This window comes from Calliphora vicina, chromosome 4 (assembly GCF_958450345.1).
Source record: "Calliphora vicina chromosome 4, idCalVici1.1, whole genome shotgun sequence".
Classification (NCBI taxonomy): domain Eukaryota; kingdom Metazoa; phylum Arthropoda; class Insecta; order Diptera; family Calliphoridae; genus Calliphora; species Calliphora vicina.
In genome coordinates this window covers 17,637,496-17,876,339 of record NC_088783.1, presented here as the reverse complement: position 1 = coordinate 17,876,339, position 238,844 = coordinate 17,637,496, and the positions used below count along the sequence as shown (strand labels likewise).

The 238,844-nt window shown below is 29.3% G+C and overlaps 2 protein-coding genes across 3 annotated transcripts; one reads left to right on the top strand and one right to left on the bottom strand.

The window, feature by feature from the left end:
* Positions 1 to 12,156: 12,156 nt before the first annotated feature.
* On the bottom strand, positions 12,157 to 174,837 carry nAChRalpha3 (nicotinic Acetylcholine Receptor alpha3). The gene is made up of 11 exons (XM_065506646.1): positions 174,724 to 174,837; positions 77,863 to 78,157; positions 74,188 to 74,368; positions 68,068 to 68,183; positions 44,741 to 44,909; positions 41,876 to 42,012; positions 28,371 to 28,517; positions 26,452 to 26,544; positions 25,958 to 26,362; positions 25,342 to 25,903; positions 12,157 to 12,369 (listed from the first exon to the last, which is right to left on the bottom strand). The coding sequence occupies exons 1-11, from the start codon at positions 174,776 to 174,778 to the stop codon at positions 12,169 to 12,171; spliced, it is 2,361 nt and encodes a 786-aa protein (XP_065362718.1). The 5' UTR covers positions 174,779 to 174,837; the 3' UTR covers positions 12,157 to 12,168.
* A 47,082-nt stretch (positions 174,838 to 221,919) lies between these two features.
* LOC135958979 (uncharacterized) lies at positions 221,920 to 227,221 on the top strand. 2 transcript variants are annotated; one of them, XM_065509932.1, is made up of 2 exons: positions 221,920 to 222,284; positions 225,689 to 227,221. In XM_065509932.1, exons 1-2 carry the CDS (start codon positions 222,195 to 222,197, stop codon positions 227,051 to 227,053), a joined length of 1,455 nt encoding a protein of 484 aa, XP_065366004.1. In that variant the 5' UTR covers positions 221,920 to 222,194; the 3' UTR covers positions 227,054 to 227,221. The 2 variants fall into 2 exon arrangements, with proteins under 2 accessions (XP_065366004.1, XP_065366005.1); XM_065509933.1 differs by having other exon boundaries at positions 221,920 to 222,833.
* Positions 227,222 to 238,844: the final 11,623 nt, after the last annotated feature.

The following is a 238,844-nucleotide window of genomic DNA, read 5'->3' as shown; positions in this document are numbered from 1 at the left end:
TCATCCCTTCAATAGTCTGTGCTAGCTTAGACATTAACCTTCTAAATATAAGGTTTATACATTAACTAACATAAATGTTATCGATAAAATGTAACAGTAATGTTAAACTTTACATGATACCAGCTTTATTCACGTCTAAATATGCGAAAATAATTAAATGTTTTCTAAAAACCTAATAATTTAAATTTTTCAGGTATATGTATAAGCAGTTTTTAATGGTAAATTAAATCTTTCTCCAAACATAATTTTAATTGAAACACATTTTATTTATTATATTATTTTTGTTTTAAATCGTTTATTTACAATTTAAAGAATTTTTATTTCATTTTTTCATTAATTTATTTTTATTATTTTTTTGTTGCTTTTGTATTTTTTTTCATTCAGTTTGTAATCATCATAAATTACTGTTTTTATTTTATGTTTTTGCTCTTTTTAATTAAATTAAATTGTTTTTTAATTTTTTGTTCATGTTTTTTTTGTATTTGTTAAATTTACTATTAACTAGAATGTAAGTTAACTGTTTTAATGTTTTTCTTTTTTTGGTTTAAATTTATTTAAATTGTTTTCATTTTTGGTTTAATATCGTTGTTATTTAGTCCCCAACCATGCTTAAATATTTTTTTTAAATTATTTTCTTAATTAATTATTTTTGTTGTTGTTTGTTTTATATTATAATAATTCACTAAATAATTTAATGTAGTTGTTTGTTGGTTTTTGTTGCATTTCATTCATCATACTTATTTTATAAAATATTTTATATTTATTTATATAATTTGTCTTGTTTGTTTTTTGTTTGCATGTATTTTATTTGTTAAATGTTTATGATGATGTAATGCAATTTGTATTATTTAATTGCAAATAAAAAAAATCTTGCTTCCTTTTCTTACTTTTATCCCTCATTAAATTAAACAATAATAAAAAATACGTAGTAGCTATTTAATGCGGTCTTTGTATAAATTAATTTCCAAAAAAGAACATAAAATTCATCAGCCTACTTTAAGGGGTTTTAAATAAATCAAATCCTTAAAGTATGCTTTATTTAACAAAGTTTCCTTTCATTCATAATTAATTTTATAGAAGACCGCAATTAATTACGCTGTAAAAATTTCTTAATTAATTTAAATTCTATGCTTAATTCTTTCATATTTCCTATTAGTGAATATGTTGTATGTTAACAAAATTCTTTTCCTTAAAATGAAGAGTTGTTTTTTACATTAAACAATTAAGTAAGTAGTATAGTATAACATTGGCAACAAAATCAAACATAATTAACAGGGATTCACAGAGCCTTTTAGGACATTGTCATACATTTTGAATTTATGTATTTATTTGGGGGTTGGTGATTCAGCTCCTCAAAGTATGCTAATCATTTTCATAACATTTCTTTTTATAATAACATAGTTTGCCAATAAATAGTAAAGTGTTAATCCCTGTAAGTATGTTGTTAAATTGTGTTGTAATTTTGATTATAAAAGGTTCGTAAAATATTCTACACCAATTGCTGTACCTTAAACTCTTTCTGGGGTTGTTAAAATTTATAATGAAATTCAATAAAATTTAATGTTTTAAAGGCTTATTAAAGAGTTTTTGGATTTATGCCTAAGCTTAAAGAAGTTTCGTGTAAAGTCTCAGAATTTTCGAAGGAAATAAAGGAATAGAAAGAAAAAGGTTCTAAGGAATTAAATCCTTAAAACTTCCAACAATTTAAAATTATTCATTTCAGAATTGACGCCTTTTCCTAATAAATAATCAAATTTTTAATATTTTAGGAATTTCAAAATAATATAAGACGAAATATAAAGGTTTTTTACAAAATATGAACGAATAATCGCAAAACCGAATAAACCTGTAAAAGTGAATCGAATAAAAATAAAGAATACATACAAAAATTGGGCGAGATTTTATATTCTATAAATAATCAAAGATTTTATTAGATATTTTTGAATGCTGCACAGAATTTTGCCCAATTATTCGGAAAACCAATTGAATTGTTATTCGATTATTCGAAAAAAATTTTATATTTCAATAATTCCACGATAATATAAAATGAAATATGAAAGCTTTATACAAAATATGAACGAATAATCGCAAAACCGAATAAACTTGTAAAAATTAATCGAATAAAATTAAAGAATTTATGCAAAAATTTTCCCAAATTATATATTTTTCAAATCCTTATAGATTTTGTTCAAAATTGTTTCATCATGTATAGAATTTTGGCCGATTATTCGGAAAACCGATTGAATGGTTATTCGATTAATCGAACAAATTCAAATATTTTTTGAATTACAAAGAATATTTGTTGATATATGGATTTTTTAAATAAAAATTAAACGAATAATCGTAAAACCGAATAAACGTGTAAAAAAATAATCGAATAAAAATTAAGAATGAATACAAAAAAGATGCGGAATTTCATATTCTATAAATAATCAAAGATTTTATTAGTCATTTTGAATTTTCAACAGAACTTTGGCCAATTATTCGGAAAACCGATTGAACTGTTATACGATTATTCGAAAAAAGGAAAATATTTTAGCAATTCCAAAAATATTATTTGATGAAATATGAAAGTTTTTTTAAAAATTTCAACGAATAATCGGAAAACCGGATAACGTGAATAGAAAAATAAAGAATATGTACAAAAATTATGCGGAATTTCATATTCTATAAATAATCAAAGATTTTCTTAGAATTTTTGAACCTTGCAGAGAATTTTGGTTAATTATTCGGAAAACCGATTAAATTGTTTTTCGATTAATCGAACAAATTTAATATTTTAGGAATTCCAAAATAATATAAGATGAAATATAAAAGTTTTTTAAAAAATTTCGACGAATAATCGCAAACCCGAATAAATTTTTAAAAAAATAATCGAATAAAAATAAAGAATTTTTTCAAAAATTGTCTCGAATTTTATATTTTTCAAATTCTTATAGATATTGTTAAAAATTGTTCAAACATGTACAAAGTTTTGGCCTATTATTCGGAAAACCGATTGAAAGGTTATTCGATTAATCAAACAAATTCTTATATTTCCAGAATTCCCAAAGAATATTTGTTGAAATATGGATTTTTCAAATAAAATTTAAACGAATAATCGCAAAACCGAATAAATTTGTAAAAAAATAATCGAATAAAAATAAATAATGCATACAAAAATTATGCGAGAATTAATTTTCTATTTTTTTATTATGCAAAATTTCATATTCTTTAGGTAATCCAAGATTTGCTAAGAATTTTTAAATGTTGCACAGAATTTTGGTTAATTATTTGGAAAACCGATTGTATTGTTATTCGATTATTCGAAAAATTTTAAAATTTTTGGAAATATTAAAGTTTTTTTTTTGCAAAATATGAATGAATAATCGCTAAACCGAATTAACTTGTTAAAAAATATTCGAATAAAAATGCCCAGAATTTAAATATTTCATAGCTTTAATAACTCAAAGCAGACCTGCTCGTCAAAACATTTTTATTTCATTCTTTATTTTCAAAACACCCTAATCAGTGTTGGTGTAGAATATTTTTTGTTTCTGTAATCAGGATTTTAGGTTTTCTGTTTTTTCAAAACTTGTTTACATTTTTTTCCCTCATTCATTAACCATGTATTTTACAATTTAATTTAATGTTGTGTTGTTTTTTTAATGATTTTAGTTTAAATTTAAAGTATAAATGGTTGTTTATTTTGAAATGTAAATATTTAAATAATTTTTTTGTTTTTTTTTTTAAATTATTTTTTATTTCTGGGGGGAAGGCAGTGGACACAGTAATGTTCTTCTTTTGTTGTGTGTAGTTTTTATTTAAATTTTATTTATTTATTCATTTTATTATTTAAACTTTTGTTAAATTCTTTCTTCTTTTCTTTTTTTGTGTTAAATTTTTCATTTATTAACAAAAAAAAAAAAACGTTACTTTAAAGATTTTTCTTAAATGTAAATAACATTTCAATTAGTACAATATATATTTTTGGTTTGTTGGTTTTATTTTCAGTTAGTATTTAAATTTTTATTCTTTAATTTTTTATATTTATTAAATTTATTCCTTGTTATTTTAAAACTAATTGTTTGATCCGTATGTATGAGTTTTTTTGTTTTTATTTTAGTTAGTTTTTATTCATTTTTCTCTTGCTTAAATCTAGAGCTTTAGAACCAATTGCTTTAGTATGAGTTTCAATTTTTATAGTTTTTTTTTGTTCTCAACATCATTGAAATATGTACAAAATTTGTTTTTTTTTCTAAATTTAGTATTTTTAGTTTAAGTTTATCTTAAAATATAAAAGGTAAAGAGGAGGGGAAGTGGTGTGTGGGAGGGCGAAGAGAAGTATTTTGTAATATAAAATAACAGAGAAAGGGGCAGTACTTTGAATTTGTTAAATTCTACTTAATTTTGTTATAAATAGTGAGAGAATTTTACAAGTTTGTGGTGTATTTGTTAGTTCTATAAGTGTTGTGTTTATTATAAAAAGAATATAAGTTGAAATATGATTTTTTTATAAACTTTAAAAAATTAATCGCATAACCGAATAAACTTGTTAAAAATAATCGAATAAAAATAAAGAACTCATAAAAAAATTGTGCGAAATTTCATATTCTATAAATAATCAAAGATTTTATTAGAAATTTTTATGTTGTACAGAACTTTGGGCATTTATTCGGGAAATCGATTAAATGGTTATTCGATTATTCGAGAAAATTTTATTATTTCCTGAATTCCAAAATAATTTCAGTTGAAGTATGAAAGTTTTTTACAAAATCGAAACGAATAATCGGTAAACCGAATAACCTTGATGAAAAATATTCGAATAAAAATAAAGAATACAGGTAAAAATTTTACAGAGTTTTATATTCTTCAAATACGTATAGATTTTGTTAGACACTTTTTATATATATGCAGAATTTTGTTCAATTATTCGTAAAACCGATTGAATGGTTATTCGATTAATCGAACAAATGTTAATATTTATTGAATTCAAAAAGAATCTTAGTTGAAATGTGGATTATTTAAAGAAACTTTAAACGAATAATCGCAAAACCTAATAAATTTGTAAAAAATTAATCGAATACAAATAAAGATTATATGCACAAATTATGCTGAATTTCGTATTCTATAAATAATCAAAGATTTTATTAGATATTTTTAATGTTGCACAGAAATTTGGGCAATAATGAAAGTTTTTAACCAAATCTAAACAAATAATCGTAAAACCGAATAATTTGTAGAAAAATATTCGAATAAAAAAATATAGAAAACAAGTAAAACTTTTACAGAATTTGATATTCTTTAAGTGCTTATAGATTTTTATAGAAATTCTTTATATATGTGCATAATTTTCGCCGTTTATTCGGAAAACCGATTAAATAGCTATTCGATTATTCGAAGAATTTTTACTATTTTCTGAATTGAAGTATGAAAGTTTTATACGAAATCTAAATGAATAATCGCAAAATCGAATAATAATTGAGAAAATAATCGAATAAAAATAAAGAATACATACAAATATTGTTCCAGATTTCATATTCTATAAATAATCGAAGATTTTATTAGAACATTTTAATGTTGCACGGTACTTCGGAAAACCAATTGAATGCTTATTCGATTAATTGAACAAATTTTAATATTTTTTGAATTTCAAAAGAATATTAGTTGAAATATGGATTTTTAAATAAACTTTAAACAAATAATCGCAAAACCGATTAAAATTCGAAAAAATAATTGAATACAAATAAAGATTACATAGAAAAACTATGCGGAATTTCATATTATATAAATAGTCAAAGAATTTATTAGATATTTTTAATGTTGCACAGAACTTTAGGCAATTATTCGGAAACCCGATTAAATGCTTATTCGACTACACGAAAAATTTTACTATTTTATGAATTCCAAAATAATATAAGTTGAAATATGAGAGCTTTTAACCAAATCTAAACGAATAATCGGTAAACAGAATAATTTGTAGAAAAATATTCGAATAAAAAAATATAGAAAACAGGTAAAAATTTTACAGAATTTGATATTCTGTAAATGCGTATAGATTTTTATAGAAATTCTTTATACATATACTTAATTTTCGCCAATTATTCGGAAAACCGATTGAATTGTTATTCGATTATTCGAAAAAATTTACTATTTTCTGAATATCAAAATAATTCAAGTTGAAGTATGAACGTTTTATACGAAATCTAAACGAATAATCGTAAAACCGAATAAAAAATTAAAAAAATAATCGAATAAAAATAAAGATTTCATACAAAAATTTTGCGAAATTTCATAGTCTATAAATAATCAAAGATTTTATTAGAAATTTTTAATGTTGCACAGAACTTTGGGCAATTATTCGGAAAACTGATTGAATCTTTAATCGATTAATTGAACAAATTTTACTATTTTCTGAATTTCAAAATAACTTAAGTTGAAGTATGAAAGTTTTATATGAAATCTAAACGAATAATCGAAAAACCGAATAACCTTGTAGAAAAATATTCGAATAAAAATAAATAAAGCCTACAAAAATTGTCTAGAATTTCATATTCTATAAATAATCAAAGATTTTATTAGAACATTTTAATGTTGCACAGAACTTTAGGCAATTATTCGGAAAACCGATTAAATTGTTATTCGATTATTCGAAAAAATTTTAATATTTAATTTCAAAAAACAGTATAAGCTGAAATATGAAGATTTTTTTTTACAAAATTTCAACGAATAATCGGTAAACCGAATAACTTGTAGAAAAATATTCGAATAAAAATAAATAATGCCTACAAAAATTGTCCAGAATTTCATATTTTTAAAATTTTTACAGATTTTGTAAACATCTTTTAATCATATGCAGAATTTTGTTCAATTATTCGGAAGACCGAATGAATGATTATTCGATTAATCGAATAAATTTTAATATTTATTGAATTTCAAAAGATTCATTTATTACGATATGGATGCTTTAGCTTCATAAGTACTTCCAGAATTCATGCATATAGCCAGTTCTGTTCTATTATTCTGTATTATCACTATCGGAATAAGTTATACGGAAGCGTGACACGTTACCCCTTTAACGGAATGGTTTTGGCTACAGTTCCGTAATCAATGACTTGTGTTTGAAATAGTCACTTTTGGAACTAGTTTTATGGAAGCGCTAAATAACAAATATCCCAAGTTTAGAACAGTTCTAAAGAGTAATGCATGATTTTCCAATCCTTATTTCTTTAAATGCCTGAAAGTATGCTAAACACCTTAAAATATACTACATATACACCTTTAATTTAACTATTTTGTGAAAAAGTTTCAAGTTTTATTTTTGTTATATAAAAAAATTAATAAATTTATATAAATGTTTATAAATGTATGCTTAATTCTTGTTATGTTTTGTTATTTCTTTTTTGTTGTATGTATGCTAACATGAAAGTGCATGAGATTAATATGAATGTATAAATGTAACAAATTTATTTTATTTTTTACTTAATTAAATATATTCCCAATATTTGTTTTTTTTTTCTTTTTCTTCTTACTTAAAACATTTCTACACAATATTTTATTTATTTTTTGTTTTTTTTTTTTTGTAACTTTTTCTGGAAATGTTATAAATGTTTATTTTTTACTTAAAAATACAATCTTAACTTAAAATATTATATTTTATTTATTATTAAATTTATTCATACATTTAAAGTAGACTATAAATATTTTGTTTTATTTTTTGTTTGTCTTAAAAAAAACTCAGTGTTGTTTTTATATCATTCATTTTAACAAATTATGTTTTCATTTTGATGTAAGTTTTTTGTATATAATGTGTCTAAACATTCTCTAAATATTCATACATTCATTCATACATTTTACACAGTATTTATATAAAAAAATCATTCTTACCTTTTTTTTGTTTTAACTTTAAATTGTATTAATAATAATAAAAAATATAAATATTATTTTATTGTTAATTTTGGGTTTAAATTACTAGCACCAAAAACAGTGGTTTGTTAAGTGGAAAAAGTGGATTTGAGGGTTAAGTTTTGTAAAAAAATAAATTTTTTGAAAAGGACACTTTTTTAAAAAATATTATTTTCAAAAAATGTACTTTTTTTAAAAATAAAATTTTTTAAAAGGTGCTTTTCTAAAAATATTTATTTTACAAACAAACTTTTTGAAAAACATAAAATTTTCAATAAGGTACTATTTTGAAAATACAATTTTCAAAAAGGATCTTTTTATAAATGCAATTATTAAAAATTTACTTTTTAAAAATAAAATTTTTTAAAAAGTACTTTTTTAAAAATTATAATTTCAAAATACATATGTAGTACCTAGAGTATCCAAACCGGTTTTTTCAACTTTGTAAACTCCACCGGTTTCGGTTTTTTGACAAACCGGTTTTGTAAGACGGTTAACCGGTTTTAATGAAATATATTTTCTAAGGCTCACTCAAATAAATTTATGAAAAACTTTGATACCATTTTTAAAAATATTGATTTATTTTACAGAAAATTTTAGCATTTAAAAATATTTCGTAAAAGATTTAAAATAATTGCATAAAGATAGAGGCTTAAGATGCTAAATTTCCAAAGATTTAGTACACAATTCTTAACACATTTCCTATTAGCGTCCACAAATAAAAATAAATTTAATTATAAACCGGTTAACCGGTTTTTTTGAAGACAATAATCAAAACCGGTTTTTTAAAAAACACACTTTTTCGGTTAAACCGGAAACCGGTAGTACCTTTTTAAAATAGCACCTTTTTCAAAATGTTTGTTTATAAAAAAGAACCTTTTTAAAATAGGTATTTTTAGATGTTAGAATGTTATTTTTGAAAAAGTACCTTTCTAAAAATTTTATTTTTAAAAAAAGTACCTTTTTAAAAATTGTTTTTCTTAAGTGCCTTTTTGAAAATCATATATTTAAAAAATATTCTTTTAAAAAAGTTTCTTAAAAAGTACTTTTTTGAAAATACAATTATTAATAATGTAATTTTTTGAAAATTCCATTTTTTTAATAAGGTACTTTTTTGAACATATAATTTTTGAAACGGGTACTTTTTTAAAAAAAAATATATAATAGTTCAGTGAGGAGCATCAAATATATTTGCAAGTATGTGAACAAAGGCAGCGATGTGAATGCTTCTCGACTGAATGACAACGATGAATTATTGAGCTACCAAATTGGCCATTACATCAGCTCCAATGAAATTGTATGGCGTATCTTTGGATTCCCAAATTCATGAACGGGATCCAGCAGTTATGCATTTATCGGTATATCATGAAAACGGCCAAATTGAATCGTATATTTCAAAAACCAGTCAAGCAATAAAAATCCAAAATTGAGTTATTGGTCGATCACTGTTTCGTTTAATGCAAAATACAGCCCCCTATTATGGTTTTTGAAATAAACGATTAAATTGAACGTGCCAAAAACTACATTCACCGAATTTTTGATTTGTGTAATCGTTCGGATAGTTTCGGTGCCTTTGCACGGACACTATTCCGAAGTACCACGCTATTACATCCAGTACAGTCACTCCAGTTGAGGCAGATTGATTCTTCTATCTGCGACTGTTGTTGGTTAATGTCATCGGCTCATTGTCATTCCATGACATGCACTCGGCTTGCTCGAAGACGACAATCACTATGATCATATGCTTTTGTAATATAATTTTAAAATAGGTACATCTTTAAAAATTTAATTTTTAAATTCTAAAAATGTACGTTTTTAAAAATAAAATTTTTAAATTTTAAAAAATTATTTTTTTAAAAATAAAACTTTTAAATTTTTAAAAATTATATGTATTTTTAAAAAATATTTAAAAATTATATTTCTTTTTTAAAAATGTAATTTTTAAATTTTAAAAAGGTACTTTTTTAAAATTAAAATTTTTAAATTTTAAAAAGCTACTTTTTAAAATTAAATGTTAAAAAAATACTTTTTATAAAGGTACTTTTTTGAAAAATATAATTTATAAAAAAGGTACTTTTTTTAAAAAAGTACTTTCTTTAAATATATAATTTTTAAAAAGGTTTTTTTTTTTAAAAAATGTAATTTTTATAATAAAAAAGTTAGACATTTTAATTCGGTTAAACCGAATTTTATTTATACTTTCATAAACACACTTTGTAGTGCAAACAAAATTCAATGGTTGAAATTTATTTACTGCAACAGAATTTTTTTTCGCTCAATATGCCACCATAACAGCCAGCCAGCATCACTACTAGCTGAGCACCACAGCAGAAAGGGAATTTGTTAACTAAATACAATAAGTAGTTGGATTGAAATAAACAAATTTAAGGGGAAATTCTTTTTTTAGTTTTGTTTTTGAGCTAAAAATTTGAAAATGATATTCGATTTCATAAGAAAGATTTAGTTGTTGTATGCTTTTTGGTTAAAGAAGAATTAATTAATTTTGATTGATTTTCAGAGAATTTTTTTAATTAAAATATGCATTCTTATATGCATTTACTAAATTTAAAATGTTTGTAAACACTGTGCAACAAATCATGGTGGACTCTAGTTATCGGTGAACATCTGGAAGAACTTAACAACTTAGGTTTTCGCACATATGATTTCTGTTACTGGGTGGGATGTCGTAACGATATCGGAAAGGATGCAGACTGCTCTGAATATAACCATCAAGTGGAGCTTGAAAAGTAGGCTGACCATTAACCCAGCCAAGACAATTATTGTACCATTTACCAAAGGGTTTTAGACTCATAGAGCCTACATTGAATGGCTCATCTATAAGGTTTTCTAAAGCTACGTTTCCGTATACACCGTAATCGGTACCGAAAACGAAATTCCATACATTTGCACCGAAAAAATGTTCTGAAACGAACTTAAGGAGGTAAAATGTCTTGGGGTTACACTTGATAGGACTATCACTTGGAATTCTCATTCAATTTATGCCTGCCAGTGACTTTTTGGTAAAACGTGGGGGGTTAAAACCGAAGATGATTTACTGGTCTTTCTTTTATTATTGGATAATTAGGCCAATATATGCTGCATTAGGGTGGCCCTTAATAAACGAAAGTTGGATTTTGGCCATTCTCACCCTCCAGTTTGGTGAACATTAGTAAAAAAATCATCCTGGAAAAATTTTAGGTAAATCGGTTGGGGATAAGACGTGCCGCAAGCCCTCTGAAGTTTTGAGATGCATTTACAAGGGGATAAAATGTAAAATGTAAAAAAGTACTTTCTTTAAATTTATAATTTTTAAAAATGTTATTTTTTTTAAAAAAGGTGCAATACTTTTATAAAAATGTAATTTTTATAATAAAAAAGTTAGACATTTTAATTGAAAAAAAAATATTTTTTTAGTATATAAAAATGCTACTTTTTTAATATATAAAAAATACTTTTTTAATATATAAAAAGGTACTTTGTAATATATAAAAAGGATACTTTTTTAATAAATAAAAAGGTACGTTTTAAAAATCGACATTTAAAAAGTTTCTTTTTTAAATAAAAACCTTTTTTCACTTGTTCTGTGAATCTATTTTAATGTACATTTAAATTTTGTCTTATTATTTATTGTATTTAAAATAATAGAACATTTAAAAGTACTTGTTAACGAGGTACCTTTTTAATTTTTCAAGTAGTGAAAGAAGGTTCAAAAAAAATTATTTTAATTATTTTCTAAATCCTTTTGAACTCATTGCTGGTCTCTTTAAACCACTTTTTCCCCACTTCTAAACCACTGTGCCAGGTTTTTGTATTTGTATTCTTATTTTTCTTTTGTTTGTGCTCCATCTAATAAAACATTTCCTTAGTTTTTATGTATAGAATTATTTTATGTTGTTGCTTATTTTAACATTTGTTTATCATAAGTACTTAAAGTAAAAAAAAAGTACTCTTACGGGTACTTTTTGCACAGAGTTTATTTTACTTTTCTTATACATTTTTCCAATTGGTTAAACTTGGTTTTATACTTGTTGTTATTTGTTTTTAACTTAACTTATTTTAACTTACTTTATTTAAACAATTTTCTTTTTTATGTTTTATTTTATTATTTGTTATTTTATCGTTTTGTTTTGTTTATTTTTATCCCTTGTTATGAGTAGTAACGAAAGGTTTCACTTTGTTTTGTTTGTTTTAATAAATTATATTTTTATTATTATTATTTTATTTATTAAATAATTTATTTGTTTTTTTTTTTGTTTGTTTATTAAGTTTTATTTTATTTAATATTTACAACACAGGTTTGGCAATGTTCGGTTTGGCTGTTGTTGATGCAATTTCTGATAATTTAACATCGATTGGTACGCGTGTATCGTACAATGTTGGTGCCTGTAAAATGATACCGGCTGTTCCAAAAACTACAGCAATTGTGAAAATCCATAAGAAAAGACGATCCAATACCATGGCCACATATTTCCAATCTTCTTTAACCTATATTGATTTTGTTATTTTTTTTTTTTTCAATTTTTATTTTTTTTGTACAGAAAGAGAGAAAAAGAAAAGTGAAAAATATTTAACAAAAATCTCTATATGAACAAGTGATATGTATGTATGTATGTAGTTTTATAGAAAAGTTACAGTGAGAATAAAATATAGCAATGAAATATATAAATTGAAGGGCTTAAAGTAAAAACATGATAAGTTACAATCTATTGAAAAAAAGAGTTTCTGTTTTAATAGACTTCCTCAATTCCTTATTTTAACTATATAAATTGCTACAAACTTTAAACTCAAGATTTTCATTATTAAGATTTTATGGCTTATCATGTTTTCATCCTAACTGCTTGCATTTCAATAAATGTTAAGACCCTTGTTTCTCAACTTTTTTTATGTAATTTTTATTAATATTTTGAACTCTTACTTTATCTGTTCATCTTTTACTAGCCACTGTATGCCCAAATGTATTTCGTACATATATGCAAACAGAGCAAAGGAAAAATAGTCAATTTGGCAGATATTTTTTTTTATTCTGATTTTACTTTTTATATGCATGTTAAAGGATAAAATACAATTTACTGGTAGCATTACTATGGCTGCCATATTTTTATATTGTTGTTACTGTTTTTTTCCTCAATCTCTTTCAAACTTTACATTCGTGTAAATTGTGTGTGTGTTGAGAATTTTTCTATTAAATTATCAATTGTATTAAATTGTAGCACTATTTTTTTGTGTATTATTCTTCTTTTTTAATTAAAAATAAATTTGAACTCTTTAGTAAATTGTGGAAATAAATGCTATAAACTGTAGTTTGTTTAATATCAGTGAAATTGATATTGATAATCAGCTCTATTCAGGAAAATTTGCATTGGGTTTTGATGATAATAAAAATGCATTGAAATAAATTGTAACAGAATATTCAAGCAAAAGTGATGATCAGGTCGCGATATTTGAGAACCAATAACAGTCCCTGCTTCACCAGAAAGTACTATTCCAAAAAATATCATTTTGAAGAAGTAGAAGGGGGACCATTCGCAATAGGGATACATCTGCTATTAACTTGAAAAGTAATCGATTTTGTAACATTACCAACTTTAGTTGATTTAAAAATTCGGGATTTACAATAGAAGGCGTATCTTTTGAACGCGATTTTTGTTTTTAATACCTTATATGACATTTTGAAGCGTACATATCTGTTATTTATTCCCGTTAAGTTATTGAACTTTATAGTGAAAACAACCAAGTTTTTTTTTGCTTCGAAAAAGTCGAATTTTATGCCGCGTCATATCCGGGAAGTTTTGCTTTAATTCTTTAACCCTCTAATCCGAAAACAAAAACTAAAAGTCAGAATGCATTTCGACATTCGAGAGAAATGTTAGCAAATCTGTAAATAGAGTCAACATAAAATTTAAACAAAAATATGATTACTTTTTGATGTTTTGTAATGAATGCCTTGAGATTTGTTCGGTACAAAGGTGATGATTTCGATACGGAAGACAAAGATCGCCCAAGCCAGCCATCCAAAATGTTTGAAGACCAATAATTGGAGGCATTACTCCATGAAGATTGTTGTCTAACTCATCAAGAGCTTGCAAATGCATTGGGAGCTACTCAAACAACAATATCAAAACGTTTGCGAGCAGCAAGATTCATTCCAAATCAGGGAAATTAGGTATTATACGAATTGAAGCCGAGAGACCTGGAAAGACGATTTTGCATGTCCGAAACAATGCTTGAACGCTATAAAAGAAAGCCGTTTTTGTACCGAATCATTACTTGTCATGAACAATGGATCAATGACAAAAATCCGAAGCGTAAGAGAGCACCAAAGCCAAATATTCATGGCTCTAAGGTAATTTTCTGCATTTGGTGGGAAACCTCATAGGAAACCTGTACCGAACGCAACTGATTCGTTTGAAGCGAGCATTAGCCAAAAACGGCCAGAACATGCCAGACATGAAACCGTAATATTCCATCATAACAATGTACGGCCACACTTTCTAATGCCTGTTAAAAAGTATTTAGAATGAAGTGGTTGGGAAGACCATGCACCGTCTGACTGCTATTTGTTTCGATCGATGCAGAACGCTCTCTCGGGGATACGCTTCACTTTGGAACAGAGTATCCGAAATTCTTCTTGATTCGTTCTTGTTCTCAAAACATGGGCAGTTCTTTTGGCTCGGAATCTGTATGTTGACAGAAAAGATGGGAAAAGGTTATAGCTAACAATGGGAAATACTTTGACTATTATTATTATTTGTGAAGCTTTACGCACTGCGACCCATAGGATCTTTTTTGCAGCCTAAGATTTTTCAACCCAACCAAATAGTTACATGAAGCCTATTATTGTATTTGGTGCGAGAGTCCTTCCGAGCCATTTAGTTCTGTACGTTGCCAGCATTGGGCAGTCGCATGTTTAGAGGTTTCGGCATGAAGTTCACAAAACCTGCACTGTTTCATTTTCAAAATTACCTAACATAAATTGGTGATTCTTTAATCCACAGTGTCCGGAATAATCCAGTAAGTTTTCTCAAGTCACCCTTTCTGAGCGAAAGTAATGACTGGGATCTACGTCGGGACTGTCTTAGTCCTTGTAAAGTACACCAAAATCGAGAAAATTCCGATTCAACCCAGGAACGAATACTTTCCATTGTATATCCACGTGGGATGCCAAAGAATGTTGGCAACACAATCAGCGCGTTCATCGCCAGCATGACCTTCATGGCCAGGAGTTCATTGTGTGCACCGAGTTTATTCAGGGATGTCCAGCAGTCCATAACAACACCAGATCTCACCAGATATGATGATAAGGCTCTAATCTTAGTATTATCTTAGTATTTCTTAATCTCCTTCTTAAACATTCCTTGGAACATATAAGGATGGCTTAAATCTCTGCCTGAGATATTGATGAGAATGTACCCATTGGGATACCCCTTTCAAAATTGGGCCCATATATAGCAGCCACAGTATCATCATTAGCCAGTTTGGAACCATCAGTAAACCATACTTGAAAGGCATTATTCTTTAACATTTATTTCAGGTATAAGGATCCTAAACTTTCTATGTAACACTATATAGTCCGCTATTGATATTCTAGGATCATTTTCAAAGATGCCTAGAATTCCCATGTGTCCAACCAGATCTCCCGGAATTACACGGCATATCCCCGGTAGTCTGGATGCACTCCTATAGGCCTCCACCATTACCAATATATGTAAGGGTGGGATGTGTGGATTGCACCCAGATCATGAGTGGGACAGGTTCTCATGGACCCATTAATAGAGAAACAGATGATGTGATATACCTTGTCAAGTATTGCTCTCGCGGTCATCTGTTCCACCTTTTTCCATCATGCCAATGCAGCATATATTATTATTGGCCTAATTACCCAATAATAAAAGAAAGACCAGTAAATCATCTTCGGTTTTAACCCCCCCACGTTTTACCAAAAAGTCACTGGCAGGCATAAATTGAATGAGAATTCTAAGTAATAGTCCTATCAAGTGTAACCCCAAGATATTTTACCTCCTTAAGTTCGTTTCAGAACATTTTTTCGGTGCAAATGTATGGAATTTCGTTTTCGGTACCGATTACGGTGTATGCGGAAACGTAGCTTTAGAAAACCTTATAGATGAGCCATTCAATGTAGGCTCTATGAATCTAAAACTCTTTGGTAAATGGTACAATAATTGTCTTGGCTGGGTTAATGGTCAGTCTCCTTTTCAAGCTCCACTTGATGCTTATATTCAGAGCAGTCTGCATCCTTTCCGATATCGTTACGACATCCCACCCAGTAACAGAAATCATATGTGCGGAAACCTAAGTTGTTTAGTTCTTCCAGATGTTCACCGATAACTAGAGTCCACCATGATTTGTTGCACAGTGTTTACAAACATTTTAAATTTAGTAAATGCATATAAGAATGCATATTTTAATTAAAAAAATTTCTCTGAAAATCAATCAAAATTAATTAATTCTTCTTTAACCAAAAAGCATACAACAACTAAATCTTTCTTATGAAATCGAATACCATTTTCAAATTTTTAGCTCAAAAACAAAACTAAAAAAAGAATTTCCCCTTAAATTTGTTTATTTCAATCCAACTACTTATTGTATTTAGTTAACAAATTCCCTTTCTGCTGTGGTGCTCAGCTAGTAGTGATGCTGGCTGGCTGTTATGGTGGCATATTGAGCGAAAAAAAATTCATTTGCAGTAAATAAATTTCAACCACTGAATTTTGTTTGCACTACAAAGTGTGTTTATGAAAGTATAAATAAAATTCGGTTTAACCGCACAAAAGGAAACAGCTATAACAAAAACAACAACATAAACACAGAGAATTTTTGAATTTTGCACGAAACGTAAAAAGTGTGGCATCAACCAACCAACCCACTCAATTGATACCAAACAACTAACATATTTACATATAATACACACTTGTACTTACCCAGCAGTTAAGCAAGTAGTCAATGTATCCTTTATAGACAATAATTGAATCGTTTATTTCAAAAACCAGTCAAGCAACAACAAATTTAAAATTGAGTTATTGGGCGATTACTGTTTTGTAAAGGTGAATACATCGTTTAATGCAAAAAAAAAAACTAAATAAGGCCCTATTATGGTGAAGAAAAACCGGGAAATTCCTGTTTAGTACAGAAAGAAGTCAAGTGACAGTGTTTGACTGCACCTATTAGGCCCTAATCATTTTTTTTCATAAATGTTGTAGGTCTCAATAAACGTGAAAAAAATAAAACATTTACAAGCTTTAAGAGCTACTACTCTACTTGTTTGGATATGAAGAGCTTTATGGGAATATTTTTCAATGGCTTATAACGAAATCAGCATGCATTGTAGAACCAGTGTATGAGGACGAATTGTTATTTCAGAACAAATATGTATACAAGATTTGTCATTTAACTTTTGAAGTTCCTAATAAAATTTTAATATTTCATATGAAATTTACAGTTACTCAAATGGACAACTTTCATAGGGAAAAATATTATTCGGAAAACCGATTGAATGGTTATTCGATTAATCGAACAAATTTTGATATTTATTGAATTCCAAAAGAATATTAGTTGAAATATAAATTTTTTAAAGAAACTTTAAACGAATAATCGCCAAAACGAATAAAATTCTAAAAAATAATCGAATACAAATAAAAATTACATACAAAAATTATTCGGAATTTCATATTCTATAAATAATCAAAGATTTTATTAGAACTTATTACTGTTGCACAGAACTTTTTGGCAATTATTCGGAAAACCAATTAAATGGTTATTCGATTATTCGAAATTTTTTTACTATTTTCAAAATTTCAAAATAACTTAAGTTGAAGTATGAAAGATTTATATGAAATCTAAACGAATAATCGAAAAACCGAATAACCATGTAGAAAAATATTCGAATAAAAATAAAGAATACACACAAAAATTGTGCGAGATTTCATATTCTTTAAATAATCAAAGATTTTATTAGAAATATTAAATGCTGCACAGAACTTTGGAGAATTATTCGGAAAACCGATTAAATTTTTATTCGATTATTGGAGAACATTTTAATATTTAATTTCAAGAAAAATATTATAAGGTGAAATATGAAGTTTTTTTTTTAATTTCAACGAATAATCGGTAAACCGAATAACTTGTAGAAAAATATTCGAATAAAAATAAGTATTTTTATAAAATTGTCCAGAATTTCATATTTAACGGAAGGGGTAACTGGTTACTTGTAAAAGTAATTTTAAGGTGGCATTGAAGTTTTCTTTAATTTATTCAAAATCAATAATTTGTTGCTTGACTGGTTTTTGAAATAAACGATTCAATTGTCGCTAATGTCAGATCACTTATCATTTATATATTTTGAGTCATTTAACACCTATGTGCTCTTTGTAGAGCATAGATAAATCAATTGGTTACTTCATACATCCCATGTAATCTGGCGTGAAGACAATTGTCATTTAAGTATATCTAAGTAATCTAAAGCGTAGTCAATTGAAACGTTTATTTTGTACTGCTCTTTAAAAAGTAGTTATTTCACTCACCAGAAGATATCTATTGCAGAGTTGTGTGAGAAAGGTTTGTTTACAAGCAATCATTTATTAGACTGTTTATGAGTTGTCTTCTTAACTGACTATTTGAGGTCAACTAGCACTAGTTACCAGTTAAGTAGCTAGTGAGGTTACTGACTCTATATAACCAGCTGTCAGACAGTCTCATTGTTATCAAAAAGGGTCAATTGAACCCCTGCTTACGACATGTACGTGTTATAATAACTAGTCACGTAATTACTTATGTAACTAGTTGTCATCCTAAGTGATAAGTAAAGTCATTAGTTCGGTACAGTTGCCAAAAACTGCTGGGTAGTTATGTATTCAAGTACACAAGAACTACGACTAGTATCATACAAAATAATTTAAATATTTACGTGTAATTTCCATTTCGAATGGCGGACTGGCAGATTGCTGGTTGTTTAGATGGTGAGTGAGACTAGAACAGCAAAATATACATACTAGGGATGCCAAACGGGACTGGGTTTTACAAATCCCGGGATTCGGGATTTTAGAATTGTAAATCCCGGGATCCCGGGATTATTCGGGACCCCGGGATTTTTCGGGATCCCGGGATTTTTCGGGATTTCGGGATTTTTCAGGACTTCGGGATTTTAGTTAAACGTCAAAAACATCAAATTCAACAATAAAAACTATTAATTTCATTAATATATTTAAGTAAAAATATAACAAATCAAAAACTAATGCATTAAATTAAAATAAAATGGTCCATGATTTCCCCTAGCTCCATACAATTGTCCCCCGGAGTACTGTTTGAGCAGTCATACATCCTTAGAAAATTTTGCTCAAAATAAGTTGTAAGTACTCTGAAATTATACTGTAGAGTACTGCGGAAATCGGGCTACATTTGCCCCTAGTCCCCTTCAGAAAATAACTTGAACATAAAATTCGTAAAAGTGTAAATTGTGTAAAAGCCTGTCAATGCGTTTGGATTTGAAGCGAGATTAGTATTATAAATATGCTGAAATTTAGCTTTCTAAAGGTAGGGTCACACATGGCAAATATTTGCTCAAAAAAGCATAACCACTTTTTTTTAGCAAAAAATATTTTGACGTGTTTACTCTTACAAGTGTTTTGTAAGATCAAACAGCATCAAATAAAATAAAACTAAATTTTTTGTTTTGAATCATCCTAAGTAAAAGAAGTTTTTCATATAAATAAAAGAATTCAAATGTATTTTATTTAGTGGTTACGTCTTTTTCGTCAAATATTTGTCATGTGTGACCCTACCTTAAGTATTTTGGGTGCTTCAAAAATCTCATAATATTTCGGGATTTGTTAATCCCGAAAAATCCCGGGATTCTTTTTCACAAATCCCGGGATTCGGGAAATCCCGATCCCGAAAAATCCCGGGATTTTCGGGATCGGGATTTCGGGATTGGCATCCCTAATACATACATACATGTCAATTTAGTATTTCCAAGTTACTTTTTAGTTATAACAACCAAATCATGAAATACAGCATCTCTAACACATGAACATTTTTATCAAATTTGCCAACAAAACTGCCACCAACATCACCACAAATAATCCCAATCGCCAAAAATAACAGCAACATCTGTATCTGTATCTGTTCGGTTGTTTGTCTGAGCAAATAGAACCTCAACAACAATTGAAAATCTATAACATGGCATTATCAACTTGTCGTAACTGACATTTAACGTAAGGGATTTTTCATTACTGTTGTTGTTGTTGTTGTTGAAGAGCACATGAAAGAGAGTATAAAATTATTATTATATTCTCTACAGTGTTGATGCTGTTGCTATAGTTGATGACGATTACGATGATAATGTGGATGGCGATGATGATTGCTGTCACCCTTTTCCTAAGAAATTATACAATAAAGAGGAAAATGTATACACATGTACATTAGGGTGGCCTTTGTATTGGACTTTTTTTTCGATTTTCGACGCTCACAAGGTCTGAAATTGTTCTCCATCATGTAAGAACCAAATGTTGAAAATGTCCCATATAAGAATCACTCCAAAGTACATATGAGGAGCCGCAGTATAAAAAGGTACTTTTTTGAAAATTTAAAAATTTTGGGAAATTGATTTTTTCTAGAAGATTTCAACCCAATTATTATAAAAATACCAAAAAATCAATTTGTAAAAAAATTCGAAAAAGTACCTTTTGTTCTGCGACTCCTCATATGATGAATGAACTTATCTGTGAAAGTATTTAATAACAGTGATGATTGAAAAGTTTAATGGCTGTATGCTTTATTACTTCCTTAGGACTCACAAAACTAGTTATGTTACTGTTTCCTTAGGGATAGGGAGGAGTTCAAGTTCTAATACTTTATATGAAAAGGACCTGTCATAAAATAACTGACAGCTTTTAGACACTATGTGACAGTATAAACCTAAAACCATGTTCTGTTTTCTAAGTATATTGCATTATTATACCCTTCATTTTCATGAGAAGGATATATATAAGTTTGCCATTCCGTTTGTAATTTCCACAATATAATTTTCCGACCCTATAAAGTAATATTCTGGATCGTAATAGATAGCGGAGTCGATTAAGCCATGTCCGTCTGTCCGTCTGTCTGTTGAAATCAACTTTCCGAAGCCCCCAAATAACTTACATACACGATACCTCAAAATTTTAAATATTTTTAGGTAAACAAAATTTATTTTTTTAATTTTTTGGAAAAAACTTTTTTTCGATTGTTATTTTTAATTTAAAAAAATTTTTTTTTAAAATTTTAAAATTTTAAAATTTTATTGTCTTTGAAATATCTATCATTAGATATCCATATTGTCTATATTAATGCCTTAGTAATCCAGATATAGGTCAAAAAGAGGTCAAAAATCGAGGCTGTCTTGGTTTTTTCCTCATATCTCAGCCATTTGTGGACCGATTTTGCTGATTTTAAATAGCAAAATTCTGGAAAGCATGTCTGACAGAATTATTGAAGATTTGGATACCGAAGATATCTGGGGTCTTCAGAAAATTGATTTCAACAGACAGACAGACGGACATGGCTTAACCCCACAAAGTATATATATTCTGAATCGTTATAGATAGCGGAGTCGATATAGCCATGTCCGTCTGTCCGTCTGTGTGTTGAAATCAACTTTCTGAAGCCCCCAAATAACTTACAAACACGAATGATACATCAATATCTCCGAAATTCTTCCGGCTCGGTTGCCATTTAAAATCGAGAAAATCGGTCCACAAATGGCTGAGATATAAGGATAAAACCAGGACAACCTCGATTTTTGACCCATATCTGGATTACTAAATCATTAATATAGACAAATGGATATCTAATGATAGATATTTCAAAGACCATAGTAAGTTGGACCTATGGGTAAAAATCGTAAAAATATTTTTTAACCCGAATTTTTTTTTCACCAAAATTTTTTTTCACTAAATATTAAAAAATTAAAAACTAAAAAAAAAAGTTTTTAAAATTAAAAAAAACATTAAATTTAAAAAAAAAATTTTAAAATTTAAAAAAAAAAATTTTACAAAACAATTTCAAAAAAACAACTGGAAAAAAAAATTAAATTTTGTTTACCTAAAAATATTTAAAATTTTTATTTTGAAGTATAATTTGGTGAAGGGTATATAAGATAAGCCAAATAATTGAGGCTATCAGTGCAAAAGTGGTGTAACCCCATTTTTTATTTAGTGGTATATTCAACTTACACCAGTTTTGCTACATTATTTTGTTATATTATGCTCTGTGCAAAAACGATTTAATCAGCTCCATCTACTTGTAAATACCAAAAGGTAGCTTACCCCACATTTGTATAGATATTGGTAATGTAGGGTTACACCATGGGTTACACCATTTTTGCGCTGATTAACTCAATTGATAATTTAAAAATTCATAGACTTCGTTTCAAAATAATTGACACAACTTTCCCTGAAGTTTAAATCAGTCATAACTTAAATTTAAGTTCGTTTTGCCCTCTACTGTTCACTTACGTAGTTATTACATATTATGAACCAAATGATTTGAGTGTGAGAAAAAAAAAGAAAAACAAAAACCACTTAATAACAAAATTAAATTGCCAGCATTACACAACACTCGTTCAAATATGCCCAAAAAAGGTAAAACAGAAAAAAAACTAGTCATAATTTAATAGAGATTTGAATTAAAAGCATATGTGCAATTAGTTAAATAACACTCTAACAATTACTGGGAATCAAAACAGACAAAATGATAAAGATGCCTTTTAGTTTAGCTTTGTGGAAATAGGTGAAATATTAAGCAGCTAAATTATAATAAACAAAGTGAATTTTTACTTTAGCAAGATTATCAGTGAAATTTTTGTAAAAATGTCACCCAAACGAAAAGAGATGTAAAGAGAGGAATCAGTAATCACATTTCCTGTATTAGTCTTGATAGTAATGCAAAAAGTATTGGTTTACAGCTTGAAAATAAATTAACAAGCTTTATGTCCTTAATATTATCTTGTCTACAATCGTCAGTGAATAATCTTTGACATAATGGTTAGGGAAGCCAATGGTTCCGAACATTTTGACAAAAGTATGAGCTCAATCGGTTAAAAATTGGCGTGCCGCACGAGGGTTAAAGTTCGTGAGAACATTTACAAGGGGAAAAAATGCTATTTTTCAGTCTTTGTAAAAATTTTGCCATTATATATTATATATTATTTTTGCAATTTAATATAAAAGAATCGAAATGTGTACATAATTGTCGTTGTAATGAGATATAAAAGACAAAAATTGGTTAAAAAATGTTAATGTTATTAAAAATTCCCCAGGCCATTAACGAGTCTCATGCTACTGGAACAGGAAATGTATGAACAAAATTAACATATTTTGAGAAATATTAAAATAAAAGCTTATTTTTACTTAAAATATGATAAAAATATGTCCATACCTCCTACAGATTTTTCGTACCTGCGACTTAAATTTTGCGATTTTCGGGAAAAACTATTTTTGTGGCCATATTTTGGCGAATGATACCAATTTCCTTACTATTATGAATTTTATATAAAACCTATACAGAATATTGTTACGTTTCAACCTTTTCAAAACGTTTGGTTTATTTCCTTTAAACAAACCGGATACTTTTGATTGCAAATAAAAGCCGTTTAGTAGTTTAAAAATTGTAACAACTCTTTATTTCTTTAAAATGTACAACAACAGAATTAAATAGTCAATTTTTTTTATACACGTTTATAAATTCTCAGAAATACAGACACAATTTATAATGTACACGAATTTACTTGAAAAACACAACACACTTTAAGTCACTCAGTTGATGTTTATTCGAAAAGCGTCTCTGATAAACTCTCCCACGACTGCAACCTCTGCCACTATTTATAACACTGCCATCTGCACTCTAGATTGCTCTTTAACTGTCAAAGTTCGAATATTCTAGATCATACGCCATCTGTGGTGTACTTTCTACAATGTTCTTTAACTGAATATTCGAATTCAAACAGCGTTGCCAACTTACGATCAATGGTCAACTGAAAGCTTTTATTTAATAATGCCCACAGATATGTTATAGTTTGCTATTACAGCACTGCTATTTAATCAGCCATTAAAATCGTTATATTTGAATTCAAGTACAATTTCGTAACAATATTATAGGCCAGATAATTCTAAATATACTCTGAAAATATTACTAAAAGAGGACAACGTTAACCCTAAAAATTGTGAAGGTCAAAGGTAAAATTTTGCAATATTTTATATATTTTTGTGCTGATTTTAATGAAAGTTGCGAATGGTAACAGTGCAAACATAGAAATTAACCCTGTGATTTATTGAATCAAAACCTGGTCATAAATAAAATTATTGTTATCTTAATTGGAGAAAGAAAAAATACCAAAAGCAGGTAAATCCGTTTGTAATTTCTATATTTTTCATTTGCTAACCCCCAAAAATATATATATTCAGCATCTTTATAGATATCGAAGTCGATATAACAATGTCCGTCTATCCGACTGTATGTTGAAATCAACTTTCCGTAGCCCCCAAATAACTTACATACATTAATATATCGACTCGGTTGCTATATAAAATCGACAAAATCGGCCTCTCAAATCCAACCTCGATTATTGACCTATTTTTGATCTATATCTGGATTACTAAGTCATTAATATAGACAATATGAATATCTAATGATAGATATTTCAAAGTCCATTGCAATGATTTACATATGTATATAAGGCTATTGTATGTTGGACCTATAATGGGTCAAAATAGCGAAAAATATTCTGTAACCCGAATTTTTTTTTTCATCAACAAATTTTTTTGTTATAAAATCTTTTTCCAAAATTTTTTTTTTACAAATTAAAAAAAATTTTAAAATTTTTTCTTGAAAAACAATTTAAAAAAAAAAATTTAAAAACAATTTTGAAAAAAAAAATTGTAATTTTGTTTACCTAAACATATTTAAAAAAAATTATTTTAAAGTATAGTTTGGTGAAGGGTATATAAGATTCGGCACAGCTGACTATAGCTCCCTTACTTGTTCTTAGTGTAATTTTGGAAGTTTTTGTAATAGTGAAACCAGAGTTGAAGAATATAAGCTCATATAAATGAGAACAATTATTATTTTTCATCCTTCTAATGGTATTTTTTAAAATTTCTTTAATAAGCTCCTAATAACATGAAATTAGAATCCACACTTTTTATTTATTCCAATTCTATTTTTTTTTATTAATTTTAAAAATTAACTAAGAAATATTTTTTTTTACTTTCTAATAAGCGCATAATTGAATTCTAAATGATTAAATTAAGCTGATATCACTGAACTATAAATAATAATTAAGCTGAAGTAATGCTGTTTTGTAATGGTCCGTTTTTGCCTTAAGACGTTTCATAACTTTAAGCCCCTTTCATTTACATAATTGACATATTAGACAATAAAATATATATGTATATGCCTCCAACTCACCCTAGTACTCTCCTCCTCTTTGCGCGTCTGATCCGCTATATAGGTTACACCATCCATGGCCTTGTGCAGCTCGGGACACTTGTGCCAGCGATGTCGTACGCGACTTTTACTCGACGAACAACAATGAGTGCCACCTTCACGCTGGCACTCGGGCAGAACATCGCCGTCACCGGTGCCCACACTTCTGGCAGTTGAAGTTGTAGTAGTAGTAGTTTGCACACCCGTTTGTTGAGTTCGATTGGCGGCCGAATCACAAGCCGCACCCGCGCCCAGACCCTGATGGATCTGCACTGCACCGTTCACACTGCAACAGGACCCCGCCAGTGTGGAGGCGGTGGCCACCGAATTGACGGTGGTGGTAGATTTTATCACATTCGGATTGGTATTGCCTATCAGGTCACAAGTCGTGGTCGACTGATGCTGTTGATGCGGATGCAGGGGTGCAGGCACAGGCGAAAAGTTCGCCGAACATGTCGACTGTTGGCGATACAAATGATAGGGATGCGAGTGCTGTTGGTGGAGTGTGGTGGTGGATGAAGATTTGGCCGAATTCGCGCCATGACTCATGATATGTACATGAGGCTGTTGCTGTTGTTGCGACTGCTGCTGCATCTGCTGCTGTTGTTGATGTAGTGGCGGCTGATGATGCTGATGATGTATTGTGCCATAGCCACTGTACTGAGATGTTGAGGATTCCATAGTAAGTCCATTCGTTTGTACCGCTGTCGAGGCTTTCTGACGAAATTTCGTTGGCGTTAGAGGATGATCCAGTAGCGAGCCACCCGTTTGCTGGTATTGACTGTGATGTAGCGTGTCCACCAGCGAGCTGGTTGTTGAAGTCTCTTGATTCATAGTGGAGGGGTACATGATCGAACAGTTACCCGTTATTGTGGAGGCACCGCCAACCACACAACTACCGCCGTACGCCCCACTAACCTCGTCCAGCATATTGAGGCTTTGTACTCGATGTTGTAGGTGTGGCGAGGTGCTACGTGAAGTTTTGTGTGGACTGTGGTGTAGTCTGCGAATACTTTTTGCAATTAGCGAGATTGTATGTTAATGGGGATTATTTATGTGAAGGGTGATGTTCGAGGAGGTGTTTCAACTTACCGTGATAAGGCTACGGGTGGTGGCAGCGGTGGTATTTGATCCCTAAGTTCGAGTCCATTACAGGTTCGCAACATAAGTTGTCGTGATGTTTTACTGAAAAAAATACACATAAGATTGGTTTCATGTTAAATAAATAAAATGAAAATAAATAATATTAATATAAATAAATTTGAAAAGAATCCATCGATTTTTATGATCAATATCTCATTTTTTTCCTATTACATGTGGCTTTGTGATAAAGTATTAAATCTGAAAACATTTTGACGTTTTCGATTTTTTATGATTTTTTAAAACATAAAAATTTGCTATTTTCACGTAAAAAATATATTTTTTGCTTCAATTTATTATTAAACTTCGAAAGTACTGAGCCGATTGAAACTCAATATACATATATATGAAAATTTGTACATAGCATGTAGAAAATGTTTTCAAAATTCAATCAATCGAAAGTATAATATTAACTATTCAATTTTATGTACATATATCAAACAATAAACTAAAATTTTGTGAAAATGAGCGATTTCACTTAATTGTGAATAAATCCGAAAACAATCCATCGATTTTTATGATCGATATTTCATTTTATTCCTATTACATGTGGCTTTGTGACAAAGTAATAAATTTTAACAATTTTTGCCGGTTTCAATTTTTCATGATTTTTTAAAATAAAAAAAATTAGCTATTTTCACGTAAAAAAATATTTTTTGCTTCAATTTGTTATTATAACTCCGAAACTACTGAGCCGATTGAAACATAATATATATGTGAAAATTTGTACATAGAACGGGGAAAATGTTTTCAAAATTCAATCAATCGAAATAAGAACACTAACTACTCAATTTTATGAATATCAAACAAAAAACTAAAATTTTGTGAAAATGAGCGAATTCACTTAATTTTGAACAAAATCGAAAAGAATCAATAAATTTTTATGATCGATATCTTATTTTGTTCCCATTACATGTGGCTTTGCAATAAAGTAATAAATCGGAACAATTTGGGACGTTTTTGATTTTTCTTGATTTTTTTAAAACAAAAAAATTTTACGTAAAAAATATATTTTTTGCTTTAATTTGTTATTATAACTCCGAAACTACTGAGCCGATTGAAACGCAATACATATATGAAAATTTGTACACAGCATTGAGAAAATGTTTTCAAAATTCAATTAATCGAGAGAAGAACATTAACTACTCAATTTTATGTATATAAAAAAAACTAAAATTTTGTGAAAATGAGCGAATTCAATTAATTGTGAATAAATTCGAAAATAATCAATCGACTTTTATGATCGATATAGTATTTTGTTCCTATTGCATGTAGCTTTGTGATAAAGTAATAAATCTGAATTTTTTTGACGTTTTCGATTTTTCGTGATTTTTTAAAACAAAAAAATTTGCTATTTTCACGTAAAAAATATATTTTTTTTGCTTCAATTTGTTATTATAGCTCCGAAAGTACTGAGCTGATTAAAACGCGATGTATAAACGGATTAAAGTTTATATAAATTTAAATTTGTTAAAGTTTATTTTAATAATATCAGACAAACCCTTGTTGAGTTATCATTAATTATGTGAAGAAACGTCTAACAATAATAATTATATTGAAAAATTTTATATGATGCATCAAATCTATATAGTGGGTATTCAAGCCTTTTTTTTGCAGTTGACCAGTGTTATTTATGACCTTCTGTTCCCCTATATATTTATCACAACACCCTCGTTTATACAAAACAACATAAAATAATCACTCAAATGCATGAATAAAACAAATGACAATAATATAACAATTTCTTAATTAAAAATAATTAATAAATAAATAAAAAATGAATGAATGCATTACACATGTAGAAACATAAAGTATTATATGTAAATATGTAAAAATATAAAAAAAAATATTATTCATATCCATGTACTTACATCATTTCACCAATGGGATAAAGCGGTCGTCGCATTACCAGAAACCGTGGCAGTTGATTGATAAACACTGTACGCACCCACGGTGCCATAGTGTGTGTTTGCGGCGAACGAAAATGTATATTAAGTACTACCACCGTAACACATATACTGTCCGACAGAAAACAACAATATCCATGTCCAGTTTTACAATTTCAAGGATAAGCCAAGGTAGTAGACACAATAACAATTTCACAAGGAAAAAAAAAACAACAAAAATTCAAACATTTGAAAATCCACCAAGGAAAAAGGATTCATAAAGGATTTTCAACACCAGGCCCCAGGTAACGTGGATGTTAAAGTTGAAGAAGCATGTAAAAAAAGAGAAGAAACAAATTCATTAAATTGAAACGAAAAAAGAAAAACGATTAAAAATAAAATGATTTACGTTTTTTTTTGTTTTTTTTTTGTGGAGCACTCAGGTTGCATTGCTGAAATGGTGAGATTTTTTTTGTTATTTAAAGGTTTGCTTAACAAACATGCATGAAATCCTATATAAACTTACAACAATATAAATACATATGTATGCATTGTATATTAGGATGGTGCCCAAAAAATAAGTTGTGAATGTTCCCAACTAAAATAAAGGTTTAATTTATTCCAATATACCGTCTCTAGCACTTTTTGTCCTGGGTTCAATATTTTAGCAGCCAGATCAAAGGATAAAAGGTAAGTTTTTAAGGTTTTTCTACCAACCATCGAAAATGATATACTGATTTTGTTATTCCGTTTATAACATATCGAAATATTGGTCAAAAAGTATATACTTATATCCTGGTTCCCCATAAGATTCTAAGACAATCTAGCTATGTCTGCCCATCTGACCACAAATACTCTCTGTTTATAAGGTTTGTTTAATATTGAAAATGGGCAATAACGGTCCATTATTTCACCTAGCTCCCATAGCTGAATCTTATGTTCATAATCATTTCAAAATTTTGAATTTCATTATTATTCACGACTGTTTCTGACAAAGTTTACACAAATGCTCTCTACTGACAAGGTTTGTTTGGTATTAAAAATGGGCAATATCAGTCCATGAATTCACGTAGCCCCCGAAATTCTACTGTAAAATATGGCTAAACATTTGTCACTAGTGCCCATACAAGGACCCCCTCAGAAGTTGACTTGAAGATTCATAATTTTCTTATAATTTAAATCTTTTTATCAACTTTTGTGAGGTTCGGTCCATAATATAAGCCCTATATCAGAAAAATATTTTATTGTTAATAATATAGATCCACTATGAAGTGATTTTTTGGAAATTCGAAGGTAAAAACGTGGGCAAAAACGGGTAAATTCGGCAACTTTATCAGCCCAATTATGAATAACAAATTCCGCGGGAGTTTGTTCCCCGGGAGTTTTTTCTCATTGAAATTGAATAGGAAAAATGAGAAAAGGGAAAAAACTCCCGCGGAATTTTTATTCATAATTGGGCTGTATATCTTTAAAACTACACCAAGTAACTATGACTTAAAAATGCTAGATTTACAATAGATAGCGTATCTTTTGAACGCGGTTTTTGTTTTTAAAAACTGTCATTTATTTTCACATAGTTATTGAACATAAATAAATTTTGTACCAACAAAGCGTCATATTCGGGAAGTTTTGCTTTACTTCATTAATATGAAATTAAGTGTCGCTGAAGCACACTGATTGCTCACCAAAGCTTATGGTGCATGTGTTCCATCGGTTTCAATGTACGAGAGATGGCTTGTGCGGTTCAAAAGTGGTGATTTTGACACGGAAGACTAAGATTGCCCAGGCCAGCTAAAAAAAGTTTTTAATACCAAGAATTGGAGGAATTACTCCATGGAGATTGCTGTAAAACTCAACAAGAGCCTGCAAAAAACATTGGCAGCTACTCAAACAGCAATTTCAAAACATTTCCGAGCATCATTGAGTACTATCCGAATTGAAGCCGAGTGACCTTGAAATACGATTTTGCTTGGTAAAAATTATGCTTGAACGCTATAAAAGAAAATAATTTTTGCACCGAATCATTACTTGTGATGAAAGAACGATCAATTACAATTACAATGAAGCCCGGCCAACAAGCCGAATTGACACCAAAGCCAAATATCCATGGCGCTAAGGAAATTCTCGGTATTTGGTGGGAGCAAAAGGGTCCTATTTATTATAACCTGCTCAACAACGCTCAGACATGAAACCATAATATTCCATCATGACAACGCTCGGTCACATGTTGCAAATCCTCTTTAAAAAGTATTTAGAATGAAGTGGATGTAAAGTTTTGCTTCACACGTTTTATAGTCCAGAATGTGGGGTGGTTAGTTTATTAACCACCGTGGCGGTTGTCATTAAATATAATTATGATAAAAACGAAATAGCAAAGTAACACTGAATTCGAGAACAATAAACACTCTGTGCATTTTTTATTGAATGCGTGAAAGTCTCTTAGAAAAACTGCGGTTTACAATATTTTCAAATTAATATATTGTTACGTTTTAACCTTTTCAAAGCGTTGGTTTATTTCCTTTAAATAAACCGGATACTTTTGATTGCAAATAAAAGCCGTTTAGTAGTTTAAAAATTGTAACAACTCTTTATTTATTTAAAATGTACAACAACAGAATTAAATAGTCACTCAATGTATTTTATACACGTTTATAAATTCGCAGAAAAACAGACACAATTCATAATGTAGTACACGAATTCACTTGAAAAATACAACACACTTTAAGGCACTCAGTTGATATTTATTCGAAAAGCGTCTCTGATAAACTCACTAACGACTGCAACCTCTGCCACTATTTATAACACTGCCATCTGCACTCTAGATTTCTCTTTAACTGTCTAGAGGTTTCTAATACATACGCCATCTGTGGTGTACTTTATACAATGTTCTTTAACTGAATATTCGAATTCGAATATACGGTCGCAGCAAACAGCGTTGCCAACTTACGATCAATGGTCAACTGAAAGCTTTTATTCAATGTTAATAGTGCCCACAGATATGTTACAGTTTGCTATTACAGCAAGTACAATTTCGTAACAATATTAATCTAACCTGAGCGAAGACTTCAAAAAATGTAATTGTTTAGCAAAATGCCAATAGTTGCCAATAAACTATGTTTTAAAGACTATAGAAAAGGTGGTTAGTAAAGTGACCACTAAACCGCAAAAAGTTAAGACATGTGTTTTTTGAGAAAATTAATACAGACTTGAATAGTTCGAGATATATACTATATTTGTGTCACAAAAAAATCCCCTACTCATAGCCGCGTTTATGTTTCAGTTAATTTCCATGTCAAAAATCGATTTTGTATTGAAAATATAAGTGATCACAGATTATAGCCCTTTCTGCATTTGGACCACTATTTACCGACTTACAGATAAGTTTATGTTTCATTTAATATTCATATGAAAAAACGATTTTGGTTCAAAATAAATCCATCGCAGTTTATTGTCCTTTCTCCATTTGAACCACTATTTATCGACTTACAGCCATGTTATTTACTAAGTTTGTATAGGCTTAGCGTTTTAATCTTTTTTTTAGGAAAAAATTCATTTTAGACCTAAGGGCCACCCTGATGTACATACATAAATAAATGTATATGTAACTGTAACTTAACCAAACTTTATAACTCTCTTTCCTCTTTTCTCCCAGGATTTCAGATTCATATTTTCCAGTTGACTTTTAGTACTTGTACATATTTGAATATGAACATTTACATACGTACGTATGTATATGCATATAAACATTGTAATTGCTCTTATGCATTTGTGTATTTGTATGCTCTCAGTTATTGTGAATACAAGTGCATGTTTAAACATGTCTGCAGACGTGTGAGTTTATGTGTAGGTGACATATGTGACCACGTACTACTACTCATATATACTCCTACATAATGTCGTTTAAATATAACCCGTAGGGAATCTCTGCCATCTCTTTGTCTTTCTCTCTCTCTATTTATATGTGCCATTGCAAGGCAAGTGTTGTTTTATTGTAAAAAATTCATATTTTCATGCATAAATAAATAAGTACATTTGCACATTTAAGTGAGTGTGTGTTTGAGCATTTTATTATTTTGGCTCTATATAATTGTGTATGTGAGATGCAGAGAGAGTGTGCCTGTAGGTGTTTGTGAGTTACCCTAACAATTAAATTATTTGTACTTAAATCAATTTGAATTACAATCTGTTGTAAATATTAATAGAAAAGCAACACTTGTAAATTTTATTATTATTTTTTTTAAGAATGTCGGTCACAAAAAGTATTTATATCTGTGGATATAAATCAAAAACAATTACTCTGAAATGAAGAAAATAATTTTCTTTTCTTAGGAATTTTTATGCTCGCGAGTTTTTGTTTTGAAGGTTTAAAAATGTGTAAAAGTTAAATATTAAACTTTAAATAACAGTTAGATTGTGTGATTTAACACAATTGGATTTCTTTGTATGGGATTATTTGAAATAGGAAATTCAATGCAACAAATTTATTAGTATTTTCGATATACATATATAATGTATGAACTAAAAAATTAATATTTTTAGTTCATCACAAATTTCATCTATAATTTAAAGTCTTATGGTGGGGATTTTAATTTTAGGTTTTAGACATTTTCTTAAATTTTATTTAACATAGAACTAAAATTGAACTAAAATTGTTTCATGAATCGAATTTTCAGCAAATTTCATTAAAATATTTTTAAAATCCCCAAGTGGGTTTTTCGTTTTTTTTAAAGAAATTTGCCGAAATCTTATTTAGCATACAAATTATAGCTTAAAAATTTAAAAAAAAATTTCTCAAAAAAAAATTAAATTCCTAAATAAAAATTTTCAAAATCTAAAAGTAGGGATTATACATTTTTGATTAGGAATTAAAAAAAAATATACTAAAATTTCGAAAAAAAAATCCCAAAAAAATATTTCCAAAATCCCAATTTTAAAATTTTTTATTTGAAATACAAATCATATATTAAATTTGTCAATAATGATATTTTATGCAAATTTCCACAAAAAATTTAAAAATGCCATAATGAAATTATAATTTAAAATTTTTGAAATTCCCCGAATTTTGATTTAGTTTCCAATTTATTTTACTAAAATTGTGTAATGAATTGATTGCTTTAGATAATTCCCATACAAAAATTTCGAAAAAAATTATTTTCGTCAAATTACCAAAAATATTTTTAAAATCCCAAAACGGCAATTTTAATTATGAAATTTTTTATTTGGAATGAAAATCATACACTATACAATTTGTCAAATTATGATATTTTTTTCCCACAAACAAATTTTACCAATTCCAAAGTATGGATATTAATTTTGGAGTTTTGAAAATTTGTCTTTAAAATCTACAATTTTCTATACTGTGAATTAAAATTTCATTTCTTTTTTACTGAAATTGTTTTTAGAAATGGGGATTTCGATTTATTTACAAGAAATTTGTCGAAATCTTATTTTGCATACAAATTATAGTTTCAAATTTAGAAAAAAAAATTATTTACGTAAACTATGGGAGTTTTTAAAAATCCCAAAATGTCGATTTGATTTAAGGCTTTTAGACATTTTAAAAATGTTTAGAATACACATTATACTATAAATTTGTAAAATTATGCTATTTTATGAAAATTCCCAAACAATTTTGCATCATCACAAATTAAAAAGGATATTGATTTTTTCATTCAGATCTACAATGTTTTTGAAATCATTGATTTAGCATACAAATAATTTTTGACTAAAATTTTCAATAATTATAATATTTTCTAAAATATCAAATTATGGAATTATTGCAAATACATTTCAAAATCCCAAATAGAAGATTTTAATTTTTTGCTTAGGAATTTGCAAAATTCAAGGCATACAAATTTGTTCCCATTAAACATTTATATAATCTCCAAGAAGGGATTTTGATTTGTTGATAACAAATTTACCAAAATGTTATTAGTCATAAAAATTATGGTAATAAATATGGAATTATCTCATTTCTAAAAAAAAATTTTAAAATCCCAAAGTAGGAATTTATTTAATGAATTTTCGAAATTTGTATTTATCATAAAAATTATAAACTAAAATTGGCGAATTATGATATTTTCCCCATAATGGCTTAAGAATTTTGTATAATCTCAATGCATTGCCAATTTGTTTCCATCAAATAAAATTAAATTTCCAAACAAATTATTTTCGAAAATTCCCAAAACATTTTCAAAATCCCATAGAGGGGATTTAAATTTAGGATTTAGGAGATTTGCAAAATTGTTATTTAGTAATATTGCCGAATTATAATATTTTCTAAACATTTAGTAATAATCTCAAATATCCCCACATTTTCAAAATTTCCATAATCCCCAAATTTGGAAAATTTGTATTTAGCATACAAATTATTCAAAGCGAAAATTTTAGGATTGAAAAATTTTCAAAATTAGTCAAAAATTCGAATAATATAATTTTGAGAAAATTCCCCAAAAATTTCAAAATCCCAACGTGGGGATTTTCATTTTAGATTTAAGGAATTTAGAGAAAATAGAGATTTGGCATATAGAATAAAAATAAAAACCATAAATTTTAGTTATTTTTTGCAAATTCCCAAACAAATTTCAAAATCCCAAAGTGGGGATTTTCATATCACATTTTAGGAATTTGCAGAAACACTAAATTTGTAGAATTTTGATATTTTACAATTGCATTATACCAAAGTGACAATTTTAGAATTGAAAAATTTTCAAAATTAGTCAAAAATGTTCGAATAATATTATTTTTACAAATTCCCAAAACAAAAATTTAAAAATCCCAACGTGAGGATTTTCATTTTAGATTTTAGGAATTTACAGAATTTCGATTTGGCATATAAAATAAACACAAAAACCATACATTTTAGTTATTTTTCGCAAATTCCCAAACAAATTTCAAAATCTCCAAATGGGGATTTTCATATTACATTTTAGGAATTTGCAGAATTTTTATTTGCAATACAAATTAAAAAGAAAAATAAAGAAATTAAATTATTTTACACAAATTTCCTTAAAATTTTTTAATTTTCATGGAAAATATTATTCTATTGAATATTTATTTTTTTTTTTACTAAATTACTAATTATAAATTCAATAAGTTAGCAAAACTCTAAATAAATATTAAATTTACCACCATTTTATGTTTATTTAAATGTATAAACCAAAATGTTTTAAATGTATAAATAATTAAATTTCTTTAATTAAAGTTGAATAAAAAATTTAGCATGCATAATCATGCATTTTGCCACAACACAGCATTAATAATGTTGCATTCAAGTATTTATTTGCATATTTTAGTTTTTTTTTTGTATCTCTTTCCCAACTAAATAATGTGTGTTTAATTAGTCTAATAAACAATTAATTAAAATGTCAACTAAATAGTTGAGCAAATACCAACATTTTGCAAAATGTTTTAATTGATTTATCCCGAAAAAAAAGAACACAGAAGAGAAAGCGATTATTTAGCCATATAAATTATGCACAAAAAAACAGGGAGCAATTATGGTTGCGGCTGGCAATGGTGAGAGAGAAAACAAAGGAAGCAGATAGGAGTTTTAACGGTTTAATGAAAAATACAATAGTTGCATGATTAAATATGCACATCTTCATTACCCCATGCAGCTTAAATGGCCATTAAACGTTTGCCTAATATCGCTTAAAAGGGAAACGGGGTAATGAGAACGTTATGGTTTCATAGGTATGCACGAGAGTTGGTGGCTCGGTGTAATGTCAGTTTGTGTGTGGATGTATAATTAACATACATATGTAAACTTTACAGACATATCGGCGGGAGAGACTTTCATATGCACATGTAGAAATAAATGTTTATGGCATGTGACAAGAAAAGATATATTGAAAGCACTATGGGTTGAAAGTTGAGAGACTTTCAATAACTTTTCTTCATGGGAAATAGGAGAGAGATGAGCGGAAGTCCTTTCAAAGTGTCACGTTTGTTATGGTTACTACCTCTCAGTACAGAGAAAAAGTTTTAAGCCATATTGAAATTAAGTTGTTGGAATAAATAAATAAATTCAGTTCCAAATTTGTTAAAATTTGGTATATAGGTTATACAGAATTTAAATTTGTTTTTGTAAATTCGCTTTGGTTTGTTTTTAATAGAGATTCAAAGTTCAAAATTAAATTCTGGAGAACTTTAAATTTTGTATGGCCATGCAAAATGTGTATACCAAATATTACATAGGGCAACAACTCGAAAAAATTTTAGAGGCTTTTTAAACCACTACACCATGATGTATTGTGGTTCCAGTAGTACAAATATGGTCCAAATTTTAAATTAAAAATTGTGAATTATTTTTTGACATTTCTTTACATAATTAATGATAACTTAAAAATGCTTAGTCCGATATTATTAAAATATACGTAGAAAAATTTTAATTTACATAACCTTTAATCTGTTTATACATTGCGTTTTAATCGGTTCAGTAATCTCGAAGTTATAATAACAAATTGAAGCAAAAAATATATTTTTTACGTGAAAATAGCAAATTTTTTTTTTAAAAAAACTTTGGAAAAATAGAAAATGGCAGAAATTGCTCTGGTTTATTGCTTAATCGCAAAGCCACACACAATAGCAACAAAAATTGAGATATCGATCATAAAAAAGATTGATTCTTTTTGAATTTATTCACAATTAAGTGACTTCGCTCATTTTCACAAAATTTTAATTTTTTCTTTGATATACATAAAATTGCGTAGTTAATGTTCTTCTTTCGATTCATTGAATTTTGAAAACATTTTCTTCATGCTATGTACAAATTTTCACATATATATTGCGTTTTAAGCGGCTCAGTAGTTTTGAAGTTATAATAACAAATTGAAGCAAAAAAATATTTTTTTACGTGGAAATAGAAATTTTTTTTGTTTTAAAAAAATCATGAAAAATTTAAAACGAGAGAAATTGTTCAGTTTTATTACTTTATCGCAAAGCCACGTGTATTAGGAACAAAATGAGATATCGATCATAAAAATCGATGAATTATTTTTAAATCTATTCACAATAAAGTGAATTCGCTCATTTTCATAAAATTTTAGTTTTTTGCTTTGAGCGAATTCACTTAATTGTGAATAAATTCGAAAATACTCAATCGATTTTAATGATCCATATCTCATTTTGTTGCTATTATATGTGTCTATGCAACAAAGTAATAAACCTCAACAATTTCTGTTGTTTTCTTTTTTTCATGATTTTTTTAAAACAAAAAAAAATTTATTTTCATGTGAAAAATATATTTTTTGCTTCAATTTGTTATTGTAACTCCGAAACTGCTGAGCCGATTAAAAAGCAATATATAAGTGAAAATTTGTACATAGCATGGGAAAAATGTTTTCAAAACTCAATCAATCGAAAGAAGAACATTAACTACTCAATTTTATGTTTATCAAATAAAAACCTAAAATTTTGTGAAAATGAGCGAATTCATTTAATTGTGAATAAATTCGAAGAGAATCCATGGATTTATATGATCGATATCTCATTTTGTTGCTATTACATATGGATTTCTGATAAAGCAATAAATCTGAACAATTTCTGCCGTGTTCGATTTTTTATGATTTATTAAAACACAATAATTTGCTTTAATTTGTTATTATAACTCCGCAACTACTGAGCCGATTGAAACTCAATATTGAAACGGATTAAAGGTTGTATAAATCTCAACTTTTCTAAGTTAATTTTAATAACATCGGTTTAACTCTTTTTGAGCTATCTTTAATTATGTGGAGAAACGTCTAAAAAATGCATAATTTTACTTAAATTTTTTTTTAAAAAAACCTCTCCATTGAATTTAAAATTTGGACCATTTTTGCACTCTGGAACCACAATACATCAAAATTGTGTAGTGGTTTAAAAAGCCTTTAAATTTTTTTCGATTTTGTTGCCCTGTGTTGTTTTTAACGCAATTTTTCATTACATTCATGTGAAAAACTGGAATAGAAATTTTTATAAAACTGCTGCAACTTTCAGCCATTTAAAATTCCTTTCTCATCAATATAGCAGAAATACATCATACAAGCCATTGTGCAATTTTAGCAAAATTCTCCATATGCCTACATATGTATGTCAGTCGCCGAAAACACAGTATGTCTGAGTATTTATGTTCAAATGCATGTAGTAGTAGTCTGCTTAAGTAAAAATGTGTTTGTTTGCAAGTGTGTGTGTTTTCATACCGTAAAGATATGTCAAACATTAGTTTAATGGTCTGTGCATGTATCAAACAATTACGCTAAACCACGAAATTCTAACGTGATTAAGCTGCCATTGTTTAAACAATTCAAAATACATACGGTTGGAAGAGTGTTTAATGACATTATTATGACGGTTGGTCATGAGACCAGCATGGGACCGACACACACACACACTGATTTATAATTGTATATGTATGGTTGTATGACAAATAAACAAATACCATGAGTATAAACAGCCAGACTGACGAACGATACTAAAATAAATAATCAATGTTTTTGTTTTATAACTGCTATTGTGATTAGTGAGTCAATACAATATTTAAATTGAATTTATTTGTTTTTCACCAGTAATGATGAATTTGTTTTGTTTATTTAGCATAAATATTTGAAATTGTTTTCATGTATTCTGTGGGGGCGGTTTTAAAGTGGGAGGTTGTGTTGTTTGAACTTACATTTTAGATTTAAGGAATTTAGCTGATTGTTACATGTATCAAATTATGAAATTTTTTAATATTCCCATACAAATTTTGATAATCCCATTATGGAGATTTTCACTTAAAATTTCGGAATTAGAAGAATCTATTTAAAGTCACCAACTATTGACTAAAATTATTGAGAATATGCCAAAATTGTTGAATTTTATAAGTTTCCGACAATTCCCATTAAAAATGTTAAAAATCCCAAAGTCGGGATTTTATGTTTATATTTTAGAAATTTGTTTGATTTATATTTAGCATGTAAATTAAATTTAATTTACATGCTAAATATAAATCAAACAAATTTCTAAAATATAAACATAAAATCCTCACTTTGAGATTATATATGTTTTTGATGAGAATTTGCTATTCATTTAACAAATTTTATTATTTAAATAATAAAATTTGTTAAATGAATAGCAAATTCTCATCAAAAACATATATAATCTCAAAGTGGGGATTTTCATTTTAGATTTTAGGAATTTAATATTATTAAATTTAGCTTACAAATTGTTTTATGAATCGAATTATGTTTGTTTTTTACATTCCCATAAAAATTTCAATAATCCCTTGATGGGGATTTTCAGTAAATCTAGGAATTTGCCAAATTTTCCAGTAAGGATACAAATTATTGACTAGAATTATTGAAAATTAGAAAAAAAAATTTCGAATTCTATTAACTTTTGCAAATTCCGATTAAAATTTTTTTAATCCCAAAATTTACAGAATTTTCTATTTAGCATTAAAATAATTGCCAACAAAGTATTGTTACGTTTTAACCTTTTCAAAACGCTGGTTTATTTCCTTTAAATAAACCGGATACTTTTGATTGCAAATAAAAGCCGTTTAGTAGTTTGCAAATTGTAACAACTCTTTATTTATTTAAAATGTACAACAACAGAATTAAATAGCCACTCAATGTTTTTTTTATACACGTTTATAAATTCTCAGAAATACAGACACACTTTATAATGTACACGAATTTACTTGAAAAACACAATACACTTTAAGGCACTCAGATGATGTTCATTCGAAAAGCGTCTCTGATAAACTGCTAACGACTGCAACCTCTGCCACTATTTTTTCTAGATTTCTCTTTAACTGTCTAGAGGTTTCTAATACATACGCCATCTGTGGTGTACTTTCTACAATGTTCTTTAACTGAATATTCGAATATACAGCGTTGCCAACTTACGATCAATGGTCAACTGAAAGCTTTTATTTAATAATGGCCACAGATATGTTACACTACTTTTTAAATCAGCCGTTAAAATCGTTATATTTGAATTCAAGTACAATTTCGTAACAGTATATATGAATCGAATATATTTTCCCCAAATTCCCATCAAAAATTTATAAAATCCCAAAGTGGGGATTTTTACTTTAGATTTTAGGAATTACCAGAATTTGTATTTGGAATAAAAATAATTGACTAACAGAATGTATAAATCGAATCAAGCTATTTTTGGCCGTAATTCCCAACAAAAATTTTTAAAATCCCGAAGTGGGGATTTTAGGAATTTATAGAATTTGTACTTAGCATAAAAATAATTGACTTAATGCATATATGAATCGAATTAAGTTATTTCCCCTCAAATTCCTATCACAAATTTAAGAAATTCCAAAGTGGAGATTTTTATTTTAGATTTAAGGAATTTACTGAATTTGTATTTGGCATAAAAATAGTTGACTAAATGTATGTATGAATCGAATTAAGTTAACCAAAATAAATTTAAGAAATCCCAAAGTGGGTATTTTCGATTTTAGGAATTTATAGAATTTGTACTTAGCATAAAAATAATTGACTTAATGCATGTATGAATCGAATTAAGATATTTCCCCGAACAATTTCCCATCAACAATTTAAGAAATACCAAAGTGGGGATTTTTACTTTAGATTTTAAGAATTTTCTTCTATTCAATTTAGCTTATGAATAATAATACTAATTGTTATATGAATCGAATTGTGTTACTTTTTCCAATTCCAATAAGAATTTGAATAATCCCCAAAGTTGGGATTTTTATTTTCGATTTTAGGAATTTACAGAATTTATATTTTGCATAAAAATAATTGACTAAATGCATATATGAATCGAATTAAGATATTTCCCCCAAATTCCCATACAAATTTAAGAAATCCCAAAGTTGGAATTTTTACGTTAGATTTTAGAAATTTAGAATTTGTATTTAGCATCAAAATAATTGACTGACAGAACGTATGATTCGAATTAAGCTATTTCCCCTAAATTCCCACTAAATATTTAAAAAATTCCAAAGTGTGGATATTTATATTAGATAAAATTGCTACATATTTCCCCCCACTCCCTTAAAAATCCCATCAAAAATATGTATAATCCCAAAGTGGATAATTTCATTTTAGATTCTAGGAATTTGAAGTTTTGCCCAAAATCCTATTTATATTTTTAGATTAGTTAATAGTTCGAAAAATATGCCACTATTTATTAAATTCCCCTTTGTTATATTTTATTTAAACTAAAAATATTGCAAAAATACACAATACAGCAATGCAACCATTCGAACATCACCACAGACATAGACATAGTAAATCAATAATTTATGATGGCTCAAAAACACAATAAATATTTAAAATAGATCATCAACCAAACATAAACCCAAACAAACATATAAAAATGCAATAGTTGATGATGTTTTTATTTCTATTTTACCAATACCAGGCAAATATTTATTGTAGATTGCAAATTTATAACGTCTGGATAAAGTCGTTTGTGAGAGAGAAACAAAATGTATGTAATATGTAACTAGTAGGAAAATAATAATAGGAAAAACTTACCTGAATGTGTCGAGTATCATTGTAAAAAGTACAAATTTCCCTAAAAGCGGCACAACTAACGATGTTGGCGGAATAATTTCCGCAAGCAGCAAGAAGAACACAGTCAACGACAGTAAAATGGATATGCTTAATGAGACCTAGAAACGGAAACAGAAACAACGACAACAAGAAAAACATGAAATTAATAAAAACAACAACAACAGTAAATAAATCACATGGTTAAATAAAAACAAAACCTGAGTAAAACAACAAGTTAGTAAAGCTGAGTATTTATGGTTCATCAAAGTTTATTTTAGATGTTAGAAAATGCAAATAATTGTGCAACATGTTTGCATTTCTTTTTTGTAGGGTAATGGGAAATGTTTGTTAAATCGAACTATAGATATTAAAATAACTTTTTTCTATACAGTTTGGGAAATTAATACTAAATTCTTAGGGGAAATTAAAGGAATTTTATTCGAACTTTTAGCTGGGCAACGTATGAGTAATATTTATATGAAATTATATGAATATTACTCATACGCAAATCAAGGAATTTACAAAATTTATATTTTGGATACCCATTATTATTGAAGAATTCTTTTGGTTTCCCACAACTCCTATTAGAAGTGTTTGTAATTCCAAAGTGGGAATTTCATTTTTAGATTTTAGGAATTTGCTAATATTAAATTTAGCTTACAAATAATTAACTAATTGTTACATGAATCGTATTATGTTATTTTTTCACATTCCCATAAAAATTTTCACTTAAAATTTCGGAATTTGAAGAATCTATGTTCATAAACTACTGACTAGAATTTTTTCAAACTTTATTATTAAATTGGGTGTATGATGTCATATGCGGGAAGTTTTGCTTCTCTTCTTTAATTTGAAAAAAAGTGCCGCTAAAGCATACCGATTGCTCACAAAAGCTTATGATGAATGAGTGCATCGGTTTCAACGTGTGAGAGATGGTTATAAGTGGTGATTTTGACACGGAAGACAAATATCGCGCAGGCCACGCAAAAAAGTTTGAAGACCAAGAATTGAAGGCATTAGTCCATGAAGATTGTTGGCAAACTCAACAGGAGCTTGCAAAATCATTGGGAGCTACTCAAGCAGTAATTTCAAAACGATTGCGAGAAGCGGGATTCATCAAAAAGCAGCGAAATTGGGTACCATAGAAATTGAAGCTAAGATACCAAGAAAGACGATTTTGCATGTCAGAAATGTTGAGAAAACAATTCATTACTTGTGATGAAAAGTGGATCCATTACGAGTTCCCGAAGTTTAAGATATCATACGTGAACCCCGGCAAACCAGCCGAATCGATACCAAAGCCAAGTATCCAAGGTTCTAAGGTACTGCTCTCTATTTGGTGGTATCAAAAGGGTTCTATCTATTATGAGCTTCTGAAATCTAGATAGACCATCACAGGGAGCCTGTACCGAACACAACTGATTCATTGGAAAAACGCTCAGAAGATCCGGCCAGACATGAATCCGTAATATTCCATCATGAAAACGCAAGGCCACATGTTAAACACTATTTTGAAAGAAGTGGTTGGGAAGTTTTGTCTCACCCGCTTTATAGTCCAAACCTTGCTCCGTCCGACTACTATTTTTTTTGATCGATGCAGAACGCTCTCTCTGGGATATGCTTCACTTTGGAACAGAGTATTGGTATTGATTCGTTCTTGGCCTCAAAAGATGAGCAGTTCTTTTTGCTCGGAATCCATATGTAGCCAGAAGGATGGGAAAAGGTCATAGCTAATGGCCAATACTTTGAATAAATATATATTGTACAAATGTTTCAAAATAAAATGTTTCATTTTAAAAAATCCCGTATTTTTAGCATTTAATAACATTTTCTCATATTCCTCAGAGAATATTTTGGTTCTTAAATTTCTATTTTAATAAGATAACACAGTTTTGTTTTTTGCATTTTCTTAAATTTCTAAAGTCTACAGTTAGACTAAAATTAAATTCCCAGCAAATATTTGAAAAATCACAAAGTGGGGATTATAAATAAGAATTTAAGGAATTTGTTAAATGTTCAATTTAAATTAAAATTGCTTAAATTTGGTTCCACATTAAATTCCCACAAAATTTTTGTATAATCCCATAGTGGGGATTTTGATTGCCATTTATGGGAATTTATTAAATTAGTTATTAAGATGTACAAAAGCTAATAGATAACACTATTCTAGTTAAATGAAGTTACATTGGGGATTATGAATAAAATTTTTGTTTAATTTGTCCTAAAATTGATACATAATTTTTCCTGAATTTAATTTATTTAACGCCAATTCTCACCAAATATTTGTATAATTCCATAGTGGGGATTTTAATTTCAGAGCTTAGGAATTTGGCGAAATTAAATTTTAAACATTTTAAAGCCAGATAAATATATGAATTTACAAAACAACTAGTTTCTAAGTAAATCCCATAAATCATCACAATCTAAAGTGGGGATTTTGATTTAGAAAATTAAGATTTCGATATCAAAATCTTTTATTACCCCGTGTTATGTCAGCTAAATATGTAGAATAATTACTTTATTATGCACTCGGTAAAGGGATTGAGACTAAAGTAAAGCATCTACATAATATTATTTTGCATAATTCAACTTAATTAAGTTCCCATGTATTAATTTTTGAATTAAAAAAATAAGGCCACTTTGGTTTTACAATTTTAAATTAATTAGAAAATAAAGCCAAATGTTTTTACAAATTTTGTTAAAACAAAATAGCTCCAGCACATTGTTGTTAAATCTTTTAAAATTTTGCACAAACAATAACTTTTTAGATCCCAGTGAATTTCCATCAACATTTGTAAAATCCTCAAAAGTCAATATTTATCATACAATAAATTAAGGAATACTTACTTTTTCACCACTATCAGATGGCAAATAAAATACCAAAATTGTTAAAAAACTAATGCCCATACAGGGTATAATAAGATTAACCGTATAGAAAAGGGTTTTTCGGCGCATGGTTATATTAAATGTTATATCCAAATAGGGTTCATCGCAGCAGGTATAAAATTTTTCGTTTCTGAAAATAGAAAAAAAAAATAATTAGGAAAATTAATTTTAATAAAAATATAAATATTTATTTAAAATATTGCCTATTTATTAATTAAAACCTTTTGTTAAACTGATTTAAAGTTGTAAAACATAAAATCATATTCCTTTTTAACAACAAATACTGACTTCATGTATTTGAAAGAAGAAATATAAGAAAACAAATAAATGTACGCATAAAAGTAGACATGTTTTTCAAATAATCATAAAATATATGTAGTAAAAATGTTTTATACATTTTTTATGGGGACACCTTAACGTATGATTATTTTTTATTAGCCTTATAAAGAAAACGAAGAGAGAGAGAAAAGAAATCACACCAACAAAATATATTAGTGTGTGTCTCATATGCTTTTAATATAGAGCTGGGTGTCGTATGAGTGTTGCTACATTTAGTAGAGGAAATTAAATATTTCTCATACGCACCAGTTTTTATGACAAAGAGTGTAATTGTAGTTATGTAGCTGGTGGTGATAATTTGATGGGTTTGTCTTATTTTAGGGCTCTTTTTTTATTAAAAATAAATATTTAATATGCTTAAACGATGTTTTAAATATTTCACATTTGTAATACATATGTAGGAAACAAAATATTTATATAGTTTTTTTATAAAGAAAAAATTATTTTTGGAATTTTTTCTTTTAAATCTAATAGATCTTATTTATATTGGAAATCAATAGCAGCAATTTTATTTCTATTTTCTTTTTTTTTAAATTGCTTTATTAATTTGTGGCTTGATAAGTACAAATATGGTTCAAATTTTAAATTCTATGGAGAGGTTTTTTTTTATAATTTTTAAGTAAAATCGTGAATTTTTTTAGACGTTTCCCAACATAATAACTCAAAAACAGTTAGTCCGATATTATCTAAATAAACTTAGAAAAGTTGAGATTTATATAACCTTTAATCTGTTTATATATTGCGTTTCAATCGACAAATTGTAGCAAAAAATATATTTTTTACGTGAAAATAGCAAAGTTTTTTGTTTTAAAAACCTGACGAAAAATCAAAAGTCGAAAGAAATGGTTCAGGTTTATTACTTTATCGCATATAATAGCAACAAAATGAGAAATCGATTTATTCTTTTCGATTTTATTCACAATTAAGTTAATTCGCTCATTTTCACAAAATCTTTTTAATTTTTTTTAAATATTGAATAATAATAAAATCAATCAAAACCTCATAAAAAATAAGAAAAAAAAATAAGAAAGAAAAATAAACAATAAAAACACATTATATTTTCTTTACTTTACTGACTTTGACAGCAACTTAAAACTATAAATGCAATTTTCTTTTATTTACCTTCAAAATATTGTAAAACTATACATTTTGCTGTTTAAAAAGTGCTGGTGAAACGTGTAGCATATCTTCGGGGATTTAGGGCAAAATTATTTGAAAAGAACACGTTATACCTTTACCAAACTACATTTTTTTAGAAAAGAACACAAAAAAGGGTAAAAGGCAGAATAAAGGCATCATTTATGCCAGAAAAGAAAACGCCATTAGTTTTTTTTTTAATTTTTGCCTTTTTGGCCATCGTGGCGTATGAGTGTGGAAACATTTGTAAGAGATAAATAAATATTACTCATACGCCCCATATATGAATAAAATTGCTTCAATTTGTTAAAAATTTTAATTTAGTTTCCATAACTTAATTCATAACTCACGCTAAACATAAATTAATAAATGACCTTTGGAAACTTGCAATAATTTCTTTAGAAAACTACTCAGACTTAAAGCAATTAGTCTAGATTGTTTCTCAAATTACAATTACAAACATTAACCCAGTTCTAAATGTCAATATGATGAATTGTAAAGGTTGTATTGGATGTGGTTGGTTGCATGAATGTAGGAATGAATGAAAGAATGTTGTGGTGGTGGCCAAACTGATTAGACAATACTAGTCTTCACACACAAACGAGGTCAAAATAATACATCAAAAACAATAAGCAAGAAAGTGGAAGAAAGAATAAAAAATAAGCAAAAACTTGAATTGAATTGAATACAATCAAAAGCACTCACTCTCCTTTGGGTTTTTCATATAATTTTACTTCACTGAAGTATGAGAAGTGAGTGTGTGGTTGTGTTTGAGAGTTTACAATACTCTTATGATGCTAAACATTAATCACTGCAATGAGCTCTTCTACACAATTTATGATTTATGATTTTCAACTTTTACTTTACTTAACAAATCTTAGAAGATTTCTTTCCTATATTTTTTTGTTTGTTTCTGGGTTTTAAATAAACAATATATAAATTTAAACAAATACTAACGCACACGAGCCAATATATATCGTTAGAAAATGGAAAACAATAAAACTAAAGAAAAAAAGAAGAATAAAAAAAAACACACACGCAAAAAGGAAATGGATATAAAGATTTTTTTTCCGTCTTATAAGACATTGAATATGGGTCAAAATGTTGAAATTTCTTTCTTTCTAATTCCATTATTTCTATTTACCCTTCTCTATTTCATATGCTAGAACTGGTAGAAAAATCTAAATCTAAAGTAAAAAAGCAGCAAACAGAAAAAAGAAAAAAACACAAAGTCAAAGTATCTATAAGTGCCCCAAGAGATTCTTACACCAACCAAGAACACACACCAATAACAACAACAATGCCAACATTAAAGTATACAACAACATATTGCCAATAAAACGCATTCAAACAAAATAAACCAATATACATTCACACTCACTCACACAGTCATAAAAATAAATATATGTTCTTCAACACACACTCTCTCAAGTAAACTAAAGAAATAAGTATATGTGTGTGTATATATATAAACACATGGATATTCACTTACAACCACATATAAATACCTACACTTAGACAAAGTGTAAATGGGTAAACCTTTAAAATATTTCAAGTTGCACAGTGGTCATTTCAATATTCAATATTCAGTTTTCAGTTTTAAAGTTTTTTAGGAAAATAACCAAAAGTACTTTTTACGAAGGTACTTTTTTCAAAAGATATTCATTTTAAATGAATCTTTATCAAAAGTACTTACTTATGAGGGCGGGACAATAAGTCCCTGACTTTTTGAATGAAATCATTCTAATTTTCAACATAGTTTCCTTTGAGCTCTATATACTTGATCCAATGTTTCTCCAATTTTGTTTATCCCTTCAAAAAATAAGATTTGTCGAGGTCATCAAATCTCTTTCCGTCAAGGTCATCAAAGAGATTAGATGACCTCGACAAATCTTATTCTTTGGAAGGGATTAAAAAAATTGGAGAAAGATTCTTTAGGTTTGGAAACAAGAAGTATTCACTTGGGAATAAATCAGGGATTTTATAACAGTTATTTTGTGACTATAAAAATAAAAATCCATCTAACACAGTTGTTTTTCAACGTAAAAATAAAAGTTCGCTTGACACTCATAAAAAAAGAGTTCTAAATAGCCGTCATAAAAAAAACTCATTTGTGGAGTTATTTTTTTCGTCAAAATTGAGGAGTTTTATTTTTTCCGTCATAAAATAAAACTCATTTGAGGAGTTTTATTTTTCCCGTCAAAAAATAAAATTCATTTTATGTAAATTGACACCTAAAGCATGCCGCAGATTAGATCGTTACAATTTGTAAAGCACCTTGCATTACAATTGAATAAATTGTCATTAAAATAAAATCAAGTGGAATTATGATTTGTTATTGTTTGATTCCTTTTATCAAATTGTTGTTTTTTTTTTTTCTTAAACAAATAAATTACTACAAACTTTATATCAGATAGATACTGAAAAAATTAGAAAATAAACAAAAAGAATTTTATTTTCTGACCGAAAAAATAAAACTCCTCAAATGAGTTTTTCTGACGGGAAAAATAAAACTCTTCAAATAGGTTTTTTTTCTGACAGCTATTTAAAAATATTTGTTTAAGGGTTTCATGCTAACTTTAACTGTGGAGTTGATATAATATTTTTAATATCACCAAAACCGTTATTTACGGTCCCTATGCTAAATCCGTAGAATAGGGCAGATGAGAGAGCAATTAATAGCCATTTAATGGATTTCTGTCATGGAAACTGCACATGTGTTAGACCTTGCATTGTCCTGGTGAAAATTTCACCAGGACATGCCAGTGTAAAATAGCATGCCAGTCTTGGGGATTTGTCCCCAAAAATGTGGATTCTATAAGATTTTTGGGAACAGAAAATTTTGTTTGGGTACTGGGGGTTTTATTGGGGATATTTTAATATATTTAGGAGAGTCTGCTATCAATGGCTCTCAAACACAAACTAAATTACACAGCATGTTCAAATGTTGAGAGGAGTCAACTGACAGATGCCTGTTGACATGATCGGTGTTGCCCTTTCAGTTAAGAGGCGGGATTTACGGACTTTTTTTACTTAGATTCTCAGTTGTTGTTGAATTATAAAATACACAGGATAGAGACTGTTTACGCCAAAAACAACACTTAGCGATTTTCCTCAGTTCCCTGCAATTCCTATTTTTCCTTAATATATATAAATGCAGAATGCTATGTGTTGCAGTATACTTCCAATTGTCATAAGTTCTAAATTAAACGTCAATAGTCATAAATACTTCTTTTCGCGAGAGATACAAATCTAACTCTGAACTGTACACTTCGCTAATCCTATTGTTCCTTATTGGTAAGAATCCATATTCCAAATAATTGAATAAATAATTAGAAAAAATCCTAATTATTTTGTTTTATTTCTTTCTCTCCTTTTTTCATATTTATTTGTCCAATTATTCTGAGTACAAAATCTAAACGATTTTGTTTCGGCTCAGAGAGTTTGAACATCTCTTCCAATTATCCAGCCTTTCCCCCTTCACCCAGCTTCTCACCTCAACATTTGGTCCAGTACGAACCGGATTAACATTGGAAGATTCATCTTATTCTCTGAGATTTCACTCAGTTGTTGTGGATTTCCTACCAACAAATAGTTTTTCATCAGTTCTCTTCGACAATAAATAAACAGGTTAGTTTGTTTTCCTTACATTTTGCATTGTTTATATTTATTCCAAAGTGCATAAATAAGAGTGTTTGTGAAGTGAAAAATATTTATCCAAATTTAAATAAATCAAAAAGCCGACGGCAATTGAATTTCCTACACAAAGAATAAAATTTACATGTAAACATCGACATTGTTTCACACTACATGAATACGCTGTAAGAGTTTAACTAGAGTTTTTCCTTCATTTGTAGTACGGAACAAATATACCGACAATTGTTCTTTTTCTATTGACCCTTCGTAGGGTATTTCTTTCGTTTTTGTCGTGTATATTTGCTCCATTTCATTTCTTCTCCAATATATTTATTTCATAAATATTCCATTTCAACTCTGCGCATTCTCTTACAGCTCAATTCTCTTTTAAATTGTTCGTGGTTCAATTGCATTTCAATTCCTGTATGCTTTTTGGTTAATTTATTTCTTCCCATCGAAAAATATTCCACACACTTCAGTTTTTCCTTAATAATTTCTCTTAACAATTTGTTTTGTTTCTTTCCAAACAATATTAATTCTCCTTATTAATATTGTATAGTTATTAATCCTATAATTTACATACGTTTGTCCGTTTGTATATCACACTAACAAGCATTGCACTTGTTTATGCGTGGTTACAAGCATCCCCATAAATACACTTGTTTGTGCGTATGTAAATCAACACAACACAATTTCTTCCTATTTTGCTTTCTCCTTTATTCTTACAATACGCAACTGATATTCATTAACCCTTGTATGACCGGTGGGTGCATACAATTTTTTAAATTATTTTCAAAATTTGTTAATGATTTTATTTATGTTTAAAATTAATTATTTGAATTAATTGATATAATTCTCGAAAATATTTACGGTTTACGGTGTATAAATAATTATTATTTCCGTAAATAATTTATTCCATTAATTTTTGTATACAACAAATAAATTTAAATTTATTTGTCGTTCCTTGTTCCATGATCCTATAAATAAGCAATATTCCTGCATATACATAGATAATATCAATTTAAATTTATTTAATTAATTTTTCTGAACTACAAAGGGTTAATCGACTTACAATTGTAAACAAATTCTAGTTGCATTGTTGTTGTTTTCCAAAAAAAGTTGTGATCAGTTGATTTTAACAATCCAGTTCTGTAAAACAATTAATTCTTCAAACAAATATTTTCCTAAAATATTTATTTTTTCCATTTGCATTAAACAATTGATTGTTTTTCTTACAATTTTTGAAATATTTCTGCAATTTTTTCCGCAAATTCGAGAAAATCCTATTTCGATAGATTCCATTCTTTTGTCCTAATTCCAAACTTTAATTTGTTTTCTGCTGGTTATATTTTTCCGTTTTCCAATATGTCTCTCAATCTTTTTCATTGTCTTGCCGACAGCATTGTTGAATTTGATGCTGATTATAACGATAATCGATATAATATAAATTCTATTTATGCGATTGAGGTCCACAAATCCGATCTGAAGTCCACATGGAGTCGCATAAAATCAGTATATGATGCATTTTCATTCGACAATACCAATGAAGAGAAGACATTTAAAGAAAAATACAAAAATACATATATTACTTATTGTAATATTATTACAAAGTTGTCCGAATTGTCTGATACCTTTGGTGTACAGTCTCCAATCGAATGTGAAACAATTTCTACAGCTTTTCCACCAGCTTCCATCAGACAGACCTCCGTTTCCGAAATTCGTGCAACTTTCCAACCTTCAGAATCAAATTCTAAAAAGTTAAATAATTCGTCCAAATGTCAATGGTGTTCTAACGAACATCATCCAATACGCAAATGTCCAAAGTTTTTGCAAATGTCTTATTATGAGCGCTTCAATGAGATAAAACGACTAAGTTTGTGTCTCAATTGTTTCTCCAAAACGCATTCAGTCCGAAACTGTTATAGCCAAAATAGTTGCATCCATTGTAGCAAAAGTCATAACACCTTACTGCATAAAGATTCCGACACATCCATACAACAATCTGCCCCCAGTTCTAGTTCCAATTCAAATCTTAATATTGATTCAGCTCCCTTTCAACCTAATTCAATTACTATACAGTCCACTAATAGTTCCGGAGCTGAGGTGGTTCAATCTTGTTTTTCCGTAAATTCTAAAGAGATTTTACTGGGGACAGAAAGAGTAGAAATAAAATCTTTAATTTCTGAAATGCTACATTTGAAGCCTGGTCAAAGTCATTTAAATAGCCAAACTCCAAAAAGATTATCCAAATTTCTAGAAAATACCAGTTTTGTATTCCTTATTCCTGACTTGAAATCCATTTACAAAAGCCTAGTTGATGAATATATTGATTTGGTTCATACGTTCAAAGTGTTTCCGCAGTGCATTTTAGATTTATATTCCCAACTACGCGCTACTGGCACTGAGTCATTTCTAATTCCTAATGGTTTAAGTGCTCATGATATCCTTCATGCTATTCCGAATCTAGAAAATGGATTAAACCTACTAAATCCAAATGGTCGTTTCTCCAAGTATGTAGATGTCCAAAAATTGGATCGACATATCCTAGTCGATCTGAAGCATACTAATATCCAAATAATCCAATTCCATAAAAGTCCAAACGTAATTGTCCAAAATTACGAATCAGCAGTGACGCTCGGCGTTAATTCCTCGCCTTACCTAGCTATTCGGACTTCACTCCAAGGGGCTACTTATCCAAAAGTAAGTCATATTCTCCGTAGTTATATGTATGCCGATGCTCACTCTATCCAAGAAGCGAAAAAATCCAAAAACGATTGCATTTCTGCTGGATTTTCGATTAGAAAATGGTCGAAAAATACCAAAGAAATTCTTTCGGACATTCAACCTAAACATCCGCTATATAAAAACTTCCTACGATGTGATGACAACAGGACCGCAAAGCCGCGATGTATTTTATGGAAGGAGGTTTTGTCGAAGATCGTGTTTCTACCAGAAAGCCAGAAGCAGATGATTTGGGACAAGCATTTTTCATCGAAATCCTTAGAGCAATGGCACATTTTCCAATCCAGGAACTACATTCATAATGAGATCCGAATTCCAATCCTGGAAAATATTGTTCCGAACGCTAAAATCCGACTCCATGGATTTTGTGATGCGTTACATATCCGAATAGCTAATGGTATTAAGAGATCCAGTCACTTAATAGAATCCAATACTCCATTAAAATATTTTACTATTCCTTATGTAAAAATCCATTTTGCATATTTTCCAAAATTTAATATTTCCGAATTAAATTTTAATTTTTTCCTTGAAATTCGTACTATATCTTATGTTTTCCGATTCCTTTCTCGTATCTATTTAATATTGCGTTTTCATTTTCTATTTAATGAAACTCATAATATTTACCGAAAATCACGACACAAAGCACTCTGATTTAGTTTTTCCATTCCAACGCACTTTAGTAGTATCAATAAGCAAAATGAAAGCAAACTAACTTGTATTTATCCTTGATTTTATATTTAATTTAGAATAATGAATTCTATAATATTGTACTATTTTTTATCATTTGAAATGTAATCCTAATTTCCAAATTTCTTGAATTACTAATATTAATTTCTAAGTTTTCCTCATAGCAAAAACAAGTATTTACGACTATATATTCCATTTTCTTCCTACCTGTATACTGCAAGGCGGGCGGAATGTTTACGCCAAAAACAACACTTAGCGATTTTCCTCAGTTCCCTGCAATTCCTATTTTTCCTTAATATATATAAATGCAGAATGCTATGTGTTGCAGTATACTTCCAATTGTCATAAGTTCTAAATTAAACGTCAATAGTCATAAATACTTCTTTTCGCGAGAGATACAAATCTAACTCTGAACTGTACACTTCGCTAATCCTATTGTTCCTTATTGGTAAGAATCCATATTCCAAATAATTGAATAAATAATTAGAAAAAATCCTAATTATTTTGTTTTATTTCTTTCTCTCCTTTTTTCATATTTATTTGTCCAATTATTCTGAGTACAAAATCTAAACGATTTTGTTTCGGCTCAGAGAGTTTGAACATCTCTTCCAATTATCCAGCCTTTCCCCCTTCACCCAGCTTCTCACCTCAACAGAGACTAAGTATGGAATATCACATCAGACAAATACCCTCCATGGTTTTGCTGATATATTCACACTCTTTTGACGAAATTTTCCATGATAATTTCCTATAAACGTTGCTGATTTTCTTTAATGCAGTGTTAAATTTCCTACTTCAGTGCAACGACTTTTGACCTCAAATGGGGAAGGAGTACAATACCAGGAAAAGTTTCATGTAGTAATTGTTCAAAAATTAAAACTCCAGTTTTACTAACCCTGAACTGTCAAACTGTTTTTTTTTTTGTTGGCAACACTTTTGCGCACACATGCCGGCAAATTCAAAACTTGTGTTAATTTTGGGACAACCTTTATATTATTTCACAAAATTAATTTTTAAAAATATTGATTTTCATAAAACTAGTTTCTCAGAAAAAGTAGTTTTGAAAAGTAGTTTTCCATAAAAATAGTTCATAAAAGTACTTTTAGGAAATAACAAAGTCTTCTTTAAAATACACTTTTTTGTAAAATAGCATTTTCAAACTGTACATATTATTTTTCATAAAAGTACTTTTTAAAAAAAATTATTTTACTTTTAAATTTTAAAAGTAACTATTAACAAGAGTACTTTTTTCAAAAATATACTATTTCAAAAAGGTACTTTATTCAAAACTGAGCTATTTTAAAAAAATAAAAGTTTCTTGAACATTTATAGATTTTTTGGTAATTATTCGAACTTTATATATATAATTTGAAAGTAAATTTTTAATTAGGCTTAAGTTCATTTTATTATAATTTATTTGTAATAATTCAAAGAATATCACTGAATACTAAAATTTTTAGACAATTGGCAAATTGGAATGCATTTTCTACCCTGCCAAGGGCGTCATCAACAATCTTCATTGTCAAGGTCTTATTGTAAATATCATCTATTTAACTTACTATTATTAGGAATTAGAATATGGGAAGCCAAATTCATATTTATGTTATTTGTAAATTAGACGAAATTTCAAATATTTTTTATTATATATGTGTATTCTTATTATTACAAATTTTTATTATTTGTAATACAAATAGTATTATTTGTTGCCATAGTCAACCTTTGGTTAACAATTCAGCTATGTATGTTTTGGCTTCCCATATTCTAATTCCTAATAATAGTAAGTTAAATGATGAAATTTACAATAAGACCTTGACAATGAAGATTATTGATGACGGCCTTGGCAGGGTAGAAAATGCATTCCAATTTGTCAATTGTGTAAAAATTTTAGTATTCAGTGATATTCTTTGAATTATTACAAATAAATTATAATAAAATGAACTTAAGCCTAATTAAAAATTTACTTTCAAAGTTTCTTGGACATTTTAGTAAGAAGTACTTTTTTCAATGGTACCTTTTCTATAATGTATTATTTAAAAAATACTATTTCTAAAGGGCATTATTAATTTTTTTACAAAATAAATTTTTTATACATTTTCTAATTTTATAAAAGCACCATTTCTAATTCTTTCTCATTAAAATTTTAGTATAAATAAAAGGATTTTGAACATTTTATTTAAAAGTACTTTTTCAAATAGTTTTTTTTTTTAAAAAAAACTGTACTGTATCTATAAGGTAGTTTCTTACATTGAAAGTAATTCTTTTTCAAAAGTGTATCATTTCAAAAAAGTACTTTTACTACTTTTTCCAAAAATTTACTCTTTCAAAAAAGTACTTTTTCCAGAATTCAAACCAAAAATGTAAATTTTGCAAAAATGATTCGTTCTCAATGAACCTGTCAGCATTTTAAAAAAACGTAATTTTTTAAATATGTAGTACTTTTTTAATAATAACGAACTCTTCTTTAAAAGGTACTTTTTTTAAAAATCGAATTTTTAAGTAGTATTCTTTTTCATAAAAGCACTTTTTTTTAAAAAAAAGTAGTTTATAAAATTACTTATTAAAAAAATTAAAATTTATAAAATTACTTCAGAAAAAAGTAGATTTAAACAAAATATTTTTTGATATAAGTACTTTTAATTTTTATAAATTCATAATTTCGAAAAAGTACGTTTTAAAATGTAATTTTTCATAAAAGTACTTTTAAAAAAGTCGTTTTTATAAAAATATTTTCTAAAAAATAAAGTAATTTAAAAAAAAGTAGTTTCTTATAAAAGTACTTTTCAAAGAAAATTTTTTTTATGAAATTATTTTTCAAAAAAGTACTTTTTTATACAATCACTTTTTCAAGAGTAGTTTTCATAAAAGTACTTTTTATGAAATGGTAGATTTTCGTAAAAGTACTTTTTTTAAAGAATTTTCTAAAACAAGTAGTTAATAAAAAGTATCATACTTTTAAACAAATATATTTTCAAAAAGTAGTTTATTATAAAATCAAGTTAAAAACACATTTAATTTTAGAAATGTACTTTATAAAGGGGTAGTTTTCATAAAAGTACTTTATAAAAAAGCAGTAGTTCATAAAAGTACTTTCAAAAAATCTAGTTTTGCTTGATTTAGAAAAGTATATTTGTATAAATCTACATTTTATATAAAACTAGCTAAAACCCGGTGTGCTTCGCTACCCGTACCGTAAAGATTTACAATATATTTAGTCTATCTAAAATTAGTTTCTGTTCATGTGAAAAACATGGATTTTCTAGATTTAGTCCGCAAACTTGCAAACACTGACGTTGAGCTTTATCAATTATCATTGCAAATACTAAGCAAATAGGAAACTGCAATCGAGTAAAATCAAATGGCATTTCCGAAGTTATAATTCCCAGTTATAAAGGTCGCTCCGATTAGATTGTTCATTAAGTGCCTTACTGTAAGTCGAGTGTCATTACAAATACGCAAACAATCATACAAACAAACAAACACACATTGACTTTTATATATATATAAGGGTTTCAAATGTATACATACACATTTTAACATTTACTTAATATTTTTGGTAGTCCGCGCATTTCTGTACTAAATATTAATATTGATAGCTCCTATAGCTGTCCCTATATATAATTTTTCATCACATCTATGGGAGGTGCCACGCCCACTATTGCTATTTTGCACATTTTTGGCCTAAATAAGTAGTTCATACAACATTTGAACGCTTTACATACTACAATTATACAGATAGATATGAATTTTAGTATTTAGATTATTTGGGAAGTGCCACGCCCACTATTTCAGTCCGCCCATTCTTGTCCTAAATATTAAAATTGATGGTAGAATATCCGTACAAAATGTATGGATTCTATCTCTTATTGTATCCCATATATAAGATTTTTTAAATAATCATCATATGGGAGGTGCCACGCCCTCTGTGGCTACTACTCCCATTTTGCCGCAAATATTTAAACAAACAGTGGAATTGCTCATGCAAAATTTGAGGACTATAGCTATTATAGTTTCCTAAATATTTGATTTTAAAAATTAACTTTGTATGGGAGGTACCACGCCCACTTAAAATTTCAAAACAAAAAGTAGCCTATAGCTCCTTCCAGACATACATAAATATACTGTAAAAATTTCAAGCAAATCGGTTCAGCCGTTTAGCCGTCTATAGATCCCAAACTAATAATAATAAACATACATACATACAGACACACATTCACTTTTATATATATAGATAAATAGTTTTCATAAGTAATTTTGAATAAAGAATTTAATTTTTAAAAAATTTGTTTTTAGTCGTGTTTCATATAAGTACTTTTTGAAAAGTAGTAGGTAAAACTTGATAATGTGATTGTTTGTGATAAAAGTACAATTTAAATAAAGATATTCTCAAAAAGTACTTTTTAATGTATTTTTTTTCAACTTAGTAAAATTTCCAACTTTTCCTAACTCCTAACCCACTGTTCCCTTTTCCAACTAGCCAAAGTACTGGCAATAGATAGAAAAACCAAATGTATTGGTATGTATTTATGTAGAAAAAGAAGAAAACTAAATAAAAATCAAACATACACTCTGTCTAAAACACACAACCAAATACATAATAATAAATAAATCAAGAGTGTATTCATGTATGCAGGGAAATGTTCACAAATAGCGGTGTGTAGCTGTGGAAATCATAGAAATACTAGGCGTAATGGTAGTAGTCAAATAAAAAATATAAAAAAAATGATTTCACAAACCTTTGTCACACTAAAAAAAAGTTGAAAAAAGACACAAACACACAAAAAAAGTGTCTAAAATATAAGTCAAGTCAATGCCAACAAGAACTACAATTGGGGTCTATCTTTGAACTAAATTTTTATTCTTAGCAAAAAGGCATCAAACAAAGAGCAAAACAAAACATAAAAGAAATAAATAAAATTGTTGGAATCTCTATGTGTTTTAGTTTATTTAAAGCGACTGAATTTTCAATGCCAAAGCAGGGACAAAAATATTGCCAAAAGCCTACTAAAATTCTTTAGCTAAGAAAATAACAAAAAATAAATAACAAATTGTATTAAAATTAAAAAGAAATACAATACAAATTGTAGCACACTTGACGATTAAAGAAATTATTTCAGGGTTTTTTTTTACTGATTTTTATTTTAGATTTCTTTGCTACAAATAATTGCTGGAAATTATTAAAATAATAAACAAACAAACAAAAGGAAATTATAAGTGAAAGGTACAAAACAGCTAGATACAAATTCAAATTTAATACAATTGTTCAAAAATTCTTGATTTTTAAAGCAAAATTTATTATGGAATATTAAAGATTTTTTTAAATTCAAATTTCTTTTTAGTTAGGTTTCAGCCAAGACAAATTTCTTAAATCAATGAATAAATAAACAAACGGAAATTATGCAAATTGTTTTGTTTGTTTAAGAATTTATTAAATTTTCCTTTTAATTTCACTTGAAATGTTTTCTTTTACAAAAATAAATTACGCTTAATGCTTGCATTAAATTATGCAAAATTGACAGTGGCTTAAGACAAGATAAAATAAATGTTCATAATTGGTCTTAAATTTAAAGTGACAACTTTGCAGACAACTTGGAATTTTAATAACATTTGCATGCATGCTTTTGATTAGATATTTTTTCAGTTTTGAAAATTATTTTGGTAACGGTAATTTAATAAAATTGCCAGGCATAAAAGTACTTTTTCAACAATATTTTTTCCAAAATAGAAATTTCCAATTATATTTCAGAATTTTCTAATTGTATTTCAGAAATTTCCAATTGTATTTCAGAATTTTCCAATTGTATTTCAGAATGTTTAATTTATACTTAAAAAGTTTCTAATTGTATTTCAGAATTTTCCTTTGGTATCGCTATTAGAATTTTCTGAAATACAAACGAAAATTTCTGAAATACAATTGGAAAATTCTGAAATACAATTAGAAACTTTTTAAGTATAAATTAAAAATTCTGAAATACAATTGGAAAATTCTGAAATTCAATGGAATTTTCTGAAATACAAATGGAAATTTTTGAAATACAATTGGAAAATTCTGAAATACAATTAGAAACTTTTTAAGTATAAATTAAACATTCTGAAATACAATTGGAAAATTCTGAAATACAATTGGAAATGGTGTATTTGAAACAGGCAAAATTTTTTTTATTGTAAATTTTTTTAAATACCCTACGTTTTAAGCTATTTTTTAATAAAAATATTGTACTTGAATTCAAATATAACGATTTTAAGAACTGATTTAAAAGTAGCATAATGCTTTCAAATAACATTGCTGTAATAGCAAACTGTAACATATATGTGGGCATTATTAAATAAAAGCTTTCAGTTGACCATTGATCCTAAGTTGGCAACGCTGTTTGAATTCGAATATTCAGTTAAAGAACATTGTAGAAAGTACACCACAGATGGCGTATGATCTAGAATATTCGAACTTTGACAGTTAAAGAGCAATCTAGAGTGCTGATGGCAGTATTATAAATAGTGGCAGAGGTTGCAGTCGTTAGTCAGTTTATCAGAGACGCTTTTCGAATAAACATCAACTGAGTGCCTTAAAGTGTCTTGTGTTTTTCAAGTAAATTTGTGTACATTATAAATTGTGTCTGTATTTCTGCAATTTATAAACGTGTATAAAAAAACATTGAGTGACTATTTAATTCTGCTGTTGTTGTACATTTTAAATAAATAAAGAGTTGTTACAATTTCCAAACTACTAAACGGCTTTTATTTGCAATCAAAAGTATCCGGTTTATTTAAAGGAAATAAACCAAAAAAGTGGTTCTTTCTAAAAAATACGCTATTTCAGAGAAATAGCTATTTCATAAAATACTACTTTACCAAAAATGTACACTTTCAAAATATTGTTTTTTCCAAAAATCAAATCCACAATGTAAATTTTTCAAAAATGATTCGTTCTCAATGACAGTTTTTTTAGGATTTTAGTAAAAAGTACTTATTAGCAAAGTACTATTTTTATATGGTATTTTGACCAAAAAATTTTATCAAAAATATACTGTTTCAAAAAATTACTTTTAGAAAATAGTACTTTTTTCCAAAAATAGAAAAATAGAAATAGTTCTTTTTGTAAAAATATACTATTACAAAAAAGTACTTTTTTAATGAAATTATTTTTAATAATAATTTATTCTCAATAAAATTTTAGTGTAAATAAAACATTCTTAGACATTTTAGTACAAAATACTTTTTTCAAATAGTACTTTTTCAATAATGTGTTATTTAAAAGAAGTACTATTTGTAAAAGGTAATTTTCCAAAAAAATTAAAAAAGTTCTGTTTCAAAAATTTTCTGGTTCAAAAAAGTAGAATAGTACTTTTTTAAAAACCTACAATTTCAAAAATGGAAGTTATTTTTTAAAATATTTTTTTTTCAATAGTTGTTTAATTTTTGTAAAAAATACTTTTTTTTCGAATAGTACTTTCTGAAGAATGTACTATTTAAAATAAGTACAATAAATATATGGGCAATTCCATATCATCGTACGTGACATTTGTACGCCTATAGAGTGGAATAGATTTTGCAAAAATAAGAGTATCTGAAAAATAATTTGGTCTTTATGTTCCATTCAGAGGGTACTATATTTTAAAATAATAAAAAGTTCTTTCGAAATATTATTGTCCAAAATATTAAGCGAAATAAGGGTATATAGTACGTGACATAAAACGGAACTCATTTTGAGGTACATGTAGAAATATGCGAAAATATTCGAACCGTGAGAGGCGTTATGTTTTCTTTTAATTTCGTACACTAAACGAAATATTTTTCCTTTACAATCCGTCATATTTAAATAAAAACAATCTTTGGATGATTTTATAATAAATAAAATTTAATATCGTACGTGACATACGTACGTGACAGATTTTTCTATTATAATAAAACAATATATATTCTGTAAATATATGTATACAAAAACTAAAAAAAACAAGTAAGAGTGCTATATTCGGCTATGCCGAATCTTATATACCCTTCACCTTTGTTGTGGATGCATTATTATTTTTTATAATAAGTATATAGGTATGTATGTACATTGCCCACTTTCAGCGTACAGCATCCTAAATTTATCAAGAACACAAAAAACAACAACAACGCCAAACGAAACAGAACACCAAAAGAAAAAACAACAAGTAAGAGTGCTATATTCGGCTGTGCCGAATCTTATATACCCTTCACCAAATTATACTTCAAACTTTTAAATATTTTTAGGTAAACAAAATTTAAATTTTTTTTCCATTTTTTTAATTTTTTGGAAAAAAATTTTTTTCGATTGTTATTTTAATTTTTTTTTTTTTAAATTTAAAATTTTTTTTTTTAAATTTAAAAAAAAAAATTTTTTTAAAATTTTTTTTTAAATTTAAAAAAATTGTTTTTTTAAAATTTTTTTTTTAAATTTTAAAAAAAATATTTTTTGTTTTTTAAATTTTTTTTTTTTTTTAAATTCGGGTTAAAATTTTTTTCCCGATTTTGACCCATTGTAGGTCCAACTTAATATGGTCTTATATACGTAGTTGCAAATGTCTTTGAAATATCTATCATTAGATATCCATATTGTCTATATTAATGTCTTAGTAATCCAGATATAGGTAAAAAATAGGTCAAAAATCGAGGTTGTCTTGGTTTTTTCCTCATATCTCAGCCATTTGTGGACCGATTTTGCTGATTTTAAATAGCAAAATTCTCGAAAGCATGTCTGACAGAATTATTGAAGATTTGGATCCCGAAGATATCTGGGGTCTTCAGAAAACTGATTTCAACAGACAGACAGACAGACAGACGGACAGACAGACAGACAGACAGACAGACAGACAGACAGACAGACAGACAGACAGACAGACAGACAGACAGACGGACATGGCTTAATCGACTCCGCTATCTATAAGGATCCAGAATATATATACTTTATAGGGTCGGAAATGAAAAATGTAGAAATTACAAACGGAATGACAAACTTATATATACCCTTCTCACGAAGCTGAAGGGTATAAAAACAAAATACGCAAGGCAATGAAACCAACACACATCCAAACATACGTTTAATTGTATAAAAAACAACAACAACGCCAAAAGAAACAAAACACAAAAGAAAAACAAAATACGCAAAGCATGCACATTCAAACATACGATTTGTTGATTTTTTGTCAAAAAAACCAACACACAACCAAACAAAAGTTTAGTTGTATAAAAAACAACAACAACGCCAAAAGAAACAAAACACAAAAAAAAAACAAAATACGCACATCCAAACATACGTTTTGTTGTTTTTTTTGTCAAAAAAACCAACACACAACCAAACAAACGTTTAGTTGTATAAAAAACAACAACAACGCCAAAAGAAACAAAACACAAAAAAAAAAAAAATACGCATAGCTTGCACATCCAACCATACGTTTTGTTGTTTTTTTGTCAAAGCATGCAATACATTGTGTTTTTTGATGAAATTTTCAGAGGTTGTCTCGGATTTTTGCTCATATCTCCGTTATTTATGGACGGATTTTGCTGATTTTAAATAGCAAAATTCTCGAAAGTATGTCTGACAGAATTGTTGAAGATTTGGATCCCGGAGATATCTGGGGCCTTCAGAAAATTGATTTCAACAGACAGACAGACAGACAGACAGACAGACGGACAGACAGACAGACAGACAGACAGACAGACAGACAGACAGACGGACATGGCTTAATCGACTCCGCTATCTATAAGGATCCAGAATATATATACTTTATAGGGTCGGAAATGAAAAATGTAGAAATTACAAACGGAATGACAAACTTATATATACCCTTCTCACGAAGCTGAAGGGTATAATAATGGAAAATATAGATTGGGTTTCAATAAACAATTTGACAATAGCAAAAAACAATAAGAGTCAAATTCATTACATACTACAAGCTAATTGGGAGCCTAGTTTTCGCCGCAATTTGAGCATTAAAAAATTAAATATAATCAGTTTAAACTATTATTTTTGTCTTTAAAATGTTGTAATATGATCTAAATACTTTCATATAGTAACATTTTATTATTTTCTTCTATTCAAATCATCTTCAAAAACAGTTTCAAGGGTTTTTGTGTTTTCAGTCGTGGTAGCGATTCTCGTGGAATTGCCCATATGAGAGCTAGTTTTTTTCAAAATATTAAAAAAAATAATTTTTCAAAAATAAACTATTTCAAAAAAGTACTTTTATAAAATAGTACTTTTTTCTTTCTCAATAAAATTCTAGTATAAAGTACATTTTCAAATAGTACTTCAAATATAAACTGAGTACTATTTAATAAAAAAAAGTACTAACTATTTCAGAGTAATAACTATTTCAAAAAAGTACTTTTACAAAATAGTATATTTTTTTAAAAATGTACTATTTCAAAAAAGTACCATTCAAAGATGATAATTTTGTTGAAATAATTCTATCCTAATAAAATGTTTTTTCCTTCTCAATAAAATTCTAGTATAAAGTACTTTTTCAAATAGTACTTTTTAACTTATTACAAAGCACATTTGCCAAATATGTAGTAAATTTTCAGAAATAATTTAAAAAAGTACTTTTTCTCTACATTTCTGCTTAGAATTGAGAGTTTCCCCACTGTACTAATTTCATAAATCAAAAATTGGTCATGGTGCTGAAAACTTGGTTTCTAGGAAAATACTTAATATTGATTTTTAAAAAAGCACAATCACTTTATTGCCTTAAAATTTAATATGAAATTTCCCCCAAAATGGTAATAAAAATGACACTCCCCACTGACAATCTTTGGTTCATAGTTTAATGCCTTTCCTTATAGCTGCTTGTCTTTTGTTATTTTTGTAGACCTAATAGTCAACACTAAAGCTAAATAAAAAAATACAAAAAATAAAAATTAAAAAAAAAATGGTGTATATCTATAAAAAATTAAACAAGAACAACAAAAAACCCGACAGCAACAACAGGAGTAAACGGAAGTAAATACGAGTACAACGGAAGCTAGATTATCTCTAGCGTCAAGCATAAATGATGGCAACTACGTGACACATCAACTAATTGTCGTGAAAAGAACAGCAACAACAACAAAGTGACAGCCAACCAACTAGACACTAGCAACCGACCATATTTCTATGTAGCACTTGTACTGCTGCCACTCGTTGTGGCATCAACATCAAGCGAACTGACTGTAACTACAACTGACTTTACAACAATTGAAATACGAGTACGTGGTGGCAGTTACAGATTTTTGCTGCCAATTCTTTAACAAAATAAAAAAATAAAAGAAATGCTGGAAAAAAAACGTTGCTATTTATAACAAAAAGCTAAACAAAAATTGTAGTAAAAACAAATTATGTTACATTTCTTGGCAAAATTTTGCTTAAATTTTCTGGAAGACATCAAAACATATAAATTGGTTCAATAATTTCTTTAATTTAATTTTTTCTTATTTCTTTCCGGTTCTTTAAACTGCTGATAATGAAATAATTCTTGCTAATAATAAAAAAAATAATAATAGAAAAAGTAATAAATCTCTAAGAAACTTTTGTTAAAGCCTGATAAAAAACGAAGTAATTTAAAGTTTCTGTTAAAGCAGTAGGGAAAAGTTAAAAAAATTTTCATTTATAAAAAAGAAAAAAACATGAATTAAGCTTAAAACATGAAAAGTAGTATAATTAATCATATTTGCTAAAATTCTTGTCCTTTAGTTTATTAAAAAGTTTTTTTTTTGGGGCAAAAACTAAGCTGTAAAAAATGAAGTTGGTAAAAATGTAGAATGTAACTAGGAAAGTTTCATTAGGTACTCGTAGAGCATATTTAAATACTAATGGATAAAGAAACAAGCTTTGTGCATTAAACAGAAAATTATTATTATGTTGAAGTAAAAACTCTAAATTTCATTTCATACTACATATTTAGCACCTGTTCCCAATTAAACTTGAAAAGAAATATATGAAATATAGCACTCAGGGGATGATCCCTACTCATGCAATGCATTATGTTGGAACTAGGAAAATAGGTTATGGGCGGGAAAATAAAGAAAGCAGTATTTGTGGACATTTGAGCTCCACAGCGTTCTTTACGCACATACGCACTATTTAATCAACAATTTCCATGATTATTTTGTGATAATGTGGGCTGGTTTGCATAGACATTTAACTTCAAAATACACCTTAAGAAGAAATCCAATCATGTGATCTAGTGTGAATCTGAATACCAAAATGAGAGACTACACGATCAGGATATGTCTCATGCTGTAAATAAATTGATTCACCGGCTGTGTGGCATGCGACACCGTTTAGTATAAACCACATGTCGTCCACATCAATATCATCCATTTTTGTTATTATGTCGCGACACAGTTCTCTGAACCCTAAAGTTGCATTAACGATTTTAATTTAACGGTCTATAACATTCATGCAACATCCATCATGTTTATAAAGATTTTCAGTGCTCGAAATTTCTACTTATCAATAATGTTGATAACACGCTGTTATTAACATTGTTGATAAGTATAACAACATTAACTGTTAAAGCTGCTAAGATTAACATTAAAACGGCTAAAAGCTCTAGAAATAGATAATTCATGAAACCACTAGAAGATGGCACTGTATATATACATAGTAACAGCAAGTTGTGGAGAGTCAGTGTATTTAGGCGCGGTTTGACTTAACATTAAATGTATTCTTGTACATTATAGCGGATGGTTTTAAAGTGGGTGTACTAAAAGAGAGTGACTATTTAAATTATTGTGTAAATTTAAATAATCAATTGCTGTAACTATTATTTGCAATCAAAAGAATTAAGTTTGTTTAAAGCAAATAAACCACCGTTTTTAAAAGGTAAAACCGTAACAATATGTTAATTTTGATGATTACCAAGCCATGAAGGTGAAAATATGATTAATACTGTGGTCGTCAACCTTTCATTACTTATTGAAATATTGTTCATCAATAAAAACGCGTTTGTTGGTCTCTCGTATAATAACCCTGACCTGTCAGCTGTCAAACTTATTTTTAATTTTGGTTGGCAACAATTTACTGCTCAATCTAATTTCGTTATTTTTTTAAGAGACAAGAATGTAAAAGGGTATAATTTGAATCCAAGTATTAATTTTAATTTCATTTTGTTCTGGCTAAATTTGCCAAAAGAAGTAGGTACTTTTCCAATTTATTTTTTTTTGCTTCAAATACAGTAAACAATTTTAACTTGGAAATATTAGCAAAAAGTACTTTTTTGAATTACCATTTGAAAAAGTATTTGTATGGCAAAATTTAGATAAGAAATACTTTTCCAAAAATTACGTTTTTTTTTTATTCTATTCAATGCTTATTTGGAAATATTTGAAAAAAATAATTTAAAAGAAAGTACTTTTTTTTGTTTCAAATTAATGATAAAATCAAAGTACCTCTTAAAAGTACTTTTTTAGTAGCAGTTTGCAAAGCTTCGTAAAAATAATAATATTTGGAAAAAAAGTTTCTAAAAGTATGGATTATGTAATTTCGATTATTTGGATATATGTATGTGAAAACAGGTACTTTCTAGTAGAATTATCAAGAACAATTTCATAAAAAATTAATTTAAAAAAAATAAGTTTTTGGGTTTGAATTTTTTTTTTGCTACACAGAAAAAAATATATTTCAATTCAAACATTTATCCCATATTGAACTGGTTTCCATTATTTTATAATTAAATCAAGTATTCATTTGCTCAAAAACAAAATTTCTTGATATTTTCTATTGAATTTTGAGTTTTGAATTTGATTATTTTGACAATTGAATATACAATTTTCGTTATTGGTTGAATTTTAAATACAAAAATTATTGAATAGATAATTTTCGTAATGGAAACCATAGAGAAAATATACATAGAGCGGAAACTAGAAAAAAAATCAAACAAAAAAATTACTCAAAATAATCACACATACGAGTGTTGTTTTTGTTTTCACATAGTTTTTCTTACTAATACATTCTCACCACTTAGGCTTTTGACAACTGAGTTAGGTCTTTGATATTAGAGTTTCCGCTCCATGTATATTTATCTATGATTGAAACACAAAAAATAACAAAAATGTGTTTTCAATTACGAAAATTATCTATTCAATAATTTTTGTATTTAAATTTCAACCAATAACGACAATTGTATATGCAATTGTCAAAATTATCAAATTCAAAACTCAAAATTCAATAGAAAATATCAAGAAATTTTGTTTTTGAGCAAATGAATACTTGATTTAATTATGAAATAATTGAAAACAGTTCAATATGTGACAAATATTTGAATTGAAACCGTTTAAGAAATAGTTTTTTCTGTGTACAAATGATTTTCATAAAAAATAAGTTTTTGGTTTTGGCAAAAATTGAAAAAAAGTACTTTTCCAAAAAGTACTTAATTTTTGCTACATGCTTTTAACTACTTTTGTGTTATCTGGAAATATTTGAAAAAGTACTTTTCAGTAACTACTTTCTGAAGAATAATACAAGCAAACTAGAACAGCTGCTTGTAACGGTTGTAAAAAAGTATTTTCTTCCATTTTAGTGTCAAATACTCGTTAAATATTTGTTTAGTACTTTTTTTAATTTTTATTAATTAAATAAATCATTTGTTAGAAAAGTACCTTTTGACAATGTTGTATTCTTTTATTACTTTAACATTTATATTTAAAGGATTTTTTTCTGAAAATTTATTTATAAACAACATACGAATGCCATAATTTGTATACCTTAATATTAAATATTAAAAAATATATTAATTTTTTATGAAACTTACCTTACTGCAGGTACTTCTAAAATATCCCATTCTACGGATGTATAAAACTCTGATAAATCTACACCAACTTCAACAATATTTGTACCATTTAATTCATCAATATGGCGTAAATCAACCTGGAATAAAAAAATTTATATAAAAAAATATAAATAAAAAAGACCATAAGAGACAAGTTACACAAAAAAATAAAAATAAAAAATAAGATACGCAGAAATAAAAAGTCATAAAAAAAGAAATAAACACAAAAAGGGAATTACCATTAAACTCACATAAACACACACAATTTGTCCCTCACATTCATAGCCCAGCAGTTAAGCTAGTAGTCAATGTATACCTTATAGAAAGAAATTGTTACTAATTGATATATTTTGGGTCATTTGTTAAGTATGTGCTCTTTAAAGTGCAGAGGGAAGTCTATTGATTACTTTATATATCCCAGGTAACCTAGCGTGAAGTCAATTGCCACCTAAGTGTCTCTAAGTAATCTAGGGTGTAGTCACTTTAAACGTTTTGTGAGTGTCTGATTACATGGTTGTCTCCTATTTATATTTTTTGGGTCATTTGACACGTATGTGCTCTTTGTAGAGAAGGGGAACTCAATTGGTTACTTTATACAACCCAGGTAATCTAGCGTGAAGTCAATTGTCACCTAAGTGTCTCTAAGTAACCCATAGTGTAGTGACTTTAAACGTTTATTTTGTACTGCACTTTAGAAAGTGGTTTTACCCTCCAGAAGTAATATATGGGAGAGTTGTGGGAGGAAGTTTTGTTTAAAATCAATCGGTTATTGGACTGTCTGTGAGATGTCTTTTTACGTTGCCGTTTGAGGTCAATTAACTTCCGCTTTCACCCGTAAATGTTGAAATAACTAGTGATGTAGTTGATCAAGCAACCAGGTAAGTAACTAGTAACTGACTCTATCTAACTGCTATGTGAATTCAATGCATTGACTACTTGGAACAGCCCCATTTAAATCCAAAAGTATCAATATGACATGTAAAATAACTAGTCATGTAGCTAGTTATGTAACTAGTTGCCATCCTAAATGATAGGCAAAATCACTAGTTCGGGACAAAAATCTCCTAGAACTGCTGGGAGATTTTAAAAAATGTTCTTATATACAAAAAGTCATTGACTTATCAGGCCTGGAAAATAAGGCTATTGAAGAATTTTGAGTTCATGTTAAAGAACTTTGAAAAAAACTCACATTTCCATCCCTTCCTGACCATTAAGCAATTCTTTTTTGTAACCAAAAATACATCAACAAATTGTGCCCTTTTAAAGAAACGCCTTCAGAGATTCACCAACAAAATAGCAAAAGAAAAAAATCCTTACAAAAACTATAGAATACATCAGTAACCTGCTCATCAAGCTGGCTCATCAATGACACACACCATCATCTTCCAGAGGTATAAAATGAAAAATAAAAACTATATAAAATTCAAAAAGTCTTTATTTTTTTTGTGCTGTGTAGTGATGGCACGAAATGGCAGGTGATGTGATGAAATGAGATGAGATGAATTGAGTTGATATTTTAACAAACGGAAATTGTAACTGGAAAGCATTGACGGAAATTAGTTTAATAAACTATTTCCTTGGATACTGGCTGTTTGTTTGCAAAACCAAGAAAACAACATTTCCATACTTACTATCAAAAAAAGAAAGAACAATTGAGATATAGAAACAAATTTTCAAAATTGTTTCACAAAATTTAAATGTTTGTTTGCCAGCCGATACATATTACACCTGAGAGTTTTATCGAAATTTAAATAAAGTTAAAAGAACATTTTAATTGGCTTTTTTAGGCTTAAAACTTGTTTATAGCTGCAGGACAAAATCTGCCAAAAATAAACGGGAAAGCAAAAGAAATAATATTAAGAATAAATTATCGTTATTAAATATTTGCTGTACAGAATATTTGAAGAAATAATGGTCTTTAAGCTTGTTAAAATATTAAAACTCTGTAATGATATTTTGGAAAAATTTGTTAATGTGTTTAAATAGTGGTGTGTTTGAGGGTGCCGCAATTCATGAATATTTAAGCTAGATAATTTGTTTTTTATATTTTACATATTAACAGTTTTATTTGTCTACACTTTCGTTTAGTTTTCAAAGATTTTTTTAATGCAGCTCTTCTAATTCAATTTTTGTTTACTTTGTTTGTGGTGTCAATAATTTAAATATTCAATTACTCATTCTTATAAAGAGATTTCAAAAATAAAATTCATAAAGTTTGTTCAAGGTTTTGTGAAGTTGAATTTCATTAGCTAAAGTTTAATAAATTTTTAATAGATATTTAGTTAGCTGACACTAATAAGTCTACATTGATTTTGGTGCCGCCAAAACTAAAACTGTTATTTGTTCAATGCTGCCTGTAGTTTTCGAGAAATTGCAGGGATAAAAACGAAAATATGTAAACAATTTTACAACATTTTATTCAATTATTTTACAGGTTAGAAGCTTCGTTTTTTAGATTTCTACAATGGAGGTTCTTAGGACACTTCCGTGTGATACTCCCACAGTAATCTGCCATTATATGTTATTCACGACGACCTTGGCATCTATCTCTCATCACTTTTAAATGTTTATGGAAACGTTCTTCTTAATCCTCGCTATACGATAGAAGATTTTCAGGAAAATTGTCTAAACGACTGTGAAGGTAGTGGGATTTTAAGCTACTTTTACAAATGCGGGATTTACAATAGTTGCGAATATTTTCAATGCTGTTTTTGTATTTAAAGATACATATCTGTCATTTATTTACACTTAGTTATTGAACATTATAGTGTAAACAACAATGTATTGTTTAGCTTCAAAAATGTAGAATTTTGTAAAAACAAAGCGTCATATGCGGGAAGTTTTGCTTTACTTTTTTAATTTGCAACTGAAGCACAACGATTGCTCACCAAAGCTTCTGGTGAATGTGTTCAATCGGTTTCAACATGCGAGATATTGTTTGGGCGTTTCAAAAGTAGAGATTTTGCCGCACATGCCAGCCAAAAAAAGTTTGAAGTCAAAGAATAGCAAAATCATTGGGTGCTACTCAAGCAGTAATTTCAAAACATTTGCGAGCAGAAAGACCTTGCATGTCCGAAATGATGTTTGAACGCTATAAAAGAAAATCATTTTTGCACCGAATCATTACTTGCGATCCAATACAATAACCCGAAGCGTAAGAGAGAGTATTCTGCTAAAATCTGACCAGACCATCACAGGCAACCTGTACCGAACGCAACTGATTCGTTTGAGGCATTGGCCGAAAAACGCCCAGGGATATGCTTCACTTTGGAACGGAGTATCCGATAATGATTCGTTTTTGGCCTTAAAATATGAGCAGTTCTTTAGGCTCGGAATCCATATGTAGCCGGATATATGGGAAAATGTCTTATAATGGCCTATATTGTCAGTTATATCATTACAAGAGTCTATATCATTTTATGAGCTAAAAACTGGAAGAAGATTTTTATCGCGAACGCGACTTTCAAATCTCGCTTTCAAAAGATCAAGGTCTCTTATCGAGTCACTTAAGGCATCTTGTGAAAAAAGTTAAGGCGTCGATAACACTTCAAAATCGTTGTCATGTTTACCAGAAAAAACTTTCACCATTTCTGTGACCTACAAATCTGATAGATTTTGATTCATCGTCTGAGTAGAGTGTCTGCTAAAACACTACAAATTTAATTTAAAACACACAAAAATAGCAGTCATCAATGTGGTTTTCCGGTGACAACTTTTTCGCAATGAGGACATAATGTTGAAATCAATTGATTATAGAAATGTACATAAGATTACAAAACGGGCACACGAATTTACTTATGACAGCCAATATTGAAAAATGAAGGTAGATCCAAAGTTACACATGGGGAAAAGAATTTGGAAATATTATAAACAGTATCTTTATTTATTTGTTGACCTGTGTAATAAATCATTGATCTGGAGTAAAATTACGGTCATAGATGTGGTTGTCAGTGTTAACGATAATTCAGTTTAGTTTTTGTTGTAACAGCAAATCTGTCATCGAAAGTTCCTCCATGTGAAAAAAATGTCCTCCTTTAATGGAGCGAGTGGTTGACATAAGCCTTTGACTTTAAATAACTCCAATTTATGTAGAAGGAACTCTGTTATTATGTCTCGATATCGAGCACTAGTAATAGTATCTGTTCTCCAGACACACAAGTGTAATTACATAACTTTTGTCACTAAGTACAAGGTGGCGCAAAATTAATCCTCCTATCAGAAAATGCTATAAATTTTGCGATTGGCACCTAATGACAGTTCTGTTTTGACATTTTGACGTTAATAAACAATGTTATGCTACACTGCTCCAGAACGCGGAATATTGCTGACTATTTATTTGACCAATAAGGAAGATGATTTTTCATCAAAAATAATCATGAGTGATGAAGCCCATTTCCATCTTAGCGGGTACGTAAATAAGCAAAATTTACGCTCCTGGGGCACTGAAAATCTGCGTGTAACCCACGAAGAGCCATTACACCCGCTCAAAGTCACTATGCTGTGTGCTGTTTTCGCTGCAGGAGTCATCGGACCTTTTTCTTTGAAGACGTCGCGGTCCAAACGGTTACTGTGAATGGTGAGCGCTACAGAGCAATGATCAACGAGTTCTTTTTGCCACAACTTGATGAATTGGGATTGGAAAACATGTGGTTCCAACAGGACGGTGCAACGGCACACACTGCACGTGCCACAACCGATATGCTGAAGGATGCATATCCCGGGCGCCTAATCTCCCGTTTTGGCTATTTGCACTGGCCAGCAAGATCTCCTTATTTGACCGCTCCAGACTTCTTTTTGTGGGGCTTTTTAAAGTCGCGGATTTATGTCAACAAGCCTCAGACTCTTGCAGCTCTTAAAGACAATATCCGTCAAGAATATGAGGACCTATCGCCGGAAGTTTTGGCCAAAGTGATGGAAAATGCCATAAAAAAGGCTCAAATGACAATCAACTGTGGCGGCGGCCATTTGCATGACATCATATTCTCGACTTGATGTAAAAAAAAATTAAAAGAATAAATAAAAATAATCCACAAGAAGAATCAAAGTTTTTAATTTTTTTTTAATTACAGCCAAACAACATCGGAAGTTTACTTTTGCACCACCTTGTATAACAACTCTTATGATATACGATAACTTTATATTTAGAATGTCACTGAGAGTTTCGTAATAATTAATTCAATTTGAGCTTGATTCACTAAAATCTCAATTCGGAATTGAAAAATGTCAGCCATTCATTCCATAAATTTAAAGGTTTTTATTTAAACAGAATTCATTCACTGTTGAAAAATTTAAATCTTTATTTAATACAAATATAATTAAGATATTTTTTTTTTCGTTGTACAAAATGTATTGGAAAAAGTTTACTTAAGCCTATTTGTAATAGATTTGAATTGAAGAAAAATTTAAGCAAACATTACATTTTTAAAGTTATTTTGTAATGTATTTGAATTGAAGAAAACTTGGATGATTCAATAAGAATTTAATTCTATTAAGAATTGAAGTGCAAAGGAATTAAGTCTATGAATTAATTCATAATGAATTCATTAATGGAATAGTAAATAGATACAATTTATTTTGATATCAAAAATGGAATTAAGAATTAATTCTTTCGAACCTTTGCTTGACAGCTAGAAGAATAAATCTACTTTATATTACAAATTATAAGTTCAAATAAAACGTTAACATTTTCATTATAAAAATAATATATTTAGTTTCAAACGCTTGCCGTTCAATAATATACAAACTTTGCAGCTGTTAAGAAAAAAATAAACATTTTGTATAAAAAATAAAAAGGTTAGTCATCTTTTAAGTATTTTTTACAGTCATATACATATACGAGTACATATCCATAAACTCCTACATGACCTTTTGAGGGGTTCATTAATTTTTATTGAAATATAACAAACTGAAATAAACAAAAAAAGAATAAAGAGAGAAACAGTAACAAGTAAATTTATTTTACTACAACCTTCTAATCCTAAATCTTATTTACTCCCAAACAAACATACTACATACAAACTAAAAATTAATTTCATTTACTTTTGCTGCAAACAAAACTCATAGTTTTTGCAAAACGAGGAAAAGAAAAATGAGCAAACTTACCTGAAACCCATCATATGTCCAACTGCCAAATTTCATAACACACGTCTGTTCATCGAAAGGAAAATATTCGACATCAATTTCGCAGGAACTTTTATAAATAGCAGGTGGTCGCCATTCAACACGTCCTGTATAGTTGAGTGTGGCCTTTGTAGCTAAAGTTACTTCGAAATTACCATCAGCACTAGAAATATAGAGAACAAGTGTAAGAACCAGAAAAAACAATCAAATCTACAATATGACAGAGACATTCAGACATTTCAAACATATTTTTTATGAAACATAAAAAATCCTTATGTAAGGGGATCATAGAGAGAGTGGGGAGCCTTAGTTAAACATTTGTTTGTCAATATTTTCCTATGTAGAGTTTTTGTGTTTGTTTTAAAACAGCCAACATATGTACATAAATAGGAAATTAAAAATGGCAGCCGCTATTAGAAGATGACGGCCTGAAAAGGGATCTTTATTTGACAGCAACACATAACATGAGCATGTGTTAAAGTCAGTTGGTTGTTGGAATACAGGGAAAGATACATGAAAATATGGTTCAGAAATATGTCAATGATGGATAGATTTGTAAGGTTTGGATACATTTTTTGATATTTTAACAGAAAACATGTGGTTTTTAGAGTGAGATAATAATTGGTTCAGTAATTCATATCATATTGTTACGAAATTGTACTTGAATTCAAATATAACGATTTTAAGGGCTGATTTAAAAGTAGCATAATGCTTTCAAATAACAGTTCTGTAATAGCAAACTGTAACATATCTATGGGCATTATTAAATAGAAGCTTTCAGTTGACCATTGGTCGTAAGTTGGCAACGCTGTATATTCGAATATTCAGTTAAAGAACATTGTAGAAAGTACACCACAGATGGCGTATGTATTAGTAAGATCTAGAATATTCGAATTTTGACAGTTAAAGAACAATCTAGAGTGCAGATGGCAGTGTTATAAATAGTGGCAGAGGTTGCAGTCGTGACTGAGTTTATCAGAGACGCTTTTCGAATAAACATCAACTGAGTGTCTTAAAGTGTGTTGTGTTTTTCAAGTAAATTCGTGTACATTATAAATTAGTCTGTATTTCTGCGAATTTACAAATGTGTAGAAAAAACATTGAGTGACTATTTAGTTCTGTTGTTGTACATTTGAATAAATAAAGAGTTGTTACCATTTTCAAACTACTAAACGGCTTTTATTTGCAATCAAAAGTATCCGGTTTATTTAAAGGAAATAAACCAGCGTTTTGAAAAGGTTAAAACGTAACAATATTTACTTTACACTATGGTTCTGTAAGTCAATTGTTCGAACAACCGTATTTTTGCTAAAAAAAATCGAAAATTCGCATATATTTTTTACATTACAATAAAATGTCGACAATTTAAAAAAAGGACAATAAAAACTCGACTTTTCATAATAGCAAAAATCGAAAAATCGACTTTTCGAAAATCTAAAGATCAAATTTTTTAAAATCGAAAAATCGACTTTTAGTTTTTTCTTAGACGATATTGAAAAGTTAAAGAAAATTAAAGTCGATTTCTACTGGTCGACTGTTTTGAACAGTTTAAAAATTATTTATTTGGTTTGGTCATTCTTCATTTTAAAGTAATTTCTTGTTAATTTTTGTATTGTAGTCTATTTTACAGTAGGGTTATATAACTCGATTGCTCGAACCATCGTAGTTTTCCTGATAAAAGTCGAAATCGAATCCAATAATCGATTATATTATATAGCAAAAGTCGAAAAGTCGACTGTTCAAAATTTTTCATAAAACAAAAGACGCTTTTGTAAACAAAAAAGTCGACTTTTATTTATTTTTATACCCTTCACCTTCGTGAGAATGGTATATATAAGTTTGTCATTCCGTTTGTAATTTCTACATTTTTCATTTCCGACCCTATAAAGTATATATATTCTGGATCCTTATAGATAGCGGAGTCGATTAAGCCATGTCCGTCTGTCTGTCCGTCTGTTGAAATCAATTTTCTGAAGACCCCAGATATCTTCGGGATCCAAATCTTCAATAATTCTGTCAGACATGCTTTCGAGAAGTTTGCTATTTAAAATCGGTCCATAAATAACGGAGATATGAGCAAAAAACCGGGGCAACCTCGATTTTTGACCTATTTTTGATCTATATCTGGATTACTAAGTCATTAATATAGACAATATGGATATCTAATGATAGATATTTCAAAGTCCATTGCAACGATGTAGATAAGGCTATAGTAAGTTGGACCTACAATGGGTCAAAGTCCCGAATTTTTTTTTCATAAAAAAAATTTTTTTTTCATAAATTTTTTTTCCAAAAAAAAAAAAAAATCAAAAATAATTTTTTAAAAAAACTTTTTTTAAAAAAAATTAAAAAACAATTTCGAAAAAAAAAAAATTTGAAAAACAATAAAAAAAAATTAAATTTTGTTTACCTAAAAATATTTAAAAAATATTATTTTAAAGTATAATTTGGTGAAGGTATATACGATTCGGCACAGCCGAATATAGCTCTCTTACTTGTTTTCATTATAATTGTCATGACAACTTTTTTCGAAATTATTTTTTTCTCAGTTAGTCGACTTGTCAACGTTTTTGGGATAACGTAATCCATTATTCGCATATTTTTCGATCAAAATACAATTTCGATTTTTGGAACAGTTTAAAAATAATATATTAATTTTGATATCTACTTCACGTAGGCTTGTAAAGTCGACATAACGACTTTTTTTAAAAAGTCATATAACTAAAAACGTCAACTTTTCAATTTATATTTTTTTGTTACAATTTTTTTATATTACAATAGGATGGAATTTCGAAAATTTTAAAAAAGTCGACTTTTCATAAATAGCTAAAGTCAAACAGTCAATCTTTTAGAAAAATCTAAAATTTTAAACTCGAAAAGTAAAAAATTTGTTTCATTTATAGAGCCTTCTGTAAAGTAGAAAGTCGAATTTTATTTGCTTTTTAATAGTTGACATGACAACTTTTTTCGAAATTTTTATTATTTTTATAAAAAAAATTAATTTTGTTTGATGTAATAAAACATTTTTTTCTCAGTTAATCGACTTTACAACGTTTTTGAGATAACATAATCGATTGTTCAAATTTATGCGATTAAAAGTCGATTTCGACTGTTCGATTTTTTTGAAAAGTTTAAAATAATTTATTTGGTCTGGTCATTCTTCATTTTAAGGTAATGTTTTTAGTAATTTTGGTATTGTTATCTACTTTACAGTAGTTGAATTTATTGACTTTTGTAAAAATCGTCGACATAACGACTTTTTTTAGTCGACTCTTTTCCAAATTTTATGCTATTGTAATGAAGAAAATACATCGTTGATTTGTATCGATGTATCAATAAATCTGATGAGAAAAAAACATTTTTTTATTTGCTCAACAACAAAAATCTACTTTTTCTTAACCCAAAAAAGTCGAGTGACTGACTTTTTTGGGATAACGAAATCGATTTTTTGATTTTTTACGACAAAAAAGTCAATTGTATAAATATCAATTTATAGAACATGAGTGTACTGCAGTTTGAAGTTCAGCGAAACATGTTTATTTTAAAATTTTCTGACTAAATTTTCTAAGGCTTTACACAGCTTTTGAAATTAACTTAAATAAGTGTTATTATTCTACCTATATGTAATAAAAATATAAAAATAAATTTCAAACTCACTTATTGTACAAGACAATATCCGGTCGCCATATATGATCACTGGGCACATGCAACATTTCGACACCACCATATTCCTTTGGCTCCCACTGTAGTTTATAATCGTACCACGATTGTTCCACCCATAAATTGGTTGTCATGATTTGATTTTTCAAATTGACATCAATCAATTGCGATAATTTCAGTTTGATACGTACGGTTAGAGCGTCGGTTACATTGACAACGGGTCGCACTAATTTGTTGTAATTACTGAGAAGATCGTCGTATAGACGTTTAGCATCGGGATTCGATGTGCTGCCTGGAATCAAAAAACAAACAAACCAGTATTATAACATAAATTAAATCATTACTCATAAACTGTGAAAAGAAAATTTATAAAAAGTTTATACAAATAAATATTATAAATGAAAAGCGACAACAAAAAAACTGTTGTTTATGATTATTTAAGTACATGTAATAAAAGTTAATTGATAACACAGAGTTGGTTTTTTTGTTCTTTTATAGTTTTTTTAGATTTCATTTGCTCTTTTGTTTGGCGAATTTATTGAGTAATAGGGTAGGCAGAGTTATGTTTAGGTACTTGAGGTGGAAATTAAGTACTTTTTAAGGTATTAATTGTACCAAATTGTTGGATGTTTAATATTATATACGTAATTCGATTTATAGTATTGTTGGATTCTCACAAATTTAAAATATTTAAATTATTTCTAGAAGTAGTTATAGTGAAACTCTAAAGACCTAACTCAGTTGCCAAAAACCTAAGTGGTGAGAAGATATTAGTGAAAAAAACTATGTGAAAACAAACACAACACTTGTATGTGTGATTATTTCGAGTAATTTTTGTTTTATATATTTCTAGTTTCTAGAGTGGAAACTAGAAAAAATCTCAAACGAAAAAAATACTCAAAAAAGTTACATATACGAGTGTTGTTTTTGTTTTCACATATTTTTTTTACTAATATTTTCTCACCACTAAGTTTTTTGACAACAGAGTTAGGTCTTTGATATGAAAGTTTCCGATCTATGTTTATTTATCTATGGTTAAAGCCACAATTTATACATACATATATTAATCAGCTGGTTTCAATAACACAGCTGTGGTTTTAAATGAGAGACAAATATATATCAAAGTCATTGATGCAAACACACTGAGAAATAATTATTCGAGATAGACTGTGTTTGGTTGATATTTGAAGTTGGTGTCGTGAGGAAGAGGAGAACACTCTTCACTTTCCCTGTCAATGCCTACACTATCATGAAAGCAGTATCTTCAAGCAGTATCTATATGTATGTAATTTTGAAGGCTATTGCCGATTGCTTAAGCTTCGATGACTGTTTTACATAGGTTTCAACGAGCGAGAGATGGTTTGTGCGGCTCAGAAATGGTGATTTTGACACGGAAGAAAAAAAACGCGCAGGCCAGTCAAAAAAGTTTGAAGACCAAGAATTGGAGGCATCAAACTCAACAAGGGTTTGCAACATCATTGGGAGCTACTCAAGCAGCGATTTCAAAAGATTTTGAAGCCGATAGACCTTGCATGTCCGAAATGATGCTTGAACGCTATAAAAGAAAATAATTTTTGCACCGAATCAACACTTGAGACGAAAAATGGATCCAATGGATGGAGCGATCGTTTTTCATCCCGCCAAATCGACATCAAAGCCAAGTATCTATTGCGCTAAGATCATGCTCTGTATTTAGTGGGAGTAAAAGGGTCCTATATATTATAAGCTGCTGAAGTCTAGCCAGACCATCACAGAGAACCTCTACCGAACACAACTGATTCGTTTCAAGCAAGCATTGGCCGAAAACCGTCTAGAATATGTAAAAAAGTAAAATTAATTCCAAAATTCTACTCGTATATCCCACACATTAGATTTTCCGATATAATGTTTTGAAATTTATTTCAGGCTATAAAAATTAAATTTGAAACAACTTTGCAAAAACCTTTTGCAGCTTTGATCGTCCTCTCGTCCTTTACACCCTTCACCATGAGGGGCAAGGGTGTATACAAGTTTATCATTCCGTTTGTAATTTATATATTTTTCATTTGCCATCTATCCGTTTGTATGTTGAAATCAACTTTCCGTGACCCCCAAATAACTTACACACATGATTCATACATCAATATACCCGCTAAAGTCCCGGTTCGGTTGCTATTTAAAATCGAGAAAATCGGCCAACAAATGGCTGAGATATAAGCAAATAATAACGACCTGGATTTTTTACCTATTTTTGCTCTATATTGGATTACTAAGTCATTATAATATGGACAATATAGATATCTAATGATAGATATTTTAGAGACCTTTGCAACGACGTATATAAGCCATTGTATTTTGGAATTGCAATGCGTCAAAATCAGGAAAAAATGTTTAACCCGATTTTTTTTCACCAAAAACATTTTTTTAACTTAAAATTTTTTCACTAAAAAATATCAAATTAAATTCAATTTAACAAAAAAAAAAACTTTTTACCTAAAAATATTTTTAAATTTATTTTAAAGACTAATTCGGCAAACCAGAATAATGCTCCCTTACTTGTTTTATTTCCTGTTGGAATCATTGAGGCTGAATAAGAAGATTCAAAATTGAAATTTTCACTACATTTTTGATAAAACTTGTAAATCAAATCACAAAGCTAATTCAAAACTTATTATCCTGCAACCTCTACTTAGCTACTTAGTGAGAAACATTTCGAAGTAAGTTGACACACAATAGCGTCCTCGCAGTATGAACAATAGCACCGTGACATGAACATTAATCGCACAGAGAAAACAGATTCGTGATAGCAACCGAATTTGTTGCCAATCGAAAAATTCGGTTGCACACATTGAATTTTTCAGTTCTAACAACAGAAAGTCAGTTGATAAAGAAGAATTTCAGTTGAGGCAACCAAATTTTAGTTACCCCTTACAAAATATTGTAGTCACAACTGTAAAATTCGGTCACTAAGATAGAATCATTCGATTGGAAACAAATTCGGTTGCTATCACGAATCTGTTTTCTCTGTGCGGTTACACAAACACAACACGAAACCAATATATTCTCATTTTTGTTTTACTCTGGTTTAAACTTTTTATTCTTGGAAATGATAGTTGAGAGTTCAACTCCAGCTCTGTTTATATAACAAATATAACCATAATTGACATTTCATCTTATTAGTAAATTTTAAATACTCTTAAAACCTTTTACAGTTCTACTATTTGAATTAAAATATTCTGCAGGAATGTATTAAAAACAATTCTTAAACATGGAACTTTTTTTATTTTTTTAATTGTACCAGAATGGTACAAAACCAATAACATTATTATTTTCATTCCAGCTGGATAGTAATGAGAGTATGACACAAAGTGGTGTCTGTGTTTTGGTTTTATTTGACATGTTATTATTACAAATGTAGTTGTTTGTATATATTTGAATGTGTCTCTGTATATAAATGTGTGAATATGAATCCCCTGCAGTGTTTGATAGAGGAATTACTAGAAATTCTTGTTTTTACTCATCTCATAATTTAAAGTAAAATTTAGCCAGTTATTGTTTGTTTGTATACTTAATGTAATTATTGGACTAGCGATTTTGCTGGTGAAAGGTAATGCACACTGAATCAATTGACGTCCTGTGCATAACTTTAAAAAAGTGCCTATTAACAATGATCGTAGTTAGTTCCACAGGAGGACATGTATAAGTAATTATGAAGTGATAAAGACCAACAAACAAAAGACAGACAAATCCGAATAAGTTGGCAAATCAAATGATTCACCTCTAATGATCGCATTTTACAATCACAGAAAAAATTGTATTTCAATTCAAACATTTATCCCATATTGAATTGGTTTCAATTATTTCATAATTAAATCAAGTATTCATTTGCTCAAAAACAAAATTTCTTGATATTTTCTATTGAATTTTGAGTTTTGAATTTAATTATTTTGACAATTGAATATACAATTTTCGTTATTGGTTGAATTTCAAATACAAATATTATTGAATAGATAATTTTCGTAATTGAAACACAAAAAATAACAAAAATGTGTTTTCAATTACGAAAATTCTCTATTCAATAGTTTTTGTATTTGAAATTCAACCAATAACGAAAATTGTATATTCAATTGTCAAAATAATCAAAATCAAAACCCAAAATTCAATAGAAAATATCAAGAAATTTTGTTTTTGAGCAAATGAATACTTGATTTAATTATGAAATAATTGAAACCAGTTCAATATGTGACAAATATTTGAATTGAAACGGTTTAAGAAATAGTTTTTTCTGTGATTGTGGCAAACAAATTTAGTTTGGAATAATACAAATTTGATTAGTATAATAGTAATTTAATAGATTACCGCCTTATTCAATTACCACAATGTTTGTGACTTCTTTGTGAACTGCAGGGTATATTCGTATTGTATCTGTCTCTATTCCTGTATGATTGCGTGTGTCTCTGTTTTATTTTATTATGTTGGTCATATCATAATTTAGTCATTATCAAGACATCATACACTCATACATATAAATATAAATGTTTTTGTGTAATAAAAAAAAATATGTAATTCTGTGGCCGAGTTATCTTTCCCAATGATTAAATTTAATTGCCCTAAAACACATGGTCAGTCATTTTTCACAACCAACAAACCAACATCCAACAGCAACTGATGTGTGGTGTCTGTAAAATTGTTGGGGTAGAAAAACCAAAAAATAAAAAAATATTTCTCCTTAATAAAATTGTCAACTGTGGACGATTATGATTATTAATAATAAAACATATTTATTTCTTGTGCATAGTTTTATTTAATGATTGAGCTAATAAATGTACATATGTATGTTTGTTTATGTGACATGATTTTCGAATGAGGTTCATTAACAATAGTTTTAGTTAAATCGTTAATAAAAACATGTAACAGAAGCAAAAAAAAGGGGAACAGAAATGATAAATAGACAAAATAAACATTTATAACATATTTTAGGATTAAAGAAACAGCAACAATAACAAGTTTTCTTTAAAAATATATGAAATATAAGAAAAATTAAAGACTAGCTTTGCTTCAAGGTTACAAATACTTTAATTTGCATGGAATACCCCAGCAGTTATAGGAGACTGTCCCGAACTATTGATTTTACGTATCATTTAGGGTAAAAGCTGGTTACATAACTAGCAACGTGACTAGTTATTTTAACACGTGCATGTTCTAAGCAGGGAGTCAATTGACCCTTACAGCTGAATCATAATATGATTAGATTTAAACCAATTATGACATGGCCATATTATGGCAGTAGCCACATTTGTGATCATATCATGATTATACATACGACAATATATTTTTTCATAATCATCATCATCATAATATTAATAGGCAAGTCGATTTCGTCAGACCCCTTTTACGCTCATATATACATTCAATTTGGGCAAGAAGTATACCATTTTAAAGGGATTTATTCACAGAAGTGCAGAATATATATTTTATTGAAATCGGTTCAGTTTTTTAAGATTATAAGCGTTTAAAGATGTTACTAACCCATATGCAAAAACGTGTACATGTGAACATTAAGCTAAAATGTAAACAAAGCAATGCGTGTATGTCCAATTTGTTGTTGTAAATAAATAAGAAAAACAATTAAACAGTATTGATTTCGCTCTGTTTTAAGTGAGAGTTGTTATAGAAAACAAAGAAGAAAACTTTAGTAATTCAAAGTCACTTAAAAAAACTATATTTTGTAGGTGTTTTTTTTTGTTTTTTAACTCCCATATGCATAAACAATTTTTAAATTTATCAAAGGTTTATAAAACAAAATTTCCATTCAAAATTTGTTTTATAAACTTTTGACAAATTTAAAAACTGTTTATGCATATTGGGGTAAATACTTCATACGAATCAATTTCTTATCACGGCATGAAGTTTAATAAAAAATGGGACGGGTCGGAACAAATGGTGAGTCATCTCCCATACAAATTAAATAGTTATTTCGAAATATTTTGTGAACTATAATTGCAAGATTCTTTAAACTTAGTTTAAATGGCGGGCTTGGAATAGTGGACGTGGCCCTATACAAAGTAAATAATTAATTTCGAATATCTGTAGAACTATAATTGTAAAAGTGTTTAAACTTTTTACAAATTAATTTGTTATTACTGTGCGGAGTTTAGCTGAATATAGACGGAATTAGATTAGAGGGCGTAGCACCTGCCATACAGAGTAAATATTGATTTCGAATATCTGGGGAACTAAAATGGGAGGGGTCGAAAAAGTAGGTGAGTCACCTTCCATACAAAGTAATAATTGCAAGGTTATTCAAACATTGTACGCATAGCTCTCTTACCATTTTACAGAGATTGTCTGAAAATGGTCGGGATTGCAGTAGTGGTTGTGGCACAATGTAAATAATTAATTTTGAATAATTCTAAAAATATTTAAACTCTGTATCAATCAATTTATTACCATTCTATGGAGGTTAGCTAAAAACGAATTTATTCCTGATCCCTGTACGAAGTTTAGTTAAGCGTGATCGGCGTAGTAGGAATGACCCCTCCCTTATAAAGGAAAGTTAAAGTAAAGCTTGATATGAGTTATTTCTTTACACAAAAGATTTAAAAATGGGTGGGATCAGAACAGTGGAGTGGTATCTCCCATACCAAATTAGTTAGTTATATTTTGCATGTGTTATTTTCGTTCCATTGTACGTAGTTAGGTTGTATCAGAAATCATTCATATTTTTTAATTTTACTAGGGTAGGGGTAGCGAATTGCACCGGTTTATGCTAGTTATAATAATTAAGTAGTAGTTAGAATAGGATGAGTTCCGAATTGTGAAAAGTATTCCCTTACACTATAGCTTTTAAAAAGTCCTTTTTTCTACGTGCACGAAAAATGCTTTTAATAAGTACCTGAATTTTGTTCCAGGATAGAGCTTCCATGTGATAACAAAAATTACTATTCTTCCTTAATATCAAAAATGAGATATATGCGGGGTACCATCGAATACTTCTTTTTGCTCCTGCACTAAGAGGCTCATTTTATTGCTCATTTGGGCGGTTTTTATTTTGTACTTTTGCTCTTAAGGTCCAACATTGTTCTTCGCTATATATAAAAATTAAATGCTGAACATTTTAGCAAACAGAGTTTAGAGAATTTAGAATTGTAAATATTGAATAAAACCAAGGTAACGCAAAATCGAATAATTTCCGTAACGGCATTGTTGCATGTTGTTTCTGTAACTGTAATTTCTTCCAGAATTAAAGGGTACATTATCTGTCATTTATTCTCACTTAGTAATTGAACATTATAGTGTAAACAACACAGTTTTTTTTTGCTTCGAAAATTTCCAATTTTGTGAAGGGAAGTTTTGCTTTACTTCTTTAATTAGAAAAAAAGTGCCGCTGAAGCATATCAATTGCTCACCAAAGCTTATGGTGAATTTGTTCTATCGGTTTCAATGTGCAAGAGATAGTTTGTTCGGATCAGAAGAAGTGAATTTGACACGGAAGACGAAAATCTCCCAGGCCAGCCAAAAGAAGTTTGAAGACCAAGAATTGAAGTTTGAAGAAGGAGCTTGAAAAATCATTGGAAGCAACAATTTCAAAATATTGGCGAGCGGCAGGATTAATCCAAAAGCAGGGAAATTGTACCATACTATAAAGCCGAGAGACCTTGAAAGAAAGACCCAAGGTACGAAATGATGTTTGAATGCTGTAAAAGAAAATCATTTTTGCACCGTATCATTACTTGCGATGAAAAATGGATCCATTACGATAACCCGAAGCAAAATCGTACGTGAAGCCCGGCCAATCAGCCGAATCGATACCAAAGCCAAACATCCATGCCGCTAAGAAATTCTACGTATTTGGTGGGAGCTTCTGAAATCTGGTTAAACCATCACCTATACCGAACGTAACTGATTCGTTTGAAGTGAGCATTGGCCGAAAAACGCCCAGAACATGCAGCCAGACATGTACGACGTTCGGTTGCAATACCTGTTATAAACTATTTAGAAAGAAATTGTTAGGAAGTTTTGCCTCATCCGCTTTATAGTTCAGACCTTGTCCCGTCCGACTTCTATTTGTTTCCATCGATCCTGAACGCTCCCTCTGGCATACGCTTCAATTCAGAACAGAGTATCCGAAATTGGCTTCATTCGTTCTGGGTCTCAAAAGATGAGTAGTTTTTTGTTGCCAGAAAAATGGGAGAATGTCATAGGCAACAATGGCCAATACTTTGAATAAATTCATTCGAATAAAAATTATTTTTTTTTTTCGATTTTTAATTAATTTTTCATTATTATTATACCCTTCAGCTTCTTCAGAAGGGTATACATAAGTTTGTCATTCCGTTTGTAATTTCCACAATATAATTTTCCGACTTTATAAAATATATATATTCTGGATCCTTATGGATAGCGGTGTCGATTAAGCCATGTCCGTCTGTCTGTTGAAATCAATTTTCTGCACGCAGAGAAAAAATATAGTTGGGCATGGTTACTGTAACCATTTCAATATTGCTACAAGTTTTTTAACTATATTATAGTAACAGTAACCATTTACATGATCGTGGTAACCATAATATGGTTAATTTACGATTCACATGATTGTAGCAACCATATATATGGTTACAGTAAACAAATATATGTTTGTGACAACCATTCATATGATGAAGGACTTATTATATTGTGCTGCTCTCGGCTTAAGGCTTATCATAATCTGAGAACAACATATTATGATAAAATTATTCATCATAAATATGGTTGCCACAAACATATATTTGTTTACTGTAACCATATATATGGTTGCTACAATCATGTGAATCATAAATTAACCATATTATGGTTACCACAATCATGTAAATAGTTACTGTGACTATAATATTGTTAAACATTTTGTAACACTATTTAAATGGTTACAGTAACCATGCCCAATTATATTTTTTCTCTGCGTGTGGTGACCCCAGATATCTTCGGGATCCGGATCTTCAATAATTCTGTCAGACATGCTTTCGAGATGTTTCCTATTTAAAATTAACCAAATCGGTCCACAAATGGCTGAGATATGAGGAAAAATGCAGGACAACCTCGATTTTTTACCTCTATCTGGATTACTAAGTCATTAATATAGACAATATGGATATATAATGATAGATATATCAAAGACCTTTACAACGACGTATATAAGACCATAGTAAGTTGGTCAAAATCGGAAAAATATTTTTTAACCCGATATTTTTTTCACCAAAAAAAAATTTAAAAAACAAAAAATTTTTTTAATTTAAAAAAAAAAATTAAATAACAATTCGAAAAATTTTATTTCCAAAAAAAGAATAAAACAACTTTGGAAAAAAAATAAATTTTGTTCATCTTAAAATATTTAAAATTTGTATTTTGAAGTATAATTTGGTTAAGGGTATATAAGATTCGGCACAGCCGAATATAGCTCTCTTACTTGTTTTTAAGAGCCTGATTCAGAAACACGAAATCATAGAGAATAGACATAGAGTGGAAACTCTCCTGTAAAAGACCTAACTCATTTGTCAGAAACCTAAGGGGTGAGAATGTATTAGTAGAAGAAACTATGTGAAGGCAAAAACAAAACTCGTACGTGTTATTTTGAGTAATTTTTTAATTTTTCCTCTATGTTTCTCTATGCACGAAACGAAATCAATTTTCAAATTTTTGTATCAAAAACTCTCAAAAAATATTTAAAAACTGAGTGAAATTCATGTTTTCGTTTCGTATTTTTTAATCAGATATTGTGTCAGATACCTAAAAACATAGAGAATAGACATAGAGCGGAAACTCTCCTGTCAAAGACCTAATTCAGTTGTCAGAAACCTAAGGGGTGAGAACGTTTTAGTAGAAAAAACTATGTGAAAACAAAAACAACACTCGTATGTGTGATTATTTTGAGTAATTTTTGTTTGAGTTTTTTTCTAGTTTCCGCTCTATGTTTCTCTATGCCTAATAATGTGCTACTTTGACCAAAATTTTGAAATTCAAAATAAAATGTGGAACCTCTAACGTTATCCGACTTGGGTAAAATTTTTAGCATTTCATTGTTAGATGACGGAGAATAATTTTAGAAAGAAATTCCAAAATGTACCAAGTAAATGCGACCCTATTGCTCAAGCATATTTCCATTTCCATTTCCATGTAGTTATAGATTTTTATAATAATTGTTGTTTGGCCTTTTTAATAATTTTACTAGTTGTTGTTTTAAACTTTTAGCTGTTTGTTGTTGTTGTTCATGTTTACAACTATGCTGGTATTAGTGCAAAAGTTGAATGTGTGAGAGTATTTGCTGGTAAAATGGTGTTACCAGGTGAAGGTTGTTTTGAAGTCATTTGCACTTCAACGTTAAAATGGAAATAATAATAAAAAAAACAACATAACACCAACAAACTTTAAAAAACTTTCTCAATTTAATTTTATCACTTTAGTTGAGGTTTTTTTAAAGGTTTGCAGCGTTGTTGTATTTGTTCTCTACACAGTGTTAACAGATTTGATTTGGAATGCGCTGAAATAACAACAAAATTGTTGATGTTGGTGTTATTTTGCTATTCATAACATTAACATGGCCAAAATCAATGTTGTTGTTTTTATTTGAAGTTTTCATTTGTTTTTCCAGTTTTTTTTTATAATTTTTCTCTCTTTCTCTCTGTGTATATCAATTTAGTATGTGTGAATGTGTGTGTGTGTCTACAGTGTGTCCGCAGCAGTGTCTATATACTGTACAAATAAATAAATATCTATATCTACCGGAAATGATGATGCTGATGACGATTTTGTTGACGGCGTTGGTGGTTGGTTGGTTGGCTGCTGCTATTTTTTTTTTGTTGCTGTTATTTTAGTTGATAAAACTAGATTTGCATATATTTATCCTTTAGGTATTTGTTTTTTTTTCGGTTTTTGTGTTTATTTGTTTTTATATTTTTTGTGTGTAAATATAATATTTCTCTACACTTAAATAGTCAATTGGTCATGTAGCAAATACTAAAATGGTTAGAACAAAAGTGTATAATGAAAAAAGGGAAACAACCAACAACAGCAACAACACCAAAAGAAAAACATTGTTTTATTTAAAATTCAGGCGTTAAAGCAAAAACCATAACAACAACAACCGCAAAAATAATAATCATCATGAAATTGTATTGTTGTTTTCTTTTACGGGATTTCATTTTGTACCACTCACTCTCTTTGTTTGTATTTACATATTTACAGTGGTGTTAGAAATTATATTAAAAGGGGTATAAAGATGTAAAAAGTGGATTTTATTGGGTATATGATGCAATTTTTTTTTAAATTTTAGCTTTTATTTTGAAACAATTGTACAATATAAAACTATTACTGGCAACATATGGTTTTCAAGCTCATCTTTTGATGCCAAGAACGAATTAAGCCAATTTCGGATACTCTGTTCTGAAGTGAATTGTATACCAGATAGAGCATTCTGCTACGATCGAAATAAATAGTAGTCGGACGGGGCTAGGTCTGGACTATAAGACGATTGAGTCAAAACGTCCTAACTACTTGATTATAAATAGTTTTTAGCAGGTTGCAATATGTGTCCGATCGTTGTCATAATGGAATATTACGGTTTAATGTCTGGCCCCTGGTGGAAATCAAGGATTAGCAATTTTTCCCACCACTACACCAAATACACAGAGAGCGTTTAGAGTGTCAAAAAAACCGGCAAATTTAAAAAAAACCGGTTTCCGGTTTAACCGAAAAAGTGTGTTTTTGAAAAAACGGTTTCGATTATTGTCTCTTAAAAAACCGGTTAATCGGTTTAGGTTTTTGTCTTCAAAAAAAAAAAACGGTACCGGTTCATATTAAATTGTTATTTAATGGAAATTTAGCATTTTTGAATTCTTTATGCAATTATTTTACATATTTTATAAAATGTTTTCAAATGCTACAATTTTCTATAAAATAAATCTATATTTTTAAAATGAAAATATATAGAAAATATATTTCATTAAAACCGGTTAACCGTCATACAAAAACCGGTATGTTAAAAAACCGAAAAGTTAAAAAAACCGAAACCGGTGAAGTTTACAAAGATGAAAAAACCGGTTGACTGGTTTCGGTTTTGGATTCTCTAAAGGCGTTGTTTCTAGGCAACGACAGATGACAGCCCCATTATCCTAGACCAGCTACAGCAGACCAATCATCTAGCTGGAATAGCAACAGTTTAGCGAAACTTATACAAAATAACAATAGACTGGATCTAATGGCAACATCGCACAGTGGGGCAGAATCAAAACTTTTTGGAAATAAATCTGTCATTTTTTAATCGGCTGTTCCGATCGGGAGTATTCGAGTTTAAGTTATTAAAATGGGGTCTACAAGTGGTCCAGGAGCGGCGCTATGGGAACTCAATGTACGGCACCTTCGATATGTAAAATTTTTAAACACGCGTAATTTTGTTTCCCATCCTATTTCAAAGATGTTTATATTTTTGGAAAGCTCTAGGCTAGGTATTGCGTTTGCTATTTATTTCATACAATTTCCGAGTTATAAGCATTTGAAAATTGAAATTTTAAAATTTTGCCGTACCTTGGTCCGCTTTTTGAAAATATAGGTCGTATTTTTGGACCGAATGGACTCGAATTTGGATCCAATATCAATTATGGATCCAAAAATAAACGATTTTGAATTTAAAAATAGTAGATTTTTGTAGTTTTTGGCGAAAAGGTGACTTAACTCTTTTATTAATACTCCTTGGCTACACCCACGTCAAATTTTCTCCCGATCGGACCAACAGTTTAGAAATGCCAGATTTATTTCCAAAAAAGTTTGTTTCTGCCCCAATGTTTATCGTACATGGAGACGCAGGATACTCCAATAATTAGGACAGTGCAATCTTAGACCCCTTTCACACTAGGCAATTTAGTTGCGCAAGTCTCTTGTGTTTGTTGAAGGCAGAGGTAATGTCGGGTTAAGGAGAAGAAACATTTTAAAAATGCTGTTTTGTTGTTGGGCAAGAGACTTGCGCAACTAAATTGCCTAGTGTGAAAGGGGTCTTACATGTGAAATGCACGAAAACAACTACAAAAATTCGTATAAGATGGTAATGCTTTGTGGAAGCCTAATGCTCCCAGGAGTGTAATGGAGAAAAAAATGTCTGGTCCCATATTCTGGACGTTTTTTGGATATGAATTAGTTGCGATCGGCACAGGTTCTCTGTGATGGTCTGGTTAGATTTCAGCAGCTCATAATAGATAGTACCCTTTTTCTCCCAACAAATACAGAGAATAGCACTGGATAATTGGAATTGGTATCAATTCGGTTTCGTGTTACCCATTTATCACCGCAAGTAATGATTTGGTGGAAGATGCTTTTCTTTTATAGCGTTGAAGTAACATTTTAGACATAGAAAATCGTCTTTCAAGGTACCTCTCGTCTTCAATTTGTATGGAATTCAATTTCTCAGCTTTTAAATGAATCTGCTGCTTGCAAACGCTTTGAAATTGCTGCTACAGTAGTTCTCAATGATTTTGCAAGCTCCAGTTGAGTCGGAGATTAATATCATGGAGCAATAAATTCCTCCAATTACACTGTGCATGAAATTGATACTTTTTTTCTGTCAAGAGGGGCCCCCGTTGGGTTAAACTAATTCGGGTACGCTGAATTTAGGGCTGGTAACAATTTTTTTTAGGTTAGCTCGTTTTTTCGAGATATACCGTTATTTCGAAAATGAAGGAGGTTGCACAATATATATTCGAGTAACTCAAAAACGGTTTAGTTTATTAAATAAACTGAAAAAAACCGAAATTCTGCAATAAAAACCTTTAAGTAATGCTTAACATGTTTTTAATCTTAGCAATTCTTTTAGAAATATAAATTTATTTTTGTCAGCATTTCCCAATTTTTTATGTCGTTTTAAAAAACAAAAAATTCGAAATTTTACTAAAAAATTATTTTTGTTTGTCAGTTTTAGACTTACTTGAATAAGCCGTTTGCGAGTTACTCGAATATATATTGTGCACCCTCCTTCATTTTCGAAATAACGGTATAACGGTATAATATGAGCTAACCTAAAAAAACGGTTGGCATCACTGAATTCAGCGTACCCGAATTAGTTTAACCCACCGGGGGCCCCGCTTGACATTATTTTCAACTAGCACAGTGTTATTGGTCAAACTTTTTTAAGTCATTCAATAGTAAGCCATCCCAATTTAAGAAATAAAATAGGATGATGCTTGTTCCTTCCTCACAGGCGTAAACAACTACTTCTCTGCCAGTTTCATTACTACAAATAGCTGCTATTATTTTGGGCCAACAACTACTTATGAAATATAAATACAATAAATACAACCATTACTTCCGCCACTTCTACCACTACGATCAACATTACCGCTACCAACACCAACGCCGCAGTCTCCTTTACCAACATCACTAACGGCCAACCATGAATATGTATGGGATGGAGATGGGGACGCATCAACATTAATATTTATTTATTTATTTTGCAGCTGAAATTTATTTGCCCTACAAAAACATGCCTCCTACACTGACACCATGTGACTTGACTGACGACTGCATCAATGCCTGCAATAAATACTTAAATTTTTCTACTTTTATTTTTATAATTCTTGTTGCTGCTGCTGCTGCTGCTGTTTGTTGTATTCAATTCAGGCACAAAATTTTGTAATGAAATAAAATACACTGACAAACACATTGTACATTGTACGTCGTCGTAGTACTACATATAAAAATTGTACATTTTCAACAATTTACTTTGTGGTCATTTTAATCCTTTGTAACATTTAAATTTAAATGCTGTGGTATTTTCCGTTTTCAGCATTTCAAATTGAAATGAATGGCTGGCTGGCTGGCTGGCTGCCTGGCTGAACGTAACATGCTATGGGTGTTTGTTGAAAGGAGAGAGTGGGACAGGAGAAACAAGAATATTATATATAAAAAAAAAATAAAAATAATAAAACTCATTTTCATTTAAAACCCTGTCAAAACCACACAACTCAGTTCAAACATAATTGTACAGGGAGAGAAAATGAAATTGAAGTACCAGTGATAATCGCACAACTAATGCTTGTTAATAATAAAATAAAATTAAAATAAGCTGTAAATATGCAATACACCAACCACAGCAATAGATATTTAATATTTGTGGGTAAATAATTTTAGCTTACTAACACTTACAGTTTATATTACATAGAAGTAGTTAAGTAATGGTTGTATTTTAATATATTTCAACCGATGGCATGGTTGTGGTTTATTCGCATAGAACAGTGACCTAAGAAAACCCCACAAGAAATATTCTAACAGGGTCAAATAGCACGATCTCAGTTACTGAATCACCTACACGTGAGGTGACCATGCCCTCAAATGGCTTGTGCGGAATGTCCAATTTGGATGAGCTGTGTGGCATAGCTCATGCCACATTGGCATGACCTATAGTGCTCGCTGTGGACGGTGATGACCTGGCCAACGTCGTTCTCAATATGAGCCGATGACGCCGCAAGCCCGGGATGCTCTTGCATTTTGTTTGGATTGGTATCGTCCCAAATTCGATGGGTGATGTAAATATTAAGGAATCAGAAGCTCTTGATGTTCTAGGCATGAGTATTCAGTGCGATGTCCGCTGGACAAAATACATTTTTCGAGTGTCGAAAGAAGCATTCAAGTGCCTTGGTTTTCTAAAACGGTGTAAGAAATACTTCACTCCATCTGATCTCATTACTATTTACACCACTTATATCCAACCTAAAATGGAATACATCTCTCATGTGTGGGCCGGTGCTTCGAAATCTATTTTGGGCGAAGATGCTTATCGGTGACAGTAGGGTATCCAGCTCTATTGATTCACTGGAACATCGTCGCAATGTGGGTTGTGTTTCACTGTTCTACCGATACTACAATGGTATGTGCTCTGCTGAAATTAGGGAACTTGTTCCCGAAACCCGTAGTTTTTTACGCAACACACGCTCTTTGGCATGGGCACATCAATTCTTTGTCGACTGGACAGTGGATCGCACAACACATTACAGGGAAAATTCGTTCTTTAGCCGTACTGTCCGTATGTGGAATAAGCTTCCTCCTGAAGTCTTTGCTATCACTTTCAATTTAGAAAAATTCAAATCAAATGTCCACAAACACTACTCCCTCTATCCTCCCTCCCATTACCTATTTTCCTAGTTCCAACACAATGCTTTGCATGAGTTGGGGTCATCCCCTAGTGTTAGTCCAAGAAAAAAAATCTCTATCATCTTCAAGATCAAAATCGCCAAAAACTTAAAAAATCCAATTGTTACTTTTTTTCTCCTGCTCAGGCCCATAGGTAGCAAACCGTTCAAAATTCAAGGAAACAATCAACTACAAAAATGTACCTAAGATCTCAATAAAAAACTTTCGAGAACATATGAACTTCCTAGGAATGATTCTTAACATCGTTTAGGCAGGTCAATTCAAGTTATTAAGAAAAACCTAAAGGAATTGAGTGTTAATCTATTAAGTTATTATAAACTAAAGCATACTTTTAGGCAGCTTTAAAAAATGATTTCTAAATTAATATTGAATTTTTTAAAGCTTTTTGCGATTTTGATTTTGAAGATGAAGTTTTTTTGATTTTATATGTTCACAATTTCTGTTCTTTATGACAAGGGCTACAACTTTGCCTCAGAAAGTAAATCAAAATTCTGAACTGTTTGCAAGATATGAGCATGAGAAAATTATCACTTTTTTGCAAAAATGGAACTGGGTCTTTTATCACGTACTGGTGTCCGTATATGGTTATATTTCTATGACATAAAAAATTACACACAGTGTAATGTAGACCAATGATCTGCAGTTATAGCCACCAGGAGCTGAACGCGATCCAATTGGAGTTTGTGCATCAAAAAGAAAATCAGAAAATTCGTTTTTTTTACAACATTCCAATACATTTACTAATATCTAATGTACTATTTGTGCCAATTCCTGGTGTAGAATGCTTGAAAAAATTTAATCTTAAACAATTTTCCAATATTCGCTATTGTCTACTAACTAAATGAAATTGAAAAATTTTCATTACCTTTCTTTCTCTCCGTGTAGCAATAAAAATACGTATTGCAAAACTCATAAAATATTTATGTAGGAAATAATATAGTGAGCGAGCACAATAAAAATTTCAATTTACTTTACTATTTATACGACGAGTATTAAAAACCATTCATAATTACTTTTCTGACACTTGAAGAGGAATACGAACGAGATTTGTTTTCGCAACCATAAATGGCATTAAAAATGCATAGATTGGAGAGCAGGTTATTACAGGAAAGTTGGCAACAGTGACTAAAGCAAATTTGAAGTAAAATTTTGATTTAAGATTTATTTGTATGAAGAAATTATACAGATTATTATCGATATGGTTATTATATACTATTGGATGAGGCATTTGCCAAAAAGGTTAAGTCCAGCTTGGGATTTTTTTATTTTTTAATTTAATGTTAAATCAATACTGGGATTAGTAATTTATGTTCCAAAAATATTTTCTTTAATATATTGAAGTATAAGTACCATTAAATTTATGTAATAAACGACAAAATTTGGTAAGACAATTAAATAAATATATTCTACTGGCTGGACCCATCGCTACACCAATTATAGTAAAACTATGCATATCTTTAGTAGTCGGACGGGATAAAGTCTGGACTATAAGACAGGTGAGGCAAAACTTCCCAACCACTTCATTCGAAATACTTTTTAACAGGTATTGCAACATGAGGTCGAGCGTTGCCATGATGGAATATTACGGTTTAATGTCTGGCCGCATATTCTCGGCGTTTTCGCCCAGAATATGATAAATTTGAAAGTTGATTATGAATAAGGTTTCGTCCGGTAGCATTTACTAATGTTAGTTCTTCAAGTTTCTCCTACATACACCTGCCTGTTCTTATTTATTTGCAAATAAAATATCTAAATTTGTACTGCATATTTTAGGGAGCTCTTTTATTTCAGTTGCCTGGACTCAAAAAAAAAAATCAGAGTTTTACCAGGAAATTTTGATTTTTTTTTCTTTAATCTCCTGAAAATTTCAAATCGAATAAAAAACAAGCAAGAGAGCTATATTCGGCTGTGCCGAATCTTATATACCCTTCACCAAATTATACTTTAAAATTAATTTTTTTAAATATTTTTAGGTAAACAAAATTTAATTTTTTTTTAATTGTTTTTCAAAATTTTTTTTTTTTGAAATTGTTTTTTAATTTTTTTTAAAAAAAGTTTTTTCCAAATTTTTTCCAAATTTTTTTTTAATTTTTTTTTTATTTTGGAAAAATTCGGGTTAAAAAATATTTTTCTCGATTTTGACCCATTGTAGGTCCAACTTACTATAGCCTTATCTACATCATTGCAATGGACTTTGAAATATCTATCACTAGATATCCATATTGTCTATATTAATGACTTAGTAATCCAGATATAGATCAAAAATAGGTCAAAAATCGAGGTTGTCCCGGTTTTTTGCTCATATCTCCGTTATTTATGGACCGATTTTGCTGATTTTAAATAGCAAACTTCTCGAAAGCATGTCTGACAGAATTATTGAAGATTTGGATCCCGAAGATATCTGGGGTCTTCAGAAAATTGATTTCAACAGACAGACGAACAGACAGACGGACATGGCTTAATCGACTCCGCTATCTATAAGGATTCAGAATATATATACTTTATAGGGTCGGAAATAAAAAATGTAGAAATTACAAACAGAATGACAAACTTATATATACCCTTCTCACGAAGGTGAAGGGTATAAAAATCAGCCAAATCGCTACAGCCGTTCTCACGTGATGCCATTACATACATGGACCATTTCATTTATATATATATAGATATCTAAATTCTATATTTAATTTACCATAAGGAAACAAAAAACTTTAGCCAACCAGCCCAATCTTTAAAACCTTTAGATTCCCCCTCTAAAAACATTTATTTTCAAAAACTAAGAAACCGAAATGTCACGTTATCCACTTTTGCAACATCTCTAGAACTTTTCTCTTAGCCAATTTACCAACTTTGCTTTAATAGAGTTAGACGTACATATAACGAATATGTGTTGCCATAAACACAATCCCAGTGCAAGAATATTTTATTCCCCTGCACGCACCAAACATATACCGCTACGGTGCCACCTCTCACAGTGGCTCTACCTCCCTCAGCACTTTACATTTCATGAGTTTCATGAGCTTATTTGGAACAAATAAACTTTTTTTTTTCTATTTTATATACATACTTTTCTAACGGAGAAAATGAAAAAAACATAGAAAACTCAGCAGTAAGAAATGTTCAAGGTAAAAGTGATGGCAGCCAGGCAAGCAGAAAGTTAAGTGTTGTTATTTGACCAATGAATTGGGTTTTTGGCATAAAAGCCAAAAGCACAAGCAACAAAAAAAAACTTTGTTTTATTTGCAACGGAACAAATAGCTTCATTTTTCTATTTAACACATAACAAATAAATAGAACAAAATCACTAACAATAAAATATATGTACAATATTAAAGAAAAAAAGTTTTAAAAGTATGTAAAAAGAAAAGTCTAAACTAAACAATAAGTTTTCATTTCATACTATTTCTTCTAAACCTACCACTCACTACTAGCTCTTACCACTTTTAAATGTACTCAGCTGTGTTTGTAGTTTTCTTCTCAGTTTGTTTTTTTTTATATTTTTTTTGTTAAAATCCATTTTATTTTATTAAGCAAATAAAAGAAAGTGATTATATTGAGCATACTTGTCAGGCTCTTGTTGAATACAAAAACATTTGTCTACTTTTAGGCTTTAAAAAAACCCCTAAATTAATACTGGCGAGTGATTTTGCAAAAGGAGAAACTTAAACATTTTAGCTGTGTTTTGTTTGTCAAGGGTATGAGTTTAAGAGAAGAAGAATGAGTTTAAGTTTTTTACTTTTTAAATACAATTGTTCAATATTTGCTATTGACTTCATAAAACTATGTATTTTGTAAAGAAATTGGTTGCTGTTGATTTGGGTATTTTTTAATAGAATATCAATGTGGGGTTAGTTGTTAGGTATTTTCAATTATATGGCTAATTGAAGTATTTTGAGTAGAAGGGCAGATTTTGGGGGAAAACTTGTTAATTTTGTTAACTACATAGTTACAAAAACTGATTTTAGAGTGTAGCAAATATTGATTCAACTTTCCATCTTGGCTAGCAATATCATAATTAATATTTATATATGGAATAGTAGTAATAGGGTTCTATAAGTCGATTGTTCAAACAATCGAAATCGACTTTTTGGTCGGAAAAAAGTCGAACAATCGATTATGCTATCTCAAAAGTCGAATAGTTGATAAAAGAAAAAAATCGGCCCACAAAGGGCTGAGATACAATGAAAAAACCGTGACAACCTCGATTAATATAGACAATATGGATATCTAATGATAGATATTTCAAATTCCATTGCAACGATTAATATAAGGCTATAGTAAGATGGAGCTACAATGGGGAAAAATATTTTTTGAATTTTTTTTCATCTAAAAATTTGTCTTGTCATAAATTATTTTTCCCCAAAACAGATTTTTTTAAAATATTAAATTAAAAAAAAAATTGGAAAAAACTTTTCTAAAAAAATTAAAAAACAATTTAAAAAAAAATTAATCTTGTTTAAATAAAAATATTTTTAAGTATAATTTGGTGAAGGGTATATAAGATTCGGCATAGCCGAATATAGCCTTCTTACTTGTTGTATTATAATTATTAAAAGTAATCGCATAAAAACTTAAAATAAATTTTAAAAAATATTCGATTTTGTCGAATAATTCGAGACAAAAAAACCGGTTTGTCGAATAACTTCTCTGAACTTTATATAGTTGGTCTACGACATAGGTTTTTATAGTATGAGACGAGGTACTCTGTCCAAGGTTCATTTTGGGCACATTAATGGAAACTGGACAGCCCCTCCGAAAGGTTTTACCACTCTTGAATTGTATGAATTCAAACGTGAAATTGGCATCCTTTTCACGAGTGTTAATCCCTATCTAATTTAACACAAACTATAACTCACCAAAGAGAGATGGATTAAATGCTGCATTGCAAAAAGGCCAGACAAATCTGAACAGATTTATTGCAAATCTGCCAATTGTATATGTTTACTGTAACCATTTAAAAATGTTTACAAATTTTTTTTAACAATATTCGCAGATGATTGTAGTAACTATAATATGGTTAACTTACGATTCACATGATTGTGTCTATCATATATATGGTTGTAGTAAACAAGTATATGTTTGGACGAGGATGAAGATCGGACTACTGCATATTCTCTGTGTCATTATCTGGTGTTTGGGTGACTTAAGAAGTATAATATTTGGCCTACAAATATATATTTCTACACGCAGAGAAAAAACATGGTTCGACATGGTTACGACAACTATACTATGTTCTTTGTAACAATATGTTGTTGTCATAAACATATAACTGTTGTTTTAATTTAATTTCAACCATATTTTAGTTACTGTAAACGTTTATATTTTTATCGCAATTATAAATATGAATATGGTTTTCAGACAACTAAATAATGATAAATATGTAAACATATTATTATTATGTACAACCATTAAATGTTAAGTTTCTATAAACCGTAGTCATAATATGTTTAAGATGTAAACAGAATATGTTTACAAATAGGTAAACATATTTTATTATGTAGTCATAATATGTTTAAGAAGCAAACAAAATATGTTTACTTTTTAGTCTTTTTTCCCACCATTTGTGAGTGTTGGTGTTTGTCTGAGCTATGTTATTTTTACAAGTAAATTTTGAGTGTCTGTAATTCCCATTCGCTCTATAGTTTTATTTCTATATTATCTTTAACTTTGCTCGAGCGAATAACAATAAATTTCAATTTATTAATAATAATTTTAATTGGGAATTTAGTACTTTAAAACTAAAACCTATTAAAATAAAATTTTGTATTTCTAAAAATAAATTTTAATAACAATATGATTACTTTGGATCATAATATGATTTAATTGGGTCATAAATATGATTACTTTGTGTCATATTATGATTGATTTATATTATAATATATTTATTTCAGAACATTAACCATATTATGGTTACCACAATCATGTATATGGTTACTGTGACTATAATATTGTTAAAAATCTTGTAACACTATTGAAATGGTTACAGTAACCATGCCCAATTATATTTTTTCTCTGCGTGCACCTTCATTAAAACAAGAGGAAGGCTAGAGAACGATGTGGTGGGCAAGAAACATAACATGAATGGTGTTTCTCACCAGATATAAAATTGTTCTCAATAATGTGGATTTTTCACCAAGAACACATATACCGTAGTCTCTAGATGGAATACAATTTATCTACTGGGGCTCCTTGTTTCTCTCACAAAAATTAATATTTCCCAAAATATTAATAGTTCAAAATATATCTAACTCTAATCCTTAGCATACCTTCTTCCCTCTCCTTCCTAAATATATAATTTTCAAGCATCTGATATCATCACGATTGTATTGCAGTTACTACAACCAACAACCCAACCACAAATATTTAACAACATCTCGTTGGAAATAAATCAATATTTTCAACATAAAACAAAAACAACAGAATAAGTCAAAATAAGAAAAAAAAACTTTATTTATTGTTTTATTTAGCTGGTTTTTTCGGTAGATACTTTTTGCAACTTGAAACGAACGAATTTTTTCAACAGCTTAATCTTCGCATTTTTTTGGCGTTTTCCTTGTTCAAGCTTTTAAGGTTTTTAACTGGTACCAGCTGTTTGCATGATGTAAAGTCAACATTATCATGAACATTTTTTTAAGGTATGTATGTAAGTATGAATGTGTGTAAAGTTCTCTTTTTAAAACCCAAAATAAACATAGAAATATAAAAGAAAATATTATGTGCAATATGGTCTTAAACAAATTATAATGGCTTAAAGTAATTACGTGAAAAACTTTTTGTTAAGGCTGAAATTTCCACAAATTTTTAAGAATTTTAAATGTACAAAGAATTTAAATTTGGGTTGACAATGATAAAAGGAAGGCAAAAGGGAAAAAGGTTGGTAAAGGAGGGGTAAAAGGGAGATGGATGTCAAAATAAATGGCTATAAATAAATAATGTTTTCAATTACCTAACAAAAGCTTTCGCTACAAAATAACCTTTCCAGTTTCTATATTAAGTCGCTGGACGCTGATGAATCAGTCACTAACTAACGCACAGTGGTTTAGAAACTTTTTATTTTGAAAATAATTCGGTAGCTCGTGAATAATTCGAGATGATGAGTTAATTTGAATTTACTTGGATTCGTGTTGAAAATGTTATGTAATTTAGCTAAAATTTTCAGCCTTTGGTTTCTACAATAGATCACAGAGAACAATTTTAGACCTAGAGGGCATCAAAAATGCAAAAAGTGCAAAATAAGGGCAACCCTTATGTACACATATAAACCCCTTAAATTACGCTTAATTTAATTCTTTATTGCTCAGCTGATATTTCATTATTTTAAGCTGCATTAAATACAATTGTGCTTTCCATCTCTCCCCCAATAGAACTGCTGCTATCAAATGGTATATGTGAACAGGAGTGAAGAAATCCGCATTTAATAAATGATTAACATGTGTAATTAAATAAAAATTAATAGATTTCTGTTAATAATCCAACTTATTTAATATTAAGAGTTGTTATATAAAAGAAAATCTGCTACAACAATAATTGTACAGATATGTATAAAATAAAAATGATACGCAGTAAAACAAAAGTTATAATTATTTCAAGGATCGATATCATTGTAATTTGATACACGAAAAACTTCTTTAACTCGCATAATCATTTAAACAGAAGGCTGGCCAGGGCGGTCAATAAATAACATTTGTTGTTTTTGCCCGAAAACCAAGAAAGAAAACAGCAGCAGAAAAACTTTTACAATTATTGTAATTAACCTTTCATTATTCTGCAATTTTTATTATTATTATTAATAATAAGTAGTTGTAATGAAAATCAGTAAAAGCATGAAAATGAAATCGAAAATAACAACAAGACTGTAACATAATACTTTTACTCCGCTGTACATTATGGCTGCTTATTTGGCCATATTTGCAAAATTTATGCCAAAACCAGCACAGCAAGTGCCAGAGTAAGAAAAAGAAAAATGAAATAAAAACTTAAGCTTTTAAGGATAAAGTTAAAGAAATCATTTGCACAGAAAATAACAATATGAATCCAAAATAAAGCCAACATCTTGCCCCTTTTACTGCTCTGCTTCATGACAACATTTAAAAGGGTGTGTAGAATTGTACAGTGTCTTTGTAGAATGGTCAAATACCTTCGTCATTATGGCACTTATACTCAACCATAAGAAAAAGAAAAACTTTTTTAACTCTAAATACAAAAACAAAACAGAAAACTAAAGGAAAAATAAAATAAAAAGAAATAAACCAAACAATAAAGTTGTGCTGATTTCCCTTGCCTTTGCCTTTCCCAGCCCCTGCTCCAATAGCATGAAATGAAGGCATCACCAGAACTAAAGCTGGCAGAAAACAAACAGTTGCTAAAAATCTTGTCGATTTCGTTGCATTAAAACATCTTTAACTTTATGGTTTGTTTGTTTGTTGTTTTAACAGTTAGTAACAAGCAGCCGTAGCAGCAGCAGTAATAAAATCAGCAATGGCCTCGGCCGCTGTTAGCGGATGTTGGCTGTCTGGTTGTAAGTAAAGTTAACCGCAAAGATTTAAAGGTGAAACACGAAGAAGTTTCGTTTGCAACAACAAGACATTTTAATAAAAAAAAAACTTTTAAAAGGATCAATAGCAAAGTTTTGCGGTAAGTTACTGATATATAAGTGATATCCTTTTATAGATTTATTTATGCAATAATAACATTTAAAAGATATAAAGGTATTACTTATAAATTTTCATTAATCAAACAAATTTATCGAACACAGAGCAAGAAGAAATATTAGGTTCAGCTTTAAGTCAGATCTAGATATGTTTTTATATCAATTTGTAGTTCTGTTCTGTTCTAGTTCTGTTCTAGTTCTGTTCTAGTTCTGTTCTAGTTCTGTTCTAGTTCTGTTCTAGTTCTGTTCTAGTTCTGTTCTAGTTCTGTTCTAGTTCTGTTCTAGTTCTGTTCTAGTTCTGTTCTAGTTCTGTTCTAGTTCTGTTCTAGTTCTGTTCTAGTTCTGTTCTAGTTCTGTTCTAGTTCTGTTCTAGTTCTGTTCTAGTTCTGTTCTAGTTCTGTTCTAGTTCTGTTCTAGTTCTGTTCTAGTTCTGTTCTAGTTCTGTTCTAGTTCTGTTCTAGTTCTGTTCTAGTTCTGTTCTAGTTCTGTTCTAGTTCTGTTCTAGTTCTGTTCTAGTTCTGTTCTAGTTCTGTTCTAGTTCTGTTCTAGTTCTGTTCTAGTTCTGTTCTAGTTCTGTTCTAGTTCTGTTCTAGTTCTGTTCTAGTTCTGTTCTAGTTCTGTTCTAGTTCTGTTCTAGTTCTGTTCTAGTTCTGTTCTAGTTCTGTTCTAGTTCTGTTCTAGTTCTGTTCTAGTTCTGTTCTAGTTCTGTTCTAGTTCTGTTCTAGTTCTGTTCTAGTTCTGTTCTAGTTCTGTTCTAGTTCTGTTCTAGTTCTGTTCTAGTTCTGTTCTAGTTCTGTTCTAGTTCTGTTCTAGTTCTGTTCTAGTTCTGTTCTAGTTCTGTTCTAGTTCTGTTCTAGTTCTGTTCTAGTTCTGTTCTAGTTCTGTTCTAGTTCTGTTCTAGTTCTGTTCTAGTTCTGTTCTAGTTCTGTTCTAGTTCTGTTCTAGTTCTGTTCTAGTTCTGTTCTAGTTCTGTTCTAGTTCTGTTCTAGTTCTGTTCTAGTTCTGTTCTAGTTCTGTTCTAGTTCTGTTCTAGTTCTGTTCTAGTTCTGTTCTAGTTCTGTTCTAGTTCTGTTCTAGTTCTGTTCTAGTTCTGTTCTAGTTCTGTTCTAGTTCTGTTCTAGTTCTGTTCTAGTTCTGTTCTAGTTCTGTTCTAGTTCTGTTCTAGTTCTGTTCTAGTTCTGTTCTAGTTCTGTTCTAGTTCTGTTCTAGTTCTGTTCTAGTTCTGTTCTAGTTCTGTTCTAGTTCTGTTCTAGTTCTGTTCTAGTTCTGTTCTAGTTCTGTTCTAGTTCTGTTCTAGTTCTGTTCTAGTTCTGTTCTAGTTCTGTTCTAGTTCTGTTCTAGTTCTGTTCTAGTTCTGTTCTAGTTCTGTTCTAGTTCTGTTCTAGTTCTGTTCTAGTTCTGTTCTAGTTCTGTTCTAGTTCTGTTCTAGTTCTGTTCTAGTTCTGTTCTAGTTCTGTTCTAGTTCTGTTCTAGTTCTGTTCTAGTTCTGTTCTAGTTCTGTTCTAGTTCTAGTTCTGTTCTATTCTAGTTCTGTTCTTTTTGAATTATTCTAAATGTGTTACCCTGTGTAACAAAATGATCAATGAAATATTTCAAACAAAACTGAAGCATATTAAACTTATCTACAACAGCATTTATTGTATTATGGAAGTTAACAATAATTAAGCTTCTTCTTTTAATATAAAATGTTTTTCTCTTTAATTAAACCTCAATAAAGCTTTTCCGCAAACACTCTTTAGCCATTTTAAATGAAAAACGTAATTCCATTGCTATGAATGGTTAAATTTTTTTCCATCCCGTATTTCTGTATTAATATTAAGTGTTAATAATGGAATCGTCTACTCTATACAGTGTAAATACAACATAAATAATTCCAAACACGAACAAAAAAAAACACGCAGGAAGAAATGAAAGGAAAAAAAAAAATGAAATAAAATTGGCTTTTGGGATTGTATCTCTTTAAATATTAATTTGAATCAAGAGAACAAGTGAACGAGTGAATGAACATAATAATTCGAAATTAATACGTTTGAATGTGTTAGTGTTTCAAATGAATACACAGCATGAAAACCCACACATACGCATGTGAAATCTACATACATCTGGTAAAACATTTACATTTAACTTATACATCTACATCCAATCATACGTATTTGTACAATACAACAAGTTCGAGCATTTTTCAACATGTGAAAATGTTGTAGAGTGTTAGAATTAATTTATTTTTTATTTTTTGAAGGAATTTTTGGTTTTCTTTTAACGTTGTTATTTTTGGTAAAATCGATACATTTTAATCCAATTGGTTAACAAGATCTATTCAAGAATCCTCATGGCATTGTTAATAAAATGTATCGATGAAATTTATACACTTAAAGTAATTAGTGGGTAAATACCAATATTCGTTAATAAGATTTTTCTAATAATAACTGAGTATTAAGTTTAAATGAGGATATGATTTTAAGCCTTTCATAGCTGACCTATTAAACATTTCCCAGATTTAAGCTTTCACTAATTATATTATTTTTTTTATGAGTGTAGCCAAAAGAATGAGTTGGGAAAAAGTAAAGACTTCCTATTATTAACAGCAATTTAATACAAAACATTTACTGGCGGCTTTAATTCTCAGTATTTTACCAGGTCCTATAATCCTCTGGCTTTGAAATATAAAACGTTTATCCTCAATAGACAATTGTTCAATTTAAAACAAAAAAAAAACAGAACACAATCAATTCACCCATACACTAACAAGGCATTAAAGGGCCAACATTTTTTTTCTTTTTGTTTGGGGTTTCTGGTGGCTTTTCAGTACGAGTAGTACTTAAGCAACAACAGTAAAAAAATTACATGTATGAATGCACCCACAACTACTACTGCCGCAAAATCACACATACACCTTTAAATGTAGTACTATAAACATGTTATTAAATATTAAATCCAAACACTTCTCTGTTAAACGAGAAAAAAAAGGATATTGTGACTGAGGGGATCTAAAACAGAAAACAATATATTTAAAGAGGCAATAATAATACGGCTTTTTTATGCCACTCAACAAAAACAACAAAATTAAAATATTGTTTGTTATTTTTGTTGTGGTTATAGAGATTTGAGTGCGGTTAATAATTTGGCTACAGGAATAAACAGAAACAGAAACAATAACAAAAATGAACATGAAAAAATAAACAAAATAAAATAAAACAAAACAAATAAGGCTAAAAAGTCAAATATTTTCAACACCTCGTAGAGGACCACAATCACACAACAACACAATCAAATAAATTCCGTTATAAGTATTAAACTCATTTTAATATCTATGAAAAAATATAAATGTGTATGTGGGAGAGGGAGTGGTTCTCTTTCCCTCTTTGTGATTAATATTTAAGTATGTTTTTTATAGAATTTAATTTGAATTCGTAATTTTTAAGCAAATAAAGTTTTGCGAATAAATTTAATAATAATTTAATTTGATTAAATGAATATTTAAGTAAACATTAAAGGTTATGATGTTAAGGGCACAGAAATATCTGAACAGAACTAGAGCAGAACTAGAACCGAACTAGAACAGAACTAGAACAGAACTAGAACAGAACTAGAACAGAACTAGAACAGAACTAGAACAGAACTAGAACAGAACTAGAACAGAACTAGAACAGAACTAGAACAGAACTAGAACAGAACTAGAACAGAACTAGAACAGAACTAGAACAGAACTAGAACAGTACTAGAACAGAACTAGAAAAGAACTAGAACAGAACTAGAACAGTACTAGAACAGAACTAGAACAGAACTAGAACAGAACTAGAACAGAACTAGAACAGAACTAGAACAGAACTAGAACAGAACTAGAACAGAACTAGAACAGAACTAGAACAGAACTAGAACAGAACTAGAACAGAACTAGAACAGAACTAGAACAGAACTAGAACAGAACTAGAACAGAACTAGAACAGAACTAGAACAGAACTAGAACAGAACTAGAACAGAACTAGAACAGAACTAGAACAGAACTAGAACAGAACTAGAACAGAACTAGAACAGAACTAGAACAGAACTAGAACAGAACTAGAACAGAACTAGAACAGAACTAGAACAGAACTAGAACAGAACTAGAACAGAACTAGAACAGAACTAGAACAGAACTAGAACAGAACTAGAACAGAACTAGAACAGAACTAGAACAGAACTAGAACAGAACTAGAACAGAACTAGAACAGAACTAGAACAGAACTAGAACAGAACTAGAACAGAACTAGAACAGAACTAGAACAGAACTAGAACAGAACTAGAACAGAACTAGAACAGAACTAGAACAGAACTAGAACAGAACTAGAACAGAACTAGAACAGAACTAGAACAGAACTAGAACAGAACTAGAACAGAACTAGAACAGAACTAGAACAGAACTAGAACAGAACTAGAACAGAACTAGAACAGAACTAGAACAGAACTAGAACAGAACTAGAACAGAACTAGAACAGAACTAGAACAGAACTAGAACAGAACTAGAACAGAACTAGAACAGAACTAGAACAGAACTAGAACAGAACTAGAACAGAACTAGAACAGAACTAGAACAGAACTAGAACAGAACTAGAACAGAACTAGAACAGAACTAGAACAGAACTAGAACTGAACTTTACAATATGCGAATGGAAATACTTTAACATGTACCTATCGTCTTGCTCTTGTGTATATTCATTTTGGTTTTGCTTTATGTTGAACAATTTTTGGTTTAGATTTTCAACTATTATTGAGCTTGAATTAATGTTAATGTAAAACAGACTTTATTGTGTTGTCTTGTCATAACTAATTTTTTGTTGCATAGCTATTATTTAGAACAAAAGTGATAAAGGAATGTAGTCACTAACAAAAATGTTGTTATCCTTAGAGTTGAGGAATCTGCTAAAATTCCAACTGGATGGTAACAGGTTTAGATTTAGCAAGGCTTAGTTACTCTTCTGCAAATTGAGTACATAATATTTTTCATACAAAGTATTCGTTTTGCAGTACTTGTACTTGTTATGAATATATAAAAAATAATCATACGTTGTGGGTTACCAGAGCAAAACTTGCAGTATCAATTAATGAGGTTTATTTAGGTTGTTTAAATAAGCATTTCTGTAAACAAGATAGGATTTATGTTGAAGATAAATAGATTGCAAATTTTTCTATATATTTTTTTAAAAAAATAGAACTACTTTTGCAAAAGTCTTTGCTCTTTAAAAGCACTGATTTTCGACATACACTCATTCCGCAAAATTGACATAATTTACTAACATAGAGCTGCACAAAAAGCCTAAACGCAGCAGCTGTCTCTTCATTTTATAGACACGCGAGAGAGACATTAATATAAATGGACCCAAATGAACAATTTTACAATAACTTCCTACACCAACACATACATACATTCACTTACATTTACCAACATAAATACTCTATACATATAGACACTAATACACGGCTAAACATAAGTAGATACTAAAAATATTAGGTAAATGTAAATTTATGTATTTGTATGTAAGCAAGTTTGGTACTTAAATGTATGCGTGTTTATGACTGTATATTAGGGTGGTCCCCACAAAAAAAAACATTTTTATGTTGTCAAATAAAATTAAAGATTCAGTAGTTATCACATTTTAAAGTTGCTTGAGTTATTGAAGAGATGGATCAAAAGACAAAATTTCATTTCTCAGATTTTTCTAATAGTTATTTTTGCTACCACCCTACTATACATAAATTGTTTAATACTTGTAAATATTAGCAATATGTGTGGGTGTGTGTATCTCTAGCACTACACAACGCCTCATTTTCTATTGTTGTTCATTTACAGTTTGATGTTGGAATAATTTCAAGTGGCATGAATAACATTATTGCTCATACTATTGTGTTGTGGCCGATGTTGTGTTAAATTAATTTCGACCAAAATTGTTTAGTGGAAAAATAGTTTGATTTTAATGATTATTGCTATTAAAACTAAAAACAATTTCCAATTTTCCTCTGCTGCCATAGTTCTTTGCCATTTCATTTCATTGTAATGGAAAGAAAAAAAAATAAACTAAAAACAAAGAACAAATTTTGCAAATATTTTATCATACCACCAATTTCATTTAAATTAAAAAGTTCACATCTTACACTTCAGTGTGCATCATTAATTAAAATTTTTCGTAAATATTTCTTTCTTGTTTTTACAATTTGTTTAAAACACCTTGTCCACAGCAGCCATCATCAGTCTTTAACCCCCTTGACTATCAGCTGCCAACTTTCAACATGCAACAAAATGCGCAGAGTGCAAAACACAAAAAAAAAAAAAATTAAAAAATTGTTTACCAAATAAACAACTACTACAACTTATACCAAAATTTAATTTATTTTAAAAACAATAGGGTGGCCCTTATTAAATTAATCTTAAAAAATGAGCAGACAGGTGTTTGGTACTTTTTTGGAATTCTAAACCTTTAGGGGAGAAAACTAGTAAAAACTAGATTTTTTTACTCTTTTTTAATCAATAGAAATTTTAAATTTTAAAATAAATTATCAGAAATTACCATATATTAATTTGGTACTTTTTGAAAAGGGGAAAATGCATTAACTTTGTTGCTATAGCCATGTAAACATTAACTAACATGGTTTTATTTGGAACTCGAGTGCGATGGTGTTGAATGGTCCAAAATCCGGGTAAAAAGTTTGGTACTTCAAATGGTACCTTTTGAATTTTGTATAATACTGAATAAATAAACAGGAAATTAAACACATATGATCCTGACTAAGTTAGAATTTACAAAAATGGGAATTACCCATCATGAAATTAGGCAAAAATAAGTAAGAGAATAAGATTCGGCTGTGCCGAATCTTATATACTCTTCACCAAATTATACTTTAAAATAAATTTTTTTAAATATTTTTAGGTAAACAAAATTTATTTTTTTTTTTAATTTTTTTTAAAAAAAGTTTTTTTCAAATTTACTTATTGGAAAAAAAAATTATGACAAAAAAAATTTTTTCATGAAAAAAAATTCTGATCAAAAAATATTTTTTTCCGATTTTGACCTATTGTAGGTCCAACTTACTATAGCCTTATCTACATCGTTGCAATGGACTTTGAAATATCTATCATTAGATATCCATATTGTCTATATTAATGACTTAGTAATCCATATATAGATCAAAAATAGGTCAAAAATCGAGGTTGTCCCGGTTTTTTCTCATATCTCCGTTATTTATGGACGGATTTTGCTGATTTTAAATAGCAAACTTCCCGAAAGCATGTCTGAAAGAATTATTGAAGATTTGGATGCCGAAGATATCTGGGGTCTTCAGAAAATTGATTTCAACTAACGGACAGACAGACAGACGGACATGGCTTAATCGACTCCGCTATCTATAAGGATCCAGAATATATATACTTTATAGGGTCGGAAATGAAAAATGTAGAAATTACAAACGGAATGACAAACTTATATATACCCTTCTCACGAAGGTGAAGGGTATAAAAATCCTGAATGAGTTAAAATCCACAAAAGGTGGCTTTAGTGGTACATTTTTTCCATATAAAGGTACTTTTTAAATTTTATATAATAATGGGCCGAGACATATGAAGTTAAGAATTCATGATGCTGAGTAAGAATACAAAATGTGGGTTTTTAAGGTACTTATCTATATTCCAATGATAAATTTCGAATGCGTTGGAATTCACATTACAATTAACTAATAAACGTGAAACTGGAGATTTATTATCCTGAATGAGTGAGAATTAACAAAGGGAGGCTTAATAGTACTTTTATTTCTTACGTAGTCCTGTGAAAACATACGTACCGAACGTAGAGTAATTAAGGATGATTTTCTAATAATCGATTCCATACCGCATGGCCAAGGTAAATTCCCTGCGAGATGTTAAGTTTTCCCCAATTAATTTTCCAAGAAAAAAACATATCGGTGACATGTTATATATCAATGGAAAGGGAATTTTGTTTGTTTTTCAAAAATATATATAACTTTTGACAATTCAAAAATTCATGGAATACTTTTTTAAAAAATATAACAAAGAATGCTTTTTATTGAGTATTTGCGAAGATACAAATTTTTCATATGGAAATTAAATTTCTATTTAAGAATATTTTTTAATGAAATTTTATAGTAATATAGATTTTTCTATTGAAAATTTAAAAATAAAAACAAATTTTGAAATTTGTAATCTGCAATACCACAATACATAAAAAATAGTATTGAAAAATCCCAAAAATGAGATTTTTTAACTTTTTGGCTATAATATCCATACCAGGGTCGGGGTTATGGGAAGCCTTTTCAAAATAATTATCAATATATTGGGCCATCTAAAATGGGTTACTATATTTTGATATCGACTATACAATTTGAGAATTTTTGCCCTAAAGTTGAATTTTATAATAAAAATATGTGTTTTTTGGATGGACCTGGTCCCCTCGTTATCAAAAATTTTTAAAGTTTTTTTCATTTAAAATATATGATATAAAGTTAGCTTTCAAAAAGTATAAATTTTTTATACATCTTTTTAGAATTTTTTTGATCTAATTTAAAATAAAAAAAGTAAATTTTTCCTTTTTAAATAACTTTGGACTCGGTCATTATTTTTAAACAATTCTTTTTCTATTTCACACATACATTTATTGTTAGTGCAATAAAGGAATAACGGAGAAAGTCGGGAAATACTTTGATCCGTTGTTATCAAAAAACTGGAGTAGGGTGGGTAAAAATGTTGAAAAATTTATTTTCAAATGCGAATATCTCCTAAGTAATAAGAGATAATTGATAGATACGAAGAGGTTTTTTTATAGAGCTTGACGAAGAGATTTTTATATTTTTTTTTTGTTGTAAATCGGAAATTGCTTTAAAAATGTAACATACCCGAGGTGTCCTAATTTGGGGACCCCTGGCTACGCATCTGCTGGGCCCATGAGACCCAAATTCAAAATTTAAACTTGAAAACACGTCCACTTTCCGTGTACGAAATTTCAATCACACCGGACTATCCGTTTAGAAGTTACAGATTTATTTCCCTCTATTTTTTCTCTATACCATTGAGCAGCGCCGCTCCTGATAAGTATTTGGGGTCCGTATTTAAAAAATAAACTCAAGTACTCCTCTGCTACGTCCATGTGATCGGAATATTTTTATTTTGTCCTGATGTTGTCTGGTAAAATATTAATATAAATGATTTTAAATATTTTTTTCCGTTTGGAATCCCAGCTTTGATATTTTAGAATACTTAGCCTATAGTAAACATTTCGATATACAATCGATTAAATTAGAGGATGGATGAAACCATATTAGTAAATTTTAGGCATAACATGACATTACATTATAGCAGAGCAGGAAATAATTCAGTACATTTCTTGCTGTCTTGTGCAGTTCCTTACCAATGGATTATAATCTCCCAGTGCCCACCACTGGTTTAAACCCTTTTTGTGTTAGTATAATTCTTCCCACAATTGTAATCCGTTTTCTACTTAGTTGAATTTGTTAGTTGTAGTGGATAAGCCAACAAAAAAATAATTGAAAAAAACCAACCAAAAAGAAAATCAAAAAAAAAACACAGCAGCAACAACAATAAATGTTTAGCTGAAATGATATCGATTTTCCATTACAATGCTAACAACAATTCTTTCTATCTAATCTTTGTTTATTTATATAAAAAATTTTTTTGTTGCTGTTTTAATTTTTTGGACAACTACACACACTTTGTTGTTTGCTAATGCTGTTAGAGGAATGCTGGTTATTTTTTACTTTTTGCATTTTATTAGAAACATTTGGTTTTTTTTCCTGGAAATATTTCCATTGTAAGAGCTGAGTATTTAGCACAAAAAAATAACGAAAATTTATAAAACTGGTTTTACTTTGTTAAAACATTTTATCAAATAATATATATTATATTTAAATGATGATTGTAACTACCGGAAATAGTGCAGTAGTAAAAGAGAAAAATCCATAGAAATATTTAGCAAAAATGCATTTAAAATTTAATATGGTGTTTTTGAGGAGGAGGGTAAATTTTTAAAAAAAGAGAGGAACATTTAAATTTATAGAATAACAATATTTAAAAGAACGATGTAAAAAGCATCCTGTTTACAGTTATTTTATTTATTTTATTTTATTTTATTTTATTTTATTTTATTTTATTTTATTTTATTTTATTTTATTTTATTTTATTTTATTTTATTTTATTTTATTTTATTTTATTTTATTTTATTTTATTTTATTTTATTTTATTTTATTTTATTTTATTTTATTTTATTTTATTTTATTTTATTTTATTTTATTTTATTTTATTTTATTTTATTTTATTTTATTTTATTTTATTTTATTTTATTTTATTTTATTTTATTTTATTTTATTTTATTTTATTTTATTTTATTTTATTTTATTTTATTTTATTTTATTTTATTTTATTTTATTTTATTTTATTTTATTTTATTTTATTTTATTTTATTTTATTTTATTTTATTTTATTTTATTTTATTTTATTTTATTTTATTTTATTTTATTTTATTTTATTTTATTTTATTTTATTTTATTTTATTTTATTTTATTTTATTTTATTTTATTTTATTTTATTTTATTTTATTTTATTTTATTTTATTTTATTTTATTTTATTTTATTTTATTTTATTTTATTTTATTTTATTTTATTTTATTTTATTTTATTTTATTTTATTTTATTTTATTTTATTTTATTTTATTTTATTTTATTTTATTTTATTTTATTTTATTTTATTTTATTTTATTTTATTTTATTTTATTTTATTTTATTTTATTTTATTTTATTTTATTTTATTTTTAAATTCTGGTAATTTTTCACAATTTCTTTTTCTAAGTTTTTCGCATAATTGTTTTTTTTTTCAAAGTTAACGAAAATGGCTAGAGTTAAGATTTGTGAAGAGTTAAAAAATAAAATAATTAACGATTTTAAAGCTGGTTTAAAACAAAAAGTATCTATCTGTGACAAATATTCAATAAATAAATCAGCAGTTTCAAAAATTATAAAGAAATTTCGTGAGACCGGTTCTGTAAAAACTCAACATTTAGGTGGAAGACCTCGTAAGACTACTCCTAGACAAGATAATTTAATAGCGAGAGAGTTCAAGAAATTCCCAAAAATAACTCCTCGAGTGGTTGTTAATAGCCTAAAATTAGAAATAAGTACTCGAACAGTTAGTCGCAGGGCAAATGAGGCTGGTCTTGGTTGCTATCGTCCTGTGAAAAAACCACTCATTTCTAAAAAGAACCGTTCTGCTCGTCTACAATTTGCCAGGAATCATTTAAACTGGTCGATACAGAAATGGAATACTGTCCTCTTTTACGACGAATCCAAATACAATTTAAGAGGCAGTGATGGGAGAACATTTGCAAGACGACTAAAGGGAAAATGATTAGGTCCAAAGTACACAAATAAGACTGTAAAGTTTGGCGGTGGCAATATTATGGTATGGGGATGTTTTTCAGGGCAATGTATGGGCCCAGTTCATATTATAAAAGATACCATGACAGGTATAGGATACAGAACCATATTAAACGATGTTATGTATCCATACGCTGAGGAAAATATGCACCTAGTTTGGAGATTCCAACACGACAACGACCCGAAACTCACCTCTAGCGTGGTAACCGAGTTGTTACAATCCAACGAGGTACGTGTTTTGAAGTGGCCTTTGTTGGGTATCTCTTATTTTTTATAACTGCTACACATCGACGCTGCATTGAACCAATTAAAGAGTCATTGAACCAATTAAAGAACCAATCGCCAGATCTCAATCCCATAGAAAATCTATGGGAAATTGTAGATCGTAAAATAAGGACCCAAAATTACACCAGTAAGGAAATCGCCAGATCTCAATCCCATAGAAAATCTATGGGAAATTGTAGATCGTACAATAAGGATCCAAAATTACACCAGGAATGAAGATTTATCGGAGGCGGTTATAAGCGAATGGCAAAATATTTCAAAGGAGACCATTGACTCTTTAATTGGTTCAATGCAGCGTCGATGTGTAGCAGTTATAAAAAATAAGAGATACCCAACAAAATATTGAGATATTGCAAAGTTTAGACCATATTTGTTAAAATAATACCTAAGTTTCCATTGTTTTGTCAATGCCATAATAAAGAAATCTTTTAATTTTGTTTTCTCATTTTTAGAATTTAATTAATTATGTCCTTTGTTTTTTGTTAAATTAAGTTAATAAAAGTATATAAATAAAATTCTACAAAAATTTTTTAAAAAATTAATTCAGATTTTAGACCACTAATGAAATATTTGGAAAAGTTTCCATTGTTTTGTCAACCACTGTTTATGAATGCAGTAAATAAGTATATATTTGTGACAACAATGCTTATGATCAAGGATTTACAATATTAAGTTGTTCTGGGCTTATGGTTATCATAATCTGAGAACAACACATTCAGCCCAATTATGAATTTTTTGTCATTGAAATTGAATAGGAAAAATGAGAAAAGGGAAAAAACTCCCGCGGAAATTTTATTCATAATTGGGCTGATTATGATATAATAATTTATCATGAACATGATTGTCATAATCATATATTTATTTACTACAATCATATATATAATTACGACAATCATGCGAATCTTAACTTTACCATATTGTTAAAAAACTTGTAAAGATGTTGCATATAAAAGGTTTTTGACATTTTTTTTATGGAACTAAGCTTTCTTTTGAGCAAAAAAAAAATAAAAAAGGGACCATTTGGAAAAAAAGTGAACAAGTATTTGATTTTGGAAAAAAAGTCAAACATTTTATGTCTTGAGTTACAAATCATTTATTTTGATAGATATCTAACTCGCATTCAACTAGGTCTTCAAGGATCCCAAATAGGTCTTCAAGGAAAATATCTAATCTTTTTTTTGAGAAAAACTGGGCCCTTTTTGGTCAAAAAAGTCAAAAAAGTTTTTGATTTCGGAAAAAATTTCAAAAGTTTTTTTTTCGAAAGACTGATGGATTAGCTATCTAAACTATTTGGGACACAATTTGCTAAGAATAAGAGTAATAATAAGGTTCATGGATTGGAAATAACACTTGTTTGACCAAAATATCAAATTTTGACCGCCTCTAACTCAGAAGGTTCTCGAACGATCTTGTTGAAGTTCGGAAGATATCGATTTCAAAAGTTGGTTCACTTGACATGAAATCCCCCATATATCAATATACATTTGAATTTTCTCAATTTAAACTTGAAATATTATAAAAAAAATATTTTCTTTTTAATTATTGTCACACAGTGAAATATGTTTGAGTTGTGATAACCGAACATTGTGCTGTTCATTCTTAGTAATGAATTTTTTCTGTTGAGGCAGAAAAATTGTAGTCTGGGCGACAAACATTTTATTATTTCAATCATAATTCTTCTGATTTTCTGTTGCTAGTATCTAAAACAATTGATATAATCAAATCATTTGATTGGCAACAAATCACAATAAATTTGTTTTATCTGTGGAGAAATAATACTGTAACTTTCAGAAGAAAACACATAAAAAAATTTCCGAAATCTGAACGTGAATTTGTAAAAAAATTTAAGGTTAATTCCCTATATATAAGCTATAGTGATTGTATGTAACATCACGGTGTTTAAATAATGAATTTAAAAAATCATTATATTGACCCTTAACAGCAAAAATATCTTAACCTACTATATATTTGATATTTCTTTGTTAATACAAATCGCTAATTTAAAACAATTTTAGCTTCGTCTGTAAAGATTGGTAAGGCTGGATATTAGCATTTTAAGCTATTATATTGTAATGAATATTTTGTGTGGGCTGCTGAGCACTAAACACTAATAATATTTAAATTTGTCAAACCTTTTTCGAGGTTGCTTTACATTTTGTATTATAACTAGTCTAAATCTGAACTAATTCCGCTGATTTTCCATAACGAACTACTTAGGAGGAGGAAAAATATTCAAGCATAAAATTGTTTATTTCGGCATTGTACTTTGGTCATAAGCATGTTTTACACACACAGGCGTCCGTAGCTAGTTGTAATTTAATAAAGACCGATATGAATATTAGTGGATGTATTAAACAAGGAAAAACCAACTTATGTATAAAAGTGGTGCAGTAGGGGTATAAAATATATACATATATGTAGTATTTATGCCAATAGTCAGATACAAAAGAACCATCATCGCCATTAAAATGTTATCGTGTTATCGTTAAGTCAGACTTATCACAACATACATGCATGCATGCATGTTTGCGTACATTCACTTTCATACTTTAAAAATGCACATAAATGAAGGCATGAATGAATGAATGTATAAATAAATAAATGAATGAATGAAGGCGAAAGTGAACGAATGACTGACTGATGGAACAAATGTATGAATGAGTGAAATTTTGCCCTGAAGTACTTTAAAGCGTTAACACGTATATTCAATTAAATAATTTACGTCTTTTACTTATGTACACACACACACAGATACACATACATATACACACATTCACACATTGAAAAAAACCCATAAATACGTGCCATAATGTAGGCATTTTATGTTGTATTCGTATTTATGTTAACAGTGTGTGTGTGAGAGAGAGAGAGTGAGTATCTGTGCGAGCGTTAGAGTGCATGTATGAGTTTTGTGCCTTAATATAAAATGACGGATTTATTGAATTATATAATTTGTATTGATATAGATTGGCAGCATCCATCTTTATATTTTATAACAATTTATGGTAGGTTTGTTTGTCTTTAATGTATATTAGGGTGGCCCTTATTTAGTGATTTAGAGCACAGGTCAAACTTAAAATTGATTTTGTATTTCCATTTGTAACATATCAAAATATTGCTGGGTCTGCATCCGTCTGTCTGTATGTTGAAAACACGATAGAGTCCTAACAAAAGGAGTTTGCTGGCTGAAATTACTCTCAAATTACCGCTCTGTTAATATGGTTTGTTTGGTATTGCAATTGGTCAATATCGGTCCCTGATTTCACAGCAAGTTGCTAAGTTTCCCCTAATTGTTTTACCAATGAAGGGGATTTGGTCTATTTTTCAAAAATATATAAAACTTTAGACAATTAAAAAATTCATGGAATCCGTTTTTGAAAAATATATTTCAAATTGAAATTAAATTTTTATTTATGAAATTTAATGAAATTTTACAATTGTACAGATTTTTCTATTAAAAATGGAAAAATAAAAACAAATTTTGAAACATTTGAAAAAATTTAAAAATGCAATTTTTTAGTTTTTGTTTGGCTATAATATCCATACCAGAGTCGGTGTTGTCGAAACCCTTTACAAAATAATTAAGAATCTTTTGATATCGACTATGCGATTTGAGAATTTTTTCCCTAAAGATGAATTTTACATAAAAAATGGACGATTTTATGGATAGACCTTTTTAAAGTTTTTAAATTTAAATGCATATGACTTTGGACTCAGTCACGAGTTTTAAACAATTCTTTCTTAATATAACATACACATTAGTGTCCATTAGAATTAAATGTTTTGAAATGTTGAAACGGTACACGCTGAAAACTTTGGCAATGACCTAAAATACAACCAAAAAAATGTTTAGCTTGTTCTAAGAAGGGCAACCCGTGCCGACTTTCGATTTAGTTTTAAAATTTTTGCCATTATAAAAATACTTTTGCAACTTATTTTAAAATAATCGAAATGTGTACGTAATTGTCGTTCTAATAAGATAAAGAAGACAAAAATTGGATAAAAAAATATTAAAGTTATTAAAAAAACGCCAAGACATTAACGTGTCTCAGTCCACTAGAACCAGAAATGTAGGAACAAAATTAACATATTTTGAGAAATATTAAAACAAAAGTTTATTCTTACTTCAAATACATCCATATTTACTTGTATATGAGTTTTTATCTTCATAGGATACAGTTAACCTATTCGCAGGTATAACCAAAAAAAAATATTTTTTTTTAACGGCAGTTTCAAAACTCCAATTTCAAATTTTTAAAAATTTTGTTAAACAAATTTCAGAATTTTTTGATCATCACCTAGGGATTTATTGACAACATAATAGGGAATAAAAATTTTCAAAAAGTATGTCAATAACTCCTATAGTTTTTCCGTACCTGCGATATAAATTTAGCGATTTTCCAGAAAAACTAATTTTTTGGCCTTATTTTTGGGAATGAGCCCAATTTTCTTACTGTTATTAATTTTAAGTAAAATCTGTATATTCTAGTTCAGGTAATTTTAAATATGTCTGAAAGTTTTCCTAAAATCGGAAAACCTTAACCCTTAAATCGTGAAGGAAAGATAGCGAAAAGTTATATATTTTTGGGCCGATTTTGATGAGACTTAAGAAAAATATAACATGATGTCTAGTATTTACGATGAAATTTTACATAAACAAGTTTAATATAAACCCAACTAACATTTGCGAGTATCAGTCCATAATTGAGCCTACCCCCATATAACCCCTACATCCGAGATACTTAACAAAATTTGTGACCAAAAACTAAATTTCCCCCAAAATTTGGCATCTTCAAATTGATAATAGGCACAACTGCTAAAATTTATATTTTTATTTCTTATTTAGTAGAATCGAAAAAATGTACATGAATTTTTGTGAAATTTCGTTTAAAATTTGTTGGAAAATCTAAAGTTTGAGATTTGGTGTCAAATTATATTTAGTTATCGATATCAAAAAATGTACATATTGTTAAGTTTTTACCTTTTAAAAACGGTGATTTATTTCATTTAAATAAACTGAATACTATTGATTGCAAATAAAGGGAGTTATTAGTTTAAAATTGTAACAGCTTTTTATTTATTCAAATTTACACAACACTTGATTTTACTTCTAACAATGTCTATCATAAACTCACTAACGACTGCAAGCACAGGCACTATTTATTCGCAGCACCATCTTCCTGCGAGTAGCTTCTACAATGATCTGTGAAACTAGAAAGGTAACTAAGAAAAAAAACCTGTGATCTAAGCATTTATGGGTAAATAAAATTAAAAAATTTTATTTACCCATAAATACCCATATCACCCTAACCACAAAAGCCTTGCAGTCGATTTTAAGTCCATAAAGTTGACTATTATTTTAAATTTCGTACTAAACCAAATTTCAAATATAATTTAAAACGTTATTTTATTATTATAAAATAAGCTTTTTGTTTTGAACTTTTATGTACATTTTGTTTTTATACCTTTCATCATGAGTGGCAAGGGTATATATAAGTTTGTCATTCCGTTTGTAATTTCTACATTTTTCATTTGCGACCCCACAAAGTATATATATTCTGAATCGTTATAGATTGCGGAGTCGATATAGCCATGTCCGTCTGTGTGTTGAAATCAACTTTCTGAAGCCCCCAAATAACTTACATACACGAATAATACATCAATATCTCCGAAATTCTTCAGGCTCGGTTGCTAGGTTACCAGGACAACCTCGATTTTTTACCTATTTTTGACCCATATCTGGATTACTAAATCATTAATATAGACAATATGGATATCTAATGATATATATTTCAAAGACCTGTGCAACGACGTATATAAGACCATAGTAAGTTGGACCTACAATGGGTCAAAATCGGAAAAAATATTTTTTAACCCGAATTTTTTTTTTCACCTAAATTTTTTTCACTAAATTTTTAAAAAAAAAGTTAAAAACTAAAAAAAAAAATTTTAAAATTTAAAAAAAAAATTTTAAAAACAATTTTGAAAAAACAACTGAAAAAAATTAAATTTTGTTTATCTAAAAATATTTAAAATTTTTATTTTAAAGTATATTTTGGTGAAGGGTAAATAAGGGGAATATAGCTCTCTTACTTGTTTTATTTTAATTCATTCATATGCATTGAACAATATTTTCATTTATTTGAATGTATGAGTTGGAAAATGTTTTGAAAGCTTTTTAACCCTCCGTTACTCGCAACTGATCTGGTTGATACAGGCAAACATTTTTTAATTGTAATTTTTTTTATGCACCCTAAATTTTAAGCTATTTTTTGATAAAATAATATTTTTACTGCAATTTTTTTTGTATTACTATTTTAAATACATTGCATTTAATATTGTTTTTATGTTTTCGAAATAAAAAGTGAAGAGATTATTTTCAAACGCGCTTTTTTTTATTGATATAAATTTGATACATTGCGACTAGTCTCGATTGAAAATGATTGCGACTAACGGAGGGTTAAAATATTTGTTATGGTACGAAAAAAACAAAAGTTTTACTTTAAAATAATGTCGACTTTAACATAAATTAATTTTAAATTTTGTTTTTAATAGGATTTTTAATTTTTTTTAATAGAATTTTTAATTTTTTTGTGAAAATATTACTAACAAGAAACATCAAATGAAATTCTCTACCTATAAACGTTTACCGATATTCAAATTTTTAGTATTCGAAAATCGAAAAATTGCAAAATAAAGCCCACCCTAATGTAAATATTACACAGACATTCATACATACATACTTATAAGTAAATGTTTAAATATGTGTGCATTTATTTATAAAAATCATATGTGTGTGTGGGAGCCGGGGGATTGGTTGTCCTTCTATATTAAAGGTGAATTTATGCTAATGGATGCTAAGGAAAATGCTTATTGCCATTAATGATGAGGCAATCGAAAATTTGACAAGCTTTCATTTTATTTATGCAGCAAATACTCATTCATATACTCGTTCCATTCGTATGTATATCTGAGTAAATGTGTAAACGAATTTATGTTCACGCTCTCGTTAAAAGTTGAAGTAGAATTCATTAACACGTTTATTTCTTTTTTTTCCATCTTCTTCATTTTAATGTTGTTGCAAATAGAGTTTTTCAAATAAACTGAAATAATAAAAAAAAAACTTTTGAATTTCCATCAGCAAATTGAGGCGCTTGTGTATTCAAATATGTTGTGGTGTGTATGGGTGTGAGGAGAAAATATACATCTATAAGCAATACATGAAAAACTGACTTTTGTGTGTATGTGTGTTTGGGGGGCAAAACAAATTTAAAATTCATTTGAAAAACTCAACAGAAATGTTTGGTAATTGCAATAAAAAAAAAACAGATTTTAACACAAAATTGGGGAAATAGCAAAATATGTTGGTACAATAAATATCATAGAGTAACAGGTGGCCAGAATTGATTATATCTGTGATATTTTATAACAAACGTTGTGTCCAACATTAAGGCTAAACATTAATTACATTTCTGGTATCGAAAATCATAATGAAATTTTTAGTTTGTGATAAAGTCAAGAATATTGAAATTTTTTTTGGAAAATACTTACTTCACTTGTATTGGTACTTTTAATAAAAATACATATTTTTTGGAAAATTGGATTTTTGAAAGGGTACGATTTTCTATAAGTTACTATTTGCAAATGCAATTTTATTATAAACAACTATTTTCACTTAATTTATTAAAGGTATTTATAGACGGCAATACTGAGTATTAATATTTGTCAAAAACTCAAGAATCATAATACAATTTCATAGTCTAAATAAAATTTGTATTAGATTTTCAAAAAATACAAATGATTTTTTTGATTTACGGTCGGTATTCAAAATTTGTTTAAAACAATTCAAAATTTTTTTTATTTTCATATGTATCGGGTATGTATTTATTAGGGTATTCAATCGATTAACCGTTAATCGGTTAACCGATTAATTTTTGACGGTTAACTGTTCGAATAATTTGAAATTGCCGATTTTCAAATAACAAATAAACCGATTAATTTGTGTCGATTAACCGATTAACCGAAATTCCTTTTTTTTGCACTTTAAAAAATGTTTTTGTATGTACATATTTATTTTTCCGTTTCAATTCAAATACAAATTTCAAATTAAAATTAGATATTTTTTGAACATCCAATAAACATGATTAGTGAGTATGTATAACAACTGACATATTTAATTGACATGTAATTGAAGCTTTGTTTGTATTTACATGTATAGGCGATTTTTTTTAAATGAGTCTTTTTTCATAACTAAACGAAACTATTAAATTAATCAAAATCTAAAACAATCCAAAAAGGAATATTCTTTATCATGATTTCTTTTGATTTCTCCAACATATACAATCAGAGAGAGTTTTTCCCAAGAAAAGTTTTATTAAATCTAAAGAAATAAATCGTTTAAATTATATTCTTTTTATAAAAGATTATTTCAGAAGATCTCACTAAAAAACTCACACATCGCTCATTTGCTGCAACAACGTCATAATTAAAAAAAATCGTTTCGAGAAAAACGCCTTTCAATATTTTATGACATTTTACTATTTCTTAAATAAATTTTCAACAAATCATGCGATTTCAAATATAAATAGTAGATGTTAATATCTATCTAATCTGTATTTAACAAAAATTTTTACTTATCAAATATACGAGAAAACATGAATTTTAATTTTGGTGTTTACAACAAAAAAACACTCACACAAAAAATAATTTATTTTTTGAAAACTGATAAAACTATATGAATGATTATAGAATAGCGCATATTTTGTATTACTCAGTTCAAAAAACACGGATTTTGAGTTATGACGTTGTTGCAGCAATTAGGCGATATGTTTACAAAAATGATCTCAAATACCTTATTTGCTGTTTTTTATGTTTTTGTACACAAAATTCGTTATTGCATTTTCAATTTAAAATGAAAATAGAAATTATTCGGTCAATCGAATAATTTTAAATTAACCGATTATTAACCGAATAAATCTAAACCTCGATTAATTATTTGCTCGATTAACCGATTAAACCAGAAACCCGATTAATTGAATACCCTAGTATTTATAAATACAAATAAGGCAAACAATAATGTCAAGAAAATATAAAATAAAAATAAAGTTTACAGAAAAATATCAATCAACAAAGAAATAAAACATTTGTATTAAGGAGTGAGATCGAAAAATTCTTAACATACATATATGTTTATAAAAAAGAAACCACTAAACTTACAGCTTTAATTTTTTTTTTATTTGATTGAAATTATTATTACAATTTACAAAAAAAATTATTTTTATAGTTTTAATCACTAGTGATGAAATTTTGAACCTTTTTCGGAAACCCTTCCATTAACGTTTTTATAGTGCTTTCTGTCACTTTGCTCGAACATGTAGTCCATCTCCGTTTAAAATCTACCACACTTTTGGACACCTTTTTTGTACTCTTCAATTCTCTTTTAACAAGAGCCCAATATCTCTCCACTGGCCTTAGCTCCGGGCAGTTTGGAGGATTTGCCTCTCTTGGTACAAATACCACATTATTGTTCTTGTACCACTCAAGGGCTTGTTTGCCATAGTGACAGGATGCCAAGTCAGGCCAAAAATAAGTGGACACATTATGAAGTCTTATGAATGGAAGCAGCCTTTTTTGTAAACATTCCTTGATGTAAATTTCGGTATTTATAGAGCCCGTTGTAACAAATGAGTGGCTTCTTTTGCCGCAACTGCATATTGCTTGCCATACCAAGAACTTTCTGGGAAATTTTGTCTGCTTTTGGGTCCTAAACTTTTCTTCAACATTCCCTCGAGCATCAGCAACATAAAATTTTTGACCTGGAAGTTGCGAAAAATCTGCCAGAACATACGTTTCGTCATCCATTATGCAGCAAGAATATTTTTTTATAAAACTTGACTTCAATTTCCGTGCTCTGTTTTTGGCCTCTAAATTTTTAGTAGCGTTCCTGTCAGGAACTTTTTGAGCCTTGTATGTTTTTAAACCTGCATTAGCTTTAACTTTTCGTACCAAATAGTCCGAGCACTGAGCTAACCGGGCTGCTTTCCTACCGGATGTGTTGGGAGCTCTTTTGAAAATGCGTTCTATTTTTTTGGCTTTAGAAACATCATGTGGACCATTCCTTCTACCTGAACCAGGTTTTCTATCAACTGACAAGTTCTCCCGGTACTGTTTAATAACATTGGAAACAGTTTGACGGCAGACCTTTGTATGCTTGGCCAACTTTTTGTAAGACCAAGTTGGGTTTTGTTGAAAATATTTAATAATTTCAGTACGCACTTTTTTCTGGTCACTCATTTTAATCAGATTAACAAAAAAATTAATATAATTGACATTACACATAATAACTGACATGTTTTTCAAAGGTAACTTGATCAAAAAAAAATTCAAATAATACTTGGGTTAAAAAATGTAATGAAAAACGTGTGTTAAGAATTTTTCGATCTCACTCCTTAATATCGTGTAAACAAAAAATGTTTTTTAGAAACGATTTTTATGAAATACCGAATGATTTCAATAATATTTTAATTTTGAAAAGTGTTAATACTCAGTATTGCCGTCTATAAATACCTTAACTGATACTATTTTGAAATATTCATTTATTAAAAAGTAATATTATTATTAAAAGTACTTAAAAAAAGAACTACTTTCAAATATATAGTACTTTATAAAAAAATACTATTTTCTAATAGTAATTTATTAAAAAGTACTATTTTGAAAAGGTACTTTATACGAAAGTACTATTTTATAATATTTATTCATTAAAAAAGTAATATTTTCAAAAGGTACTTTATTAAAATGTACAATTTTAAAGTTATTGTATATTTTATTATAAATAACTATTTTCATTTATTTTAATAAAAGTAGTTTATGAAAAATTACTATTTTCTAATATTATTTTTTTAAAAAGTACTATTTTGAAATGGTACTTTATTTAGAAGTACTATTTTGAAATTATTGTATATTTTATTGTAAACAACTATTTTCACTTAATTTATTTGAATATACTATTTTCAAATTATACTTTATTAACAAGTAATATTTTCAAAAAGTAATTTTGTAAAAAGCTTCTATTTTCAAAAAATACTTTATTTAAAGTAATATTTGTTAAAGTAATATATTCGAGGAGTATTTTATAAAAAATTACTATTTTCAAATAATATTTTATTGAAAAGTACTACATATTTTCGAATCGAACTTTATTAAAAAATTACTGTTTTGATACTTATTAAAAAGTATCATTTTCTAAAAGTTCTTTATTAAAAACTATTATTTTCAATTAATAAAATGTATTATTTGCAAATTGTAATTTCAAAATTTCCAACATAATTTAATGAAAAAGTACATTTTCAAATTGTTATAACTATAATAATAATGATCATTTTCAATAAGATAAATTTTGGAACGTATTATTTTCAAAGAGTACTTTACTAAAGAGCACTGTTTACAAATAGTACTTTTCTAATAAAGTAATATTTTAATATTAAATTTAAAGGGTACTTTTTTCAAAATCGTCTTTATATAAAACTACTTTTTTCAAAACGTACTTTATACTAAAGTACTTCTTAGAAAAGTTACCTTTTTCGAAAGGTTTTTTATACTAAAGTAGTATTTTCGAAATGTTTTTCACACTAAAGTACTTTTTTGAAAAGTACATCATACGAAAGTTTTTCTATGAAAATGTACTTTATACTTAAGTACTTTTTAGAAAAGGTACTTTTTTGAAAAGGTACTTTATATTAAAGTACTTTTTTGAAAAGGTACTTTATACTAAAGTACTTTTTTGAAAAGGTACTTTGTACTGAAGTACTTTTTTGAAAAGGTACTTTATACTAAAGTACTTTTTTGAAAAGGTATTTTACACTAAATTACTGTTTTGAAAAGGTACTTTATACTAAAGTACAGTTTTGAAAAGGTACTTTATACTAATGTACTTTTTTAAAAGGTACTTTATACTAATGTACTTTTTTAAAAGGCACTTTATACTAATCTACATTTTGAAAATGTAATTAATACTAAATTATATTTTTGAAAAGGTACTTTATTCTAAAGTACTTTTTTGAAAAGGTTATTTATACTAAAGTACTTTTTTGAAAAGGTAATTTATACTAAAGTACTATTTTGAAAAGGTACTTTATACTAAAGTACTTTTTTGAAAAGGTACTTTGTACTAAAGTACTTTTTTGAAAAGGAACTTTATACTAAAGAACTTTTTTGAAAAGGTAATCTGTTTTTAAGTGTTTTTTTGTATGATTTTTACATTTCGAAGGAATACTCGGTTTCTGATTAGACCAAAAATCGTTTACCGCCAGACTCTAATGATGGAAATGTTCGTCATTTCATGGCTTTAAACTGGACTTGCAAAATCATTGGTTAAATTTTGGCGAATAATTTAGTTTTGGTGATAAATTTTAATATATTTTGTCATTTGACCAAAGAAGATGATCTTATTCTAAAACTTTTTGCTCTTATATATCATTCCCAGTCATTCTACACTTCTATCAAGAGCTACACAAACTCTCCTTTCACACCTTTAACAAATAAAATTATGTTATCTATAAAAATATTTGCAACTTTTAGTAGTTAAAAAATTATTATAACAAAAAGTATTTAAATTTTATCTTTGATGCATTTCTTTCTCCCACAACAACAAACTTCTCGCCATTACTCCAAAAGCGAAGCAAAATTTCGAACACAAACTTTCACAACATTTTCAACTCCTAACATCCACAACTAATTTAAAACTTTCACTTTTCACTCCGAAAAAAATGTCTTATCAAAACTTCCAGTTTAAATGACTCTGCTACAAATTTTCATAAGACCCCTACAAAAACTTTTGTTGAAATGAATTTTCTTAGACAGATTTAAATTTCTAATATGTGTACAATGTTGTACATACCTACATACAAGTGTGTAATGCAGATGACGAAAAAAACAGCATCTCCATTAAAAATTTCTCCAATGGATTTCATTATAAATTTATGAAAACATTTCGTTTTATTTTCTTGTTCTTGCTTCGAAATTATTTTTCCCTACTATGAACTTCTCATAAGCCCTTCACAGCAACATGAACTATGCCCTATTGTTGCTGCTGTGGTAACAGCCACAGTAACTTTTGTCGAGAGTCCTTGTGCAGAGGCAAAAATAATACAAAAAAAAAAGAAATGAACTCACACATATACACACTCTCTAACACACTTTTATAAAGCGTTACGAAATTTGCATTTTAAAGCAGAGAACAAAATAGAGAGGGTGACATTTGTAGTTTTACTAACTAACACTAATACTAAGACACTCATGCACACACCTACACAACTGCTCTTGTTGTTGTATGAGTTTTAGTAAAAGTAACTGAGAATGCTGCAGCAGCTGTCGTTACAGCATCATTAAATGCAGCTGCAATTACCAGCAGAGATGATTGTTAATGGTACATTCTTCCGGTATAATTAATACTTTTTTTTCTTGGAATAAAAAATTAGTACTTTTCTTAAATTGGGTTTAAAGTAGAAATTTTTATGGTAGAGTAAAAAAAGATAAATAAATATGTTTAAAAGGGGAATTTTCCTGTTTGTGTTAAGAACACATTAAATTGGGGAGCCTTTCCTGTTTGGCCACACACATAGTTTTTTAAACTGAAATAAAAATTTAATTATTTTTAAATTGTTTATGAAATGTTTAAGATCTTATCACTTCCAAGTTTTTCAATAATTTGAGTATTTTTTTTATTTCGTTTTTGAAAAATGAAAATATTGTGTTTTGCTTTAGTTTAAAGATTAACATTTCAATCGTTTTCACTCTTTAAAATCAATACTAGCTGATACACAATGCCATTTGGTCTCACTAAATAAATAGATACTGTCGAAGTGCGGTTAGGCCGCATTGAAGACGATTAAAGATCGATCTTCATGACGATCTTATCGACTTCAATGACGGCCTTATCGACCTCGATTGAAAGTCCCCAAACACTTCCTCAGCGATGTTCGAAACACTTCCCAGGGAGTGTTTGGAGGAAACCGGGATTGGAGCCGAACGAGGGCGATTACGATTGATGACCCGAACGACCTCCGGTCAGTGTTTTTGAATAGATACATCAAATCCAACTTTCAGTTCGAAATTTGTTTAAGTACTAATTTTTATACTTTTCATTATCCCAGTAAAAAGTTGAACTTCTTTTCGAAGCATTTGAGAAAAAACGATACACCACTTCGAAAAAGGCGGTTCATAAATGCAGTATATAGTGTAAAGGACTAAATGATCAAATGTATGCGAACAAAATAGGTTCCAAGTTGGTATAAAAAGTATGTCTTCTGTTAATTCAAATTTTTAGAAGCTGGAGAGAAAATGTAGCGCTTAGCATCTTCCTTACTGAAGACATGGGTTTTGTATGGTGTCAACACACTTGAAGGTTTATGTGTACTTTGTTAATTAATTGAAGGTCGAAGTATAACCATAAAGCAACAAAATTTTCTCATTAAATAAAAACAGTTCATAAACAATAAAAATCAAGTAAAAAGTAATTTTGTAATGAAAACCATTTTTTTTGACTTTTTCAATCGAAAAGATAGAGAAATGCATTTTTTGTTTTGTTAATGAGGACAAATGTACTTTATACATTAATATTTCTCTTCGACTTTCATAGACAAAATTTTTAGCAAAAAAAGTACTTTTTCAAAATAGTACTTTTATAAAAATAGTACCTTTTCAAAAAACTTAAATATTCTGTCAATAATTACTGTGTTGAAAGGGGGGCCACAACTAAATTGCTTTAAAATTAATTAAAACGAAACAAACTTGACAAAAATAGTACTTTTTCTAGAAATTTGTTCCTTTGCTCTATAAAGCATTACTCTAGTTAAAACTATTTCCCAAAATATACTTTATTGAAATTCATATAAAAATATTTTTTATCGGCTTTAATATTTTTTTTTTTTTTAAATAAAATTAGTTTTTTGAGAAATTACTAAAGGACTTTTTAAGCATAGTTTAAAAATAGTTTTTTCCTCCAAAGTTAAAAAGAAACCATTTTTTAAAAAAACTACTGCTTTAAAAACATGAATTTTTTCTACTGTTACAAATATTTGTCTAAAAGGTACTTTAAATTCATTTAAAAAAATCTAATTTTGTCATTCATAGACAAAATTTGTACAAAAATAGTACTTTTCCAAAAAGTTATAAAAAGTACGTGTATTATTTTTTTCAAAAGTATCTTAAAAAATTTAAATTTTGACTGTCCAGTCAGAATTTTTAAAAAAGTACTTTTTACAAAATTATAAAAATTACTTTTTTGTTACAAACTTTCCTATTAACAAAGTTTTAAAAAAATTAAATAGTAATTTTACAAAAAGTACTTTAAATTCATCCAAAAAATTTAATTTTGTCTTTTATTCAAAAATAGTACTTTTTCAAAAAATTATAAAAATCACTTCTTCATTTTTGTAAATTTTGACTATCCTAGTTAGAATTTTCAAAAAAGTACTTTTTAAAAAATTACTTTATTGTTACAAATATTTTTCCAAAAAATACTTTGAAAGTACTTTCCAAAAAAATTCATTTGAACTTTCATAGTTAAAAATTATACCAAAAAACACCCTTCAAAACTTATTAAAAATGATTTTCAATAAGAAGATTTTCCATTTTGAAATTTATAGATAAAAGTTTTACAAAAAAGTACTTTTTTCGAAAAATAAAAAAAAAACATAAATTTTTAAATAAGTACTTTTTTCAAAAATAAACTTTTATTGGTCAAATTATATGCAGAAAAATACTTTTTGATAAAACTATAAAATTAAGTTCTCCAATAAATGGTACACAATAGGAATTTAGTACCTAAATACGAGTAGTACTTACATTAAAGAAATAGTATTTTTAAAATTTAAAAATTTTTGTAAACAAGCTTTTGACATTTCACAAGACAAAACACGAGTAGAGCAACGAGTTACGCTGCCACCTGGTTAAATACGCTTTGATTTTTAGCTGCATGATCCATGTAAAAATGTACCTTATTAAAGTTCATTTGCAATTATTACATTTCAATATTCAGTGAAACACAGTTTTACAAAAAAGTACTTTTTTCGAAAAATGTTGTATCTTGAAATTAAAACCAAAGTCTGTTACCCAGTTTTTGTAATTTCTGAATTATTTGATTTAAGAAATTCAGAAATCTACATAATTAAAAATGTCAGTCTATTTTGAATTTTTAAAAAATGTATTAATCATTTAATTCAGTAATTGCAGCTATCATTAAACGCTACCAAAATAACAGCTAATACCATTACCAAAATAAGCCAAAATACATTTAGAGTGTAATTACAATCTGCTACAAAATGACACTTTTTGTCAGAACTTGAAAAGCGACCTAATGGGGGTTATAGGCCTCAAAATTTTTAATTATTTTGAAAAAACTGCTTTAGGGTAGGTCGTAGTACTTTAGTACCTCTAACTAACACATTTTTAGACCGATTTCGAAATTTTAAACAATTATGGATAGACAAAGCTTAATTAAGTTTTCCTTTTGTGTAGGCATAAAATGTATATTCCATGAAATTAATTAAATTTTTATAAAAAGTTAAAAATTTTTTTTTTTCGTAATTTTTCAAATTTAACAATAGTTATTTTAAATTTTTTCTATGAAAACCAAATGTGACATTACTTATTAACAACGGTTTATATTTGCAAAAGTTATTAAACTTTTTCCAAAAAAAAAGTTCAACAAAATTTACCTTGAAAATTAAAAATTGTACAAATATATTTTTTGTATTTTTTTTTAGAATCTTTCATATCAAAATAATCATGAAAAGCGACTAAAATCAAAAAAGTTGATATTTTTTTTTTAGATATTCTTAAACTAGTTGATCGCCCCGGTTTTGCCCGGTAGCATTTACTAATGTTAGTTCTTCAAGTTTCTCCAACCCACGCACACCAGCCTGTTCTTATTTATTTGCAAATAAAATATCTAAATTTGTACTGCATACTTTAGGGAGCTTTTTTTTATTACAATTGACTGGACTCACAAAAAAAAGAATTTCCGAGTTTTACATAAGTTGACGAACATAAGTTGACGAAACATCACATCATGTTTCTGAAATTTTTTGACACAATTTGTAATGTACTCAGCAAGACCTATAACCCTCTCTAGGTCATTTTCCAAGTTTTTAGTTCCATCGTAGCACTGTGTTATAGTTAACGAAAAAATCACAATTAGCGTTACAGTTTAACCTTTTAACCATTTGAAATTGTTAGACAAATTTGACTAAAATGCCAATACAATGACCTTCATACAGAGAAAACAGATTCGTGATAGCAACCGAATTTGTTGCTAATCGAATGATTCCACCTTTGTGACCGAATTTTACAGTTGTGGTTACAAAACTTTAGAAGAGTTAACCAAAGTTTGGTTGCTTCAACCGAAATTCTTCTTTATCAACTGATTTTCTGTTAAAGAACTGAAAAATTCTATGCGTGCAACCGACTCATTCGATTGGCAACAAATTCGATTGCTATTACGAATCAATTTTCTCTGTGCAGTTTTATATTGGATGTATGACTTAAAAATGACGCATTTACAATAGATGGCATATCTGTGTCATTTTGAAGAGCACATATCTGTCATTTATTCTCAGTTAGTAATTGAACATTATAGTGTAAACAACAAAATGTTTTTGCATCGAAAATGTCAAATTTTGTACCAACAAAGCGTCATATGCGGAAAGTTTTGATTTAATTCTTTAATTTGAAAAAAGTGGCGCTGAATCACACCAATTGCTCACGAAAGCTTATGGTGAATGTGTGGTCTGGACATGATTCGCTATGTTATCAGTTCATTTGTTTCTCTAAGCGGCATTTGCATATCATTATTCTGAAAATTCTATTAACAAAAAATTACTAATTTTTCAAAAACAACTTTGTACTACAAAAATGTACCAAAAAGGTACCATTTAACAATAAACTACTTCCAAATTATTATTCAACCTAACCCCCTTCCACACACATTTGCAGTTATTTTGCACAAAAAACCTAAACTAAACTAAAATAATAAAAACATTACATTACAAAATTTGCTAGAAACATTTAGGTCGCTGGAAATTTAGTACGTTTTTATTTTGTGCTGCTTTTATTTTGTTCGTTTTCGTTTTCATTTTCGTTTTTTGTTTTTTTTTGGTTTTGTTTTCTATTCAGGGCTAAAGCATGTTTGTGGTTTGTAATTGCCCTCAAAATAATTCGTGTAATAAATACTCGACCAAAATACTGAAAACTAAAAGGAAGGATGATGACAATTTAAATTTCCAACAATTGCAAAAAGCAGAAAACACAAATGCACATACATACAAAGTTTAACTTTTGTTTAGTTAGTTTAACTTTGGTAAAAACGTGTGTGTGTGAGAGTATCTGTGTGCTGTGCAGAATGCACGAGTATGTTCGACAAACGCTGACAAACTACATTTTTTTGTTTGTTTGTATTTTTATAGAAAGGTACTACGAATTGGTACTAGTACCAACCCAGCAAAACCTGCCAGCCATGCAACCAACCAAATAAACTGCAGATGACAAAGATGAATAAAAAAGAACCGTATAAATGAATGTGAGTGAATTTATTTTTAAATGTCTGAATGGAAAAACGGAAATTTTTTGAGTTTATAACAATGTTCAAAGGTGCGGGTGACTAGACGTTTACATGTTACAGTGGGAGACAATAGTTGCTTCAAATATTGTTTTTTTTGTGGCTAAATGTGCAACTGTTATGTTTTATGTGGTTTCTTGGAATTGTGGTTGTCATTTTTCTTGACGTTTAAAGTTTTTTTCTTGACTTGGTTTTTAAGAGTACATTTAAGCAAATATTTCTTCTGCCTTACTCCCGTTAATAAAACTTTAAACGAAATAAAATATATATATTAGGCCGGGTCGATTTGTATGGACGATCAAAAAGTAAAAAATCGTATAGCAGAAACGCAATCTACGGAAAATTCTAAGAAAGTTTCCTCAAGAAACCATAGGTCTAAAATCAAATCCTATCTTGCGCATTTCATCTTTTATCCAATAAAAAAACTATTAAAAGAACAAGTAAGAAAGTATGGTCGGTCAAGCCCGACCATATAATACCCTACACTAAGTAAAAGAGCAAAAACATTTTTCTTTTGAAATTTCAATAATTTCTATTTTTGAGTGATTTTCGGAAGTGGATATTATATGGAAGCTATGACCAATTATGGACCGATCACCATGAAATTAGGTTGTGTGATTTATGTCTATATGAAAGTTTACTATGTTGAATTTTGTGAGTATACCAACATTTTTAAGCGATTTATGGACGTTAAAGTGATTTTCGGAAACGGGTCTATATGGGAGCTATGACTAATTATGGAGCGATCGTAACAAAATTTGGTGACATGAATTTTGTGTATATAAAACTTATTTGGAGCGCAATTTGTGGAGATACATTTATAAATTAAACATTTATGACCGATAAAGTCCAATTTCGGAAGGACATTTGTATGGGGGCTAGGTGAAATAATGAACCGATTTCAGCCAGTTTCAATAGGCTTGGTCCATGGGCTGAAAAAATAATATGTACCAAATTTGATCGAAATATCTTCAAAATTGCGACCAGCCAGCCAACCAGACGGACATCGTTTAATCGACTCAGAAAGTGATTCTAAGTCGATCGGTATACTTTAAGGTGGGTGTTACATTAATTTTTTTGGGCGTTACAAACATCTGCACAAACGCATAATACCCTCCCCACTATGGTGTTGTAGGGTATAAAAATATGTATTGAAATATCATTGGATAAAAGACGAAATGCGCAAGATAGGATTTGATTTTAGACCTATGGTTGCTTGGGGAAATATTCTTAGAGTTTTCCGTAGAATGCGTTTCTGCTATACGATTTTTCGTGAAAAAAAATCGACCCGCCCTAATGTATATGCTTTTTATTTATTTATCTACAACTTGGTGAATGCAAAATTATTGTGAATTTTGTAGTAGAAATCAAATAAGAAATTAATTATATAAACAGTAATGTTGCTATCCACTGTATTTACTAGATACATATGAATATTATTCATTCATTTCTACACATACGAACACACACTCACTTATACCTTAAAACGTAAAATATCCTTGTTATAAAAAAACTAGAATAATATTAAGAAAATTATTTCCCCAAAAAAAAAAATGATGAATTTCATTTTCGTGTTTTTCTATTTATTTGGTATTTTATTATACACGTACTTAAAAACTCACAGTCTTACGAACATTAGGAGGGCACCGTTTTTAATGCCTGGTTTAAAGTTGCATCATGTTTCTCAACCTTTCTAAAGACTTTTAATTGTTGAAAATATTGTTTACCGGCTGATTAACAGCAGTTAACATAACTGAGGACATTACTAACATATCTGTGGATATTATGAACATAGCTGTGTAACCATACAACATTGAATAAAGTGGATAGAGTGGATCATTGTAGAAATGTAACTTTCATGAAGCTACTGGAAGGAAGATGACGCTGTGTATAAAATGTGGCAGCGCTTGCAGTCGGTATTTTAGTTTATCATAGCCGCGGTTAAGTGTAATTTAAGTGTGTGTATTATTGTCAATTATAAACCTCTATTTGTATAAAACTGCCTTTATTTGCAATCAAAAGATCCAGTTTATTTAAAGGATATAAACCTCCGTTTTTAAAAGTTAAACACGTAATATATAAGAATTCCGACTATGTTAAATTGGAAAAACATTCAGAATTCTTTTTTCAAATCGTATTTTTGTAATTATTTTCTCTAAAAACAAATACATACCTATGTTTTGAAGCTGTAATGTGATAATTGCTTTAAGAACTTGAACTCTTACAACTTTGTTTTTGGTGCCCTCCTAATGAGCTAGAATGCTTTTTATTTTTTATGTAAGAAACAAAATCCATGCAAGATATTGTGCAAATATATATACATATAACGTGTATATTGGTGATGTGTGTTTGTCATATTTGTAGTCTATTAACAATTTGCTGACACACAATTGGAATTTGTTCCAAATATTTTTTCCTTAATATTTTCCTTCATGATGCTGTTGAAATGAAATATTGATGGAAACTTAATTTCCGCTTCATATTTTGAAAAGAAAATATCATGTGTCAACATAAAAATTATGAGCATGTGAATAGATTTTTATGGATGTACGTAATAAATAACAATAAAAAAAGTTGATAATTTTTACAAATATTCAAAAAATAAAAAAAAAACAGATGAGAACATTGCGTCCTTCTATAAACTATAAATAATTAAAACATGTAGAAGTATAATTGGTAAATTTCTCTTTTATATACTGCCACGTTTTTACCATTTAAAGACTATGGTTTATTTCCTTTATATATTCCGGATTCTTTTCAATTGCAAATAAAACCGAGAAATAGTTGAAAAATTATAACAACTCTTTATTTATTTAAATTAACACAACAACTGTTTAAATAGTCACTCTCTTCAATTAAATACACACTTTAAAAACACACTGGTAATACAGTTCAATGTTAACTCAAGCAGTGCTTACAATATTCAAATTGATAATATAATCAAATTGGTTAAATACTTCAAACAAGGGAATAAAGAATGCTCAAGCCTATACAAATTGATTTAAATTGTTTTTAGTGTATTTAATTGAAATAAAATTAACATTTTCCCAATGCATTTCAAGTGCATTCTAAGCTTGACAAGTTTTTTTCTCAAAATCAAGCTATTTTTTAGAGAATGTCAAGATATGCAGTTAACTAATCGAATCTGGCAATCATATTCCTGATTGTTGTTACAATTAAGCGGAGTTCGGTTTGGTTAATAACTTTTTTGCTATTCAATCGCTAATTTTCCTTACAAAACAAATTAACCATAATATGGTTAATTTATGATTCACATGATTGTATCAACCATGTATATGGTTACAGTAAACAAATATATGTTTGTTGCAACCATATTTATGATGAATAATTTTATCATAATATGTTGTTCTCAGATTATGATAAGCCTTAAGCCGAGAGCAACATAATATGATAAATCCTTCATCATATAAATGGTTGTCACAAACATATATTTGTTTACTGTAACCATATATATGGTTGATACAATCAAGTGAATCATAAATTAAGAAGAATCATATAAATGGTTACTGTGACTATAATATTGTTAAATAACTTGTAACAATATTGAAATGGTTACAGTAACCATGCCCAACTATATTTTTTCTCTGCGTGTAGATTGAGGGGAAAAGGATAGAGGGAGTAGTGTTTGTGGGCATTAGATTTGAATTTTTCAACATTGAAAGTGTCAGGAATGACTTCTACAGGAAGTTTATTCTACATTCTGCGGGTATCGGGAACAAGATCTCTTATTTCAGCAGTACATACTCCATTGCAGTTTCGATAGAACAGCGAATAACAACCCACATGTCGGCGATGCTCAAGGGCATCAATAGAGTTGTATACCCTATTGACACCTAAAATCACAGTCACCCTCTTTGTTGAAATGGTTATGGTAAACATGTACAACTTTATTTTTTCTCTGCGTGCAGAACATCAAGAGTTTCTGGTTCCATAATATTTACACCTCCCACAAAAACTTTTGAAGCAACATGATCTGTAATGCTTCGACAACCACACTCAGAGATTGTCATAATCTCCGAAAGGCTTGGCCTATTGTTGAATACGAAAGGTTATAAGTTTGACGTAGAAGATCATTTAGAAAAATATGATATAAAGTATGTGAAAGAACGTAAAGAGCATTTGAATCAAACAATTATATACTTGTATAGAGCGATCTTTGAGAAAGCTCGATTTAAATCGAGGGGAGTTATCACCAAACGCAATAAGATTCAATAATTTACTCTAACGAACGACATTTTTCTGATAAGACGTCTAGCAAGTCCTACGTAGAGCGTTCACCATGAAAGCCAAAAAGTAAATTATTGGACTACAAATATTTAACAAGATGATAGCTTAACATAGATACTTTCAATAACTTTAGAAAAAGAAGAGCAAATTGCAATTTGGCTATTATTTTAAGCATTGGGCCTTTTCGGTGCTGATGCTAATCAGCTGATGCTGTTGCACAGACAATGCATCAGCAATTTTTGTGATGCTTGTTTGATGGTTTTTTTGCGCATCATCTGATTCTCTGTTGCTTTTTAGAACTCAAGACATTTGCAGTGTTACCAACTTTTGCATTTTAGAACGTACTGCGCATCAGATGCAGCGCAATGATGCATTTCCGAAAAGGCCCATTGTTATATTCACGTTTTAAGGAATTGGAAATACATTATGATGACCAAAGTTGTAAATAAATCTGTCCAGTAGTAATATGTGAAAAAATGTTTCGAGGTTATTTGACATTTTGTTGCATAACTTTTTTTCTGCTAAACCGTTTTTGCTGATTTTTAATTCCAAACAACTTAGAAGAATAATAAATATTTTTGTATGATTCCCTTTAATTTCGGTTAAGTATTTTGGAAGTGAGCGTGTTTAATACACACAGAAAAAATTAAATATCTATATTGACTTAGGATGAAAATATATGGGGGATTTCACGTCAAGTGAACCAACTTTTAAAATCGATGTCTTCCGAGGTTAGACCTATTGGATAGTAATTCAGACACAATTTTTCAACAAGATCGGTCAAGAACTCTCGGAGTGGGTCAAAATTTTACATTTTGGCCAAACATGTGATTTTTCTCATCCATGTAACTTATTACCTATTGTTCTTAGCAAAATGTGTCCCAAATAGTTTAGATAGCTTTCGAAAAAAATATTTAAAAAAAAAATTAAAATTTTTTTTCCGAAATGACTTTTTTTTTTCAAAATGGGCCCTTTTTTAGATCCCATCCCACTAAGAGACTAAAAATCTAATAAGAAATGGAACTAAGCAAAAAAAAAAAAATTGAAAAATTTTAATTTTGGAAAATAAAGTTCGATTTTGCAAAAAAAAATCAAAAATTGTATATCTTGAGTTACAAAACATTGATTTTGCTATATATCCCACTCGCATCCCAATAAGCAATCAAATAGGTCTTAAAGGAATAGACCCAAGCTTTCATTTGAGCAAGAAAAAAAATTAAAAAAAGGGCCCATTTTAAAAAAACGTAAGATTTTGCAAAAAAAAGTCCAAAATTGCATATTTTGAGTTACAAAACATTTATTTTGATAGATATCCCACTCGCATCCCACTAAGCGACTAAAAAAATCTTCAAGGAAAATATCTGAGCTTTCTGTTGAGCAAAAAAAGGGGCCTTTTCGAAAAAAATTCAACAAAGTTTTTGATTTTGCAAAAAAAGTCAAAAATTGCATATTTTGAGTTATAAAACATTTATTTTGATAGATTTCGAACTCGCATCCCACTGAGCGACCAAATAGGTCCTCAAGGATCGGATAACATCGATTTTAAAAGTTGGTTCACTTGACGTCAAATCCCCCATATATATATTGTACTTTGTGGGGCTTTAGATAAATATTTCTATGTGTTACTCATGGAATCCCAAAATTATATGAATATAACATCATTTATTGCACCGTTAGTGTTGGAGGGTAAATTGAAATAAGAAATTCTATTAAATTACTGCTTGATGCTCTCCAATAACTACAAAAGTAGCCTTTTAATCTTGTAACTTTATAAAATAAAGCATTCGATAGAAATGCCTGCTTCATGCAGCATTGCTTTAGCTGGTTTGCCATTAACTCCATTTGTTGCCACCATTACAAGTTTATAAATAAATAAAATCAACGTAACTTGTAACTTTGTAACGTACTCGTTCGTAAATCTACTTAAAGTGTTTTTTTTTTCTTTCGACTTAACTTTATTTGAAATTCAAATCAAATACAAGCGCAAGTACAAGTACAGCAAATGTAGTAAGTAGTTGACTCTCTTTCTAGTACTACAACTCAGCGGCTTAACTGATTTAAGATAAATTTTATTTTGCTCTTTGCTTTTAGAATTTATTTTTCCACTTTTAGATTTGCGTTGAGAATGCAAAACCCGGCTGAAAATGTTGCAGCCTTCGGAACAGTTAGTAGCAACTATGAAAGAAAAAGGTAAACTTATAGAGGGAGAAGGTAGGTAACTTTGTAGGTATAGGCATAGTTATAAAACTATATTGTAGATAGTGTGTTGCTTTGGCATAAATAATAAACTGCATTATTATTATTATTGTTATTAGCATTAATAAGCATATTTCTTGTAGTTTCTTATTTTTTTTATGTTAATGTTGCTATTTGCTCTCTGTACCTCAGGAGATTTTCACTTACAGAATATTAGTAATGTTGCAACATGCTAAAAGCAGCCAACACAACACAACAACAACCCAACTAGTAAACATATACAAGGTTTTATTTTGTTTTGCTGCTGCTGGTATTCTTTAGTTGTCTTGTCGTTCTTACGTTTGTATGTACTTTTGCAGTCTTATACATTTTTAATAAACATTTTTTCTTTTTAACTTTCTTCCCAGCTACTTCTTGGTTTTTGATTTTGTTTTTTGTTGCAACATATTCTGTTGCATGTGTAGATGGGGGTGTGAGCATGTGTAAAATATAGCCTTAGTAAGGCGAAATAAACAAACAAACAACTGGAATACTACATATTTAGTTGAGAAATGTAGGTGGTGTCCTTGATACACATCAAATTTCTCTTAAGGGATTGCTTTTGATGGAATATGAAATTGCTAGTTTGTGTGTGTTTTTGTGTCTCTGATGTTTATCTAAGACTACACTTATTTGATTTTATCTAGGAATTGTAACAATAAATAAATAAAAAAAATTCTGGGAAAAAAGCGTAGAGTTTGTTGGAACAAAAAACCATAAGGTGTATTACCATAAAATGTGCTTGACTTTAATCTACTTTGAAAGCAAATAAATCTGAGTAACTGATCTTGGATTTAAAAGCATGTATGTACTTTAGGATGCTTGCAACTAAAACAAAAGTTTAACTGGTTTTAAGATAACATCTCTAAACTATTTTGTTGTAGGGTTAGCAAGTAAAGGCTCAAAGAATAATACGAATTTTTTCATAATTTTCATATACTAAGTAATATTTCCAACAAGTCCAATATAAACGAAATTTTCAGTGTGTGTAAATCACGCTTATGGCCAAAATCCTCAACTGAAATGAAAGACATTCACTTAAAATTGTTAAATATTGTCCTAAGCTAGTTGCTATTAAATATCATCGAAACGGGTTTAGATGAAAAATAGTTATAGAGCAAAATATTAGATAACCTCGAAACATTTTCCAATATAGTACATTAGCTTAGTTTGTTGTAATAAATATGTATATAACTTCTTAATAACTGGTTAGAATTGGAACGTTAATAGTCGAGAAATTGAACTTTCAGAATATTGTCTTTGAAGGTATGAGTTTTGACCACAAATGGTGCCACAATGGGATAAAATTTACCATTCAATATGTTAAACATATTTTTTACTCCACTTGTTCCAAAGCAACAATATACTATTATGAGCGCATATTAAGCCTACGCTAATCGCTACTGATCTCGTTGATACAGGCAAACAAAATTTTATTGTAAATTTTTTTTAAACTCCTTTAATTTTAAGCTATTTTTTGATAAAAATATATTTTTACTGCAATTTTATTTCTCTTTTAAATACTTTGAATTTAATATTGTTTTTGTGTTTTCGAGGATTAAAGTTCTTTAAAATTGTATCAAAGGATATGCATTAAATTTTTTAGCAATTCGACATTAACGAAATTTTCTGTTTGTGTAAATCACGCTCATGACTAAAATAAACAACCAAAATTAATTAGATTTACCAAAAATTGTTTATCACTGTGCTAAGCTGTTTGTTATTGAAACTCACAAAAATTGGTTGAGCAGACAAAAAGTTTTGAACCAAAATGTCGCATAACCTTGAAATATTACCAGCATACAACGTGTGTTGCAAAATGTATGTAAATGCAAAATTACTAGACAAAATTGTTTTAAACTGGGAACGTTAATAGCCGATTTGTTGAACATTTAAAATATCGTCTTTGAAAGTATGAGTTTTAAGCACAGATGGCGCTACAGTGGGCCAAACTTGACAATTTAAAATGGTAAAAACATTTTTGACATAACCTCGAACAATGGTCCAACAATATTGGCTGTGGATTTACAATAGATGGCGTATATTTTCTCTTAATAACATATATGTTATTTTGAAGGGTACATATCTGTAACTTACTTTGACTTAATTATTAAACTTTTAGTAAAAACAACAAAGTTTTTTTTTGCTTCGAAAATCTCAAATTTTGTGCCAAGAAAGCGGTAAATTTAGCTTTACTTCTTTAATTTGAAAAAAAGTGCCACTGAAGCGCACCAATTGCTCGCCAAAGCTTATGTGAAATCAGTAAACTTTGAAGGGCTATATCTGCCAAACCAAAAATCGGACGTGCGACATAAGGACCGAGAATAAATGAATCGTTTATTTCAAAAACCAGTCAAGCAACAAAAAATCCACAATTGTAATCGTAAATACATCTTTTAATGCAAAGTAGAGAAATCCGTGTTTAGTGCAGAAAGAAGTCAAGTAATGTCGCACAGTGGCGCCATTTGAGGTTTTTCGTTGCAAAAATCATAAATTTTGAATCAAATGAGTTAATCAAAAAACTTAAAAGGCATATCATAGATAACACAGAGGAACAAAATTGACATTTTGGTTTGGTGCAGCGGAAAATTTTTTGGATAAAACATGTATGGGACATTTCATAGTCAAAACTATCTTTAGTTTTTTTTGAGCAGCTCTTGTTTTTAAGATATCGCGGTTTTAATTTTTTTGGTTATTCTGTATTTTTTTCTCTTTTTGTTTGATTATTTCATAAGTGGAGACTAAAATTAAAAATTAATTTTTGTACTGGTATTCTACACAAAATTATCTTTTCTTTGGCATCAATTTTGTTTATCTAAATTTCAGGATATATTGGTGATATCGCAAGGATGTTGAAAATTTACTTTTTTCAGTTTCATCCTTATAAGTTTGACATATGGTAAAAAGGTTCAAATTTTTGTTCACTATATACAATAAAAACATATCAATAAACTAATTTATATAAAAATATTGAAAAGTCGCTGAAAATATACCAAACTATTTGGCAAATAACTCAAAGTTTTACAATATTTTTCATATGTTTTTCTTATTAAAAAATTATACAAATGTTCGTAACTTGATTTTTTTACACCTGCAAGATTATAAATAGACTAAAGATTTTCTCTTGTTATATTATTTCATTATGGCTAGTAAGATGAGATGCTGTGTTAAAGATCGTAATATGTTTTCCTACATTTGTGGCTAATATATATTAAAAGATCAGCGAAAATCAATTACATACACTGTTCTCCAATTGTATTTTGATGACTTTGGTATTCAAATTCGCAACTTGGACAATTCCTGGATATATAATGTAGAAATAAATCTATATGTTTGTAATAATTAATTTTTTTCTATAAAATACTAGTGTTTTTAATAAAAATTTTAAGATATTTTCACCAAAAACGCTGTAAATCACGTAAATACAAAATTCGCAATATTTTAAAAACGTCAAATGAAGTATTTATATTGCTGTAGTTAGATTTAAATGTGTATTAAGAAATAAGACTAATGAATACCTAAAAATTTATTTATAAAAAAAGGTTTTTTAGGATGTTAAATTTCGGGATATTATCTAAATATTTCATTAAATTTTTAACTAATTTTTCATTTTAATTAAAAACTATGTTCGCTATAATGCCTTGAATGTTCAGTGCTAAATTTTTATTTAAAATTTTCATAATGCACAATTTTATTAAGGATAAAGCTAAAAGAGTCAAATTTCAACTTTCCTGAAAGATCAGACAAATATGCCAAAACATCCATTAGAATTATTATAGTCAAAAGAAGCATATGTTTACGTATATCAGCCTCATGCTAAAATAATTTCAGATTCTCAGCTGCATTACCCAAAATTTTTAAGAAAAACACCAAAAAATAGGGTATTCAATGAAAATATAAAAACCGCGATATTTCAAAAACGCGAGCTGACTGGAAAAAAACGTAGTTCAAATCTCGGGCACCAAAATCTCTGTTCCGCAGTGTAATTGATCAACCTATGAAATGAGTGTTTGAAAAAGGTTCTACGCCCACTTATGGGTTAGCAAAGTTGAAATTTGTGAAAAAATCAACTTTATGGGAAGTAAAATAAAATATTTTTTTAAAACTATTGATTTTTTTTTTAATTTCCAGAAAAGATTTAATTATACCCTTCTCACGAAGGTGAAGAATTCGTTTGTAATTTCTACATTTTTCATTTCCGACCCTATAAAGTATATATATTCTGGATCCTTATAGATAGCGTAGTCGATTAAGCCATGTCCGTCCGTCTGTCTGTTGAAATCAATTTTCTGAAGACCCCATATATCTTCGGGATCCAAATCTTCAATAATTCTGTCAGACATGCTTTCGAGAAGTTTGCTATTTGAAATCAGCAAAATCGGTCCATAAATAACGGAGATATGATATAGTAAGTTGGACCTACAATGGGTCAAAATCGGGAAAAATATTTTTTAACCCGAATTTTTTTTTATCAAAAAATTTTTTTTGTCATAAATTTTTTTTCAAAAAAAAAAAAAAAAAAAATTTGGAAAAAACTTTTTTTTAAAAAAAATTTAAAAAAAAATTGAAAAACAATTAAAAAAAAATTATATTTTGTTTACCTAAAAATATTTAAACAAATTTATTTTAAAGTATAATTTGGTGAAGGGTGTATAAGATTCGGCACAGCCGAAAATAGCTCTCTTACTTGTTTTTTTTTAAATTTATTTTAAAATTTTTTGTAAAATATTGCTCACAATTCTTAAAAAAAGGTATATCTAATGGGTTTTTGCCCAAAAAATCAAATTTTTCATCAAATATTACGACCCGTTACCTAGTTTTCGAGATATTGTATCTGAAAGCGGACCAAATTACCCAAAAATGGTATGTTTTTTTGAACACTGAAAATCAGTCAACTTTGAAGGGCTATATCTTCTAATAAGAATAACATTTTTGAAATCGTTGAACAGTTTCCTGTAAAATAGGTTTTTCAATATTTTTTACGGGCACATGAAATGTTTGATTTTTGCGCCACTGTGCGTCGCTTGACTGACTCTCTATTTTTTCATGTTCCTAATAAAGGAAGAATATTTCGTATGAGAATTACAATGCAAACTTTTTATTATTTTTGGAATAATAGATAAGAAAAGTTTTATGGTTATCAAACAATTACACAAATTGATAACTTTCATAGGAAAAGATATCAATTTTGCATAAGCAATTTTTAGGTTATTAAGAATTCTTCTTTGGTTTTTGAAATAAACAATTCAAATGATGATGATGAAATTTCCATTAAATTTTTAAAACAAATATTAAAGAATCTTATTAATACTGAAACAAATTACACAAATATTTTGCTTTAAAACTAAATATTTTATTGCCTTCCTTTAATTGACTACAAACAAAAAAAGCTAAATAAGTAAAAAAAGGAAACAAAATAAAACTTTCTTAATTTCTTCATGGCAGTAGATAGTAATTTTTCAAATATTTCAGATTTTTATCTTTTCCTGGTAAAAGTTTCTGGAAATTTGAGGTTTCTGTGCCGCTTGTCCAGGCTTTATTAAATTTTAGCCGCAAGAAAAGTTTATTTAAAACGGTTACCAACCAGACAGATGCCACTGTCGCAGAACACAACAAGACACCAGCTAAGGGCCTGTTACTAATACACTGAAAAGGAACAAATTTTCACAAAATAAACAAAAAAAGAAGAAATATATGCCAACAATGTTTAGAACTTTTCTTGTACCAGGTGTACAAAGACAAAGAAAAACTTATGTAAATATAACTACACACGTACACACACACACACACTTTAACACATACTTATAAGAAAACTATGTTTGTATTTCTAAACTTTCAATACAACCTAAAAAAGAAGGCCAAAACACCGTCACATACACACAGATACTTTGGTATTAAATAAGAACCAGATGAAGGTAAAAAGTAAAAACAGAATAATTTTATTCTCAAAGTAAAAGATGAAGTGGAAACTATAAGAAGCAGCAACAGCAGCAGGAAAAACTAAAGTAAAAAATATCTAACAACTACAACTACAACAACAACAACATTATCACATTGTTGTGTAGAATTTGTCAGGCGGAAAAATATGCATACAACAATGTCTTGTAAAATGTTGAAATATGTTTGTACGATGACGACGACGACTACGACGAGAGTACCTTCAATGTGTACAAGTGTCATGATAATGCAAATGTTTAGTATATAAAACACACACACACTTACACTTACACTTCTATATACATCCATACATACATCCATATATAAATACTAACACATTTTGAGAATTTTCTTTTAATATTTATATAGATTTACACAGTGTAAAACACTGTTGACACAATCTGTAATTCCCTGTTTACGATGATTTGGAGGTCGTTAACAAATTTCGTTATTTCATTAGAGTGTCACATGAATTTGAACATGAGTTGGTTTCAAGACTGTCAGCCAGCCAGCTGTTTTTAGATTTAATCATTTGATTTTCTTTAAGCAGTGCCAAGATTTTAGTTTTATATTGTATATTAATGCATTTCTTGGTAACTAAGAGAGTTTTAAGTAGCCATTTGATAGGTATGACAAGAATTGATGAAATTTAATTAAAATCTTGAAAATAAATCATTTGTGTTTTTTGAGGAAATCAGACTCTGGGAAGTTATGGTATTATTGGTAACAAGAAGGTATTATTGCTCAAAGTGAAGATCCAAATTATTAACTTATGAATGTGAAACAAATTTAGGGTCTGATTAAGAACCACGTACAAAAAATTTACTTTAAAAATTTTGTATGAAAATCACTCAGTTATAAAATAATTTTTGAGTCCTTTTCTTACAAAAATGATTAAATTGTTTTCTGTTCGTGTTTCTGAATTAGGGCATTATGAAAATAATTACCATATTTAAGGGCAAAGTATAACAAGTACGACTCTCTATTTTTGAAAATTTCTCTCTCACATATGGGTATCGTATGAATTAACCTTTATATCAACAGCAGAATTGCTTTACGCACGTCAACAGCATCATACCTGGCATAAAAATGCTAATATCTAACTCGTTTGTTGGTATATCTGTATTATTTTTTTTATTTTCTTATTTTCTTGAAAAAAGTGGTTGTGTAGGTATATCAAAAAATCCCAAAAATGGGATTTTTTAGTTTTTTTGCTATAATATCCATACCAGAAGAGGGGTTATCGGAACTCTTTACAAAAGAATTAAGAACATATTGTTACGAAATTGTACTTGAATTCAAATATAACGAGCATAATGCTTTCAAATAACAGTGCTGTAATAGCAAACTGTAACATATCTGTGGGCATAATTAAATAAAAGCTTTCAGTTGACCATTGATCGTAAGTTGGCAACGCTGTTTGAATACGAATATTCAGTTAAGGAACATTGTAGAAAGTACACCACAGATGGCGTATGATCTAGAATATTCGAACTTTGACAGTTAAAGAGCAATCTAGAGTGCAGATGGCAGTGTTATAAATAGTGGCAGAGGTTGCAGTCGTTAGTGAGTTTATCAGAGACGCTTTTCGAATAAACATCAACTGAGTGCCTTAAAGTGTGTTGTGTTTTTTTCAAGTAAATTCTTGTACATTATAAATTGTGTCTGTATTTCTGCGAATTTATAAACGTGTATAAAAAAAATTGAGTGATTATTTAATTCTGTTGTTGTTGTACATTTTTAAATAAATAAAGAGTTGTTACCATTTTCAAACTACTAAACGGCTTTTATTTGCAATCAAAAGTATCCGGTTTATTTAAAGGAAATAAACCAACGTTTTGAAAAGTTTAAAACGTAACAATATTTTGCCATCTAAAATAGCTTACCTTTTTTTTTATATCGACTATGCGATTTGAGAATTTTCGCCCTAAACTTGAATTTTACATAAAAAATAGGCGTTATTTGAATGGACCTGTTCCCCTTCGTATCAACAATTTTTAAATTTATTTTCATTTAGAATATTTTGCGTAAAGATAGCTTTTCAAAAAATATAAATTCCTAATACATCTTTTTTGAAATTTTTTAGATAACTTAAAAATAAGAAAGTACTTTTTTCCAAAAAACTAGCGAAAAATCACCTTTTTAATTTGTTTTTTAAATTCAAATACATATAACTTTGGAGTCAGTCACCATTTTTAAAGAATTGTTTTTTTGTTTGACATATATGTACATTTGTTGTTAGTCCAATAAAAGAAAAATGGAGAAAATCGGGATATATTTGGTCCCGCTGTTATCAAAAATGTGGAGTAGGGTGGGTAAAAATGTTGAAAAAATACTATACTCCATTCCATTTTTCAATTTTATCATAATATTTACATGCGTTTTACTTCCAAACGGGTGATCCTATCCTAAGCAAACTTGCGGGAAACAGTTTTTGCTAGGATATCAAGATATTTCAAGTCGATACGAATATCCAATTCAGAGATACAGCATTTTGAAAATGCAAAACTTACCCAGGTATGTTGCCGTTAACATAAAGGTTAAACACCCTTGAGAGAATTTAACACTTCAAAATATTTAAAATTTTAACTCCGATTTTACGACTAAATAAAGGCCGAACAACGTTATTACACATTTGTTGGCTTGAATAAAGCGTCATCTCATCACCAGAGGCACTACAACCTACACTAATAACAAACATAATGCGCAAATTACAGAGTTGTCAATAAAAGCATTTCTCCTCCTTTCGTTAATTAACACTATTAATATATAGGCATATTAATTGCCTGACATTATACTGTAAAGTATAACGAAAAAATACTAGTCCCCATACAAGGTCCCCTTCACAAAATGAATGGAACATTCATAATAGTCTTGTAATAATTAATAACGTGATGAAATTGGACATAAGCAAGTATTATATGAACCTAAATCTTTCTACTAACTTTTGTGAGGATCGGTCCAGAATTGTTGGTTTTTGTTTTTAATAACTTATTTGTAATTTTGTACTATCTACTATGAGATACAGAAATCTGACCAGAACATCACAAGCAACCTGTGCCGAATGCAACTTATTCATTTGGAGAGAGAAACATTAAGAATATTATGACAACTTGTGTTTATAAAAAACCGGTTTGTCGGTTAACCGAAAATTGGCCTGTTTTAGAAAACCGGTTTTTCGGTTAACCGACATCGAAAAAACCGGATAACCGTAATATATGTGTAGAAAATTTAAATTTCAACCAAAAAATATAAATCAATTTTTTAATTAAATATTTGATAATTTTAAAATTTATTATCACCTCGACAATTTCTTATACAATTTTCGTTATTGGTTGAATTTCAAATACAAAAATTATTGAATAGATAATTTTCGTAATTGAAAACACATTTTTGTTATTTTTTGTGTTTCAATTACGAAAATTATTTATTCAATAATTTTTGTATTTGAAATTCAAAGCAAAGGAATACTTGATTTAGGCCCTAATTTTGTAAATCTAATTGAAACCAGTTCAATATGGGATAAAAGTTTGAATTGAAATATAATTTTTTCTGTGTATACAATGAATATAAAAAATACACAAAACCATGAGATTTCTTAATTTTAGATATAAATTTTAAAAACCGGTTGACCGAGTGAAAAAACCGGATAAACCGGTTAACCGAAAATCAACATTTTAAATTAACCAGTTCGCAAAAAACCGCGATTTCGATGAAAAACCGTTTTTTCGGTTAACCGGTTTATAAACACTAATGATAACGCAACATTAGTGTGTCCCATGGGAGCTCAATGGAGTGTCCAAAAAAACCGTCAAATTTAAAAAACCGGTTTCCGGTTTAAGTGTGTTTTTGAAAAAACCGGTTTCGATTGTCTTTTAAAAAAAACCGGTTAAGCGGTTACGGCTTTTCAAAAAAACCGGTTAACCGGTTTATTTTTAAAAATTTGTATGGAAATTTAGCATTTTCAATTCTTAAGGGTTAAAAGATCTATTATTTTATATCTTTTAACCCTCCCGCGGGTGATAAGGTCCCTGGGGATCTTTTTCATTTTCAAACTGAAATTACTCATTTATGGTCCATGGGAAGTATACCCGCCTCCCACATGTATTCCAAGGAAATTTTATCTAGAATCGTTTAAAAAAAATCAAAGCGATCCGACCAATAGTTTAGTTTTTATTGAGATTTAAATGTGTTTAGTAAGGGAACGTGTGAAAATGGACCTTGTACTGAAATTTCAACAATAGTTTTTTAAATTTTTTCATATAAAACTCATAAAAAATTAATAATGTTATATATAAAAGAAATTTTTTTTCTAACATTCATTATACATGTATAATTAGTAAATAATAATAATAAATCAAAACAAAGAACAATTTTTAAAAAATGCGTTTTCATATAAAATTCCTTGTGGACATTGTACTTCGTATATGAGCAAAAACTACTCAACCGTCGGAGGGTTAAGAAATGTTGTCAAATGCTACAATTTTCTATAAAATAAATTAATATTTTTAAAAATTGTATCAATGATTTTCATAAATATCTATGTTTGAATGAGCTTTAGAAAATATACATATTTCATTAAAACATGTTAACCATCTTACAAAAACCGGTTTGTCAAAAAACCGAAAAGTTAAAAAAACCGAAACCGGTGGAGGTTACAAAGATGAAAAAACCGATTGACGGGTTTTCGGTTTCGATTTTGGATACTCTAGAGCTCAAGTATAATTAAAAAGCAGGGTAAAGTGTTTTTGAGATTTTTTTCCCGGATTTTCGGAAGATGTTTAGAGGTTGCCAAAAATCACGTTTTTCATCGTAACTTTATCAAAACCCACAATTTTCTTTTCAGAATTTGAACACTTTATGTAAAATTTCCCCAGGAAACAGTGTAAAACTAGTTCGTATTCAGTTACGATGCTAACGATGTGGAAAAGCATGATTTTTTTGTATTACACAATGAATACCAACCAAAAAAAGACACTATCACACACATTGAACTTGTCTTATGGCTCGCTTATAAGAGAACAGCCAAAAAAACGAAATACTGGGAAATAAATGTGAGTTGGTGGGGGTGAATTCGCATATTTTTAAAAAAGAAAAAAAAAGAAAAATTTATAAAAAATAACAACGATCTATAAAAAGGGTATAGAGTATAAAGGAACAACAACACATTTGTATGTTTGTAGTAAATTCATATATAAGTGCATGTATGTGAAAGATAGTTGGTTGAGTTGAGCGTATAAAAACAAACAATAAATTCAATAAAAATAAATCTACAGCAATATTATGGAAAGACAGAGTTGTAAAGGAAGACAAAGTTTAAGAAACAATGGCTGGCTTAGAATGCTGCTAACTCCTGTTATCATGAGGTTGTTTTTGAAGAAAACTGCAACTGAGGTAGCGGAGAATAGTAAAGTCGTCTTAAGGGGCAAGTCTAGAAAGAAAAGCCATAGCCTGATAATTCTAAAGAAACTTAGTGAAAAATACTAGAAAATATATCATCTGATGATCAATGTTTAACTCATATTTGCTATATTAAATCTGTTTTTTATGAGCCAATTCATTTAATTCGCTTTCCTTACACATACACTCATACTAAACCATTTACTCCACCATCCAAACGACGACTTACACTACATTTTATTTCACATTTTGTTTTTGCCATTAAGTATTTTATAAGTAAAAATACGAAGCCAAAACAGCCCTGCAGTTTTAACAGAAGCCAGTGGGGTTTTTAACAGTGCATAACTACAAAAACTTACAGTAAATATGTTGAAAATATTTGACATTAAAAACACATTTTTTTTCAAGATTTACTTTGGATCTATTGCACCGACTTTGCTGATTTTCAATACCGAACTACTTAGAACAATGACAAATATTGTTGGTGAATCTCATTCAGTTCAATTTAGTATTTAGGACCTTATCATGTTTTACACACACAATCGGAGACTCACATATCTTAATAAAATAATTTGTGGATTCTAGATAAATATTTCTAAAGTTAAGGAACACCAAGCTAAGGAACACCATTCACTAATATTTTTTTAACAGTAAATGGTATATCAATGACAATGATAAATGTCTTGCCAGTACAGACGTGAATCCAGGAGGGTGAAAAATGGAAAAAAAACTATAATTTTTAATATAGAAAAAGAAAAAAGGAAAGTAAAATAAATGTTCATTTATTTACCTTCCCCTCCCCTAAATGGTTCAGCTGGATCCATGCCACTACCAGCAGGTTAATGTGTAACTAATACATTCAACAACTTGTAACTGGGTCCAAAGATTGCAGGGCGAACAATAGCAGACTTTTTTATATGCTCGTATTTCCTCTATATCGCACACATAAGCAATATTGTGGTTCAGTATATTAAAACGGAAAAAAATATGTGGAAGTGGATTTTGTTGTAAGATTTAATAAAATTTAAAAAGAATAACACACAGACAAATAAAAATCGAATTACTTTTATAGTTTTAGTGAATGTAGGAGGAAAGGGTGACAGAGATAGACTGAGCACAAGAAATCACCGAATTTATTTTGCTTTGTAGTGGTGACACTCAAAAAAAGGTTCAAGTAAAACTCGTATCATCCCAGCAAAAAATATTTCGGATTTGGTAGCAATAAATATGATTACTGCATCTTCTACTGCTACATTAGTTGCATACTAAAATTATTGCCTTACAAAAATTATTTTGGAAGGCATACATTAAGCTATTCGTATAGGTGGTGAAGAACTTAGAAAAAATCAGCGCTTCTTGTTAGGCAACCACTGGGTCTGTAAGATTTTATTGCTTCTCAGCACCTCTAAAATGCACAATTGTTTGCACATATTTAATTCGATGAAATCAGGTTAATTTTAAAGCTGTGAAATATGCTTATTTTGGATTCCTTATGCAGAGCCTCTACGCAAGGAATCCCATATAAAAATCGTGTAATCTTTCATGCAGTGGTAGCAGTATACAAGTGCTCTCTGCCTTACAAACCTGCTTCCGAGGAAGCACCATTTTTTGCTGGGATACCACTCAAACCAATCTTCGAAAAAAAACATTAACAAGTAGGAGTATTATATTCGTCTGTTATATACTAGGGTGTGTCGATCTTTTCCACGAAAAATCGTATAGCAGAAACACATTCTATGGAAAATTCGAAGAAATTTTCCGCAAGAAACCACAGATCTAAAATCAAATCCTACCTTGCGCATTTCGTCTTTTATCCAATGATATTTCAATACAATTTTTTTTTTGGATAGTTTTTTAATAGTTTTTTTTATTGGATAAAAGACGAAATGCGCAAGATAGGATTTGATTTTAGACCTTGAGGAAACTTTCTTAGAAATTTCCGTGGATTGCGTTTCTGCTATAAGATTTTTTATTTTTGATCCTCCATACAAATCGACCCGGCCTATTATATACACTTCACCAAATTATACTTTAAAATAAAAATTTTAAATATTTCTAGGTAAACAAAATATATTTATACCCTTCACCATGAGTGGCAAGGGTTTGTCATTCCGTTTGTAATTTCTACATTTTTCATTTGCGACCCCACAAAGTATATATATTCTGAATCAACTTTCTGAAGCCCCCAAATAACTTACATAAACGAATGATACTTCAATATCTCCGAAATTCTTCCGGCTCGGTTGCTATTTAAAATCGAGAAAATCGGTCCACAAAGGAGAACCTCGATTTTTTACCTATTTTTGACCCATATCTGGATTACTAAATCATTATTATAGACAATATGGATATCTAATGATAGATATTTCAAAGACCTGTGCAAGGACGTATATAAGACCATAGTAAGATGGACCTACAATGAGTCAAAATCGGAAAAAATATTTTTTAACCCAAATTTTGTTTCACTAAATATAAAAAAAAAATTGAAACCTAAAAAAAAATTTTTTTAGAATTAAAAAAAAATTATAAAATTTAAAAAAAAAATTTAAAAAACAATTTCGAAAAAACAACTGGAAAAAAATTTAAATTTTGTTTACCTAAAAATATTTAAAATTTTTATTTTAAAGTATAATTTGGTGAAGGGTATATAAGATTCGGCACAGCCGAATATAGCTCTGTTACTTGTTTTTTTTCAAAATTTTTATTTTTTTTTTAATTTTTAAAAAAACTGTACGACAATTTTATAACAAAAAAATTTTTTTTGGTGAAAAAAAAAATTTGTGTTAAAAAATATTTTTCCCGATTTTGACCCATTTTAGGTCCGACTTACTTTGGTCTTATATACACCATTGCAAAGGTCTATGAAATATCTATTATTGTATATCCATATTGCCTATATTAAGGACTTAGTAATCCTGACATAGATCAAAAATCGAGGATATCCTGGTTTTTTCCTTATATCCCAGCCATATATTTTTAATATTTTTAGTTTGTTTTTTTAAGTTTTTTTCGTTTTATTAATAAAATACTTAAATAAGTACACAAAATTCGTGGTTTTATTTTCCAATCAAAATAACCGAATATTTGCTCCATTAATCGATTAAACCAGAAACCCGATTAATTGAATACCCTAATAAGTGCTATATAAGAATAACTAAACTATTGTATGGCCATTTTTACATTTTTGTCTCCTTTATTACTCGATGAATTTCTACGAGTGTAAATTCTGTCTATAAGCTGTATCTTTATGTCGCAATTTTAACAAGTAATAAGATTGCGAAGCGAAGACTGCTAACAATGAGAAAAATATGCTGGGTGGGTGTTTTCTTTTAAATCTTGCCATTTAAAGCTGCTGAAAAAACACACACAGCTGATTTTTACTAATTAAAAAATCGAATGCGCTGGTAAAAAAAGTTGCGGGAGATGTTAAGCACAAATTAAATTTAAATTGCATTACAGCAAAACGTATTAATACTATGCAATTACTAATTAACATGCTTTGTTAGAACCACTATATAGAGTATTAATTATTGAGAATTAGGTTATTAATGTGACTGGTTTATAATCTTATTAATCGATTATTCGAATAACTTTAATTCGAATAATCTTAATAATTATTATTCGATAACTTTTATTCGAATAATCGAGGAAAAAATATATTTTTTATTCGAATAAATAACATTTATCTATTTAGAATAAAAATTATGACAGTTTTCTATAATCAGGCTCATTTTAGATTTTATCAATATTTCTAATCATTGCCTATTTTTCAAAATGTTGGATTTGTTCTTTATAAATCTTAACTAATTACATTTATTCAAACCTCTGTTTTCAAGTTTTTTTTTTTAAAAAAAAACAATTTGATTTCATAAATTTTGTTTTTCCATAACCTTCTCAAAGAAAAATATATATTGAAGTAGTAATTAAACAATTCATCTCCAAATAATTTTCTTCAACTGTGAATTGTTAGCAAAAAAATCATCAAGTAATCTTCATGCTATTTATTACAAAATTGAGCCACTTTGTTCAACTACCAATTGAGAGTATTTCACACCCACTTTATTGGGAAAACACACACAAATAACAGCAGCAACAACAAAAAAAATTATAAAATAAATATAGAAAAATGTCCTTCGAGAGCATTATCACATTTAATTGAATATGGAATGAACAGCAAAACTAGAGATGTTTGTACTATAAAATAAATCCTGGGAGTACAAGTATGAATGAGCATTAGCATGGCCCTTATTTTAAACTTTTAGACACATATATTTAAACATTATCAATTCAAATATTTATCAGATATTCAATTAGTTCTAATAATTTTTGAATAGAATAAAAATTTTCTAACTTTTTCCACCAAAATTTTCTTAATTCACTTAATTGTGAATAAATTCGAAAAGAATCAATCGATTTTTATGGTCGATATTTTTTTTTGTTCCTATTACATGTGGCTTTGCGACGTAACAATAAATCTGAACAATATTTGCCGTTTTCGATTTTTTATGATTTTTGTAAAACAAAAAAATTAGTTATTTTCACATAAAAAATATATTTTTTGCTTCAATATGTTATTATAACTCCGAAACTACTGGACCGATTGAAACCCAATATATACGAACATTTGTATATAACATGGGGAAAATGTTTTCAAAACTCAATCAATCGAAAGAAGATCATTAACTACTCAATTTTATGTATATCAAACAGAAAACTAGAATTTTGTGAAAATGAGCGAATATACTTAATTGTGAATAAATTCGAAAAAAAATTAACCGATTTTTGTGATCGATATCTTGTTTTGTTTCTAATACATATGCCTTTGCGATAAAGCAATAAACCTAAACAATTTTGCTGTTTTTGATTTCTTTAAAACAAAAAAATTAGCTATTTTCATGTAAAATATATATTTTTTGCTTCAATTTGTTATTATAACTCCGAAATTACTGAGCCGATTGAATCGCAATATATATGTGAACAATTGTAAACAGCATGGGTAAAATGTTTTCAAAATTCAATCAATCAAACATTAACTACTCAATTTTATGTGTATCAAACAAAAAACTAAAATTTTTTGAAAATGAGCAAATTCACTTAATTGTGAATAAGTTCGAAAAGAATCAATCGATTTTTATGATCGATATCTTATTTTGTTAATATGAAATGTGGCTTTGCTATAAAGTAATAAATCTGAATAATTTTTGCCATTTTCAATTTTTCATGATTTTTTTAAAACAAAAAAATTTGCTATTTTCATGTAAAAAATATATTTTTTGCTTCAATTGTTATTATAACTCCGAAATTACTGAGCCGATTGAATCGCCTTATATATTTGAAAAATTGTACATAGCATGGGTAAAATGTTTTCAAAATTCAATCTATCAAATGTAGAACATTAACTACTCAATTTTATGTATATCAAACAGAAAACTAAAATTTTGTGAAAATGAGCGAATTCAGTTAATTGTAAATAAATTCGAAAGGAATCAATGGATATTTGTGGTCGATATCTCGTTTTGTTGCTATTCATGTAGCTTTTCGATAAAGAAATAAAACTGGACAATTTCAGCCGTTTTCGATTTTTTATGATTTTTTTAAAACAAAAAAAATTTGCTATTTTCACGTAAAAAATATATTTTTTGCTTCAATATGTTATTATAACTCCGAAACTACTGAGCCGATGGAAACGTAATATATATGAAAAAATGTACATAGCATGGGGAAAATGTTTTTAAAATTCAATCAATCGAAAAAAGAACACTAATTATTCAAATGTATGTATATAAATTTAAAAACTAAATTTTGTGAAAATTATCGAATTCACTTAATTGTGAATAAATTCGAAAAGTATCAATTGATAGTAATGATCGATATCTTATTTTGTTGCTATTACATGTGGCTTTGCGATAAAGAAATAAATCTGAACATATTTTGCCGTTTTCGATTTTTCATGATTTTTTTAAAACAAAAAAATTAATTTTTCTCACGTAAAAAATATATTTTTTGCTTTAAACTCCGAAACTATTGAGCCCATTGAAACTCAATATATAAACTGATTAAAGGATATGTAAATCTCAACTTTTCTAAGTTTATTTTAATAATATCTGACTAACCCTTTTTTGAGTTATCGTTAATTATGTGAAGAAAGGTCTAAAAAAAATTATAATTTTACATTAAAAATTTTTTTAAAGAAAACCTCTCCATAGAATTTAAAATTTGGACCATATTTGTACTACTGGAACCACAATACATCAAAATAATGTAGTGGTTTAAAAAGTCTTTAAATTTTTTCGATTTTGTTGCCTTGTGTTATGAATAAAATTCCCTTATTTATCCATTTGGGGAGATATTTTCATAGTCTTTTAAGTAACAAAAATAGTATACAAATTATTGTAATATACATAAGAATGATAAGAAATGATCAATTGTCTAGATCACTTTATACGGATGCGAGTTACAATGAATTCTGTTACATTTTGGTCCATAAATTTCTTTGTGCTGAACCGATTTTTCTGATTTTCAATAAGAAACTGCTTAGCACTTGATACATAGTTTGAAAAAAAAAGAAAATCTAAAAAGCGTAAAATAATGGCCACCCTATTGAGCATCTAAGACCTTTTATAAATATTAATTTTCTCATTTTTTGTGTTCCCTTTCATAACATAAATAAATATTTTTCCATACAACTTATTAGTAAATTACTTGTACCTGTTAGTGTCCAATGGGATGTATAAATGGAATTACAAGTTTATGGCTTTATGTATAGAAAAATGTTGATAACTAGTGCTTGTGTTTGATGTCCTGTTTTCTTTTTTATTTCCATACGAGTATGTGTTAATGTGTGTAAGGATGTTTAAGGGTGGATGTATAAGCTTGTTATTATTATTATTTTTTTTTTTGGTTTGTTACATGTTTCGTTCATTTTGCAAACCAATAAACAATGTAATAAAATTTATTGAATATGAAAAGCAATTTCTGATGATAATAGTATTTACTTATTTATTCGTCCATATCAATTGCTATATCAATTCAATAATAAAATAAAAATAACAACAGCAACTTGAGCAAAACTTTTCTTTGGCAACGAAAACATGAAGAAAAAAATACAGAATATGAAAATACCAGAATAAAAAGAAAAGAAACCAAACGAAACAATTGTTATGTTTTGTAGTCAGCCATATATTGTTGCTAGAAAGGAACTATAAATTGAAAAGGAAAAAGGATATAATATATTTTCGGGGGTAAAATATACAACAACATAAACACACACACACTCTAGCTCTTTTGGCAAATACAACATGTGTTCAACTCTGGTTTTTAAATATGTATGTCGGTAGATGTTGGTGTGCATTTCTGCATATATGATAAATTGCAATGTTCTTTACAATTTAAAATATTATACACCTCATTCCTGTCTTGTCCTCTACTCCTGCACCTCCTTATCCTTCTACTCTTACACCTACATTTCTAAGTCCTTGCAGTTGTACATCATACAGTTGAAATCTGTGGATGAGTGTACAACAAAATCTGTATCGAAAATCCGTAACAGCTGTAGAGATGCATGTGAAAAATCTCGTATTTTTTTTTCTACTTCTACTTCTTCTCATTCTATATTGATGTCATGAATAAATTGTAATACATTCACACTTAGTTTTTGTCTGGTTTGGCACAAAAAAAAAGTACATTGTTGTAATAATGGAAAAAAATATATAAAATTTACATTGTTACTTCATTGCATTTGTGAAATTACTGACACATTTTTAAACATTTACACACAAATGCTCAGAGATGGACCGACAGACAGACATGGATATACTACTGCTCTGAACACTTGTAAATCGCATGAACTGTATTATTTTTTTTTTTTAAGTTTAAAGGATATGTATTGGTTTGTTCTTTTTTTTTTGTTTTATTTTTTGAAGTGACAGCATACTGTTGTTTAGTAATTCGAGTAGATTTTAAGGTTACTCCATTTTAATAGTGCCAAGCTGTTCCTTCCTCTAGTTAGTGCATAACATGCAGCATATGAGATTGAAAGTAGCTTAAACATGTTTACTAAATTTAATATTTAAAAAATATTGTCTGGATGACCAGGATTAAAATTTGATATGATATGTAATACAACTCGTGTTGAATTTAGGGGTACATAAAAGTTTATTGTTTCAAATGTAATGCCAAATAATGTTGGTGTGGGATGCTCGATAGACATGTACTTCATAGTTCAATTCAGTGATCGGTCATTAGTTCAAAGTTCAAAAATGAAATAAGCAGCTCATATAGTTCCATTGCTGTTTTTTTTTTTGATTTGAGACGACCTACATGAACTACAACTTCATTTAAATGACGTTTGATCTGCAGGACTAAAATAAATCATTAAGAGTCAAATTTTGAAATTTGTTTGGCTGTTAACCTTTGCTGTTAACCTTTATGTAAACGGCAACATACCTGGGTTGTCTCAAGTTTGGTTAGGATGGGATCAACCGATTGGAAGATAAAGCCCATTTACAAAGTTGCACCCTTATGTCAACAGCATACATACCTGTGTATTAGGGTATTCAATCGATTAACCGTTAATCGGTTAACCGATTAATTTTAGACGGTTAACTGTTCGAATAATTTGAAATTGCCGATTTTCAAATAACAAATAAACCGATTAATTTGTGTCGATTAACCGATTAACCAAAAATCCTTTTTTTTTGCACTTAAAAAAATACTTTTGTATTTATTTATCCGTTTCAATTCAAATACAACTTTCAAATTAAAATTAGATATTTTTTGAACATCCAATAAACATGATTATTGAGTTGTATAACAACTGACATATTTAATTTACATGTATTTGAAACTTTGTTTATATTTACATGTATAGACGAAACTTTTTTTGAAATGAGTCTTTTATCATAAATAAACGAAGCTGTTAAATTAATCAAAATCTAAAACAATCCAAAAAGGAATATTCTTTATCAAGCTTTTGAGAGTTTTTTTCCAAGAAAAGTTTTATTAAATCTAAAGAAAAAAATCGTTTAAATTATATTCTTTTTATAAAAGATTATTTCAGAAGATCTCACTAAAACCCTAAAAAAACTCATACATCGCTAATTTGCTGCAACAACGTCATAATTCAAAAAAAGTCGTTTCGAGAAAAACGTCTTTGAATATTTTATGACATTTTACTATTTCTTAAATAAATTTTCAACAAATCATGCGATTTCAGAAATATAAATAGTAGATATTAATATCTTTCTAATCTGTATTTAACCCAAATTTTTACTTATCAAATATACGAGAAAATATGAATTTTAATTTTGATGTTTACGACAAAAAAAAACACTCTCACACAAAAAATAATTAACTTCTTTGAAAACTGATAAAACTATATGAAAGATTACATAACAGCGCATATTTTGTATTACTCAGTTCAAAAAACACGGATTTTGAGTTATGACGTTGTTGCAGCAAGTAGGCGATATGTATACAAAAATGATCTCAAATACCTTATTTGCTGTTTTTTATGTTTTTGTACACAAAATTTGTTGTTGTATTTTCAATTTAAAATTAAAATAGAAATTATTCGATTAATCGAATAATTTTAAATTAACCGATTATTAACCGAATAAATCTAAACCTCGATTAATTATTTGCTCGATTAACCGATTAAACCAGAAACCCGATTAATTGAATACCCTACTGTGTATCCATAGTAAAACTCATGCAAATATAATGATAAAATTGAAAAGAATAATATTTTTTCAGCGTTTTTACCCATCCTACTCCAAATTATCTGCGAGTTGTTAAGTTTTCCCTAATTAATTTGCCACGTCAAAAGAATAAGGTAGACATGTTATATATCAATGGATAGAGGAGTTTGTCTACTTTTCAATAATGTATATAACTTTTGACAATTAAAAAATTCATGGAATACTTTTTTGAAAAATATGACAAAAAATGCTTTTTATTGAGTTTTTGCAAAGATACAAATTTTTCAAAATTAAATAAAATTTTTATTTATGAATAGTTTTTATAGAATTTTTTTATTGAAAATGGAAAAATAGAAACAAATTTGAAATTTGTAATCAGGAATCCTGTAATTCCCAAAAAACTATTGAAAAATTAAAAAAATGGGATATTTTCGTTTTTTGGCTATACTATCCATACCAGGGGTTTAGAATATAATTAAGAACATATTGGGCCATCTAAAATGGATTACTATGTTTTGATATCGAACATGCGATTTGAGAATTTTTGCCCTAAATTTGAATTTTACATAAAAAATAGGCGTTTTTTGAATGGACCTGGTTAGCTTTTCAAAAATTACAAATTCATTATACAGCCTTTTAGAGATTATTTAAATAACTTAAAACGAATAAAAGTACTTTTTCCCAAAAAAAATAGCAAAAAATCGCCTTTTTTAATTTTTTTAAATTCAAATGCATGTAACTTAGGACTCAGTCATGAGTTTTTATTTTATTTTATATATATGTCTGTTGCTAATCATAGAAAAGAAAAATGGATAAAATCGGGAATTGGAACCGGGGTCATCAAAAAGCTGGAGTAGGGTGGGTAAAAATGCTGAAAATTAAATTTTCAAAGTGCTTGACAAGAAGATTCTACATGTGAAATTTTTTTGAAATCGTAACACAAACAAAGAAATAGGATCATTTTTAAAATTGAACATACCCGAGGTGTCCTACTTTGGGGACCCCTGGTCCCGCACCTAGTGCACTCATGGTGTCCAAACTCAAAATTAAAACTCGACTACACTTCCTCTTTGCGCGTGTGAAATTTCATTCAAATTTATTTCCATCTTTTTTTTTCTCATACCACTGTGCGTCGTTGAAAAAGTACATTTCAATCTTAGCACTTTGCATATGCAGATATTACAACAGTGATCTTTTTAAGTGTCTTCCAATAGGGATTTCCGAACTTTGACAGTTGATAGTGGTCATATTATTGAAGCTACAAAGGTCGATGTTTACAAACTTATTTTGGCCTGAATTTGATGATATGATCACCAATGACATGTGGTTTCTACCAATGTCATTGGTCATTGGACACCAATGACATGTGGTCTTTCTATGCTACGTGCCACACAACTCATGCCGCAGTAGACATTCCGCACTAGCGATTTAAGTTCATGGTAATCTCACGTGGAGTTGATGTGAACTGGCCACCGAGATATTGCTATTCGACCCCATTCGACCCCATTCGACTTTTGCTTTTTTATAAACTTTATTTTCTTTCTTTTCTTCTTTGTTATCATTAAATAGAAGTTTTTTTTTATTATTAAGTTATTTTAGAGCATTTTTAATATTTCGAATTTAAATTAAAATATTCGAACATATCATAGAAAGCGTATATTCTGAAACTACATTGAAAATTCAGAAACATTTAGAATTTTTTTTTTCAAAATTTTAAAGTTCGAAATTGGAAAATATAAGAAACTGTATAAAAAGAAAAAAATAAAACTAAATTAGTTATCTTATGAATTCTTATAATTTTGAGATTGTTTGTTTTTTTTTAATATTATATTCCATTGTCAGCAGATTCATGTAAATTGTAAAAAAAAACCATAAAATATTCCTATCCTAAAATACATTCGGCTGTGCCGAATCTTGTCAATATGTGACAATAGAATATATAATAGAGCACTTAGTACAAATTTGTGAATAATTTTATCAGGGGCAACATATGTATGGGGGCTAGGTGAAATCATATACCGATATTCCACATTTTCAATACTAAACCAACCTTATCAACAGAGAGTACCTGCACACAAAAAATCTGTATTTCAATTCAAACATTTATCACATACTGAACTGGTTTCAATTATTTCATAATTGAATCAAGTATTCATGTGCTCAAAAACAAAATTTTCTGATATTTTCTATTGAATTTGGAGTTTTGAATTAAATAATTTTGACAATTGAATATACAATTTTCGTTATTGGTTGAATTTTAAATACAAAAATTATTGAATAGATAATTTTTGTATTTAAAATTCAACCAATAACGAAAATTGTATATTCAATTGCCAAAATTATCAAATTCAAAACTCAAAATTCAATAGAAGATATCAGAATGAAATAATAAAAATATTATGAAATAATTGAAACCAGTTCAATATGTGACAAATAGTTGAATTGAAACGGTTTAAGAAATAGTTTTTTCTATGTGTATAAAATTTCCTGCTAGTTCCTATCGTTTGGGCTCTATAATTTCCTTAATGTTCGAACAAATGCCTGAGATAATACAACTGATGGATTACTTATTTACACTGTATACACTGAATATTCTTTAAAATTAGCCTGAAATGAGAAATTTTCTTGGATATAATGACAAAATCCATTAAATAGAAAGCTTAGCGTCAGTGTTATTACATGAAGGCCAGAAATCCCATCACAAACAATATTATAAGCAATAACAGTTGTGCTAAATTTGATTGATTTTGAAAAAAACCATTGAAAAAAACTGAAACTTTCTCATTGACATGAAAAACACTAACTCATATTCCAATTTCCTGCTTACATTCGGACACACTGCATAAAACAATTTTTCGCTTTATTAAAATACAGTTGATATTTATTTTTAATACAACTTTATTTCCTTACAAAAAGAAAAAAAAAATAATAAAAATACAGAAAATATTTGAATTATTAATAGTCTGGCTAGTAGTACTCTATAAATAAATCAAAAATATACAATATATTGGAATAATAACACACATGCATGTCTGTCTGTACGGTTATATTAAACTACCAACCAACCAAGCCCAGCAGTTAAAAAAAACTGCAGGACATTAATTGTCACTAATGTCTGATCACTTGGCTGACTTGAATTTATATATTTTGGGTCATTTGATACTCATTTGTGCTCTTTGTAGTGCAGAGAGAAGTCAATTGGTTACCTTATACATCCCTGGTAATCAAGAGTGAAGTCAATTATCACTTTAGTGTCTCTAAGTAATCTAAAGTGTAGTCACTTTAAATCTTTCAATACAAATTGTGTTGAAATAATTTTCATACAGTTTACTATCTTTTTGCTTAAGTAAACTGACATCTCTTGTAACCTAGCGTGAACTCAATTGTCACTTTAGTGTCTCTAAGTAACCTACAGTGTAGTCACATTAACCGTTTATGTTGTACTGCACTTTGGAAAGTCTTTTTTTTACCCTCTAGAATTAATCTATTGAATAGTTGTCGGAGGAAGGTTTGTTTGCAAGCAATTGATTATTGGACTGTCTATGATATGTCTTTAAAATAACAATTTATGTATCTGCTCCAGTAACCAGTTAATTAGCTAGTAAGGTAACTGACTCTATGTATCCTGTATGTTAATCCAATGTATTGATTGATCAGCTATCAGACAGTCTCATTGTAATAAAAAACAGCCAATTGACCTCTGAATAGGACATTAGAGTGTCCCAAAAATTTTTTTTTTTGGAATTTCGGAACGCATACCCTCTATTTTTTTTATATATATAAAACTATAGTTAAATATGAAATTTTGTCTTTCTATCATGATTGCAACCCGTGCCTACTTGCGATTTAGTTTTGTGGTGCATTTACAAGGGGGAAAAATGCAATTTTTTCAGTTTTTGTAAAATTTTTGCCATTAAATAATTACTTTTGCAATTTAATTTAAAAGAATCGATATGTGTACGTAATTGTCGTTCTAATAAGATATAAAACACAAAAATTGGTTAAAAAATGTTAAAGTTATTAAAAAATCGCCAGACCATTAATGTGTCGCAGGCCACTAGAACAAGAAACGTAGGAACAAAATAAACATATTTTGAGAAATATTACAATAAGAGCTAATTTTTACTTAAAATGTATCCATATTTACTTGTATATGAGTTTTTGTCTTCGTAGGATACCGTTAACCTATTCGCAGGTATGACCAAAAAAATTATTTTTAAATGGCAGTTTCAAAACTCCAATTTAAATTTTTTCAAAAATTTGTTAAACAAATTTCAGAATTTGTTGATCATCACTTGGGGATTTATGGTCAACATAATAGGAAATAAAAATGTGGAAAAATTATGTCAATATCTCCTATAGTTTTTCCGTACCTGCGATTTAAATTTTGCGATTTTCGAGAAAAATAAATTTTTTGGCCATATTTTGGCGAATGAGCCGAATTTCCTTACTGTTATGATTTTTAAGTAAAAGCTATTCAGAATATTATAGTCCATGTAATTTTAAATATAGTCTGAAAGTTTTAATAAAATCGGAAAACGACAACCCTTAAGTCGAGAAGGTCAAATGTCAAATTTTTCAATATTTGGAATTTCTCATGGAAAAATAGCGAAATGTTATATATTTTTGGTCCGATTTTGATGAAACTCAAACAAAGTATAACATGATGTCTAGTATTTATAATAACAGCACAAAAATTAAAATTACCCTTAATAGCACTTGGGGTTAAAAAGACACTCAACTTTTAAAATCACGAATATATTTTATGGATATATTTTAAGTAAAAATAAGCTCTTATTTTAATATTTCTCAAAATATGTTTATTTTGTTCCTACGTTTCTTGTTCTAGTGGCCTGAGACACGTTAATGGCCTGGCGATTTTTGACATAGGACATGTATGTGTTTGTCACTATTAAGTGATAGGAAAAATCACTAATTCGGCACAGTATCCTAGAACTGCTGGGTGTTGCACTGCTTTACCACTACAAAGTTTACCCACACACACACAATATACATACGATTTCATTTTATTTGTAGTTTTTGGTTTCTACTGTGATTTTATTAAATGCAAAATGGAAAAAATTGCACAAAAAATACATAAAACACAAGACATTTATCACCTACAAATATATGTAGCCGTATGAAACTTTTGATTGTGTGAGTAAAATATCCTTTTTCCGTTTTGCATACGATTGCAAGAGCTGGTATGTGTTTAAGTATCTGTGTGAGTGAATGTGTATTTGCGAGCGTTTGTCTACTCTAGTAGATTTTCTCCTTTAGTGGACTTTGGCAACATTCGTCGTAACTTATGATGAATGTTGAAGTCGAGTTGGTTGCTGCTGCAACAGCTACCACATACAACCAGCCACCACTTTTGCATTTGCATGAATTTATTTATGTATGTATGAATGAATAAATAAATGAATGTTTCAGTGTTTTGTGTGTGAGTTTGAATAAATTTCTACCGGATATAAAAAATATAATAAAGTACGAATATGTACAAATGCATACATTCATTCATACATGTTGATTAACCCCTTAAATGTTTGTTTAAAATATTTTAGTTTTAGTTAAAATGTTAGACGGACTATGTTGGGAATATTTAAATTTAGTTGGAATTCTAAAGAATTCTTAGAAATTTTAAAAGTTTTAGAAAAAAATCCAGAGTTAAACTTGGAGCTATTGAGGTTTATTTTATAGTAAGATATAAGTTACAGCTTAAATTAGATATAAATAGCAAAATATTACCAGTAGAAAAGTAAAGTCTATAAAGATTATAGTCCAGAAACCAATCATTAAGAAAATTCAAGTTTTAACAATATTGTTGGAATACAGAAAAAAATTTTCAAGAACTTTTTTCTCCTTGGACCAACACACAGAGAATGACCCCTACTGATGCAAAACATTGTGCTGGAACTATGAAAATAAGTTATGGGAGGAAGGAAAGATGGAGTAGTGTTTGTGGACATTCGATTTGAACTTTCCTACATTGAAAGTATTAGAAAAGACTTCAGCGGCAAGTTTTTTCCACATAATACGGCTAAAAATGAATTTATCCTGTAGTATATTGTGCGGTCTACTGGTTAATCGACCACAAAGGGATGTGCTTGATGAAAAAAATCTGCGGTTATTAGGAACAAGTTCTCTAAGTTCATCACAAACACATTCGATGGTAGTTCCGATTTAACAGTGAGACACAGCCCACGTTACGATGGAACTCAGTTGGATACCGTACTGTAATTAGTAGTAACCTTCGCACTATTCTTCAGTCGAAATTGAGGTAGAGAGGTAGAGAAGCTCAAAAATAGACTTTGAAGTTTCCATTTTCGATCGGATACGGGTGGTGTAAATTGTGATCAGATCAGATGGAGTCAAGTAATTCCTTCGCCGTTTCAGAAAATCGAGAGTCTTGAATGCTTCTTTATATTCTCATGCCCAGAACATCAAGTGCGTCTGATTTCACAACATTTAAACCACCCACAAATACAGATGAGGAGACATGATCTGCCGTTCGTTTTTATGTCAACATGTAACAATGAGTCGTGCATGCGTTGAGAGCGAAATATTCGCACGACCCCATTCCGAAATTGTTACATGGTCCCCATTAAGGGAATCATTCATGTTTTGCTTCATTTTCCTAATCTCCGACAGGTTTAGTCTGAATGAATATGTATGGCAAATGTTGCCGTCATCTCCAAAAAATATATATGATTGGAAGTTTGGTTCTAAAGATCGTTTAGAAAAATAAGGAAAAAACAGGAGAAACAGTAAAACGTAGAACACATTGCGTCGGAACTTCAGCGACTCAAATGAGTTCAACGTGATCTGTCATTCGTTTTTGTGTCAACATGCAACACTGAGTATTACCAGCGTTAAAAGTCACCCTATTCTCTCGACCCCATTCAGAGATTGTCACAAGGACCCGATTAAGGTAATCATTCCTGTTTTGCCTCATTGCCCCAATATCCGACAGGCTTGGTTTGTAACTGAATGAATATGAATGGCAAATGTTGTCATCTGCAAAATAATATAAAGAGTTGGCAGTTTGATTAAGAAAGAAGTTTAGAAATATAAGGAATAGAGATTCCTGAATTTATATTGAACTCGTTTGATGATATCCATTCTAAAACAACTCGTAAAGTTCGATCTCTGAGAAAGCTCGATATAAATCGATAAACCAAAAGCTATAAATTTTCATTAAAGAGCACCATGCTACACTCTAGCGAACGCCTTGGAAATATTACATACGTCAAAACGGTGAATGGAAAATTTTTCCGATAGAAAGGCCAGCAACTCTACCGTAGAGCATCCTCTACGACAGCCATACTGGCAGTCGTTAAGTAAATTGTTGTACTCCAAATATTTAACCAGATGGTAGTTTATCATACTCTCTATAACTTTTGAAAGTGCAGAGCAAATTGCTATTGGGCGGTAATTTTCCCTTTTTAGGAATTGGCGTTACATTAGCAACCTTCCAATGTGCAGAAAATTTAGCCGGCAAGGTATGAAGTTCTGAAAAGTTTGGTGCTAACGCTAAACAGCACTGCATCAAGACCAGCTTTGATATGACATCTGGTCCAGGAGACTTATTTACATTCAGATCCGATAAAATCCCTTTAACAGCACGAGCTTGAAAGAATATACATGTCATAGTCATTCATACTCTTTACAGTTCAGTCAGTGGTTGATCACATTCCGGCAAGTGGGAATTGCTTTCGAATAATTCAGCTAGAAGGTTAGCTTTATCTACCGGGTCAGTGAATGTTTGGTCATCCTTTAAAAGAGTCGAAATTGAGGGACTAGCATTATTCTTTACTGTTTTAACGAATGACAAAAAGCTCTTACTACCCCGAGGAGCAGTAAAAACTTTAGTACTCGAATAGAGGTTTTTCTCGCCACGTACTTTGACACACGAAGATCTCGCCTTTTTGCATAGCGAATCAGTTTCATCGTTCTGGTCAGCCAAGTTCTAAATGCTTACTCTCTGGATCTGATTGCTATTTTGCACGTCTGAATAAACCAAGATTATTGCTCAGGTATAATAAAAGATTTCCTTGATGTAATGAAAGAAAACAAGTATTTTCTCAACCATTTTCGTCATGGCATTGACGTTATTGTCTAGGAAACAATGTTTCCAATTAAAATGCCAAAAAGAAATCGTTGAGCTCAGACCAACGAGCCTTTTCGCAGAAAAAATTTAACGTTTCGTAGCTGTTTGTGAAAGAAAATGTGAGAAGAACTTTAAATTTGTAATGGTTAAGGTCCGATGCCTTGTAGAAAATATGTGCAGGGGCTGCTAAGCTTCATGATGTTAAAGTTGATCACCTCGAGTATGAAGACGTTTTAACACGTGTGAAGACAAATTTTGCTGATTTTTAACATTGTGTAAAGTAGAAAATAAAATATATTATCATGTTTACTTTACCACAGTTTTAAACAGTTTTCAACCGAGGTGATGAACTTTGACAAATTTTAGCTCAGCCTGTATACCAGCAATGTGATAAAATTTTACGTTTTATAAATTCCTATGTCCTCCTCTATCATTTTCTCATACAATGTTTTTCAATCTCAGTAGTAGGAGTTTAGTTGACACAATCTCTACCCACCACAGCGTATACGTGTTTTAAATATTCAAATATTACTTATACATACCGAAATACCAAAAATTCATGTAAAACCAGAAAATCAGGTTAAATACTTTTAAATTCTGGAATAAATGAATCTAATTTTTATAAAAAATTTAAATAAAAATCACAAAATCTGTTTAACTTGCAAAATGTCTTGCTTAAAAAAATTAATAGAGCAATTCTACCATTTTCAGTCATAACTGAACGACTGCTGAAATAAATTAAATTCGTACACATCATAATTTATACAATTTCTCATTTCGTTTATGACACAAAACTAAAATTGCTTCCACTAGATTACGAACTAAGACTAAAACACAAGCTCAAATGCAAAATCCTTTAAAAGTTCACAGAATACTACTTACATATTTACTACAAAGGGAAATTGAAGATCTAAGTTCATTTCTAGTTTTGTTTAACTAGCAAAAAACCAAAAGGAATGAAAAAAAAACACACACAATACAATACAATTATGTATTTAAAATGTGTATTGTGTCCAAAGCATCCTTTTTTTGAATTTCTCATTATAAATGTTTCATATTTTTAGAATTAAGTGTCTGTGTGTAGTTGAAATATGATATTTGACCTCAATATCATCATTTGTTTCATTTCATTCTTACAACAATTTCTGAATAGTCTTTTTACGACTGTTATGGTCATGGTGAATGATTTTCTACTAAAAATAACACAAAGTAAAGAGACAAAACAAATTTTTATGAATACAGTGTTTCAAATAAGATTTAAGGTATAGTTGGAAAAATCAGAAATAATTTTGCAACTACTGACTGGTATGTTTGTAAAATATTGTTAATAAAAATTATAAAGAAGGTGCCGAGCCGGACTAGTTTTTCATAGTTTCATTATATGTAATTGATTCTGGAATCAGATATCTAATAGATAAGAGTGCTGTTAATTAACATAATCATAGTAAATCTCCTTAACGGCAATTAGAGCATCTTTCAATGAATAAGTACAGATAAAAATTACAATCTTTAAAGTGTTTATTCGTCAGAAAGCCAGCCATCCTGAACAATAGCTAATCCTCTTTCACAGCAAGTAATCTGAAATGCGTGAAAATTCACCTTATCTACGAAATTTTCGTCATTGTTTTTCATAGAAAAATCTACTTCACCAGTTTCAGCACCAACTGGTTCTAAATGTACATTCATGTTTTTAAAGGAAAAATCACAAATGAGAGAAAAATGACAAAGAAAAACCTACAGCCCTGTCTATAGTATCCGGAACAAGTGCAGATGTCACAAGTACATCACAGATAAATCCAATTCTACCTTTCAACTTAACATTTGGCATAGGATATTTGATATTACTGGCAAATCCAAAAACCGGTTAACCGAAAATCAACAAAAAAAAAACGGGTTTTTCGGTTAATCAGTTTATAAAAACTATCCGTTATAGACTCTGAAACCATCCAACCTATGAGCTCCAAACTGATTTCATTAGAAAGGAAATTTGGTGATTAGATACCTAAAACACTACATTAGGTCTATTCGGTCCATTTTCGAATTGAAAATTTGTATGTCTTAAATTTTGTATATAAATTCTAACTTAAAGGGGGAAAATGGGTAATAACTTGTACATCTCCGGAACTAATAAAGCTAGCACCAAAAACCAAAATTTTTTTTTAAACATTTTTTAAGCAAAATTTTTCATAAATTTATTAGCGAAAAAATTGTATGGCAAACATTTATTTTTATTTTATTTTATTTGTACCCTTCGCCATGAGTGGCAAGGGTATACATAACTTTGTCATTCCGTTTGTAATTTCTAAATTTTTCATTTGCGACTCACAAAGTATATATATATTCTGGATCGTTATAGATAGCGAAGTCGATATAGCCATGTCCGTCTGTCCGTCTGTATGTTGAAATCATTTTTCTGTAGCCCCCAAATAACTTTCATACATGAGTCATACATCAATATATCGGAAATTCTTCCGGCTCGGTAAAAATCGGCCCACAAATGGCTAAGATTAAGGAAAACACCGGAACAACCTCGATTTTTGCTCTATTTTTTATCTATATCTGGATTAATAAGTTATTAATATAGACAATATGGATATCTAATGATAGTTATTTCAATGTCCATTGCAACGATGTATATACATAAGGCTATAGTAAGTTGGACCTCAATAGGTCAAAATCGGGAAAAATATTTTTTAATCCGAATTTTTTTTCATAAAAAAAAAAAATTTTTATCATAAATTCATTTTCAAAATTTTTTTTTTAAAAAATTAAAAAAAAATTGGAAAAAACAATTATAACAAAAATTTTTGTTTAGATGAAAAAAGATTTTTTTCCCTGATTTTGACCCATTGTAGGTCCGACTTACTTTGGCCTTCTATACGCCGCACGGTGGCTCATATCTCAATTTCATCGGCCAAAAGTCCAACTTTTTGTTAACTCCGATTTCAAAAATTTTAATGTCATTCAATTGAAACAACATTGAAACTAAGGTAGCCAAAAAATTAGATAAAAATATTGTCAATTGTGTGCGTGGCATGCTGTTAAAGTCATATTTTTTTTGCCATTTTATAAAAATGTGATTTTTGTAAATTTGATCAGAAGTAAATTATCATTACTCGCAAACTATTATAGATAATTGTATGATTTTTCTTTTGTTATGTTGGTAGGATAATGGTCTTTAAGAGCTGATATGATTTGTCATAGTACCATTTATACCTGTTGTGTTATTAATTTTTTTCTCAGGTACTATATTTTAGCCAAAATTGAATTTCAGTGGAGTAAAAGTGCTTAGGGTCAAAAGGGGTTAAACAAATTTTACAACCAGAAAAAAGTCCAAAGTGTCCTCTTTAAGCCTATATATACTTGTTGACCTGTTTTGACCTGTTTGTTGAATACTTTATTCATTTGAATGAAATTACTCCCAAATTTTTGTTCTATTTTTATTTTATTTGTTCATATGACTGGCGCAAAGTACAAGTCGCAATTTTGAAGATATTGCGATAAAATTTGGTACATAAATTTTTTTCGGCCCGAGGACGAAGTCTATTGAAAATTACTGAAAACGGTCCACTATTTCACCTAGCACCCATACAAATGTTCTACCGAAGTTATACTTTATCGGTCGTAAATGGTTAATTTATATATGTATCTACACAAATTTTGCTCCAAATATGTTTTATATAAACTGATAATGTCACCTAATTTTATGATGATCGGTCCATAATTAGTCATAGCTCCCATATAAGACCCGCTTCCGAAAATCACTTTAACGAGCATAAATCTCTTAAAAATTTTGGTATAAACCCAAAATTCAATAGAATTAACTTCCATATAGACATAAATCACACGACCTAATTTCATGGCGATAGGTCCATAATTAGTCATAGCTATAGACCCGCTTCCGAAAATCATTCACGAAAATAAATTATAGTGTAGGGTATTATATAGTCGAGCTTGGCCGAACATACTTCCTTACTTGTTTTTATCTGCTGATAACTTTTTTAATAAGTATAGCTGATTCAAAAAACTAAAAATTTGCATTTTCATACTAAATGCTATAATTAAAAGTTCAACTTTAACCTTAACAACTGCTGAACCGCTTTTAATGAAATTAAAACTGGAGAAAAATTCAAGAAGTTATATGTCCACCGAAAAAAAAATGTCTAAAATATCTCTATCGGTTCAAAAGTTACAGAGTTTTGGCCGATGAAAAACGAAAATGAGCCACTTTATTATTGGATAGCCATTTTGTCTATATTTGTGAGCCAATAGTCTCGAGTATTCCCGGTAGATTGATTATGAATCATATTTGTAAGTTATTTGATTTCGATATACAGATGGTCAGGCGGACAAACTTATATATACCCTTTCCACTCATAATGTTTTCTCGACAAATTTTCCTTGCTAATTGGAAAATGGAATGGAAAATGTCGAATTCGAAATCCGACATATTAATTTCAGTTTTCGGTTTCAACCCAGAAAAATTGAAAATTCATCTGTTTCCAAATCGAAGGGCAGTTTTGTGTTAGGTTAGTATAAAAAAAATTTTGACAAAAGTTTGAGCTCGATCGTTTAAAAAGTGGCATTTTTTCTCCTTGTAAATGTTCTCACGAACTTTAAACCTCGTGCCGCACGCCAATTTTAAACCGATCGAGCTCAAATTTTTTTCAGTACGCGATTTGACATGAAGGAAGGATTTTTTCCTGCAAATTGCATGGGCATAGCCATCCATGATCGCAGATTGGTAAAATGCAACTGAATACTACAAGATCAAGATCTTCAATATAACGACATTGTTCGTTATTCTGTAAAAAAAACAGAATTTCCCAGCTAATAGTTAATTTGTCCCAAAAGACATTTTTTGTCCTTTTTTTTAACAAATAAACAAAATGAGACCTGCGCCGACTAAATTTCATGACGGCTGACTCCAAAAAAGGTCGCCGGCCGCTCAAAGCCAGCAGTCAGCCGACTAAAGTATAACTACTCTAATTCTACATAACTAAAAATTTAAAAAGTGAAATTCCGAAAATTTTATGAATTTACTACGGAACTTTTATCAAAAACGCCGGCTATTTTCAAGCCGATATAAGCTGAACAAATTTTCGGGGAAGGCGGCTTTTAAAATTTATCGGCGGCTTGGTTCAGACGGCTTACAGCCGTTTGGCGAAGGTCTCTAAGTAGCACACGCCTGGTTTCCGCTAGTGCTTAATATGAATTATAAATTAATAATTCTCAAATTCCCATATTTTTACAAAATCACCAAAATCTAAGTTAAATCAGGTTGAACTTAAAAAGTATGCGCCCCCTTCAATAATCCACACACTGTAAATTAATTTAAACGTTTGCACATAGATTTATAAGGTTGTTTGCATATACTTTATAAAATTTATACATACATATCGCACTTGATCAACAAGAGGGTATTAACTCAAAATTATAAAATTTTCAGTAGAGGGTAAAAACTGTTTGTGGTTACATTTTAAGAGAATTTGAAAATCTGAATACATCATAGTATTTAAATTCCATTTAAAAATATAATTAAAGTGTTTTTCTTTTACATTTTTCCAATTATTGCAAAAAAAATCTATTTTTTGAGTTAATACCATTTTTCTGAAAAAATATGAGCAATTTTATTATAAAAAGAGTCACATTTCGAATTAAAACCACAAAGTAAAACAAATTTTATCAACAAAACAGTATCAACTCAAAATACAACCAAATTTAAATAAAACAATTTGATTATTTTTAACTTGAATAAAGGCTCAACTCAAAATAATACCTTTTTTATGAAAATATACGATGCGTTTCTATTTCAAATTTTGTATTAACTTAAAATAATACCTTTTTGTTGTATAAAAGTAGTCACTACACTACATCAAATGTTGTTTTCGAGATGAAAGAGTAATCGGAATATGTTGAAATTTTTACAGTAGATAGATATTGATGTTGTTAGTTGATTTCTTGAAAAAAGTGAAATTTTCAAAAATTTGAGTTAATACCCTCTTGTTGATCAAGTGCGATATATACATTTGTATATATAGTATTTAGTTTGTATATAATATAAAAGAAAAAAGAATAAAACAATAATAACAATAACATACCGTATGTACTTACTTGATATGAATGAAAGCACAAGAATCATATCTAATGCCACTTGAAACCACTTCATCTCATTTCCCCTTTTGTGATGTTTTTTTTGCTGTTTTTTTTTGTTGTTTGTTGTTGTTTTTCTTTTTGTTTTCTTCTTTATCCTTTATAATGTTTTTTGATTCCGCTTTTTGTGGTGCGATGAAATTTCGTTGGTGCCCTCTTTGTATTACAAAAAAAAAAAACAAAAAAAAAAAGAAACCCGTAAACTAAAAGAAACAACAAAACAAAAATATGCAAAACAAAAGATCAAGTTGAAAATCTTCTGCTCTTTCGATGTATTCAAATTTCAGTTTTGTTGTTTGTTTGTTGTCTTTGTTGTTGTTGTCTAAGTCCTTTTGCTGCAATTGTTGTTGGATGTGTTGGCTGTTGATGCTGCTGTTGCTGCTGCTGGTGATGTGGTTTGTAGAAGCCTTAAAGCAAACGATTTCTAGTCGGTGGCATACGCAGGAGGAGCAAACTGAGAGTTGTGTTGAAGGAGACGAAAAATGACAATGAAGAAGTATTTAAAGGAAAAATGTTGTAAGCAATAGTTTTAGTTTAAGTTTCAGTTACTGTTGTTGTAACAAAAAGTTTCGAAGATTTTTGTTTGTGTAGTTTTAAAGCAAAGTGCTGCTGTTGCTGCTGCTGTTGATTTTTGGTAGCTACTGCTGCTACTGATGTCAATTGTCCTGTGTAAAAATGTAAGCACTTTTTAAAATCTTTGAAACAATGGCAGTCATTATGGTATTCTCCTTTTTTCTTATGGTTATTGTTATTATTATTAATTTATATTTTATTATTTTTTATTTTATAGATAATTAAAGAAAATTACTAGATTTTTTTCTTCTTAATTTTTGCCAAGTTTCTACAGTTTTGTAGTGGTTATAGTTTTCGTTGTAGCTTAAGTAGTTAAAAATTTGTGTAGTTTTTTGTTTTCTTAGCGGTGGTTGTAGACAGCTGCAAAGCCACAAATAACAAATTTTAAGACAGCGTGACAGAGAGAGAGATACAGTGAAGCTCACTGCCACTGACCCTGGGATAGAGAGAGAGTGAGAGTGAGAGAGTTAGAGAGAGAAACCAATCCAAAGTAAAATACTTTTTGCTATCTGAAGCCTTGTTTAAGCGTGTTACTAAAGCCACAACTACATTTAAGCCACCAACTTAGATATTCTAAATTTGTAGTTTTAGTTAATGGGCTGCAGTTGTAGTGTTGCAGCCAAGTTATTAATGCAGCTTTTACTTTCAATTGCAAACGTAGCCGATGTAGTCTACGTGGACAGGATCGAAGTGGTTGTGTTAGAGGTGCTGGTGTTGGTGGTGGCGGTTGTGTTAGTGTTAATATTAATGTAACAGCTGGTCGCTTTTGTGTGTTGAATGTAGCTGTGTTTGTAGCTAATGATGTGGCTGCTAATGATGCTTTAGCCGCTGTGGGGGTTCCCGTTAAAAATGTCTGCTTCAATACGCCAACCACGTTACGAGTTTTTGTATGATGTCTTGCTGTTGCTGCTACTGCTGTTGTTGTTTTTGTTGTTTCAATTACAAACGCGGATTCATTCATTGGTAGCGTCGTTAGTAATAATTTCTAAAGTTTTACAGTGTAACTTTTAAGAAAAGTTTGCCTTGATTATTTTTTATTTTACCTCTACAGCCTCTTTGCTTTTTTCGCTTTAGAATTACACGTCATTTTTCTGTTCTTTGTTTCTCTCTGTAGCTTTAAATTTCAATTAGGTATTGTTGTTTTTGCGGTTACCCTGTGGCATGCTATTAATAATTCTTTGTTTTTGCTTTGTAGTTCTGTGGCTGTTGTCTTGTTTTTTTAATGCTCCTCTTTAAAAACTACATTGATTGACTGTTGTGTTGTTGTTTTTTTTCTCTTGTGGAATTTGTCAAGTCGCTGATTTTGAATTCATTTTTTTTTTGGGGGGGGGGGGAGAAATGTGGCTGTTTTTTGGAGGTGTTTTATTTAGTTCTTTTGTGGCAGCTTTTATTTGGATTTTTTTATATTTTGTTGCAGTTTTTTGTTATATTTTCAATTTGAAAATTACATTTCGTATATTTCATGTGTGTAATTTGTTGTTCTTGTTGTTTTCGTTACAATGGCAGTTATTGTTTGTTTTTATCTCCTTAATTTTAATTAATTTCCCTTAATTTCTTTAATTTACTTCTAGTCTACTTAAATTTAGAGCTGTAATGAGAAGAAAATTTATAAAAATTAATTTATTAAAGTTTAAAATTTATAATTAAATAAAAGTTGTATTTCGAATACAGTTTATTGAAAAATTCTAGAAAAAAAAGAATTTTAAATGAAAAATTATTCAATTAATTTTGCGCACTAAATTTATTTTCATGTTAGTATTTAAGATAAAATCGTTTTAAAATCAAACCCGCTAATTAATAATTGGATTGGAGTAAGACTTCACAATAACAATATTATCAAACTTAACCCTCTAACCCGCAAACTTTAAAAAGCTAAACGTTTTTAAGGTAATTATGACCCAACAGAACAGCCATTAGAAACTAATTTGCAACTTAAGTTTAAATTTTTAGCATTTATTTTTCGGACATGTCCAAAAAGGTAACGAAAGCAACTATGAAATCTTTAATGGGAGGATTTCCGGAAAAAGTGGATCAATTTATAAATACCGAGTAAATATGCCAATATTTTAATGTTTAATGAATTTGAACAATATTTGAAGAATTTTTATATTGAATGGCTTAAGTTTTATTTAACAAGTATAAAGTTTTTCTATTGCTCTCTTTAAATCTATTCAAATTATTGGCCATTGTTAGCTATGACCTCTTCCCATCTTTCTGGCAATATATGAATTCCGAGCCAAAAGAACTGCTCATCTTTTGAGGCCAAGAACGAGTCAAGCCAATATCGGATATTCTGTTCCAAAGCGAAGAGTATCCCATAGAGAGCATTCAATCGAAATCAATAGAGTAAGTTCGGGTAAGAATTTCAAGCAAATAATATGCCAAAGAAATGTGAAGTATGAAAATGGGCAGCGAAAGATTTTAAGAACGCTATCTGAGCTATTAGAAACAACAAATGAAAATTTGTTTCGCATCAGTCATTCAATGTCTCCTACGAAGCGAAGAATGTATTGAGGAGCTTCTGGTAAGCTTGGTCAGCCGCCAACTTTAACCGCATCCATTAAAGATGATCTAAATAAAACGCAACTCATTTACAAATTAAAATACTATGTATCGGTTATGCGGTTTGGTATACAATATTAAAAGAACACCGCATTAACCGCCAATCTTTTCAATGGCTTTTTTATGGGTGTTTTCTCTTTTTCCCAAATTTCTCTGAAACTTGAACTTAAAAGACTTTTTTACTTTCATGGATGTAAACCTAACACTTGTAGTAAAACACCAGCTGAAAACAGTTTCAATCGAATTAAGATTCTAAAAATTATAGTCAAATAAAAAATAGGTATACCACATTACTCGAACTTACTCTAGTAGTAGGATGGGGCACGATCTGGACTATAAAGCGGGTGAGGCAAAACTTCCCAACCACTTCATTCTAAATAGTATTTAAAAGGTATTGTTTAATGTGGCCGAGCGTTGCCATGATGAAATATTATGGTTTCATATCTGGCCTCATATTCTGGGCGTATTTCGGCCAATGCTCGCCTCAGGCGAATCAGTTGTGTTTGGTACAGGTTCCCTGTGATGGTCTGATCAGATTTCAGCAGCTCATAATAATGCTCCCACCAAATATATAGAATTACCTTAGCGCCATGAATATTTGGCTTTGGTGTCACAAACGATCTCTTACCCTTCGGATTATCGTAATGGATCCATTTTTTATTCAGGCATGATTTCGAACATGCCAAATAGTCTTTGAAGGTCTCTCGGCTTCAATTCGTATGGTACCCAATTTCCCTGCTTTGGGATGAATTATGCTGCTCGCAAATGTTTTGAAATTGCTGGTTGAGTAACTCCCAATGATTTTGCAAACACTTGTTGAGTTTGACAACAATCTTCGTGGAGTAAAGCCTCCAATTTTTGGTTTCAGACATTTTTGGCTGGCCATTGCCATCTTTGTCGCACGATGGAACATATTCATAACTGCTTCAACGGCAGTTTTCTCCAATTAAAGAAGTAAAGCAAAACTTATGATTAAAAATATAAACCGAGTTCAAAAGATACGCCATCCATTGTAAATCCCGCATTTTTAAGTCATACACCCATCTAGCCATGTGTTCGAGATTTAAACAAGCTCTGTTAGTTACTTTTAGAGTTTTTCTTAAGAAAACTTAAATTGAATAAAGTACTAAACTGTTTAGTACATACCTTCTACTGCATCTGCTCGAGTGTAAAGCAGCATTTTATTGGTTAAAGTTTGCGTTTTTCCTCAGAAAACTTAAATTTAAAAAAGTATCAATTTGTTTAACTATGTTTTCCCTTTTCACTACAAAATGTTACACAGAGAAAACAGATTTGTGATAGCAACCGAATTTGTTGCTAATCGAATGATTCCATCTTAGTGACCAAATTTTACAGTTGTGGCTACAACGTTTTGGAATGGGTAACTAAAGTTTGGTTTCCTCAACTGAAATTCTTCTTTATCAACTGACTTTCTGTTGTTAGAACTGAAAAATTCTATGTGTGCAACCGAATCATTCGATTGGCAACAAATTCGGTTGCTATCACGAATCAGTTTTCTCTGTGTACAAATGTTATCTTTATGGGCTCAATAATTTCGATTAAAAGTCCCCTTATTCAATTCTCAAGGTCAATTTATACAGATGCACACAGAGAAAACTGATTCATAGAAGGAGTAACTAATGTTTGGTTGCTTCAATCGACATTTTCATTATCAATTGATTTTCTGTTGCTAGAACTGAAAAATTCGATTGCCAACTAATTCGGTTGCTACTACGAATATGTTTTCTCTGTGCAAGTAAGAATGAATTGTGTTACATTTTGGTCCATAAATCTGTATTATTCTGAACCGATTTTGCTGATTTTTAATAACAAACTGATTAACACTATGATAAATAGTTTTGGGAGAATTGCATTAATTGCGGTGAGTCCTTGATAGTGTGGGGCTATATGTCAGCTGCAGGACCTGTCAATATTGCATTCATTGAATGTACAATGAACACCCGATACTGCTTACAAATTATAAAGGACAATTATAAAGTAAGTTCTGAACATTTAGGTCTTGTAACTGCATGGGTCTATAGCAAGACAATGACCCAAATCACACAGCGATAATTTTATGGAGTGGCTATTGTATAACGTAGCTAACTAGATAAATTCACCTCCGCAATCTCCCATAGAGAACTTGTGGGAAATTTTAGACCGGAATATTAGAAAAATAGGCATTTCATCTAAGGACGAACTCCGAACAGTTTTAACGGAAGAGTGGAGCCAAATTAATAAAGATGTAACTAAACCTCTTGTAAACTCCATGAAAATGTGACTAGAGGTTGAAATGTACCAAAAGTGGCGATTAATTCAAAAGCTGAACTTTATCTGTTTCAGTCATGTTTGGTATTGGGTTAAAGTGCATTAAATAATACATCACAAACTGCTAAAATTACAGTTGTGAGTAACTTACTTTATTGGCAGTGAAAGGTCAAAGTCAAATAATTTTTACAAATTTTGCGTGCTGTGGTTAAAATTGAAAATTGTGATATTTCGAGGGCTTATATTTTTTGTTAAATCTGTTAAAAGTAGAAATATTAAAATGGAACCATCAACTTCAGGTATTTGAGAACATAAATAAATAATTTTTGTTTAGATAAATGTTTTGAAAATATTTTTTAAGATTTTTTTTAAAGTTCTCCATTATTGGGGTTCTTTCGATATATAGATTGAGTTTAAAAAAAATCAGGGTGAGATCGGATAAACTCCATTAAATGCTCTTAAAATATGAACTTTCAGCTTCTATATACAGAAAAAAACTCGTTCAAGTTTATTGAGGTTTTTTACTTATTTAAGTTATAGTGAAAGAACTCCTCTTGCTAAAAAACATTTCTGATACAAAATAGGTTAAAACATTTTTTTCTTACATTTTTTTTAAAGTTGTGTTTTTATGTATTTATGATTGTTCATTACAAAAATTTATAATATTGTCTTTTGTGGCTTTTTTTTAAAAAAATTTGTACATTTATAAAATTTTGTGAAAAACAAAAATTAGATTTTAAATTAAATTTATGCTAATATAAATACATATAATAAATTTATGTTTTGAATTTTTTAATAGCATATTAAGTATGCTTTTATTTCCATTTTAATTCATTAATTTATCGCTTTCCATTCCAAAGTTATAGCATAAATTGTGAGCTAAGGTCTTTTTTTCCAAAAAACAATAATGCATTTAACGGGTTAAAAAAAAATGTTTTAACTATTTTTTTCTTGATTTGTGGATTTATGATTATTCAGTACTAAAAAATTATAATATTCTCTTTTATGACTTTTTTGAAAAAATTTGTAAATTTATACAATTTTGTGTAAAACAAAAATTGGATTTTAAATTAAATTTATACTAATATAAATACATACAATAAATTTATATTTTAAATTTTTTAATAGCACATTAAGTATGCTTAAATTTTATTCAATAATTTATCGCTTTCCATTCCAAAGTTACAGCATAAATTGTGAAAAAGGTCTTTTTTCTAAAAAACAATAATGCGCTTAAAGGGTTAAACAATTTTTTTTCAACTTTTTTTTTCTAAAATGCTGTGTTTTTATGTGCTTATAATAACTCATCAATAAAAAAATATAATATTTTAAAACTACGGCTTCTATGAATTAATCGCCACAGTGGGTTGAATGGTACCCAACCATTCAACCCACTGTGGGACGTAATTAAACTGAATGGAGGATCAACAAAATATTAACTTTTTATTTTCGGATTTTGGTAATATAAAATAGAGCATTATCCATCAACTCTTTTGACTGTTGTTTTTAGGTACTTTTTTCATTTTCCAATAAATTTTTCATGAAACCAATTTTAATTTCCAAAGTTTTTTAAAATAATAAAAAGATTAAACTCTAAATTTAACTTTAAGTTTATTCAAACTTATATATTTATTTATCTAATTCAAATATTTAGCTTCATAGATGAAAATGCGTGTTATATTATGCTAAATTTTGAGTCTGACTGTAGTTAAATCCTGCTTGAGCCGCAAGGGTTAGTCGATCTGATGAATCAAACCCTCAGTAACATTGCTACTTTAAATAAACAATAATCCCAAAAGTCATTGGGGCTAATTGCTTCGAACCAAATTAGGTCACCTTAAACTTAACCTAACCTTCTCTACTCTTAGTTAAAATCCAAAGATAAAATAAATATAAATTTGTTAGGTTAAATACTAACAAAGCGCCTACTCTTTGGTAAGATTCATTTGCAACAATCTTACCAACATCTAAGCCCTCAAATAACTACAGAAAGAAACCTTTAAAATTTAAACAAAACAAATTTAAAATTACAAACATTTTGTCTTTAGCAGTTTCTTTTCTTCAGGTTGTTATTTTATTTAAAAAAAAACACAAGAGATCTTGATAAAATTGCCTGCAAGTTCTTGGACACCTCAAGCGACATTCAATGTCTTTCATCTTTTTACAAAAAGTACACTTTGTAATTGTAAACGTATTTCTGCTTTTTTTTCTTTTTACATTTTCTTATTATAATTTTTTTTTATTTATTTGAAGAAGAAAAGGTAAGTATAAAACAAAAAAAAATAAATAAAAAAAACAAATTTTTTGCTTATGAAATCATAATGAACCCAATATAAATTTTCCTTTTTAATGGCATTTTAAAAAGGCTGAAAAAAGAAATAAAAAAAAAAACAGCAGCCAAACAGCCATATTATTATGAAAAAAGTGTCACCCCTTTGAGTTTTTTATACAGAAAAAAAAGAGAAAAAAAAATAAATTTACAAACTAATACTACTGCCACTACTAATAATAATAAATGTGATTGAAGATACATTCAAGCATTAATGCTTGAATTCAGACACACACATATTTTTTATTTGCATGAGTATGAATATGAATAAATCGTATTCATAGTCATGAATACAAAATTTAAATTCCTCTACTTGTTTCTTTTTATACATTTTTTTTTGTTTAAAATTGTTTTTTTTTTGCATTATTTCTGTTGAATCGTTTTATATTTATATAAAAAAAACAACTTAAATAAAGAATGAATGAATGATAGAAAGAAAGAAAGAAGGCAAACAAAAAACCAAAAAAAAAACACAACCATTTTACATTTTATTCCCTCGAGCTTTGAAAGAACACTCTTACTTTTATTGTACCATTTGAGTAGAAGAATATTCCTTTTCATTGCAGCTTCAGTGGTAATGCTGGCTGGCGGTGACGGTGGTGATGCCAGTCACACTCACTCTTACACTTTCGCTCTTCTAATACTCGCTCTAACACTGATAGGGAAGTAAGACTGTTGTAAATAATAGATGGATTCATGTGGGACACTTAAGATAGATTGTGGTAACGGGCGGGTAATAATTTTAGGATTTTTTCTGTAAAGTTCCTGGGGATAAAATGGCAATTGAAAATAATTAAGATTTTAGAGGAGTTTCTAAAGATGTAGGAAAATTTCTTCGTGTTTGCGATATTTATAAAAGATAACTTTATAGGAAATATTAAAAATGAAAAATAATTTAAATGTTGCTGTTACTTTTTTAAGTTATAACATGACAACTATCAACAGAAAGCCACATTATTATGCTTTATTTACTAGTCTCCCACCATCAAAAACTATTGATTTTGTCATTACGTTTGTAACCCATCGAAATATTTATCGCAGACCCACTAAAGTAAATATATTCTGGGTCCATATGAAAGACGATCTAGATATGCCTATCCATCTGTATGTCGGTCTGTTGAAAACTCGATAGGACCCAAACGAAAGGAACCAGTTGGCTGAAATTTTCCACAAATACACTCTGTTGATAATGTAAATGGACAATATCGGTCCATAAATTAGTTCTAAGTACTTTGAAATTATAGTGTAAAGTCTGGCGAAAATCCAGCATCATTGGTCCCTATTCCCCATACAAGGTCCCCCTCAGAAAATGACTAGAACATTCATAATTGTCTTATAATAATTACTATCTTGATGAAATTGAACTTAAACAAGTATTAAATGTAATTATTTATATGATTGTGGTAACATAATTGTCGCAATCATATATAAGATTGTAGTAAAAAATATATGATTATGGTAATTACGTCCATGATGAATAGTTATATCATAACGAAGATCAAGAATTGGACACATTACTCCATGAAGATTGTGCTCAACTCAACAACAATAGTTTGCAAAATCATTGGAAGCAACTCACGTAGCAATTTCAAAATATTTGTAAGCAGCAGGAATTGCAGCCATGAGACCTTGAAATACGATTTTGCATGACCGAAATAATGCTTAAACGCTATAAAAGGAAAACTTTTTTACACCGAGTAATTATTTGCGATGAAAAATGTGTCCATTACGATAACCCAAAGCGTAAGAGATCGAATGTGAAGTCCGGCCAACCAGCCAAATCGACACCAAAGTCAAATATCCATGGCGCTAAGGAAATTTTCTGGATTTGGGGGCAGGAAAAGTGTTCTATCTATTATGAGCTGCTGAAATCTGGTCAGACCATAACTGGGAACCTGTACCGAATGCAACTGATTCGTTTCAAGCGAACATTGACCGAAAAACGCCCAGAATATACCGCCAGACATGAAACCGTAATATTCCATCATGACAACGCTCGGCTACATGTTGCAATACCTGTGAAAAACTATTTAGAATGAAGTGGTTGGGAAGTTTTTCTCTGTCCGACTACAATTTGTTTTAATCGATGCAGAACGCTAGCTTCACTTCGGAATAGACTATCCGATATTGGCTTGATTCGTCCTTGGCCTCAAAAGATGAGCATTTCTTTTGGCTCGGAATCCATATGAAATATGGGCAAATATCAAAATCATGCATTTCATTATTATATTTATGATTGCTACAATCGTGTGAATCATAAGTTTAACATATTATGGTTACCGCAATCATTTAAATAATTACTGTGAATATAATGCTGTTAAACCACTTGTAAACATTTTGAAATGGTTACAGGGAGAATCTGTATCAAAACGGACAGAAAACTGCTATTTGACATCTTCGATTTGAATGAAATTTAAAACACATATTACAGTTCCAAAGGATTCCTCAAATCAATGACGTTTTCATTGGAAACCCATTCCATTTCAAAAATATCGCAATTAGAAAATTTAAAAATTTTTTAAAATTCTCAAAAATTGTATACACATAATTGCCCATAACATTGAAACTACTCAAAGTCCAACATAATGTTTGATTCCATTTTAAAGCCAAAGATATTGTCCTGAAAATTATGTGAATAAAATTGTTTACTTCTAAAAGGTTAAAGGTCAATTTTCGGAGTATATATTTCAGTGTGAAAAATATCAAAGATCGCGATATTAAAAATTCATAAAGAACATGGTATGAGGACACCTAAACTCTCTATTATATTCGTACATAAAAATTTCGATGGAGACTCGATTAGTTCAGGAGTTATAAAGAAAAACGTTATTAAGTATTTTCATATAAATTCATCATCACAATGAGCGTAGCTAAAAGGTATTCAAATTATTAGATTTTTCTCTTGTATAAGAGATTTTAACTTGTTCGAATTATTCGATTACACGTTTAAAATTCATCAAATTATTCGTTATTCGAAAGTGGAAATTTTTAAATTGTTTGAATAATTATTCGTAAGAAATTATTCGATTAATGGAACGATCATTACTCGAATGAATACTCTAGTATCTAATTCAATTTTGAATTTATTATTTATATTTCTTTATACTTGTATATTGATGTGACCAGGTAGCTTGACTGTCTATTAAGGTGGAGCGATAATGTATGAAATTTTTTTTTGTTTTTTTTTTTTCAATGGAAAGATGACTTGCCTATTTTGATGTTTTGAGGTCTCTAACACAATTGAAAATCAAAAAATTGCCCACTTTTCATATGGTCATTAAACAACCTTATATTTTATAAACTTTAGTTTTTATTGAATATGTATAAATATTTTTATGTATTGTTAGGCCAATATAATTATATCCAATAATAACAAACCAAATTTTTACTTGAAAAACTAAATTCACATTTCATACGTTTTACAACCCACATATGCCGAAGTGGGTATTTTTATACCCAATCCACAAAATCGTACTTGTAGCTTAGGAAAGTGGTCCTAATCACTTGGTTATTTTTTTTTACTGATAGAGGACATCCAAGGCTACTAGACATAAGGAGGGCATTGGGGACTTCCACTCCCCCGTTTTCTAGAGCCATTTATTTCTGTATTATTATAATGATGTGGGGGCACCTTTATATATACGATCCACCAAATGAAATTTTTTGTGTATATTTAGGAGTTAAAAAGCCAACTTTGAACAGGTATTCCTAAGCGATTACGAAAAAATCAAAATCGCTCCACCCTACTGTCTATATAGATTGTGATATCGCTCTTGTATATCGGACTTATCGGACATGCTTCATTTAGTCTGGAACAATGCCCAATATCTAATATTTCATAGAAAATACCACTCCTTGTATCATTCTCCTTCTTTAAGCCAACCGTGTATACTTCAATACTTTCCGTGGTATGTTCCTTATAATCTCCTTCTCACATCAATATAAAATGAAAATATATTGAAAACTACAAAACGTCAAAACCTACCTATTGCACTAAACATTGTGTTACTAAAGTGATATCAAAAATGGAAATAACAAAAAAATTTGTTAATATTTCTTTATTTTCCTTTATTTCCATATGTCGGGTTCTTGACACCAGAAATGCCTATTAGTCATAAATTTGAGTAAAGTTTCCTAAATGCCTGCAAATAATTTATTTTAAAATAAATATAACTCAACTTAAGAAAAATCTCTCTCCATTTTAAGAAAAAAAAACATATTAAAATTCTACAAAAATTAATGTAAATTAAAAACAACTGAAACACACCTCCCATTTCTACATTTTAGAAATAATTCTGCAGCACTTTAGGCCACGTGTAAAAACAACATTCTCATTAAAATCTTAAAGTGTTCACCTGGGTATTCATCCCAGGTTATTTATCTCAACACTTATTTATATGAACGAACGAATGAATGAATGTGTGTGTTGTTTATAAACGTTTAGTATAGTATGTATTTAGGCGTAAGCTTTTGTGTAAATTTCAAAGCTTCTTTCTTAGATTTCATGTTTTTTTTTGTTTGTTTGTGTGCTATTGTTTAAAGATATTCTAGAGCTAAATAAACAGTAGGGTATTAGGTTAATAGAAACGTTTATAAAGAATTATTGAAAAAGATATTTGCAAATTTGAACTTACATACTAATATTTCGCTCTTTAAAGAAAATGGGTTCATTAGGTATTGAATTCTAAACAGAAGATTTTAGAAATTGATCAATTGTCTGAAATACTAACGTGCTAATTAGATATTAGTGCTTAACCGTTGATTAAAAAATAAATGGTCACATTTAACGGAGATATTAAATTAAAAGTTGTAAGAAAATGCACAATATATCGAATTCACATTAAACGTTGATATTTGAAACCAAAATTTATTGTTACCTTTCAATTCTGCTATCACTCAATGTCTGTATATAATTTAAATTGGTGTACATTAGGGTGGCTCTAGGATATTCAATGGTGCCAAGAAACCATGAAACGACAACGATCCACAGTGGGGCAGAATTAAAATTGTTTGGAAATAAATCTGGCATTTCTAAACGGCTGCTCCGATCGGAATAAAATTTGACGTGGGCGTAGCGTGAAGAGCGGAGATTTAAAGTGGCATATTTTTTAATCTAATTGAGATAGTGACTTGTAAAACCAAAAATTAACTTATCTAAAAAAAAACAATTAATTCGGATCAAATTGTTCCTAATATGTGCAATCCAATTTAAATTTTGATAGAAACTTTTGTTTTAGAAACTAAATAAATGTGTAATATGTAATAAAATCTTGATTTATTAACAAAACTCAATGAAATTTTCAGCGTTTTTTTAAATTTGTCATTCTAAATAATAAGGTTTAAAAAAATTCATAGAAGCCGTAGTTTATAGTTATAAGCACATAAAAACACAGCATTTTAGAAAAAAGGTTAAAAAAAATGTTTAACCCTTTAAGCGCATTATTGTTTTTTGGAAAAAAAGAAAAAAAGCTCACAATTTATGCTATAACTTTGGAATGGAAAGCGATAATTTAATGAATAAAATTGGAAAGCATACTTCATGTGCTACTAAAAAAATTAAATTATAAATTTATTATATGTATTTATATTAGTATAAATTTAATTTAAAATCCAATTTTTGTTTTACACAAAATTTTATAAATGTACAAATTTTTTTAAAAAAGTCACAAAAGAGAATATTATAATTCTTTCGTAATGAATAATCATAAATATGTACATAAAAACATAGCATTTAAAATAAAAAAAATTTAAAAAAAAATTTTAACCCGTTTAAGACCTTAGTTCACAATTTATGCTGTAACTTTGGAATGGAAAGCGATAAATTAATGAATTAAATTGGAAATAAAAGCATACTTAATATGCTATTAAAAAATTCAAAACATAAATTTATTATATGTATTTACATTAGCATAATTTTAACTTTAAAACTTTAAAAAAAATGTAAGAAAAAAATGTTTTAACCTATTTCGTATCAGAATATGTTTTTTAGCAAGAGGAGTTCTTTCACTATAACTTAAATAAGTAAAAAACCTCAATAAACCCGCACGATTTTTTTTCTGTATATAGAAGCTGAAAGTTCATATTTTAAGAGCATTTAATGGAGTTTACCCGATCTCGCCCTGATTTTTTTTAAACTCAATCTATATATCGAAAAAACCCCAATAATGGAGAACTTTAAAAAAAATCTTAAAAAATATTTTCAAAACATTTATCTAAACAAAAATTATTTATTTATGTTCTCAAATACCTGAAGTTGATGGTTCCATTTTAATATTTCTACTTTTAACAGATTTAACAAAAAATATAAGCTCTCGAAATATCACAATTTTCAATTTTAACCACACCACGCAAAATTTGTAAAAATTATTTGACTTTGACCGCTCACTGGCAATAAAGTAAGTTACTCACAACTGTAATTTTAGCAGTTTGTGATGTATTATTTAATGTTCTTTAACCCAATACCAAACATGACTTTGACAGATAAAGTTCAGTTTTTGAATTAATCGCCACTTTTGGTACATTTCAACCCTCTGTGGTGCGTAGGGGCGACATACTCAAAAAATAGGACATGTTTTTTATACCAAAATGTTCAACGTAAAGATATGTTCTTAAAGAAAGTTTTTTTTTTAATTAAAAAGGTGTTAAGTCACCTTTTCGCCCAAAAAGCAGCAAAACTCTAATATTTTTTTAATTTTTAAATTGAAAATCGTTTATTTTTGGATGCATAATAGATATTGCTCTGAAATCTATTGTATATTATTGGTAATTTAGTTGTCTAAAGCGGACAAAGGTATGACAAAATTTTATAATTTAAATTTTTAAATGCCTATAATTCGGAACTTATAAGAGCTAAATAGCACACGCTAGCATGTTTTTTCAATCGGAGCGCTTTCCAAAGAAATAAAAATCTTTCAAATCGGATGGGAAACAAACGTGTTTACAAAATTTTACATGTCGAAGGTACCCTATATTGAGCCCACATAGCGCCACCCATGGAGCATTTGTATGACCCATTTTAATAACATAAACTCAAATACTCCTTAGCTATGCCCGGGTCAAATTTTATACGGAGCAGCCGTTTAAAAATGCCAGATTCATTTCCAAAAAATTTTGATTCTGCCCCACTGTGCGCTCAGCTACATGTTGTAATAGCTGTTAAAAAGTATTTAGAAAGAAGTGGTTTGCATCACCCGCCTTATAGTCCAGTCCGTGAATGGGCCGATTACTATCTGTTTCGATAGAGGCAGAACGTTCTCCCTGGGATACTCTTCATTTTCGAACAGAGTTCCCAAAATGGGCTTGATTCGTTTTTGTCGTGAAAAGATGATTAGTTATTTTGACTTGGAATCTCCATATGTAGATGGGAAAAGGTCATAGCTAACAATGGCCAATACAAATGTTAGACGTTTTAAAAAATCCCACATTTTTAAGTCATACACCCAATAAAATATAACAAATTTCTGACATCGATTAATAAAATTTCCAATATCCAAACGGTATTAAATTAATGGTTAAATATTCTGTATTTGGGCCTTCGCAGCATCGAGAAAGTGAAAAATAAAGTCCATCCTACTGTATATTCCCAGCAGTTATATAAGAACTCACTGTATACAATTGTAGACAGTAATTCTCCCTTATAGCAAACATCAATTTATATATATTTTTACACAATTGACACATTTGTGTTATTTCTACTGCAAATATAAGTCAATTGGTTACTTTATACATCCTAGGTAATCTAGCAAGGAGTCAATGAAATTGAGTTACCATTCTTGACTATTTTAGCCCAGCTATTATATAGTCACTTTGTAATCTAAACAAGATCAATTGATTAATCCTTTTAGCTACCTCTATAACCACTGAGGATTGTAAATTATAGCTAAAATCACTAGGGACAGTCGCCCAGAACTGCTGGGTAATATGTATATCTAGTACAATTGTATTTATTCCAGTGTTTGGTTGTGTATGAAAATGTCTTTCTATCAAATGTTTTATTTGAGAATCTCACTTACCTTTGCACTCAGGCACTTTTTCTTGTTGAAATCCCTCACAAAACAAATGAATAAAAATGAAAACCAAACCGTAACCGAAACCAAAATCTAAAACCAACAACAATTTGGCATAAGAAGCATCTGAAACAACAACAACTTCTAGGCATTTAAGTATGTAGTTTTCTAAAGGTACAAAAACCAACAAGAAAAACCTACGATGATGATAAATGGCTGCAGGGGATCTGTATAAGGGGGGAGAGGGCTACACGTAATAGATACGATTTAACTTTCATTTATGTTGGCTCTTTTTACTCTCTGCCACAAACACATTCACATCTACATCTTTTTAAACTTGCAAATACTTATAAGGTGTGTGTGTGTCTGTAGTTTTTTTCTTTCTTTCTTATTTTATTATTATTATTCGTCTTCTTTTGTTTTAAGTGTCTTCTTGTCTTTTTTTCAGTTTCTCTCTAAATGTTTTCTGTTCAGGTGAATTGTATGTATGTCTATAAGTATCTGTGTGAAATTGTCATTTCTTTATTTGTGGTAGCCTGTGTATGTGTCTGCTCTTATGTAGATGATGATGATGATGCTGTTTTAGTATGTATTTTGAGCAGAGATCAAGAGCGATAGTCATCAGAAGCCATTTTCTTTGTGGTTGGAAAAATGAAAATCATGTCTTATGTCGTATGTGTTTTTGTGTTTATATTCAAATACAGAAAAAATATACAACATAATATCTTTAGTAAAGTACCCCTGAATAACATTTAAATCATTTAAATGAAGCATCATTAAAGGTATTAGTTTTTGCTGTTGTTTTTTGTATGTTTTTTTTTAATTTTTGTTTTGGTTTGTCAAACATTTCAATGCCAGCCGACCACAAAAGCTAATGGATATTTCTCGCCGTGTTCAAGCGAAAAACACCAGGATTTTACAGAGATTAATCAAACACAAAAGATGCCGAACAAAACAGTTTATTACTTGGTATCATATTGTTTAAAAATGTTAAAAAAAAGATATGATGTTTGATAAGCGTTATGGCAACATGCATATTATAGTAATAGGTATAGATGATTTTTACTATCCCTACAGCTAATTGTGAGAGTAATTTTTATAATAAGGAACAACAAATTAATGCAAAAAGTAATACAGCTATATTCGGCTGTGACGAATCTTCACCAAATTATACATTAAAATACAAATTTTAAATATTTTTTTTTTAATTTTAAATTTTTTTTTTTTAACTTATTAGCGGAAAAAAATTTATAACAAAAAAAAAATTTTTTTGGTAAAAAACAATTTGGGTTAAAAAAATGTTTCCCGATTTTTAACCATTGTAGGTCCAAATTACTATAGCCTTATATAAATTGTTGCAATGGAATTTGAAATATCTATCATTAGATATCCATTAATGACTTATAGTTAGCGATGCTAATCGGGACTGGTTTTTGAAAATCCCGGGGTTCGGGATTTTGTAAAGAATCCCGAAATCCCGACCCGGGGTTTCGTAAATAATTATATCTTTACAATTGAAAGTAAATTTTTTATTTAGCAATTCATTTTTATTAGGCACTTAAAAGCATAAAATACTTGCATAAGTACAAGGTTTTTGCGTAAATAAAAATAATGGCGTCTCTTTTTTTTGAAAATTTTCACTTTGTGTTGGTTCCTAAAGACGCGCATTTTGAGTACATTTTTCTGTAGAGCAAACAGTAGAATATATTGCAAATATGATTTCACCAGTCGATTCTGCATTAAAAATTTATACAATTGATGTTTTTCGAATCCTTAAAAATAGTTCCAAAAACCCACCCATCTTATAAAAAATTAAAAAAAATGTTTATTTTTTTTAAACATGCACGATGAAAAGGCATTTTAAGCTCTTTAAGTGCATTGAACCACCACAAGGAGTGAAAATTTTCAAAAACAAATGTGCGCTATTATTTTTATTTATGCAAAAACCTTCAGAAAAATTATGATACCCGAAAAACAAATGAAGTGATCTGGTCACAAACGAACTCTTATGTACATACTGGTAAAAACAGTACCTTATCTTTTATCTTTTAGCATTTTAGCAATCGAATCTGAGATAAAATCAGTTTCATTTGAAGAGGATTTAAATAGAGTTTTGTTAGACATCTTACAAGAAAAGGTGAAGAATTGATTTTCTAGAGCCCCACTCAAGGAAAACCAAAAATACCATTAACTATATTGTAGAAGAAGTTGAGCTTAACAACTTTGCTGATCATCACTTTGCAATATTCAGGCAAGTAGAATGTCAAAATGCATGAAAAAGGCACACAAAAATTACAATTTGCCCTATTTATTTATATAAAACGGGATTTGGAAAATCCCGAAAACCCCAGGATTTAAAATTAAAAAATCCCGGGCTTCGGGATTTAGGAAATCCCGAAAACCCCGGGATTTTCGGGAACGGGATTCCTCGTTTAGCATCTCTACTTATAGTTAAAATATAATAGCTATAGTTAAAAAATAGGCCAAAAACCGATGTTTTTCCTTATATCTCACCGATTTTAAATAGCAACCAAGCCAGGAGAATTCCAGATATATTGATATATCAATAATGTTTGTAAGTTATTTTGGGGCTACGGAAAGTTGATATCAACATACAGACGGATATGGCTATATTGACTTCGGTATCTATAACGATTCAGATTATATATACTTTATGGGGTCGCAAATGAAAAATGTAGAAATTACAAACGGAATGACAAACTCAAACAAGGATATATACTTGCCACTCATGGTGAAGAGTATAATAAGTTTAGAACTGAAACATAAAATAATTCCGAAAAATATGTTGAAATATTTTTTATTGTAGTTACAGAAAAAGTCAAGTATGAGTGTTATATTCAATATTGTACACAGAAAAAACTATTTCTTAAACTGTTTCAATTCGAATACATATCACATATTGAACTGGTTTCAATTATTTTATAAGGTCTGTTCATTTACTTTCCCAGTAAATACTTGCAACGAGAGAATAAAATCAAAATTTACAAAATTACTCTCTCAAAATCCCAAAAATAGTAAAAAGTAAATGAAAGCTTTTCCAGTAACAATTGTTTTATACACACAATTTTCATATTTTATTCCTTTTAAAATGTATAAATACTCACATTTTGTTAAATTTTATTGAAAATTCTTTTTTTTATATTTTTTCACCACAAAAATAAAATTGAAAATAAATAAACAATAAAACAAAACATATGAAATATAAGCTGCTAACTATTACGAGCATGACTGCCAGATGAATTTGGCAATAAATCGTCAAAATACCGACAAAAAAGAAAAAAAATCGTCATTTCGAATTTTAAAAATCGTCAAAAAAAAATCGGAAAATTAAAAAGGTCAAGATTTCGAACAGGAATTTTAAATTTCTATTTAAAAAGTGAACGAAAACATCACATTTATCAAAAAACATTTCTTAAAATTGAAATTTATAAATAAGGGATCACTAAAATAATATAAGGTTTCATTCAGAAGTTTTTTTTTAAATAAAACGCATAAAATAGAATTTAACGTCTAAATCTTTATTATTACCCGAAAGAACAATCTCTGACATTACTTTTTAAAGATAATTTCATTAAAATATAGCACCACGCTGTAGGTGGTTCATTCGGAAGGTAATAATGCCTGAGGTTAAAGCATAAATTCGAGCTTGGCGGCTTCAATTGAATGGGGTAATGTCATTATATTCTGAATAAATTTTGTCAAAATAGAAAAAGTTGCTTTAGAATTTTTCGTTTCATTTCAGTAATTTATTTACAAAAATTGATTTCAAATCTAAAAATTTTAATTTACAAAATTCAAAATCTTAATATTCACCAACAAAATGAGAAAATTCTTTAACTATTTCATAAAATAGTACAATATTTTCATAATGCAGAAAATCGTAATTTTTGAGGAAGAAATCGTCAAATCGTCAAATTGCTATTTTTGAATCCAAAAATCATCAAAATGACGATAAATCGTCAAATCTGTCAGCTATGATTACGAGTTCAAAATAGAACTTGTTTGCAACGAGAGAGCACTCTCTAAAATTTATACGCTCTTGAATTTTTCTCTACTTGCAAGTTTTTTGAGTTAATGAACGCTTTTCCAGTAACAATTGTTACTAACTAGTAACAACTTTTAGTTATTGAACATAGCTATAATTGAGTCAAGTATTCATGTGCTTAAAAACAAAATTTTCTTATATTTTCTATTGAATTTTGAGTTTTGAATTTTATAATTTTGACAATTGAATATACTTGATTCAATTATGAAATAATTAAAACCAGTTCAATATGTGATAAATGTTTGAATTGAAATATAATTTTTTCTGTATATATTCACTATCAATATGTAGTTTTGGCCTTCTATGGGGATTGAATCGGTTATGGTCCCAACTGTACAGAATTTGATAGATTGATGAATTTCTTAAAACTTTAAATGACTTACATATCGCTCATTTGCTGCAACAACGTCATAACTCAAAATCCGGGTGTTTTGAACTGAGTAATACAAAATATGCGGCGTTCTTTAGTCTTTCATATAGTTTTATCTGTTTTAAAAAAAGTCAATTATTTTTTGTATGAGAGTGTTTATTCATTGTAAATGTCAAAATTAAAATTCATGTTTTCTCTTATATTTGACAATTAAAAATTTGTGTTAAATACAGATTAGAAAGATATTAATATCTACTGTTTAAATCAGGTTTTATTTCTGGAATCGCATGATTTGTTGAAAATTTATTCAAAGCCGTTTTTCTCGAAACGACTTTTTTTGAATTATGACGTTGTATGTCGAAATTTATTAATTTGAGGGGGACCTTGTATTTTCTCCATACTATACAGTATAATTTCGGAGTATATAGAACTAATTTGTTTTTATACTGACATCACATGTAACCTAGTGTGAAGTCAATTGCCACTTTAGTGTCTATAAGTAACCTATATTGTAGCCACTGTCTATGAGATGTCTTTTTGACTAACTATTAGAGGTTAATTAGCAACCGTAAATGTTAAAATAACTAGTTAGGTAGCTGATATAAGTAGTTGCCAGTTACATAGCTAGTACGGTAACTGGTTCTATGTAACCGGTATGTGAATCGAATGCGTTGACTACTTTGGACCAGCTATCAGACAGTCTCCTACACTAACTTAAGGATAAGTTGAAATTAGTTTTCGTTAAAAACGTGAAATATTTTTGAGGTTGTCACACTGCTTAATTTATAACTTTTTGCTTAGTTAACTGATTTTGTTGATTTTCAATAGCAAACTGTCTAGAGCAATGATATCTATTTTAGGTGAATATTAACAATTTCGGGTTGGTAATTTGGACATGAGCATGTTTTACAGTAACATGATTTCAAATGTATCAAGAATATACATATTTATTAACTGCCTGGTATCTTAGGTGGCTATTTACATTTATGTTAAAATAACAACGTTTTAAAACATTTAACTTTTATCAAAGACAAATGTTTCCCAAGGCATTAAAGCGAGTGACAAATAAACTAAAACAAACAGTTATGTTTAAACATCTGTGTTAAATAAAGTAATTTTCTAAGAATATTTTAAAAGTATTGTATGGTTTAGCCTCTTACAATTATAAAACTTAAGGATTTAAGTCAAAATAATTTAGAATTGTTATACAAATAAAAAGGTGTTTAATGTCAATTAGTTCATGCTTAGCCTGATGTTTGTGCTACAACCCAATTAAAAGGATTAGTGGTCATTAGAATGTGACACAAAAAGAATAACCTTGAATTGAAAATCCACCATAAAAAAGGTGGTTTTATGCCACAGTGCTATACTGGTTATTTTTATGTTGAAACCAAACCAACTTTCTCCCCAACCCAATAATTTAAACTACAATCAATTTGCCATATAAATAAAACAAAACAAAAAAACTGACACCTTAATACTCAGCTTTGTATGGTTTTACCCTTATCTCTTTTCAAACAACAAATTGTGTCACATGTCCGTTAAATCCAGCGTTGAAAAATATCTCTGCTTAACAGTGTAATCGATCTAAAAGACTTTTGAAATAAATAACCATTTAGGAAACATTAAACTCTCTCACGCTTAAGCTTCCTTTTTTAATATAGAATTTAAAAAAAAACAAAAATATGTAAATTACCATATAAAAAAACATACAGAGATATAAAAAATATGTCACATACTGCTACACACAAGGTTTGAGGACTGACTAAAATGGAAGACTTAAACAATCAAGCCCAAATTATTCACATTTTTATTTTTTGCTTTTTTCTTTGGTTTAGTGATAAAAAACTAATTTAGAGGGATTTTGAAGGCAAATGAAATACAGAAAAAAAATATGTTTCTTTTTTTAACAACATCAAGTCAAAGTTCTAAATTGATGTTAGAGAAATACACACACAGAAAGACAGACAGACAGACACTAGCATTTAATGTTGCAGCAAGTAGAGTCAAAAAAATTCCTACAAATTAGAACAACTCTGTTGTTTTAACGCTTTAAGCGGATGGCAAAAAAAAAACTAAGAGAGGGAAAATAAAACTCAACACAAGGACATAAAATGTTAAAAATTATTAAAACATAATTTTCATTACAAGGGATCAAGTAGTAGTAAGTAGATGCAGCATAAATGCTGATGATGAGTAGGTTGTTGTTTGCTGCCGCTGCTGTTTCTAATGCCACCAAAGAAGTAACTACAAGTTGAGGCTGTAGCAGCAGTAACAAAAACAAACACTTTACAGTCAGCCAGCTTCCTTTCATTCACTGCCATCATCAACATCAACAACAACATTGTACTCATCAGCATCATCATTATCAGCAACATTTTATTTTAAGTACACAGAACAGAATGAGAATGAGAACGAGTATGTTCTCATAAACTCTTATGCTGGCGGAGAACTGGAGGACTGAAACCGGAATGTGAATTACCAACATGAAGGAGTGAGTGTAGTGTGTGTTTGTTTGTTTGTATGTATGTTGGCGGTAATCTGCAATTTAACGCGTTTGACATCAAATCCTAAAGAATAATATTTGTGAAAAATATCTCGTATGAAAAAATATAAAATATTAAATTGAAATAGAAACACAGCAAATGGCAACGACAGCAGCAGCAACAAAAACAACAACAACAAGAACAATAAAGAACTGTTAAGAAAAGCACAACACAAGGTTGCTGTGCTGCATGATGGCAACTAATAAACAATAAAACACTTTAGTTGTGGTAAGAACCCACCAGTTTTATAGTTCGTGCCACACTAACCACTTTATCTTACATTAACTTAATCTCCAGTTCGATTTCTTTATAAATTTCACTTCATATACCTACACAATTCGTCCAAAAATAGAATATAATTCCCACATATGGGCCGGAGCTGCATGGTCTAGTCTAGAGCTTCTGGGCCGGGTTCAAATATTATAAGGAATAAAACTATTACACGGTTTATTGGTAGTGGGGCAGAATCAAAATTTGTTGGAAATGACGCGGGCGTAGCCAAGGAGTATTCCAGTTTAAATTATCAAAATTGGCGCTACAAATGCTCCAGGTAGGGCCAATTTTTAGAAATCGCTTTAGAAATCGCTCGGCTAGGTCTGGAAAAAACATGCTTGAGTTTGATATTTATCTCTTATAATTTCCGAGTTATAGGCATTTCAAAATTGAAATTTTAAAATTTTGCCATACCTTTTTTGAACCGAACGGACTCGAATATTTAGTTAGGCAACTAAATTACCAATAATATACAAACGATTTCAGAGAAATATCAATACTGGATTCAAAAATAAACGATTTTCATTTTAAAAATTAAAAAAATAGTAATTTTTGCTGTTTTTTTTATTAAAAAAAACATTCTTTAAGAACATAAGCAATTTTAAGTTTTTCTGTAAGGTATCTTTATGCAAAACATTTTTGTATAAAAAATATGTTCAAGTTTTCAAATATGTCTCCCCTACTCCCATCGGAATTTGACCTATTTTGTATCAAAATTTCAACTTTGGGTCACATGTTCTAAAATCCCAAAGCTGGGATCAGAAAACGGAAAGCAGCTTTGGAAGCCTTGGTGTGTTCCCTATTTATCCCCAAAGTATTTTTCCAACCCCAAAGGAAATGTGAACCCTATGGACAAAATTATAAAAATACCGTTTTTGGAAATTTCGCTACAATTTTTAGGAATTGCGGGATTCCCTTTGACCTTTTGACAAGTTTTTTTTTACTTTGTTATTTAGAATGACAAATTTAAAAAAAATATTGAAAATTTAGAATATTCGATTAATTTCAAAATTCGGTTATCCGACAAACTGGTTTTTTATAAAGTGGATTTTTTATAAACACTACATTAAAGCTGCTAAAAGCTCTAAGTAACATTGTTGAAATACAATATTCCAACCAAAGTATAACAAGTAGTCCAACTCTTTGACAGCAGTACCTAACTCTATACATGTGTTAGTGAAAAAGTACCTAAGTCAAAATATGTGTTAGTAACAAAAATGTGTTAGTGCCTTTTGAATTTTCACCAGACACACAGAGTTCTAAAAAAATTTTTAAATTTTAATTTATTTAAATGTTGTTGTATTTTTAATACCAAAAATTGAAACTCTGTTCTATATTTAAAAACCTACCACAAACAAAATAAAACGTCAAAATTAATAAAAAAAATATTTTTTTAGTGAAACTACTAGAAGATGGCACTCTGTATATAAATAGTAACAGCGAGTTGCAGAGCAGTAACGCATGCTCTGTTATAGATAACATCAACTGTATTACCAGTGCGTTTATAATTGGTGTAATATAAGTGTGTGCATTAAAAAAGACTGATTATTTAAGTTTTTGTGATAATTTATTGTAAATAAATAAAGAGTTATTACAATTCCTAAACTACTGATCACTTTTATTTGCAGTTTAAAGCATACGGTTAAAGGAAATACACCAACGTTTTTTAAAAGGTAAAAACTAAAGAAATATTAAAACTGTCTGACATCTGTAACCAATTACAACTTGAAACCAAAAAAAAAATCATAAAATTTCATGAGTAATGAGATACTTAATTCCAAAATATAACGATTTTTTATTTCAAAAAATTAAAAAAATTGTTGATTATTTTAATACAATCCTCAATTTTATCAAAGGGTTAAGGAGCCACTATTTTTTAAACATCTTTTCTTATTATTGTTTTTGAAATTCGTTTGTTTTAATGAAATAATAAAAAATAATTTAATAAATGTTACAAAATATTTTGTGTCAAAAAAGAAAACACCATTAGTTTTTGTAAAAAAATTCTTAAAATCCTCATTTAAGGTATTTATAGACGGCAATACTGAGTATTAAACACCTTTCAAATTTAAAATATTATTGAAATCATTCGGTATTTCAAAAAACCGCTTCGAAAAAAGATTTATTGTTTACACGATAGTATTACAAATATTATATTTCTTTGTTGATTGATATTTTTCTGAAATTTTTATTTTTATTTTTTTTTCTTGACATTTTTATTTGCTTTATTTGTATTTAAAAATACATACCGGATACATATGAAAATAAAAAGTTTTTGAATTGTTTTAAATAAATTTTGAATACTGTAAATCAAAAAAATCATTCGTGTTTTTCTAATCTAATACAAATTTTGTTTAGACGATGAAATTGTATTATGATACTTGAATTTTTGACAAATATTAATACTCAGTATTGTCGTCTATAAATACCTTTAATTTTATATGTAAATAATATGTAAACAAAACTCAAAATTTAATGTCATTAAACTCAAAAATAAAAATCATATGTGCTGTTTTTCTATAGCGAACGAGTACTTTGAGTGGTAATTTAACATGTGTTTTGTTATTGTAACAGAAACAAAATACATGTTAAACGTCCACTCAAAGTACTCGTTCGCTATAGAAAACAAGTAAGAAAGTATGGATACCCTACACTAAGTAAAAGAGCAAAAACATTTTTCTTTTAAAATTTCAATAATTTATATTTTTTTTTAGTGATTTTCGGAAGTGGGCCTTATATGGAGGCTATGACCAATTTTGGACCGATCACCATGAAATTAGGTCGTGTGATTTATGTCTATATGAAAGTTTACTATGTTGAATTTTGTGAGTATACCAGCGATTTATGCACGTTAATATGATTTTCGGAAGCGGGTCTATATGGGAGCTATGACTAATTATGGACCGATCGTAACAAAATTTGGTGACATGAATTTTGTATATATAAAACTTATTTGGAACGCAATTTGTGGAGATACATTTATAAATTAAACATTTATGACCGATAAAGTCCAATTTCGGAAGGACATTTGTATGGGGGCTAGGTGAAATAATGGACCGATTTTAGCCAGTTTCAATAAGCCAAATATGTACCAAATTTGATCGAAATATCTTCAAAATTGCGACCTGTACTCTGCGCACAAGGTTTACATGGACAGCCAGCCGACCAGCCAGCCAGACGGACGGACATCGTTTAATCGACTCAGAAAGTGATTCTAAGTCGATCGGTGTTAGATCGACCTTTAAGCTAGGTGTTAGACTAATATTTTTGGGCGTTACAAACATCTGCACAAACGCATAATACCCTCCCCACTATGGTGGTGTAGGTTATAAAGAGCACAATAGTCTGGAAAATAGATTATTTCTTACAAAATAAAATAAAAATCAAAAAATATCAATTATTTTTAACAAAACAAAAAAAAAATCAAGAATTTAACTTGACTTGACTGTCCGATATTTTCTTGTGATGGCTTTTTTCCTTAGAAATATCAAAAATACATTTTGGTTTATAACTTCATTGCAACTAATCAGATTTTGTTGATTTTCAATAGCAAACTGCCTAGGACAATGATACAGAGTTTATTTGACAATCATTAATTTCTGTTTCGTATTTTAGACATAAGCGCGTTTTACACAGACAGTAACAATTGGGGTATTCACACGGTCTGCTATTAGTCATAATGTCCTAATATATTATAATAGTTGTTGTTGTGTTTTAAACAACAAAAAGTATTATTTTATGACAAAACAATAAACATACATATGAACATAGTTCAAATAGTCTTATTAGTTTAGAACTTTTTTGTCTGAAACACAACAAAAATTTGTTTAAACTATCATAATATATTAGAACATTATGACAGTATGACCAAATAGAAGACCTTGTGAATACCCCAAGTATATTTATTTAAGTGTGTTATCAACAAAATAAATATATTGAATTTTCTTCAGAAATGTTATTAAAATTCAGGCAGAAAAGACAACGATTGAAAAGTCTTAGAAATTAATTATGACACTTTGAAATAATCTGTAGAGATATTTTGAAATCTGTTTGCAAGCCTTGTAAGTATATTTTCACTACCTATTTGATTGCAACTAAAACCTGCAGGGTTTACACAAACGTATTTATATAAAAAACCATACTCTTGCAAAGTCCTTATTGCAGACACATATAAATACAATATATTTATGTACTTACTCATTCATATACGTTGTATGTATTTATTATTACGTTGCCATACATGTGGGACTGGTACGAAATTGTTTTCTTAAGGGACTTTAAATTTATATTGTGGCTGTTTGGAGTGTTTTAAGAGTCAAAGACCTTGTTTAAAAATTTGTAGATATGAAACGTAACAACTTGCCAAAAGTCACTTGCTAAATGTGTATATTGTACAATACAATAGTTGGAAATTTTGTTTTCGAGACAATTTTGAAATGTTCTTTAGAGGCCTTTAAGAGGGAGTTGCTGTATTTAAAAAAAGGGAAAGAATTAGTGTTGAACACGACCTTTTTTAAAAGAAAAACGACGCTATAGTGTGCGAGGGTAATGCTAAAAGTTAGCCACGATTAAGTGTCTGCACAGTGGGTTGGCTCACGACTTAAATAGATTAAGATAGTTGAATGTGGATATTAATCTGTCAATATGCTATTTATGATTTAAAATATCGTGCTCTGTTTGGAAATTCTAGCTTAGATCTACCAAAAATTATTACGTTTTATAGTTTATGAGATAAAAAATAAATTTAAAATTAAATCTTGTTTTTTTGTTCGAAAGTCCTTGCTGCTTAAATACAAAAATTGAGCAAGAAATACTTTTTCTAGTTGTTAATCTCTTTAGCAAGTACCCTGTAACAATAGCACACCAAGTAGATGCATGAGACTGTGTGTGTGCAAGCCTGGCTAAAGAGCGCCTACCTATTGCTCGTTTTTAAACCATAAATATCTTTATAACAAACTAAATAGACAGAATGAGGCTGGCGGGAGGGCAGCATGGAGATAAATTCGAAAATACACACACTCACACAGAGAGGCAGCCAACAAACAGCAGGATGTTCCATTATAGAAAAAACCAACCATAAACTTTTGACAAGGACGACAGGAGTAGAAAAAATCGGTATAAAAAAATACAAACAGCATTATACATACCAACTAACACACATACCTATATATTAAGGTGTCCTTTATTTTGCAGTTTTCCGATTTTAGATGCTCAATAGTCTAAAATTAATCTCCGTCTTCAAAAAACCAAATGCTGAAAATTTGCAATTTTTCGCAAATTTCTATCAATATATTAAAATGTGAAATGTTAAGTAAACAGCACAATATTCACTTAAAAATTTTTAACAAATTTGTGACCGAAAACTAAATTTCATCGAAATTGGACAAATTCAAATAGGCTGCCAATTTAACCCATAATCAGTACAAATTTTAACTTTGCTTTTTCCATCCTCATTTAGAGTTTACTAGAATCGAAAACGATTCTTATAATTTTTGGATATTTCGTTTAAAAATAATCGAAAGAATTAATTTTTAATTCCATTTTCGAAATCAAAATAAATTGTATATCTTAACTATTCCATTAAAGAATTCATTACGAATAAATTCATAGACTTAATTTCATTGTACTTTAAATGTATTGAATGTATTTCTTTAATAATTAAAATTTTCTTGAATTCAAAGCTTTTGAAACTGTATTGATTGATTCAATTATTCTTCAATTCAAATCTATTGCAAAAAGGCAAAAAGTAAATTTTGTTCAACTCATTTTGAAATGATTATAAGCGAAACAAAACCCAACTAAATAAAAGAAGAATATTTTAAATTAATATAATTCGAGTTAGATTTGAATTAACAAAAATGTAAACGTTAAAAGGCTGAATGAATTACATATGTTATAACATAATTCATATGCGGAAAGTTTTGCCTTACTTTTTAATTTGAAACAAGTAAGAGTGCTTTATTCGGCTGCGCCGAATCTTATATACCCTTCACCGAATTCTTCAAAATACAAATTTTAAATATTTTCAGGTAAACAAAATTTATTTTTTTTTCAAAGTTGTTTTTTTAATTTTTTGTAAAAAATTTTTTATCGAATTGTTAATTTAAATTTTTTTTAAATTTTTTTAAATTTTTTTTAATATTTTTAAATTTTAACATTTTTTTTTGTTTTTAAATTTTTTTGGTGAAAAAAAATTCCAACGTCGTTGCAAAGGTCTTTGAAGTATCTATCATTAGATATCCATATTGTCTATATTAGTGACTTAGTAATCCAGATATAGGTCAAAAATAGTTCGAGGTTGTTCTGGTTTTTTCCTCATATCTCCTCAGCCATTTGTGGACCGATTTTGCTGATTTTAAATTTAAACTTCTCGAAAGCATGTCTGACAGAATTATTGAAAATTCGGATCCCGAAGATATCTGGGGTCTTCAGAAAATTGATTTCAACAGGCAGAAGGACATGCCTTAATCGACTTCGCTATCTATAAGGATCCAGAAGATATACATTTTATAGGGTCGGAAAATGATATTGTGGAAATTGACACAAAGACTAAGATCGCCCAGGTCAGCCAAAATAGTTTGAAGACCAAGAATTGAAGATTGTTGTCAACAGAGATTACAAAATAATTGAGAGCAACTGAAGCAGCAATTTAAATATGTTTACGAGCAGAAGAATTTATACAAAAGCAGGGTAATTGGGTACCATACGAATTGAATCCAAACAAGTAAGACAGGTATATGCGGCTGTGCAGAATCTTATATACCCTTCACCAAATTATACTTTAAAATAAATTTGTTTAAATATTTTTTTCCAAATTGTTTTTAAATTTTTTTAAAAAAAGTTTTTTCCAAATTTTTTTTTTAAAGTTTTTATGACAAAACGATTTTTTGATGAAAAAAAAAATTCGAGTTAAAAAATATTTTTCCCGATTTTGACCCATTGTAGGTCCAACATACTATAGTCTCATATACATCGTTGCAATGGACTTTGAAATATCTATCATTAGATATCCATGTTGTCTATATTAATGGCTTAGTAATCCAGATATATATCAAAAATAGGCCAAAAATGGAGGTTGTCACGGTTTTTGCCTTATATCTCAGCCATTTGTGGGCCGGTTGGGCTACGGAAAGTTGATTTCAACATACAGACGGACATGGCTATATCGACTTCGCTATATCGATCCCATGACTTTTAGCATGCCGGAAATACTGCTTGAATGCTATAATGCTATAAAATGCTATAAAATAATTTTTGCACCAAATTATTACTTGCGATGATGGATCCATTACGATAACCCGAAGCGTAAGAGATCGTACGTGATGCCCGGCCAACCATCCAAATCGACACCAAAGCCAAATATCCATGTCGCTAAGGTAATGCTCTGTATTTGGTGGGAGCAAAAGGGTCCTAACTATTAGGAGCTTTTGAAATGTTTCTATACCATCACAGGGAACCTGTTTGCTGAAAATGCCCAGAATATGCGGCCATATATAAAACCGTAATACTCGATCATGACAACTCTCGGCCATATTATACAATACCTGTTAAAAGCTATTTAGAATAAAGTGGTCGGGAAGTTTTGCCTCACCCGCCTTATGGTCCAGACCTTGTCCCGACCGTCTACTATTTGTTTCGATCGATACAGAACGCTCTCTCTGGGATACTCTTCATTTCAGTACAGAGTATCCGAAATTGGCTTGATTCATTCTTGGTCTCAAAAGATGAGCAGTTCTTTTGCTTCGGAATTCATATGTTGGAAAGGAAAAGGTCATAGGTAGCAATGGCTAATACTTTGAATAAATTTATATTGTGCAAATGTTTCAAAATAATTCTGCATTTTTATGTCAGACATACAATTAAAAAGCTCTAATTTAAAATATGAATGTAATTTTATGATCTTTTTGATATCAAATTGGCATTGCTTTAGATGGCGGAGAATACTGTTAGGTGTTGAGAGCATACGAAATCCCAAAACTTCAAAATAAGAGCTATCCTACTAGACATAGAACATGTTACTTTACACACATACAAATACCAACCAAAAAAATAAAAAGTAGAGAGAAAAAATTTAAACAAAAATGTAGCACATGAATACGCATTTGTCTGCTAAAAGTATTAGTCTAATATAAAATCTACAATATTTTTTATTTGTCTATTTATCTTTGTGTAAATGGATGTGTTTGTATACATATTTGTTAGATGGATGTAAGTAATAGTGTGTGTTCAAGAGGGAGTAGGTGTATGCATATATGTATTGTATGTATGAATGTGTGTTTTAAGGAAAATATAGAAATACTTTAGTCCTTTTTTTTAAAGTTTTTGTTGTATTTTGATTTAGAGCGAGTAATTTCGTTATTTTTTTTTTGAAGCTTTTTAGGCTGTTTTGTCAGTGTTGTCAAAATTCATATAAATCAGTTTAGAAAAATTACAAAATAACAACAAACAAATCACTACATGTCAAATATGTCAGTGTTTTGTAATTTCTATATGTAAAATTTAAACTATTATAAAGCTTGCAAATGCCTGTCAATTTCTATATATTTTTCATATTTTTTTAAATCTTGTTTAACTTTATTTAATAAAATATGATTGAAATTTTTCACACATCAGTAGAATGAAGCCTTAACTTTCTAACAAAATACTTAGGAAATCATATACATATTCTTATTATAAAATGCATTTCAAAGGCTTTTTCTTAAACAGTTTAACACTGAAATAGTGTTGCTTGCTGTTGTCTACGAATCCGTTTTTTCAAGAACTTTGCTGATGATAAGTATGCTGCTGCTGCTGTTGTTGCAGCTTATGAGTACTTTCACTTTCTTTGTCTTTGTTGCTACACAAAGTGAGTTCTTGAAATCGTACAATTTCAAAGGTATGATGGAACAAACTGTTGAGACTTTTTTACTACTTACAAACTACAGTAGTTCGCTGTGACTGGCAGTGTGTCAGTTCAAAAGATGTTATCAAAGTATGTTAATTCAATTAAGATCCTTTTGAAAATCAGTATGTTGAATGTATTAAAAAATAAACTGCAAAAATTAAGTGTTAAGGAAGTAGTGAAAAATCGACAAGGAAATGGAATTTACTTGTTCGAAATTTGTAAAACTTGGTACTTGGTTATTGTTCTATCCATGTCATTAATAATTCAAGCTCGTGTTACTGTTTTCAAGTTCATAAGCATGTCTAAAATAATTCTTTGAAAGTTATTTTGGCAGAAAAGGTGATCTTGTAGTAAAAAAATATAAAATTACCTTAAAACTAAACCGCCAATGTCATGACCACAAAACCTCTAAATTAACACCACTCTCTAACAAATATTACCCATTTATTTTCTTTTACATTTAACGACTTAATTGAAAAACACAAAATTACGAGCATAAAGGGAGCACTCAACATACACAAACATAAAATACAAAAAAATACAGAAATACTCCAGACAGATTTCCAAGAAACAGGACAGGAATTTTGCAAACCCCTAAAACAAATAAATAAAAATAATAATAAAATAACAACAAGAAAAAAATCTAATTAAATCTTTTTATAGGCCGACAAATTTTACGGCTTTGATAAATAGTAATAATTTGGATGGCGGATATAAAACAAGTTGTAAAACAAAACTTTCCCTGGAGGAGGTGCACACAGCTGACACAATTTTCTCTTGAACTCTCTTTCCACACTCTGGAATGATTTCTAAATTGTTTGGAGAGAGAAGATAAATAAAATCTTAAATGGGTTTTGTCACACGTTTGTAGAGTCTTCTTTAATAATAAAATAATTTTAACAAGGCCATTTACAATGTCAAAGGAATGGTGGAAAGAGGGAAGGTTGAAACTATAAAAACATCCTTTATGTGACAGCAAATATCATCTAATAACTCAACAGCAAATTTATGAACAAATTATGTTAGACTAAATAAAAATTATCACAACTCGTTTGTAATAAACGCCAAAATGGGAAAATGTCTCAAATTAATTTATTACACTTAAAAGCAGATGAGTTAAGAGCTTAATGGATTTTTATTTTTTGTGGAAAGGTAAGAAAATTTATTTAGTGACAATATAGTAGTTGAAGTGAATCTACAAGGACACCGTTATGATTTCGGTAGTAAGGGAAGAATCACTATTTACTAAACAGAGTGAAAGATTATGTTACAAAAGCTGGTAAAAATTCGAGAAATAGAAACAACTTCCTTCTGAGATTGTTAAGCAGAGTTCGATTATAATCCTAAACAAACAACAAAATAACCGTCAAAAAGGCAAAACTAATTTGTAGCAATATGTTGCATAACTTTATGCAACATTTTGCTAACAATACTTTGTATAACTCCAGCAACATGTTGCTTAACTCTAGCAACATTGCCTAACTATAGCAACATGTTGCTTAACTCTAGCCACATGTTTTTGACTGCTAGCAACATGTTGTTGACCTCTAACAACATGCAGCCAACCGCTAGCAACATGTTTCTTAACTCTAGCAACATGTTGCTTAACTCTAGCAACATGTTCCTTAACTCTAGCAACATGTTTCTGACCGCTAGAAACATGTTGCTGACCTCTAGCAACTCTAGCAACATGTTGCACAATTTTAGCAACATTGCCTCTAGCATAACCTCTTGCTTAACTCTAGAAACATTGCCTAACTATAGCAACATGTTGCTTAACTCTAGCCACATGTTTTTGACCGCTAGCAAGATGTTGTTGACCTCTAGCAACATGTTGCTTAACTCTAGCAACATGCTGCCTACCGCTAGCAACATGTTGCTTCACTCTAGCAACATGTTGCTTCACTCTAGCAACATGTTGCTTCACTCTAGCAACATGTTGCTTCACTCTAGCAACATGTAGCTTAACTCCTGCAACATGTTGCTTTACTCTAGCAACATGTTGCTTAACTCTAGCAACATGTTGCTTAACTCTAGCAACATGTTGCTTAACTCTAGCAACATGTTGCTTAACTCTAGCAACATGTTGCTTAACTCATGTTGCTTAACTCTAGCAACATGAGTTAAGCAACATGTTGCTAGAGTTAACATGTTGCTTAACTCTAGCAACATGTTGCTTAACTCTAGCAACATGTTGCTTAACGAGTGCTATAGATCGATGATTACTAACTTCTATTGGCCTGAGTCGGATGTTATGGACAGAAACAGGACAGGACACAGCTTAGGCGACATTGGACATTCTGTATGAGCAATTTGAGGGCATGGTCATCTCATGTGGAGGTAATGTGAACTGGCCAACGATATCGTGTGATTTGACCCCATTATACTTTTTCTTGTGGGGTAACCCATGTCATCGGTCAAATTCACCCAGATTCATGGAAAACTGGATATTTTGAATGAGAGCAATCCAGGGAAACCGCTGCGGACATTTACACTATATTATATTCCATAAATAATGGCATCGATGCTTTTAAATTGAATACAAAATGTAGATGATATCTCACACACACTTTGTTTAATTTAAATTTAAAAATACGAAGCGATTAATGAAAGACCCTTTGAAAATGGAAAATAGAGTACATAAGCATGAGACTAATGTTGTAAAATATGGATAAGCGGTTAAAAAGTTACATACAATTTAAATTGAGCGATTTTACATCAATCTCATATAAAATTTGAACTTAGAACTTCGATAAAAGAGAAACCACAGAGAATTTTAAATACAGCAACTTAAATTTTGGCATTACCAAAAAAAGAACATGTGAAGCAAGTTGAAACAAATTTGGAACGGTCAAGGACCGATGTTTGGTCGAAAATTCTGTTTCCTTTCTATTACATAATTTTTGCTTAAATTTCAAAAATCTTTATACATATTACTTAAGAGCAAATACATATATTAAATAGTAAAACATTTGTCATTGATTTACAAAAACTCCTTTTTTTAGTTCAGTCATTTGTCATTTTTGAACTGAAGCTGCTGCTGTGTAGCATAAATATTTCATTGCAAAACAAACAAAACAAAACCTCATACCCATAGTGCTTAATAAATAAATATTATAAAAAAAATTAATTCAAAACATTTCAAAATGACTAATTTCTTCTATGTATCTACTTTCATTTCTTCTATACAGCTTTTTATTTATTATATTTAAATAAATAAAGATTTGGTTCATGAACATGAAAATTCATAAATACATTCACATTTCCGGAAGACCATTAATACTAATTACACAAATATATGTAAACAGAGCCAAAAAAAAGACAAAAATCACAGCAGCATGATTGACAAGCCTGAAGTTTGTCAGAGAAGCTGCAAAAAAAAAATTAAGAAAGAAAAAAGAAATTCCTTGACATAGATTTAAAAGAAGTTAAAAAAAGCTAGAAACATTTAAGTGGCAAATTTGTTACACAAAGTAAAAATAAAATTGTTTGATTCAAAAATAAAGAAGATTGACTTTATGATGCCACAAATTGCGTAAAATATAAATACATTCCGGCAGCTTAATACACAAAAAGTAAAAATCAATAGCCTTCAAAAAGGAGGTAAAAAAATGTATTTGTATTTTTATAACATCATTATTTATTTATTTTAGAGGCTATAGGAAAAACAAAAAAATTTACTTTTAATTTAAAATTTAAAGAATTGAGTTTTAGGCAAAAGGAATATGTATCCTTTCCTTAATATAGAAAGGCCCTAACTCGTGTTTTTAAAGTCAAGATTTTTCGGCTAAATATGATACATATAAGAGCCGACAATTATCAAAATAAACGAAAATCTGGGCTTTAGTACTAAATTTCTAGTTTAGTACTAAATTTTTAGTTTACTAGATGTATTTTTTAGTAGTAAATTTATATTTTCTAGTACTAAATTTATATTTTAGTACTAAATTTATATTTTAGTAGTAAATTTATATTTTCGTACTAAATTTCCAAGTTAGTACTAAATTCTAGTTTAGTAGGTACAAAATTTTTAGTTTAGTACTAAATTTTTAGTGTGGTACTAAATTTATATTGTAGTACTAAATTTATATTTTAGTAGTAAATTTATATTTTAATACTAAATTATATTTTAGTACTAAATTTATATTTTTGTACTAAATTTATATTTTAGTACTAAATTTATATTTTAGTACTAAATTTTTAGTTTAGTTCTAAATTTGTAGTTTAGTTCTAAATTTGTAGTTTAGTACTAAATTTATATTTTAGTACTATATTTATATTTCATTACTAAATTTTTAGTAATTTTATATTTTAGTACTAAATTACTAATTTCTAAATTTATTTTCTAGTACATACTACATTTATATTTTAGTACTAAATATATCTTTTGGTAGTAAATTTTCTATTTTAGTACTAAATTTCCAAGTTAGTACTAAATTCTAGTTTAGTAGTTACAACATTTTTAGTTTAGTACTAAATGAATATTTTGGTAGTAAATTTTTAGTTTGGTACTAAATTTATATTTCAGTACTAAATTATGTTTTAGTACTAAATTTATATTTTAGTACTAATATTATATTTTAGTAGTAAATTTATATTTTAGTACTAAATTTCCAAGTTAGTATGTACTAAATTTCAAGTTTAGTAGGTACCAAATTTTTAGTTTAGTACTAAATTCTTATTTTAGTTCTAAATTAATATTTTAGTACTAAATTGTTACATTAATATTAAATTTCCAAGTTAGTTATAAATTTCTTGTTTAGTGCTAAATTTTAATTTTAGTACTAAATTTATGTTTAAGTATTAAATGTCCATGTTTAGTACTAAAATGAAAGTTTTTTTCTAAGAAGTACTTCTTTGTAATTACCATAAAACTACTAATTTAATAACGTAAGTGAAGTGTACTACCACTTTAACACATTTTACTATTTACTCTTATTATGGGGGGGATGAATAATTGTGTGATAGTCACAAGGGAATTCTAATGACCCTCAGGGAATCATTTTAATAATCAATCACTTTGAGTTTTCTCTTTATCAAAATCCACTTCTCTACCACAAAATTGACTTTACTTTATTCTTTATTTGCAAACCAAACAAGCAACAACTTTAATCCCAATTAAGGATAGACCCCCTGATGTTATGTTTTTCACATTACTTACTATTATTATTATTATTTCCTTGTATAAACTATTTTCTTATTTGCTTAGACCTCTGCAATCTTGTTAACTTAAAGGAAGCTCAATTTAGAAAATAATAAAAGTGCCTTCATCATCAATTTAATACCTCATTTACATACGTTTTTATTCACAATGTTTTTACGTTTTCTTTTTTTAATGATTAAATCAATAGAAAATCCTTCTTTGTCATCATGCAAAGGACCTTCATAGTGAATTATATACAAAATATAAGTAGCTACAAACGATTGTGTGAATGTTGCAGAATGAACGAATAAATGAAAACTGTCGTTGTGGCAACGAAAACAATCTCTGCTCTGTTGGTTTCATCTTTTTGTTATTCTTTAATTTTGAAATTAGTATTAAAGGATTTTAGTTAGAAATATTTAGTTTTGCCTTATTTAGTTTTATTTATTCATGGCTGCTTTGTTTTTCATTTCATTTCGTATTGTATTGTAGTTTCTTTAATTTTCATTTACAATGTGCATTTATCAAAATGTTAAATCCTTTATTTATTTTTAACTTAAACCCAGCAATTTTTTCGAAGAACGAAAAAAGGATTAAGGACGAATTCATGGAATTTCCTTTGTTCGGCAGGCAAGTGTACCAGCAGCAGGAAAATAAAATATGTTGTAAAAATATTGCAGATAAATTTAAAAATTAATTTTATTCAATATTTATTTGCAGGAATAAAGAGAACTACGAGTATTTTTTTTTTATTTAGTTTGAATCAACACCATTTCCTGGTTTAATATATAAATTGTAATCTTAGGGATTATTTAGGATTTTGAATAAGAGAAACCTCAAAGTGATTGATTAATAAAATTTTTGGCTAAGAGTAATGAGGATTCCCATGGGAGTATCTTATAGTAAAAGTAAGGAAATAAGTAGTGTTATGGTAATTGCATGCCGGATTGTTCTTTTGAACTGCTAGCTTTTAAACAAAAATAAAGAATTTTAGGACTAATGGATTGTCTTGCTACTAAACTGTGCTGTCTATTTGATATTAAACTATTGGGTGTATGACTTAAAAATGCGGGATTTACAATAGATGGCATATTTGTCATGTAATCTCACTTAATCATTGAACAACGTTGTTTGTTGCTTCGAAAATGTCGAATTTTGTACAAAACAAATCAATTCCCGTCATATGCGGGAAGTTTTACTTTTCTTCTTTAATTTGAAAAAAGTGCATCTGAAGCACGCCTATTGCTCACCAAAGCTTATGGTGAATGTGTTTGTTCGGTTTTAAGTTGCGAGAGATGGTTTGTGCGGTTCAGAAGTGGTGAATTTGGCACGGAAGACAAAGATCGATTAGGTCAGCAAAAAAAAGTTTGAAGACCAAGAATTGGATGCATTACTCCATGAAGATGAATGCCAAACTCATCAAGAGTTTGAAAAATCATTGGAAGCCACACAAGCAGAAATTTTAAAACGTTTGCAAGCAGGCAGGATTCATCCAAAATCTTGGAAAGAAAAGCTGCCGATCAATTATGGACCGAATTATTACATGCGATGAAAAATTGATCCATTGGGATAACCCGAAAACATCGTATGTGAAGCCCGGCCAACCAGCCGAATCGACACCATAGCCAAATATCATTGGCGCTAAGGTAATTCTCTGTATTTCGAAGGAGCTGTATTTGACCAAACCATAACAGGGAATCTGTACCGTACGCAATTGGATCGTTTGAAGTGAGCATTTTCCGAAAAACGTCCAGAATATGCGACTTCATTTCAGCTTATTGGTTTTTATATGACGAATAGCAATCTTACATGGGGTAGCACTATATGTATATAAAATTGGTTATATGTAGTACTTTAGTACCTAATTTATAATTTAGTACTAAATTTATAATTTGGTACTTAATTTATAATTTAGTACTAAATTTATAATTTGGTACTTAATTTATAATTTAGTACTAAATTTATAATTTGGTACTAAATATTTTCAATTTTGTATTTGGTACTAAATTTATAATTTAGTACTTAATTTATAATTTAGTACTAAATTTATAATTTAGTACTAAATTTATAATTTAGTACTTAATTTATAATTTAGTACTAAATTTATAATTTGGTACTAAATATTTTAAATTTTGTATTTAGTACTAAATTTATAATTTAGTACTTACTTTATAATTTAGTACTAAATTTATAATTTGGTACTAAATATTTTCAATTTTGTTTTTCAATTTCAATTTATAATTTAGCACTTAATTTATAATTTAGTACTAAATTTATAATTTGGTACTTAATTTATAATTTAGTACTTAATTTATAATTTAGTGCTTAATTTATAATTTAGTACTTAATTTATAATTTAGTACTAAATTTATAATTTGGTACTAAATTTATAATTTGGTACTTAATTTATAATTTAGTACTTAATTTATAATTTAGTACTTAATTTATAATTTAGTACTAAATTTATAATTTGGTACTAAATATTTTCAATTTTGTATTTAGTACTAAATTTATAATTTAGTACTTAATTTATAGTTTAGTACTAAATTTATAATTTGGTACTTAATTTATAATTTAGTACTAAATTTATAATTTGGTACTAAATATTTTCAATTTTGTATTTGGTACTAAATATATAATTTAGTACTTAATTTATAATTTAGTACTAAATTTATAATTTGGTACTTAATTTATAATTTAGTACCAAATTTATTATTTAGTTCCTAATTTCAATTTAGTACTTAATTTATAATTTAGTGCTAAATTTATAATTTAGTACTTAATTTATAATTTAGTAATTAATTTATAATTTAGTACTAAATTTATAATTTGGTACTAAATATTTTCAATTTTGTATTTAGTACTAAATTTATAATTTAGTACTTAATTTATAATTTATTACTAAATTTATAATTTATTACTAAATTTATAATTTATTACTAAATTTATAATTTAGTACTAAATTTATAATTTGGTACTAAATTTATAATTTGGTACTAAATTTATAATTCTGCACTAAATTTATAATTCTGTACTAAATTTAATTTTGTACTAAATTGATCATTTAAAATTTAGTACTAAATTACTAAATTATAAATTAAGCACAAAATTTTAAATTTAGTTTAATAACTAATAGCATTTGGTTTTAGTAAATTTATAATTTAGTACCCAACACTAATTTTAGTACTAAAAACTGCAGGAATTCATAAATTTTCAAACTCTTTCCAAATCCCATTAAAATTTAATACAATTTTCAATTTTTTTTTTTTTAATAAAAATGGTGTAATTTTTTTTTGTTAGTTTTCTTAAAACATAAAATTTAAGCTGAACTCACACTGCCACTGACGAACAGTGGATGATAATGGCACTCGTATGTTGACCCAAGTGGACAGTCAACTTTTTCCATTTATCTATCCATCTTAATGAGTATAATGTGTTTTGTGTAAATTGCTTTTAGTCCTTTTTTTTCCTTTGGCTCTCTTTTATATTCGTGGATTACAATAAAATGGAAAAAATCTTTATAAAAGAAGAAAAAAAATAGAAAAAGAAAACAAGCAGGAGTAAAAGCAAAAAAAAAAAAGAATGAATGATGGGGGATGTTGGTTAGATGAGCAGTAAAAGGAATAAATCTATATGTGTATGTGTGTGGGGAAATGTAATTGTGTGAATGTGTGGCTGTATAATTGTGTATAAGTGTATGTGTGTGTGTCATAATGTCGACCATAAAACATTAACACTATTGATCTTATACGTGAATGATATAAAAACTCATAAAAAACCATGTCATTATAGAGACCAGCTCAATATAAGTATCATCATCAACCACAGCCATACAGATACACAAAAACACATTTCATATCCCTATATAAGTATTCTAACCTTATATAGTTAGCAGCAGCAGTCTGTCTTCAAACCCTGTTTTCTGAAACAGCTTTCAGTGATGGCTGCTGCAAACAGCACAAAAACCAAGAATATTGAAAAGCATTTCAAAAAACAAAAACAACAGAATAAGATAGAATATTTGTAATAGAAGCAGCAGCATAATGCTGTAGTTAGTTTGGAATCAGTAGCAGTTTTATTACACGCTTCCACTAACAATCTGTCATTGTATTAGTTGTTGAAATCTCTGGCCATTTTTATACATACAACTACTTACAAAACTAAAACATATGTATGTGTGTGTGCGAGAGTATGTCCTGATATTTGTGTGTACATAGGTCCTTTGTGTTAAGGAATGTATGTGTTCGTTACAATTTGTATATAAAAAATACAACAGCTGTTTAAAACAGCAAAAAAAAAATAAAAAAAACATCATCAGCTCATATAATGTGAAATTGACAATACTGTTTGCCAGGGAATGAGAAAAACATAAAATGAAGTATGTGAACATGAGAGCCAACCAGTGGGGTCAACTTCAAAAGTTCGTCGGTCGTTTGTAAAAGAACATGCTGATTATTGTTGAGTGTATGTTGGCTCTGGGTCTTTTTTTGTCTAACAATTATTTGTGCTAATATTACAGCATATACATTAGGTGGGTACTTAATTTGCACTTTTAGGATTCTTAATGCGTCCGAAAAACTAAAAAACTGAAAATTTAAGCAAAATCGGCCATAGTTTAGATGTAGCACAGCTATGCTACCGTTGCACCAAAAAATACCTTTTCAGCTTAACTACCTTCAAAGCTAAGCTACCGATAAGTTTTAACCGTTTTGAATCGGTAGACAACTTTAGCTTAGAAAATTAAATAATGAAGAAAAATAAAATTAAAAATAGTCAGTCCTTGTATTTCATTTAAACATTGATGTTAAATATCAAATATAAAATATTTCTGAGACCAAAAAAATTTCAAAGTTTCATGCGTAACTCAAATCCAAAATTTCTACTCAGCCCAATTATGAAAAAAAAACTCCCCGGGAGTTTTTTCGCTTTTCTCATTTTTCCCATTCAAATTCTATGTTAAAAAAACGAAAAGGGAAAAAACTCCCAGGGAGTTTTTTTCATAATTGGGCTGAGTAGAAATTTTGGATTTGAGTTACGCATGATTCATAATTTTGAAACATTTGTACAATATAGATTGATTCAAAGTATTGGCCATTGTTAGATATGATACGTACCCAATTTTATGGCAACATATCACAGAGAGAGCATTCTGCATTGATCGAAACAAATAGTAGTCGGACCGGGCAAGGTCTGGATTATAAAACGGCTGAGGCAAAACCTCCCAACCACTTTATTCTAATTACTTTTTAACCGGCCTAACGTTGTCATGATGAAGTATTAAGGTCTCATGTCTGGCTGGTTAATGCTCGCTTCAAACGAGTCAAGTTCCCTGTGATGGTCTGAACAGATTTCAGCAATTCATAATAGATAAGACCCTTCTGCTCTTACTAAATACAGAGCATTTCCTTAGCGCCATGTATATTTAGCTGTGGTGTCGATTCGGCTGTTTGGTCGGACTTCGCATACGATCCCTTATGCTTCGGGTTATCGTAATGGTTCCATTTTTTATCGCCAGTAATGATTGGGTGCAAAAATGATTTTCTTTTATAGCGTTCAAGCAGTATTTCGCCGTTCAAGTTTTCTCGGCTTCAATTCGTATGGTACCAAATTTCCCTGCTTTTGAAATTGCTGCTTGAGTACACAGAGAAAACAGATTCGTGATAGCAACCGAATTTGTAGCCAATCGAATGATTCGGTTGCAGACATAGAATTTTTCGGTTTCATCAACAGTTGATAGAGAAGAATTTCGGTTGAAGCAACCAAAATTTTGTTACCGCTTCTAAAATACTGCAGCTACAACTGTAAAATTCGGTTACTATGGTAGAATCATTCGATTGGCAACAAATTCGGTTGCTATCACGAATCTGTTTTCTCTGTGTAGCTCCCAATGATATTGCTAGCTCTTGTTGAGTTTTACAACAAAACTCATAGTGTAATGACTCCAATTCTTGGTCTTCAAATTTTTTTGTCTGATCTTGGCGATCCTTGTCTATCGTGTCAAAATAATCACTTCTGAACCGCACAAACCATCACTGGCACATTGAAACCAATGAAACACATTCACCTTAAGCTTTGGTGAGCAATCGCTGTGCTTCAGCGGCGCATTTTTTCAAATTAAAGAAGTAATGCAAAACTTCCCGCATATGACGCTTTGTTAATACAAAATTCGACATTTTCGAAGCAAAAAACAACTTTGTTATTTACACTACAATGTTCAATAACTAAGTAAGAATAAATAACAGATATTTACACTTCAAAATGACCTACATATAAGTTATTAAAAATTATTGTAAATCGCGCATTTTCAAGACGAAACTTTAAATAAAATGAGAAACCAAATTTTGCTAAAATTTTCAGCGAAAATTCCAATTCAAAAACTGCTAAATAAGTACCCCCTAATATAGATATTTACCCATATATAAATTACTATTGCACTGCTAGAAAGAAGTAATAAGAAATATCAAAGGCATGAATTGATCCATATTCCCGGAATGAATTGATCCTTTGGTACTAGATCAAATGTTAAACATTTCTTTTGCAATTAATTTTCAATTTAGTCAAATTTAACATTTACTCAAGTAATATCTACCTTTTAAACTGTTTAAAACCAATCGTCATAAAGAAAGTTTTTGTGAATTACTTATGAGAAATTGCATGTCATAGTACGTGACATTTGTACATACATATATAGAGTGGAATAGATATTGAAAAAATAAAAGTATCTGGAAAATAATTTGGTATTTACGTTCCATTCAGAGCTATTTTTCAATTATTTATTTTAATTTTCATAAAACCTACAGCTTTAAATTTTCCCACAGTGTAGCCGGCTTTAAACAGGAAATGCTTGAAGTGTGATGTGCTGCTAGTTATACTACTGTTACTTCCGTTACTTTGGTGTTGTTGTCTTCACTTGGGTGTGTGTGAGTATGTACATAAATATATGTATATTTTTTTTGTTCGTAAATAACTTATAATATCAGTTGTCAAAGCAATACAAGTCATATAGCAAAACATACACCCACACTTATACTCTTAAACACACACACATACATACATTTCTTTATATGCATGTTCTCTATAAGTATGGGTGTATGTGTGTTTGTGTAAATGTTGGTAGCAAAACCAAAAAAAAAAAGAAACACAAATAACCAATAAATTAAATTTTGAAAATACTGTCAACGCATCTCATTGAAATATGTTGTATGTTACTTTCAAGATGAAAAAACAAAAAAAATATTCAAGGAAAAAAACTGTATTGAAAAGCAACCTAACTATGTAGACCTGCTGTATGTGAAGTTTAAAAGACTTTTAATGTGAACGAGAGAAGACAAGAAATTTAAAAAAAACATCTTAGGAAATTAAATTTATTTTTAAATATAATTCATACATTTCTAGGGAAAATGTGTATATTTTTATACCCTGTACCACCGCCAACCTTAAAGTATACCAATCGTATCAGAATCACTTTCTGAGTCGATTAAACGATATCTGTCCGTCCGTTTGGCTATGTATGTATATCGTGTATACTCTGTGCTCAAAGTATACTCTTGATCAAATTTGTCACATATTTCGGCACACTGACAATACCTATTTAAATTGGTTAAAATCGGTGTATTATTTGACGTATCCTCCATACGAATGTCCTCCCCAATTACGACTTTTTTTGTCATAAGTGTCTGATTTATATAGTAGTTATCTTTATAAAATTCTACACAATTAAGTTTTATAAATATAAAAACAAATGGCAATTAAAATATGTTTGCTGATCAATCCATAATTGATCATAGCTGTCTTATAAGGTTAATTTCAGAAAATCACTTTAACGAGCATAAATCTATTACAAATGTTGGTTCGACACAAAATTTAACACAATTATGTTTATTATAGAAAGAAATCACATGAGCTAATTTCATGATGATCAGTCCATAATTGATCATAGTGTTACGAAATTGTACTTGAATTCAAATATAACGATTCTAAGGGCTGATTTGAAAATAACAGTGCTGTAATAGCAAACTGTAACATATCTGTGAGCTTTCAGTTGACCATTGATCGTAAGAATGGTCAACTGAAATATTCTAACTTTGACAGTTAAAGAGCAATCTAGAGTGCAGATGGCAGTGTCTACCACGACTGCAACCTCTGCCACTATTTATAGTGGCAGAGGTTGCAGTCGTGGTAGAGTTTATCAGAGACGCTTTTCGAATAAACATCAACTGAGTGCCTTAAAGTGTTGTGTTTTTCAAGTAAATTCGTGTACATTATAAATTGTGTCTGTATTTCTGAGAATTTATAAACGTGTATAAAAAACATTGAGTGGCTATTTAATTCTGTGGTTGTTGTACATTTTGAATAAATAAAGAGTTGTTACAATTTTTAAACTACTAAACGGCTTTTATTTGCAATCAAAAGTATCCGGTTTATTTAAAGGAAATAAACTAACGTTTTGAAAAGGTTAAAACGTAACAATAGCTTACATATAAGAAGCACTTTCGAAAATACTCTGGAAAAAAGTTATTGAAATTTTAAAAGAAATATATTAAGGGTCCTCATGTAAACGCTTAAAAGCCTCGCAAACTGTGCAATCTGTGCATTTTTACACTCTCGCAAATTAAATGTCAAAAAATGTATTGAAATTCGTTTGCACAACTCCGATAAATTTGCGCGACAATTTAGACTCGCAAACTTGAATTTATTGTGCATTTGATGAATCAGCTGCTTTTGTTTACTTTTATTTATAAGAATTGTGTTAGGTCACCGTATCATATTTACTAATAATCTTTATTGTTATTATTTATAGTTATTATTCATTTGATTCATTTGTTTTATTTTCCATTTTTTATTGTATTAAATTTGTTCATATTTTTGGCTCACTGTTGTCACTGTAATTTGTTAGCATTTTTGTTTATACTAACCACTGTAACTTATTTTGGTAATGACCCGTTAGTTTTTATTATATGTTTCTCACTTCAATTCTTGTAACAAGTATGTTGTTGTTGTTCTTAAAAATGCAATATATTTAGTATTTTGTTTTTGCATACATTCATATACATATAGGTACATACTTATTAGTAATAAGTTGAATTGGTACATTGGAAGTGAGAGACAAATAATAATACATACAACAACAACAGTGTAGCCCTTATTTACATGATCAATTGTTAGGCTTAAGAACTTTAATTTTAAATAAAGAAAACATTGTCATAGTTGAATTCAAGCAAGAACCATCTCCTCTTTTATTTTGTCGGTACCACGGTCGCAATTTCTTTTAGTTTCGGTTTATATCACTGCCCAACAAACCTTTTCAGCAACATATAGACAACAATTCGAAATATACAGAATTGCTCTATATCGTTGCCGGTGAAGAAAAAGCTCTTCATCGTACATTTTGGCGCCCAACGTGGGGCTGTATTTATCCAAACTTTTGCTAAATTTGTCGTCCTGCCGGTCCGTGGTACATTCCAATTTGTTCGTTGAAGTACATCTTAAATCTACAAGTGTACAGGTCGTGCGTGAGTGGATTGTTCGTTGTTAAACAAACAAAAAAGAAAAACAATTTTGTTAAAAAAGAAACTTTGTGGTACAAACTAAAAATAAAAAACAATTTTATTAAAATAAAAACTTTTGTGAAAAATAAAGAGACAGTGTATTTAAAAACATTTTGGAACAAATTGTTGTGGCATAAATTGAACAAACATATAAATTAAAAATATTTTTGTGAGCTCTTTAAAAATAAATTTTTGTTAAAGCATAAACATATTACAGTTGCATTAATTGAAATTTAATCTAACCAAATATAAAATTTGTTGGCTCGGTACATAAAAACAGTTTTTGTGGAAAAATAAATAAAAAACAGTGACTTTAATTTTTGCCGCTTATCGTTATATACAAAAATACATAAACAGTGCGTGATTTATTTGGTTCCAGTATATAGTGTAATATTTTCTGTACATCAAAATTTTTGTCGCTCGCAATATTGTGGTACATATATAAAATAAATATATAAGGCTTGTATATAATCATTTTTTGGCGTAAATTATTGTCGTCGGTTACAGTGCTAACAAATTGTGTCTCCATTTTGTGAATTCTTTTTGGAAATTTTTTGGCTCTCCTAACCCAACTTTGTGAAGTTTTCGAGATGACTTTGGAAGAAGTTAAGCAGCAACGGGCTAATACTAAGAAAAGTATAACCCGCATCAAAAACCAAGTTGAAGCCAATGGAAGGGGTGAAGGTAAGACACTTTCGTCAGCCGAGTTGAAGTGCCGTTTGGGGATTTTGGAGTCATATTTCAAGCAGATACTGACGTATCAAACCCAAATTGAGAAATATGATCCTGATGACAATGGTAGGCCCGAAATTGAAGACTTGTACATCGCAGCGAAAATGAATATTCAAGCGCAACTTGGTGAGGATGTCCACAATACAACCATGTCCGACTCTACAATTTGTTTTCCTGTTAACAACAATAAATTGCCTCAGCTCAAATTGCCCACATTTAGTGGTAAGTACAGTGAGTACAAAAATTTTATAACGTCGTTCAACCAAGTTATCGATCGTGAGTTTGGTCTATCGAATATCGAAAAATTTAACCATTTGCTGAACTGCCTCCAAGGCCAAGCATTGGAAACGGTCAAGGCTTTCCAGATTACGAATGAAAATTACCCCAAGGCTCTGGAAAGGCTGAAAACGCGTTACGACAATAGCTCACTGATTTTTATGGAAAATATTACCACTCTATTTGAACTTCCAGCCATGTCCAAATACAATTGCGCACAATTACGAAGTCTCGTTGATAATGTTTCTGCTCTTTATAGCTCTCTTTTGTCTCTAGGCTCAGATAGTGACATTGCTAATTCGATGCTGATCTACATAGTTTTGGAAAAGGTTGATGATGAGACAAAAAGAAAATGGAAAGACTCTTTGGATTTCACTGAACTGCCATCATGGGATGATTGCTCCAAGGTTCTTGAAAGGCATTGCCAATTTTTGGAATCGGTTGACACCAGCCATACAAATGTGGCCCACCGTAAGCCTGACAATCATCAATCTGGTAAGTCCAAATATAAAAGCTCAAAAACTGGCTATTCTTTTTCGGTTTCGAAACGTGTTTGTGTTCTTTGCACAAAAACTGACCACACAATTACTCGTTGTCCTCGCTTCAAAGATATGGATGTCGGTCAACGTTTTGAAAATGTCAAACGACTTGGGCTTTGTCTTAATTGTTTGTCAAAAGGTCATCAAGTTAACAGCTGTTCCTCTACATTCAAGTGCAAATCTTGTTCTCGCTTGCATCACAGTTTGCTTCATCGGTCTCAGTCAGCTTCTAGGCCCTCGTCCCCGACTACTGAACCATCTACTTCTCGTGCTGCCTTGAATGACTCTCATGCCTCGGTCCATACTCATATGGAAAAATCCTCACCGGAACAGGTGCTTCTTGCTACTGCCATGGTTCTAGTTCGTGACGCTACAGGTCACTATCAATTCGGACGTGCTTTGTTGGATTCTTGCTCTCAATTGAATTTCATTACGGATGAATTTTCTCAAAAATTGCACTTGCCTCGTAGAAAACAAACTACAGAAGTCGCTAGCATTGGTAATACTCATAGTAAAACGAAATATAGGTCGTCAACAAATGTGAAATCTCGAGTTACTGATTTTGAAGTGTCCCTTTCATTTTGTGTCACACCTCATATTTCTTATCAACCTGATGCTGAATTAGACGTCTCAACCTGGAATTTGCCCCCAAATACTCAGCTTGCAGATGAAAACTTTTTCAAATCAAAACGAATTGACTTGCTTATTGGTACAGAAACTTTCTTTGATATTTTGTCAGTTGGTCAAATTAAACTTGGTCCGAATTTGCCAAAATTACATAAAACTCTATTTGGATGGATTGTAGCTGGTCGTTATTTATCAAACCAATCGAACGATACTGGTTCTTCTTGTATGCTCTCGATAGAAGAGGAAGTTGATTTAAAATTACAACGATTGTGGGAAATCGAAGAAATTCCATCTGGCTCAAATACTTTGACTCCAGAACAAGCTGATTGTGAATCGTTTTTCAATAATACTGTCCATCGTGAATCTTCCGGTAGAATTGTTGTTAAATTACCCTTCAAAGAATCCGCTGACACTTTAGGTCTCTCGCGAAATATGGCTCTTAAAAGATTTGCATCTCAAGAGAGACGATTTGCTCGTGACAGCAATCTCAAATCACAATATGTGAGTTTTATGAAGGAGTATGAAGATTGTGGACATATGAGTCTTGTTCGTAGTCCCCGCTTAGATGTGCCTCATTATTTCATCCCTCACCATTGTGTTTTCAAACCTAATAGTACTTCAACAAAATTAAGGGTGGTCTTCGATGCGTCCTGTCCGTCATCATCTCAAAGGTCTCTCAATGACATTCTTATGGTTGGTCCAACGATTCAAGATGAGCTGTACAAAATTTTACTTCGTTTTCGTCTTCATCGTTTCGTTATTACAGCTGATATAGTAAAAATGTATCGGCAAGTGCTTATTGACTCTTCCCATAGAAAATTCCAGTACATTTTGTGGAGAAATTCTGAAGAAGAAGAAATTCGCACTTATCAGTTGAATACAGTTACCTATGGAATGTCTGCTGCTCCCTACCTAGCCATTAAAAGTCTTCACTATCTCGCAGACCAGTACATGGACCAATTCGAACTTGGTGCAAAAACTATAAAGTCATCATTTTATGTTGATGATTTTATCGGTGGTGCAGATTCAATAGAAGAATTGACTAAAATTAAGACAGAGGTGAATGAAATTCTAATTCGTGGTTCGTTTCAATTGGACAAATGGCACTCAAATCATAGAAGTTTTCAAGACGACAAAACTATAAAAGATCTAAATATTGATGAATTAGCTGTGACCAATGCTCTTGGTATTACTTGGGATCAACAAAAAGATGTATTTCTATTTTCGTTTACACCTAAAGTTCAAATTGATGGAAAAATCACCAAAAGAACAATTTTGTCGCTCTCGTCATCACTTTTCGATCCCTTAGGACTCTTAGCTCCGCTTATTATAAAATCCAAAATCATCATGCAAGAATTGTGGATTCTCAAAATTGGCTGGGATGAATCTATCCCTCAAGAACTACATTTGGCTTGGGAATATTTTGTTTCTGATCTCAAAACGTTAAATTCCCTTGAAATCCCTCGTTTTTGTCTCGCTGCTGAATCTCAATCAGTTCAACTTCATGGCTTTTGTGACTCATCAATTCGCGCTTATGGATGCTGTTTCTACTTTCGTGTTAAAACTAATTCAGGAAATGTCTCTGTTCGTCTTTTTACTGCCAAATCTAGAGTTGCCCCGACGAAAAGAAAATCATTGCCAAAACTTGAACTATGTGGCGCACAACTTTTGGCTAAATTATACTCTAAAGTCAAAAATCTTTTCGCAATACCAAATCTTGAAGTATTTCTATGGACAGATTCTCAAATAGTTCTTCACTGGTTAAAGCAACATTCTTCTACGTTATCCGTTTTTGTTGGCAACAGAGTATCGGAAATTCAGGATCTAACTACTGGCTGTATTTGGCGACATGTTCCAACGCATTTTAATCCTGCTGATATCGTGTCTCGTGGTTCAACTGTAGAAGAACTCGCTTCATCTATCTGGTTCAATGGACCAGCATTTCTCACTCTCAGTGCTAGTAAATGGCCTCCTAATAAAATAGATCAACTATCCATAGAAAATCAACAAGATATCGACCGAGAAAAACGCAAAACTGTACTCTCCCTGGAAGCAACATCTAATTACATTCTGGATTCGGTTGAAAATTATAGCTCATATTTAAAAATTATTCGTATTGTTGCGTGGATGCTCCGTTTTTCTCAAAAAACAAAAACTAATATTTTCCATTCTGATTCTTTACAGCCCCAAGAATTAGAAAACGCCTTGCTCAGAATAGTTTTTAATCTACAGCAACATCATTTTCAAGATGATATACAACGAGCTCTGAAGAAAAAAGATCCTCAAGGTGCACTAAAGTGTCTCAATCCCTTCATCGATTCATCAAATGGATTCAACTTGCTCAAAGTCGGTGGTCGCTTGGAATTCGCAGCAATTTCTGAAGGTCAAAAGCACCCTATAATCTTGCCCAGCAAAAATCATTTCGTCGACTGTTACGTGCGTCATCTACACATCAGCAACTACCACGCAGGACCCAAGGCTTTAATGTCGTTAATCCGCCAGAGATTTTGGATCATCAATTCAAGAAACCTATGTCGTCGTATCGTTAATTCGTGCCCACAATGCATTCGTTATCGTCCAAGGTTGCTTCAACAAATGATGGGCAATTTGCCCGTAGAACGACTTAACCCTTCAAGGCCTTTCGCCAGATGTGCTGTTGATTTTTGTGGTCCAGTAAACACTTACCTAAGAATTAGAGGGAAGGTACCATACAAGACATATATTGCTGTTTTTGTTTGTCTCGCAACTAAAGCAGTCCATCTAGAAGTTGTATCAGACTTATCAACAGATGCCTTTATTGCTGCTCTTAAAAGGATGATTGGACGAAGAGGTCTACCCACAGATATATTCTGTGACAATGCCACCAATTTTGTTGGTGCAAACTCTAAGTTGGCTCAACTAAAATCGTTCCTTTTTGATCCTAAAAATTCCAATTTTATAATAAATTATTGCTCAAATCAATTTATTAATTTTCGCTTTATTCCCCCTAGGGCACCACATTTTGGCGGATTGTGGGAGGCGGCCGTCAAATCGGCCAAGGGACACCTAACCAGGACCCTCGATAACACAAGGCTCACATATGAGGAACTTGCAACTGCAATGATTGATATAGAAGCAATTCTAAATTCGAGGCCTATTTCGCCCCTATCATCCGATCCCAGTGACTTTGAAGCCCTTACACCAGGCCATTTCCTGATAGGCGCTCCCTTACGCAGTTTGCCAGAACGTGATGTCCCTCCAATTGAAATCAATAAACTTGAGTATTGGGCCCGAATAAGCGCCATAAAACAACATTTTTGGAAGAAGTGGTCCCACGACTACATAAACGAGCTCCAGACCCGCAATAAATGGACTAGCACCAACTCAAATATTTGTACTGACTCCCTAGTAATCATTAAAGAAGATAATTTACCACCGCAGCGTTGGCTCATGGGTAAAATCATCAATATTGTTCGTGGTAGAGATGATCGAGTTCGAGTTGTCGACATCAAAACAACAAAGGGAATTATACGTCGCCCTATCCACAGACTGGCTTTACTATTTTCTTGAAAGTGTCCTTTCAATGGGGCCGGAATGTTAGGTCACCGTATCATATTTACTAATAATCTTTATTGTTATTATTTATAGTTATTATTCATTTGATTCATTTGTTTTATTTTCCATTTTTTATTGTATTAAATTTGTTCATATTTTTGGCTCACTGTTGTCACTGTAATTTGTTAGCATTTTTGTTTATACTAACCACTGTAACTTATTTTGGTAATGACCCGTTAGTTTTTATTATATGTTTCTCACTTCAATTCTTGTAACAAGTATGTTGTTGTTGTTCTTAAAAATGCAATATATTTAGTATTTTGTTTTTGCATACATTCATATACATATAGGTACATACTTATTAGTAATAAGTTGAATTGGTACATTGGAAGTGAGAGACAAATAATAATACATACAACAACAACAGTGTAGCCCTTATTTACATGATCAATTGTTAGGCTTAAGAACTTTAATTTTAAATAAAGAAAACATTGTCATAGTTGAATTCAAGCAAGAACCATCTCCTCTTTTATTTTGTCGGTACCACGGTCGCAATTTCTTTTAGTTTCGGTTTATATCACTGCCCAACAAACCTTTTCAGCAACATATAGACAACAATTCGAAATATACAGAATTGCTCTATATCGTTGCCGGTGAAGAAAAAGCTCTTCATCGTACAAATTGTGTAACTTTGGAACAGAATGATTGTATTAAATGACATTGTGTATGAAAACATTAACGAACAGCTAGAACATAAACAAAGTCCTCCAAACTATGTATACCACCGTTTGTTCCAAAGATTTAACTTTCATTCAACATTTTAAAATTAAAATTTATACAATTTGAAAAAAAATTATTAAAGCTTTTGTTGAATTTATGTATTTTTATTTGACAAATATAAATTTTCTGTATAAACTTGCACAAAATTGAAAAGGTGGGTTCATGAAACATGTCGCGCAAATTTGCCCATTGGAAACTTAAGCGTTTAAATGAGTACCCTTATTGTGCTCATATGCTCAGTGTAGGGTATTATATGGTCGGGCTTGAGTAACTATTCTTCGTTACTTGTTTTTAATGTAAATTCATTTTAGTGGAATATATCTTTTATTAATGATATTTACTTATTTATTGATTATTTTAAGTAGAGTTTCGTGTTTGGTTATAACCGAAACCTCCAATTATCCTTCGGATTACGCGTTTTTCTTTTAAAACTATTGGCTATATGAATTAAAAACGCAGTATTTACAATATATGGTGTATCTTTTGAAGACGATTTTTCTTTTTAATAACTTTTATGTCATTTTGAAGGGTACATATCTGTCATTTATTCTTACTTAGTTATTGAACATTATAGTCTAAACAACAAAGTTTTTTTTGCTTCGAAAATTACGAATTTTGTATCAACGAATTTTGTATCAACGAATATGCGGGAAGTTTAGCTTTACTTCTTTAATTTGATAAAAAGTGCTACTGAAGCACACCTATTGCTCAAGAAAGATTATGTTGAATGTGTTCTATCGGTTTCAACGTTCAGAAGAGTTGATTGTGACACAGAAGGCCTATCAAAAAAAGTTCTAAGACCAAGAATTAAGACCATGTAGATTGATTTCAAACTCAACAAGAACTTTCAAAGTCATTGGGAGCTACTCAATCAGCAACTTCAAAATGGTTTCATCCAAAAGCAGGGAAATTGGATCGGAGAGACCTTGAAAGACCATTTTGCATATCCGAAATGATGCTTGAACGCTATAAAGAAAATAATTTTTGCACCGAATCATTACTTGCGATGAAAAATGGATCCATTACAAAAAACCGAATCCTAATAGATCTTATGTGATGCCCGTTCAATCAGACGAATCGACACCAAAGCCAAATATCCAGAGCTCTAAGGTAATTCTCTGTATTTGGTGGGAGCAAAATTGTACTATATATTATGAGCTGTTGAAATCTATCCAGACTATCACAGGGAACCCAATGCAACTGATTCTTTTGATACGAGCCGCATGTTTTAATACCTGTTAAAAACAGTTTATAATGAAGTGGCTGGGAAGTTTCGCTTCAACCGCCTTATAGTCCAGACCGTGCCCCGTTCGACTATTATTTGTTTCGATCGATGCATAACGATCTCTCTGGGATACGCTTCACTTTGGAACGTAGTAACCGAAATTGGTTTGATTCGTTATTGGCCTCAAAAGAAGAGAAGTTTTTTTTTTGCTAGAAATCCAGAAAGATGGGAAAAGGTCATAGCTATCAATGGTCTATACATAATTTGAATAAATTTATGTTGTACAAATGTATTAAAAATAAAGCTAAAAATTTGAAAAAATTCCGCATTTTTGGTCATATACACAGAAAAAACTATATTTCAATGCAAATATTTATCACATATTGAACTGGTTTCAATTATTTCATAATTGAATCAAGTATTCATGTGCTCAAAAACAAAATTTTCTGATATTTTCTATTGAATTTTGAGTTTTGAATTTGATAATTTTGACAATTTTCGTTATTGGTTGAACTTTAAATACAAAAATTATTGAATAGATAATTTTCGTAATTGAAAACACAAAAAATAACAAAAATGTGTTTTCAATTACGAAAATTACCTATTCAATTGGGGGATTCAAACGGTCTGCTATTAGGTCGTATTGTCATAATATCGTAAAATATTTTTTTAGTTTAAACAAATTGTTGTTGTGCTGCAAACAAAAAAAGTGTTATTTTATGACAAACCAATAAACATAGTTCTAAAAGTCTTATTAGTTTATAACTTTTTTGTTTGAAACCCAACAAAAATTTATTTAAACTAGCAAAATATTTTATGACATTATGACAATACGACCTAATAGGAGACCGTTTGAATCCCCCAAATAATTTTTGTATTTAAAATTCAACCAATAACGAAAATTGTATATTCAATTGTCAAAATTATCAAATTCAATAGAAAATATCAGAAAATTTTGTTTTTGAGCACATGAATACTTGATTCAATTATGAAATAATTGAAACCAGTTCAATGTGTGACAAATATTTTAATTGAAACGGTTTAAGAAATAGTTTTTTCTATATACCTAATAATAAATATAGTGCCACATATCACTAGAATTAAAAGGGGGTACAAGAGAAAATATTCATAATTTAATGAGCTTAAGACTTTTGAAGTTTAATCGATGTAAAAAGTAATTGGATGGATTCCTATGAAGCAAAATTAGTACCTTTCCCATGAGAGGCAAATAACATTTAGAAACAAGTAAAAAATATTAACCATTCAATTAAAAATATTGATAATATCGATATCTTTGATTCCTAAGATTTCAACTAAAACTTAACACTCCTATAATTTAGATGTTAAAAAGGATGTAGAAATGATTACACAAATTGCAGTAAATTTTTTAAAACTTACATTTTATTTAGATTTGAAACCATGTATTTACCTGAAAATAGAAACAAGAAATAGGTTTTTTAACAACATTATTTTAAATTTTATATTTTTTTTGTGCTTTAGTTTGCATAATGTATAACTTTTATACAGCAACTTTATTAATTGTTAACATTTTTATGCATTATGCATAAAACGTATACACTAGTGTGTTTTTTTTTGTATTTTCACGGTAAAAGCAAATTCAAAAATTGTTGTCCCCAAAATTATTAAGAATTAATTGATCTTTCAAACTGCATTGTTAGTTTTTTTCATTTTCATAAAAGCCTTATTTACAGAATTTATGGAAAAATTACGAAAAGTTGTAATGTAGGGCACCTTAATGAGCCAATTCATTTCAAAAACTAAAAATTCTTGCACAAAAATATAAAGCATCGACATTTTTCTTTTAAACTGTGTCCTAAAATGTAATGAAAATCTTCTTGACAAAGTTATGAAGAAAATTCAAAAAAGGCCAACAAACCCGATTTTTGGCAAAAACTCTCTCTTCCGAAAAATCTGAAATAATCTCATAAATACTTTACCCTATAAGTTTTCAAATTATGCTTGAGCCCCACAAAAATTTTTTTTGGACTCACTAATATACACGTATGAGTAATATTTAATTCAATGTATGAAATAAATATTACTCATACGTAATGTTGCTCTAAAACATTGAGAGTATTTATATTTTATTTTTCTAATTTAATATCAAGTATCAAATATAAATTTATATTTGCTGCCACACACAAAAAACATATTTAATCGAAAGCAGCAGCACTTTAACCAATATATCAAACTTTAGATAAATTATAAATTTGTATTAAAATTCCTGGTGTTAAACACTAAAGCCACAATACTACTATCCCCCCTAAAGGGGATGCTACGCAAACAACTTTATGACAAACACCAGCTAAAAAAAAAAAATTAATGCCAGAAATGCAAAAAGAAATGAAAATTTGCTCCAAATTTAGTTTTTATTTTATAAAAATTAAAGTCAGAAAATGCAACCAAATTTGACAACTTTATGTTGGCTGCGAAAAAAATAATGCCACAAAAAATAAACATTTTTATAAATCCTTTGCTTTCATCTTAGCACTCTACACTTGTTTGTATTGGTATGCCAGCAGTTTTAGCAAAAGGATCCCTCTGTTTTTAGAGAGAGTGTCTGACTGTTTTTATGCAGCTCACACACACACTTGTTATGCATTTCTAATGAAATATGGCCAGAGGAATTGTTAGTTTTTTTTTCTAGCTGATGTGAGAAATAAGTACAAGATGTACGCTATGTTATAGTACTAGTTTTTGTTGTTGTTATTGTTGGTTGCTATTGCTGCTGGCGTTGCACTTATATTTTCGCTTCTAACTCTTTTGCTCATCTCAGCTCGTCAAGTAAACAACAGCAACACTTAAAGTGAATGTGTTGGCAAAAAATAAGAAAAAAAACTCTACAAAACAAAACGTCTCACTTGCAAAAACACACACAAACACACACACACTTAGCCAAGAAAGGGGGAAGGGTAAATGAAAAATAAAAAAACAACAACAATAACAATGCAAACAAATCTTAATTATGTTATAAACAAGTTGCTGAATGTACAAACAAAAACGGAAGGAAATAAAAACATGTTCATACTCGTACACACACACATGCACATTTAAACAACTACAACGACGAGTACGAGTAGTGTGTGTAACCTATCACAAGGAGATAGAGTTTTTTTTCTTTGCTTTTTTTGATTGTTTGTGCAACGTTGCTGTTTTTACTACTCCTTATACAAATAACCAAACATACACACTCACATCCACTTGCACATAGAAATAAGTATATTTTGCTTTAAAATAAACATTTTTGTAGCAGATGTTGGCTAAAACTGTTAAAAGAAGACAAGTGTGTTGTTTTTTTTCATTCTTCTAGCTAAACGAATTAAAAATGTTTAAAAAAACGTATGGCAAAAAAAAAAAAAAATAATCATACTGAGATTTGAACAAATTTGGTCAGCTTGCAATAAATACTCATCACAAGATAATAATAACAAAAAAAGAAAATTAAAAATAGAATGGAAAATAATAAAAATAAAACCAGTGAAATTTTAAATTTTTATTAAGTGAACTGTAGGTTGGGAGTGAGATAAATTTGTGAGGAAATTTGTAAGGAAGATTTTTTTTAAATTCTTAAAAATCGTGACAAAAATCCTTATCAAGAGAATTTTAAATGAAATTTTACAAAAATGGTTGTTTATGGTGTTTAAGTATAATATTTTTATTTTATTTTTTATTTGTAAATATTCCAAAAAGCGTTGTCACATTTAGAGGGAGATTATAATTAGAGTTTATCTTTTCCCGCACTTTTTCATTTCCCGGGAAATCGGAATTTATTTTGAAATTTCCCGGGATTCCGGGAATTCCCACCTAGAATAAATTATTAAATTTTAAGAATGTAGACTTTGTTAAAAACCTGAAAAATATATTTGGTTTTAAAATGTAATTGGATAAAAATAAAAAAAAATAATGGTAAAATTTCACGGACAATATTTTTGCGGAACATTTTAACCCCTTAAATCCCTGTTTTAATGGAGTTTGTTGCTCCTTTTTAAAATAAGGACAAAAAAGACCCATGCCTTGAGGAGTTAGAGGGTTAACATACTCTACAAAAATGTTCTCCGTAACATTTTACATAAATTTGCTGAATATATTTTATACCTAAAATGTTCTTTAAAATAAAATTCTTAATAAATGCGAAATTAACCCTCGGCTCTCTTTTGTTATGTCTTATTTCTGACTTTCTCGTTGAATTTTCCGTTTTGGTGTATTTAGGGACTTATAGTAAAATTTTACGGATAATATTTTTGCGGAACATTTTAACCCCTTAAATCCCTGTTGTAATGGTGTTTTTTGCTCATTTTTAAAAGAAGGACAAAAAAGACACATGCTCAAGGCATGAATTTAGAGGGTTAACATATTCTACAAAAATATTCTCCGTAACATTTTACATAACTTTGCTGAACACATTTTATACCTAAAATTTAAGGATCACATGGTTTCTTATGACGATTAACAATAAAAATGTGCCAGAGTTGGGAAACTTTAACCCCCCCTCAAATGAAATTCAGATGTAAACTTTCAAAACGCCGATACACGTGTCTTTTTTTTTGTCTCCTCTATCAAAATTTGTTGGTCGGACCTCGTAATTTTTTTTGGTGTTGTATAATTAGACATGTTCCTCTAAAGAGGACCAACACAAAATTTAAAAATTTTCATTAGAGGCAAAAAAACTGTTTTTTTAATACATTACAATGAAAGTTGAAGACGGATACAACTGTATTTTTTGGCGAAAGAGTAGAGAAACTGATGTACGATTTTTACAGTGATTAGATATGACCATTGTACATCGATTTCCTTCAAAAAGTGAAAATTTAAAATTTAGAGTTGACTCTCTTTAGAGGAACCATGGGCATTTCTACCGAAAAGTTCACCCAGACCGAAAACTTTAAAGTTAATCAATTCAAATAAAATTTAGCTCCAAATAATTTTTTATATACCCTATAATCAAGACACCTAATTTTATGATGATCGGTCCATAATTAGTCATAGCACACATATAAGGTCTGTCTGCACAGACCAAAATTATTGAAAATCCTAGGGAAATTATTTCTCATACATGATATATAGTCCATTGTAGTAAGCAACATTACGCGAGATCAAGCAATCTATAACACATTGCTTATCTAATTAAGTCAATGAATTTTCGCTTTCTAGAAACCATTCATAAATCTTGAGCAATCTTATTTCACAAATGTGGAAGAACTTTTTTAATAATAATTTTCTTTTAAGTAACTAACAACATAAGTGAGATATCCCAAATCAGATAATTATCGAATCAGAGTCGTTAACGCTTATGACCTGGACAATGTCGTACTCTAAAAAAGTATGGACTGATGGCACCATCAGCCTAAAATCAGGCATTTCACTCTCATGGAATGCAGGTGTTGATACCGTCCTCCATTGAGTTTGTTGACAAAAATGGTCCTCATCGCTGAAGATGATTTTTTGATGAAAATTTGGTTCAGTTTTCATTTCCATTGTACAGTTTTATCATTTGCAATACAAACTGAGTAATTGACTGCCAAATCGACAGACATAGCTTCATCAATATGAACGCTATCAACTGTCAGTATTTTGTTTGTCTGCAGATACACCCAGAGTCTCTGGCGGGAATCGAATCCGCAACCCTCAGACAAATAGTCCAGCACACTATCGACTAGTCTATCGGGACATCCGATACTATACTTTCTTACAAGTTTTACCGTAACTTTTTGAATGAAACACAGATTTTTGGATAAAACATTATTTTATTTTTCAACATAGTCTTTATACACTTTGTCCAATGTTTCTCCAATTTTTTTAACAATTCCAAAAAATAACATTTGTCTAGGTTATCAAAATAGGAATTTTTGGGGAAATGATTTAAATTTTGGAGTAAAATCTCTTTCCGCCGAGCCATTTCCTCAAGTTTGGAAACAATAAATTGTAACTCGGGGATGAATCCGCTGAATAGGACGAATGAGGGAGCAATTCGTTGCGTAATTCATTGATTTTTGCCATGAAAACTGCACATGTACATATGTACCCTTTTGAGCAACCGTTTGTGAGCAAACACGACTGCCATTCACAATATCCGTTTGGTCAACACCATATCTTAAATTTTTTCAATTGTTTCGGGTGTAGAGACCTCAACTGGGCGTGCAGAACGTTCGACGTCTTCCGTGCTTGTCCTGTCACAAAGAAATACAATAAACAACTTTTTTACCATTGAAATTGGTGGTTCCTTTAGTATATATCAAGCTTAGCCCTGGTATGAGTGAGGTTTTTTTCCGCAAAAGATAAAGCTTAATGAGCAGACGAAATTCACTTTTTCCAATTTCTTCTCAAGTCACGAGGTAGTCTGCTATCAATGGCTGCCAAACACAAACTAAAATGACACAGCTTGCTCAAATTTTGAGAGGAGTCCAACGACAGCTGTCTGTTATGAGGCGAGAAATTAAAAATGTCATGGACTTATTGACCCGCTCTAGTTTTTCTTATAAATTTGATCTAGTCATGCAACTGTATAAAAGTTATTCATTGAAATATATTTTCTAAATGGCCTCTCTATCTTCCCACATACGCAATTATTTCATAAGGAAATCATATCTAAGTCAATTATTCCAATTTTTATACAATTCCCCACCCATAGTGCCAGCAATGAATGAAAATATATGAAAAAAAAAATTTCAAAAATAATAGCTAAAAAAAAACACAAAGAATTATAGAACTAAAGAACAAAAAAATTAAAATAAAGAACATTTTGTGTCTTTTACTCTACAGGGAGTTGTGTGAAAAAAATGGTTGAATGAATCTATGGAAAATGCAGTGGAAACAAGAGCGCACAACTGAGAAAAGCACAAAAAAAAATAAAATATAAAAAAGTGGCCTGAACATCATAATCATCACAATGGGCGTTTGCCATGTTTGGCTAAGTGGTCTCATTTATTTAGTTTTCCTTGTTTTTTTTTGCACATTTTTCAGCTGCGTACAAAAGTCCCACTATCCATAGACATAGAAAACTGAAAAATGTACAAAAATCGCGTAAAATAAAGACACAAAAAAAAAATATTTCTAAAATAAATTTGCCATACAACTAAAATATACACAGAGATAGAGAAACTAATGCTAAGCTTTAATTTTAAATGATAATCATAATAAAGATGATGATGATGATTATAATAATGATAATGATACTTAAACATAAAATTATTTCAATAAGACTTTATATATTTAAGTGTTAAACTTTTGGGGATGTCTCTGGTCCTTTTAATTTAGAAAAAAATACTCAAAAGCCTCAGTATCAGTATCAGATTTGTCGTAGTATTCGACGTCATCATCGTCGTCGTCACAGTATTAGAAAAACCAACGCGCCAACTAACCAACCATTCAAACACAACCACTAAACGAATGTTTATGGAGCGGAAATGAGTTGTTTTTGCCATAAAGAAATGCATTAAAAGCAGATTTTTTCCCTTTATTTCGTTATTTTTTTGTACATTCCTATGACGGGCTTTAAGTTGTATGTTCCCACAACTTAAAATTATGTTTGTAGCAACGAGAGAGAAAGCAAAAAAACAAAATGTAAATTCGGTTTTTTTTCTCTATAATTTGAAAATACACTTAAGCCACAATTAACGATTATAATTGGTTTTATATAAAAGTTGATGCCAAAGAGCTTGACTAAAAAGAAAATAGCAAAAAAGCGAAATGTTGGTGAGTTTAGCATGAGAGACAAGTGCCTGTATGTGGTTGTAGCAAAAAAGTGCAATAAAATTCTAATTAAAAGAGATTTTTAAAGAATAGCTGCTGGAGTTTAAGTAAAAGAGCTAATTGTTTTTATATGATAAGAGTGATAAGCTAGAAGTTAAATTTATAAAGATATTTACAGGGCAAAGGATTACTTATAAAGTATTTGCTTTATTTTCGTCCTTTCAAAACATGGTAACGACAAAGATAGCAGCCCAAGTGGACACATTATCTAATAAACCAGGGCAATAGATGGCGTATAATTTGAACGGGCTTTTTGTTTTAAATAACTTATATGTCATTTTGAAGCCTACATATCTGCTATTTATTATCTCTTAGTTGTTGAAATTTTAGCTTTAAAAATGTAGAATTTTGTAGCAACAAAGCGTCATATGCGGGAAGTTATGCTTTACTTCTTTAATTTGAAAAAAGTGCCGCCGAAGCACAACGATTGCTAATGAAAGGGGACCAGTGTGTGGCCCTCGGGTCTCATATTATTTTAAAAAATATCATCAAAAATCCATTTATATTCCCAATAAGCTGAAATTTTAAATATATTTATAATAGTCCTTCAAAAGGTTATCTCTTTTACACAAAAAAAAAACTAGTTTTTAAACCGTTTCAATACAAATATTTGTTACATACTGAACTGGTTTCAATTATTTCATAATTGAATCAAGTTTTCATGTGCTCAAAAACTAAATTTTCTGATATTTTCTATTGAATTTTGAGTTTTGAATTTGATAATTTTGACAATTGAAGATACAATTTTCGTTATTGGTTGAATTTTAAATACAAAAATTATTGAATAGATAATAAATCATACGACACAATTTCATGGTGATCGGTCCATAACACGGTGCTACGATGGAAAGAAAATTGGAAAACGGCCATGCGCGGGTTATAGGTCTTGCTGAGTACACTACAAATTGTATTTAACAATTTCAGAAACACCCTCAAATTCAGAAGTTATTCTGAAAAAACCGTTTTCGGTGATGTTCGTCGACTTGTCGACCTGTAGCTTAGTCAGTTTTTGTCCGACTTTAAATTTTTAACGGGCTTGGAAAGAAAACTGATTACGCTTTAAAATTTCGTGAATTTTTTGATACATTTTTAAGTTATAAGTATTGTTTTTGATAAGAATATCTAAAAGAAAAACCAAATTTATCAACTTTTTTGATATTAGTCGCTTTTCATTGCTTATTTTGATATGAAAGTTTATAAAAATTTATACCAATATATATAGAAAATTTAGTTCTTAACAAAACATGATTTTAATTATTCAAATCGGATGAAAATTCTAAAAGTTATTCAACATTTAATTAACACCATTTTTAGTATTTTCTCCCCCAGCGCATATACATAAATAAAAATAAACAAAAAACTGTAGAAAAAAATATTTGGAAAATTTTGAATTTACAAGGTAAATTTTTTCGAACTTTTTTCAAAAAAGTTTAATAACTTTTGCAAATATAAACCGATTTTAAAAAGTTGCAAAAAAGAATAGGTTTTCATAGAAAACAATTAAATTAACTATTGTTGAATATGAAAAATTACGAAAAAAATTAAAAATAAAGCGAAATTTTTTATAAAAACTTACGCAATTTTTTTTTGCTATAAATTTTGTGCATACATTTTATGAAAGCTTAATTATTTGTCTATCCATAATTGTTTATAATTTTGAAATCGGTCTAAAAATGTGTGAGTTAGAGGTACTAAAGTACTACGACCTACCCTGAAACAGTTTTTTCAAAATATCTCAAAATTTTGAGGGTGTTTCAAAATCTTTGAAAACGGTTTTAGTATGTCCTCATCTAGGCCTACAACCCCCATTAGGTCGCTTTTCAAGTTCTGACAAAAAGTGTCATTTTGTAGCAGAGTGTATTATTTTTAGAGGGGGGTTAATTTTAAAAACTCGAAAACCATAATGAAAATTTTTCGTCCTCTGCCAGGGATTGAACCTGGGGTGCTTGGTTTTGTAGGCAAGTACTTTAACCACTATACCATGCCGCCACCGTTAATCATAGCTCCCATAAAATGTTTTTGCTCATTTAC

What these genes read in the sequence shown, in the direction of transcription:
- nAChRalpha3 (XM_065506646.1), bottom strand. Translation starts at nt 174,778, where the DNA reads ATGAAGTGGTTTCAAGTGGCATTAGATATGATTCTTGTGCTTTCATTC. An exon ending in TTAGAAGTACCTGCAGTAAG is followed by an intron (nt 44,910 to 68,067) that starts GTAAGTTTCATA and finishes TTCTATTTTCAG; the next exon opens with AAACGAAAAATTTTATACCT. An exon ending in CCACTACATCAACAACAGCA is followed by an intron (nt 25,904 to 25,957) that starts GCAGATGCAGCA and finishes ACATATCATGAG; the next exon opens with TCATGGCGCGAATTCGGCCA.
- LOC135958979 (XM_065509932.1), top strand. Translation starts at nt 222,195, where the DNA reads ATGTCCACAATACAACCATGTCCGACTCTACAATTTGTTTTCCTGTTA. An exon ending in CAAATTGCCCACATTTAGTG is followed by an intron (nt 222,285 to 225,688) that starts GTAAGTACAGTG and finishes GATTCTTTACAG; the next exon opens with CCCCAAGAATTAGAAAACGC.